The sequence below is a fragment of the Paramormyrops kingsleyae genome, chromosome 8, assembly GCF_048594095.1.
Source record: "Paramormyrops kingsleyae isolate MSU_618 chromosome 8, PKINGS_0.4, whole genome shotgun sequence".
Lineage (NCBI taxonomy): Eukaryota > Metazoa > Chordata > Actinopteri > Osteoglossiformes > Mormyridae > Paramormyrops > Paramormyrops kingsleyae.
The window spans coordinates 33,910,485-34,194,150 of NC_132804.1; the positions used below are offsets into that span (position 1 = coordinate 33,910,485).

Consider the following 283,666-nt stretch of genomic DNA (forward strand, 5'->3'; position numbering starts at 1 on the left):
GATGATGGATGGTGTCCTGGGGGATCTCCAGATATGGACCAGGGCACCACTGAGCTCCTGGACAGTCTGAGGTGCAACCTGCCGGTGTCAGATGGACTGAAACATAATGTCCCAGAGGTGTTCTGTTGGATTTAGGTCAGGCGAGTGTGGGGGCCAGTCAATGGTATCAATTCCTTTATCCTTCAGGAACTACCTGCATACTCTTGCCACATGAGGCTGAGCATTATCATGCACCAGGAGGAACCCAGGACCCACTGCACCAGCGTAGGGTCTGACAATGGGTCCAAGGATTTCATCCTGATACCTAATGGCAGTCAAGGTGCTGTTGTCTAGCCTGTAGGGGTCTGTGCGTCCCTCCATGGATAAGCCTCCCCAGACCATCACTGACCCACCACCAAACTGGTCACGCTGAACAATGTTTCAGGCAGCATAATGTTCTCCACAGCTTCTCCAGACCCTTGTCACCTAACAAGGAAGAGGATGGACTGGAGAGCATCCACCAACAACTGATGGACTGAGCCAAAGGTCTTTTGACTCCCAGGTCTCCAGGGTTGCACTACCCCTCTGAGTGTTTTGAGTCTGGCCCAGAAGGAGCCATCAGCCGTCGCAAGTTCCCAGAGCCTTGCCGAGGGAAAGTCACCAGCGGAATCTCCGACCCATGGCCAGGGGAAGTCGCCACTGCGATCAGCTTGCGTCTCCAGTGTCTGACCCAGGGGAGACCACCGTGCCTCCAGTGTCACACAGTGTCACACAGTGTCATCACCTTTCTCCTGTCTGCACCATGACATGAGTCTTTTGATTTGTCTTCAAAAACTGAAATGGTAGTTGACACATCTGCCCCTTAACCACACACACCATGTGCTTTCATCTGCAATACCCAAAATAATATTGGAATGAATCAAATTTGACTCAGAATATGTCCCACTTGATACTCCAGTCACCTGTGAAACACACTGGCAAAGAGGGTGGGACGTTGGCAACCACGCCTACCACAACTGTCGACTGCTGGCATGTGACAACCTGTGCAACATCTTCAGCAACGTCTTCCTGCAACTCTGCTGGATTGCGACATCTTCTTTTACATTTTGTCAATGTAAAAAAAAGAAAAAGGAAGCAAGTTCACCAGCTTCTCACACCATGTTTCAGTTTATAATCATAAAGGATGACAGAAGCATGTGGTCCAGTATAACTGTATTCAGAATGCACAGAAAAGTCCCCTGGATGACAAAACAAAATTCAACCAGCTTGCAGGTTGCTAAGTTGGTGATTGAAAAGGGGCACCCAGGACCTCATAGAAGAGGTGCTTCCAGTCATTCAGGCGAAGGGCCAGGTGATTAGGCACCCCCAGCCCACACACAACCCTGCAGGCAAGAGGCAGAGCAGCTGTGTGTGTGGAGATAACAACCTGGCCCTGAATGTGGAGAAGACCAGGGGCGTCATAACACAATATCGGAAGACAGTCTCCACTGACCATCAACAACTCAACTATGGAAGTGGTGAAAGGCACTGAGTTCTTCAGAGTACACGTATCACATGACCCCGTCAGGACCAACTACATCACCTATCAGACAAGGAAGGCACAGCGGTGCCTACACTTCCTCCACCAACTGAGAAGATCAAACATCCCCTCTGGAGTACTCAAAGATTTCTACAGAGGAACCATAGAGAGCATCTTAAGCAGCTACATCATCCCACAGCAAATAATGAGGACAGCAGAGAAGATCACAGGAATATATATATATATATATATATATATATATATATATATATATATATATATATATACACAGTATATATATACCCACTCTCATGGCCATATATAACAATATAACAAACGCTGCAGCAACAATGCATCATAGCATTTCTTCACCCCCCTTCCATCTGTAAAAAGGTTCCCGAGCATTCGGTCCACCTGCACCAGAGTCTGCAGCAACGTTTTCTCCGAGGCTATCAGGCTTCTCAGCTCCTGCCTACCATATAAATGCTGATAAAAAATTGCACATTTGCACTGCAATGTTTCTGTTGTTTGCACAGTCTTAACTATTAGCAGTGTTCTGCATCACTGTGTACTTGTATTATTTGGACTATGTCATTATTGTTGCCGTCGTTGTACATTGCTTGTACTGTTTTTTTCTTTTTTTTCTATCATATTTTTCAATCAAATAACTAGTACAGTGTAATGGAAATATAAAATTCAGATATGCGTTGTTTCTGAATAAAATATGGTACTGTATTTAATATATCTTCTGAAGTACGTTATTTATTTATATAAGGGGTGATATGACAAACTGAGAAAGATTTTATATTCAAACGCTTCAGCCAGCGTTACCGTACGTATTTAACGGGGAATTATAAAAATGACTTGGAAAAAGCAGACCTGGCACTTGAAGTAAATGTTTTTTTAAAGTGTAAATTTGCGCGTCCTTTCAGTCTATTGGCTCAAATTCGCGAAAGTCAGTGATGTCACGGAGCGCCTGGTGTTACGGCTCCGTTCAGGCCACCGTCAGGGCGGACATTTTGTATTGCTGCGCTGCGGGAGGAGAGGAGCCAGGAAGGGGGGCAGGAGCGCCGGCCATCGGCTCGTTAAATTAAATTAAATCTGTTTGTGTGCAGATATTTTGGGTAAGGACATCAAAGCACAGAATTTACAGCAAGATTCGTATGGCAAAACAGTACGATCACACTCCTTTAGGGTTAGAGACTCAGAGGAGACACCATAGTTTTAAATTGGGCCTGTTTTTATTGAATGTTACTAGGGTGGAAATCAGTGTGTTTTGCATATGATCTCGTATAGTATGTGTATGAGTGTAAATTACAGTGCTGGCTAGTGTTATGCTGGTGTTATCCAGTGCCATTAGTGGAATTTGCTTTTGTATTTGGCGATGCAGAACTGACCTGTATTGTCTGGTTCAGCGCCATTTTGACCGAGTCAACAAAGTAACTTTAAAGAGAAAAGCGGTGCTGCTTTAAACCGTGTTTGTTTGAATCGTTTCCCTTTTGTGCAATATACGGAATGCATGAAAGGGGTGGCTGTCAGCTGGATAGGGTCTTCACAATTTTCCATTGTTATCAGTGGGTAGTCTGCAAGGGTAACCCCCATCTTTGTTCACGTCTGCTCGAAGTTAGTGGCAGGGCATTTCTCCTGTCTCTAGGCTGCCAATATAAATGGTAAAATATTCCTGTTGCGTTTCCTTTCTGTGCTTTGAATTGTGCTGTTTTTTTAATTAACGGTTATTTTGCAATGTGATGGTAACTGAATTGAAATTACGAAGTAATGTTTTCTGCTTAATTTTCATGGGAGCACCGCTGAAATTCAAAGTATTTAAGATTCTTCACATGTGCGCTATGTTTGTACTTATAATTCTCATTTGAGAGAAAAGGGGCTGGGTTCTGCCTTTGCTTTTTGTCCCTGATGGCTTCCTCTGTTTTTTGATATCTTGTAATATGGGTGGTTTTTGTGTGCATTGCCGAGAAAAATGTTTGGATTTTTGGCTCACTTATTTTTGGGGATATGATTGCATAGGATGTTTGGAAAAGCAACGATGGAGTTTAGTAGAATCGTATCCAATTTTAAACGTTCTTCTCGTTTTGGGTAACATGATGTCATTTCTTCTTGAAGTCAGTTTCTTGTGAGGGTTGTTTTGGTTTGATTTTAAGATATTGGGGTGCAAATCGTCCAATGTATTCCTTTCTCTGAAGTGGTTTGAGTGTCGTGGATCAGTAGGTTTGGTTTTTAATTTTGGTTTGCTATGCAAATAAATGCATTTCCGGTTGAACGGTTGTACATTTGAACCACATCACATAAAATCCACGTAATTCACAAATTGAATGACCAGTCTATAGTTTGGGTTGAGAGAAGTTTGAATGGTTCTCCAGAGGTGGTAGTTCATGTTGGATACCCCAGTTGCTTTGATTGATTTGCTGGCATCTCCATTGTGAGAACTGGGTTGTTTGGTTGAGTTGGTCAAAAATTCTATATAGTGTCTAATTATGAAACTGTATTCTGCCCATGCTTTTCCACTGCTCTCATAGATGCTGTTGTATGGTTTCTATTACAGGTAGATAGTCCTTGTGTATTATTGCTTTTTAAGGAGTATCAGCATGCAAGCTTCTGTTTAATATGAGTATCTTATATACTGAATGCCAAAGAAACGACTTGGAACTGTTTATTTTTTATTTTTGCGGAAAAGAAAAACAAAATTCACTGTGTGACTGGAAGCTGCTATGCTTATTTGTTCCCTAGCATGAATATGAATAGTCACAGTTCGAACATGATTCATGCCTGTAACCTGCTGAAGAAATCCCGCTAATTTGTTTGAAGTTCTGTGTTGCATTGAATTTAGAGCAACATCTTATGCATATGGAATTAATAATTATTTCTCTATGTTTAATCCTGTTTAAATAAGAAATGGGAGTTTGACTTCTAAAATGAGCATGTTCTGTTTTGCTTTTTCGGGTTTATCAAATATGCAATGGGATTTTTAAAAACGTTTTGGAAAAATGCATGTTTTTTGTCAGATGAATTTTAATTGTTTTTGCCTGCTTTTGGCTTCTGGCAAAGCATTCATTCTGAAAATGTTCTGCTCTCATGCTGATGTCAGTGTACCACACTTTCTGTGTATGACTTCTGGTGCTGAATATTGGGACTTCTGAGGCTGAATAGAGTTTGACTTGTTACATGGTGCACAATGGGCCTACATCAGTTTTGCCTGCTACCTGCATTCATGACTTCTGCTTCCATTTACTTATTTTTTTGTTACAGTCTAGAGTTGGGTTTTAATTGCTTGCCGTCAGGATTGACTTGGGTATCCTGTGCAACTTATAACGAAGCACCACTTAACACAGGTAAGCTTTTGAGAAACGGCCCTGTACTTCATTCATTTAAGCCACTCCACTGACAACTAAGACAGCAGGTTCCGTCAGTAGATTTCTCTGTACAATTTGCAATGCATTATTAATTAAATGTCAGTGTATAATAGGACTGGGTATAGCCAACTAGCCCCTGATGCAATACTCATCATGATACCAATGTCACGATTCAATGCATCGTGATATTTCCATTGTATCCTGTTGGTTAATACTCCAATACTGAAATCGTGGAACTACTAAAATTTTAAAACTTAAGAAATTTAATTAGCAGACATTAATAACCTTTAACTACCAAGGGTGAATTAGTATCTTGAATAAAGTCGCTTCATATTTCAACTCGCAGTTGTATAAACTGCATTTTTTGTGCATACATGAAATGCACATTTGTTTTTAAAATGGCAAACATGAAGAAAAATATATATTCGACATTTTTTCTAACATTAACTGCCATTGTTTAATGGTACTGCAGTAAATTATAAATCAGTGCGAAAAGTAAATCATGACAAACCTGAATTGCAATTTAACAATTCGGCCTAATCACAATATTGACTCTGTGATATAAGCTATCAGGGACCTATTTTTGTGCGTGTAATCTTAATTCATAGTGAGTTCTCCACCAGATAATCTGTTGCACAATATCCCCCCAATCCCCCCCCCCCCCGCCAAAACTGAGCAAGAGCGGCATCGAATATGAAGTTTCTGTGCAGATTTTAAGCGAAAGTCTGCTATTTTTTACTGCTGTAACACAGCACTCTGTTCCGGTGGTCTGCAGTTTCATTAATATGTTAAATTATTCTGTAAAAATGTAATTAGGAGTTTTGGTTTAAACAGCTCTGAAGTCTGTCCATGTTATGTGTCTGGGTAGTGTAGACCTGGGATTCAGAATTCTGCTTTGGAAAAGCCCCTTGTGTGCCGGTTTCTTATCTTAATTATGACTGATTCAGCTGTGTTGTCCTTAAGCTAAAGCATCTTTATGAATTTGGTGTTCACTTTAAAGTACTTGAACTAGTAGAGTATTTGTTTTTAACATGCAATTTTTAACCACGTTGCTGTGCATGTTTGTATAATTCTTATATTCACCAAATTAGGTATGAACAAATTAGCACATTTTATACAGGAAAGACTTGAGTGGCAATATGCACTCATTGTGTGTGTGTGTGTATGTGCATATATTGTATTATTTTGTTACAGCCTGGGAGGAAAATCAGCTTACTCAGGGATCTACCAGGACCAGCATTGTTCCTGCATAATTTTTTGGTATAATGTATATGAAGTATGATAATATAGCATGTTTTTACTGGTTAATCTAGGGCTGGGTGATTATACACCATATATAAACTTATTGTCATATACAGTTTAAAAGATAAGAAAACAGAAACTTTGATCAACTGTTGATAAGGAACATAGCTTGACAGTACACATCAGCCTGAAACATCACAGAAACAAACACAATTCTAACCAATTTTATGGTAGTCTTTTAAGAACCAGCGACACAACTTGCCTGGGACAGCAAGCATTCTGCCAGGTTAATTGACTAAGCGGCGCATGCTACATGCTACTGTTTTGGTAATTCATGTCAGGGTTGTGCGATACCACTGATTTTCTTTTCAGTTCGATTCCAAGTAATACCAAGGTTGGTATCACTTAATTGCCAGCAGCCCTTGAGGTCGGGCCGGGATCAAATACTGGCATTCAGTATTCATCCCAGCCCGGCCTCAGGGGCTGCTGGCAATAAAGTTTTGCGCTGGAGGAGGGGTCACTGACAAATGAAATCATATAAACATTTAATATGTTTAAATCGAAAAATTAAAAATCATGATCACAATGAAACATTCAGGTAAAAAGAATCAATATTCCAGTATTGATGCGCACATCCTTAACACATGTTCATGTAGTTTAAATTAAAATTACCATGAAGACAATGATACTTTAACATTGTTTCATTTTGATTATGACTGTATTCAGGTCGAAATAATTGATATTTCAGTAGTGGTGTCCTTAATCCTTGATGCATTTGAGTCATGGAAGAGATGAGCGCTCCCTCCAAGGAAACTTCAAGTGTCTGTGAGAAAGGCAACAGCTCAGCAGCCAAAGCATCTTTTAAAAGGGAGATATTGTGGATAAACAAGGTAAAAAGATGGCGGTGGTGTGGAAGTACTGTGGCTATTTAAAGCCCGACACGTAACAGACTGGCGCTGTGTAGGCCTGTTGTAAACTGTGCGGAATACTTGGCCAGCTAAAACTGGAATTACTACAGACTTATTTCACCGCCTGAAGCATTGCCAACCAGTATAACTTAGAGAAAGTCACAAACACCAGCAATGTCTAACCCGTCCCTGGGAACAAGCGGCTAGGCAGTCGGATAAAAAGCCCAGCAACAAACCTCACTGTCAGTTTTCTATTGATACACCCTATGACAAAACAGTATGTTTTGTATGATTGATTTACAGAAAATAGATTTCTTTGCAGTCTATTCAATTTGTGCTAATCTTACTTGTTCTGAATCTGTTTAAGGGAAAGCCTAAGGGAATATTAAAACAGCCTCGAAGTAAAGAAATAATGACGTGAATGAATTCATAATAATTAACAATTTCAACTGACATGAAAGAGTATTGCGATAAAATATTTTGTCATATTGCCCAGCCCTAGGTTAACCTAAACTGTATAGCTGAGAGTGTGTGTTTTCTGCTTTTGTATGGTGGTCATTTGGTCATAAACTCCAGCAAGTGCATTTGAAAGACAGAGATGTATCTTGTTCATAACTCAGATTGGCCATTGGAAGGCTATGCTGTTATTGAAGAGCTGATAGCATAGGACTGGGGTATAAATCATATAGAAAACATTTAATATATTTATGGATTTGCAGAAATGTTTCTATCCAGCAATGCCTATTGTGTGTCATAATTTACAAGTGACACTTATTTGGCCATTTGATCCTTATGGTGTAAATTGAACTTAAGACTTCAGTGATGTGAAGCTAGTATTTTGGAATTTTTGTTTTTTCCTTCTCCATATCAGGTCTTTGCCTTTATTTTGTGTTTGTTTTACCACAAAAAAAAATCAGATTAAGCCTATTATACAGTGTTGTTCTGTAAACAGTCTCCCCTACTGTTGAGTGGAAGTTTGAAGACCACGATGCTCAGTCTTTTATAAAGCCATTTGAAGTCATGGTCCTGAGGCGATGTAAGGTGGTTTGCTTAATAGTTGTTGGTAGCTGGTGATTGGTATATTGGGAATTTTTGTTGGTGCTCTGTGTGAATAAGCCCCCTCCAAAGTGCATTTGGGATTCAAGGGTGCTTTATTCTGACTGCCATGTGGTATGACTGGAATAGTTTTATTTTTTTTTTGTTATATTGTATTTTTTTGCTGACTGTAGCCTCACACAGACGTTACCTTCTTTTGCCTGCAGGTGTGTGTTGGTACGCCTCAGCATGGCTGTGGTCATCCGCCTGCAAGGTCTCCCCATTGTGGCGGGGACTATGGACATTCGCCATTTCTTCTCTGGATTGACCATTCCGGATGGTGGCGTGCATATTGTAGGGGGTGAACATGGTGAGGCTTTTATCGTTTTCGCCACCGACGAAGACGCAAGGCTCGGCATGATGCGTACCGGGGGGACAATTAAGGGGTCTAAGGTGTCACTTTTGCTGAGTAGCAAGACCGAAATGCAGAACATGATCGAGCTTAGTCGCAGGCGTTTCGAGACTGGTAACTCGGAGGGACCTGCAGGGAATGGTAGGTCTGGGCCACCAGTTAGCAGTGGTGGAAGTGGGAGATCTAGCTTGCCGACTACCATGCCGGGGTTCAGCAACCCCTCACCAACCACCGTCACCACTACTTCCTCCATACACGAATCTGTTGTGAGCAACAAAAATGTATCTACGTTTACAACGACCAGCATGGCGAGCATGCCCCCGAGCTTCAGCAACAACTTCGGCAGTCCCAGTCTTACCATGGGATCCACTATGACAACAGCCATGTCCACCTTGAATTCTGTTCCGCCCCCTATACCACCTTTGCCCACTTTACCATCTCTACCACCCATGCCTTCCATACCACCAATGCCAGTGCCGCCACCAGTGTCCAGTTTGCCGCCAGTTCCTGCTGTCACGCCCTTAACTCCTGTGCCCCCTGTTCCACCTATGACTCACATGCCGCACATATCTACTCTGCCCCCCTTCAACCCAGGTGTTCCTCCCCCAGTTGGTCCTGTGACCAGTGGGTTAAGTGGGTCAGGGCCTCCGTTATCTATTGGCAACCCGAGCCATATGTTCCTCGGACCTCTGAACCCACTAGGCCCCCTGAATATCCAGGCTCCTTTGAAGTCCACTGGTGTCAGTCCAGATGAGTTGTACATACACCTCCAAGGCCTGCCATTTTCTGCTACTGAAATGGATGTCAGGGACTTCTTCCAGGGCCTGGGAGTGGACTCGGTACGTTTTCTGAGGGACCATCTTGGCAGGAGCAATGGTAAGGCATTGGTGAAGTTTTTTACACCCCAGGATACTTTCGAAGCTCTTAAAAGAAACAATGGAATGATAGGTCAGAGGTATGTCGACATGACGCCTGTGACGGAGAGGCAGTGGCTTGCTTCAGGCGGAGTAAGCAGCACAAGTGGAGGTCAAGGGTTGGACAAACACGCAAGCAGCACTGACCATGACCAGCACCGTCGCACAGGTTCCAGTTCGGAATCACCCTCTGGCCGTGAGCGGGCCAGATCTCGCTCTCCCCACAAACAGGAATACTGTGTCTATTTGAAAGGACTGCCATATGAAGTAGAGAATAAGCAGATATTTGATTTTTTCAAAAACCTGGACATTATAGAAGATAGTATTTACATAGCTTATGGACCAAATGGCCGAGCAACTGGAGAAGGTTTTGTTGAGTTTAGGAATGAAAATGATTACAAGGTTGCCCTTAGTTGTCACATGCAGTTTATGGGCAGCAGATTCATACAGGTTCACCCGATCACCAAGAAAGGCATGTTTGAAAAGATTGACATTATCCGAAAAAGGATGCAGGGTTCTCAAGGTGACCAGAAAGGCAGCTCGTTGGAAGGTGGGGGAAAAGGCTCCAGGACATGTGCACATATCTCAAATATTCCGTACAATGTGTCCAAGAAAGATGTCCGTCTGTTCTTAGAGGGGATCCAGCTGTTTGAAGAGAGCCTCAAAGTTCTTGTTGACGGTAATGGTAACGGTCTTGGTCAAGCCATAGTACAGTTCAGGTCAGAAGAGGAGGCGCTCAAAGCAGAAAGGCTCCACAGACAGAAACTGAATGGGAGAGATGCCTTTGTACACCTGGTGACCTTCGACCAAATGAAAGAGATCGAAAGAAACCCACCACCACAGGTGAAGAGGGGACAAAAAAGTCAGGGGAATGTCCAGACACACGTTCCCGGCCACACCTCAAGCCATGCCTATCCTACCATGGCAGGGGATGAGTACTCCTTCTTGAGAAACAGCGTAGGTGGTTTAAATAATGGACCCCCTTTTGTTACCCCTTTCAGTGGGCCTGGAAATGGTCTTGGGGGTCCACCACCCCCCATGCCCCCAATAGCAGGTGCCTTAGGAGAGGTTCCACTGAATGTTCCTCCACCAATGGTTGCTAGTCACTTACCTGGTCCAGTGCTAGAGCCTCCTGGCTTCCGACCTGGACCTGGTGGTAACAGTGGCCCACCTGGCTTTGGGCCTGATGGCATGAGAGGTATTCCGCCTTTTGATAATGGGCCCAGAAAGAGTGGTGCGCACCCAGTTCGGGGTGGCGGACAGGGCAGGGCGGGTGGTGCCCAGGCTGGATTTGCTCCAGGGTCTGAAGCAATGAGAGGCCCCTCTGGTATAAGCGGAGGCCCAGGTAGCCAACGGCCAACAATTGTCAAGATCCAAAACATGCCGTTCACAGTCACGGTTGATGAGATACTTGATTTTTTCTATGGTTATCAGGTGTTGCCTGGCTCGGTGTGCCTCCAGTACAGTGAGAAAGGCATGCCTACTGGTGAGGCGATGGTTGCATTTGAGTCACATGATGAGGCCATGTCTGCAGTCTTGGATCTTAATGATAGGCCTATTGGCTCACGGAAAGTAAAGATAACGTTAGGTTAGGTGTCCTGGCATTACGCTGGTTTTTGTAGATGATGGAACAGAAACAGTGCAATGTACTCTGTTTTACTAAAACCAAGGTGAAAACTTAACATTGATTGTTTCATTTAATACTAACAGATGAGTGAATGTCTGTTCCTCTACCAAAGCATTCAGGCTTTTGATTAGTGAAGGAAAGTCATTGCATCCGTTTAAGAACCAGGTATGCTTATATGGTATGCGAGAGTTTTTTTGCTTGTAGCAGAGAGATGTGAGTTACTTGTCGTACTGTAAAGAGTCAAATCATTTTTAGTAAATATATATAAAGATCCTAAAAAAGAAAAAAAAAAATGGTTTGGGCCCCAGGTTAGATTCTGACTGTAATAGATGTGCTGACATTTTTCCTTTTTATTGAGAAGCATGTGATATTATTTTTTGAAAACGCCGTGACAGTTTTGTGTATTTGTATTTCTGCTGTAGATCTTACATTTCATATTCTTCACCTGTGCTTCTGCCTACATTTATTAATGGTATGTGCACCAAGGACTGCTGTTCCTGGGGTGTGTGCGGTGCAAGGGCAAAATGTCTGGGTTGAACCTTTTGCTTGTTTTTTTTTTCCCCCTCCATGCTATTTTCTCCCGGATTATTAAATGCCATGTCAACGTGGTCACTGCTAATGTTTTGAATGCATCGCAATACCTGCAGAACCATAAAGATTTTGTTAAGGAATTGATTTTATTCCATTTAATTGTGTTGCATACATCAGAAGACTACGGTGTGTAGAAGTGCTAGCACCCCTGCCACGTCTTGATTTTGCAAGCCATTTCCAAATACACTATGTTCTCAAAATGTGAGTATTTGTTTTCTATGATGTAGTTCCTCTTCGGGATGCTTCTGTGTTGTTGAACCCAGATTAATTGTACTTTCATTTACCTGGACTTGACTGTGACGCTCCAGCACACTTACTTTTATTTTGCAGTTGTATATATACTGTTCGGCTTACATATTTTGTCAATAAAAATGGCGTTCCTAAAATAATGATCCTGCAAGACATTGTATGTTTCTCTTGTGCCTTTTTATTGCTTGCTATTATTGGCTTTTGAAGGAAAAATAAAGCATTTGTTTGGCATGACTCCTCTCTAGCATACAAGTTTCAGGTGTGATAGTAAGAATCAACAGAGTTTATTGTGCAGTTAAACCCCCTTCTGCCTCCACCTACCTGTTTTGATAAATTTTCTGGCAAAGTCGGTGAGTACGTAGTTTGAGGAAACACATTTGGTCAGACAACTCATATTAACAAACCCATGCTTCACTTTGGCACTCAACAAATGAACCAGTACTGAAGAACTCAGGGTTGTCTTATTTTTTCTTAGGGGTTTTTTTTTTTTTTAGCACTGAGAATGGATAAACTTTTCTGTGGAGTTCATGCATTTGTATGGACACATGCTTTACTTGTTTACTAGATCCCTAGCTGTTAAATGTAATTTAGTTAATTTAGTTAATTTAGATGTGTTTCTTAGGGTTCTTTAATCAATGCTAATATTTATGGGAAGTTTTAGGCTAAGAATATTGCTTAAGAACTGAATGCAGACACAAAATTGAGTGTGGATTTTGGGCTTAATACATCTGTCACCATCTCCATATTAAACATGCAGGCTGGCTGGCTTGCATCCTCAATACCTTGAATGATTATTTAATATATTTATATACCACCTTAAATAAGGAGCAGGTGGCGTCTGTTTGGCATTCTATGCCGTAGAAAAGTTACTTGATTGGATTTTGACATTTCGTGGATTTTAAATGACAGACATGGTTGAACTGAAAATTCAGGCTTCGGCTACCCTTAACACCAATGTTTTATGTCTAAGATCTGGACGATAATCTGGCAAAATAAACCACTTTTATATGTTGTCAGATGTATGCTTTACTTTGTGCAGCATAATTTCAGAAACTGACATTCTCAAAATATTTAAAGGAGCATATTCTCTTCCTGTCAAACCCTGGAATTACTGTGCCACCGACATTGTTTCTTGGTACAGTCAGATTAAAGCACTGTTAACATTTCTACATATTTAAGGGTTCTCTACTAATAGTTTTTTGTTGTCAGTACTGTAAATACCGCTATCAACCAAATGTTCTTTTAGATGTATTTTCAGTAACTTTAACACATTTATATATGAGACTACTATGTACAAGCACTTCATGATGCTGAATGTATACAAGACTCATTTTACATGGAGGCCTGAGTAGAGGCTCGTTATTTTGGAGTGCAATAGTACTTTTTCATGTCTGGATCAATGCTGTGGGTTTGATGGCTAAACCGTGGTAATTTTAAAGTTTACAAGTGCTTGTCAAGGCAGTGCTGCAGTGGTTGGTTTGTAGTGTTTTCACATGGGTGGGTCCTAAGGAAACACTGATATGTAGTATAAAGCAGTGATGATGCTCTCGGTATTTGGCTTATTTCACATTGAAGCTGTTCTGTGCTGCTTTGCTGGACTGGTGCTTGGTGAGCTTCTTAAGCAGTGTTGGGAACTGAGATTTGCCAGAATGATAGTACTGCACGTTATACTGGAGCCTACAGAAAGCTGCTCGGTTAAGGTAAGTGCACTGGCTTAAGTTATCACTACCCATGTTGCATTGTACTTGCTGTCGAATGCACTTATGCTGAAGCGGTTTGCTGTTTGCTGTGTTGCAAATTTTGTATTTTTCTCTCTTAATTTGCTCCTCGTATAATTTTGTCTGGTGTATAAAGATCCAATGTGTAAGTTTCTCGTTCAGGTGAATTGTTGCAATGTTCATTTTTCTACAAAATGATACAGAATTGCTTGTCATGCTGTAACATCCGGTTGCCCTAATGGGTAATTTTTCATGTCCATTTCCGAGTTCTTTTTTGTACAGCACACATGATATTAATGCATCTGGTCTGCCAGCTATGACTGTTGATTGCTATCGGTAACAAGCACGGCCCTGTGCAAAATAAACCTTTAAATTGCTCCAGTCTGATTTTCTACATATGAGTAAAGATGTCTTAGGCACTGAAGAACTGGATCATTGACAAAAATGTTCCCAGGCACACATTCCAAACAAGTTGGGGTGCTGTAATATTCTGCAAAACATTCTGTCTGCATTGCTTTACAAGATAATCTGTCTGCAGAGAATAAGACTGTAAAGTTCTGTGTGCCTTAAATCGATGTTAGCAGTACAAAGATAGAGAAGTCACAAACATCATTTTCAAGTGGGCAGTAATATAGAAATACTGTATGTACTTCAGTTCTGGACTCAACTACAGAAGAAAAGTATTCATATATGGTGTCTATTAGCTTTTGTTGGTTCATATGTGGAATAAAGTATATGAAATTGTTTATATAAATACTCATTCTGTGTCAGCATTTGATAGCCTAATCCAGAGACGAAGAAACTAAGTAAATGAAAGCTTGACATACTTTTTTTTTTTTTTTTACTGGGCTGAATGAATGATTGGTATGACAGGCATCCCAGAAGTCCAAGTTGTGATGTGAGTTGTCGGTGGTTTGGGGTAACATTAATCATAGCTGAGCTATGAGGTCAGGAGTCCTGCACAGGTTCCCTCGATTGCTTTATGTCATGGTTCTTGGTACAGGTTTGGTCTCAGGTTTTGGGTTTCACAGCTTGGAGTTTACCGGACATAATACTGTTAAGCACTGCGCAGAATCGAATGAAGTCGGTACTGGAATGCTGTTTAGGAAATAATAAATCACTTAGCTTTATTGCTGGCCCGCAGCCTGTATTGTTGATTTCTTAACCGTTACTTTGAAGAGTAAATATATGTACCCTTTTTTAAGTCAAACGTACAATTGAAAACATCTTTTAATACTCGAGTGCGTCAAACGTATTGCTGTCTCCAGTTTGGTAAAATTCTGATGCGATTTGCCATGTACGTACGGAAATTTCCCCTCGCTTGATATCGATAATATTGTTCATATGAGCTGAGTGAAGTAGGGTTGTCCCTGTTATTAAAGCTGATTTATTGAAATACAGACCTCGTTTGCAAAATATAGAACAAGATCGGATCGGGTTGAGTTGAATGGTGCTCCAAATATACGTCAGATCGTTTCCTGCTGTCTCCCCACCCACTAAATGTGTTAAATTATGCGCACATATAAGCTGCCTTTTCATATTTAACCAGTAAAATATTTTCTTAATTATGAGTCAGTATTTGTGCAATTTCATGTTGAGACAAGTGCTGTTACTTCATATTTCTCTTTCACATATTACTTTCTGGCTGACTCATACGTGTCTCGTCACATCTGCTTAATTGCAGTTGAAAGTTTATCTTTTATCTGACGGTGCTAATTCTTGCTTGTGCGTACCGTCGCATTTTGTTTTATTGCTTCAATAAACGTGTGTAAGTTTAGATGAAGCTCTAGGTGGTTATACGTAACTTGGGAAGGCACTGGTGATGTTTCCGTGGTATGCTGTATTGCGGCGGATAGCTTAGTTTTCACCCAGTGTAGCGGGCGCATTCGTTAAGGTTTCTTTTTCATTTCATGCACCGCCATTCATTGATGAAAAGCTGCTTAAACTACAGAGCATATTTGATGCTTTTCGCCGCACTATCGGAAAGTCGGTAAAATAGCGTCGCTTTTGAGGAAGAGCTGGTTTTCTCTCCGCACTGCGGGTCGGCACTGTGATTGACAGCTCGCTTGTCTAATAGGAAGGCGCCTTCTCGAGCTCTCTGGCCAATCACCGGGCCGTGCGGCATTTCCGTCTGTATGACTGCCACACCTTTCGGGCTGATCGGAGCGGAGTGTCTGTGTACTGCTGGGGAAGGGAAGCGTGCAGTCGCTGTCTGTGCTTCTTTCTGCAAGCAGACTTAAAGGCTTACGTTTCAAAAGGTATGCTTAATTTGATGGCCAACATTTTCGTATCGATCGACGTTTATTGCATATGCATTTGCTGTTTGTGCACGCCGCAATGGAAGTTCTAAGACTTAAGAGTAGTGCTCAAAATGAAATCGGCCCGTTTTATGAGCTGCTTGTGTAAAAATGGCAGAGTGTAATAAAACCGTTGGAACAGCTTGATGGCCATTTTACTTTATCTGTAGTTTTGGGCAAAATGGGACGCTTTGAAACTTTAAGGTAATTAGTAAGATTGAGATTTTATGCGCTTGAAAAGCAAAAACCACGCCCGCTATAGCTATTCTTTAGGGATACAAACAGACGGAGAAAGTTATTTGTTTGTTCTTCTTAAATCGTTCGACTTAAATACTATCTGGCACATTTATTAATTGGTGAATTTGTAAACGTGAATTGTTTCTGTCGTTTTTAGAATTTTTTACCGCAGATAATGTTTCTCTACTCAAGTAGTCTGTTTTGAAGATTTCAAAGCTAGTTTTAAAACTTTCCCTTCTTCTGTCTTTCAGATGGCGGCTCAATGCGTCACCAAAGTAGAGCTCTCAATCTCCTGCAACAACCTTATTGACAAAGATGTTGGCTCCAAATCGGATCCCCTGTGTGTACTGCTTCAGAGCGTGGGTGACGATAAGTGGACCGAGGTTTGTAGCTTGGGAGGAGCTCGCACAACGAGAAATGTCGGTTTTCATTAAATACTTGATGACGTGAATGCATTTCACAACCATTTGTCTCATAAAATATGACAATTTAATGTATTAAGACAAAGCTAATGTTACCATTGTTTACTATGTACATTTTTTCTATGTATTTAAGGATTGATGAACAGTTAAAGTCCAGCTGAATCATTAGCACTTAAAGTTATTATAATTGTAAGGAGGTAAATCAGCATTTTGTTTTTGCTTTCCTTGTAGTTGGACCGCACAGAACGCATCAAGAACTGTCAGGACCCTGAGTTTTCTAAGAAGTTGCTCATAGATTACTATTTCGAGAAGGTGCAGAATCTAAAGTTTGGTGTTTATGACATCGACAACAAGTCCGTCGACCTCGGAGATGACGATTATCTCGGCGGGCTTGAATGCAGTTTGGGGCAGGTAAAAGCAGTTGAGCTCTACCCCTGTTGTCTTGCAGCTCTCATGAGACACTTAAGCATCTCCATGAAGGCATTTGTATGTTATATTCAAGTAGCTGTTACAGTGTAAACGGGGTACGTAAAGGCACTTCGCTGGCTAGTGATTATAGTGTGATGGTAGTACACGTTGATTGCTCAGAGTGTATTTTCTTGTTTAAGGTGGTGTCGAGCAAGAAGATAACCAGGCCTCTGCAGCTGAAGAAGGGCAAACCTGCGGGCAAAGGCACCATCACGGTCAGCTTTCCCGTGCTTCATTGAAAGCATAATTTCCTTGAAATGCACTTGAATAAGATAATGTTTTGAAACTCCTAGTGCTCAGTAGCTGTTCCCTAGTCATCTCCAGTATCTGTAAGGAATCCAAGAGTCTTGGTTTTCTTTTTATTCATTTGATTTATTCACCGCCCTTACGGATGCAATGATGAGACACGGTGCCAACTATGAGATCAGACAGTAACACTTGTCTGTGTGGCATTTGCCATGACTTTCCACTACATACTCCAGTAATTTATCACTGTTTGGTGTCCTGGATATGTTAATTTTTAAATATATGGATGGATGGAGGCACGGATGAACTTTATTGTACCCAAGGGGAGATTTGTGTAGAACAGCAGAGAAGCATAACGTGCACAGATAATGTAAGACTCAACACAGATTGTGAAGGCAATGCACCCAGTGTAAACAAAGAAAAATGAATGTGATGTACAAAGTGGTGCAGGGTGTCCGTACATAGAAGCTGTCGTGGTTTGTGGTTATGGGTGGGGTTAGGGAGGCACATGAGGCGGAACCGACCATCGACAGGACTGTTTCAGGGTTATGCGCAGCCAGCCTTGCCTGCAAATGGCGGAAGGGGGCAGGCCAAGAGAACTCATTTCCTGTAGAATCTGACATATTTATTTTACCTGTAGTAATAAATTAGACAAATCTGATAATTGTAGTTTCATTTTCCCCAATTTTTAATAAATATTTTCAACTTTCTCATTTCATGGTATTTTCAGGAAGTAGTTCTTGAGCAAAGTTATCTGGCTGGAGCATTCTCCTGTGTGCATAGGCCTCTGTGAGATTCGAATTATAAAATATACCTGAGAGAAAAGCAGTTAGTAATTTACCTTCCTGTAGGTGAATACAAGGGAAATCTGGTTCCTTGGGCCTGTTTGCATTTATGACACTGTCCCTCATTTGTTGGTTTGTATTGCAGATCACCGCAGAAGAAATAAAGGACAACAGGGTGATCGTTTTGGAAATTGAAGCCCAAGGCCTTGATAAAAAGGTAGCAAGCTGATATGGACCATAGTTGGTTAACTTTAATTATTTCTGAATATTTAAAGTGTTTTAATACTTGGATGGATGTGTTTTTTTTTATTTTAGTTATTTACTATTACACTCAAGAACAGCAAGATTCCATGCATATGTCTTTGGTTCCCAGCAGTGAATATATGCTTCTGTCCATAGGACTTGTTTGGGAAGTCGGATCCATTCCTGGAGTTTTTCAAGCAAGGAGAGGATGGAAAGTGGCAGCTTGTTCACAGAACAGAAGTATGACCCTTTCTGTCTTTTTTGTCTTCGCTTCATTTATATTCTTCTATAGCTTAATGTTTCTCCTGGCATTGAGCTGCTATGTGAAGTTAACCAAGCAATTGTGTGATGCCTCTAACTTCAGGTAATCAAAAACAATCTTAATCCATCATGGAAAAAGTTCACAGTTTCCCTCCAAACGTTCTGCAGCAGCGACATGAACAAACCAATCAAGGTAGGCTGTCATGTTTTTCTTCTCTTAATGCATCTTCCTAAGCCAAATATAAAGAGCGTAAACGTAGTGTGCTTATGTTACAGCTGATAATCATCCTACATGAGTAGAGGACTCTAATAATGAAACGGTATGATCACAGGTCGTCAGAGCTCCAAAATGTCATGCTGTGGTTGAATCGGCTTGTTTGTATGTGAAGTATCGGGCAGATTGACGTGTTGCAGACATGTGCCTGATCCTCAGGTGTCTTGCTGGCAGGTAGCCTGCTACGATAAAGACGAAGACACCAGTTCAGATATGATAGGAGAGTTTACTTGCACTTCCGCGCAGCTATTGGAGGCACAGAATCACGTGGTGAGCGAGAGATCAGTCCCCCCCTGAATCCCTCTTCTCTATGCCTTCTCCCTGCAGGTCCATTGCTCTGATTATGATAGTGATGGCTCGCATGATCTTATTGGCATTTTCCAAACTAATGTGACAGAGCTCCAGAAAGCCAGCCTTGGCTCTCCGGTGAGACCCTGTTTCATCGCCCTCTTGATTTGTTTCTTATTCATGTCTAAGAAACAAGTCTGTGATGTTTACAGCTTTACCATTCTTCCTTGAAACCTTAACTAGGCCCCTTACCTGCTACACTCCCTGCTTCTCTATACCTGAACTTTTTATGCCTGCTAATCCTGCGCAGACGTTGTCATGGAAAGAAGGTCTTTATTTTTGATTTGGACTTTTTTTTTTTCCCCTCAAGGTGACGTTTGACTGTATTCATCCTGAAAAGAAACAGAAGAAGAAGAATTACAAAAACTCGGGAGTTGTAAAAATTAAGTCTTGCAAGGTAATAATTTGTACTTTAGAAAATGTGACAATTATAACAGTTTTCAGTGTTAGAAAAATGTGTGCATGTTATAGTCCATCTTTAAATTTAGTTGAAGATATATAAGGTTCTGTTCTACTTTTTCTTGTTTCCCAGATTGAAGCAGACTACTCGTTCCTAGACTACGTGATGGGTGGCTGCCAGATTAATTTTACAGTAAATATTGCTTGTTGGAAAATAACATTGCAAGGTTTTACATCTGTTACATATTCTTTTGTGCAAGTATGAAAATTGGGTGTTTTCTATGTAATGTTCAGGTAGGGATTGACTTCACTGGGTCCAATGGGGATCCACGTTCTCCAGACTCACTGCACTACATGAGTAAAGATGGACTAAACCAATACCTCTCTGCCATCTGGTCTGTTGGGATGGTGGTCCAAGACTATGACACGTAAGGGCATGTCTTACGTTGTGAATGTTACATATTTGGTATTAGTACAGTACAGTGTTGGTGGTCTTTGCTCCTCTGATCTAGTACTGTTGTTGACTTTGTCCCGCAGTGATAAATTCTTTCCCGCCTTTGGATTTGGTGCCCAAATACCTCCAAACTATCAGGTGTCTCACGAGTTTCCATTGAACTTCAACCCTAGCAGCCCCTTTTGTCAAGGTAAAGGGAGCTCATGTTGTGGATTTTAGGTTGCATTGATCCTGCTTTTAACCACATGTGTTTGGCTGAACGTAGGTGTCCAGGGGATTGTGGAAGCCTACCGCTCCGCCCTGCCCCAAGTGCGGCTGTATGGACCCACCAACTTCTCCCCTATAATAAACCATGTGGCACGCATTGCCTCAGATGCAGCCCAGCAGAGAAATGCCTCTGTGAGTCCCTCACCTTTCTGGCTTCTCTCTAACTTCATAACCCTTCCCATCATCCAGGGGTTTTCAACCAGATCAGAGCTAGGGATCGTTGCAGTGTGCAGAGTCAGCAGTATGTGATATATTTGTTCAATCTCATAATTTTAGAATTATGGGGGGCTTTAGTAATTCTTGTTCAGGGACAGTGGAACCTGGAATATTTTCCGCATTGCTTAAATTGGGTAATTATGCCAACAAGCCTTCGATTTCGGGGGTTTTTCTGTTCTACACACCCCAAGTTGAAACACCCTCTTTTAACTGGATGACTGTTAGAAAGCTGAATACCCCCAAGCTCTGTTTGACATTAACGCAGATTTCCAGAGGGTCATGTTGTTCATCTTTCAGTTCACAATTTGAAGTTGTCGGCTGAGATTTAATTTTCACGGCCTGCCTGTTCACAATAGCATGCATACTGTATAGCATGCATACTGTATAGCATGCATACTGTATACTGTAAATGTGATCACTTTGGTGTGCATGTCACTTGCTGCATTTTTAATTCTGAGCAGAACAAATGCTCTTTAATGTAAGAAGAAGCTTTACTTTAAATGTAGACCTAAAATGCATATGATGAATCATGTTAAAAGCAGCAAACACTTTTAACACAATTAACTTCTTCAAGAAATGTTGGAAGAACTGATTTCCATTTTCAGAATTGCAATATATGGAATCGCCAATACCAAATCAGAATCACTTTATTTTGCCAAGTATGTTGCACGTACGAGGAATTCATATTGGCATGTGCACATGTGATTGAGACGTAACATCACAAACCGGTGAACTACATACTATTTATATATATTCAAGGAAACTTAAAAACTAAGTAAATCATGAAAATAACAATATGATGAGTGGAGGATATAAACATGAGAATATCTTGTATAAATTAAGTATGTGAATGTGTACTTATGAGGAACACAGATGGAATCTGTTATTTGCAATATGTTACAGGGTCGCATGTACTTTGTGCACATGAGCACCAGTGCATTATGGTAAAGAGAATAATGTGGTTGTTTTAACAGTGGTGGATACTCCGCACCTTAAACAACCACAGTGTTCTCCTTTCCTTTATGCACTGCTGATGCAGGAAGTCTCTGCCAATCCCTGGTCCTGCCAGGACACTAACCTCCAAGCTACGCTACTGCGCAGAGCCTTGTGTAGTTCTGCTTGAGTGAGCTTCAGTGTGCTTTCCATGTGTCCTCCACACAGCAATATTTCGTACTGCTGATCATCACGGACGGTGAAATCACTGACCTGGATCAGACGCGGCAGTCTATCGTCAGCGCCTCCCGTCTCCCTATGTCCATCATCATCGTTGGTGTTGGGGAGGCCGACTTCAAAGCCATGGAGTTCCTGGATGGAGATAATGGTGTCCTCAAGTCCCTCACTGGGGAAGCTGCTGCCAGGGACATTGTGCAGTTTGTGCCTTTCCGGGATTTTGCCAAAGTAGGTCTAGTGATAGTCAATAGCATTGTGTTTATATTACATGCTGGTTCGTTGTGCTTTATTTGACACAAACAGCTGTTGTAATATTGAAATTGTTAAATATGGTTTGTGATCATTTCCTCCACTTTCCATTATATATGTAGATGTGAAAATGTAATCTTCAAGCTTTTGATAGTGTAATCTGGTAGCATGAATACCTTGGCAAGGATTTACTCTTGAGGAAGTGGAGCCGTCTGCAAGGCCCGGCTCCCTCACTCTCTGAGCCATATTCAGTATCCCTGATCCCTGGTTTACTGACATTCTCCCAGTCCTGTGTCTTGGTCTAACATCCCCTGTTCTCTCTCTCACTCTAGGCTCCTAAGGAGGCCCTTGCTCAGAGTGTCCTGGCAGAGGTGCCTAATCAACTGGTGTCATATTTCAAGATGCTCAACATTCCTCCCGTTAACCTTCCCCCAACCAAGTAGTCCGTGCAGGACTGCTTCCCGCCACAAGATGGTGCCACTGCTACACCTTGAGTACAATTTGTAGCACTTGAGCCTTTACCCCCAGTTCTAGGTGCAACATTTAGTTTACTTTGTGGTCTTTATTTTGTTTACTCCTCCATTATCAAAATGTGGAATCTCTATGACTGAAAATGATGTAACCCAATTTATCAGAGTTCATATTTATCCTACTAGTACTGACATAGACAATAGACCAAAACCTGCTATACAAATGATCTAGGTTCAGAGCGAAAATAAGGAAATACATTTACAAGTATGTGTGCCTGCATCTGTGTAACATAAACAGGATTGCCATCTTATTAAAAGTAGTATACCTTCTTACCTATCTGTGTTTCTAACAGAAAGCCATTGGATGTCTTTTGAAAATTCACGTGAATTGTAATAGTTTGAGGTTCTGGCGACTTACTCAAGTCAAATAGTTCTTTTGGTAGGATAGTGTGTAAATGCATTCTTTAAGGGAAGTCATTACAAGTTGTAGTTCACATGCACTTACTGGTGGTGTTGATGCAGAGACTATGTAATGTACATTTTAGCCAGTTAACCGTGACACGCATAGCATCAAAGATTGTGGAAGTTTCCCATTAATGTCCTGTGTTTTGAACCGGTCAGTTTACAATAGCCTTTTACATGTATGAAATTATATGACCACTCTGCCGGTATATTTCCTGTCCATATGGTGGACATCGGTTGGGTCCATTTGTGTTCTAGAACAAGCCAGTTGGTGCCAGGGATTTGATTCTTATTCCTGTAATCTCCTGAATAAGAGTAATGTTATAATTACTTTTAGCACTTTGAAGGTATGCCAGCGTGTGGTTTTGGAAGAATGGGAAACTGAGCTACTAGCCCTGATCATTAATAAGTGGTGACAAGCTGCTAGTCCGCTCAGAATTTATATGCAACTAATATCTCTTGTCAGCTGTCAAACAGTGTAAGATGCTTTTTTTCCCCACAAAACTTTAGTTCAGATTCTCGTAATGTCTTTGCAGTTTCTTTTCCCCGTTGAGCTCACTCATATCAATATAGCATGATTGTAGAATATCTTAATGAACTCGACGTATGCTTTACTTGCTTGTGCCTTATACTCAAAATTATAGCTTAGCTGAGCTGGAAACCTAAGGTTGGAAATGCTTAATTGCACAAAATTTTTACCTTTTGCTGTGCATTGTCTCAGTGGTGAGAGGGGGGTTTGAATTCCTAATCTATATAAGTTGATATTGGTCAGCCTTAATTTGTGCCAAAGTTTATTTTAAAGGGGGTGTCGCTCTGGATATTGAGCAATTTTTGTGTCAAATGCTGCCCCCTAGTGGGACATCAGGACATAACCCTGTGGTGTTTTTGTGTAAATGTTTTACATTTATAAAGGTTATTGCTAGTCAGATTGCCCAGCACTTTCTCTTTTCTAAACCATGTTAAGCCCTAAATTTAGCTTCACTAATCTATGTGGGATCATTTTGCATTTTTGCATTTTACACTCTTTACTTTGCCTTTTAATGGGACACAATTAGCATAATCCCTGATAACTTTACATCTTTTCCCCTGTGTGTTTCAGGGTGATCCTCTGGTATTTGTCAGTTAACTTACATGCCCATATATGCCAAATTTCTGCTTTCTAACAATGTATTGTGCTGTGACTGCATTATTTTGATTGGTAGTAACCCTGAAGCAATTATAGACATCAAAACTGCCTTATTGCACAGTACTATATAGATTTTATTATGTATTTTTTCCACTATAAATAAACTGGGTCAGTGTCAAACGTTGAGTGTGTTCCTTGCTCTTGTGATTCATCTATGGATGCACATGTGTTGTGTTTCAGGACTCTTAATAAGATGGATCCCGACTCAGTCACGTGTGTCTTATCGAGTGCCTAAATAGCTCAGCTGGGAGAGTGTTAGCCTGAAGCTCTATAGGTCCTTGGTTCAATCCTGGGTTTTGGTAGATGCTTGATATGCTTCCGGGTGGCAGTGTGTGGATCGCTGATCCTAGGCCTCTGTCACTGTAATTTAAAGGTTGCTTGTTTGAAAACCGTGTTCAACAGAGCATATCTCCCTTGAGCAAAGTCCTTAACCCCCCGCCCTCCCCCATAAAAGATGCTCCAGGGACTCTGGGTGGACAGTGACCCCCATGTGTATGTTTATTTAAAAAGATGAGCCAGATGAAATATATAAAGACCTTCCAATGTACCTGTCCTGTTTAAATGACAAATCAAGCTTGGTTGAATTCATCTGTTGTCTCGTTTGTGCTTTCACACTCTGTGTTTCACAAAGAGAACCTTTGTAGTCAATTAGCCATTTGGATAACGAAATATGGGAAAACATCTGTACATGATTCCACATGATTTATTACATATCGTTTGTTAAATCATTATTTTACAATCCAAAATAACACATTTCCCTGCTCCAAATGATTGGTGGCTTATTTATCAGACCTTTCTGTCCAAAGCGCATTTTCACGAAAACCATGACAGAATGCTATTCACAAATGTCTACATCCTCCACTGCTATGTACCACATATATGAGGCAAGGTAATGGTTCACCTGATCTTTGTAAATAAAGCCGGTCTTTTGCTGAAGCATTTAGCTTAAATTTATGACAGCAGATGAGCAGAATATGGATGGGTGATCTACTCAATGTAAACTTGGTGTGGTCCATGACCACTGAACACATCTATGTAGGGTGTGGCATCAAACTTTGGGCCCCAGGCACAGTAGCGTGCCCTGGCCGTCCCCAACCACCCACAGAACCCGTTCTAAGAAAAATACATAATATATTTATTACACAGATCTACAAAAAAAAAAAAAAATTCTTTTTCAGGTGCCAAGGTTTTTTGAATGGATTTAGGGTATTTTGTGGGTGCTGAATTCAAAAATCACATTACTTTTGCTGAATTGGTTCTAGTTTTTGAGATAATGGACATCCATGAAAATAATGCATTTCCCCAATGCGATTTGTGTGTGATAACAAATGCAATAGCTTTTGGTCTGTCTTTTGACTCTAACAGTGTCTTAGGTAATGAAATTAATGATGAAGCGTTGAAGGAGAGTCTGAAAATAAAATTAGAGTAAAGTTCACATGTGCGTGTTTGCATGTTCATTTATTGCTGTTGTTACTGTGGTGGTGAATATTTACCCAGATCAAATCTGCCAAGTTCTTCAAAATAAAGAGCATCATGGGAACACCTCTCTGGTTTTTAGCCAGAAATGGTTGAAATGCTTGTGATAGGACCATGAAAAAATGTAGTTTGGCCTGAAGAAGGGGATCCATTCAGGCTTCACAAATGCAGTCCAAAGAAGATGTCCCTGGATTTTTCACCTATTTTGACTTCACCAGGTCCACATATTTCACAATAGAGGGTCAGACTTCCAATGCTCGTTCGACAGCTGGCAAATTTTCGAGCCACCGATGGCCACAGAAAGGTACTGTAGAGGGAATCTTGAGGATGATGTTGCAGCTGTGAAGTCCTCTCTTCTGGCTGGTGCAGAGTGGAAAAGAAAATGTAGTGTTTTGAGCACTTTCTCCACCATCCACACTTCAAAACCAGTCTTGAATGAGCTGTGAAGGGTATGTGGGCCACAACCTCATACAATTACTAACTATGTCCCAGCAAATTGCTCACCACAGTGTGAATGACATCATTGGATGTATAGGAGTGATGTCGGCTAACCGTTTGCAAAGCCCATAGCACTTCTGCTGTCAGTGTGTCGGTTGAGGAGAATGTACTGAAGACGTTGCTTGTCGTGGGATCCGGAGACACTGCCAAAGCGGGTGTAAGCCTATCTGTAGAGGTTGTACTTGCAGGACTGGCAAGCAACTGAATGGGGACAGTTGTTGTCCGACTTTCGACAAAACGCTTGTGCTTCTCTCCCCTGATATGTGAGTCGATGGCTTTAGAGCCCATTGTTTCCAGTTTGATGATTTTTTTTTTTACAAAGGTCGCATCGCACTTCATAGACATTAGTCATCTTTTTCAACCAGCCACAGTGCTTTTTTTTTTGAAGCATTGACATTAATAACAATGAATAACTAATTAATATTGTATTATTTAATCAACAAATACCTGACAATCATTGAGCGTTTTAAATTATATATCTTGCTATAAGAGGATTACACATACACTTAGTCTCTTACACTGGTTAGTCTCTGTTTGAAACAATGTAATTCAAAAGAAAAAAATAAAGCACAATATAAACAGATAAGGTGTGCATGCTTCATCAATCATATTGTGGTTAAATGAGGACTTTACACTTGGAATCTGATCAAATTTAGCTTGTTTTCAAGGTAACATGGTACTACACCATAGTCACTGTTTGGCACTTTAGGCTCACCTGTTTTCTGAAAGAAACCTGTCAGCGGTTGCCTGCCCTCGTTTAACTTTACCTCTCACTCTCTGTGCTTCTGAAATCCTGATTTTTAGCTTAGGTTTCTGTAATATTCTCTGGATAGTGCGTAAGGATGAAGTGGATTCTTGGAATTCTTCACCGGTGAAGCAGCTACCATTATCAGAGACCACTATTTCAGGCATAACATGCTGACTGAACCTAAACCTCAGACACTCAGTGGTTAAGGCTGATGTGGATCACCTCCCTGCGTGTGCCTCGATCCACTTGGCGTATTAATCTACCAGGATTAGGGACATCCATGGATCAGCATAGTCAGCATGGATCCTTTTTACGGTCTGTCTGGAACTTCCCATAGGTGCGAGGTTGCCCCCTTGGGCTGTCTGTTCTCCTGATAGACAGCACAAGCCGCCACCAGAGACTCAACCTCAGCATCCATGTTTGGCCACCACATGTAGTTGAGTGCCAGAAACCGGAAAGGCTGTGCTTAGTGTGTCCCTTTCCCGTTCATTACAGAATGACTGATCTCAGGCGACACACGTCTTTGTGCTCATGGATGCACAACAGTTTCTGTTTAGGGCTCAGCCCTACATCAGAACCCTGGGAAGCAGTACAGATCAGGGACACCTTGATGGAGATACAGAGGCTCCGTCAGCCACTTGCCTGCAAGAAGAAGCCAATTCAGCCACTACTGTCCCACAGGGAGAAACTGCTCCGCCCGCCATATTCTTACAGCGACAAGCCGCTGCTACCTCACCAGCCTTTTGCTGCTACATCGCCGGACCCTGGTTCCTCTGCTGCTGCCCCAGAGTCCTAGACTCTTTACCCAGGATACGCTGTGCTGCCCACAGCTGGCCCAGGTGAGACCGAATCTCTGACTCGAGTTTCACCCGTGTTCATGCAGAAGACCTGTGGTCCCAGCGATGGCCTGATTCTGGTTTGTCAGCACCTGTGGCTCCACGCACGGCCCTCATCCCTGTTTATGGCAAAACTCCCAGCCCTGAACTTCCAACTGTTCTTCTGGCCTCAGAGCTCCCTGCTCACTGCTTTGCAGGTCCCTGACCTCCCCAGTTATTGCTATGCAGAATCTGGACCGAGGTTCAGTGATATCAAATAGTATTATATCATAGCCAATAATAATAATAGGTACAAAGATACAAATGATTTTATATATATATATATATATATATATATATATGAAATGCAAATTATTACCACAAGCAGTGATAATTAACCCCAATAATCAATTAAATGCACAAGCAGTTGCAAGCTATTCATACTCGGACGTGCCATCATCACCCACCTTCACACACGGACTGGGGAGCCCTTTTCAGTCCTGGCAGGAGACCAACATGTGAGTCCCAAGAAAGTGCCGGGTGACGCGCGCTCTATCCCACGGCTGAGCTCCGGTCAACACTGAGATCTCCCCCTTCCTTGATGAGCTGGCCAGGCTCACCCCCTCCCCTCAGGCAATGCGTTCTCAAATTTCCAATTTCGTATGAGTAGTGCTTGTAGTTTCAATCAGAAATGATAAGACAAGTTTCCATAGTCAATGCGTCCCCCTCCTCCCGAGGATGGGCAAGCCTTCCACACACCGACCGCTAGGTGTGGTTCCAATCAGAGATAATAAGACAAGTGTCCTTGAGCAATGCTTTCCCTTCTGTCTGAAGATCTATCTCATACACCGATCAATGGTGTGCAAAACATATTGGGCAACACCTTTCCTTGTCCTCAGGAAAGCCCCTCAGAAAAACATGGTAAGCATCCCAGATAAGGATACTCCTTTCAGGAGAAACAAGTCATTTGTGAAAAACAAGTTATATAAGTGATCAGTAAGAAAAAAAACATGCTTATGCAGTTCAACTTTAATACAATAATATTATAGGTGAATCATGGACAACATATCTGAATCTCAGGATGATTAGTCCACACACGGTCAGAATCGATCCACACTTCAATCACCTCATATGTATGTCTGCTAGGTGGACTTGGAGGTACTCCACCAAATCGTGAGTAGTGAAGCCGGACAATTACTACCTCCCAAATCATCACAGTGACAGGGGGACATTCAACATATTTCTTTAATTCTATGCCACTAGGGCGACGTGGCCAGTTATGTGGCCCATCAGAGAGTGTGTCTTAATACACAATTATACCTTTTAAAGCTATAATATTATACATCATCATTTATGTCTTGTTTGCAGACTTTGTACAAAAATAAAATGTTAAGGCAGCTATGTCATTCATATGGTTTATACGTATGATACATTACCTGTACACTCGTACTCTACTCCTACTCTGTTCTATTGCCAAACTTCCAGAGGACCCCAGAGCTGTGCGTGTCAAGATGCCAACATTAATGATTAATTAGAGTGACATATCTAAATAAATATGTTTCACATAAATATTACAATTTATATTTGTTAAAAATTTGACAAGTTGGCTGTGAACAGTTAAATTGAAATATTTTTGAATTTACCAAATGACATTGGTAAAAAAAAATAGTTAAAAAAAAAGATCTGGGACCTAGACATCTTGGCTTTATTTAGGCATAAGGTTGCTGCTGTTATGGATGGACATGGAGATGCACATGTGAACAGACAAAGAGTCAAACACCAAGGGAGAATGGAAAACAAGGGCAACTGAACATTACTACAAGAACTGAACAGGGAGCAAAAACAACAAACAATAACACAAATACACAAATACAAAATTAACAAAGAAAATACTGTAACACTAAGGGAAGCCTGGATGACATAGCCGCCTACTCAAGTCATGCAGCAGCCCAGGGAACAAGAGAAACACAAAGAGCACCAAACGGGATGACAAGCAACACCTGCTAGCTAAACGGGGAACTGACATATAAAAGGGGGCAGATCATGACTGCTGTATTAAGAATTGTGAACAAGGGCATAGAAAACATTACAAAAATGTGGGGCCCAGCTAAAGTAAATAACATATAATTATTATATGTTAAAAAAGGATATATGTCCCCCTTGCCCTATACAGTCCCTACACTTTTAAAAGTGAAGCACAGTTATTCAAGTACAGCTATTATTTGCAAATGTTCATATTCATGGGGTGACTGTACATTACCATTACAGTAAAAGACTTATCAGGGTAAGGCATCTTGGCCATGATGTATGTTTAAGACTTTTAGGAGGTGGGGGCGATTCTCTGTCCCCAGCTTCAGCCTCGCAATAATATATAAAAAAATCATGATGTTAAAAATCCATGTTTGAATGAAAATGACCATTGGTACTAACATTATATCTCAGGGCTCAAAATTACTTTTTTTATGTATCAGCAACATAAACACACCAATTGCAAAAATTTATTTATACTTTTTAAAGATACGTGCCGTGTGGTGAAAAGCGTGCAGGAAACTGCATAATTAGCCCGGCTGACCAACCCCGCAGTGTCACATTTATCTTTCCAATCGTCGGCAGAGGATGGACTCAGAACAAAAGTTCCCCTCGAGTACAGGGGCGTTGCATAACAAATTGGGCCCTGGACACAGTAGTTAGTAGCTGCACAAAATGTATTTATTGTTTGGCGCTTTAAGCTCACCTGTTTTCTGAAAGAAACTTGTCTCTTTTATGTTTAGCTCTCTGCTGTCCTTGCGCTTATTCTTCGTTTTGGATTCAGAGTTAGCGAAAGCCACTGGCAGCATTCATTATTTACATGCACATGAGGATCAAACTACTTTTGCTTTTTATGCGGGGGAGGCGGGACGAGAAGGCAGGGAGCAGGGAGATACGCAGATAAAGGAAACAGGCAAACAAGCAGAACATATCATGTAAGATATGACTTTTTTCCCTATAATAACAGAAAGAATTAAAAGTAGAAACCACAATGAAATTATTTCTGGTGCTTTTGGAGCGTCTCCCACCCGGCCAGGGTCCTGGTTAATCAGGCCCACCATTACTCGCAGTCCGATGCCACTGTACCTAGTGTTCGAAGGAATCTTTTGTGATTAACTGGGATCGTGCTATGCAGCCAGCTGCACCCCTGTCATAAACAATAAAATGAATCAATCTCTGTAGCCATTTGTCAGTTTCAATCCATCATTTAGGTTTAAGCACATTTTATCTCTATTCTTATTTAGCTGATATTTTAGCAGACTGGAAAATACTGTAAGTCAACCAGAATTGGCCTGATTTCTTTTGGCATATCTGGCTCTCTATAATTATTTTTTATTGTGGTGGGAATTTGTTTATTAATATGTTTCTTACTATCAGTATCATACAGGAAACTCTCACCGAGCTACTTGCAGTACATCATGATGTTAATTGTAACATTAGTTGAAGCATGACATGTTTAACAAAAGAAATACTACAGCTACTGTAAGTCACTTCTCCTTATAGCTATAGAATTGTTTGCCTTTCATTGCTTGACTTTAGGAAATGAAATTTGACAGCACAGAGGTAATATACCTACAGGTACTTTCAAATTGACCTCCTTGTTATGATCTACTAGTACTTGTGTTAATGTTTACAGCTAATTCTGTAATAATGAGAATGTCTTTTCAGCTAAATGTTCTTTTTCCTGAGTTAAGATATTCTTTTTCTTATTTGAGCCCTGAACTATTTCTAGTTCTTTTGTAGACCTTGCTAAATAAAGTATAGAATAGATCATACAGAAATCTGTCTCTGACTATTTCATGAGATTCAGGTAAATTCAATACTCGAGCTTCAGTACAAAAAGTCATAGGTAAATAAACATTCACTGTAACAAATTCACACTGGCAGCTGAGATGTAGAAACCATTCATCAAGGTTTGTAGCCCAAAGAAGGCACTGCTGAGGACAGAAGCCATTTCCCACCAAAGAATGCCTAAACACATTTCATAAGCATATGGTAAACTACCCATCCATCCACCCATCAGAAGCCTGGAGCTAACCAGATGGAAGCACCAGATGCAAGGTTCCCGGGGTGGGTGGCAGTTCATCACAGGGTATGAACACTAAGCCCTATAAGACACGAAATCTGGAGAGAGCTCCAGATGCAAACACTCCTAATCCTGGAAGTGTGAGGACACTGAGTGAACATTTTGCCCTACAAGCCAACTCTGAATCAGGTTTTTGACTCCCATGGGTCCACCTATCCAATACAGGCTCACAATGAATGTGCAGTCTATCCCATGATCTAACTTCATGGTTTGGAACCAAGCAAAGAAACCAGAACCCCAGGTCTGGGATTCAAACCCCTACCTGAGAGTAGGCATCCCACTGTGCCACCCTGGCATGCTTTACAAAGCTGGTGGGTGTAGGTGCTGAGTTAAGCTACTGGGCCTGTTTATTAGAGATTTGCGAAGAGCTATTAGTCCTTTGGTTATCAGAGGCCTGAATAGAGAACCACAGCAACAAACTGCAGCAGAAAACTGCCAGGGTCTGCGGGCAAGCATGAAAAGTACAGTGTACTCATCCCAAATACTGCAATGAAAAAATCTTGTTAGGTTCTTGATTTGTTAGTAGTAGTTGGGTTGTTATTTAGCTGTTGTATAGCTCCTGCCCTAATACTGCTTAAAATTCACTGGAAGCTCAGTTTAGCTACACATATGCCTAGTTAACTCCTTGACAGCATATTTGTTTCCAATTTCCCTCACTTTTCTGTTGCTCAGGTGAGATTCAGGGCCTGGAGACTATCCCAGGCAGCAAAGGGTACACACTGGATGGGATGTCAAATAAGTTGCACCAGGCAATTTTACACCACAGAATGTTGTTTCAAAGGGAGACAAAGGGATCTAGAAAAAAGTTCTTGGTAATGTGAGGCTGCCAAACGCAATGGCAATAAACCCTGCATGAAGTTCCACAGGTGTGTATGTTGTACGTGTACCTCAATTTAATGTTAGATCCAAGAATTTGATTTCAAATTTTATTGCTGGGCTTCTCATTAGCCTGTACATGTAATGTCTTCTAGTTCTCCAAATGCTTTATAAGTGAGACTGGAGGTTCAAAATGGGATATTTATCTATCCATCTACTAACAGTGTTTCCTGGTTAGAGGTAGAGGGGGACCTTAAGTCTATCTTAGGCTGTGTAAAGCATGAGGCTAAGGTACAACTGGATGGGACGCCAATCCATCACATGTCCATAACCCATCTAGCTGCCTGTCTGAACCACAAACCAACCCCCTCAACAATGATCAAGTATCAGTACTGAGTTAATGCAAAACATGAAATATGTCAAGCACCCTGGCTTCCTTGAAGCAGGGCTAGCCACTCCCAGAAATGTGGGATCTCCTCCATAAGAAATTATTTACAGAGTGAATACAGCTAGTGACAGCGACACAGTCCAGCCTCTCTGAAGCAGTCAGTGCAGTGAGTTTGCAGCTCGACTGTATCGGGAGGCCAGCTGTATGATGCATGTGAGGCTACAGCCATCAACATGTCTATCACTGTTCATTTAAAGAAGATCACCAATCTGCCAGGGAAATATGATCGCAAAGTAGAGCTGACCTTCAGAGGTAAGTGGCCCTGCTCTCCCACATATTACATAATGTATGGCAATTCCTCAGCTAATATGCATCAACATTAAGATGGTTCTCCATGTGTCGATGACTTTTTTCTTTTATGTTTTGGTTATAATATTATGCAGTATGATGTAGTGTCATTGTTAATGCTTATCAGGCTCTCTCTAGCTTAACGGACTTGCTAATTTTTTAGTAGAAACTTTAGGTTTCTGTTTCTCCATTAATTAATCTTTTGTGTATTTACAAATGAAAATGCTGATTCTGGTAAAATGTTCAGGAAATCCTGTTATACTTGTAAGTATTAGTATTTAATATTTTTGGAGATTAAGTTGTAGTTATGGTAAGGTGGCCAGTGTCAAATTCACATTTTGAATGACACACAGTAGGACATTATCACAAGCTGTCTGGCAATATGAGCCGAATGTTTCAGAATATCATGATGTTGTTTTACTGCTGTTCAAAGCATTCCAGAGCAGTGCTGAACTGCTCACTCACCTTGGCTACATGCTGGTTTGATATGGAAGCTGTGATTTCAGACATCCTTTTAGCGATTACCATTGTTGAGGCATTTCCCCCATTTGTGTTTATTTCCATATAAGACTTCACATACAAAACCAAGATCCTGCAGTGTGAAAATGTGGCCATCTTCAATGAGGTACTGTAAGCCTCCTCCAGCTTTGCTGGCTGTTACTGTTGATTCACCTGTCACATGTTGTGTGTGCGCTTTTTTAAATGTCTTACTAAGTATTAATATCTGCCACAGTGCCTATTATATCACCTTTCACTGATTTTTGCTACATTTACATATTTAGCAGACCCTTTAATCAAAAGCAACGTACAATTGAGAAATCGGGGTCAGACAGTTGTTGGTGCTATTGGAATTAAGGGCCTTGCACACAGGACCACTCTGTCCACACTGGGATTTGAACTGGCGACCTTCTGATCATGGACATAGCATCCTAACCTGCTATTTGGGCAGTACATTAACAATTTTACATTATTTACATATTACATTAATATATATATATATATATATATATATATATATATATATATATATATATATATATATATATATATAGTACAATTCCTTGTCAATGATTTTTAGTTTACAGTTTTGCAAAAGAGATGGTTAGCATATGAGAAACTTCATAGTTTGGGTCATGCTCGTTCTGGGGTGTGGTTTAACTGGGATGATTCAGAATGGTCAAGAAGCACTTTAACATTTATACAAAGCACATTCCCAGTCACACCCTCTCTGTTTTTTTCTTCAAAAGCTGTCAAGGTGTTCTTATTGACATTTGAGTTGATCAGATTGTAATCTTGCACCTGAAATAGTAATACTAATTTAAGGCCTCCTCCAAGGGGAATTCCTTATGTTTTTATCTTCATTACAATATTCCAGTTGAATCCTTCCACTTTGCAATGGTTTTGAGTGCCTGCCGGCTGAGAAGGGTTAATGAGGTGCAAATGTAAAGTATGTATAATTATTAGCAGACAGTTAAAGCATTAATAATCATTACCCATTCTTGTAATTACTGGTCCTGATTACACATCGAATAGATCTACTACAGCATTACTTTTGGAAAAAATAATCTTATGGTGTTTAACATAAATATGCACATGGTTTTGATTTAGATTGCACATATGTTCATTCTTAAAATAAAATTAAATGAGGTAATATCTATATATGCCTTCTAGGGATTCGTTTCTTTTTCATGCTAATGGCATCAAGACATAGAGCACAACAAGGATAACAAACATTTGACATGCATGGCTTACACAACTACAAGGAAAACATATGTATGACGTGAGTTCACTTTGTCCCAAACTGCACCTTCCTCAGTGAGTCACTGGCCTTCCTGGATCTCACCTGCTAACCAGCACATGCACCTCCCTCATGGCAAACACCCGTTCCCATGGCAACCTTTGCAGTCTTTTCTAATAACAGCAGCCCCCCTTCCTTAAAGTTCAACATGATGCTGAAGCAATTGTTCTGTTGACACAGTAGCCATCATAAAAGTGTCAGATGACCTAGTTACAGACATCTAGTCTATTTGAAATCACAAGGATTTGATTCAGTCTTCTCAATCTGGAGAGTAAACAAAAAACTTAGTTAGACATTATGTAATATTTAGGAAAACAGACTCGCAGTTTTACGATATTAGAATCGTTTCTCAGAGTGTGAATACATGTATTGATTTACATTTATTGAGTAGCCACTTTATCCAAAGCGACGTGCAATTGAAAGTGCAGGGTCAGCGATTGGGGGTTAATTGAGGCCTTGCTTACTCAGAAGAGTCTTAGCCCACAGAGCCACACAGTGCCCCCATATGTCTTCAGAATGCATTGCAGTAGATCATTAACTAATGATGATTGTTAAAATCCCCTGGTCCAGGGCAGGGGGGAACATATATCTGAGGGAGACAGGTCTGCGTACTGGGGAGCCCACAAGACCACACAGGAAATATGTGCAAGACAGCAGCTATGCAACCCACCAAGGAGGGTAGCTAGCATGGCAGTAAAGGAAAGAAAAGAAAAACGATAATTGCTCATTTCCACAGAGAACACTAGCCTAGACTAACATCGGTCCAGAGCTACGCCATTCTGCCTAACCCTACTCAAAATTACAAGGGGTGATGCTCACCCACTATCTAGTGTGTCTAGACACAACATCCCTACAGGCAATATGTAGATGCACACACATTCTCTCTATCTCCACCTGCCGAGGTAATGTAGCAACATTATATAACTACTGCCATCAAAAGCAATGTAGATGCACACATCCTACAGCACGCATCCACACTCCCAACACCAGCATGGATGACAGCCAAAAGGGCAATCGCTGCAGTCTTCCTCAGCCAGCATATAGATAGGGCCAGGCTCCACCCACCCAGCCCCTAGCAGTTTGTTGAGTGGTCTGAGGCGATGTCAATCATCATTAGCACAGGACATTGGGGAACCACCTAAAACAAACACAGACCACAAGCATACACGTAACAATGATCATGAGCTTGCATTGTTACCCTTATGTTCAACCTGTTCAGTTTTTCTGTTTTTTTGGTTATAACATATTTCATGTTTTATCTGATATTGTGCCTGGCACTTATAAGACAGAAAAAGAATTGCTTGGAAACAATCAGTTTGCGGTCAGGCTATCATGGATGGTATTGCTGTACAAGTGAATCAGAACTGTGATTATTTTATGTGCCCCTCCAGCAATTTAGGTGGCCTCACTATGGGAAGGTTGTCAAAGACGAGATGCTCTCCATCAGTGTCTTTAACAGCAGCAGAGTCTTCAGCAACAGGTCAGGCCCGTGCACTGAGCACTCTGATTGGCCCACTCTACCACTTTCCTCCATTCTACTTCATTAAATTATCTGTAGAGGAGTAGGTAGCATAGGAACTCAATCAGTAAATAGACTTGGTAGGTCAGTAGATAAACAGCTTTTATGATAAAAATCATGGTGGGGCCTGGAGTGGACACCAGCTTGGAGGTGGGGGCTTCCTGATGTTTGCCTGGGCCCAGGATATAGGCATTGGATGCATTAATCTGCCCCAGGGCTAAAGTGACTATTAAACAGGTAAACATTAAAAAGCAATATCAACTGCTGCACTTGAAAATGATCCATCAGTGTAATTAGACCCATAATGTGTTGAAAAATGACCTGAATTATGAGCCCTAATGAAATCCCACACATAATTACCTTATTTTATAGACTTTATGTCTATAAAATCATGCTGCAAGCCATCAACGGACAGGAGCCACAAAGCTTTTTTGTTTACCGTGTCTTTTTAGGTAGCTTCCATCTTAATTAATGTTAAAGATTTCAGTTTTGAGTTTTGTTAAGCAGTAGAGTGCACCTACCTGAGATATCATCACTTGTTGACCGATATCCTACTTTTATATAACGATTCCCAATTGAGCAAGTATTCTTGGTCTGTTGTATCTGTGGGAGAAGAGTTTTTGACAATATGGTTGGTGCCTAGCAAGGTGCTGAAGTATTAAAACTGTATGAAAAAAGAAACTGCAGCCCAGTAATAGGCCGTGTTATTTTGCTACAAAGCAGTGGGACCACTATGCAACCAGCTACAGCTACAGCTACCCTGTAACCACTAATGAAATGTGAATGCACCAGACTGTCGCATGTTTTGTGGGCTTATGGGATTGTGGCTGTCCTTCTCAGGTTGTTAGGGAAACTGGTCATCAGCCTTCAGCATGTAGTGGCTTCTGGGAGACTGTTGCTGCGGGAACCTCTGATTGACAGCAACTACAGCCTGACGGATGTAAGTCACCATGGAAACACAGTAGTTTAGGAATAGGTCTTTTGACAGGAACAGGGTTTGTGGTAAAACTTAAACTATTTGCAGGTTTAAATCACAACAGAGGATGTTCAGTAATAGAAAGGTAATGTTCAGTGAAGTGCATAACTTTTAAAAATACTGAATAAAAATGACAATCCGTCATTGTGCATTAAATCAAGCAGCATGTGTTTCTGTTCTAATTATAGTAATTGCTCATTTCCCCTGGCAGTTCATTCTACTTCAGTGACTGACTGTGAGATAAAATACCAGTGTAATTGTCATCCAATCTATCATCACGTATCATCATGCACATTAATTAAAAAACAGATTAGGTGATCTTACAGTATATCTATATATCTTATATCTATATAAGACATTGTGACTTAATCGGAGTAGCCCATGGTTAGAATAAACCTATGTGTTTAATAAAACCCATCTGAATGACATTATCAATAATAGAAGATCGCTACACTACAATCATATGATCATTGCAGTGTGTAAATGAGTCATTTTAAAATGGACATTGGCAGCTCCAGCACAAGAGATTGTGTTTGATATTCCTCTTGGATACTTGGATGATTTTTTTAAGCCGTTGTGTTCCTGTTGTGAATAAAAGGCTGTAGGGGTTTGCGTGATAATGTTTTTTTTATTTTTAATGACCACTGAATTGTGGCGAGTGTGAAGCATATTTTAGTCCTGAAGGCTGTCTTGTGTCTTCGTGTTTGACATTCAGATGTACATTGAGCTGGAGGTGCGGTACCACCCTGTGCAGGGGGCAGCTGGAGGCTGGGAGATAGAAGAGTTTGTCAGCGCAGAGGATGGAGATGAGTGAGAGACTGCTCTTTGTGCTGGACAGGCGTCTTAAGCACTCCTGGGTGTGAGTGTGTCCATGAACGCCATACTTCCATGGAGATCTTAACAAATTGTCCTTCTTAATTCACCCTCTCTTAGGCCTGGACTTGTAATCCAAAATTCTGGCATCTTTGAACCAGGGTAAGTAGATTTTTTTTTAATGTGGAAACTTTAGCTTAACATTGTTTGATTTCATGGTTTTGTAACATGGCAGCTAACACTAGCCTCGCGGCTCCAGGATTAGCATGTGGAGTCTGCATGTTCTCTCCATGTCTGTTGGAATGGATATTCTAATCCAAATTTCAAACGACATTCAACATCTCACTCCTTTATTTAAAGGAGGACCTTTGCTGTACCTCTTAAATCCCCCCATCTCTGCCTGATTCTCTGTCTCATTACGGACTCTCGGCACCTAGTTCCAAGCAGATCGGGCGGCCGAATCTGCTGGACCGGCAGACGAGGAGGCTGGGCCGCAGCCTTCTGAAGAACGGTGATGATGATGACGAAGAATACGACGATGACGACGATGATGACTATGACACAGCGGACATCGAGATTGCCAACATGACTCTCACATCCATCCTCAGGTAGGCCATGTTGTTGCTCCTGGCAGTCCTTCCCATATTTCAGTTACTGCTAAACTAGTTTTTTGTGAAATCTGATTGGCAAGTAACATGGTGGCACAGTGGTTAGCACTGTTGCCTCACAAATCTGGGATCTCTGGGACCTCTGGACATGTTCTCCTTGTGTCATCGTGGGGTTTCCTCTGGGTACTCCAGTTTCCCCCCACAGTCCAAAAACATGCTGAGGTTAATTGTTACCAAATTGTCTATAGGTGTGCCTGTGTGAGTGAAAGTTAAGACCCTGAATAGGACAAGTGGGTATAGAAAATGGATGGATGGAGGGATGATTGGCAAGATAGCATTTGTGAAGAGCTGTAGGCAGTTGGCCAGCATGAGTTTCTTTTAAAGAGGTTGGGCTGAAACGAGCTGCATGCTCTTCCCTCGCAGTCGCTGCAGACCGCTGTCCAAGCACGTGCTAGCCGCTGCCCCCAAAGTGCAGTCCTTCCAGGTAAGACGTCGACATTGACGGCCAATCAGCACACACAGGACCAGCCTACGGGCGCATTCCTTAGCTTGGTTCCTGTTGGCCTCCTAGGTGAACATCAATGTGGTGGAGGCACAGAAGCTGGTGGGCGTGAACATCAACCCGGCCGTGTACGTGACGGTGGGCGAGGAGAAGAAGCACACCACCACGCAGAAGTCAACAAACTGCCCCTTTTATAATGAGGTGCGGTGGCTCATGCATTTGCTACCGGCTCTTTCATTTTAATTCCAAGGCTGATGACTTGCTTTTTTCTGTTTTAGAACTTCATGTATGAATTCCAGGAGACACAAGAAGTTTTATTCGACAAAGTAATTGAGATATCAGTAAGTATTAAATATATACATAGATATTTCCATTAAAATAATGTTTTTAATAATGAACATTCAACTTGTATCACATATAACAATGCTAGCCAAATGCAGAATGATGCAAATGTCTTTCATTTAAAAAACAATGTTCAGTGTCCACAGTTACATGCATACTAATGACATATCTTGCCCTACAGGTTGTCCACAAAAAGACTCTGGGATTACTCATGACGCGAATTGGCAACTTTAAGATCGACATCAGCACAGTCTACAGCCAGCCAGGTAAACAGACCACACTTGTAACGAAAGTCAAACCTAAGGAAGAAGTCAAATAGAGCACACTGCAGATATTTCACTTAAACATGCACATTTACTACTGTATATTTATTGTAGTGTATTTAATTTATTTGGATTTTATTACAAATAGACAGCAGGGATTCTATGGAGAATAAAAGATGATCCAGTGGGATAAAGTGACACTGCATGTTGATATTTTTTGCACATTGATTAACTGTCAACACAGGCAAAAAGATGAGTGTCGTCATGCTAATGAATATCCATGTGTCTCTAAACACAGACCACCGGTTTTACCAGAAATGGGCCCCACTCACAGACCCGAAGGACACACGGACGGGGGTCAAAGGCTACGTCAAGTGCACCATGAGTGTGGTAGCCAAGGGAGACGCCATGGGCTTACCCAGCATCCCCAGCGTTGGCAGCCAGAACGACGAAATCGAAAAGTGAGCCCTCTCTACGTCGTGCTGAGCATGGGGGCTGGGGGGGGCTGCTACATTTCTTATACCCCCCTTACTGGGTGGTATGAGGTAGAACCTTTATGCTAATAAGGATCAAATAAAGGCTTTTAAAGGTCAATAACCAATTGTAATTGTAATTGGTAAGCCATTCCAAACATTGAAATTAATATATTTAGTACAGAAGCTCCTCTACCTATGAACCTTCAACTTACGAACTTTCAGACATACGAACGAAGAGGACTGTAAGTCCAGATTGCATTCGTTAGGCTCCTATTTCCTGTCCGCAACATCAAAGTTTGTTCTGTGCGCCAATTCCGCCTAGTATGAATTCTGGCCGCTACTCTCTCAGCGCAGCATTGTAGCGTGCGTACTCCCAGCATCCTAGTTCGATAAGACGTGCTCTCGAGATCAAAGTTTACTTCATTTTTATTGTAAAATATTCTGTGTATCCATTATCCATTTTTGTTTTATGTATCATAAGTAATGTGTTTTAGGATAAGAAAACATGTATTGACTTTATATCATATTGTCATGCCCCGGTCGTCCGAGCTTCCCGTGTGCCACGCCTCCTCATTTACCTTGTGTGGAATCCCCATGTTACCAGCTGTTTCAAGTTATGTTGATTGTTGCTGTGTATTCAAGTCCGCGTTAGAGTATGTTTCCCCAGTCCAGTCATTAACGTCTTGACGTCGTTGTCATGTTCCTGAGTGTGTTTTCCCGAAATAAACCTCGTGTTCACCTGATTTCACCAGCTCCTGTGCTGCTTCCCTGTGCCGAATGCGTGACAGAATGACCGGACTCGGGAAACATACTCTAACACGGACTTAAATACACAAGACTAATTAACACAACTAGAAAACAGCTGATGACATGGGGATTCCGCATGAGGAAGCGAGGGGGGTGTGGCACACAGGAGGATCGGCATGAGCAGGACATGACACGTATTTACTTATGCATGTAGATTTGAGTACCCTTAAAATGATGTTGAATAACGACCTACGAACATTTCAAGTTACGAACGGCCGTTCAGAACGTATCTCGTTCGTAAGTAGAGGATATGCTTTTATCCAAAGTGACATACAGTTTAAGAAGCAGGATCGACCAGCGATTGGGGTTAAGAGTCTTGCTCAAAGGCCCAATAGTGAAATCACTCTGCCGACCACGGGATTTGTACCAGCAACCTTATAATCACGGGCCCTAATCCGCAAAGATCCGCACAAAAGCCAAATAAAGTCACATGACTGATGATAAACAAAACTGTAACTCTATTGGCCTCCTCTGCTGCCCCAACAGGAACCTTCTCCTGCCCAAGAGGATGCCAGTGGAACGACCATGGGCCAAGTTCCTGTTGAAGATCTACAAGGCAGAGGGCCTGCCCAGCATGAACGCCGGCTTCCTGGGAAGCTTCTCCAAGATGATGGGAGAAAAGAAAGTGTTCATTGATCCCTATGTGCAGGTCACATTTGCAGGACAGCAGGTAGAAGAACAAAGGCAGTCTGGGTAGTGCTTGAAACTCAACAATGACACATAACCATTTTTTTTGTATGCCTGTTTGTGTTACATCCATGATCAACTCATGGGTCTCATGGAGGCTGGGTGCCAAATAGTGGTATCCGGTAATTCTGGTTGGTGTTTTCCTTAGACTAACAGCCATTTACTGGCAGGTATTTAGACTCATAACATAAACTCAGTCCAGTGAAAAAATAGTTTTTTTTTTCTCCAGGAAACTTCAGGATCTTTTTCCATATCTGTGAGGCTCATGTACATCCCGACAAATATACTTACATACACAGAACACACCTTGAAACAGCATTATTTGAGAACCGGGCTGTGGCCCACATGTTTGCATTGAACATTTTCTTTCTTTAAGAGCCTTTGGAAAAGGCAAATATTTGAAATGATTTATGTCCTTGATGACGTCATTCTGTTTGTTCACTTCATTGCCAATGCACGCATGCCTCAGTAGCCTCGAGACCCGATTCTTTTTTCAGAGAATTAGAAACTAGTACTGATGTAAACACACGCTAAGGAAAGCCCGTCACACATTTCCCTCGGGTCTGTTGAATATATATCCCACAAAATTCAAAATGCTGGTGGCCCCAAATTCTGTAAGCAGACTTTCCTTTGGAACAATTGACAGACTTTCTTATAGTTTAGAACATGAGACAGACAGGAAGAAGTGAATAGACAGAATAATGCCTATAGCAGCAAATTATGACCTACATATCATAGTGTTGCCAACTTTGGTCAGCTGGCTGGGATGAGATTTTCAATTCTGGACAAGTAAACACACACATGCACACGTATTTACAAGTATGTAACAGTTTTATTACCTTGTAAATAGCCTGTAGGTTTTGCCCTCGTGCTCTTGATGTAGCTAATTTTAATTATAATGGAATAATATAGATTTGCCATAAGATTTCTTGTGTGAGTCAGAATGTGTACCAATCCAGGTGCGTGAGTTGACAACCCTGGAATCAGATTTATGAAATATTGGATATAGTTTTTTAAATCTAATAATAATTTAATAATGACTGTCCCCTAAGGCTTTACAAGCACATACAATATTTTATACCAGGCCTGCTGTGTGTCCTGCTCATGCCCATGGACAAGTTAGCAAGACTGATTTTGCCAAGTATCATCTTTGTGCTCTTGGTATTGAGAAACACCACAGGTATCATGTTTTTCCTCAAGTAAACCAAAACTAATTAATAATAAATAAGTATTACTCTGTTGTTTGTGTTTTCAGGGTGAAACTTCAGTTGAAAGCACCACTAATGTTCCTCAGTGGAATGAACAGATCTCCTTCATCGAGCAGTTCCCCCCTCTTGCTCGACGAATCAAAATTCAGATCCTTGATGATGCCAACATTGGTGATGTTGCAGTAGCGACACACTTCTTGGACTTGCAGCAAGTCTCTGACCCCAACAGGAATGGTAGGGTAGAGTCTTTTTAAATCACTCTTTAGTGGAATCAAAATCCAGGATATCTGGGAAATGATCTAGCTGTCTTGAATGGATTGTCTTTGGGTTCTACAGGGTTTCACCCCACATTTGGACCATCTTGGATTAACCTGTATGGCTCGCCCCAGAACTCTGCCCTCAGGGATATCCACCGCGACCTGAATGAGGGCCTGGGTGAAGGCATCTTCTACCGGGGCCGCATTCTGATCTCCTTGTCTGTGGAGGTGTATGCATCTCCATCCGCGGCCATCATAGAGAACAAGGCTACAGCTGCTGTTAAGAGCACCCTCAGCAAGCTGACCCTAAGAAAGAAGAGCAAGAAATCCAAGGAGAAGAAGAAAAAGGAAACGGAAGGTGAGAGCAATGGCGTCCGGTAGGTGGCATTAAGATGTGTCCTTTGCTAAAATATCTAGCTGTGTAAAAGATAAAATGGGCTCTCTTGGGATCAATAATCATCCTGATACTTAATAATGCTATGGCACATCTGTGACATGCAGAAACTTCTGTAAGTAAAAGAATCTTGGGTTAGTAGTGGTCTACTAGCTAGTTATGGAATTTCTAGGTTCAAAGAAACTACTAACTTGAGGTTGCACTACAACAGATGTTTCATTCTATATCGAGAACATGAGGTTAAAGACAGATGTAAATTTGAGGTTTTAAATGTAACCTGCGTTTGGGACTCCAGGAATTTTGGAAGACGTTCTAAGTTGTATGACTTCTCCAGTTGCATGTTGTCATTTTCTGCAGCGATGCAGAGTGGAGCGGGAGAAGAGCCTGAGGACTCGAGTTCAGAGCTGCCCAGCGCAGTGACCGTGGAGGTGGAAGAGATTCACCCTCTCCCAGAGGTCAGTAAATACACTCAGGATGTCGGCTAACTTACATTGTAAATCTAGCGAATGACCTCTGGTTCACTTTTCTTGAAGATGAACCAGGTTAGAATCCTATGGCTAAAGGACCCAATTTTGAAATCACTCCACCGACCATTTGGATGCTGACTGACTCTAATCTTTCATTAATTATGCGATGTTTTGGGCAAAAGTATCTCCTAAATAAATAACTGTAATTCATGTTACATTTCACATTCAAGGGTTAAATTGGAGCCCTACTTAAACACTTATTTAATCATCCGTGCGCATTCGTAAAATTAAACAAGTATTTCTGATGCAATCATTATTATTATCTGATGCAATCGTTATTAAACAATAAACTTTTATTTTTTATGTTTTTCTTTGCAGAATTTTTTGGGCCAGAAGGAAGAATACTTACTGTTCGCATCTCTTTTTGAAGTGACCATGATTGATCCATCTGTAGGAAATAAGTTGCTCACGTTTGAGTTATCCATTGGTATGTGTTTGACTTTTTGTATTGAAATATTTCATATTTACACAGCTGCCAAAAAAAACAGAATCGTACAGGAAGGTATTCTTTTTCTACACAGTCCTGGCTGTATACTTCATACGAAATCCACATTTGGCAATACAATGACGTGTGTCACATAATCGCCCATAGTGATCACTGTCCCCAAGGCGCACTTTTTCATTTGTTCTGATGCCACCCACTTTCCACAATTGGCTGTCATAAATGTGATGCCACGTGGTTGGTCAGCAGGATTAATTATACACCTACTGGCAGGCTATGCACAGCACCATGCTTGAAATACTGTAAATTAATACTGTATGTGTATTTGTGTTTTTCTGTTAATACTGAATGTCAGAACCATGTATTGCCCTGGAATGTGTTTTTTGTTAGTGTGTAAGCGTGAGTATTCTTTACATTGGTGGCTTCCTTGTATATGCCACTTCTAGTATTAAATCAATAGCAGTTGTTGGTTTAATAGTAATAGTAATAGTAATAGTAATAGAGGAAATTCCATTTTCCATCTTCATTAAAATGACTCGCAAACTCACCACAGTACGTTCATTTGCCCTCTGTATGTGGGTCTGCTGCATCAAAAACATTCTGCGCCCTCTAGGACTCTGGCGTGACATGGAATATTCACTATATAGCCAAAAGTATGTGAACACCTACTTGTCCAACATCTCTTTCCGAAAAACATTTGTATTAAAACGATGCTGATCAGCCCATTGTCGATATGATAGCTTTTGGGTTGGCTTTCCATTTGATGATGAAGCATTGCTGGTGGGATTTGCTGCCATTCAGGTTAGGTGTTCATGTTAGGTGATCAGGTCGCGTTTTGTGTGGCCAACCATTTCACAGCTGAACATTCTAGATCCCACTTCACAGCTGAACATGATCCCAGATTCCACTTCACAGCTGAACCAGATCCCAGGTCCCACTTCAAAGCTGAACATGATCCCAGATCCCACTTCAAAGCTAAACATGATCCCAGATCCCTCTTCACAGTTGAACCAGATCCAAGATCCCACTTCACAGCTGAACATGACCCCAGATTCCATTTCACAGTGGAACCTGATCCCAAATCCCACATCGCAGTCACTCCTCTTGCATTTGACCAGGAAAGCTAATTAGTAAGAGTGTCCACATACTAGTGCGTGCTGTGAACTTGGCTGGGTTATGGATTGGGCCAGCGGGGGCAGGCTGTAGGTGGCCTCGAAGCACTACTGACCACAAGTCACAAAATTTATAGTGCAAGCTAAACACTATGACCCTCATTTACAATGCAATTCCAACACACTCTATGTATAGAGCAAGACATGAACATCAGGGCCCTTGGTCATATACAGCACAAATTAGCCATCAGGGCCCCTGGACCCCTCAGACTATTCAGCACAAGTTAATCACTAGGGGCCCCCAGGGCCTTCTGCATGTGCAGCGCAGGGCCCCTCAATATATACAGCACAGGTTAATCACAAGCCCCCCTGGCATGACGAGTTCAAGCTGACCATCAGCTACATTTTCTACATTAACAAGAGTCAATTACCAGGGCCCCCCAGGCATACGTTATGAGAGTCCAGACCCTTTACATGGTATGTACACTGTACCTGTATGTCCTTCCATCTCCCCCTCCATGACTGGGGGGACCTCCAAACTACAGGAGCCCAGGGGCCTCACAGGACCACAATCCGGCTCTGGTTGTGAACATATGGAGACGTGTGCATGTCTGTGTGTGTGTGTGAAAAGGGTTGTGTGTAGAGGGATAGATGGGTTATTTGTGCAGGAGTGTATATATGAGCTCTTTGGACATGCATGTGAGTCATATGAACAGATGTATGCGTGTTGGGTGCGTTCTGTGGACAGGGAACTACGGCAAGGCAGCAGATGTAGTGGTGAAATCCAAGAAGAGCGTGGGCCCAGAGAGCCAAGGGGAGGAAACGCAGCCACTGCTGGATGCTTCAGAGGACGAGCTGGAGAGAGAGCAGATCACTGACCCAGATCCTTCGGCCAAATCCGTCACTGCCCCCCGAAGACCGCAGCCCACGGAGTATGACAGGTAAGTGACTTTAGTTGGCATAGTTATTATGAAACTAGGCTTGTGAGCAGACTTTGCACATTCAACTCCCTGGAGTGCCTGTAGTGTTTTTCTCTTACTAGCTTTAAATGTAATCGATGTGATACAACTAAGATAAAAGTATCCTTTCAACAATTCCACATTAATAATAATTACATACATGCTGCTGGACTGTTTTACTTGATATTTCTTAATGTCAGACACAAAATAAAGAGATCATGAGAGGTCTTAAAGCAAAATGGGAAAACAACAAATAACTACAAGAAAAACAATTGGAGAGCAGAGCAACATAGGGAGCAGAAGTGGACAAGGGAACAAAGTAATTACACAGCAACATTAGCACAAACCTAACACACATTCTGACATAATGACCAATTAGAGAACTGAATCAAGGCAGGAACAACCAAATACACAAACCAAACTGGGTAACAAAGCAGCAGGAGTGAGACACGGAACAATGAACCATTCAAAGAGGGTGCAGGACAACGAGCAATCAGGTGGAATAATCATGACACACAGGGAAACAGGAGGGTCAGAAAAACTTAATCGTGGAACCAAGAGACCAACAGGGAAACTAAGAAACAGAATCACATGCTAAGAACATAAAAAAGACGAGTAATACATAATCACAGACACAGGCACCTAGCAGAACCCAAACCAGAACACAAACAAAAAGTGAACAAAAACTGAAAGAAACACTGAGGAACAAAATCCAATAATTACAAATAAAGAGGAAGCTGGTTTCAAACTCATGACCAAATGGTTTATAGTCACATGCTCAGCCCATAGAGCTATGCGGCAGTCTGGGTGGGGGACACAATCAGGACAACAGGGAGGACAGGATGGCCAGCAACACCTGCTGGCCAAATGGGAGAGAGACGTGAAAGCCTGGGGAGGACAGGTGCTGACCCTGACAACTTAAAAGTTTCTTTGATTTGAATTTCTTTTACTGCACTGTGATGCATCTAAATTGTGCTACATTTGCAGATATGAAACTTTCACCAGAAAATTTCACCAGTGGTGTGAGTGTAAGCGTGTTGTTTTGTATGCTATCATACATCCCCCTGTTTTACTGTGCTTATATATTTCTTTATATTTTATATAGGCACATTTTTGTGACAGGGGCCTACTTAGATCATACATAGCATTTCTAACACACATACACACAGTTTGTGTGAGTGTGTGTGTGTGTGTGTGTGTGTGTGTGTGTGTGGGGGGGGGGGGGTTATGTATATATTACATTGTGGGGTCCAAATGTCCCCACAGTGTGATAAAAACCTGTTATATTGATGTTGCGGGGACCATTTCCCGGTCAATTTTATACAAATCTGTGACTGCAATTAAAAAACTGAAAATGTCAAAAGTATTGCATTTTGTTTGGTTACTTATGGTTAAAGTTAGGGCTGGGTAGGGGGTAAGCTCATTATTTTGGGATTAGAGAGTCCCCACAAAGATATAATTAGCAACCTGTGTGTATATGTGTTTTCCGTGTGAGGGACCAGCCTTCTGTTGAGGATATGCAATACCTTATGCCTTATTCTATCTGTTAATCTGCTACAGGCTTCTGTTTCATTCCCATAATCCAGCACTAAATAATAATCTGGATCTCAGTGATGATTACTGAGGAAACTGTAACTACTTATTTCTTGAAAAAGATTGTGAAGAGTCAAACTGTGAGATAGGGGACCTATCTGCCTTAGATGAAATGCACACATTTCCCTCTCTTCCAGGTCCTTCAGTTGCATTCCAATACTACAAGAAAAGCCATGTATCTATGTGTGGAACTACTGGGAGGATCACAGCTTTCGCATTTACAATCGCAATTGGCTTTCCAAGATGGGAGACCGGCTGGTGAGCTATCTGGGAATCCGTGTTTCAGTGAAGGCGGCCTCTTGACTTCAGGTTCTGCAGCAATGCAATCCTGTGACGTATGCCTCTTTCAGGAACACGGAATCGACGAGGTAGAGAAACTCACCAAGAGGCCGAGGAGTAAGGCCAAGGAGAGGCTAGTGGAGGTGCTGCTGGAGTTTGTGGCCAGCTGCAGGTGAGTCCCATGTCAATCTCAAGGTGTAACAAAGGGATTGTCTTTGTGTAACAAAACAGTTCTTAGCTTAGAGTCACCATGTAACAAAGGGGTTTTCAGCTTGGAGTCACTGTGTGACAAAGGGGTTTTCAGCTTGGAGTCACTGTGACAAAGGGGTTTTCAACTAGGAGTCACTGTGTGACAAAGGGGTTTTCAGCTTGGAGTCACTGTGTTACAAAGGGGTTTTCAACTAGGAGTCACTGTGACAAAGGGGTTTTCAGCTTGGAGTCACTGTGTGACAAAGGGGTTTTCAGCTTGGAGTCACTGTGTGACAAAGGGGTTTTCAACTAGGAGTCACTGTGTTACAAAGGGGTTTTCAGCTTGGAGTCACTGTGACAAAGGGGTTTTCAACTAGGAGTCACTGTGTGACAAAGGGGTTTTCAGCTTGGAGTCACTGTGTTACAAAGGGGTTTTCAGCTTGGAGTCACTGTGTTACAAAGGGGTTTTCAGCTTGGAGTCACTGTGTTACAAAGGGGTTTTCAGCTTGGAGTCACTGTGACAAAGGGGTTTTCAGCTTGGAGTCACTGTGTTACAAAGGGGTTTTCAACTAGGAGTCACTGTGTGACAAAGGGGTTTTCAGCTTGGAGTCACTGTGTTACAAAGGGGTTTTCAGCTTGGAGTCACTGTGTTACAAAGGGGTTTTCAGCTTGGAGTCACTGTGTTACAAAGGGGTTTTCAGCTTGGAGTCACTGTGTTACAAAGGGGTTTTCAGCTTGGAGTCACTGTGTTACAAAGGGGTTTTCAGCTTGGAGTCACTGTGTGACAAAGGGGTTTTCAGCTTGGAGTCACTGTGTGACAAAGGGGTTTTCAGCTTGGAGTCACTGTGTTACAAAGGGGTTTTCAGCTTGGAGTCACTGTGTGACAAAGGGGTTTTCAGCTTGGAGTCACTGTGTTACAAAGGGGTTTTCAGCTTGGAGTCACTGTGTTACAAAGGGGTTTTCAGCTTGGAGTCACTGTGTGACAAAGGGGTTTTCAGTTTGCAGTCACCATGTAATAGTTTGATTTTCAGATTGGTTTTCAGCGAGTCTGCAGAAACTTATTGTAAGTGATGAAATGTTGGTATAATCATCTGGTTTACACAGTGTGAAAGATTGCACAATTTTTAGACATTTTTTTTCATGGGAAAACCCCTTTTTTGCACTTTGTTATACCTATAACAATAAAAGCATTCTATTCTATTCTATTCTATTCTATTTTCTATTCCATTCTTCCTTTATCTAAGCCTTAATTGCTTTTCATTAGTGGTGGGGTCACTAGCTATGGTCTGTTTTAATTTTGGGGTCCTTTGTGAAAAACCCTTGTAAAACAGAAATATTACAAAAATAAACTATTAAAAATATAAAGCAGGTCAGTCACTGACTTAAGATTACTGCATGAAACTTTTAGAGCTTAAATGGTTCATATATTACTATTCAACATTAATGTAATAAAACAGTATTTAACTGTTATTAGTTTGAGAATTATTGCATTTCTGAGCATGTACTGTTTGTGGTACATTTGTGGATCATGAATTGTAGAAAATAATTTTATTTGGTGAAATAATCTTTGCTTGATCAAGAACAAACCAAGATGTGTATCTTCCATTCTTTGTCTTGTTTTAAAAAGTGCATATTTGCTTTTATGTTCACGGCTCGAAGGCAGTACAGCTCGAGCTTAAACCGAAAGACGATGGTGCGGGCGAACAACCTGGATAGATGTCGCATGGAGTTGATCAAGAAAAACATTGTGAGTTCGGGTCAGAGAGTAAACGTTAAACATCACATATGCATTCGTTCATTCCGAAATAACATTAAATGTAGACACCATGCCTTCATTTTATATGCTATTTCAGATGCCTTAACTCCCTCACATGTTTTGATTGCCTCTTTCAGTAGGATGTTTTGCACTTTGTTGTCTGATTTTAAGTATGATGCTTCCTTCCATCTCCCCAGATCCTCTTGGCCAAGCAAGCCCTGAGAGCACGACGGAGAATCACCAACCGCACCGTCAAAGAGAAGCTCGGTGACGCAAAGAGGATCCTGAAGAAGATACGCTTTTTGGCCCAGGAGGTTCTCCAGATCATTTAATGCCCATCTTTTAATACATCGGCACCTTAGCATGTCTGCCTTTCTTGACCTAAGTTGTAATTTCATTCTGGTTTTTGTGATTTCACAGTGGCCTCACTTCTCTGGGGTGGGGGGCTGAAATGCCAGTTCTGCTCTGGTGTGGGTATGCAGGCTCTCTAGCTGTCATGTGGGATTCCTCCTGGAGCTTCTGTTTTCTTCTACAGTCCATAGACATGCAGTAAAGCTAGTTGGCTAATCTCTAAATTGCCTATAGGGTCTGTGCCAGTATGTGCCCTGTGATAAACTGGCATTCTGTCTGGGGTGCACCCCAGCCGTGTGCCCAGTGCTTCCTGCGATATCCCCTAAGTGGCGACAAGTTGGATTTAGGGTTTGTAGCAGTGCAAGAATTCATTTTTTCCCGTATAATGACATTTCCATTCATACTGGCTGGTAATTTCAGCAGAAAGATGTACTTTGATATTTGTCAGGTACGAACCTTGAGCCTATATCCCATACTGGTTTTGAAGTTTCATTTAAGTTGTTACAGCAAAAATACGTTGATTTAGGAATCCTCAGCCGTACGTATTAGCTGAATAGTTTTTATTATGAATAGTCTTATCAGCTGCCATATTCCTTTGCTGAACGACATGCTAATGACATCCTTTGCTCTATACTAATGACTGTTGTGTCAAAAGCTGTCCTAATGATCAGTATAATTACTGCATTACTTTGCTTGCGTCCTCCGCTTCCTGCTTGACTAACTGATATGCTAGCACCTTGCATAGTCCTGTTATAACGCCAGTCGTATTCCGTTATGAAAGTGCTGTGATGCTCTTATGCTAATAACTGTACCTCATGTTAACAGTGCCGACATTCTTGTCCTGATGCTTATTCCCTGTGACTCCTGATGCTTATTCCCCGCCGCCATCTGTCACACGCCTGGTGTTAATGGCCCTCTCGTGTGTCTCGTGTGTCTCGTGTGTCTCGTGTGTCGGCAGCCCCAAAGCACACTGCCCGATGTATTTCTCTGGATGATGAGTGGAGGGAAGCGGATCGCCTTCGCCAGGATTCCCTCGCACACGATCCTTTTTTCCCTGGTGGAGGAAGAGAAGGGCAAAGACTGCGGTAAAATCACCACCATCTACATGAAGGTAACGCCGATGCCTATACGTTAATAAGCTATCGCTCTTCAGTTTGGTCTGGTACCCGTGTGATACAGACACAACTCTCAGCAGTGCATTCCTGATCCTTTGGCAGGAAGGTGCCTTTTTCGTTTTAAAATTCCACGTTTAAATGTAGAGGGCACTTATTGATGCACTGCATGCTGAAACAAACCAAGCTTTTTGAGAACTGCTTAGTTGTGTTAGTTGAAGCATTATCTGTTCTTCGCCTAGACACCAGGAGCACCAATCGGTGAGATTTTTGCCAAGCTAGAGGTATACTTCTGGCTCGGGGTCACTAAGTATGCCAAGAACAACATAAGTAGCCTTCCTGCTGAATTCCGGCCAGTCTGCGAGGAGGCTCTGTCCAGCACGGCCATCCCACCCAGCATGCCTCCTACCAAGCTCCTCTGTGAAGGTAAGTCAGAGCTGGGCTCTGGATATCTGCAGTGACACATTTTTGGGTTCACAAAGTATTTGCAATTTATTTTCATCCCTTAAGGTTTTTGCTCTTGCTCTGCAGTTTGATATTTTTAAAGAATTTTTTTGGTGCAAATATTGTATATTCACAGATATTTCACTTTGGATGGCTAAGTGAAGTGTTTTACCCAAAGCCTGACACTATTTGAGACTTTATTGAATACACTTGTAGCTTTAGCAGTCATGGTGAAAGCTGCATGCATATCCATCTGGTTCTGTAGCTTGTGGGTTATTTACGCTTGGCAAGTTTTTCCTTCATGCATCATGAACCCAGATGCTAAGACTCACAGTGTTCCCCTTTGGGTGTCCTGCTTGTTGCAGACAGCCGTTACTTTCAGCTACGGGCCCACATTTACCAAGCCCGTGGGATCCTGGCCGCTGACGACAATGGGCTCTCAGACCCCTTTGCGAAAGTGGTGTTTTCGACACAGTGTCAGGTGACACGGGTGAGTCCTTCCCACAGTCCAGCTCTTATCCGCTTTGTTCCTAATCAATTCCATCATCCGTGTTTCTTTTTCTTGCCGTCTCGCCATCTGGCAAATGTCTGAGATGTGTACTCGATTTACAAAAGCTGCTGTTGCTTCTGTATACTGTCTCACACGAGCATCTCTTCTGTGTGGATGGCAGATAATGGAGGAGACTCTGTCCCCTACCTGGTGTGAGCTGCTGCTGTTCGAGCAAATCCTCATCGAGGGCAGCAAAGAGGAGATGAGGACAGACCCTCCCATAGTCGTCATCAGCCTCTTCGACTATGACAAGATTGTAAGCTCTGTAATTCTCCTCCTGCACAGCTGTGCTGTGTTTCAATAAGTTTCCCTACAAATATGCATGATGACATTTCTCTGATAACGTAGAGTGTCTGCCGCATGTTTTAGCTTCCATGATCTCTGTGGATTCATGCTCTCTACGTACCCATGCATGTTACTGCCCTGTATACCTTGGCTTCCTGTGACTGGTATGCATGTTAGGTGTTGCATGCATTTCCAGCGTGTCACATGCATCTTCCCCACCATTGATGCGTTAGTTAATGAACTGTGTGCGCTCCTGTGCTGTTTGCCGTTCCTCCAGGGCAGCGCTGAGCCGCTCGGTCGTGCCTTCGCAGAGCCAGAGATCAAGTTTGTAGAGGAGGCCTACAAGAAGCCGGCGCTGCAGTTCTTCGACATCACTATGGGCAAGGTCCAGGCCGGGGAACTGCTGGCCGCCTTCGAGCTCATCGAGCTGGACTACGCCCACTTTGGGGAGGTGAGGCTGCCTGGAAACCATCGCTTAGGACCACAGCCCTGAAAAGCCACCGTCACATGCCAGATTGAGGGGTATGGGGGGCTGGCAAAGAAACAGGAAAGTAAAGAATTAGGAGCCTGCTTTAAAAAAGGTGCTGTCGATAAACCGTGAAATTTCATGGAAGACAATGCATCTTGCAAGCATTTTGACAAAAATGCCCATTCCTAGAAACCAGGAACCGGTTGCACAAAACACCTTACGTTAAGATTTTCAGAGTCTAAGGTTAAGGTTTCTTTAAAATAAAATCATTTGCACAAAACACCCTTAAGTCTTCTCCATACGGTTTCCTTAAAATGTTCACTTAAGCATTTAAGTTTTTCTTATTTTGGTTGTATAATTGCGGAATCCCTTAAAGTTCATTAAACGGTTGCATAAAAACCCTTAGCAACCAAAGTAAGAAAAACAGCTTAAGGTACATCGACTGTATCTTTACCGTGACATGACTGAGTTTATGGCGATAAACGAAGAAAATGAACGCATTCCAAGAAGAGAGTTCCGCGACTGGGAGACAATGATGATTAATTGATTTTGCATTATAGATTTGACTGGTTTATGATTTTGTTTATATGTTTATATTAACGTGTTGTTCATAATTCATTATTAAATCTGGCTAGCAGATCGATCTTTCATCCACAGAATAAAAATGATGTAACATTATTCTGCTAATAAGCGTTGGCGAATTTCACTGCCACTGGAAAAAAGATAGAGGCCGAAGTAAATCGGTTATTAATCGAATTTTCCGATGCAGAAATATAGAGACGCATACAAAAAAGGAACTCATCAATGATTTTAATGTAACTGAGATACAAAAATAATTCAACTTACTCAATTTTTGTTCCACTATTCCTATCTCTTATCCCAGCACTACTACATATCTTCCAAGTTAGCGTCAGTGCTTGTCGTCAAACAATAAGCAAAGTTTATCGTCATATGTTCTACTCAGTGGTTTTTCTTCAAGCGAAAAGCACCTACTTGTACAGTCTACATTTTTATCAGATAAGGATGCAGTGGTGACAAAATCCGGCTTTCATTTTTATTAATATTCGTCAAACGAATATGTTTAACTTCATTTTGTCATTAACGCATGTTTTAGTCACGTTTTTATTTTAATTATCAAGCCATATATGGAAAATAACACTGGAGGCAATAACATTTATCACAAACAGGCGTGAGTACAAGCAAACAATCGATCTCCATGGAAACTACAATTTGGTGCGGTCTGCTGTAAAATCTCTTTAAATGCAATAAATCCCCTTAAGGTTTTTCCTTAACTAAGGAAACCTTTTAAGGGATTCTGTGCAACACCCTTAAATAAATCCCTCAGCTAAGGAGAAATTAAACCTTAAGTATCATAATTAAGGGGAAGACTGAAGGTGTCCTGTGCAACTGCACCGTGACCCTTAAGAGAGGCATTTCCTATTACTACTAGAAAGCAGAACATATTTCAATATATGTCACCAGTCTAGCTTGCTGAAGTATACTGAGTGTGAGCAGGGATGACAGAGATACTGAAAATAATCAATAGAGGGCAGTAGTCAGCTGAGTGGTTAAATGGAGCTCTACTCTGGTTGCTGGTTCAAATCCCAGGAGCAGTCATGCTCTAGTAACCTTGAGCAAGATATCTATTCTGACTTGCTCCAGTAAATCATCCAACTGTTAATGCATAGAATATTGCTGTGGGTAAAATTGTCTGTGAAGGACAACATGAGCTAAATAAAACAGAGACAGGCAGATGTATGCCCATAATAATTACATGAAAAATGTAATAAGGGTTAATCTGGGATCTCTCTCTCTGTTATGGTGCCCCTAGCCTTCCCTGCCTGCCGATGTGGACCCCAGAGATCCCGCATACCTGCCCGAGGAGAGGTACTACGTCATCCCGGATGGAGTGAGGCCCGTGCTGCGGAAATTCCGAATCGAGGTCAGTGGCCTTAATCTCTCATCCAGAGGCTGGTGTCGCTACGGGCGATCGGGCGGCATGAGGGATGAGATGAAAGGGAACAAGAGCCACTAACAGCAATGGGCAGGGAAGCAAATGCTGATTCTCTGGCAGATACTTGAAGTTTCACAAGTTTTAGAATTTCTTCATCTGCTCACTTCTTCTGTTCTGCTTCTTGCCTGGTCTTTGAAATTTATTAGGGAACATTTCTGCAAACTAATAATTTCTTGCAAAGATGAGCAAGGGTTGGCAATTAGATAGCAATCCCAATGGGCACTCATTCATTCAGGATCGGGCTCACAACATGTTGCAGAAGAGATTTTATATGCACAACAGCAGCTGGGTCCCAGAGGCCATTCCATGCATATTGTATGTACTGTAGTTGCTAGGCAGATTATAAAGTGAATGTTTGCATGTTCATCTTAAATACACTGACTCTGAGTCTCTTTAGAAATCCTCTGGAGCCAAGTTTCCTTCATTCAGAGGTTGACAGCTCCAGTCCTACAGAGATGTCATTAAGCATCTGACTGACACTAAAAAGACAAGGCTGTTTCAGTATCCAAATAGTTGCTTTAAATAATAATTGCTGAAATGTAGAGTTTGCATATTTTCTTTGCCTTTTCATGGATTTCCTTCAGTAATGCCTGTTTCCTCCCACAGTCGAAAGGTAAGCTGCTATAGTGAACTGTGGTTGTGTGTGAATGACATCCCATTCAGAGTGTCCCTGATGCTTTGTGTCCTGTGTCTCCTGGAATAGGCTCACCATAACCCTGCACTGAATCAGTATTGCGAAGGATTGGATGGATGAATTGATGGGTGGATGGATGGATGGATTGATGGATGAATGATGGATGGATGATACATTGGATATCAGTACACTTTGCAGTTATTTTATTCTAAAACTGCCCACGGACTCCTTGCCCTGTCAACCATTACAGCAACTGCTGGCGAAAAGATCATTTAGTGAACGGTGAGATTTGAGGGCTGATTGACATGGTGCTGCTCAGGTGCTGTACTGGGGTCTAAGGGACCTGAAGCGCGTGAACCTGTTTGAGGTGGAGAAGCCACAGGTGTGGATCGAGTGTGCTGGCCAGAGAATCCAGTCTGAGGAAATCGAGAACTACAAGCTCAATCCCAACTTCAAAGACATTGTCAAGCACTTCGATGTGGTGAGTGACCACAGAGCAGGCTGGAAGCGTCTTGTCTACAACACCATTCAGTTTTTCCTGGTTTCTTTGCAGTTTCTAAAACCAACAAAAATCCAAATTGCTTAGAACATATCTTGGAGTATCTTGCAAAATGATGTTGCACGAGTCGGGCGTCACACGCCAGCTGTGATGACCGCTCTCTCATTCAGGAGCTGCCTGAACTCGTCTACCTGCACCCTCCGCTCACCGTCTTCGTCATGGAGCAGCGTGCCTTCGGCCGGCTGGTCCTGGTGGGCACACACGTCGTCCAAAGCCTCATGCACTTTGCACCAAAGAATCTAGATGAGTGGAAGGAGGAAGAGGAAGAGATAGAGCCTGAGCGTAAGACTTCGATGTTGCATGTCTTGCACTTTATTCAATAGAAACGAAAATAACAATTATTTTACTTCTGAATAGCTCATTGGCTAATACCATCCACAACAACTTGTTGATTTTACATTTTAAATCTTTATTTATCTATACAGGTGCATATTTTAGCAAAACAACATGGCCATGTGCTTGTACTGCATGCAGTTTAGTAAAGAGCTTCACCATTCTGCTGTACAGACCTGCTCAGTGCTGCCACCTTCCTAGATTTTGTGAAACTGCATCAAATAACATGATTACACTAGACTTCCATAAATGACAGTTTACCTGTCTTTAAAGACTAATGAATCCATTTTCTCAACCAACAGACTGCATGAGAATCACAATGAGAAATATTTACTCTAGATATTGACTAAACATTAACATATTTCACCTTATTTTTATGCTAAAAAATATGAGATTTTTCATAGATCAAAACTATTTCTGGTATGAAATAATATATGATGAAAGAACAGAGAAATGGGTTTTATCATAGGAAACGCTTGATATCCATGAAATTGTTAAATTCTGAACAAAATTGTTTAAAACTTTTGCATTTGACAAGATTCAGTCATCTCAGATAAGATGTTTTTTTGTTTTTCAGGTAATACATGATATGCTTAAATTACTGTATCATACACGCGGGAAACGCAATCACATTGCGCTTTGAAGCTAATGCTTATTTTAATGATTTTTAAAGGCACATTTGAACAACAGTTGGATCAAACTAATTACCAAAGAACAGAACCATATGGCAATCTCCATTATCCAGTCAGAGTTTACATCCTAAGGGAGTCCTCAAAAAATGTGTGTCATGTGATACTGGACACATGGTCCATTAATCATCCTAGCCTGCTCCGCTTTCAAATTGGACAGTTTGTCTTCTTCATTCTGGCTTCTTGTTTTCATTTAAGAGACACACTTAAGCATCTTTCAGGGCAAATTATTTCCATTGTAGGTCAGTCTGATTTTATGGGCAGCTGGCTCATGCTGCGGGGATAGCATTAGGAACCCCGGGATTGATGTACATCTTCTCTTTATTGCTATGTGCTACATAGCTAGATCTATACAGTCAATAACAATAATTTGTTTTGGTAGAAAAAATGAAAGCATGAGGAAAGGGAATAGGCTCAACATTTTGGGTGACTGATGGAGGACAACGATGATGATTAATAAATTTATTGCATTTCAGCCAGGAAACCTGCCAAAGCAGCAACAGCTCTGAACACAGTGATTAGCATGGACCTAAGAGGCCTGCCGATCAAGGACTCAAAGATTCCCATCAACCCGCTAAACTTTGTCACAGTGAGTTCCACACAACATATTTATACTGTATAATCATAGGAATAGGAATGCCAACAAAGTGATGCCAAGGGTCTCTTCTTAATCACAGACAAAGCACATTGTCACAACTGAGCAGAGTTGGGTAATTCAGGTCCAGAGAGTAAAAGACCAGACCAAGATTTTGTTTCAACCAACCAGTTGAGCATAAAGAGTCACAGTCACAGAGTATTCAACTGGTTGGTTGAAACAAAATCCTGGTCTGGACTTACTCTCTGGACCTGAATTACCCAACTCTACAACTGAGGAAGTGTCTTTGTCACATGAGTAAGAATTTTGGACATATGGCTACCTTCTTATTCAATATATAGTTACTGTATGTAGTTACAGCTGTTTTCAAGAGAATCAAAAGAATGTGTTTATACTGTATATTATACAGGTACCCCCCCACACCTTATGATTGTTTGTTTTGCATCACTTTGCTTTTATGAAAGACCTACTTTAGCTCCAGTTTTCATTAACCAGAAGAAATCTGAAGAGCATTTTTGCTTTTACGAAAAAAGGAGAAAAGCAAAAAGTGTTTAGTGTTACTTTATCAGCAAGCTAATTATATATATATATATACAGTCATATGCTGCATAGTGATGCTTCAGTCAACAACGGACCACATATGACAGAAGTCTCATAAGACTATAATGGAGCTGAAAAATCCCAATCGCTTACTGATATCGCAGCCATCGTAACATCATAGCGCGATGCAATACTCACGTGTTTGGTGATGCTGGTGCAAACAAATCTACTGCACTGCCAGTCGTGTAAAAGTATAGCACATACAATTATACGCAGTAAATAATACTTAGTAATGATAATAATTAAGTTACTGGTTAATGTATTTTCTATACTGAATTTTTTATCATTTAGATTATATAACTTAGGTGTATAGTAGGGCTCTACTTTGAGATAGCGGGGGAAACCTCTATTTGCAATATATATGAACATTTTTTTAATTTGAAAGGGTAAACACTTACATAATGAAGAGTCAGTTGTTGATTTCATATCCATGCATCTGTGTCCCTTTCCCCAGCAGTGAAACACATGAACTGTATAACTGAGGCTCATCAACCGTGTAATCAATGCTGCTCTGAGTGACTGAATCTGTTCTGCCAACTGCATCTGAAAAAATGGGCTGAAGTTTTTTTGTACTTAACATTTTATTATTTTGTAATGGAGATCCCCATGACCTTGACCAAGATAAGCTACTGGAAGATAGATGGATGTAATGGCAATCAAGATACGTCTTAGGGCTTAGTTTTGTGCATTTTTTGGTTAATGCATTGTCGAAGGCCTCAGATAACCAGCATTTCAATCAAACCAAGCTCTGAGTCTGAAACTACCTTATATGGGATGGTGTGAATGAGTAGTTGATTAAATTCCTAAGAGATATCTGTAAATAGCACTTAATTAGCTGTTGCCAAATATATCCAGATTCCTTCTTTGTCCCAAACCATATTCAATCTTGACTTCTAAGGCAGAATTTCCCAAAGTAATTTGGACTCTAACCCACCACTTTTGACACTCACCCACCCAAACCAGAGCAAAGGGTCCCCTGACATGCCTTTGCACACACACACACACACACACACACACACACACACACACTTAGTCATGCACAGACACGCACCACTTTAAGAGTTTGCCCATTGGAATAGTTTGCATTCATGCACAGCTGACTTTGCCATTGTTTGCTCAAGGCTCCAGCTGTGCAGTTTGCCAAATTAACAGGGAACCAGCCTCACATCTGTGACCTCTCTGTCAAGCAAGAAAATTGGCTTCATGGTAGATTACCTACAGCACCATCTGCTTGCATATTACAGCTCTCGCAGTCTGTGATTACACGTGTGCTGAGTGGCTATGTTATATATGCACAGGCTCAGGACATCCTGGTTTCATGGTAAGAAGCCATCAGTGATTATCCAAGTAACACTGAGCCTCTCCCACTGCCTTCATCCTTCCCCATTAAGGTTATATACCACACAACATGCATAACTATTAGCAATTTCAATGCCACATCCTTTCAAATTTTGCTATTTGATTATTAAACAAGTAACAGACATTGAAAGATGTGTTTCCTGACCAGTCCATTTCTGACAACTTATATAGTCTTGTGAAACCTTTCACCAGGCTCCATTAAAGAAAGGTAAACAGAAGGAGGAGGAGCTTGAGGAGGAGGGGCCTGAAAAGGAGGAACTGGATTGGTGGTCCAAATACTATGCCTCATTGGCTGAACTGGAGAAGCAGGTAGAATTTTTCCCCCTCAAATATTGTTTAATACAGAAAATGTAAGAGAAAGTACTGTATGCACTCCTTGAAAAACAATAATGCAACAGTCAATATTTACCTTCAGCTTGAATGTTTGAATGCGCCTGGATGTTGGCTTGTTGTGAATCAGTGACTCTATTTCCTTCTTTTGGTTACAGTCTGAGGAGGATGAAGAAATTGAAGATCAGGAAGCAGGTAGTTAGACTGTTGCTCTAGATTATTGAACAAGTTGGCAGGTTTGCTAAGGAAATTCAGAGCGGTTCCAGTTTGTTTCAGTAAACTGTCTAGTTTAACAACACTGTATGGAAAATGATATATACATATATTCATCCATCGTCCAACTGCTATAGCGGTACAGGGTCATAGGGGGCTTGAGGTCTATCCCAGCGTAGGTATGGGGCACCCGACTGGGGTAAACCAGGATGGGATGCCAGTCATTTATATTTTACTCTGTTTAAGTTGTTTAAACAAAATTTGAAAATGCCATAGCAGCCTGGGCTTTTCCAGCTCATTTGTGGTTAGAGCTTACAGTTTATCCAGCTCCACATTTGCAAGGCTTGATATTTTTCTCTGTCCCAAGTGTACATTCGCAGGACACTCTTTGAACTGGGACCAGAACTGAACATTTTGGCGACTAGTATTATTGCCTAACCAGTCAACTTCCTGTTGTCTTATATGATGGACAGCAAAAAAAAAATCTTTATTTCACCACTGCTGTTTTACATTGCTGGATGCCTGTGTTTTCCAGAAGGTGGAAATCTTAACATTGCATCAATAGATGTGGAAGAAGAAGACACGGTGATAATTGAAATGGAGCCTCCAAAGCCCAAAAGGAAGAAAATAGCAACGCTGAAGGTATGGAGGCAGGCAGTGTTTTTTACCCATCAGCCTGATTTAGGGCAGATGCCCCGACTTAAGCTACCTCCCGCGGCAGAAACCTCTTGATGTTTCCCCAGCTTTACAAATCTGAGCTAGAGAACGACTTTAATGATTTTATGGACTGGCTGCACACGTTCCCAGTCTACAAAGGCAAGGCCAACTACGATGATGAAGATGAGGATGAGGATGAACGTATCATGGGGAAATATAAGGTGATCTTCTCGCAGACTCACAGTGGGCAAGTGAAAATATTCATAGAAATAGTCCGTCAATGTACTGTGAAAATTGCCTGTTTGACTGACCCTTCTATGTAAATGTGTCCATTTGGCGTAAACTTCCCCTTTAATTTAACAATGCATGTGGGTCTTTAGTGTAGATTCAGTTCCTTAATTAAATATTTAACAACAGAACCTATTGTTGGTCCCTGTCCTTAATGACTATGCTTTTTCTTAGCCAAAACACTGTCAGTGCAAAATTACCCTCTGGTGAATTTCACGACCAATAGCCACTAAACGAAAGGAGTTTCTCTGGGTCACACTGGTTCCTTTTCTGCACCAGGGGTCCTTTTTGATTTACCCCATTTCAATGGAGGATGAGGATGAAGAAATCCAAATCACCAGTGGGATCCCCAAAAATGTGCCCATCAAAGTTCTTGTCAGAGTATACATGGTCAAGGTAGGCGGAGGATTTGCAAGCTAACTCTCCAGTTGGGAAATGAAAGGGTCAAATGACTGAAATTATGACAAATGGAAGAACACAAATTGTAGCACGGTAGAAAGCAGTCTCTTTATACTAGTATGGGCATGTTGTACTTGAGGAACTGGAATGACATGGGTTTGGCTCAGTGGCTTAACGATCAGACGGCTGACGGTTTGAATGCTGTTCTCGGCAGAGTAGCCATATGTCTGCTGGGTCCTAACCCTGAACCCCCCCCCCCCCTGAAAAATGCTCTGGGGTGTTTGATGGATGGCTGACCCTGTGGGCAGACCCCAGTCTTCACTCTCACCTCTATAAGTGTGTGTATGTCTTTTAAAAAGGAGAGCATGATGGGATATATCCAGTGTACCTGTTCTCATACTCCTACAGATGGCAAATGAAGCTTCATTACTTTTTAGTTTTTAGTGCAATGCATTATGGTTCATACACACTTTCTGAAATATCTTTCAGGCTACAAACCTGGCCCCCACGGATCCCAATGGCAAGGCAGACCCCTATGTGGTGGTGAAGGTGGGAGCACAGCAGATGGATACAAAGGATCGCTACATTCCAAAACAGCTCAATCCCGTGTTCGGAGAGTGAGTCTAATTTATACTTCAAGCAGATTAACACACAAAGAGAGGAAGCATTTGGCTGTAACCCTGGAATATGAACTGTATTGTAGTCTCTGAGGAAATCATTATCTTAGCTTGTGTACATGATTTTAAATCACACCACTTATCACATATGACTGCATTGCTTCACACCCATTCCCATGGCAACAGAGTGTTTGAGCTGACGGTGTCATTCCCCCTGGAAACGGAGCTCATACTCATGGTGTTTGACCACAACATGGTCGGCTCTGATGAGATGATCGGTGAGACACGCGTCGACCTTGAGAATCGCTTCTACAGCTGGCATCGTGCAGGGTGTGGCCTTGCCCTCTACTATGACAGGTGGGTCACATGGTACACCTGCACCAGTAACAACGGGTCTCCACTGTTTCCCAATTAGCAAGGTACTGAAGCTACAATGTACTGGGGCATATACACAGGACCCTACAAAAGTCTAAGAAAATTATGCTTAAATGATCTTCATATTTATGTGAAACTACGACTTTAGTTTAGTTTTAGTCGTTCTGTGGGTGTGCCCCGTGATAAGCAAATGCATCAAGTTTTTATTTCATTTCATTTTTATGTAGTCATTCAATTAAATGGAGAGACATTATTTATGCATTTTTTATTTAAGCAATTTGATGCAGCCTGAAAACTCAGCTCAGGGTAAAACAAAGCTGTATAAAGTAACAAACACCCAGAAGCATAAGAACTACAATAGCCAGAAACACGAAACCACCTACATTCAAACACTGACAAAAGGTTTGTATAGAGGAAAGTGCCATGCAGATAAGCCTGCCGGCTCAGTGCGGCATAAGAGGCCGTCCTGGCAAGCTTTTGGTTTCTGGACAGGTGACCTGCTGCCCCTGGAATGGCTGTTTATTAGACCTGATCGTGACGCAGTAAGTTTACGCGGCCGTCTTCCCTGCAGGGATGGCTACAATCAGTGGAGGGATTCGAAGAAGCCATCTGCCATTCTGGCCGATCTCTGCCGCAAGAACGGCATCGGGTCGCCCGAGTACCGTGAGGCGGAAGTCAAAGTGCTCAACAAGATATTCAAAATACCCAGCGAGGCATTTCCTGAAGGTCGGAGCTTGCTCACACCCTGCCTAACCTCCTACTGTGATGTATGACGTCATAAAAGTTACACCTGAGGATGTGGGTGCACATCCGCAGCTAAACACATTTGCTTATTAATAACATCAAAAATACACATCGCTGTATTTTAATTAGTAGCTTTGTCATAGTTTTAGAAGGATATGTTAGATTTGTGCAAATAAATGTAGTTAAATTTATCAAATTCCTGCAGGAATTTCAGCTTGCATCCTTTCGGTTTAGGCCCTTAGATCCTGACCTTCAGTATTATGTTGTGGTGCGTCCATTAAGCCACATAGACCGAAGTTCACTTCTGCAGCCGGCATATTGTATGTCAGTGTGAGCTGTGTCCCCCAGGTCCTTGCCAAATTAAATGAGACCCCTGAACTGCACCATGCCTTCACAGACCTGGTAAAGAAAAACAAGAAGACAGAGGAGGACTTGAATGAGCTGGACGAGCACAAGGCTCTGAGTGTGCTCCACCGCTGGGGGGAGATGAGGGAGTTCTGCGTGGGCTCCTGCCCCCTGGTGCCGGAGCACGTGGAGGTCCGCTCCCTCTTCAACACCGATAAGCCCGGCCTGCCTCAGGTGATGACCGCCAGCCGCCCCTGTCCTGCCCCTCTGCCCTGTGTCTGAGTGCGGTGCTCTGACTGCTGCTTTGCTGTCGGCAGGGATATGCCCACATGTGGATCGACATGTTCCCTGTTGACGTGCCAGCGCCACCACCCATCAACATCAAACCCCGACTACCAGTCAGGTGAACATGTGTCTGATTTATAGAATTGCTATGCAGACTCACACAAAATTATAAAAGGACATCATAAAATGCGTAGTGTCGACTGAAACTGACACGTCTAGGTCAATTTTAATATCACTGACATTTGAATGTAAATATGGCTGGGAATACAATTTTGAAATAAAATCATTTCCCTTTGGCTCCAAAGCTACGAACTTCGCGTGATTATATGGAATACAGACGATGTTGTGCTGGATGATGTGAATCCCTTCACTGGTGAGCGTTCCAGTGATATTTATGTCAAAGGGTAAGGCAGAGCTGATTTTCATACCTTATTTTGTATTCATAAAGCTTCTTTCCTGGAAATTGTATTTATTTTCATTCATGTGTTTCCTGCCGCTTTGCTTACCCCCGCTGACCAGCTGGATCAAGGGGTTGGAAAATGACAAACAGGAGACAGACGTTCACTTCAACTCGCTGACAGGGGAGGGCAACTTCAACTGGCGTTTCGTGTTCCATTTTGACTACCTCCCCACCGAAAAGGAGGTCATCTACAAGAAGAAGGAGTCCATCTTCTCCATAGATGAGACGGAGTTCCGGCAGCCTGCGGTTCTTGTGCTGCAGGTCTGGGACTATGATCGCATCGGAACCAACGACTTCCTGGGTGAGGCCATTGATCGGCACTCTTAATGTGACACAGTGTAAACATCAAGCTGAAGTTTCATGTCAGTTTTACTAAATAAAGTCAAATGATGAGTAGGCACTTCATCCAAACTGATGTACATTTGAGAGAAGATGGTCAGCCAGTCCTTCGATCAATTTTGGTTAAGGCCCATGTTCAAAGGCTCAACAGTGACATCACTCTGCTAACTATGGGATTTGGACCATTAAACTTCTGATAACAGGCACAGAGTCCTAACCTGCTGAGCCAAGCAGAACTTGGAGAGAAGTTCCCAACCTTTACATCATCCAAAATGTGACACCGATATGTGGATTTAAGAATAGCTTACCCTGCTTTTTTTGACGCTTCTCCATTCACCTGCAGGCTCCATAGAGCTACGCCTGAATGATATGGTGAGGGCAGCCAAGTCCTCAGAGCAGTGCAGCGTGAAGATGGCGAAGGACAAGGCCAACCCTCGCTTCTCTATCTTCCGCAGCAAGAGGATGAAAGGCTGGTGGCCTGTCATTAAGCTCAAGAGCCTGGAGGACATCGAGAGGGAGGAGCGCGAGGCGGAGGAGGCCAGGAAGAACAAGAAGAAGAAAAAGAAGAGCAAGAGGAGCCAGATGAAGCCAGAGGACCTGCAGTTTGTGGATGCCAGCGGGAACACTTACCTCCTGATGGTAAAGCTGGTGATCGCTTCTCCTTGACGGGGCGCAGGGAAAGCACTGCATTATTTAGGCTGAAGACAGAAAACACAGAAAAGAGGGTCGGAGCTGAATTAAACCGCTTTGTGTCCTGGTGTTTTCATTTGCTGTTTATTTTTTCCAACATGGGAGCCAAATTCTGGGGCACATTCAACTGACATATACTCTATAGCGCATCACCTGAAGGCAGCATGGAGACCGTGTCAGGATTGACATTATAGGTTGCTGTACTCACTGTCCCAGTGGCTTTATATGTTTCATGTCATTTTTTTGGACATCCAGGGCAAAGTGGAGGCTGAGTTCCAGTTGGTGACAGTGGAAGATGCAGAGAAAAATCCTGTGGGAAAAGCGCGGAAGGAGCCAGAGCCGCTGGAGAAGCCCAAGTGAGGAGCCGAGCTCTGTCACGGCGCAGGCCTGCGTTTGTGCCCGACGTCCTGCACAGTACAGGGATATTTACAGTATACGGAAAAGTGTCTATCTTACTATGTAGAGTTGGGGTTAAGGGTGGCATGGAGCTCAGCACATTAGTCTCACTCCTCTGGAGACCAGAGCTTGGGTCCCCACCTGGCTCTGTGGGGGCGGAGTTTTCATTTTCTTCCCGTGCCATCATGGGGTTTCCTCTGCCCCCCCCCCCCCCACCAAATTGTCTGTGAATGGTGTGAGTACCCTGCGTTGGGTTGGCACCCCAACCTGGGTCATTCCCTGCCTTGTGCCTGTTGACTCTAGACCCCCGTGACCCTGCAATGGAGAAATGGGTAGTTATGGTTAAGAAAATGGGGTTTGGGCAAGTAACAAGCACCACCATCTAACAGTAATAGGAAGTGCTGCAAGGTGAATTATTTCAGTTTGGCAAACTGTATGTTCAGCAGGTAGCTTGGAAGAGGGCTACCAAGGGGGGTCACTGTTGACGCAGAATCAGTGTTTTGCTGAAGTAAGTAACGTCTTGCTCTCTTCCTTGTACCTCCCCAGTCGACCCAAGACGTCCTTCAATTGGTTCATGAACCCCATGAAGACCTTCGTCTTCTTCATCTGGAAAAAATACAAGAAGTACATCATTGCTCTGCTGATTCTCGCCATTCTAACCCTGTTCCTTGCCCTCATTCTCTACACCCTGCCTGGCCAAATCAGTCAGCTGATTGTTAATGGCTGACCTGAATAAGGCAGGCCTTCATTTTGGATATTCTCTGCAGTTTGGGTGGAGTGCCGTTCGCAGGAGATTGTGTAAGGGCCAAAGAACACAGAAACAAAGACATAATACAGTAATAAGACCATCAAAATTGCCCAAAAACAACCATCTGGGATTCTTGTTTTTTACTGTATATGTAGTGCATCACATTTGTGGTCTTGCCAGTGTACTGATTACATTATCATGAACAATGCAATGTAATATAGTTGTGCTGTTTATAGTATAAATAAAGATGATCAAAGGTAGTAATTGAACTGAAGGCAATTTTCCTTCATGTTTCCAACTATGTACTGTAAACAATATACTATATCACTTAAACGTACATCATGCGACGTGCATATGTACCCCTTTCTGAGGGCTGTTTGTTCTCAGTATAAAGGGTAGAATACATTCAATTGATGTAGACCAGGGGTGTCCAATCTTATCCGCAAAGGGCCGGTGTGTATGTGGGTTTTCGCTGCAACTCCCTAACTAGATTACTAATTAGAGGACTGATTGGCTGAAGAGTCCTCACACCTGGGTTTTAACAGCTGACCTACAAGTTATCCCAAAAACCTGCACACACACCGGCCCTTTGCGGATAAGATTGGACGCCCCTGATGTAGACTCTCTGGGTATCCATCCATCCATCTTCAACCACAGGGTGACAGGGTATCCTAGAAATCAGAACTGGAAAATGTAGCCTACTTGGTGTTTTGTACTGTCTCCCTGTACCCTGTACCTTGGGTGTACTGCCTCCAAGTACCCTGTACCTTGGGTGTACTGCCTCCCTGTACCCTGTACCTTGGGTGTACTGCCTCCATGTACCCTGTACCTTGGGTGTACTGCCTCCATGTACCCTGTACCTTGGGTGTACTGCCTCCCTGTACCCTGTACCTTGGGTGTACTGCCTCCATGTACCCTGTACCTTGGGTGTACTGCCTCCCTGTACCCTGTACCTTGGGTGTACTGCCTCCATGTACCCTGTACCTTGGGTGTACTGCCTCCATGTACCCTGTACCTTGGGTGTACTGCCTCCCTGTACCCTGTACCTTGGGTGTACTGCCTCCATGTACCCTGTACCTTGGGTGTACTGCCTCCCTGTACCCTGTACCTTGGGTGTACTGCCTCCCTGTACCCTGTACCTTGGGTGTACTGCCTCCCTGTACCCTGTACCTTGGGTGTACTGCCTCCATGTACCGTGTGCCCTGTATGCTGTACGAGAGATATCTCTCCTATCCACAATATTTTTTAAAAGGTCACTGGTTTCAGTTCTCATTTAACTTAAATGTCTAATTCTATTTTTAAAGCAGCCCCCCCCCCCAGCCCAGGATAAGTGGTTAGAAGATGGATTGCTGGACAGTAAATGTGCAAAGGATGTGTATCCAGATAACACATTGATTATTGATACATTGATCATGTTTGTAACGGTCAACAGAGATGTCAGAGGTACAAGTGAAATAGTTCTCTGATTACAAAGTGCTATTTAAAAGGTGGTTCCTGAGCAGCAAAGCCAATAAGTCATAAACAGCTACCTGGATTAGCTGATCCCGCCATTGTACCTAATCTTAAATCACTTCTTATGAAGCTTCCTAAATGAGCGAAAATATTAAATCTGAACCGTGTATGTCAGTTTTGGTTAAAACTCTGATCTGAACAAATAAACTACCTTTCACATATTACCTATAAATTACCTTTGACTGTAGTGTTCTGAGTAATCACTTTTGAGTTATAATTACTTGATGGATCTCTGTAAATTGAGAGGCGTGTCCAGCTTTCCAAGCCCCATTTTAGCATTCTGTTACAGTTACCAAACATTTTTGCAGAGGCTTTATGTGAAAGACAATATATGTGGAGCCTTAGAGCAGTGGCACCTGAGAGGTGCTGCTTTTATGGAGCATTGCGCTGCCCTTTGCCCAAAACATCGACATACCGATGTGTCTGGGAACTTCCTGCTGCGGAGACGCACGGCAGGACCTCGGGGGCATTCATGCAAGCTGGAGCAGAAACCTGAGCATGGATGATTGAGTGTAACCCTAACAGGTCCTGACAGCTGCGACAGGTGCCTTCCAAGACACCATTATTCCTTCATTCAGTTGTGTTTTGGAGACCAATCATCACTAAACATGCTACAGACTCATCTATCAGCTGGACTTTCAGAATGGAAATGTGGACTAAAACAGGCTTCATCCACAATGAGACATTCAGCTCCCTTCCTCCCCCAATACCGTTTCAGCTGAAGTGGTCATTCTGCATACCCTTTCTGTCAAGCAGACTAAAATTCTTGACAGAAATTGACATTTTAGACATACAGCAGCAGAGATATCTTTCTCCTTTCCATGATTTATTTTAGAAAGGTCACCGCTTTCAGTCCTCATTTAAATTAAACGTCTAATTCTATTTTTAAAATGTAATTTTCTTTTTGAATCTTTTGAGGATGCAACATCCAATCTGCAAAATGTTTCCCAGACAGAGATTTTTTTTTCTTCCGTTTTAGCGCTAGATGCTGCCCCTTTGAGAATGTTACTTAAATCAATTCACGAGAAACATAAGTGTACAAATTAGCATGGTGTGACATTTTAGACTGTTTAACTGTCATACGTCTCACTATCTCCCAAGACAACAAAGAATGCTAATATCTGACAGGGAGCACAAATACACTTACAGCTGAGGAATTATGAGTCTTCAGTACAATGGGAAAATTTTGAAAATGTTGAATCGGTGACTGGTTATTAACCTGATCTTTTATCTTCCTGTTGGAGCTACTTCCAAGGCTGCGGTTTTTACTCAGAAGTGGTCCATTGTATTAAATGTGCAGTTACTTATAATGAAGCTACTGAAACGATTGCAAAATCATCTTATAATTTCAGCTATTGAGGTTAGTGAAACGAATAGAATTTCACTTATTACCCACCACCAAATAAAACGTAGCCTACTGTATCTTGCAAATTAAATTAAATGTCTAGTTTGTTTCTACTTTCGCATATTAACATCATCAATAATTTACACAAAAACATCTTTGGTCTTATTTTACCTTTCTCCCTTTTTTGCTGTTACTTGCGTTTTCGATTTGCGCCGTAAATGAACCACCGAGGCGCGCCCCCGACAAATGCGCGTTCCTCAAGCAGCCAGGCGTGACTGACACACGCTCATGTGAGCGTCTCCTTCCTATTTTTTCTGTTTTCAGTTTTAATTCACAGAGATGGCTCGCAGGAGTTTTTGAGCGCACGTCCCAGCACTTAGGCTCAATGTATTTTGGCTTTCTTGTCACATAATCTGATTTGGCCGACGATCGGAAACTTTTCCCCCCCAGTAATTGTAGATTACTTAATTCAAATTCACTCACAAAAATGCCTGAGTTCATCTCGGTGGACGAGTTCATCGCCGAGACCTTGGAGGATTACAGCTCGCCGACAACCTCGTCTTTCATCACGAAAATGCCAAGTTGTAGAAATGCCGTGCATAACATCGAAGAGGTAAGGTTTGGGAGCGTGGCTTTTACGCGATCTGCTATGATTTCAACTCTTTGTCTGACAGCTCATTCAGCCATTCAGCCCAAATTTAAAAGCACCTTATGATGACAGTCCAGTGTATTCCGGTTCGCTGATGTCTACAACGATGATGTATTTTTATATGTAACAGCAGCGATCCCGCTGATAATATTTGAATAGAGGCGAGAATGCATACATTGTATCCGGATCATTTCCTTTGTTTAGGTTATTTATCTTGTGATCCCTTAATTCTGTTTGTTTTCCACCGTGTAAGTAACTCGTGCATGGCCAAAACAGTGCATTTGCCTAAATCTTGTTGCTTGCACCTCTATACACAGTTCCTACTTATGACCCAGGCGATCAATTGCAATGCGATTTCTGCTTGTTTCCCCCCTTTGTGCGCCTTTAAACCATCAATCGGCGGCTGAGGTCAATAACGAGGACGCTCGCATCCATAAACGGGGTTAGGACAGCAGCCCATGTGTATACAGTTGGATTTCATTCATTAGCATTCGGTTAAAGTGGCGTCTTATCGGCGTTAAAAAGTCAACTGTTTGCGCAGTGTCACCGAAACTATTTGCCTGTTTTGTGAACGATCCGATGAAATAATGAATTTTTGTATCGAGTGTTAATTTTCTTCCCCTTCTGTATTCAGGTAATGTTTTGGACTGTGGGAAAAGGCATCTTAGGACTGACTCGTACTAAGACGAACATTATGAAACCCCTGTATTTCTAAATAATAGTTGAATAATCCAGCTCTGCAACATCGCGCAGCTGGATTGTACGGCCGTATGATAAAATTTGGCAGCCCGTATCATTTTCCTGTAGGGTTAAAACGTTGATAATGTGGAAACGAAAATGCACTTACGGTACAGTATTACTGCTTAGTGGCAATAGGGGAGGGAAACCAATACCTTCACAAACTGTTTAAGATCGGATGTTTTCTGCAATGTTAATGTTTTTTTTCTTCTTCTATTGTTTTTTTATATCTTCAAATAGACTGTGCGATTACAACCTAATTATTCTAATTATTTCCCGATCATTTTAGAAATATTCACATTATACCTTCTCCTCCCTTTTGTGCATCATAGTGAATTGATCTTATTTATAGTTAAATATTATTATGCATTACTCAAAAGACAGACGACCGCTTTGTGGTTAAATGATGCTTTAAAATCCAGGCAAGTTCCGTTTAAAAAAATGTTGTACGAGATGGTTAGTAGGAGCCCTGTAATTTAAACATGTGTTGGTAGTGGCATAATAGGACCAGATGCAAGACAGGGAATGAAAGACACAGAACAGCATTGTGTGCAGTCTAGGCGGCGTATTACAGCAGTGTGATTACCACAACACTAGAGGACAAGGCAAGATCAATTGCAAGACAGCATTGCCTATAGCTTTTGATAAAGGGGCATGTGTAGAGGCTTGGTAGCCATAGTGATGACCTAGGCAATCAAGGGGCGTTCATTTGACATTTTAGTACATTTCCACATAACACAACTCAGTACAGTAAGCAAAATCATGTGATTTTTGTGCATTTTAATTTTTGCAGCTGATTTGAAAGTGATGCATTCATGTCTGAAAAATTTAGAAGCGCAATTTCAACTGCAGCCATACACATTTTTTTTTTAAAGCACAGTCCCTTCAGTAACTGATTTCCCTTGTTTAGCTGCTAATTTAATGTGCTTTGTTTACATATGTGTTGCATATCATTCATGAATGTACCTGCAAACACAGCCACGGTGAAGAATGTGGCAGATATCTATCTCTGCATCTCCGAGTGGACAAAAGTGTGAAATAACTGTTGATAGCCGGGCTGTGATAATAATGATAGAGAGATCGCGCTATGTTAGCTGGAAACCTCTTCCCGTTAGCTGACAAAGTGACCATTTGCAGCCTGTTTTTATACGGCCCACAAATTCGGGCTATAAGCAATTGACTATATATTTTGCACACATGGTTACTGTTTGAGTAGTTTATTTCATGTCTGTTTTTTCCCCACTGAGAATAATGATCTGTCATTATCAACAAGGTTATGGTGGCTTTGTCATGGTAGATCAAGGCTCAGTGAAGATGCTGTATCATTGTCAACAATAAACTGTGGTCCCTTTCCGTGGTAGATTAGATGTAACCATTCATCAGCCCTGAAGTTGTGTCGACTCTTTCGGAGAGTAGCTGAAATCTCAAGGGTGAGACCAGACCTGTTTTTCAGGTACTGATGTTGCCAAATTTTAATATTATTTAACCGTTTTCCAGACATGTTTCATCTTGTATGACTTACGATTTTTAGGTTCTCAAGTACCATCCATCCATCCATGTTCTAACTGCTCACCCTGATGAGTGCCATGGGGTGGGGGCTGGGTAGAATGGGGCACTCGGCGGGGTACACCCTGGATGGGATGCCAGTCCACCGTGGGCAACACGCACACACACCATACAGTTTGGAGACACCAGTTAGCCTGGTTGTCCTTACACCGAGTCAGGAAACCAGCATACCGACTGGAAACCCACATGGCACAGACAGCGTTACCCTTTACTGTTTTTATTATTTAAGTGATTCAGGTTCCTCGCTCGGGGACACAGCAGATGGCCTGCTTCTTCAGATTCTCTTTTGTCCTGCTCACATTTCGTCCAGCTCCTCAGCTGGAATGTGCCCTGATGGCCGGCCTGATGTCACTGGAACTGCAAATGGTGCAGAATGGATGGTGCTTTTGACCAGGTCACCGGTTAACTGATACGTTGTTGTCACCCTGCAGATGCAGAGTGACCTGACGCTTAGATCAGGGCTTTTTCGTAATCCAGGGACCCCCCAATGAAGATAAAGGGCGGGGGGTTCCCACCATCAGTGCGTGACTGAAGACCAGGGCAGGTGTTCTTCATCTTGTTTCAGTATTTCTCAGGATGCTTCAAGCGGATTCTCTGTTACTGCTTTATCCCCGGGGGGTCATGGAGTCCAGGCCGAAAGCCCTGATTAGAAGCATCTTCAGCCAACTGTGTGAAGTTTGTTGTGAAGACTCAGGACTCTTAAGGAATGGCACAGCCCAGCGAATGTACTTGGTTTCAGCACATTTTCACTCTGTTACCAATGGTCCTTGACAGCAGCAGGCTGTCACACATATCTATCTATCTATCTATCTATCTATCTATCTATCTATCTATCTATCTATCTATCTATCTATCTATCTATCTATCTATCTATCTATCTATCTATCTATCTATCTATCTATCTATCTATCTATCTATCTATCTATCTATCTATCTATCTATCTATCTATCTATCTATCTATCTATCTATCTATCTATCTATCTATCTATCTATCTATCTGTGTGCCTGTCTTCTTTACATAAGTGCTGACTTCTGTGCGGAAGTTGGGAAAGAGGAAGTCACTGTTTGGGGTAAGACTGTGTGTTGCGCAGGAGCTATAGTGAGCTTCTGAAAAACCGGATTATATTTTTAATAGTTCTATATTGCTAAATACAAAACAACTGTAGCACGCCATTTCAATAGCTAGTTGTTGGCTATGAAACTGAAGCATGGTAGCTAAAATGGTATCATGGGTAAGCAGATTACCAGCTGGCTGTAGATGGGAAGGCCTGCTGTTTCAGCTCTTCTTGGAAGGTCTTGTCTCTGTTTTTGCCTGGCGGGGGATTGGGGATGTCGCAGCGTTGAGGCGTCCCAGCGAGACCGTTTGAACGGCCGCGCAATTAGATTAGCGTGGGCCAGAACTAATTGATACAAATATGACTGTAGGGCCAGAATGGTCTGCTGCCTTCTGGATAAAAGCTTTTATTAATGGTACTAACCCGGTGTGATGGTCTTGTTTGCTGCAGCTGATGTTCGGTTTGCTGTTGCCTTAGAAAAATTATAAGTGCTAGCAAAATTCTAGAGTTATCCCCCCACCCCACCCCACCCCCGGCAGCATACAGTCTACATTTCAGTCAGCCCTGAGGCCTCTGCTAGTTCTTTGCTCATCACTACAATTAGGACAGGAGTGCGGAGCTTGGTGACCCAGATATAAATGAAGCTGGAAACAGCAGGAACGGTTGAGGGAGGCGACTAGGGGCAGAGGTGAGAGGAATCCACTCGCCTTTATATTAAAGGGCGCAATTTAAATCACATAATTACCTTCATTTCAGAGTGTGCCTGTCTGAAAATGCAGTGTCTCATTGTTCTGTAAGGGGGGGGGGGGGGGTTCTTCGTAAGCTGTAGAAGGGCAAATTTGGGTTGCCCTGGAAAAATATCAGCTGTGGGATGGGGCTATGCTAGCCAGGTTCCTGTTAGCTGGAGGATTTCTTGGTTGTGGAGACTGTGGGGGTCATGAGCCCCCCCTTGGGGACAGAGACCCCCCCTGGGGATCTTCATCATGCCTAATAATGTTTTTTTTTTTTTTTTTTTAAATAAAATAAAAAAAAAAAGCTTTTTCTCTACATTTTTTTTTTATTTTTGAACAGAAAGCACCAATGATAAACCAGCTTACATCTAAATAAACGGTACTTGGGCCTGTTATTATAGTTGCGATTATTGTGATTATTGTTGTTACTGTTATTATTATTAGTAATAGTAGTAGTAGTAGTAGTAGTAGTAGTCATTGTAGTGGTAGTAGTCGTCATAGTAGTAGTAGAAGTATAAATAATGTACAAGTAATAAATGCATCAAATTGCCAGATAAAATACTGGACACAATCTGTTTCAGCAGAACTGACATCTGACCAAAATAGGGAAGATGGAAATGGAGATTTCAGTGACATATAAACTTCAGGACACAAGGTCAGTCTGCCACCCTGGTGAGCCGAGTGTGCAAAATGACACAAGAGAGAAAGAAAGTCATGCCTTTGCTCAGAAACGAGGACTTTCTCCATTTCCTCCATAAGCCATAGTCGCTCTACTCGGCAGTTGCATGCTGTCTTTTGCAAAATTCTCGCAAAGATGTGCAACACTTACAGAGCTGGTGTGTGGAAGGTTCTTCTGTGTGGATGTTAACAGGGTCCTGGGCTTGTTGACATACTGTTTACTGGCCTAATTCAGTTTTGTATGCGGAATGGCAGCATGCTGGGCTGATGTGCCCTGAATTATTTCACATTCTTTTGCTGTTTGTGTGGCCTGCTTGGGCCTGTTTCTGCAAACCAAAGCATCGTGGCTGTTTGGATCGGGGGGCCGAGCGCTTGGCTAATCCCCCATCCGCCCCCACCTTCATATTGCCACAGGTTGGCAGATTTTGAAATCGCTGGTTCTTGTTAAACAGCCTTGCAAAACTAATCCTCAGCACAAAGTTGCCCAACTATAGTGAAATGTGTTTTTGTGGCCTGATGGTTTTTTTTTTGGCCTGATTATATTTCCAATAGCGTTTTATTATTATTTTATTATTATTATTTGATGCCACGTAACCATATGTGTGAAAATGCAGCCTGCTTTTATTGATTTGAACTTCAGCTTTCATCCATTCAATCATAATCCAGTACGGCATCACTGGGAGCCAGGAGCTTAGCCCTGAAAGGCCCGGGCACCGGCTGTGGGAGCTCTGGGGCAGGATGCTAGCCTTTAACAGTGTGCAGACTCGCATTTAATCACACACAGGATCATTTAGAGACCTCCCTTCTGCAGCTAATTGTATACTTTTGGATTGTGATGGGGCTGGAAACTGAAGTTGCTGGAGATGAGCCACGCAAACACACAGGGTTGGGCTGAGAACTAAGGCCTGATCCCTGGGCCAGTGAACCCACAGCGCTATGTGCTAAACCGCCGGGCCGCTTCCTGCTAATGTCGTACCACTGCTTATGTACTACCAGCAGCTCTTGGACAAAAATAAATAAGAAAGTATTTTAAAGTATTCCTCTTTTTACTGTAATCCTTCATATTGAACACTGTTGTGCCCAAATGGATTATGTGACTTTATCAGCAGTCAATTAATCTGTATATTTTTAAGCATGCTCTTTTGATAGCATCATTACAATGAAATTGCTATATTACCTTAATGTTAGCAAGCAGAATATAGAATATTATAGTAATAGTTACCATTGGAATACAGAGAACAGGAAAACGCCCAAACAAGACAATTATTGGCACAGTGTTGTGTTTTATTTTGTTGTGAGTTATGTGTCATCAGTTTCAAAATGTTTTCAATTAAATAAATATGCACACTGTATCTTGCGTATTATTTATTAGTTTGTTTGCTTGTTTTTAATAGTTTCTCAATGCCCATAGTTAGCTGATTAAGTTCAGTTGTACTATGGCACTTGAATTCTCGATTCTGATTGGTCAGAAGGGTGTCGGTTAGCAGGCAAATCACAGTGGTAAATCTCTGCATGATTATAATCTTTAAATCTAAGTCACATTACTTAACAGAAAGTATAAAAGCAAAGAAATTGTTACAACTTAGACCACAGCACTGCTTCAGGCTGAGGCCCAGTACCTGTGGTCAGTGATTAAATACCAAAATGATTTACTGATGTATTGTACCTGTACCCAGTCATACTAAGTTCTATGTAACCTGCCTAAACCGGATGATATGCAAGTGAAAATAAGTCAGCTTTTACCCGCAATGCTGGCATTCCATGCTATTCATTGAGGACCGTGGCACTGGACTGAGTGGCCAGGTTGTTTGGTTCCTCTCGTATAAATGTCCCTACATGAGACCCCCTCTCTAGTTCAGGCGGCCTTTGATACACCCTCCTGTGCACATTCTCCTGTGCACATTCTCCTGTGCATGTCCTCCTGCGTACATCAACCTGCATGCGTCCCTCTGTGCACGTCCTCCTGCATGTGTCCTCTTGCACATGTCGTCCTGCGTACGTTCTTCTGCGTACGTCCTCCTGTGTACGTCCTCCTGTGTACGTCCTGTGAGACTGGGCTGCGATCTTTGGGGTGTGATGCGGCGCTGTGCTAACCTGCCTACTTCCAGAGATAAATTAAAATTCAGTGACGTCGAAATTCCCCACTGCGAAAATGATGAATGCCAATGGTTGTCTTGGCTTGTTATCTGGGGACCCTCAGAAGGGATAATGTAAGAGTCTGTCAGGCTGCTGAGAGTGTTAGGCGTATAAGTAATAATGCCTAGCTTTTTGGTGTCAGTCCCTCATAGCGTGTCCTTCCCTTAATGTCCAGCGTGTCGTGTCTATCCGTCATAGTGGGTCTTTCTGTTAATGTCCAGTGTACTGGTGTCGTAGTGGGGATTTCTGTAAATGTCCAGTACACCGGCGTATGACGGGCTCCTATCCTCCTCACCCTGGATGACTGGAAGATGGATGCACGGGTTGTTAAACCTCAAAGAGAAGCAGTTGATCTGAGTGAAGTTAATTTCCTTGCATTGCTGAAGTGTGCTTAACTGGGTGAAATGCCAATGAAAATTTCTTTTCAGTCGGCCTGACAAATGAATGAAGCAGTTGGTGGTGGGGGGGTTGGGGGGGGGGTGTGTGCGCGAGAGGAAAAGCGCGGGCACCGTCCGATCTGATCTAGCCGTCTCATTTTAAAGGGTGGATGGGATTAAAGTCTTTACCGTTAATGGATCCATGGGCTGCCTTGATGTTGCTGTGAGTCAGATAGCTGTCATGGTGTAATTTGCTCATTTCACGTTTAATCCCTCATGGCTGAAACAAAACGTTCACAGTCAGATTAAGTAAGTACCTGTCCTGGGTTCTCCTTTCTATAATTAGGCCTATAATTCCGATGTGGTCTTTTAGGCTGCTTTGGAAACCTTGCAAATCATGTTTTGATGGAATCATCTGACAAAAAACCTTGAATTCCTATTTTATTTACAGTATTTAATGTGCCTGCTTTCAGTGTGGTAATACTAATGACTGTGTAGCCTGATCAATATGTGTGGTGACTCAGTGTTCAGTCAAATGTGTTCAGTTGATGTCAGTGGCTGTGTGGATAGCCTGGGGGCTTCGCTGCGTCTCCGGAGGCCGCTTATGCCCACTGCCCCGAGGCTCTGAGCTCACATCTCTCTCCTAGTCCTGCTTGAGTTCCCAACCTTTTGACGACCACGGACCAGTTTATGCTGTGCAAAAATTTCACAGACCGGAAGATTAAACAAGATGAACAGGGAAATACAGTCAGCAACTTGGCATGTTTGCTAACTGCAGCTGTAACCAATGTGATTTGAAGGTGCAATCGTCAGGGGTCATGAGAAAGCTTTGACTTGATAATATAATAATATAGTTCATTTTTGGAAATTGATTAGTCCTTCCCCCAGACCGGCAGATTTCTGTAGCTTGGTGGGATACTGGATCGGACCAGAGGTTGGACACCCCTGTTCTAGAACATTCCACCCCCCTACGTGAAGCACACTCCAGCCAGCCTGAGCGCTGCCTGGTTCCCTGTTTTGTTCGTGTTATCGCTCCCATTTAAGCTTTTAATGCGTCTTTCAGCAGCGAAGTAAATAAGCTGCCCCCCGCAGGCCATGTGATCGATGGGCTTTATACGCGCCCCTTCCACCCACATGTGCCCAGTGAGCGTTTTCATTACTGCATGCAAGCTTAGGACCTGCTTCACACCTTACTGTAGCTCTCTACTCTGATTAATTAACTGAGCCAATGAGAATGAGTTTTAGTGAAAAACGTTGTAAAGGATTTGTGGCGATTGTGCATAATGTGGTACTGTGGCCTCACGCCTCTGTGGCTGTGAGTATGAGTTCTGTCCCCGTCTCTGTGTTTGGAATAGACTTGTGGGTTTCCTCCAAGTCCTCCAGCTTCCTTGGGTTTTCAAAATTCAAAATTAAAAAAAAACTTTGTTTGTCCCCGAGGGGCAATTTAAAAGGCATAGAGGAGCAGCGCACACACATAACAGTTGTAACATTTGACACAACAGTTGACACACAATAACAGACATATTTTTTAGGTGAGCTTTGTCTGTCTCGGGTGTCTGATCATTCAAGACACGTCTTGGATGTTGCGCTCATATCCTTAGCTGCCAAACGCCAGTGTGTGTTGGGTCTGTACCTTGTTTGCTGTCCCGCCTTGGATCTCCATGAATAATAAGATGCTGCTGGCTGGACGAAGCACTCACCTCCAGGGCTGTCAAGTTTGAGTGTTCGGCCTTTTTATGTGTGAATCGGGCGGGCCTGTAAAACACTGGAGAATCAATCGGGTCATTAAAGAGTTTCTCTCGCTGACGTTTAGATGCCTCTGTAAGTGTTGGGCGGTACAGAGGCCTGCTACAAGTGAAAAGTGAAGCAGCAAACCGTGCTGCTTGCTCTTTGTTATGGTGGTGTGGTCATCCTGTGGTCAGGGAGCCATGTTCTTCCTCTTCTTGGCCTAAGTGGCCCGATCAGATGATCTCTGGCACGCCCTGGCCATGCCGGTTAAGGAGCCATGACTAAATGTGACTACTTTGTGTCCTGCAAGGAAGTTAGGTCAGACCTAACTCTAAACCTTAAATATAATCAATTTGTGCTAGCTACAAATTAGCTTTTAGTGGCAGTATAACAAGCTGGGCCCAAACTGTGAGTAAGGCTGTAATAATGTCCATATAATTTTCAGTGTTACATTGACATTAAATATCTAACTGCTGAGGTTTCTAGATTTCCACTCGAGGGTGTTTTCATAGTAGCACCTCTTACTCCAGTTAAAATGGACTCTGGTTTGATTTCCCCCTTGGCGTGATTCCTTTGGGCAGGTGTGAGCACAGTAATGGCACTCGGGTGTGGACCTAAAGAACCGCACCGAGACCCTTGAGAGGAGGTGGTCTCAGTCCAGCCCCAAATGAATTCTGGGGCAGTTTGTTTGTGGTCCGACCCAACTTCCAGGTGTACTCAGCGAGTTTGAGCTAAAAGGCTCCCTTAGCCAGGTGTGCTTTGTATTCTGGGATATGGCAGAGCATACAAACCGGTAGCAGTAGTAAGGCAGCGAAGGAGAAATAAACTGAAGTCTCTTAGTCAAAAAGTGAGGTACATTACCTTCTTGAAATCTGGGCAGGTGATGACATCTGTTAGCTCCTAAGAATAACTAAAAAAAATCTGAAGTTTTCAAAATGTTCAGTCAACGGCTGTTGGAGAGACGATTTGACCGGTCGACTGAACAGTGCTGTGTGAAAGTAAAAAAAAAAAGAAAAACGACTGAAGCAACAACACATAAAAATGAGAGATGTCCAGCAGCGTAGCCAGCGCACGGGACCTTCTTTCTGTATTTACATCCTTGTTCCCACCACAGACACATCTGACCAATAAGCAGAATGGACCTTCTCACGTGGTTTGTAACTCATTCTTACTTCGCTTTGATGTTTCTCTGTGTGAAAGTGACCTGAGCCGACGGGAAAATGCTGCAAACTCATCAACTGATTCAACCCAGAGAAACCAAACTATAGTTGTGAAAATGCCCAAAGTCTAAATGCATAACTTGCAAAGTGACTTTTCATGTCACACTCATGTGTGGATGTGGTCAGTGTTCAAATTCAGCTGATTAGTTATAATAATAAAAACAGCAGATTTAATTATTAATTATTATGGTAATCCAGATGTTAGTAGTTTTAAGCTGCACTGCACGAGCAGTTATTGGTGCATGAAATTTATGTTTTAATCTATTGAAATTGGTAGATCTTTCAGTTGTAACCTTCTGGAAGACTGCATTTCTTTCAGCAGCTGAGCGCCTACATGCTACCCTGCTCTTATTTCTCTGGGAAGGTTTTGGCTGCCGGTCATGAGCTCAGCAGATCAGAATGCCAGCAGGATTTCTCGTTTTTCCGGTTTGTGCCGTACGCTGCACTCTGCAGAGCTCCCCGGGTGGTGTCCCCTCACACCCCGCTTCACTACAGGCCCATGAGCCAATAGACATTCAGCATCTGGAAGGAAATATGCCTGTCCCCAACTCATAAAGGATTCCCGTTTGGGATCAAATATGGAACCAGTGATTTGCAGGGATTTCGACCAGATCCTGATATCTCCCCTAACTGGTATATCCCATAAAGCCAGTCAGAGGCCTCCTACGAACTTAGTTCATTCGGATGTTCTGGTGGTAGAACAGAGCTATTGCGGATCATCCAAGCCGCTGTGGATGGGAACCACTGCTGCAGAAGAAAGTCTTCAGTTACAGAACAGCAATTTGAGGCTTTGGGTTACAATGTAAGAGCGTCTTTAGATGAGAAGACAAAGCAGAGCAGTGTAACATGGGCAGTCTGTGGTGGTGTGTTGATGAGGTGAGAGGTTTTGCTCTCTTTCCCTTTCTCTTTTTTTTTGTGGGCGATCAGGACAGACATAGCAAGCTAAAGTCAGTCTTGGGAGAGACAATGAGCCCAACTGAAGTGTGTGAGGAAAAAAGTGAAGGAGCAGAGCTCTGGCTGACAAGCGCTGAGCAGGTGCTGATCATTGGGGTCGCCCCAGCCTTCCTGCGTGATGGATGATGCCCCCTCCACAGCCCCCCCACCCCACAACAGGAAGTGTCCCTCCATGCTGCTGGATTATGGTTTAGTTTTTGCAAAAAGCAAAAGTGCAAAAAAGTGGCAGATGGGAGGGCCTGGCATAAAGCTGGGGGGGGGGGGCTGAGTCCAGCTCATTACTGCATGTCTTCATAAACAGGATTATAGATGTTCAATATGGTGACTGAAACAAAAATACAGACATGACTGCTGTGTCCTGCCTAGGAGCAGCACAGAATTCACACTGAATTACAGGTAACATCAGTCAGCAAACATAAAAGAGGGAGATCTGAATATAATAATAATAATAATAATGTGAAATTCTAATGATTCCCAAGACAAGACAATTCACCTTTGATGTCCATCCATCCATCCATCCATCCATAACCACTTGTCCAATGCAGGGTAGTTGAGTGTCCGCAGCCTATCCCAGAAGCTACAGGGGCAAAGCAGCACATTCAATGCGATATCCATCCATTTTCAGTAACCGCTTTTCCTACTCAGGGTCACGGGGGGTCTGGAGTCTGTCCCGGAGGCTACGGGCGCAAGGCAGGGGGCAACCCAGGATGGGGCGCCAACCCATCACAGGGCACAGTCACACACCATTTACTCACACACCAGTCACTCACAGACCAGTCACTCACACACCAGTCACTCACACACCATTCACTCACACACCATTCACTCACAGACCATTCACTCACAGACCAGTCACTCACACTCATTCACTCACACACCATTCAGTCACACACGCACACCTACTGACAGTTTGGTAACTGCAATTAACCTCAGCATGATTTTGGACTGTGGGGGGAAACCGGAGTACTCAATGCAGTTAGTGAAAATCTTATTTAATTTGATTAATCTGTATGGGGGGCCCAGCTGTGACTTTGGGTAGACTGACCCCCCCTGGTGCATATAGATACTGTATAGATGGATGGTTACCTAAATATCCTTTGAGTTACAATATACTGTAGAACCCAGTTTTTCTTTATATAATTTTGATTCTGAATCACTGGTGTGGGGCGACACCTGTGCTATTACTTTTTAATTAGTATTTTGGAATTGGCTCAAATTCAATAACGAATTACAGGGTTTTCCTAAAAAATGCCACACAGCGTGAACGATAGTTTTGTCAGATAAGCCTCCATCACCTGCTTATCAGCAGTGTTCATCACGTTCCTTCAGATGTCAAGTCCTGGAATGAAAGTCATTGCTCAGCTGATTCATACGTCTCACGGTGCACTTCCATCACATCATTACTTTCTACTTTGGGTCGTAGAATTTCTAAGGCCTTATATCAATCATGGACCTCAGTCCATGACATTTCTGTGATGTTTCCTGTATGGCATAAAGAGCCTGCTGGTCTGGGGGGCCCTCATGCTTCGTGTTACCCCAGGCGGGACCCCCACCTGCCCTGCCCATGACCTTCTACCCCATCCTCCACCTCCCAAACTATACTCCCCTTTCAATGAGCATGACCCCAAACAAAGGAGCTGAAAACTTCTTCATAAAAAAACTTTTTAACTTCTCACAGAAAAGCAAGCAAGTCACTTGTCGGCTGAATCATCAGTGGTGCAAACCCAAAGAAAGGTGTATGGAAACGTGTCAACCAGCGGTGTTTAAAACAAACAAATAGATAAACAAACAAACATAAATAAATATGATATAAACAAATAAATAAATATGATAATAGTAAATAAAATTAAAGCATATGTGGTTATGGTGACTGACTGCTGTGTCTCAAGCTAAACCTTAAAATGAATCAACACCACGATAAGGTAGGCCAATAGCAGGATTGGCTTCCAGGCCAAACAGCTGTATGTGCTTTTATAAATATATAAATAAATAGTAGTTATAGTAAATTATCAGCTTTGCTGTTTCAGTATTAAATAACACTGTTTCCTCCTGGGCTGTTTAGTTTAAAACCCTCCTAACCTGAACTTTACATGCTAATAAGATGTTAAGATATTAAGCCGATTCAGAACATGTCAGCAATCAGTTTAACTATAGTACTGGTAGCAGGAACGCAGTTACCTAAAATAGGTGTAGCTTGTCATTTTCACACCATGATATGAAAGCGAGTTTGTGGTTGTTTCGGGGGCCGGATATTCGGTGTCCACCTTGGCCCAGAGCTGGCGGTCAGTGAGCAGTACGTGTGCGGGCCAAGGCTGAGGCCCTCCTCTGCTGGCTCTCTCGTAGCTGCTTGCACATCCATGGGCCACGCTCAGCAATGGTAGGTGAAGCTGAGATCATCTGCTAATGGAGCCAACAGACTGTGGGTTTATAGTTTGGTGAAAAGTACTGTGAAATGGCATTTTGTCATGGTATGACCCACCCATGATCAGATAACCGCATGACCTTAGTGACCGGGATGTTTTACTTGTAATGATTCAGTCTAGATGATTACCCATATGCCTAACTGGATGCAACTTAGGGGCATCACATTCTCAAGCTACTAGGCCACACTGCTAGCTGCAGAGAGTTACAGCATGACAGGCGTCACATGGGAAACTGGAAGGCTAGCACCACAAATGGATTGCATTCGTGTTGATCTCATACAATGTAACCTTTTAAAAAAGGAAAACTGAAAAGCTGTCATGAAAAACAAAGGGCTCAATGAAGTCAGCTGTGCTGAGTGGGTCATTCTCCCCAATCTGCTTCATCAGCGGAATTTTGCTCACGGGCTAAAATAGTCTCGCGAAATAGTCTCAGTCTGCTTGTCCAGGACATCAGGAATGCCAACATGTGGTTTGGTGTTAGCACTGCCAAAGGCTAGTTTCTACTTCAGGCAATGGCTCAGTGGGTTAGGATGCCGTGCCTGTGATCAGAGCACTGGTTTAAATGCCGGGATTGGCAGAGTGATGTCACTGTTGGGCCCCTGAAACAGGCCGTTAACGTCCAGTTGATCTATGACTGGCTCATCCTGCTCGCTTAGTAAATAAATGTATGTTGCTTTGGATGAAGGTTTCTGCTAAATGAAAATGTAATGACATACATTTAAATGAACAGTATGTATTTTTATATACTTTATTGATCCCTGTGGGGAAATTCTCTTTATACCTTCCCCAACTCGCTCTCTGTAGGTGAGAGCAAGCCGGCCACGAAGAGCAGCCGCCCGTCGCAGCACTCAGGGAGCTAGAGATTAAGGGCCTTGAACAAGGACCCACTAATGTGCCACGGCGGGGCTCGAACCAACAAGCTTCTGATCACAGGCATAGAGGCTTAGCTCACTGAGCCACACCCTGCCCTCTATCCTCTCTTACATTCAATGTCTAGACTTTACTGTCGTGTCTTAATATTTCTTATTTTTTATACATACTGTATACACACACACACACACACACACACACACACACACACATGTATTCATATCTTTTTGAGGACCTAACCATAACCTTAACCATAAGTAGCCAAATAAATAGAAGACTTTTGGCAAGTTTTTTGTCAAATTTAGGTTATTCATGTGAGGATCGAAAAATGTCCCCACAAGGTGAAAGGTTAAAAAGGTTTTCATCATATTGTGGGGAAATCTGGTCCCCACATTGTAGGGCTGGGCGATATCATATCGATATTATGCGCAATAATCACCCAGGCTTCAGATGACAGGCGAAACAGGCAGTACTATATGGTACTATTTGGACGTTTGTTAATGCCCACAATATGCTAAGCAGATTAGTAGTACAGCCAAAATATTAATGGGGCATTTTATGAGAATGTTAGTAATCTGTATAAGCCCTACTACAATGTAATAATTACAAACACTCAGACACAGACACACAGGCCACTTTATTAGGTACAGCTGTTCAACTACTCGTTGAAGCAAATATCTAATCAGCCAATGATGTGTCAGCAGCACAATGTGTAAAATCATGCAGATACAGGTCAGCAGCTTCAGTTAAGCCCAGAATGGGAAAGAAAGGTGATTTAAGTGACTTTGAACCTGGCACGGCTGCTGGTGGCAGACGGGCTGGTATGAGTATTTCAGATACTGCTGATCTGCTTGGATCTTCACTCGCAACCATCTCTAGGATTTACAGAGAATGGACTGAAAAATAAATAACATCCAGTGAGTGGAAGTTCTTTGGGAAAAAATGATTTCTTGATGGCAGAGGTCAGAGAAGAATGGCCAGACTGGTGCAAGCCGATACAAAGGCAACAGTAACTGAAATAACCACTCGTTACAACCAAAGTATGCAGAAAAGCATCTCTGAACACACAACATGTCGAACCTTGAAGCAGATGGGCTGGTTTTCCCTATGCTGATATCGGCATTTCCCCCCCAAAAAAATCTGTTATCCTACTATATCGTAAGTAGGTGTACCTGACATTGACTCTCTTCTGTAATGCGCAGACTTGAGCTCCAAATCTGACATCATGGTCAAGGTATTTTTCCTTCATTCCTCTAGAATAGAAGGCAATGGAGGCACGGTCTCCATGGTTTATACAGCTGATGATGATATACATGTCCAAAAGAAAAGAAATTTGATCTCATTGTATGACCATTGCATCACAGAGTTGACATGACAGAGTTGACTTCGTATTGACTTTGGAACCCGAAACCAGGCTGTAATTAAACACTGAGGCCTCATAAATCAGTAAGTTGACTTGCTTCTCTCTGTCCTTTTATTTCCGCTTTTAAATTAGTTAAATAAGGTTCATAGCCTTCTGTGTGGTTACTGGCTTGACAGACCTTATCTATGGCCAGTCCTTGTTGAACACTTTTACCTTCCGTAGTAGTTAGCTGGTTATCTCTGATATCTCTCCTTAGAAGCTCTGTTACTTTTCAGGTATTTTTCACGTGGTTTGTGAGTCTGTGGGTTAGGAAGGTTGCTAGTTCAGTTCCCATGAGCAGCAGGCCGATTTCACCATTGGGCTGGCCCTGGAATACCAAGGAGATTTCCCACTGGCCTGCCATAGAGCAAACCTTTAAATAATCCAATGGTGAAACAAACTAGATGTTTTAGTACACAAGGTGCGTGCAGTATGGTTCTACCCAGTGCCTCTGAGTTTGTGGTTTGTTCTGCCTGTCATGGTCTCATAGTGCGATGAGACCCACATATTGATATCGTATGGATACCATTGTGTGGATAAAAAAACTACAAAGGTGGGGCTGAGAGGGAATGAAAAAAGCCTACTGTAAATGAGAGACGTCTTACAATTCAGTGTCTCCCAAAGAACACATGTTGATTTCAAAGAGCAGGAAAGACTAATTCCATGCCCTGTGCACACTTTGCCGATATGATGTGGATCAGCAGGCATGATTGTCTGAATGGTAATTTACTTTATCTATCGGCTGAACCAACATTGTTTCATACACCAGTTTGATTGTGGAAATGACAATTAAATAAAACTATGTTATAGCAGGTTTTATCTGGCTGTGAAGGGAAATAGATTTTTTGCATGGTCATGAACATATTATGATGCAAGTTCTACTGTGTCTTGGGGAAAATCAAAAATATTAAGTCGGACATATCTTTCTCAAAGCCTTTCCAAACATGGAAAAAATATTATCAAATTGACCCTCAGCTATTTGTGAAAGAAAGTCTGAAAGATGTCCTTGTTTGACAATGTTTACAAGGGATTATTACACTAACAGTTACATCAGTTCTGAAATGTTGTAACTATCCTTTGATCCAGTTCCAAGCTAGTTGTTTACAAGTAAAGCACCATACAGTTTATCAGTCTTACAGATGGTCAGTTTGGTGCTTTCTTCTGCATGTTGGCCACTGTGTCATTGTTGTGATTTAAAATTGGACGCAGATACACTGCATGCATTCCCTGAAGTCTCCAAATGCTAATGAGCACTCACTGGACACGATCAGGCCCCAAGGTTATGACGGCTGGCCGGATCTGGCAGAGAAGTGGCCGTAATGACATGTATGCAGGGGCGTCTGGCATTCTCCCTGGGAGGCCTCAGTGTCCTCTAACCAATAATAATACCTTCAAATGCAGTGAAATAAAAGTTACAGCTACAGAGAAATTGTCACAAAACACGACAATAAACAACCTTAATATACAGAAGCAAAGCAACAAAATATGGCTTTGATCTATGTTGCTATCACACTCTTCATAATATACTCTTATTACTAAGGATGCTCTATTTAAGTCTATATCAGCACATCAAAGCCTTAAAATTACAGCAAACCAGTGCTGACAATGTAAGGTGAACTACAAGCACATTTCAGAGTGTAAGGTATCTTGCACTCAGTTTTGTTAACTGGGAGGAGGTGCTTTGGTAACTACTTCCTGTTGAAGTGTCACAAATGACCCAATACCGCCTCTGTTTCCTGTTTGATTAGGGGAAAGAAGACCTTGAATGATGTATGATGAAGACAAGATAGAAAAGCATTATAAAGGTCCTTAGTATTGGTCTGGCTTTCAGTGATTGTCAATGTAGATGCATTTGTTTGAATAAATAATTCCAGCATCACAAATATCCTCATGGCAAAGATGTTTGAATGTCTTTATTTAGACTGTGTACATTCCGATCATCTGAGTAAACAGAGACGTATTACATATTTGGTCTCTTTCCTCATTCCTGATGAGGAATTGTGTTTATGTCTAGCTTATCTGCAGCCAGATATGCAGTATTGATGTTGAGTTTCCTGGTGCAACCCTACTTATGTTGTTGTGATATAATCATGCTTAATATCCTTTGTAAAAGTGCAGAATTTGGGGGGATTGCAGGCAGGTGGATTTCGTCTTTTTTTATCAGCCTTTCTTTGCTCTGCTGAAGAGAGTTTTGGCGAGATAACCCAGGCTGTGCCAGAGAGACTCCCGAGAGACACTTCCATTACGCACCTCCAGATAATCCACCAGGAGACGCCGCTGAGTTTCACCGAATCTAAGAGGCTCTGAGAATTCAGAATGGTTTTTGGTTTCCGCCATGGCAAATTTAATTCTCTGATTTTACTTCCTACTTTACAGTAGCACTATGACTGTAATTTCCTTTTTTTATAATTTAAGTCTGCATGTGCTAACAATTTTAAATATTTCCCCCAGTGGTATCCCTCCGATTATTTTTGCTTATTTACAAATTCTGAGGTTTCGTATCTGCTGTCTTGCTTGTGTCTGGACTCAACATGAGTTCCGAAATGTATCTCTAGAGGAAGTGCAAAATGCCTCTTTCATTTTTCTCTTCCGCCCTCCTTAGATGTTGCTAAATGTTCTGTGTTAGGAGAAGAAAGGACGCATCGCTTGGGAAACAGGAAGAAGTCTCCATAGAAACCAGCAATTTGATTTCTGTATTGTCAGTCAGGCAAAAGAGAACAAAGAGAAGCGATTCCAGACGGGCTGCATGCAGCTTGGGATGTGGGAGTGTTGTTACTGTGTGTTTTTGTGATTCCGCTTTAGTTTGTCTCCCCAGATAAGCGCTGTGCTCAATCAGTTTGCTGAAGCAGCTCTGCTCAGCTGCTCCACTAAATTTACTGGACAAAAAAAGTTTTAAACTACATTTACAGATAGCAGAAACCTGCTCGGAAATAGTCTGAATAAGAAGGTTGAATCTGAGTTATTTGTAATCATAATGATTATTATTATTAATCATGAGATCAATAATTAATAATTTTTTATTATTTTTAAAAATTATGGTTAAGAGTCATTGGGGTGAAAGCTGAAAATGTCCATGTATATTGGCAGCAGTTTGCTTTTGCGTTTATAACATTTATTACAACCTCAGATTATTATTCTCAAGTACTATTTGGATTACTGAGCATGTGTGATAATTTTGTTAATTTGGTTAAAGACAATACCTTATCTGTGTATTGATTTAATTGCTGATTTGTCATGAATGTGATTCAATGAAACGCCCTTGTTTGTTTATGCCTGAGATAAACAAGAAATCTCCATTTAGTGCATAATAAAGCCTCTCGTGAAGTTTAATAAACTGAAGCGTTGCAATAAGAGCCTTTGCTGCCCATTCATGTTACTTAAAAATTCTGTAGTAAATGTTATTGGCCTGAAATCACAAGGCAAAGTAATATCTATCAGGAGCAGTTATAAGGCTTATAAATTTAGATGCCAGAAGTAAACTTTTGGATGGATAATTTCTAAAGTCAGGTCCTTGGAAAATCTGAGAGTTACAGGTGCCTATGTCTTGTTGTTTTTTTAATATTCAAAGATAACTTTTTTTTTTTTCGTACCTTATGTCAATTTAATTGCGAATGTTTTAGATGATGCATTTAATTTGCAGATAACCTGCAGTGTTTTATATCCAGATGGGGCTGGAAGCTTCAGATGAAATGTCTTCCTGCCTTTGATGCTATTTCGGACTTGCAGGCTACTACCAAAGGTTTGGGACGTTTGTAGTTTTGGGCTCCAAGCAAAATTGTAAGCGCCGCATTGTCCTAAACTGACCCAGAATTTTATGATATGACACTGATCTGTTTTAGCAGGTGACAGCAAATAACAATAATCTGCATTTTCATTTCAAAAGCCCTGAAGTCCACACTGCCTGTCACGTCAGACATATTTAACATGGTGTTTATCTCTGATTGGTCAATGAACTGCCGCACCAGGAAACCTGACTGCTGGAGTGAAATTCGAGAGCCTGTAAAATGGCTCCTTCTGTTTCTGTTCTATTTTTTTCTCCTCTTCCTCAGTACCTTCATTTCCTCTCTGGTACTTCATGAATTAATTTTCTTCTATCGGCTGATGATTTAATTCACCGCCTCGCAGTCCACTGTGTCAGATGATTGTATGAAACTGATTTTAAATGATTAAATGATTCATCATTAGTGGGGGGGGGGTGTTTCTAGAGTAAGCTTTTATTGGTGACAGATGCTGCAGTTTAGAACAGCCTCCTGGTCGCTGGGTATTATAGCCCCCTCCCTATCTGTAATGCTACAGAACAGGCCCCTGGTCACTGGGTATTATAGCCCCCTCCCTATCTGTAACACTGCAGGACAGGCCCCTGGTCACTGGGTATTATAGCCCCCTCCCTATCTGTAACGCTGCAGGACAGGCCCCTGGTTGCTGGGTATTATAGCCCCCTCCCTATCTGTAACGCTGCAGGACAGGCCCCTGGTTGCTGGGTATTGCAGCCCCCACCTTGTCTGTAATGCTGCAGAACAGGCCCCTGGTCACTGGGTATTATAGCCCCCTCCCTGTCTGTAACACTGCAGGACAGGCCCCTGGTCACTGGGTATTATAGCCCCCTCCCTATCTGTAACGCTGCAGGACAGGCCCCTGGTTGCTGGGTATTGCAGCCTCCACCCTGTCTGTAATGCTGCAGAACAGGCCCCTGGTCACTGGGTATTATAGCCCCCTCCCTGTCTGTAACGCTGCAGGACAGGCCCCTGGTCGCTGGGTATTATAGCCCCCTTCCCTATCTGTAACACTGCAGAACAGGCCCCTGGTCGCTGGGTATTATAGTCCCCTCCCTGTCTGTAACGCTACAGGACAGGCCCCTGGTCGCTGGGTATTATAGCCCCCTTCCCTATCTGTAACACTGCAGAACAGGCCCCTGGTCGCTGGGTATTATAGCCCCCTCCCTGTCTGTAACGCTACAGGACAGGCCCCTGGTCACTGGGTATTATAGCCCCCTCCCTGTCTGTAACGCTGCAGGACAGGCCCCTGGTCGCTGGGTATTATAGCCCCCTTCCCTATCTGTAACACTGCAGAACAGGCCCCTGGTCGCTGGGTATTATAGTCCCCTCCCTGTCTGTAACGCTACAGGACAGGCCCCTGGTCGCTGGGTATTATAGCCCCCTTCCCTATCTGTAACACTGCAGAACAGGCCCCTGGTCGCTGGGTATTATAGCCCCCTCCCTGTCTGTAACGCTACAGGACAGGCCCCTGGTCACTGGGTATTATAGCCCCCTCCCTGTCTGTAACGCTACAGGACAGGCCCCTGGTCACTGGGTATTATAGCCCCCTCCCTGTCTGTAACGCTGCAGGACAGGCCCCTGGTCACTGGGTATTATACCCCCTCCCTGTCTGTAATGCTGCAGGACAGGCCCCTGGTCACTGGGTATTATAGCCCCCTCCCTATCTGTAACGCTGCAGGACAGGTCCCTGGTCACTGGGCATTATTGCCCCCTCCCTGTCTGTAACGCTGCAGGACAGGTCCCTGGTTGCTGGGTATTGTAGCCCCCCTCCCTATCTGTAACGCTGCAGGACAGGCCCCTGGTCGCTGGGTATTGCAGCCCCCACCCTGTCTGTAATGCTGCAGAACAGGCCCCTGGTCACTGGGTATTGCAGCCCCCTCCCTGTCTGTAACGCTGCAGGACAGGTCCCTGGTTTCTGGGTATTGTAGCCCCCCTCCCTATCTGTAACGCTGCAGGACAGGCCCCTGGTCGCTGGGTATTGCAGCCCCCACCCTGTCTGTAATGCTGCAGAACAGGCCCCTGGTCACTGGGTATTGCAGCCCCCTCCCTGTCTGTAACGCTGCAGGACAGGCCCCTGGTCGCTGGGTATTATAACCCCCTCCCTGTCTGTAACGCTGCAGGACAGACTCCTGGTCGCTGGGTATTATAGCCCCCTCCCTGTCTGTAACGCTGCAGGACAGGCCCCTGGTCGCTGGGTATTATAGCCCCCTTCCCTATCTGTAACACCGCAGAACAGGCCCCTGGTCGCTGGGTATTATAGCCCCCTCCCTATCTGTAATGCTGCAGGACAGGCCCCTGGTCGCTGGGTATTATAGCCCCCTCCCTATCTGTAATGCTGCAGGACAGGTCCCTGGTCACTGGGTATTATAGCCTCCTCCCTATCTGTAATGCTGCAGGACAGGTCCCTGGTCACTGGGTATTATAGCCCCCTCCCTATCTGTAACGCTGCAGGACAGGCCCCTGGTCACTGGGTATTATAGCCCCCTCCCTATCTGTAATGCTACAGAACAGGCCCCTGGTCGCTGGGTATTATAGCCCCCTCCCTATCTGTAACGCTGCAGGACAGGCCCCTGGTCGCTGGGTATTATAACCCCCTCCCTATCTGTAACGCTGCAGGACAGGCTCCTGGTCGCTGGGTATTATAGCCCCCTCCCTGTCTGTAACGCTGCAGGACAGGCTCCTGGTCGCTGGGTATTATAACCCCCTCCCTGTGTGTAACGCTGCAGGACAGGTCCCTGGTCGCTGGGTATTATAGCCCCCTCCCTGTCTGTAACGCTGCAGCACAGGCTCCTGGTCGCTGGGTATTATAGCCCCCTCCCTGTCTGTAACACTGCAGAACAGGCTGATGGTCGCTGGGTATTTTAAGAACATAAGAAATTTACAAACGAGAGGGGGCCATTCCGCCCATCAAGCTCGTTTGGGGAGAACTTAACTAATAGCTCAGAGCTGTTAAAATCTTATCTAGCTCTGATTTAAAGGAACCCAGGGTTTTAGCTTCCGCTACACTAGCAGGAAGACTATTCCATACTCTAACTACACGCGGTGTAAAGAAGTGCTTCCTCAAATTTGTTTTAAAATGTTCTCATGCTAATTTCCATTTATGGCCACGAGTTCTAGTATTTAAACTAATATTGAAATAGCCATTTGGCTGAACAGCATCCAGACCCATTAGAATCTTATAGACCTGGATCATGTCCCCCCTTAGTCTCCTTTGCTCGAGGCTAAACTGATTCAGCTCAGCTAACCTCTCCTCATAAGACATTCCTCTAAGACCAGGAATCATTCTCGTAGCCCTCCGTTGCACCTTTTCTAAGGCAGCAATGTCCTTCTTAAGGTATGGTGACCAAACCTGCACACAATATTCTAGGTGGGGTCTTACCAAGGAATTATATAAATGTAACATCACCTCCCGTGACTTAAACTCCACACACCTAGAGATATAACCCAACATTCTATTGGCCTTTTTTATTGCTTCCCCACACTGGCGAGAGTGGGACATGGAAGCATCAACATACACACCGAGATCTTTCTCGTAATCAGCTACCTTTATTTCAGTGGAACCCATAAAATATCTGTACTCTATATTTCTGCTCCCTGCATGGATTACCTTACATTTATCTGTGTTCAATTTCATCTGCTAAGTATCAGCCCAGTCGCTAATTAAATCCAGATCCCATTGTAGCCTCTCTGCTGCTAGATCAATATCTGCTACACCACCCACCTTGGTGTCATCTGCAAATTTAACCAGTTTACTGTATGTATTGGTGTCAATACCATTAATGTAAATTAGGAACAATAGTGGTCCTAAAATTGAACCCTGTGGTACCCCACTATGAACGCAGGCCCACTGTGACATTGTGCCTCTAATAACTACTTACTGCTTCCTGTCAGTTAAGTAGTTTTCGATCCAAGCTGCCACAGTTCCTAAAATCCCTGCAGCTTTGAGCTTTAGCAAGAGCCGTTTGTGGGGGACAACATAAAAGGCCTTCTGGAAATCTAAGTAGATCACATCGTAGGCCTTTTTGTGATCAATTTCACTTGTAGCTTCCTCAAAGAACTCAAGTAGATTCGTTAAACAGGATCTACCTCTCCTAAATCCATGTTGGCTATCCCTCAGAATGTTATTTGCCTCCAGGTAATCTAACATTTTCACTTGGATTATAGCTTCCATTATTTTTCCAGTAATGCTAGTTAAACTGATAGGCCTATAGTTTGTTGGATTACTTCTATCCCCTTTTTTGAATATGGGTGTTATATTAGCATGCTTCCAATCTTTCCGAAATTTTTGAGTTAAAGTTTGGCTAATAATATCCCTCATCTCTATAGCCCCCTCCCAATCTGTAATGCTGCAGAACAGGCTCCTGGTCGCTGGGTATTATAGCCCCCTCCCTGCCTGAAGCGCCAGTGTAAATATGGTGCTCTTTTGTGGTTCACTCTAATATCAATGTGCTGGGAGAATTGTCAGCCCTGCTTAAGCAGTGTTCATAGTCTTTACTTTATAAAGTAATCTCTTTTAAAAAAAATGTTTCTCTAAAGTTGTGGGCTTATCACTTTAGCCAGCACTGATTACTAATGATGGAACAATGCGGCAGATTAGTAAAACATGCTGCTATTTTCTGAATTGAATACTTGTTCTTTGTGTTTCCATGGACTGATATTTTCCTTTTTTTGTGATTATTTTTTGTTTGAGTGTCTCTGCGATATTGGACTTGAGTTGCCCACAGATCTGTAATACTTTCACTAAATTTTAGTGGTAGGTATGTGCAAGGGGATTACTGTAAGCATTTTGGGCAAAGCTAAGAGCACATACCTCACGAGAAGGATATAGTGTCCAAATTAATCTGGAGTGAAAAAAGTGATACTGTATTCACATATGCGTGGAGATCAGTAATTAAGCACCGCTTGTTTTCACATACTTACCTTAGATAACCCATTTTCATATGAATTTTTAGCTAACTTCAACTCCCTAGAAATGATTTTATGTGTGTTTATAAGTAAAACAATATCTAATGTGATTTGATAAGATGTCTTTGGTCAGAAATGCATTCCTTGAGTACTGTACATGAACAAACTGGGAGACCTGTCATTGCTTTAGTGTAACAGATGTTAACCAGGAAGACAGTGAGTGTTCCTCCCTGTAAACCTGTAAAAGTCTCCTCTCACCTGTCCATCTATTCCCAGGTTCTTGGTATGATTTTTAGTTTGTTTCAGATAATGCAACAAGCAAAGCTGTATAGTCACACATATAAATACATGTGTCTGGCTCTCTGGGTTTTAGTCTTTGCCCGTGTCCATAAGGCGGGCAGTTCGAATCCTCTGGGTACAGAGACATTATATCACCACTGGGCCTTTGAGCCTGGTCCTTAACCCCAAAAAGAGGGGGCTTGGAAAATGACCGACCTTGTACTCATACCCAAAGATGCACTCCCTCACCTGCGTCTCTGTGTGTCTCATATGAGAGAATCGCTGGGCTTCTACAATGGTGACTGGAGTATATAAAACCTTTAGAAACCCGAGATCAGTCCTTACAATGATGCATTTTGTATTCTTCCCCTCATTGTCTAAATAGTCAGCTAGGAATTAGCCATAAGTCATCTCTGGTAATGTCACACTTTTCATTGCTTATCTACTTATCATGCCTGCCTTTTACCTTTGCCCTAAACCACAAATACTGTAGAGCTTACTGATGTCCAGTGATGTCTTTCTTGCGACTGTACACTGACACAGACAATTCCAGTAATCCACAGCTTCAGCTTGCTGCAATTGACTATTGACAAATCACTGTCTGACTTGATATTGATGTGTGACAAGATGGAAGAGCCTGTATTTGTGTTCTATGCATTCTTTAAATTTTCACATATAAAGATTCAGCAGAGAAATGAGGGTAATATAAAGTCTTGTTCCTTTTCAGGTGAATAAGTTTTGTTCTTGTGTGATGATGTGTCCTTGAGGTTATTGCAGAGCCTGAGAGCTGCAGACTGGGGTGAGAGTGACCCTACCTCTGACTCTTTTGTCCTGATACCTCCTCACAAGTAGAGACAAGGCTGATTATTTGGTTATTTAGAATATCCATCCATCCATCCATCCATCCACTCATCCATCTTCTATAACGGGTTATGCAGTATAGTGTCCTGGGGGAGGGGCAGTAAACACATATGGGGAAATCAGACATGCAAGTTTGCCTAACTGCATGTCTTATGCATGTCTTTAGAATGTACAAACTCCAAACACGCAGACTAGGTGTGACATTCAACCTCCCCAATCCCAGAGGTTAGGAAACCCACTGAACCACCACTATTTAAACTGTGATGTATTTATCTAATGAAGTAAAATCCATCCTTTTTCCCCACACACAATTTTGTTTAAAATCATCTTATCTTGTATTGGGTGTTTTGTGTTCTAAGGGATACAGTGGGTATAGAAAAAAACGTTATTTAACTCCTGAAAATCATTACAATTGATCACATGTGGGGGCAAATTTCCTTGGTGTGCAATCCAGAAGGTGATTGGCTGCCGCATGATTGAGTTTAGAAGTGCTGTTGTTGCGTGGGGTGGTGCAGTGGTTAGCACTTTGGCCTCACACCTCTGGAACCAGGGTTCAAGTCTTCAGTAGGGCTCCATGTGTGTGGAGTTTGCATGCTTCCCCCATGTCATTGTGGGGTTTCCCCCTCTCACAGGTAGTTGGAGTTATCAAATTGCCCATAGGTGCAAATGGTGTGTGACTGCGCCCAGAGTTGGGTTGGCGTCCCACCCTTGTGCCCATAGCTCTGGATGGGCTCTGGAGCCCCCTGCATATGACAAGCAGATACAGAAGATGTGCAGCCTGCTGGGTGCAGCCAGTGGCTGCTACTCTGCTCTTATCTCCTTCCGATTCCGAGGCCAAAGGACCATAAGGAGTCGTGTGTATTTTTAAGTCAATGTCTGCGCTGACAGATAAGCTCCTTATTCTCAGCATCGCTCTGATATTCTGTCACAAAACCCGAAGGAAGGAAGCAGCAAGAGCACAAGACGATAAGTTGCTTTGAAACTATGAAGCTTGGATGGTTTGAGTTTGGAGTGATGTTCTTTATTGTTGTGAGATGACATGTACTGGGGGCCGCCGCACTGTCACATTCCATGAAATGCCTGTGAATCCTACACCCCTCCGACTTGCAACTCATCCCAGAACCGAATTCCGTCTCCAGGTGGAAACATCCCTGTGGAAACATCCCTGTGGAAACATCCACAGTTATTAGTTATTTCCATGTATATTTTGTCTGCTCAGACCTTTACTTGGCAAGATCTATTTTGCATAAAGCAATGATTAAAAAGCCCAGGAGTACTTGCTGCATGTATCCTGGCCCAAGGAGGGTTGGGGGGTTGCCACACCCTAATGACATGGGGCCAGCCGTGTGCCCATACTGCCAACTCTGTTGTCTGTTTGATCTGATATTATAATCATTGCGATACAGTCACATGACCCTTCACCACGTGCAGATTCATTTCATTTCCACCAGTCCATCTTGGTGTTTTGTCAGTCACCAGGCTCTGTCGTATGTGACTGAAGGGAATTTTATTGTATGTTCTCTGAAGTCACCTATAACCTATGAATTAAAAAAAATAGTATCTTTGTGACAAAACCCTCTGTCTCCTCTGTGAGATGCATTAAAGGGCTGTACAGTATTACGATTATCTTTAATATTGCATTGAATTTCTCCATTAAAACATGTGAAATACAATTTGTGCAGAGATTATAATGGTTTCTGGTCTGCTAAGTCTGCCGTTTAAATGTTCTTTGTTTTACCAGTTGTATCTGATGTGTGCATTTGCTTAATAATTTTCCTTCCAGTGTAAGTGTGTCATTAGTAAAATGTTTTGCTGCAAATGCTGATGTGGATCACAGAGGGCTGGTACAGATCCTCCAGAGAGCTCACTGTGCCATCAGGGCATCCCCCAGGGGGCTCACTGTGCCATCAGGGCATCCTCCAGGGGGCTCACTGTGCCATCAGGGCATCCTCCAGAGGGCTCACTATGCCATCAGGGCATCCTCCAGAGAGCTCACTGTGCCATCAGGGCATCCTCCAGAGAGCTCACTGTGCCATCAGGGCATCCTCCAGAGAGCTCACTGTGCCATCAGGGCATCCTCCAGAGGGCTCACTGTGCCATCAGGGCATCCTCTAGAGAGCTCACTGTTCCATCAGGCATCCTCCAGAGGGCTCACTGTGCCATCAGGGCATCCTCCAGGGGGCTCACTGTGCCATCAGGGCATCCTCCAGAGGGCTCACTGTGCCATCAGGCATCCTCCAGGGGGCTCACTGTGCCATCAGGCATCCTCCAGGGGGCTCACTGTGCCATCAGGCATCCTCCAGGGGGCTCACTGTGCCATCAGGGCATCCCCCAGGGGGCTCACTGTGCCATCAGGCATCCTCCAGAGGGCTCACTGTGCCATCAGGGCATCCTCCAGGGGGCTCACTATGCCATCAGGGCATCCTCCAGTGGGCTCACTGTGCCATCAGGGCATCCTCTAGAGAGCTCACTGTTCCATCAGGCATCCTCCAGAGGGCTCACTGTGCCATCAGGGCATCCTCTAGAGAGCTCACTGTTCCATCAGGCATCCTCCAGAGGGCTCACTGTGCCATCAGGGCATCCTCCAGGGGGCTCACTGTGCCATCAGGGCATCCTCTAGAGAGCTCACTGTTCCATCAGGCATCCTCCAGTGGGCTCACTGTGCCATCAGGGCATCCTCTAGAGAGCTCACTGTTCCATCAGGCATCCCCCAGAGGGCTCACTGTGCCATCAGGGCATCCTCCAGGGGGCTCACTGTGCCATCAGGGCATCCTCCAGAGGGCTCACTGTTCCATCAGGCATCCTCCAGAGGGCTCACTGTGCCATCAGGGCATCCTCCAGGGGGCTCACTGTGCCATCAGGGCATCCTCCAGTGTGCTCACTGTGCCATCAGGCATCCTCCAGAGGGCTCACTGTGCCATCAGGCATCCTCCAGGGGGCTCACTGTGCCATCAGGCATCCTCCAGGGGGCTCACTGTGCCATCAGGCATCCTCCAGGGGGCTCACTGTGCCATCAGGGCATCCCCCAGGGGGCTCACTGTGCCATCAGGCATCCTCCAGAGGGCTCACTGTGTCATCAGGGCATCCTCCAGGGGGCTCACTATGCCATCAGGGCATCCTCCAGTGGGCTCACTGTGCCATCAGGGCATCCTCTAGAGAGCTCACTGTTCCATCAGGCATCCTCCAGAGGGCTCACTGTGCCATCAGGGCATCCTCCAGGGGGCTCACTGTGCCATCAGGCATCCTCCAGGGGGCTCACTGTGCCATCAGGCATCCTCCAGGGGGCTCACTGTGCCATCAGGGCATCCCCCAGGGGGCTCACTGTGCCATCAGGCATCCTCCAGAGGGCTCACTGTGCCATCAGGGCATCCTCCAGGGGGCTCACTGTGCCATCAGGGCATCCTCCAGTGGGCTCACTGTGCCATCAGGGCATCCTCTAGAGAGCTCACTGTTCCATCAGGCATCCTCCAGAGGGCTCACTGTGCCATCAGGGCATCCTCCAGGGGGCTCACTGTGCCATCAGGGCATCCTCCAGAGGGCTCACTGTGCCATCAGGGCATCCCCCAGGGGGCTCACTGTGCCATCAGGCATCCTCCAGGGGGCTCACTGTGCCATCAGGGCATCCCCCAGGGGGCTCACTGTGCCATCAGGGCATCCTCTAGAGAGCTCACTGTGCCATCAGGGCATCCTCCAGGGGGCTCACTGTGCCATCAGGGCATCCCCCAGGGGGCTCACTGTGCCATCAGGGCATCCCCCAGGGGGCTCACTGTGCCATCAGGGCATCCTCTAGAGAGCTCACTGTGCCATCAGGGCATCCTCCAGGGGGCTCACTGTGCCATCAGGGCATCCTCCAGGGGGCTCACTGTGCCATCAGGGCATCCTCCAGGGGGCTCACTGTGCCATCTAGGCATCCTCCAGAGAGCTCACTGTGCCATCTGGGCATCCTACTATTATAATTAGAGACAAAGCTGGTTATTTGGTTATTTAGAATATCCATCCATCCATACATTAGGATGCAACATAACAAAATGTGACAGAAGCGAAAGGGACTGAATACTTTCTACAAGCACCTTAAGAGCTGCTCACTCTCCTCAAAACACTTCTGTTCATGCCTCTGTCCCCCTCGTATCCTCCCTGGGGTCTTCTCACGGCAGCCTTTACTGACGTAGCTATGGCAGTGCTTCCTGCTATGTAAAAACGGTGTACAGACATCCTCAGATGAAGAAGCGCTGCAGTCCTCCTTGCCGTTGCCCGCTGCTCGCATTGCGCCCCCTGTGTTGATCTTCCTGAGCGGTGCGACATGGATTTATTAGAACGTGCTTTTCTGGCACCATGCCAGCTCTGTGCGCTGTTTGTGCTCCTGTGGACACGTGCAAAATGGATTATTATCCATGAAAGACAGAGAATTTCATGGACCTTCTGGCTCTCGATGACAGTGGCCACTGCTAAGGGAGTCAGAAGATGCCAGTATGGAGAGACCCTGACGACATTTATAACTTAAATACTGTCTAGTGCAGGGATCTCCAACTCCGGTCCTGGAGAGCTACTATCCAGTAGGTTTTCTATCCTACTTGGCTTCTGATGAGTCACACCTGCTCCTGGTATTTACCTGAGAACAGGTGTGGCTCATCAGTAGCCGGGTAGGATAGAAAACCTACTGGACGGTAGCTCTTCAGGACCGGAGTTGGAGACCCCTGGTCTAGTGTGATGCATAAATGAAAGGTCCCCCTCCATTAGCAACTGGAATAAATGGAGTGTTTAACAAAATTTAGTTGTATTCTGACATTGATGTGTTTTACAAAGGTTACTGCTGCCTTTTGGATTGCAGCATAGGACGGGATGTCTGATTAGTGTGCTTTTAAGCAGCTTTGCAAAGGAAATTACTAATATAATCTAAATGGTGTATTAAACTGTGAAATGGTCGCATGCATGTGAATGAGCTTAGCCCTAGAACTGGATTGCAAATAGATCTTCTAGTATCATGTGATTTCTGCATAGCAGTATAGTCTGTTCCCTTGTTTAGCTTTCTGATGCCATCAGTTCTTCTGTTTTAACCACCATTTACTGTACAACCGACCTGCTCTCTGGGTCTTTGACTTATGTTTGTGTTGTAAAGCTTAATTTGATCCTCAACACAAGCACTGTGTGAACTCTGCAATAAGTAACAGTGTCCCCCAAAAGGCCCCTTTCAATCACATTCGAAAACAAAGGTTTTATTTGTTAGTGTTAATTTTCTACTTGTGTTTCCCACTAATAGTTTGCTGGGTGACCTCAGACGACCAGAATGCACACTGAGTAGCTGCTAGTAAAAGGATGTGTCCATTTCCCTTCTCTTTTTAAAGGCTTATTGCTGCCTCTTCCTGTCTTCCTGTATCTGCTCTTCCATCTATGGAAGTAACTGAAAGGGCCAAAGACTTCATTAACCATATAAGGTTCCCTGCCCTGTATTCTGATTGGCACATTTCCATGTGACAAAACATTCACTTCCCGTCAATTAATTTAGCTTTTTTGTTTTTTCTTTCTTTTTAAATTAGTCTCCTCTCTTTAGACCTAAGCATGGCCTAAGATAACAATCACAAGCGTAATTCACCATTGTGATTGTGTCCTTTTCAAAACATGTTATTCTTTTCTTACTTATTTGTGATCATAAAAAGCCTAACACATCACAGCTTTTAAGATTGGAAGCAGTAGCGCCTAAGGCCTGTTAGTCTGTATAATGCTTTTCATTGGTCACATACCCAGTACAATTGTTGTTCTGAGTAGCTGTGAGGTGTCTGATGGTGACTTTGCCCAACAAAACCTTCTGCTGTTTACCAGCACCAGCTAAGGCTGTGAATTCATACCAAAGAGCTGTATGATTACATCTGTAGTCAGGTTGATCTGTGCAGCTGTCCAGTGGAGACCTTGTGTAGATATAATGGACTAATAAGCTACGCTTTGCCTGTTAATCATTGATATTTTCCTGTAAGCATCTAGGACTAAATCATAATTTATGCTGTACCATTTCTTGTTGTTTGAATCTGATCTGCACGTCTGTGTTGACTTGCTCCCATTGCCTTTTAACATCTTTCCTTTTATTTGTCCATGTTCAGGGATGGTTTTTATCTGACTCACTAAATCCTGCCCCTAATTTTCATGTGTACCTTCAGAATAGTCAGTATTGTCTGGAAGTAGGAGGTACCAGAGGTACGGTGATGCTGTGGACGCCTTTGTGCGGCCATCATCCCTCAGAAGATCGGCATGGTCTTTTATGAAATACAACCAGTATCTGTAATACATTCTGCAAAAAAGCATTATGAAGAACATTTAACATCTGGTCAGTACTGAGTATTGTGTTTGAGGAAAGGCTGCTAGAAAATGTTACGTTTTCTTCACATATACACTCACCTAAAGGATTATTAGGAACACCTGTTCAATTTCTCATTAATGCAATTATCTAATCAACCAATCACATGGCAGTTGCTTCAATGCATTTAGGGGTGTGGTCCTGGTCAAGACAATCTCCTGAACTCCAAACTGAATGTCAGAATGGGAAATAAAGGTGATTTAAGCAATTTTGAGCGTGGCATGGTTGTTGGTGCCAGACGGGCCGGTCTGAGTATTTCACAATCTGCTCAGTTACTGGGATTTTCATGCACAACCATTTCTAGGGTTTACAAAGAATGGTGTTCAAAGGGAAAAACATGCAGTATGCGGCAGTCCTGTGGGCGAAAATGCCTTGTTGATGCTAGAGGTCAGAGGAGAATGGGTCGACTGAGTCAAGCTGATAGAAGAGCAACTTTGACTGAAATAACCACTCGTTACAACCGAGGTATGCAGCAAAGCATTTGTGAAGCCACAACACACACAACCTTGAGGCGGATGGGCTACAACAGCAGAAGACCCCACCGGGTACCACTCATCTCCACTACAAATAGGAAAAAGAGGCTACAATTTGCACGAGCTCACCAAAATTGGACAGTTGAAGACTGGAAAAATGTTGCCTGGTCTGATGAGTCTCGATTTCTGTTGAGACATTCAAATGGTAGAGTCAGAATTTGGCGTAAACAGAATGAGAACATGGATCCATCATGCCTTGTTACCACTGTGCAGGCTGGTGGTGGTGGTGTAATGGTGTGGGGGATGTTTTCTTGGCACACTTTAGGCCCCTTAGTGCCAATTGGGCATCGTTTAAATGCCACGGCCTACCTGAGCATTGTTTCTGACCATGTCCATCCCTTTATGACCACCATGTACCCATCCTCTGATGGCTACTTCCAGCAGGATAATGCACCATGTCACAAAGCTCGAATCATTTCAAATTGGTTTCTTGAACATGACAATGAGTTCACTGTACTAAAATGGCCCCCACAGTCACCAGATCTCAACCCAATGGAGCATCTTTGGGATGTGGTGGAACGGGAGCTTCGTGCCCTGGATGTGCATCCCACAAATCTCCATCAACTGCAAGATGCTATCCTATCAATATGGGCCAACATTTCTAAAGAATGCTTTCAGCACCTTGTTGAATCAATGCCACGTAGAATTAAGGCAGTTCTGAAGGCGAAAGGGGGTCAAACACCGTATTAGTATGGTGTTCCTAATAATCCTTTAGGTGAGTGTATACTGCCTTGGCCAATGGAGAGTTATTTCCTATGGGGGCAAAATCTGAGCCTCACCATGTCAGCAGGGGCCATTTCTGATGATTATTTTCATGATCCAAGAAAGCTACAATAATAGACTTGTTTGATTTTAATTTTTCAAAATACATGCAGAAATCAACAGAACCTGTACATTTTTCATGCGTAAGTTGTGTATTTTAAGTTATTTAAAAAAAGATTTGTGGGCGAATTCACCTTCATAGACTTGATTATTATATCCCTGTTTCTATATGATTATGTTCTATGTTATTATTGTTCTGATGATCTTGTGGGTCAGTAACAATGGCTCAGCTTCTGTCCTGGTCTGCTTTAGACAGAGGGAGAGTCACCATCCCTATTTGCCGTGGCTACTTGAAAGTTCCTCCGAATATGGGATCGTATACAAAGTGAATTAAGGAAATAATAAAAATGCACACCACAAAAGGAAAATTACAACTGAGACTACAGAAACACCATTTCAATTTAGAGGAACTAGATTATGAATCATGATTTGGGGGAGGGGGAGGGCGTCACATGTTTTAACGGATATTGCCCACCTCTGTCACAGGCGCTGGACAGCGACAGGACAATCTTGCAGAAGATGAAGAAAGCTGCCAAAGCGAAGCACGTTTCTGGTCAAGGTGATGATCCTTCTTGCTATAGCACCTGCAAACCTGTCGAGTCTTTGTACACATAAAGAGTAGCATGGGAAAGAGAAGCTCCCCCTATAGGCACCACATGGCATATTTCATATACGCTACGTTCTTCAAAGCAAGCTACTCTTCCACAATTTTGTGTTAATTGGTTGTTTTTTTCCCCCTTAATTTCTTCCTATACCTAATAAGTCAAATACGTAGATGCAATTAATTGCTTGGACTGATGCTGACAATGAATGATATAGAGACAATGTACCCAACAACCCCCCCCCCCAAACACCCAGACCACATCTCGCATCTGGAGCTGTATATCAACGCTGTGGAGAAGCTGGCAGTGAACTTCTGCACCAACGGGGAGCAGGAGCTGTCATCCGCCTTCAATAAGTTTGCAGACTTTTCCAAAGAGCTGCTGGTGCCCATGAAAAACCTGGTGAGGATCTGGGGGGGGGGGGGGTTCTGTGTATTGGGCTGAGATTTTATTTCTTTTATTTGCTCCAAATTGCTGGTGCCCGTTCGTGAGGCTTAGTGAAGCAGTTGAGAAAACCATTTTAATTTCTATAGATGTGTTTCTCAGTTATTACTGTACAGACACCAAGTTACGGTTAAGAATTGGACACTGCAGCTACAAATATCAGTGATTTTTTTTTCCAATACAGATTGTCACCTTTGCTCAGACGTCCTGAACATTTTGGAGTAATTTATGGCGTACTTGCTCACTATGCTTATATGCTTATTATGTGTGACATCACTCTAAAATAAATTGGCTTGAGTCTACTGCTGTCAGATCGTTCCTCGTTATTTGTGCTTTTAATGGACCCATTCATACGAAATATCCTGCCGAAGGTCATTTGCCAAGATGTTCAGACACTTTATTGCTTGTCAAAGAGGAATTTGTGTGTGAACGCACTGAGGCTGATGTTGCCCCCACAGCTGAAGAGTATGCTGCACAACGTCAACTTCTTCTTGGATTCGCTCGTCAAAGGCGACCTGAAGGAGGTCAAGGGTGTAAGTTCAAAAGTCAGGCGGCAAGAAGCTCTTTTGTTGGAAAAAGTTACCTGGAATCTTCTAAGCCAAAGTTTGAAGTGCCTTGTACTACTAGCAATCTTCTACATTTGATTTATTTAGTGACATATAGATATAATTTTGTCTTGTGTCTTGATATGTAGCAGTGTGTTAAGTAGTACCACACTGAGACCATTTCTTTAGATCTGTCAGAATTTGGTAACCGTCAAAAATGGACATTTCTGCTGACAGCCACATGGTGGCGTCCCCAGCAGTGTGCATACGCTGTGCAGTGACCATGTGTCTCCTCTCCTGTGCAGGACCTGAAAAAGCCCTTCGACAGAGCATGGAGGGATTATGAAAATAAGTTGTAAGTGAGGCCATGCAGATACCTGACACGGTGCATGAACCACTCCTTGGTTTTTATCGGGATTTTTACTGGGAAAAAATTACTTTTTTCCACTGTTTTAAAGAAAGTATCTATCCCATACAATGGTAGTTGTGGTATTTGCTCAGAAAATATACAGTGGATTATTAATGACTAGAGAGGTATGTCTGCAAACATCTTTAACAGGAAAGAAAACAGGCCACGTCCCCTCCCACTGCAGGAGCAGACCCTCACTGGCTAATCACTGGCATGTCTTGAAAACCAATTTGCCTGTATGCGTTTTTCCGTATAGCGTAGGCATGTGTGATGGGGGGGGGGGGGGTCTGTGGTCTGTGAAACTTTCATGTGGACAGTGTATGTAACGTGATGCCTGAACACGCCTGCATCTGTCTGTCAATAAATACACGCCCCAGGACACCGCAGGCTTCAGCAGAGTTTACTCATTTGTTCCCAAGTCATGTATACAGTGTCCTACTTATACATCTGGTTTCCACATTCTGACTCGGGTCGGTTTCTTTCCACAGAGAAAAGCGTGTTGTATGAAAGTAAACTTGTTCTGAAACAGATGTTGCTGCAAATATGTCCGGGGGGATCTACATACTTTCATTGTGCCATTGTTTGTCCTGCGTTATTGTACAGGCCTTAATAATTATAAACACATACTTCACCTCTGGCCAAAGGTACTAAACTTATAATACTACCTGAGAATCACCCTGATGACTCACACAGCTCAAAGGCATGCTGTTAGGCTAAATGATATCTCTGAATTCCCCCTAGTGTGTGTGTGTGTGTGTGTGTTAATAGGCTGTATAGAAAACAGCGTACCTCAGTGTATATGACTGCTGAGTAGCATAGAAAATCAGTGTGACACATTGCAAGATAACACCTAAGAGTATAATTTGACCATTCACTTCACCATTCCAGTTGTGCTGGTTGGTAAACGCTTCCAAAATGCACAGTTCCTGCTCCCTGGCTCTACTGTCAGGTCCTTACAGCTGAGATGTTTTGATGTCCACGTTTAGGTCTTACTCATTTGTTTCAGGGTTGTGCTCTGGCTGCGAATCTCGGGCTGGTTAAAACACTGAGATTTCCTCATCATGTTCCAGCACCAAGATCGAGAAGGAGAAGCGGGAGCTGGCGCGGCAGTACGGCATGGTGCGTACCGAGGTCAGCGGCGGCGAGATTGCCGAGGATCTGGAGAAGGAGCGCCGCATGTTTCAGCTGCAGATGTGTGAGGTGACTAAGGGGCGGGGCTTCCCACCACTGGCCAGCCAATCAGATATGAGGCATGCTATCCCTGCTAGGCGTGTGCATGTGAGCATGTAGCTATTCCTGTTCTCCAGCTACATTACTAAATATTAATGTGCTGCTGCAGAAACGTCAGTATAAATCAAATAGTGTAAACCATGTATTTGTAAAAGATGTGTGACACGTTTATTTGTATATTTAGAATAGAATTTACTTTAAAGTAATTAGGTGAACGCACTACACGTTGTAAATGTTTGAATGCAGTCACGAGGAATGTAAAGAATCACTGTGTCATTGTCGCACAGCTATGAGACGCACTAAGTTTTCATTTCCAGTGCTGTGGGTGACAGCCTGCTGTGGCTGGATGTTCCCTGTCTGGCAAGAATGCCTGTGTGTCATGTGACCGTCAACACTGCCCCCTCCCGCCCCCTCCCGCCCCCTGTCTCTCCATAGTACCTTATCAAAGTGAACGAGATCAAGACCAAGAAAGGCGTCGATCTGCTACAGAATCTCATCAAGCACTACCACTCGCAGTGCAAGTGAGTCGCAGCTCGCCGGCTGCTTAATTACCCTCGTTCACTGCTCTCTTCCAGGCGGCCCTGATGCCTAGCAGTGAATATTATGTATTTGCACAGTTGCTTGATTTTGCTGAAGCACTCATGCTGAAGTGCCTCTCAAGGGTCTAACAGCATCACCCTTGTGGGGATTTAAACAACCACCTATTGAATAGAAAGCCTATTTTCACCACTATGGCACCTTCAGCCAAGTTAAGCCATTCCTTCCATGTTACCAGGTCATGTTTCAACCTTGGGAGAGGTGGAGATGAAAACAAATTGTTTTAAATATATGTAAACATCTTTTTGACACACTGTGTCTCACATAACACACAAGAAGGATAATCATGAGCGCTTTTATCTTATTTGCTTATTAATGCCTGTTGGAATTAAGTTGTAGCTGTAGGCAATTAAATACATTGAGAAGTATTTGCACAACTGTGTCTGTTCTATTCATGAAATGACGCTTTATTTTCCATTTGTACAGGTTGTATAGGAATGACATAGTTTTCACGTATTCCATCATACTCTATTATGAGACAGATACATACATGCAAAAGCAAAGCCTGGGGTCAGTCATTAATTTGGTACCCCTGGACTGTCTTTTAGGGTTAAGGGCCTTGCTCAAAGACCTCACAGCTTTGATTATTCTGTCAAGCATGGGATTTGAATCAGTGACCTTCTGATCCTATGCACAGAGACCTATCCCACTGAGCCACCCATACCTGAACACAGCAGGAACTGTGCTCTGATGCAGGGAGGTGCACTGCCTGTATAGTGAGGAGGTACATTGATGTGAGGAGGTGCACTGCTTATATAGTGGGGAGGTACACTGATGTGAGGAGATGCACTGCTTATATAGTAGGAGGTACACTGATGTGAGGAGGTGCACTGATGTGAGGAGATGCACTGCCTGTATAGTGGTGGGTACGTTGATGTGAGGAGATGCACTGCCTGCTGATGTGAGGAGGTGCACTGCCTGTAAAGTGGGGGAGGTGCACTGATGTGAGGAGGTGCACTGCCTGTAAAGTGGGGAGGTGCACTGATGTGAGGAGGTGCACTTTCTGTAAAGTGGGGAGGTGCACTGATGTGAGGAGGTGCACTGCCTGTATAGTGGTAGGTACGCTGATGTGAGGAGAAGCACTGCCTGCTGATGTGAGGAGGTGCATTGCCTGTAAAGTGGGGAGGTGCACTGATGTGAGAAGGTACACTGATGTGAGGAGGTGCACTGATGTGAGGAGGTGAACTGCCTGTAAAGTGGGGAGGTGCACTGATGTGAGGGAGGGTAAGGCAGAAATGCAGCATCTAGCCCCTGCTATTCAGGGCCAAATTCAAGATTTATTACTCCATTATTAAGACTCATTAATCTCATACTTTGTGAAATGCCTGGAAAAAATGCTGTTTTACCTACCTGTGACCTACTGGCTGTGTGCCCTCTGTGGTTAGCCTGGTGGGGGCTGTTATGTTAATCGGGGGCTGTTATGTTTAAAGGTGTTAAATCCATCTTCATCCTCAGCTTCTTTCAAGAGTGCCTGGTGACCACAGAGAAACTCAAGCGGCACATCGAGGACCTCACCGGAAAGCTGAACCACGTGAGTGCCGTCCACAGCACGCCACCGAGGGCCGCCCAATCGCAGCATGCAATGCTGGGGAAGCCAGAGAGGGAGGGGTGCTGAGACATGTGCCCCCATTCCTGTGTAGGGCTGTTATCCTAAAGGGGCTCTCTGCAAAACTATCAGAAGATTTAGATTAAAGTAGCCGGAGACTCTTTTATAGACACAGTACTGTAAGTGAATCCTCTGTTAGGGGTGGGGGGGGAGGGGGATTAAAAATAACGTACAAGTAAAAATATTCCCATGATGCTGCGAATGTCCAGCCTCCCTGCAGAATCATTAGCGTCTTAACTGCTCTGACTTGCTGGCCTGCAGTGTGGGTTCCAGGTTAAATGCTGCGGGTCAGTTAAGCCGACCTTGGAAAGGGCTGCTGGATAATAGCTGCTATACTCCCACAGCTGCCCCTCTGTCTGGCCTGGACTGACCACAGCTGCATCTCAAAATTCAGGGTGCATTCATCCTGTTACTGTGGTAACAGGGGCAACGAAAAGGTCATTCATCAAGTGAAAAAGGATTCCCTGTTGAGGAATACTGCCCAAAACAGCATCTTATGTAGTATTCAGTGTTTACAATATGATTTGTGCACTACTCCTCTGTCGCAGAGATACATGCCCATTAATCATCGTATAAAAAAGAAAATTAAAGCACAAAGATCAGGAACCAGATGTGCCTACGAGAGCTGTCAGATATTGCTTTGCCTGTTATTATTTTATCATACAAATTGAGAGCTCTGTTGCTTTTTCTAAGTGTTTCACACAGTTAAGTGACAGCAAGAGTGTGTCGTGGCATTGGGCCTGGGTCTCTCGCTAGGCCTGAGGAATCACAGCGATAATGGCGGCTTGCGGGGGGGGGGGGTGGAGGAGTGTGTCATTAAGTGTTCTGGCTGCCCCTGTGCAGATCAAACACACCCAGGACGAGGAGAAGAGGCGTTTGTGCTCCCTGAGAGAGCAGCTGCGGCCCATCGTGCAGCCCGAGCTGAAGGAGGTAAGGCCCGGCTCGGGTCTTCTGGGATTTCGGGGTTAAGCGGCACACCAGAGGGCGGCTGGGGGGCTTCGGCAGTAAGATAATGATGTAGTTACACAGCCGCAAGGTGGAGAGGTGGGCACCAGCTGGAACACGTTCAGGGGCTTTTGAGGCCGGTCTTGGATGTCAGTGCTGACCAACCTCCAGTTTTCTTATGCATTTTATTATCTGATTCATGTGCATTATGAGCCTTTGCCTAATAACGCTTGTGTTTTTTATTGCAAACACTGCAGTCCAGAAGAGTAAGTTACATTTGTATTTGATGTGTGTTCTAATATTGGTGCCGAATTCTGTGACACGTTCAGCTTGTTTTTCTGTCAAAGCACGTCTTTGGGTCTGTGTTCTGTGCTGCTGTTGAAACTGTCTGGCTGTCAACATTCATAGCTTGGTTTATTTGTGGATTTTTTTTCCTCATTCATTTCTGGCAAGAGTGTAAAATATTTTTATTACATCATTTTGATGAATGCAGTGCATTCTGCTTCTTTGTCTGCTTTATAACATCCATTTGTCAGCAGTTTCCCAATCCGCTAAGCACTCAGCACCCCTTTTCTCCTGTTTGTACCCATTCATCTTTTTGTTTAAGCATGTGTGTGCTTAGACATGCTTTAAAATCTCCAAAAAATTGCATCTCTGTCTACTGCCAATGTTTCTAGCTGCCCCATCTCCTGGCCAGTACATTATGGTTCGTTTGCTGGGCAGAGTAATTCGGTTTGGCCTTTCAGATATAGGAAGTGACATGTGTTTCTGCTTGTTTGGTGCAGGACTCTCTCAGTAAACAGTCAGTCTACAGCATGCATCAGCTTCAGGGCAACAAGCAGTATGGAACAGAGAAGTCTGGCTACCTTTACAAGAAGAGTGATGGGTAATGACCCCCATAATCTCCTTATTTTTTATGTATTTAGAGTTGCAGCTACTTAACTTGATAGTAAAATACCCGAAATAGGCCTACTTATCAACAGTACACTTACATTAATAGCATGGAATTAAGGGATGCTGTATTTGCCATGCTATACAAAATTAACATTAATACATTAATTAAAAATAAAGAAAAAGGGGCAAAATTAGCAATCTGCTAATTGAAGAGCGAATTCCCAGTACCTAGTCCACGTTTTTGTTCTTTTGTGATGAGAATGCCAATGACTTAAAAACCTAAAGTCAGACTTCCTCATCATCTGTTACAATTTTGGGAACCAAAACTCAGTCAGTTATCATGTAATCCATCAAGAACTTTTGTTGAATTATCAAAACTCATTAAGTCCACAGACATTTTCCCGAAAACTCAGTGAGTTTCGGAAATTTGCTCTTCAATTAGCAGTTAGCTAATTTTGGCCAGTCTGCCCCATTTTTTCTTTATTATTGCCTTAGAAACAGTCAATGTTAGGAAGCTCTTTCTCTGGAACTCATTTCCCTCCATAAAGGCTGAATGCCGAAACTGTCCCTAAATGGGAGTGACACACTCCCCGGCACGCAGTCACGGGGCTTTTTCTTCCCCACAGGCTGAGGAAGACATGGCAGAAGAGGAAGTGCGCCGTGCAGAACTGCTACCTGACCATCGCTCACGCCACCGTAAGTGTCCCCACGAGGGCATCCGTAGCGAACACACTCACCTGCGGAAAGCATACATAGCGTGCGGCAACATGGGTACATATGCTGATATACAGTGGGGTTTTTCATTACTAAATATAATCACTTAAATATTATTGCTTACGCATGTTCAGTGGTTCAGTGGGTGGCACTGTTCCCTCACCAATCGGGGTTGTGGGTTCGAATCTTACCTCCGCTCCATGGAGTTTGCATGTTGTCCTCGTGTTATGGAAAATCGTCTGTAAAATAGATGCTTATGAAATGTCTTGTGGAATTTCTGCGGCATACCTACAGCCTTTGTCACCACCAGTTCAGCTTTTGCCTGACAAATGCCCCGTTCAGACATGCACGTCATTTACGGCCTCAGGTGTCATATTTGACGTTTGCTGCGCGTGTGGCCCCAGGCCGTCTCTTCGCCTTGAGTGTAACCCTGATCCTTCCTGCTCCTCAGCCTAACAAACCTCCAGCTAAGCTGAACCTTCTCACCTGCCAAGTCAAGCCCAGCCTGGAAGACAAGAAATGCTTCGACCTCATCTCCCGTGAGTCGCTGGGCCCCCCGCATCCTGCAACCTTCTGGAACATTCCTGTTCCATTTTGTATGACTAAGAGTGAAGTCTCAGTTTAGCAGAGATTCATTCATGATGTTCCCATTTGGTTGTGTGGCCTAAGGTGGCCTGTAAAAAGTCACTGTTTACCTCAGAGAGGACAGCCATCCTCATTGGGGGCCGCTGTTGTGCTTTAAGCTCTAATTATTTATCGACACAGAGACTCTAGACCAGGGGCGGGCAATCTTATCTGCAAAGGGCCGATGTACATGCAGGTTTTCGCTGCAACTCCCTAATTTGGTCACTAATTAGAGGACTGATTGGCTGAAGAGTCCTCACACCTGGGTTTGAACAGCTGACCTAAAGGTTGTCCCCAAAACCTGCGTACACACCGGCCCTTTGCGGGTAAGATTGCCCACCCCTGCTCTATGCGCTGAGATGGCAGATGCCAGCTGCTAATTATGGGCCTACTTCAAAGCGCCATGTGACCTGAGGTGTGCTTTGCCCCTGACCCTGTTCGGCTCCTCGACATTCTATTTGGAAATAAAGGCCTTTTAATATGAGGTCCTGTTCTTCACCTCGGCGGTAATGGAGCACAGGGGAGTGATGGCCTGTGTTTGAAGCCGGCGGTGATGATTTAGCGTCGCCGTGCCGCGGGCTTGCACAGGTCTGCCGCCTCAAGCAGGTCTGGACACGTTAATGATGCTCATCAATCTCATGATCCCCCCCCCGCTCTGTGTTTTCTGCAGACAACCGCACGTACCACTTCCTGGCAGAGGACGAGCCTGAATGTGTGGTGTGAGTTCCCCCCTCTGCTTCCCTCTCCGTCAGTGTTGACGCAGCATCAGAGTTTTCATTAAGTGGCTGATTAACACCCTGTCCTTCTCCACCATGTGCTGTGGAAGCCTTTACAGGGAGGAAACTGTGTGTGTATGTTTGTGTGTGTGTGTGGGGGGGATTAGCCGCCTGCTTAGCACAGCTTTTCAGGGACACTTCATGTGTGGAGAAATGGCTCTTCCTCTGTGAGCCTTTTCCACGTGATGTGGTGGAAGTCTCTGACCTTATCGGTGCATGTAAAGAGCAGTCGGCCATTTTGGTGATGCCTCACTGCTGTCTGACTGCATAAAACCTCTTCCGTCCTTTTTTACTTTTTTTTACTTTTCAGAACCCTGTGACATATTTGATAATATGTATGCATTTATTATACAGCTTAGCAGACCACATGCAATCATACCCCACGTCTTTGTTTTAGACTTCAATAAATCTTTAACTACTTCATTCATTCAGCATTTTCTAATGGCTTGTAACCCCACAGTTACAAATAATTGCCATTTATAGTTATAGAAAAGTTGTGCTTGGGGGTGGGTGGCTTTGTGGATTAGGACCCTGTAATCAGAAAGTCATTAGTTCAAATCACATGAGAGAGTGATGTCATCATTGGGCCCCTGAGCAAAGGCCCTTAACTCTAATCGCTCCAGGGACTGTCTGACTCTGCTCTCTCAATTGTATGTCGCTTTGGATAAAGTGCTTGCTAATTAAATGTAAAAAGAAGTCAAATTAAATGAAAATAAAAGAAGTCCTTATATACATCAGAGTCAGTCAACAACAGACACTTGGCTGTAGTTGTGAATACACTGAACGTACTGAGAAGGCTGTGTAGGCCTAGAATTCTGCCCCAAAATGGCGCCTCTGTTGATACGAGCATCTGTGACCTTTGTCCTGATGTTTTGCTCGTTATGTCTCTCCGGGGCAGCAGAGTGGTTCATTCAGCCAGAAGCGCGAGTGTCGTACATGTGACAGTCAGCTGCAGATAGAGAGGCTCCTTTATGGCAAGCAGCCTGTTTATTAATAGCAGCGCTAGCCCTTTGAGGACGTGTGTGAGATCTAGCAGCTCAGATAAAGAATAACTTTGGCTCTGTTTCAGTTTGGTTTCAATTTGGTTTAAAATGCACCTGTGGCGATTGGATCACAAGTGAACCACCGAGACGCATTGTGATCTGCTTACTCTAACCACTTGCTGTGGCGCTCTGGGACACATTTGACCACATATATTTGGTGTCACTTTACAATAAGGCTGCCCATATAAAGAGTTTATGAATGGTTTATAATGTGGTTGTAACACTTTGTAAATTATTAGACAATTTTAAATAAGTTACAACAGTTTTCTTTTTATGAATGAGTTACTACCATTTACAAGTGACAAAAGGGAGCCTTATTGTAAAATGGTACCATATTTTTTAATAGAACAAACACTAATGCATCCTGATGCGTCCTTGACAAGGACGTTGCACTAGCTGTGCATTGGGCCATTGGACCTTCCGGCCTGACGCAGGCAGTAACGAAATCCGAACACAAGTGGTCCGCCAGACACCATGGAGAAACACGATGGAAACAGATGTGAATGGTGATGTCACAGCTTTCTACCTGTGATCCTGTCATCAAAGACACATTTCAGAACTAAGTGTAAACGGGGCCTTTGAAAGGGCAACATGAGTTCTATTGCTCTTTAGGTGTGTAGAGAAGCTGTGCCAAAATTCAATGTCCATTGGAGTTATCCACCAAAACACTACAGTTCAAGGTCAATGTGATGGATTGTTACCCAAAATACTCTATGCATCACTGACCAATTCATATTTGAAATTTACTTCGTAATAACGAAAAACAATTACAAAGTGATAATATTCAATTTTCCTAACGTGGAAAATCGTTTTCATAGTCCAGGAAGTATTAATTAGTTGAGAGGAGGGTAAAGGTGAGACCTGATTGGAGCAAAGAAGAGCAGGCAGAAAGTAATTTCGGAGATGCATGATGATGTGTCGGCAGAGGCGTAGGAACCGGGGGAAGGAATGTGTGCCCCCCAATATTTAATTTGGCTTCTTGCCTCCCTGCCACGCAAAAAATAGATCTTTCCATTTAAATGATTGTGTGTCCCCCAATATCAAGCTCTCTCCTATGCCCTTGTATATGGGGGGATGTGATGGCAGCTGGATGGTATTGGCTTCTGAAGCATCTGTGAATCTGTCCTGCAGCCTGAGAGCGCAGCCATGGCCAGAATCATGAGAAATGTGCGCGTTTTGCTCAGAGAGGGACACTTTTGGGTTAGACGCTTCAGCGACATATCGGATCGGTTACTGACGTCCATCTGTCTGCCTTCCTGCTCCAAAAAAAAGGTGGATCTCAGTGCTGACGAACAGCAAACAGGAGGCACTGAACGTGGCTCTGGATGAGCGCAGGCCCAGCGGGGAGAACAGCGTGGAGGACCTGACACGGGCCATCACCGCTGACATCCGCCGCATGCCGGGGAACAGCGTCTGCTGTGACTGTGGGGCGCCAGGTGACGCACCTTCACCCGCCGCTGGCTCTGTCACCGTATCGCAGTGTCACTCATCATTGGGGGCGAGGGCGGCTCTCTCCTGTCCCTTCATCCCAGCAGCCTGATCGATATGCACTCACTGTATTTAACCACAGTCTATTATTCAGTACGGTTTATAAAGTTATATCACAGCCAATGTAGCTTGATAACAGCACGAGAATCACTGAACTGGAATAAAACTGAATATAAAAGTACAAAACCTACAGCACAGGCCAGGGCTGGACTGGCCATCTGGCATACTGGGCAATTACTGATGGGAATGTGGCCCGGCAAAAGTCAGTGTGTGAGTAAAAGTCATCGTGGGGAGTCCCACAGTCGGCAAAAGTCAGTGTGTGAGTAAAAGTCATCGTGGGGAGTCCCACAGTCGGCAAAAGTCAGTGTGTGAGTAAAAGTCATCGTGGGGAGTCCCACAGTCGGCAAAAGTCAGTGTGTGAGTAAAAGTCATCGTGGGGAGTCCCACAGTCGGCAAAAGTCAGTGTGTCAGGAAAAGTCATCATGGGGGGTAACACAGTCGGCAAAAGTCACCCTGGGGGACTGATTCTTATTCCCAATCCAGCCCTACCCCAGGTTTTTTGGAACTGTGAAAATGAAAGAATATGACTTTTAGGCTGCATGCATGGTTACTAATATGGATGGTTAATATTTGGGTAACATTTTAGTTCTTGTCATCAATAAACAGTGCAAAACAGTGACTTTTTTCTGAAAAACAGTTCTGTAGAAAAGCTCCCTGTTTTTTTAGCCTGCATCTAATTTTTATTGGTTAACACGGGTTTCATCCTGTTACTGTGTTGTACGGTGCACCTGCCAATCATCAGGTGCCGCCCTATTCACTACAGGGTGAGAATCCTCTCATAAACAGTAGCTTAAAGGAAGGAGGAGTGCATGGCTAATTGTGAAATATGAGGATTAAGCTGGTACCCAGTCCATCCCTGCTGAGATGCTGGTGATGATGTTAACTCTCTCACACTGACAATCCAGCTCTTAACCAGTCAGTTTCACTCTTAGAAATGAGTAACGGAGCAGTAGGCAAAATACATTTTAGTGAAAGTGCTTTGTAAAGATGAGGGAAATCAAGCAGTGTCCCACTGCTGGGAGAACAGTAAAATCAGCCCACACAAGATGGCAGCATCTCCCAGACCATTTTCACATTCACATTCATTGATTCACCTCAACTGGACTGCATTTGGGCAGCAAGCATTGCTTAAACTGAACATTATAAGACATGAAAAACTGTGAAAGATGGAGAAAGAATATAAACCAGACATGTCTGCATACCGCATAGCTGAAGGATTTGAGAAAAAAGGGAGTCTGGATCTGGCAGCCTTCCTGACAGCATAGCAAGGCGAAGAGCGAATCTCAGGACCCAAACCTCTAAAGGTCTCCTTAGGCATGTAAGCAGGAAAGGACACCATGATCTACTGTGATATTCCACTGGATATTTGTACTGAAAGGATTTGGCTTAAGTGTCCCCTTGAGGGGGTGCAGCAGCAAACACTGCTATCTGACCCTGGAGTTCTGGTCACGAGTGCAGATTTACTGCGGCCCCCAGCGGCACATAGACGGTGATCGCTGTGCTGCTGCAAACCATCACATGGCTTCAGTGCTTCACTTCAGTACATACAAGTGAAGTGTTGAATGTGGTTTGTCAGCCTGAAACTGGTTTCCATGCTGTTTATAATGAATGTGTTTAGTCCACAGACACGTAATTTTTTCTGAAGCATGGGATCTTCAAAGTGGATGCCGCCTTTTTAACGTTTCTCTCGTTTCCCCCCATTTGTGGGGCTTGCATGCTGCTCTCAGACCCCACCTGGGTCTCCACCAACCTTGGTATCCTCACCTGCATCGAGTGCTCCGGCATCCACCGCGAGATGGGGGTGCATCATTCCCGTATCCAGTCCCTGTCTCTGGACAAGCTGGGCACCTCTGAGCTGCTGGTATGTCCTGCCTGCGCTCATTCAGACCCTGAACACTGTGGTTGCATGTGGAAGCTGTGACACGTATCGCATGACCCCTGAGGATGGTGTTAATCTGTATACCTCAAGTGGACATGAGCTATGCTGTGCACCTTTTGTAATTCTCAGCAAGACAGAGAGCCACCAATTAAAAACACTGTTCGGTTCTTTATTTACATTAGTTTTTGTTTAGCAGATGCTTTTGTCCAAACGACATACAAGTAAACAGCACAGTACAAACATAGACTAGGCTGAGCTTCCGATGAATGGCTAGTTAGGAGTGTAAGCAGTATTAGAACAAGAGCTATACATCCATCCATTATCATAAGCACTTAGTCCCCACTGGGGTTGCTGGATGCCCAGAGCCTATCCTGGGAGCATCAGGCAGAGGCAGGAACCAACCCTGGGTGGGCACCAACACTCACACAATTACAGGGCCAATTTAGACATGCCACTCAGCCTACCCTGCACGCTTCTGGACCATGGGAGGAAACCAGAGCCCCTGGTGAAAACCCACACAAACACAGGGGGAGTGTGCGAGCTCCATGCAGAAAGGACCCGGAATCAAACCCAGGACTTTCTTGCTGTGAGGCAGTAGTGCTAACCACTGTCCCACCATGATGCCCAAGAGCTATACGACACCTTTCAAACAGGAAGAACCTAATAAGACTATTCACTGACCAGAAGTGTAACATTAAGGACATTCAGGGAACATAGTGCAGTATTAGGCTTGCAAGGCTATTCCTTGTAACCTTGAGGTATTCAAGTGAAGTTTTCTCAAAACATACAGTAATTCTAGGAATTCTGCCCACGAAGCCAGTAGACATCCTTTAGAAGTGCGGCGTGAGCTTTGCTGCTTTTCCTCCTGTAGGCTTACTCTCTCTCTCTCTTTTCCAGCTGGCCAGAAACGTGGGCAACTCAGGATTTAATGAAATTGTAGAGGCCAATCTTCCCAGTCCCTCCCTGAAGCTGTCTGCCGAGAGCGACATGTGGGTCACAAGCTCTACAGATTAAACCCAAATGACTTAAATGTTCATGTCGTAAATACTCTGGTTCTGCTGAGCAGCTCACACTCTGTGTCTGTGTTGTGTGTCTGTGTTTGTGTGTTATACGATCTGCACTCTTACGTAACTTCATTTATATCTTTCTTTATAGTACATACAGCATGTTTTTTTTTCTGTAAAAGAGTTATCCTGTTCACCCAAATAAGCAGTGTATTGCCGTTTAAAACGTACAATTCTGGGATTTTTCTATTTAATATGGGCAATATACAGCAATTTATTAGGGAAAAGATTGAATTATCCATCCATCACCGCTTAATCACAACCGGGGTCACGGGAGTCTATCCTGGGAAAATGGGCACAGGCAGGGCACACTGCAGGGCACACACAGGGCCAACTTAGAATCACCAATCAACCTATTCTGCACACTTTTGGACTGTGGGAGGAAACCAGAGCCCCCAGCAGAAACTCACAAACACAGGGAGCTCCACACAGAAAGGACTCAAGACTAAACCTTGGACCTTTTTGCTGTGAGGCTGCAGTGCTAACCACTGTACCACCACGCCACCCAAGACTGAGTCATTTCATATAATTTCCTTAAATGTGATTCTAACTCAGTGATTAACAAATAATGTATGGTTTCAACTGGTTAAAATGCAAATGTATGTTTTGAAGTTATCCAGAGACTGATTTTTTATAACTGCGCCTTGCTGAGTGACCTCAGTTTCAGCCGGACTTGCAGCACTGTTAGTGGTTGTAAACATCCCAGTCCTGGGGTCATGAGGCCTGTATCACAAAGCAGGATTTCTTGCTTAGCTGGATAACTTGTCTGACTTAAAGTACCCCAGTTTAAATGGGTTTCATCTTCGTTCACTTACATTTACCCCAGACTACCTTCAATCTAACAAGTTATTCAGTTAAGAAAGAAATTCTGCTTTGTGATATAGGCCGCCGATGCCCTAGGAGGCCACATCGGTGTTTGTGCTTTTATTTTAACAGTGATAGGTTTACTGTGATGGATTATAGGGAATTGTGACTTTAGTCTTCCAGCTTCTCGACATGACCTAGAATTTTCTGGATTAGCTTCAGGACTCTGTTAGCACCAGGTACAACATGCATAATTACTCGGGCCTGGAACAAAATGACTTCAGCCGGGCTTCATGATGCACAAGCCCTCCACCTTGGGCTCTCTACTGTCCCCCAGGACAACTTGCCCAATGGTGTCACCGAGATGGCGGGCCAGGTTAGCACTGGTATGCAGAAATGGGAAACAGGACATGGAATGTTCTAGACCATACAGGAAGTGGAGCGAAAGCATAGAGCAGTCACTGGCTAGTGTGCTTGATGCATATGTCAGTTATTACTACAGTAGACTCATGACTGCATCCTGACTTTTCGAAATATCGTGGCGTTTGCATAGGAAATTAAATGGGATTTTTTTGGGGGAGTTTTTCAAAAGTTGCAGACAACACGCAAAAAGTTTAGTGACTCATAAATGCATGAAATATACGTGCAGTGCAAGCTTGGAGGACGCCAAGCGTGTCTACGGCAGCCTCTCACTTGATATCTCGCAGTGATCTTTATATCTTTACTTTGCTCGCTCCACTTGCATGCATTTTTTGCCAGATCATTCTCTGTGCATCTTCAAATTGTCCATAGTGTATTTGTTTGTGCACCATGCAATGGATCAGGCCCTTTTCTTATTCTGCTATTAAGCAGATAGAAGATGGATGAAGGGATCCTTCCTATATGTATCTAAAGTGTTTAAATACCCGCAATAACAGACTTGCCTTATAAGAAACTGAAGAGGTTAAGTGCTGTGAGGGTAAGAAGCCTGAGAAATTCAAGACATCATCTCAAGACGTTTCGCAAGCGATGGTGCAATTTGGAGCTGAGAATTCTGGGGTATCGTGGCTGTGAAACCTGCAAATGTGATCCCTGCACAGTTCCTCACCTCTTCCTTTCTGGCCTCTGCCCACAGGACGGCGAGGAAGGAGTTCATCATGTGCAAGTATGTGGAAGGGCAGTTTGCCCGGCGCAGCGGCGACTCCCCCGCAACCATGCGGAGGAGCCTGCAGGAGGCGGTATACAGGCGCGACATCTTCGCCCTGCTCCGACTCTATGCCGAGAAGATGGACCTGAGCCAACCGTTGCCAAACCACATGCAGGTATTGGATGTCTGCTGTGTATACATGTCAATCTGAGACTGAGCCCTAATCCTAAAATTCTGCGGCCTTGACCCCGTCGTTGATACTGCAGGTCATTGAAATACCACTGCATCATTGTGTTCCTTGCCAAAACCATTTAATGTCTGTTTCAAGGTTCAGTATCAGGGCCTTTTATGGGTTTATCAACAGGGTCCCTGATACCTTGAAGCAGGCATTTCAGCGTGAGCAAAGCATCATTTAAACACATTACACTGAAATAGCTCTTGGCAGATTAACATTGTGCCAATAGCAGGGCCGTGTGTTTAATACCTATAGTGAGGAGATGTTTCACATAGACGCATGTTTCACATCACTTGGCCTATGGAGAGTTCTCTGCATTTGCCTGCCAGCAGTCATTATCTCTGTGACAGCACTGAAGGTATCGTCTCGGCCCCCTGCAGGAGAAAGGGGAGAATGCACTGCACCAAGCTGTCTTATTGGCTGATCGCACCTCCCTTCACATGGTAGACTTCCTTGTGCACAACTGGTAAGGAGCTGGGGCTGCTGTGGGGACGGCTGCTGATGTAGCTCTGTTTTAGTGCATTATATTACACATGCATTATCACGCTACTACAATGCTCACGAGGAGCGGCACAGTGCAGGCTAATTCTCCGATAAAGATGTAGCATTGCAGCTAGTTTGGTGAGTTATCAGAGGACGCCTTCTGGGATTTACATCCCTCTCGCACAGCCTTGGCAGAGAGACGCATGTACGCCATGTTACTGTGCCCATAAACCGAGCCTGGGGGGGGTTATCTGAGCATTTAGTAATGGAAGAAACCAAGCAATCAAACTGACACTTAGGATGCAGTTAAAGAGGTCATGGGACTTGAGCTTTGATGTAGATGACAAGACCTGGCTTGGGGGTTTGGGTATAAGGTCCCATTGACATAAGCTTATTGATAAACAGATTATTTTCCTTATCCTTCCTCCTCGGTGCTGAAGCTGAGTTTAAATATTCACAGTGTCCTTCATGGGTGGAGGGGTGGATCTGTGCCAGTAACTGGAAGGTTGCTGGTTCAAATCCCATGAATGCCCCGAGTAATAATACTCCATTGGGCCCTTGAGAATGCCCCTTAACCTACAATTGCTTTGTCTTGGGTATAACATTACTCTACATCCAGCCCTATGAGGAGGTCCTCCAACTTACAGGGAAAAACTTGGGGCTTGGTGGCAGGATTGGCACTCCAGCCACTGGAAACAAACTCACACTGGTCCATTCTGACTGGTGTGGTGCTGAGGTGTCACCCGCCACATGGCGTCACTCAGGTTCTCACCCCTGAGGTGATTTGTCATGTGATGGGTGCAGCAAAGCACTGTATCAGTGCATGATCTTTACCTCTTTATTGTATGCCTGGGTAAACCACACCTGTTTCTGTTTGACAGTCATTTTTAATATAACATAGAACATCAAGGTATCAGAAACGTGTTTTTGTATTTATTATTTTGTAACTTTATTTTATAGATTAAGTTCTACTGTTCTATACTGCCAATTGTTAAGCTGATAATGGTATTTTATTTCCACTTTGTAATACATGATAATAGCTCCTTTAAAAAGTTTCTGTCCTCTTTAATATGGTTGTATTCAGGGCTTGACATTGGCACCCGCCCACCCGCCAAATGCGGGTAAAATTCGGCTGTGGCGGGTAATAACTTTCGTCTCACTAGCCACTTTGCCGGGTAGTTTATTCTTTGGTATGACAATATATTTTTGTTGTAGTTTCCTCTAAAGGCATCTAATAAACGCATTGCAACGTAATATCACGCGCATAAAACTCCCATGAGCACCTATATCAACATTCTGATACAACTTGTTTAGAACGTGCGTTAACGTCTCTGTTAGCAGTGATAACCTGCGATAAGAAGCTGTAAAGTTACTCTCAACTACTTGGACAGTATTATATGGCGGCATATAACTGGCGTTTCAGACCCTGCTGGTACTGTTGTAAATAAACAAGAGGAACAAGATAAGAGGAAGGTAAGACAGTTTAATGAGAAATGGAAATTAGGGCGAGATTGGCTAGTTCATTGCAAAGAAAAAAACACCCTGCACTGTTCAGTTGTACTGAATCTGTTATTTTTCAATTTCATGTCGTAAGAGGCTTGAATTTAATTTCAATAAACAGAATATACTGTTCATGTTTGCATGTTTTTATATTGGGAGCTATCTTAACAGTACTGAATACTTGACTACTACTATAGTGATACATTGTACGCTGTCATAAGTAAATCTAGATCTAACAAACATTAATGTATCATGGTGAAGAAAAAACTGCGATTTTCTGGTAACAAAATTGTGGCTAGTAAAAAGGCTGAATGGCTAGTGACTCCGGAAATCCAGTAGCCACATTGGCCAGTGAGCAAAAAAGTTAATGTCATGCCCTGGTTGTATTGTAACTGCATGGTATTTAGGCCAGGTTGCCTGCCCCCCCCCCACTTCAAACTTCAGCTAGCCCTGTTTCAGGGTCTAGGAGCGTCCAGCGTTGACATTCCCCACAATGCTTTTTCCATAAGCTCACCAGAGCTGTTTTCCCCAAAAACTTTTTTTCGTAATGAAATTGCTACAAAGACATCTGGTGAAGTTATGAGAAAAGAAATATTATACAGTATTATACTGAACTGAGCAGCTCTTCCTCTTACAGTTCGAACCAAACGGCAGCTAGTCAGAGCAAGTCTGTGTAATCAACCCCACGATCAGCGCTGATGGTGATGATGCAACATGTGGCTTGTTTTGTGTTGCGGTCCCAGTAACAACCTGGATGCGCAGACGGCCCGCAGGAACACGGCTCTGCACTACTGCTGCCTGCACAACAAGACCGAGTGCCTGAAGCTGCTGCTGCGTGCCAAGGCCAACACGCACATCAGTGAGCTCCCTCACACCGAGCTCACTGGCGCCCCCATCTGGCTGGCTGCGGGATCCTCTCTGGGGCTGCCCCTGAAGGATCCCCCAGCCGTGACTCCCAGTATTGCTGTTTCAGTGCATCCTCAGCATAGAATGCAGGGGGTTTAGCAGACACCAGCTGTACGTGCTACAGGTCACATCAAAGTGACACACTTCTTGGATAAGAAGTGTCACATGTCAGAGCATGAGCAATTTCTTTAGCATAGAAAAATAGTAGAAAATGTCAAACAATTGGGGAAAAAGCTTAGCTTTGGGTAATATTACTCTTCCAGGTTCTCAGGATAGATTGGATATCAGTGTTGTGGAGAATTTGCCGGACTTCATCATATGCTCACTATAAAAGTTTTAGCAGAAGACAGTGTGGATTTGCAGTGCTGATAAGCTTCTTCTACTCAGCCGGCTAACAGACGTGCCATTTCCAGCATTATAACTTATGACATTTTTGGAGTCCTGACTGCGGATGCTTTGTTCAGCATTTTGTCCTCTGTGTAAACCGGCTTTTGGTGGGGGCAGGACTTGATTAACCTTGTATGCCGAGCAGTAGGGGATCCCACCCATGTGTTTCTCTGCAGAGAACGAGGCTGGGGAGACCTGCTTGGACATGGTGCGGAGGCTGAGGCACACGCACTGCGAGGAGCTGGTGTGTCCCCCGCCCTGCCCGTCCCGCACAGCGCTGTAGCACTTTCTCACTGGTTTCTTACCAAGTTCTAGCACTGTGCTCCACACTTCACTGGAAGCTCACTTGATATTTCAAGTTACTTGCAGTCCAGTCCTTCATTTTATTATTATCATCATCATCATCATCATTATTATTATTATTATTATTATTAATCTTCACATGCTTCATTTTGGGAGCCTATCCCATTCCTGGATGGGATGCCAGTCCGTCGCATTTCACACGCTCACACGTGCACTGAAACACCACTGCTGAGTTAGAGATACACATTCATGCGTTTGAGCTGTGGGGGGAAATTTGGGGGAAACATTTACAGTCTACCACCTACCATAATCAGCAGTCTCATTTATTTGTTTGTTTATTTGTTTGTTATTGTTTTTTCCTTAGTGCATGTATTTTCGGCACTGCTGCCCCCTAAGTTTAGTCCTTTGTGTGAAGAATCCAGAGTAATGCAGAGGAAACTTCTGCAAAGTTGTGCTGTATAGGTCTGGCACTTCTCAACTGGGTTCCTCTATTGTGTTGTGTGTGTGTGTATTATCTTTATATTAGTTTTTTGACATTGTGGGGACCATTTCTTAGGTTAGGTTAGGGTAGGGGTTGGGGTTAAGGTTGTCATTTTTGGGATTAGGGCTTTGCCCATAGAAATTAATGGACGGTCCCCACAAGGATATGAGTACAGGTGTTTGTGCGTGTGTGCGAGCGGGTATACCTTACCTTATGGGATGATGGCCTTGAATATCCACACAATGTGATGAATACGCATTTTTTCCCTTATGGGGACCATAAGGGAAAAAAATAAAAAAATAAATGAAAAAACTAAAAATGCAAAAACTCTTGTATTTTGCTTGGTTACTTATGGTTATGGTTAGGGCAGGGTGGGGGTTAAGGTTGTTATAGTTAGCATTAGCATTTTTCCCATAGAAATGAATGAGCGGTCCCCATAAAGATATGTTTACCCGACATGTGTGTGTGTGTGTGTGTGTGCACATTCTCTGGATCACTGCACCTCCACTGGCAGACCATTGGTAATTGATTTTGGAGTTTAATTCATCAGGGCATCGGAGAAGGGGCTGATTGGTACTTGTTTCTGCCTGATGCCTCCAGATAAACCAGTCGCAGAGTAATCAGTTCAACATGCACTTGCACGTGGAGTATGAGTGGCGCCTCCGACAGGACGACTTGTACGAAAGCGACGACGACCTGGATGACAAGGTTGGGGCCAGATTGGGGGGGGGGGGGTCACCTCAGTGTGCAGACCTGGAGATGCTTTGGCTTTCTGGTTAGACTAGTTAGATTCAGTTAAGTATCCATAGGAACTTACATAACTGGCTTGCCCATTTCTGATTGGATTTTTCTGAAGCCCTCCTCCATTCCTTACCTTAAGCTACAACAGCATTGGTCTTTCTTGGTGTATTTGAGCACTTTGCCACCTGCTGGCCCCTACGTGTCATCATTTCTCATGCCCTGAGATGTCTGTGTAGATGGGCCCAGTGAAGAAGGAACGCTCCAATCGGCCCGTCAGCCTGTACCATGCCTCGAGTGGGGGTGGGGGGGCCCACCCAGAGCGGCTGGCGGGGGCTGGAGCCGCTCACAGCACGAGTCGCAGGCTGACTGTGAGCCACGAGCACCGGCGAGACGTCTATGCCTTGCCGCCCCTGCAGACACGCAGCCTGGACAGCCCCCCCCCACCACCCCCCTCCTCGCCTGCGCCCCCCCTCCCTCCCAGGGTTAAAGGTGCGTTTACGGTCCTCATCTACCCTTCATTATTCAACCGCACATTGCTTTTACAACCTTTTGATTTGTCTTTTGTTTGTTTATGTTTGTTTGTCTGTTTTTCACCATGGTCGGGCCCTAGCTCCAAATGTCCCACCTCCCCCCCCCCCAGTCAGCCCACCCGAGGGCTGGAGCGAAACACTGGCCAATAAGAAGCGGACCCCTCCCCCACCACTAGTGATCCGCCACAAGCGTACCTACTCTGAGCCTTCCCCACAGGTTCCTCACAGCCCCCATTCTCTGCGCCAGGTCCCTGTGGGTATGTGACACGTTCCTGTCCCCTCCCTGGGGGTTTTGGGTGGGGAGTCTCCCTCCCTCACACACTGAACGCATTGCCCTGTACTTTAGATTACTCAACGCCCAGCGGGAGAGGCTACGGGGGACTGGAGTCACCCTTCCAGAAGTCTGTGTGAGTAAACCAGTGTGGAAACTTTAATTTTTCTCTTCTTATTTGGCACTAAATCAAATACAGTTGACCTTTGGAGTAATTGGGCTATTTGAAATCTTAAGTGTGTAAGTCTCACATTGAAGTCGAAAAATGAAACAAAAAATCTTGGGTAAATGTTCAGTCTTTCGAGTCTCCGCCTGAGTTCCATGTGTGTGGAGCTTGCATGTTCTCCCCGTGTCGTCGTGGGGTTTTCTCTGGCTTCCCCCCACAGTCCAAAGACATGCTGAGGCTAATAGGAGTTACTAAATTGCCCATGCGTGAGTGAATGGTGTGTGAGTACGTGAGTGAATGTTGTGTGAGTGTGTGAGTGAATGGTGTGTGAGTGTGTGAGTGAATGGTGTGTGAGTGTGTGAGTGAATGGTGTGTGAGTGTGCCCTGCGATGGGCTGGCCCCCCCATCCTGGGTTGTTCCCTGCCTCATCCCCGTAGCTACCGGGATAGGCTCCGGACCTCCCGCGACCCAAGAAGGATAAGCGGTTTGGAAAATGGATGGATGGATGGATGTTCAGTCTCTGATGCACATGCTGGAAAAATTTGCACCAGATAATATGCTGACAGTTTAATGGGTGGGCTTTCAGTGTATGTGGTCATTGGGAGGAGATGTTTGTTGGCCATGGTCTCCAAGACTCTCCCACCCGCGATGGATCATTGGTTCCCATGTCACACAAACATCTACCAGTGACCAGCACATGGCTAGTTGATAGGGCGTTACACTTTATATCAAATTCATGCACTCTGTTTACCAGAGAGGACACATTGTGGCTCTTCATCCTGGAATGAAACGAGGGTTGCAGTGTCTTTCCAGTGCCTGTATCCTCTGGCGGTGACAGCCGGGCCGAGCAGCCGATGCCCTGTGACTATTTTGTGTTTTTTGTTCACAGCTCAGGGTCGCCAAAGTACGCCGTGCCAGCTCTCAACTCGCTGCCCGAGCTGCCAGAGAGAGGTGTGTGCTTGACTTTCACCTTCAGCTCATCGAGTTCCACTTCAGCACGATATTATTCCATGTTTATACCGGATGACCTAATAGAACATAGCTCAGCTTTGCAGTTTTAACAAAACAAACAAACAACAAAAGAAACAACTCAAAAAAATGAACTTAATGCGCCTGTAGCTGTCTCCTCTCTCCAGCTTCTGAAAGATGTTCTTTTTCTATAGTGAAATGTTCTTTCATAGCATAAGTTTGCAGTTATGTAAGCTGATATTTCTTTAGGGTTCAGAGGCGACGCTGAAGATAATCCACAGCAGCCCATCTACCAGATCCCCCAGGCCAGCGGTCGCACTCTTCACTTCAGTCACCCTGCCAACTCCAGTCCTCTCGCCACTGAACCCAATGGAGCTTCTTCTAGTCATCACAGCCATCAGGGATCCACGCCTGATCCCCTGCCCAGGAAATCACTGGTAAGAAGTGGCGAGTATCGGATTGGCTGTGATATTTAGGAGTACCCAATACGATTTGAGATGCTAATGTTGCTACATGTACACACTGCAATGTCTGATCTCTGCTATTAGCTTTTGTCATGTTTGCTCCTATCCCTGTGCCACATGCAGACAACAGTTATCCTGACTGTATTTTGCCAACAGTTCAATCTGTTTGAATCTGGACCTTTATATCAGTAAGAGCAACATCCTGCTCATAAAGGATTGACTCCACAGTCTGCTGAGAACTTCCGTGCTTAACTTTTCCCTCGATTTGGTACATTCCAGTCATTTGACAGACCTGGCATCTCTAACGGGCTGCACAGCCGAGCCGCGTGTCTGATTCTTCTCACAAGCCGTGGGCCTTAGCTTTTTAGAGGTACTGACAAAATGCCTAGATGGACTGCCAGCATGCTTAATAATAATAATAATAATAATAATAATAATAAAGTTCATTACTTTTTACACTTATTTTTAGGGCTTTGAATTGATTAAAAGATTAACTAATTAATCAAACACTTTTCTCTGATTAATCTCAATTAATTACATCTAACATAAAATTTACAGTCATAAATATTTACACATTGAAACTCCAAATTACTGTAGAATTACTACAAGAGGAGTATATGGGTCATTCTCACAATTTCTTTATTGTAACATAGAGTTTTACTGATTATTAAAATTACTTTGAAGACTAAGTCAAATTATACAACTTAATTGTTTAAATTGTCGATTTTGCCTCTGGGGTACTTAATCAGTTTTGTTATATTACCATTTATTTATATAACAGACAAACATATTTACTCAGATCCCGGGCAAGAGTTACAGAGATGGGAAAAAATAATGTACACCAACCATTAAGCTAAAATTTACATATTATCATACAGATTGATTGTTTATTGAGGGGTACGTGCAATAGAGTTGAAAGATTGAAAAGCATCTAGTTTTTTATTTTTTGATTTTCAGCTAACTATTTGGGGAAAATGGCAAAAAAAAATCATGAAATCAGAGCAACAAATGACAATTTTAATATACCTAAAAAGCTAAGGAAATATCAAACACAAAAAACACATACTGTATTTCAATGTAACATTTTTTCCCCAAAAAAAGTGTCAAGCTCGTGAAAATGACAAACTTGTAATGTGTTTTTGTGATTGTTCATTTCCAGCAGAAATACTACTTGTAAGTACAATAAAAAGATGGTATTGTATTATAAGTAGGGATGTTAAGGTGTGTAATTAAAAATAACAGTTTAACAATTAATGTTATATACCACATGTACATATAATCGCAGGTACTCAACAGGCGTATCGACACACTAATCCTGACCACGTGATCAATCTAAAATCTGAAATTTAATTGCCAAATAGCTTTAAGAGCTGAAGCCTGACAACCACTGTCCACATAATACCATGAAAGATGTTTAAAGATGTAAGTCTTCAATAAAATAAAAGGAATACTGCGAATTACAATGATTTTATTTTGTTTATTTCTTTGTTGAATATTCCCTCCAGCACCCCCCCCCCCTCTATGGAGGACTACTTTATTTTTAATTGAAGCCACCTTCCCACCCACCCCTTACCCTCATTATACCCAACCAAACCAAATAATTGCATAACGTTTGACGTATGTCTAGTGTTCCAGTCAAGCAGAATAGTGTTCTTGGTGATAGTTAAATCAATGAGTATGGGTTTTGTATTTTGGATCGGTGGGATGATTACTGAAGGATCTCCATGCATGCAGAGGGATGGAGATGTTGTGCAGTCTACGCATGTGTCAGACACTGTAAGACCTTAGATCTTATACATCCTGTGCTGGGTGATGTGAATGACCTTGTATTGTATTAGTTGTAAATTAGTGTTAGTCAGTCACTGTGAAGTTGTTTCTGCAAATATTGGTCCAGAATTCAGTGTTGGTTGTGATTGATAAGTCTTCTTCCCATGCTTTGATTGGGATGGAAATTATTGTCTACGCTTGGTATTAGTTTGTATAATTTGGAAAGGATCTTCTTTTGGTCAGTTATTTTATTGATTTATTGATCTTCTGCTAATGGTGGAGGGAGTACGCTGTTATTTGATATATTGATTTTAATTGGAGGCACTAAAGGAATGCTTCTATCCCGATGTACGTCTGGAGCAGATGTTGAAAAGTAATGAGGCTGTCATTCTGGAAAAGGTGGCGGAGCTGTGTGATACCTCTTTGTTCCCATGTGTAAGTGTTTTTTGTTGAATAGAAAGTCTGGGTTATTCCATATTGGAGTGTATTCACAGGTTTTGTTTATTTTCCACCAAGCTGTCAGAGTCGTCGCAATTACATTGTTATTAAAGCAGCTGTGGTGTATGTTTATAGTAGCATTGAGGAATGGAAGATCAGAGACTGAAATGTCTTTACATTCTGATCGTTCTCTAACCATGAACTGTTCTGGTGGTTTAGGTGAATCCAGTTGTAGATATTAAACTATAGCTGATTTGCCAAATAATAATTTTGAAATATTAGTGCTTCTAATCCTCCTTGAGTTTTATGTTTCTGTAACATGACCAGTTCAATTCTTGGAGTTTCCAATAGAATTTGCTCATAATGGAATTTAGTGATGAACTATTTAGTGGTAAGCTGTGTTGGAATTATTGTGAAAAGGTAATTGATTTTTGGTAATATTTTTATAATTGGTATTCTGCCAATTAATGAAAGGGGTAAGTTAACCAGTTTAATTAAGTCTTCTTCTATTGTTCTTATTAATAGGGTAAAATTTAGGTGAGACAACTCTGACAGTCTGGAGGAAATATTTATACTAAGGTACTTGAGGTAACCAGTGGTAATGGGGAGAGGTTGGTTTTGACCTGCATTATTCCAATATTCACCACATATAGGGAGGATTGTTGATTTTGCCCAGTTTATGGCATAGTCAGAAATTTCAGAGTGTGAATGAATGAGTTTGATGCCTTCTTGTTGAGATTTTGCTGGATCTTGTAGATAAAGCAAGACATCATCCGCATAAGGATTAATCTTGTGTTGTGTATTGAGGGTTTGAATTCCCTTGATATTATTGTTTTGACATATAGCAGCAGCAAACAAAGAGTGATGGAGAGAGTGGGCATCCTTCCGTTGTCCCCCTGTGCAGTGTGAATGCTGTGATGTTAGTTCATTAGTAACCACTATGGCCGTTGGTGAACTGTATGGTATTCTTATCCACTAAATAAATGACTCACCAAAACCAAATTTATGTAGTGTCTCAAATAAAAATGTCCCATTTACTCCATCAAATGCTTTTTCTGCATCTAATGATATAATTATTGTTTACATTTTGTTTTGCTCCGATACATTAATTAAGTTGAATAATCTGTGCATGTTATTTGATGTGTGTCTTCCTTTGAGGAAATCGGTTTAATCTAAATGTGTTTATGAAGAGTTAAGAGTTTCAAGACGAGTGGCTAGTGTTTTACAGGTAATGTTGATATCTGTGTTGATGAGTGATTGGGGGCGGTAACTGGAGCCGAGAGCAGGGTCTTTATTGTGTTTCAGTAATACTGTAATGAGGCCTGTGTTCATGTGTTGTGGGATTTTTGACTTGTGTTTAATATTTGTGTTTACCATTCTGGGAAATAGCAGTGAGATTGTGTTCCAAAAATGTTTATAGAACTCAGCTGGAAAGCCATCAAGTCCTGGAGCTTTATTTTCTGGCATTTTACTAATGATTTATTGATGATGATTTAATCCTGTGTGTGCCTCTGTCTGGCAGTTTTTTTAAAAACAAAATAAATCAGGGTGGTATTCCACAAAGTTAGCTGTTAGCTGGATAACTTAAGTCAAATGTGAAAACAGTCCAATAATAGGAGAGATAAGTGACCGTCTTATTGGACAGTCCTTACATTTGGCTTAAATTATCTGGCCAATGAAGAAATCCTGCTTTGTGGGGATACCCTGGTAACATCAGCTTCCCTGGGAGACACTAACTAAATGTTTAGATTTTTAGCTATGAATTCTGGGATACTGTGCAATGTCATATCCTACACTCTCATGCTGCTTACAACCAGGAAGAAATATCATATAATAAATATTTGCTCATATTATTGTCCCATTTGGTTATCAAAAAAAACGCATGAGATAATGCAGTCAAAGAAACAAAAATGCATGAAAACACATTAATGAGATAAATTTCTCAGCCCTACTTATTTTGTCCATGGTTATTTTAATACTTTAATGTGAAATTATTTTTATATGAAACTATCTTTCATACTTCCTGTTTTTCTACTTTCTATTCTGTTCAAGGTGAGGCCCAGGGTGCGGAAGGTCAAAGCCATTTATGACTGTGTGGCTGACCACCATGACGAGCTGACTTTTAACGAGGGCCAGGTGCTAGTCGTGCTGGAGGAGGACGATCCTGACTGGTGGGTAGGTGCTCCCTGTCCAGGCCCCCCGGGGAAGGGCCGCCTTTTCCACCAATAAAGCCGCAGATGGCCAGACGCCTGCGTCACATGTACTGGCCTCACCCAGCGGCGGAGACTCTGACCGCTTCGGGTGGGGAGGAAATGACAGCAATGCATGTGCAGAGATCCAGCCGCGTGGCAGAACTGCAATGACTCATGGCTGGAAAAGGCTTACGGGCAACATTTGGCTCAGAAGTGTCAGGAAATGACCTTCTAACAAGCTCTTCTCTTTTTATTATTAATCATTTTTATTTGCTGGTTTTTTAAATTATTTTTAATTACTCAAAAAGCCATATATGCAGAGCCATTCGTTTTGCTGTATAATGAATGAGTTTGGAAAATCCAATTGGATTTATGAAGTTCATCTAGCGTTTATGAAGATATATCACGTCTGGCGATAATCATCGCAGTGTATATTGTTTTCTGGCTCCACTATACCACAGTGCATGAAATCAAGTCCTTGCATGGGGCCCTGTAGTCATCATAGGGGCCTCGTGCTTGTGATTCATGGTGTGAGATGAGCGCTTAGACATGTGACATGGGTCACTGTAGTAGAACGGTTCTTGAAGCGTGACATGAAGTGTGTGATGTGAGGCCGGGGGGGGGGAACATGGGGAGTTGTCAGGTGCTGCCTAGTATGTGCACTGCAGAGGAGGAGCCTGGCCTGAAACTCTTAGCCTCCATGGTCAGGTTAGGAAACCTTCTAGTTCCTGTTTCCAGAGAAGTCTGGGAGGTGTCCAGCGGACAGGCCTGCACTCGGGCGCGTGATACTGAAATCACCACTCATGAGCTCGTTGCGAGAAATATAGGAGATTTACTATTTCTAGCCATCGTAATTGTCCTCGAATGAAATAATGAAGTTTATTGACCCAATAAGTTCATAGTTATGAGGAATTTGTCTTACAGTGACATATAAGAGAATGGTGTACGATGGCGTATGGATAGGAGGAGAATGAAAAGTAAAACATCTCACAGACTCCAGTGTAGGTCTACATTATACAGCCCACCTAAATGTGCAGTGCTGGATATCAGCAGGGATAATGATCTGCATAGACACTGGTGGATGTGTCTGTCATCAGAAGATCAAGCAATGAGTCTTAAAGACTTTTTGCTAAAGTTCTTCTGAAAACACATCAAATTAACATGTCATTTTCAATACAGGAGGAATTTTTTCTAGGAAACTGTAAGAGTACACGACTGAAGTGTAGCCAAGCAGACAGCGAGATGTGTTTATGAGGGGGCCGGTGATGTGTGCGATTGACGCCCCCTTCCGTTCTTCTCATTGCAGCATGGATACATCGAGGGCCAACCCAGCAAGAGGGGCCTCTTCCCAGCATCCTTTGTCCACATCCTGTCTGAATAGAGACTGGGCGACTGGAGCGTTGCCGCATTCCTGAGAGACTGTTACTCCATCAGGACGGACCTCACTGCGGCTCGCTGCCTTCCCCTCTGGCTTTATGTGAGAACGGCGTCTACCTGGTTGTAGACCCAAGGACCAGCATCACCTGTGCTTTTGTGTCCATGAGCAGTAAGGTCCTTTCTGAAGGCAATATCCCTCACGTATGGTGCGTCTTTATTCGTCTGCAGACCGTTAGGTCACGTTTCAGAGGAATGCATCTTCTTTCCATAATTACTTCATTACCTGCCAATCTGGGTGAAAAACAAAATGTTCACGTGTATTTTCTGAAAATTGTCGACGCCATCCCTTTGTGGTAATACTGGTCCAGATGAACGGTGAACAAGCATCTGTCCCAGAGCTGGAGTGGGAGTCTTACCTCTATGAGGGATGACAGTATGGTAAAGTAGCAGTTTACTGAAGTGCGGAGTGTGTGGGCTGTTTATATGCTTAGAAAAGATAAACAAAGGAAAACAAAGTGTCAGTGTGACACAGTGTGACAAAAGCAGTGTGGCTTCACTATACACTATCTAAACAGCTGAGCCAAGGTGTGCTTTGCATTCATAGACTTCAAAATGAGAGTCTGTTTGGCCAGTTGACGTGTGCAGTGAACTGCACGAGGACAGAAAGGTGCCAATCCTTAGATCTTCTGCAGCTGTAACTTCAGAAAGCAAGACTCTACAGTGCACTCTCTGAAATCAAAGGCCTTGCTGAGAAGCAGTCGGCAATTTTTCTATTTTGTTTCCACACCAACCTCTACAAGAGAAAAAAAATATCCAATATAATAGAGCTTTTAGGGTACAAAACAAGCAAGGTAGTGAAACCTGCAAGGGGAACACAGTGGCTGTGTGTGCTTCCAGAAAAATTATTTTGTTTGGAACCCTCTACACACACGCACACATCAGGTGAACATATCCGTATGGGGGCCGCTCATTCATTTCTATGGGAAAAATGCTAACGCTAACTATGACAACCTTAACCCCTACCCAGCCCTAAGCATAACCATAAGTAACCAAACAAAATGCAAAAAAGAGTTTTTGCATTTTTAGTTTTTTCATTGCAGTCACAGATTTTTATTAAATTGAGTTTTCCCTTTTGGGGACTAAAAACGGGTATTCATCACATTGTGGGGACATTGTGTCCCCATAAGTTAAGGCATACCCGCACGCACACACACGCACGCACGCACGCGACTCAAAAAGAAGTACTTGAATACGGTCTGTATTATTTGCATATTAGAGGTGGCAATCCATTGTTATTCAACTTTGTTCAAATTGCTTTATTTTTCTATAGGACTCCACAATGATACGTTTCCTATTTGTTGGGTGGTTTCCTGTCTGTGCTCTGTTGCTGTTATATCCATATTATATATCAGAACAAAGGATTTGTTTTATGAATAGTATTTTGAAACAATAGTTTTAGACGAGGAAACATTTGTAATGCTTAAATATTTTAAGAAAACAAAGACTATCCTCAGGTTCATTTGACTTGTCTGGAGGTAATTCTATAACTCATTTTTATTAAAAGTATTATGTACCTCATATTACAATTCTTAATTTTCGAGTAATTTATATCTTTGAAGGATTCATTTAAGCAGCCAGGAGTTGTGGAAGATGAACTTCTGGTGTGTGAGCGTGCCTGCAGATATTGTAAACGGTACTATTGTCATGAAAGTGATTAAAGTCAGGTGACCTGTTGCAGGTGTCCGGATACATTTCCTGCACTCTCCTGTTGTGTGTCCCTGTATCCGCACATTCTCTGCGTCTCGCATCCAGCTGGGAAACACTGACACATACTCGACACACAGCTCCATTTTCCCAAAAGCATTTATTGAGAGAAATATCAAACATTCACACCAAACAGCAGAGAACATAACTGCTGAGTGTGAATGATTCAGAGTGTTTGGAAGGGATTCCGAAACACTTCTTTGGCCTTACAAGACAAGCAGGGTCTTTTCTACGAGATATCTGGTTTTCTTTTATGCATCGTTATTAATATTGTTTAAGTGGTACTGGATGCCTTCATTTCAAGTGGACCGTCCTGTCCAAACGGTTCTGAAGGCCCTCACTGCAGAACTTCAGCTACTGATACTGTATGACTTAGTCCATTTACTAGGTGGCACTCCTGTGAAAGGCTGAAGAACTCGCAAAGGACTAGATCAATAAAGCATTGCTTCCACACTCATCCAAATTATTAAAATTAACATTCTGACCACTTCAGTCATTTACTATGATGACCAGTATTCACCTCTGATATAAAAGGTTCTGTATTATCAAGTAGTTAGATAAGCAACAGATCCAGTTGAAATGTTACACAATGAAAAAATTTTGCTCAGCAAATTGATGTCACATAGTATTCTATGGTAGTTATGGAACACGAAGGTAATCTGTATAACTAATACTATATTCTTGTAATATGTTTTTATTCTCCATAAAATCTTTTTTTTTCCTCAATTTACCACTATGTATTTCAATTTAATGTCAAAGTTTGACTATTGTGTAATGTCCCCCTATGATGAAAGCATTCCATGACGGTGTGGTGGACACAGTGACTTGTACAGGGTTTTTATTCAAGATGCCATGTGTTGTCACTGCTAGGGGTACAGATTCAAAGCAAACCCCAGCTGTGTCTGGTAACCACGGTAAAGCTACTTTCTTTTAGTTCAAAATGTAAATGCTGTGTGCCTGTCTCAGTTACTGCAAGTACTTTATGGTGGACGGAGCATCCAGGCTTCATGACTGCCATAAACGGCACGCTGGATTAGCACAGGTTGTCACTGATGTACAGATGCAAGTGAGGTAGTTAAAGATCAACAAAACGTGACAGAACCACCAGAAGCAGAAAGTAAAATTTTTCAACAAATACTTAAAATGTATCTAATCACAATGCTGTATTACAAAAAAATGTATACATGTATATATATACTCACTCACTCAAGTGACAGATTACAGCGTAAATGGAACTGAATTAAGTGATTTCTCAGAAACAAGGTATTGACTTTCCCAGTTAAAAGAAGTTGGACGGTTTAATTACCAGAGTGTTGAGGGCGATCCCTTTAGCCTGACCAATGCAACAATGCAAAGATTTCAGATGGATTTACTCAATATTTATGGACCTCTGACTGCTAAAGCTTCATAGTTTTCTTTAAACAGAAATTACATTAAGCTAAAGATACCTTGAATTAAGAGATATATTAACAGTGACCTTAGTTTTGGAACGCTGAAGGTAACAAGGCCCGACCGTGTAGGAATAAGGGACGGTTTGGGATAACACTTCTCTGAGATCTTTGGTCAAGAAAGGCCTGGCAAAAGTCTCTGCCTGAACAACTGTCTGCTCAGTTTACAGTGTAGTTGTTTTATCCATTATAACAACAACCACAACTAATTTCCCTCCTTGCAGTCGATAGCATTGCACTATTCACTGTATATTACTAATTTGGTTTTCAATGCAAAGCATCCACTGGTTAACAACATTCTGCAGAAACAGAAACAGCATCATATCGCCTATACAGCATCTATGAAATTAATCATTAAAATGAAATGTAAAATATATAACTAATCATAAAAAGGCACTAGATATAGAATTTATAACGTCAGGGTGAAAAATAAGGTTCTTCAGTTCTTATTGGAAAAGGCTCTTTTAGTAGATCATCCATATCAGGAAAGTGCTGTTTGTCTTGATCAGCTTCAGAGTGATCAGGGATTCACAGGTAAGAAGACTGTGTGGGTTCTGACCCAACACAACACTGGTCACTTTTATCCCTATAGCCTCACGGGCACTATGCCCAGTCAAGGCAGTGAGGTTTAGGAGAATCAGTAAGGCGACTCGGTACAGCATATCAAAGTGTGCAAGAAAAAAAAAAAACACGACAAACTGGCTTTTCCAAAGTTATTTTCCCTCAGTTGGTTATTCTGACTATGACTGTTGCCATCTGCATGCTTTCATACATATAAAAACATTTATATTTGGTTTCAAAGCTGTCATGTGATCTGACACTTTCGTTCTTCTTGGGTCGTTCACAGTGCTGGTACAGGGTAAAGTTCTTCCCCAGGGAAGGTCAGGGGGCTTTTTCCTCCTCCAAGATGCCTCCACAACCCCCCACCCCACCACCACCATCAAGTTCTGCCTAACCCCACTTATGGTCGTGCACCTTTAGATCAGACTCTCCTGCGGATTCCTCCAAAGCTTGATCTTGCCCACAGCGTGCAGTTTCTCGATGATCTTCGTCTCGGTGTCCGCGTTGTGCACTCCAGTTTTCCGGAAGGCTCCGGCATACCTGTTCTTCTCCCAGTAGTGGTGCCAGTTTCCCTGTGAGTCTGCTCCGTAGCCAAACACAGACACCTGCAAGAACAATTAACAGAACCAGCTGAAAATAAGTCCAGTGACTGAAGTACTAAACCCATGTAAAAATGTCCTGGCAGGAGGCAGATTTTCCTAATTTATATACTGCAACTGATTTGCCACCGTGGTGAATCACAACTATTAAAGGGCAATTATTTTCTTTGGAGGCCATTTTTTAACGATTGCTTCCATGAAAGCTACAATAATAGACTTTTTTCGTTTTTACTTTTCCTTTTTTAAAAAATGCATATACAACCCCAATTCCAATGAAGTTGGGACGTTGTGCAAATTGTAAAGAAAAACAGAATGCAATGATATGGAAATCTCATAAACCCATATTTTATTCAGAACAAAACATAGAAAATACATCAAATGTTTAATCTATGAAAATTTATCAATTTAAGGAAAAGATAAGGTAATTTTGAATGTCATGGCAGCAACACGTCTCAAAAAAGTTGGGACAAGGCCATGTTTACCCCTGGGTGGCATCCCCTCTTCTTTTAACAACAGTCTGTAAATGTCTGGGGACAGAGTTGCTCAGTTGCTCAAGTTCTGGGAGAGGAATGTTGTCCCATTCTTGTCAGATACAGGATTCTAGTTGCTCAACTGTCTTAGGTCTTCTGTGTCGTAATTTTCGTTTTATGATGCACCAAATGTTCTCAATGAGTGAAAGATCTGGACCACTGGCAGGCTAGTTCAGTACCCGGACCCTTCTTCTACGAATCCATTATGTTGTAATTGATGCAGTGTGTGGTTTGGCATTGTTATGTTGGAAAATGGAAGGTCTTCCCTGAAAGAGATGTCGTTTGGATGGCAGCATATGTTTCTCTAGAACCTGGATATACCTTTCAGCATTGATGGTGCCTTTCCAGATATGCAAGCTGCCCTTGCCATATGTACTAATGCACCCCCATACATCAGAGATGCTGGCTTTTGACCTGAGTGCTGATAACACGCTGGGTGGTCCTTCTCCTCTTTAGTCTGGATGATACGGCATCCCTGGTTTCCAAAAAGAATTTCAAATTTAGATTTGTCTGACCACAGAACAGTTTTCCATTGAGCTTTGGCCTAGAGAGGACATCAGCACTTCTGGTTCATGTTCAAATACAGCTTCTTCTTTGAATGATAGAGTTTTAACTGGCATCTTTGGATGACACGGCGAATTGTGTTCACTGATAATGTTTTCTGGAAATATTCCTGAGCCCATTTAGTAATTTCCACTGCAGAATCATGCCTATTTGTGAGGCAGTGCTGCCTAAGGGCCCGAAGATCATGGGCATCCAGAACACTTGTCCCTTACACACAGAGATTTCTCCAGATTCTCTGAATCTTTTGATTATGTTATGTACTGTAGACGATGATATTTTCGACCTCTTTGCAATTTTACACCGAGGGACTTTTTTCCTGAAATTGCTCCACTATTTGTCGATGCAATATTAGGGGGATTGGTGATCCTCTGTCCATCTTTACTTCTGAAAGACTGCAACTCTAAGACGCTCTTTTTATACCCAGTCATGTTACTGACCTGTTGCCAATTGACCTCATTATTTGCAAATTGTTTCTCCAGCTGTTGGGTTTTTGCACCACTAACTTTTCCAGCCTCCTATTGCCCCTGTCCCAACTTTTTTGAGACGTGTTGCCATCATGAAATTCAAAATGAGCCAATATTTTTCAATAAATAGCAAAATGTCTACATGTTTATATGTTTTATATGTTCTGTTGTGAATAAAATATCAGTTTATGAGATTTCTATGTCATTGCATTCTGTTATTTACAATTTACCCTATGTCCCAACTTCATTGGAATTGGGGTTGTAGAAAGCAACAGAACTAGTGCATTTTCAGGGTTTACTTATTTATTTATTATTAATTCAAAGAAAACTGAATGGGCAAAAAATTGTTATGTCCAAGTCTGTGGAGATCAAAACTTGTTTTTTACTTCAATGATGAGGCAGGCTGGTAAAAATAGCTTCTTCCTTACAGCTCTGCTGTAATGGATTGTTTCTCCAATAATATTTTCCACAGAACTAGCCTGTTACATACACTATTGTTCAGCAAAATTGTCACAGTAACGTCTGCTGCTTATAATAAGCTTCCCTGCTGAGTCCGGTTTGGACCTACAGTACTGTACAAAAGTCTTAGGCAGTCAAAGAAAATGTTTATGGCTATCTTGTTAGTATGTGTATTTTTGCTCAAAAAAATACTATTTAACATTATAACTAGGGCTGTCAAAATTAACAGGTTAACGCGGATTAATCCATGATCATGATTAACCCATCTGCACCACAGAATGACTCAAAATCCCTGAAATGTCTCTGTCAACCCATTTTGGGCAGTTTTGGTGCATTCCATTTGCCCTCGGAACTTGTATTCTGAGTTTTGAAGCCGGAAGTGACGACATGCATGCTCCCGTTTCTCAGAGATCCGATATCTCGGAGCAGCACAGAGGATCCCGAGTTCAGAATCCAAGATGGCTGTGCCCTTTATCAACATAAGAACATAAGAACTATACAAACGAGAGGAGGCCATTCGGCCCATCGAGCTCGCTTGGGGAGAACTTAACTAATAGCTCAGAGTTGTTAAAATCTTATCTAGCTCTGATTTAAAGGAACCCAAGGATTCAGCTTGCACTATGTTATCAGGAAGACTATTCCATACTCTGACTACACGCTGTGTAAAGTTGTCCGGCTAAGCAAAAAATCTTGCTTTTTGATATGGGTCCATGGTATTGCATTTCTGTGGCAGATGGAATGCATCCGACTCGTGTTCAAGATGTTCAATAAACATGTTAAGTGCATATACACTTACCTAAAGGATTATTAGGAACACCATACTAATACGGTGTTTGACCCCCTTTCGCCTTCAGAACTGCCTTAATTCTACGTGGCATTGATTCAACAAGGTGCTGAAAGCATTCTTTAGAAATGTTGGCCCATATTGATAGGATAGCATCTTGCAGTTGATGGAGATTTGTGGGATGCACATCCAGGGCACAAAGCTTCCGTTCCACCACATCCCAAAGATGCTCTATTGGGTTGAGATCTGGTGACTGTGGGGGCCATTGTAGTACAATGAACTCATTGTCATGTTCAAGAAACCAATTTGAAATGATTCGAGCTTTGTGACATGGTGCATTATCCATCTGGAAGTAGCCATCAGAGGATGGGTACATGGTGGTCATAAAGGGATGGACATGGTCAGAAACAATGCTCAGGTAGGCCGTGGCATTTAAACGATGCCCAATTGGCACTAAGGGGCCTAAAGTGTGCCAAGAAAACATCCCCCACACCATTACACCACCACCACCAGCCTGCACAGTGGTAACAAGGCATGATGGATCCATGTTCTCATTCTGTTTACGCCAAATTCTGACTCTACCATTGGAATACCTCAACAGAAATCGAGACTCATCAGACCAGGCAACATTTTCCCAGTCTTCAACTGTCCAATTTTGGTGAGCTTGTGCAAATTGTAGCCTCTTTTTCCTATTTGTAGTGGAGATGAGTGGTACCTGGTGGGGTCTTCTGCTGTTGTAGTCCATCCGCCTCAAGGTTGTGCGCGTTGTGGCTTCACAAATGCTTTGCTGCATACCTCGGTTGTAACCAGTGGTTATTTCAGTCAAAGTTGCTCTTCTATCAGCTTGAATCAGTCGACCCATTCTCCTCTGACCTCTAGCATCAACAAGGCATTTTCGCCCACAGGACTGCCGCATACTGGATGTTTTTCCCTTTGCACACCATTCTTTGTAAACCCTAGAAATGGTTGTGCGTGAAAATCCCAGTAACTGAGCAGATTGTGAAATACTCAGACCGGCCCATCTGGCACCAACAACCATGCCACGCTCAAATTTGCTTAAATCAACTTTCTATCCCATTCTGACATTCAGTTTGGAGTTCAGGAGATTGTCTTGACCAGGACCACACCCCTAAATGCATTGAAGCAACTGCCATGTGATTGATTGATTAGATAATTGCATTAATGAGAAATTGAACAGGTGTTCCTAATAATCCTTTAGGTGAGTGTATATTCCATTTTTCTTGAGTCTGTTTGTTCATGCAAAATGAAATGCGATTAATATAGATTAAAACTGAATGATATTTAATTGTGATTAATCTAAATTAATCCACAGCAACCCTGTGATTAATCTGATTACAAATGTTAATCATTTGACAGCACTAATAACACAATAAAAATGAACAAGAATTTTGCCTGTTCTCCAAAAAGCTACTCATAAGTTGTTGGATAACTACTCCGCTTTGGTTCCCAAACCGCTCCTTGGAGACACTTCTATGGGCTGATACTTGTGCCACTAGAAACTGAATCTGAATTCATTAGTTGAATAATAATATTCCATATATTAGTAACACATAATATTCCACATATTAGAAATTAATACTGAATTCCGACTCATATCAGCGAGATGAATATTTTAAAAGATATTAAGCATAAACACTGCTAGAGAGCCACATGAGATGAACAGGTGAGCCATAATTTTAACTAAACTAGAAGTAAAATTCATATCCCTAGCTAGTTCTGCATTAGTCTACCAAACCAGCATAACATAACATAATCCAGCAGTGCCAGAAATCGTTCATTTAACCACATATACTACTTACCATGTACTAACCAGATGTATGGTTAATGTTTAAGCTATCGCTTGTGTATATAAAGCTTCTTCTCATATATATCATAAGGTAATACTCTTGCGACACCCCGGCACACGCCTCCTCTTTACCCCGACCTGCAGAACTGTCATAAACGTGGAAATGAGTTGCGTTGTGAACCTGTGGTCGATTACTTTTCCTCAAGGACCCAGATTGTGCGTCTCAATAAGTTGAAATTGAATTTGCGAACTGAATTCAGATTCAACTAATAAATTCAGATTCAAACTAATAAATTCAAATTCAACTAATAAATTCAGATTCAGTTTCTAGTGGCACAAATATCAGCCCATACACTTCAGTCATTCTGTATGTTTGTTAAATTTCTCCACCAGCTCAATTCATTAATTAACTTGATTTATTAAATAACTCAATGGGGTATTGATTAGCCAAACAAGGTGGTGTACTGGTCTAGTCAAAAAAATGCATGGGTGTATTGGATGGTTGCTGCAAATACTGTGATCATTTTAGGAGATGTTTTGAAATGGCTTAGCTTAATGTCATAGTTTAACACCAACATGAACATCCTTTTCGGTGACCGCCTAAGACTTTAGTGCAGTACTGTAAATGGAAAAAAGGACCCAAGATTCAGGGGTAGGGGTCCCCAACCTTCTGAAGACTGTGGACCAGCAAACGTTGCAGAAAAATATCATGGACCAGATCATTAATGGAAAAATACCACCAACATGACAGCTTATTTGCTTATCTAACATTTTGCTAACTTTTGAGAGCTGCCAATTATTCAGGTGATGAAAACATGCCATCCTCGGGGGTGGTGGAAAAGGAATATGGCTTGAAAATATGTTGTACATTTTTGGAAAATCAGCCGACCCCACTCCCAAAGCCCCAGAGTTTTACATGGGGTGGAATCCCCGCTAGTTGGGAATCCCGTCTGAGTGCACAGTGATTGCGCAGCCGGGAATGAGCGTCATGCACGCTAGCGTAACCCAATCACCTATGAAAATAAAGACATCGGACCATGAGTGTGACACTCACCTCATCACAGATATGCAAAGCAAAGATGATCGCCAGCATCCCTGTGGATGGGTACCTGCCTTGTCCCTCAGCCCACGTCTCATGGACGTACTTGAAGAAAGCTGGATGGACCACTATTACCTGCCAGGGTGACACAAAACACAGCATCAGGGCTGCCGTTCTCATTGCTGATTGGCCAGAAAACATACATCTCATTGCAGGAACTCTGGGACTACATACATTTATTTATTGCACATTCTGCTTCTATTCCAAACATCCATGCCAAATTTGCACAATTTTTCCCCACCAATCAGGTGACTAGCTGTACTTCTCGTGTCTATCTTTTAATGTCCATATCTTAAAATGTCATGTTTAAGTCTCGATCTTCAAATCCTGCTTATGACTTTCTCAATTGCACTATAGCAAACAAGAACAATATTTCAAGCTCAGTATATGACCCATGCATCAGATATCTGAGGTGGACAACAAAAGAAACTTTGTCTTAGAAGCGTACCACTGATATACATTTTCACCACACTATCATTGCAGGCTGCCCTGCATTAGTCAATTGACTCAAAGTTCAATGTCACAGAAACACGACTGTGCACGTTGTACGCCAAGTCATGTATTAATTACCTTCTACATCCACCTTACCTTATCCTTATCTGCTTTAACCAGGTTTTTGACTCTCATATATGTCCTGAAAAGAACAAAGGAAAACACAAGCACATAAGTGCTTTTGTGGCTCCATATTATCCATACACCTGTTACCTTCAAATGAAGCAGCATGTTATTAAACTCGAATTACATTTGCATTTACACCTCACTCGTCATGAGTTAAGTGGTCATTCTGAACCTCTGTTTGCTTATGTGTACTCAGTATAAGCATCTCATTCAGGGAATAAACAGAGAGTATAGTCGTGTAGGGGGTGGGACAGGCCTACGTTTTGATCTTTCCTGTGGACAGGGCACTGGCCACCCATTGAAGGTCACGCAACTTGAAGGGCAGCAGGATGAGGTGGACCCCTGGGCTGAGATCCACTGCGCTCTCGGGGTACATGAAGTGGTGCGTGGTCTTGCTTCCCACGTCCACCTCGAATCCCAGAGTGGTGGCTCTATTCATCCTGTAGGAGGAGTCAAAAGAAGAGCTTGGATCATGATGGGGAGCTGCTGCAGAGGGTGGAGGACATCCAGCTCGGGCCCAAGCACCAATTCCCACAAATAAATTAAGAACTGATGCAGCCAAAGAGGGGGATCTAAAAAAAAAAAAGCCAGCTGGGCTGAAATGTCATTTGATGGAAAGTAAAGCGTTGATATGCCATGTCCCCCTGGCTAAATGCTAACTGTGTCGGGCCTGCAGATGGTACATAAACAGCAGGACATACCTGATCACGATGTTATGGGAGTCGATCATCTTGCCGAAGTGTGTGCGTGCAAGGTTTCCAGAGTTCCCCACGACCGCGCATCTCCTGCATGCCCTGGATGGCAGATTCCTGCGCTGATATAGCGGGGGGGCTGAGATGACCTTGAACATCTTCTGGATCACTTCCTCAGGATCAAGTCCGACAGATGGCCTCTGCAGAAGCTGCCAGACAAGGGGAACATGAACCCAAGAATCAGATAGTGACTGTAAGCAACTAATCTTGTTGACCCCTCTACCCAGAAGACATTACTGAGGATGCTTTAACAAACTACCTCAACTTGTTCATCAAAATTGAAAGGGCACTTGACTGGCACTTCAAGGGGTCAGGTTAAGTAAACTGCCTCAAGACCCATCTACTCCAGGAATACCCCTATAAGCCTTACTCTGTGATCCCTTATTAGTCATCTTATTAGGTTCTTGCTTTGTTTGGAAGATGCTGTGTAGCTCTTGCTCCTACATTACTTATACTTATTACTGGCTACTCATTGGAAGCTCAGCCTAGCTCAGGGGTGGGCAATCTTATCCGCAAAGGGCCGGTGTGCATGCAGGTTTTTCCTGCAGCTCCCTAATTAGGTCACTAATAAGAGGACTGATTGGCTGAAGAATCCTCACACCTGGGTTTGAACAGCTGACCTAAAGGTTACCCCAAAAACCTGCGTACACACCGGCCCTTTGTGGATAAGATTGCCCACCCCTGCTCTAGCTGTGCTTATGCCCAAATTGGCTCCTTGGCAGCTGTATGATTGCAATATACTATGTGCCTCGTTTTGTACAGTGGATATAAAGCGTTCACACCCCTGTTAAAATGCCCGGTTTTTTTGATGCAAAACTTTTCCCACCTTTAATGTGACCTATCCCACCAAACATGAGACGTCCATCAGACGTGCAGATCATGTCTAGATGGAGTCGGTCGGTCCAGAACCATATCTGGACGTCTACACAACGTGCAAATCAGGTGCAGTATCTGCACGTCTAACTCTGACCCCTCTTGGGCGTAGATATGTAGTTCAAGCTGAACGTCTAGGTAGGCGACTTTTGGAAATTTGTAGACAGATCGTCAATTCCATGTAAACATTGTCAGCGTCAATTCTGGTGCCTATTGTAGCTCATGCTGTTGTAATTTTAATGTTTTAAAATGTCCAAAAATAAACTGCTACACGTAAGCAAATCCCATAATCACAATTTGCCGATGCACGTCCTGTGTGTGGTTTGGCCAAGTTCTGTTGCCGTAGCGCTAAATTTTTTTTTAAAAAAAGCCGACACCGTCTTTTGCAGTAAAACGGTTGTGAGAAACTGCACGTCGTTGTGGACAAGTTTAAAGTTTAAGGTAAGTAGTATTTAGCATTGTTTAGTTGTGTACATTGTTTAATAATCGCATTGCTGACTTTTTTGCAAACCAATATGTCCACATAATTAATCTGAAGGTAAGACACATCTGTACATATGGAACTCCAAAGTGTTCAAAAGTATTATGAAATACAGCTCATTATTGTGAAATATATTGCATTCTGTTATATAAATTTACTTATTGTGAAATATGATTTCATATATTTTTAGCGCTCTTGTGAGCACAGAACGACTTCCATTTTGCAGTAAAGCGGGAAAAGTAAAGTATTTCATCATTCAGCGTCATGAAATGATGAAATAAGGCATCATGAAATGATGAAAAACGGCATTATGAAATAAATACTGATTTTGAAAAAATATATATACATATTTCACAATAAGAAGTAGTGCTAGGCGATAAAAAGATTTCGATTTTTTTTATCGATAAAAAAATGAGGATGATCACGATGATACACACAGACTATAAAACTCGATCAACCAAGTTGGCTCCGTTTTATAGAATGCGCTGAGACAGACAACTTGATGGCCTATCGAGCAGAGGTTTACTGAACGCTAGCAAAACAGCCAAAAAATAATCAATGGGTGCATTCTACTTGGGCTTAGGTCTGTCTGCAGCTGACGCGACGTGGAACGCGATCTGCCGGCGGCTGCAAGGGTGGAGTATAAACTGACTGCAGCCAAGTCGGACTACTTATACTCCTCGTAGTCTGTGACACCTGACTGCAATGGCAGCACTGCCAGAAGGGTGTAGATAAATCTATACAAAAATCACCTGCATGCACATTACTTCTTTTACAATAACCAACTCCTGATACAAACTGTTAGCAGTGAAATTAATAATAAAATTATTGTGTATTGTGGCTCTGTGTAAAAAGATAGCTGCCAGGAAAATTATCAAATACATGTATTTCAAGGATTCAAAGTTACTATTGTCATGTACTATACAATTCTTACTTGAATGCCTTCTCAGACTGGACGATTAAACCAAATAAAGCAGCGCAACATCACAGTAACTATGTGTATTGAGTGAATTATTGATGTTTAAATTCACTTAGTTTTTGGTTTAAATGTATTTATTTTTGCTGTGATGTTGTAAGACACAAGGAGAGGGGGAGGTGTGTTATCATCTGATCTGGTACTCCCAATAAAAATGTATTAAGAATGCTGTGTGAGACTTTTTGTACTGAATTTGCTTAGTGATACTAGGTTATTGGGGTGAAACATAATATGGTATTAGAATATATAGTGGGGATTATTTTGTAATGAATAAAGCTGTAAATACATAAATTACGTCTAAAGTAAGTCTATGTGTGACGTTAAAACGACGTCTACACCGACCATTTCCGGACTGTTTTTTCACCTTATACAGACGTCTTATAGTTGTCATAACTGAACATCCAAAGGACGTCTAAAAAAGACGTCATAAAAACTTTCATTCTGCACCCTCTGAAGACGTCTTTTCTACGGTAGGCCAAGACGTCTAAAAGACGTCATTTCAACGTCATATTGTTTGCTGGGATATCCTGTACAATTCAATTGAAAACAAATCTGCTATGGGATAAGTGTGCACATCCTTAAACTAATACTTTGTTGAAGCACCTTTTGATTGAATTACAGCATTCAGTCTAATTGGGAACACACCTGCCATCAAGTAAAGCGACTCTGATGACCCCCAAATAAAGTTCAGCTGTGCTAGTAGGCTATTCCTGACATTTACTCAGTTGTATTCTACAGTACAGCAAAAGCCATGGTTCGCAGAGAGCGAACTACGGAAGGGATCTCATTGTTAAGAACATAAGAACATAAGAAATATACAAACGAGAGGAGGCCATTCGGCCCATCGAGCTCGCTTGGGGAGAACTTAACTAATAGCTCAGAGTTGTTAAAATCTTGTCTAGCTCTGATTTAAAGGAACCCAAAGATTCAGCTTGCACTACGTTATCAGGAAGACTATTCCATACTCTGACTACACGCTGTGTAAAGAAGTGCTTCCTTAAATCCAGTTTGAAATGTTCTCCCGCTAATTTCCACCTATGGCCACGAGTTCTTGTATTTGAACTAATGCTGAAGTAACTATTCGGTTGAACAGCATCCAAACCTGTTAGAATCTTATAGACCTGGATCATGTCCCCCCTCAGTCTCCTTTGCTTGAGGCTGAACAGATTTAGCTCAAATAACCTTTCCTCGTATGACATTCCTCTAAGACCAGGAATCATTCTTGTGGCCCTACGCTGCACCTTTTCTAAGGCCGCTATGTCCTTTTTAAGATATGGTGACCAAACCTGTACACAATATTCTAGGTGAGGTCTCACCAAGGAATTGTATAATCTTAGCATTACCTCCCTTGACTTAAACTCCACACATCTGGAGATATACCCCAACATCCTATTGGCCTTTTTTATTGCTTCCCCGCACTGGCGAGAATGAGACATGGAAGCATCAACATACACACCAAGGTCTTTCTCATAATCAGCTACCTTTATTTCAGTAGGTCCCATAAAATACCTGTACTTTATATTTCTGCTTCCTACATGGAGTACCTTACATTTGTCTTTGTTAAATTTCATCTGCCAGGTGTCAGCCCAGTCACTAATTAAATTAAGATCCCGCTGTAGCTGCTGAGCCGCTAGTTAAGTATCTGCTACACCACCCACCTTGGTGTCATCTGCAAGGTATCAGTCAGGAGAAGGGTACAAAAATGTCCACAGCATTGGATACACAATGGAACACAGTGAAGACAGTCATTGAAAAGGGGAGAAAATAGGGGACAACAGTTATGTTATCGAGAACTGGACGTCCCTCCAAAATTGATCAAAAAGACAAGACGAAAACTGGCCAGGGAGGCTGCCAAGAGGCCTACAGCAGCACTGAAGGAGAAGCAGGGATTTCTGGCAAGTACTGGTTGTGTACTACATGTGACAACAATCTCCCATAATCTCCATATGTCTGGACTGTGAGGGAGGGGCCACAAGATGGAAGCCTTATCTTACAAAGAAAAACATCCAGGCCAGGGCCGTGCAGAGATGTTTAAAGGGGCGGGTGCTCAAAGTTAAAAAAGATAGAACAGGCTGAATAACAACAACTCACATTCATGACGAATCTAATATGGAATTATGTGGATATCCATATTAGATCGTTTTTAGTGAAATAAAAACCCTCCAGAAAAGAAGGGAAAAGTCCTGCAACTTACTTTAAAACAAAACATGTTCCCTAAAACGGTGGACAGAGCTACAGACCCCCTTGTAACACCCTTACCCAGTTAGGTAGCAGTTAATGACCACCACTACTTGTGCAGTTCATAAAAGGACAGGTAATGTTTGTCGCGCTGTTGCACAAACAGCACGCTCATTTATTTCAATTCATTTGTTGTTATAGACTATAGTGTGCGCTGTACACCCTATTTTCTGTTTTGTTGCAGTCTGCACCTTCCAATTAATTTGCCTGCTTCTCCTCCAGCTCCGCACCACCCAGCCTGCAGAAAATGCGCGTGCACTTTGCGAGCTCGTACCTGGCTCGTAACGAGCGCGCTCTGCCCTCAAGGGCGAGCATTGGTTAATGGCAGTCATGTGACTGATGCAAGCCAGATCCTTTTATTTAGCAAAATTGAGATTAATAGTTACATTTTATTGTTGAGGGGCAAAGACAGGGCTCCATACGCACATACACATTAAAAAAAAAACAAAAAAAAAACAACCACAACAACAACAACAACAAAAAAAACCCAAGAAAAGGGCACTTGAGGCATCCTGGAGGAAAGGGGCGGGTGCTCAAGCACCCTCCGCCCCACCCTCTGCACGTGCCTGATCCAGGCCCAGCTAAATTTTGCCAAAAAAAAAAAAAAAACATCCCAGGGAATGATGAACAGTTCCATACATTCAAATCAACAGAAGAATGGCTTCACCAGAAGAAAACTGGAGTTCTGGAATGGCCCAGCCAGAGCCCAGACGTACGTCCAACTGAAAATCTGTGGGGTAACCTGAAGAGGGCTGTGTACAAGAGATGCCCCCACAATCTGACAGATTGCAAGGACTTGACTTGACTACCAAGTCAAGATGTGGCATGCAGATAGACTCCTACCCAAAAAATGAATGCTGTAATTCAATCTAATGCTGCAACGATTCATCGAGGAACTCAAATAACTCGATTACAAAAAATCCACAATGCAAATTATTTGCTTCGATGCTTCGTGTAAACCGCACGACTATGTACCGCTTAGTGATCACCGTGTTTCACTCGGAGGATTATTACTGTCACACAGTGTGCTTACGCTGCATTACGTGTATCAGGATAGATTTGATGGCACAATGGAGGAAGACAAGGAAAATAGCGAGGAAAGTCAGAGAAAAAGATGAAAAATGTCTAAAGTTTGGGACCATTTCAAAAAGAAGAAAAGCAAAAATACTGTACAGTGCGTCCATTGTAAAACCGAATTAGCTTAATTACCACAATAGCACAACGTCAATGATTCAACATCTCAACGGAAAGCACCCAGTCCACAGACCGGAACCAATACAAGGTAAGCGCGAGCGTTTCACTCACATTTGCGGCTAAAAATAGACCTGCGATAGAAACATATTTACTGTATGGCCATATGTGTGAATAAAAAAAGTATAGCAAGATTCAGCCCAAGCAGCCCCTATTTTTCCTCAACAAAAACACTGATAACACAACAGCAGTGAAAATGATGCTGTCGTAGTTTAATTAACATGGAGCTGGAGCCTGTTTATACACTACAACAGCAAAAAGCAAAGAGACGGTTCCATCACAGAGATGGTGAACTCAGGTGGAATGAAGGAAAACAACAGCAGTGCTTGTAATTGCTACTAAACCTTTACTGGTAAAGAGCTGGCGAGAGTCCTTAATTAAACTAGCTGTTCAACAAGCTGAAAGGTGAAGAAAAGCGATGTTTTCAGCTGCTCCCATCCACCGCTGTTTGTCTTCCACAGCAGCAAGGCTACAGTAAAGCTATACAAGTTAAAATAGAAGCTGTTTGTATGCAGATAAACTGTTAGCTTAGTTTGACACAATATTTAAATTTGGCAACTTACAGCAGGCTGACAGCAGCCGTCACACTTTGTCGCAGTGATACTTGCATATGGAGTCAGAATAGTGCCATATGTACTTGTATGTGTAATTTCCAATTTGCAGCCGTAAAAAGATATTTGCGGCAAATTAGTGCCAAAATTATTTATATGCGCAAGTGTGAATTTGCACTCGCAGGTTGGTATTTGCAAGAGGACTTGTATTTGCAATACAGGTTTTGTACTTGAAAATCATTCTATCTTTGTAAATAATATTTTTATGAAGATGTTTGGTTTCGCATTTACAAAAAATATTGACTTGTATTTGCAAAATATTTTTTTTCGCGAATGAAAATTGTGTTCAGTGTGAGCAAATTTCTTTTTACGGCTGCAAATTGGAAAGTACACATACAAGTACATATGGCACTATTCTGACTCCATACTTGCAGCACGCAGGGGTGAGTCTAAAGGGGAGCATGGGGTGTACTCAACTAGATCTATTTCAAGGCTTTAGTAATATTATTTTGCAGATTTAGATTAATATGAATAATATTGCATAATAATATAAATAATATAATATAAACATAATAATATACAAATTACCCACCCCCCCTCCCTCAACAGCCTTGGGCCAGTAAAACTCTGAGAAACTGAATTATTATTATTACTTTTTCAGTTATTTTATTTTACATTATTTTATTTATTTCTGCATTTAAGAAAGTGTTTCATTAAAAAAAAAAAAAAACAAATATGTACATAAATGCACTAAAAGGATTTAGTTATTTTGTCAGTTGTTGTATGGAGTTCAATCATTAAAAATGTTCCTAAAAAGGAAACCTAAGAGACCTGTCTATTTTTTCTTTTTTGAATAGTTACTATTGCTCTTTAATAAGACAATAGTATTTCTTATCCAATTACTCGATTAATCGATGGAATAATCGACAGAATATTCGATTACTAAAATAATCGTTAGCTGCAGCCCTAATTCAAATCAACTGGTACTTCAACAAAGCCTTAGTTTAAGGGTGTGCACACTTATGCAACCAGCTTAATGTATTTTTTTTAATATATTTTCCCCCGTAGCAGATTCGTCAGGTTATAGGTCACATTAAAAGTGGGAAAAGTTCTGAAATGATTTACTGTGGCCTCTTTTTTTACATCATAAAAACCTGGCATTTTAACAGGGGTGTGTAAATTTCTTATATCCACTGTACATCACTTAAGATAAAAGCTTCTGATAAATAATTCTATGTAAACATAACATTTATGAATGGAGTGCCTTTTGTTCCTATTTTATGCTGTTCTGAAGCTTCAGTGACGGTGTTCCACATTGTAGACAGACAGCATTCTCAGGAAAGGTCTCCTACCCAAATTGGCGGCCTAATTGTGTCCCTGCCATACAGACCCAAAGGCCTGTAATTACGTTAAATTGAAAGCTGCTGAGCCAGAGAGCAAACCCCGAGGCAGAGAGGTCTTAAAAGATCCCTATCACTTTGGGAAAATTTCAGTAATCAAACTGCCACTTATTGCAGGTTATTCCACCCAGGGAAGATTTAAATGATACTTTATAACATCTGGAAAAGGTTTACAGAAGACCGTGGTGGGCCTGCTCCATCTTCTCTTGATCATCAAGATGAGACCTTGCCTAGCATAACAAAGAATATGGACGCTACTTGTGAGAGGATCTAAGTTCAAGGACTTCTGCTTTGAATATTATAGCCATCCCCACCGGCAGTTTCACTGTTCAGTAGTTTGTGTCGGGCTGCAGTTATATTGTTTAAAAGCATCAGCAACCATATCTGGCCTGAATCCCAACCCTTGACAAATAACGTAAACCTCAACTACCCACGTATGCTGTGGATGTACTAGGGGTGTAATGGTAGACAAAAGTCACAGTTTGGTACAAACTTCAGTTTCAGTTCCTTTTCAGTACAGCAGGGGAATTCTGAATTCATTTTGAAAGTATTTATTACTAAAACTGCAGACACAACCAAAATCAAGAACAGTTATAAACCAAAGGCAATATGTCTGATGTTGATGCGTTTAAATAAGGAAACCTAGGGATAATTACCTGTACATTGTAAAAATATGTAAACAAGAATTAAAAAATAAAACTGCATAGTAACGTTCATAATGACCTAAATCTTGTTTTACTACCATGTATGATTGCATATTTATAGAGGTAAACACCCATATAGCCTTAGTTACTTTTTATCCCGGTCAGAATTTCCTGGTGAAAGGACATTAAATACCACAGGCAGACTAACTTGCAGAGGCTGTTTCTGCCCTTTGGTCATACACACATTTAGATGATGTCACCTCAAATGAGTTAGAGGGCTAGATGTGTTTGCAACAACATAACTCAGTTCAGTATAACAGAGGCAGAATTATCTACTTGTTCTGTCTGCTGTTGGTGATATTTATTGGGAAACCAAAATGTTCCCAAACTGTTGGTTGACTGACTGTAAACAGCTTTAGGCATAACCAATTCATAGCTTTAATTAGCATTAATGTTTTCCATGATGAACATCTACTTATGGATTTAGGCTCTGCCTGTGTCAAGAAATTCATTCATTTTATTGTGCTTACCAAAGCGAAAATGATATAATCGAATGATACACGACAAATGTGTGGACCTTTACAGCCCTAGTATGTAGCTATTTAAACATATGCTTGACAATATAGTTTCACTGTACATGTACAATGACAAAATTATTCTATTTTAATCTATTATATTGTATGGTAAACCTACTGGCACATATGCGTTAAATACTCATTGGTTTTTAAGATTCACCTAAAAGATCAAAGGCCTCATGATGCATCCACTGTACTTCAAGTCATCCTAGTATCATGACTGTACGTCTTTATGTGTCAGTTATGCATGCTGAGGAATGACCAGTAGAGACAGGTACTGCATTTGGTTCTGGGACCATAACAATTACACTGTAGTCTGGCTGAATGAGCCTCTTAGTATAACAAGTATAATTGAGTATAACTCATTTAGGGTGTTTTTCCACTGCATGAAGATTGGTTATGCAATTATCCTGCTGCTGAAACACAATACAAATGCCACCTTGAAAGCAGTAGTAAATGAATTTTTAAAAAATATATAGTGATCTTATTAGGAGAACAGATATAACAAAAAGATCAGAATTGCATGACAAGAATTTTTTTTAAGTATTTTGTTTAATATACTAGGACAACATGCATATAGCATATTCCGCATATAGTGTGCTGTCCTAGCAATGTGATTTTGTTGTAATAAGTATTAGGGTATTTATAAAGCAAAAAGGAGTTCATATATTTCTCACAACTCTAGAAGTGCTTTAAAACAGCAAGGATGAAAATGATTATGACTGTCTTGGAGAATGCATGCAGTGCTTATGCAAAAGCAGAAGAGGAAGAGGTAAACTTTATCTAATCTCTTTAAAAATCAGTTTGGTCTATAAAAGAAATAATTCAAATTGCAAAAGCTAGATAAGGATTTATTTCTATGAAAGAATAAAAATGTGCTATAATTTCCATATACAGAACTGAAGATAAGAAAATGCCTGATCTTAACCTAGCTGACTAGCAATGTAAAAATTGCATGGCATAGCATGCGATGTTGGTATTAATATCGCACATCATCCAGCAATATAATATAGTACAGCCATTTTTCGATTTAAGTACAAAATACCCTGCCTCACGTTGTGATGTCTTTCGGCGCTGGTACCAGTTTTTACACCAGTAGAAAACCAACACCTTGAAGTACCAAAAGTACAGTACCTGGTGTGGTGGAAAAGTGCCCTAATTGTACAGATGTTACCAAAATAAGTTAGAAATATGCATATTTAATGTTAAACCATTTACCCTACCAAACACACTATATTACACAACCATTTACATATAAATTCCTTGTGTACAACTTCATTTTGAAAATAGAAAATGCATGTGAATAAATACTTTAACCTTATATGTTTATTTTATAAATAAACTGTCTTATTTCTGCCTGGTACTTTCTACATGTGCTTGTTTCCGCAGCTGAATGTTGTCGTTCATGTGTAACGCGTGAAGTGGTGCGGTTTCACCTCTGTAGCTAAATGCTTCATCGCAGGCCTATAAATTATGCAGCTCCAAATGTGAGCCCCGACGCAGGTCTGTGCACACAGGAACTGGGGCGCGGGGTAATGGTGGAGTCAGCAGACACGCAAACGAGATGCTCTGAGCGACGGCCTCATCTCCTTAATTAAATGAGACGCAGTCAGCCAGACACTAAAGCTCCGCTCAACAGCAAGTCAATAAGTATAATTGAGCCAGAAAAGCCACACTGAGAAAATCCACTCTGCGGTGGTCGTCATGACTACTGTATGCCTGCACTTTGTGCATTCAAGAACAAGCATCCCCTGATATGAAACTGCTAGCTAAAATAATAATAATACAGCAGAACAGCAGCTATTTTCAGCATGCAACCCTCCTAATTGAATTAGAGAACTAATGTTTTTCAATTTTAGTCTCAGATTAAACAAGGGACAGGGCACTTGGATGAATTTTGATGAAGTCTGGACTATTGCATGTTTCCAGCAGACTGAATATGAATTTCACACACACACACACACACACACACACACACACACACACACACACACACACACACACACACACACACTAGTAGGCCATGAGAACTGATACTCCATGTCGTTACCCAAAATAAAACGCTTATTACTCACCTGAAATACATTCATAAACATGGTCTGGTTTAAATCCTGACAGTTACAAAATGTTAACAGATCACAAACCGATTTCTGAAAGTGTTACACGGATAAATTGTACTTTTACTGTAATGTTTCGCTCTGCCATAAATGATTTAGTGGTTTGTTTTGTTATTAAAAACATTTTGTGTAGCCTGGTGACCCTCCTGGCAGCGTTTTTTCAAAGTTACCAACCTACAGTACATTTGATTTTAAGCTTTATTGCAATTGGTGATGCAATCACTGTCACCTTTGTTTTTCCCGTGGCCCATCTTGAAAACTGTATGTGTAAATAACCTACCTGTCATTGGTTGTTTTTTCTTCTGCTTTCTATTTTCAGCTTAATATCCTATTTTTAGAAAGTAATTCTGTATGAGTGTGCCATACTATCCTTGTAATGTCGTTTAATTTTACTTTATATATTACTTCCATAAGTTTTTGTGTCTCAGTCAGGTACTGCAATTGTAATACTGTGCCATAAAAAGTTGATTGTTTGTATTTTAAGCACAGTGTTGTTTTACATACTTGAAGGTTACATGCCACTGTTTTTTTTGGTACTGTTTTTAATAAAGGAGTATATCTTGAAGTACATGGGATTTATTGTTGTTTTTCACAGTGGTACTGAACTGGGTTCCGAGATTTGTGGAATTTCACTGGTATTTGTATCGGCTACTAAATTTCTCATTAGGCAACATAAACATGTTACATAAAATTGTCATTCAACGGATTGTTTAAAAGCAATAAATAATAATAATAATAATAATAATTTTAAAAACTAATACTGAAAAATCTCCAGAATTTTTTTTTTCCTGCAGTTTATGTGAGGGATGAATAGCATCGTCTGTGAGAATACTGCCTGTATATCCAACACTATACTTATTATTATGAGAGTCAGTAATGCATTTAATGTTGACCTTTGGTGCTCGTTAGCTACTCAGCAGATAACAGTGGTCATAGGTACTGTCACGATCCGCTCCGTCCGATCCCGATGTGTGCCACGCCCCCTCATTATCCACGTGTGCTTCCCCGATTGTGCCCAGCTGTTTCCTGTTTCTTTTGCCTTGTCCTGTGTATATGAGTCCGCGTCTCCCCATGTATGCCAGATTCGGCATTGTATTGGCCGTAGATGTCCGTGCCTGTCTGTCTTTCGCTGAATAAACTCCCTTCTACCTGTAAGTTTGGCTCAGCTCGCCTGCTTCCTGGTTCGCCTACCGGCGAAACGTGACAGGTACAGTACATCTGATTTATATTAAGGTTTGTCAAAGTCCAGAGTAATGCATGTAACAATTTAACAAAAACATGTGAACATAAACGGCAGAAGATTCCACATTGCACAAAATTTCATTTCCCTTCTTGCTGCAGTTGCGTTTCCATTATCTATTTATACATGGACGGTAATAATGCTACTCACCAGCCACCAGCTCAAGGCCGGCGGGGTGATATTGCCATTTGGCATGAGGAAGGGCTGCTGCTCAGGGTCAAAGTGCTCTTTGAACCACTCCGAGTTGTCGGTCTCCCCCACGCAAGACGAGCAGCCGCAGATCCTGTTCCAGGCCGCGGTGGTGGCATTGGCAGCCAGCACAGGTGAGAGAGCTCCCCTCTGCATGATGTGTGTGGCGATTATGACCAGCAGGATGCAGCAGAGCACGGCACACAGGTACAGCTTCATTCTGGACAGCATCGCTGGGCCCGCAGTTTGTTACGCTCAGCAAGCCTGCAGGAGGAGCTGTGAGCATGGAGCGTGCATGAAGCAGGATGGCTACAGTCTGTCACGGGAACCCAATCCAGCAGAATCTGCTCCCACTAGGCCATGCTATGCTGATGGAGCACCAGGGAAGATCAGCAGCTGCCTATAAGGATCCAGTGAGAGGTGCAGAGCTGGTCTGCATGCGGGCCTTCCTGTTCTACGGCGTGTTCTACGGCGGTCGAGGTACAGAGAGGCCTCTGATGATGGCACCAACAGCAGCTCTTGTTTCTGATCAGGTTTTAACACCACGGGGTCCACATGTCACAGTCGCGTTCTGTGTGGCCTGTAACACACAAACAAACACAGATAATAAGTGTTATTAAAAGTACAGTGGTACCTCAATTCTCGAGCTCATTAGAACTCGAATTTCTTAAAAGTCGAACCAACCAGTTTGAAAAAAAAATTACCTAGAGCTCGATCTGAATCTCAGAAGTCAAACCATGAACGCCGACCTAAGATAACTTGTACGCGCGGGGAAATGAGTCACGGGGCACGTCTCTCAGCGGAAACGAAGGGTAAAGCTTCAGTCTGAGCCTCGCATTCGCTGTGATAGCATCGTGCATGTTTACACAAGCTGAATACTTATATTTAGACAGTAAAAATACATTTAGACAATGATAGACAGTAACAGTAACTATTATTATATAATAAAATACCCTTAACAATAAAGATTTCTTGTTCATTTTTTTATATTAATATTAAAACATTAATACATTTAATTATATTAATAGTGTCATGCCGAGCGGGGACGGAACGGAGACAAAGGCGCAGACGTCAGGGTATCCGGGAATACAGGGTTTAATTACAGGTAAGGCAGGCAAAACGCAGACGGACAATACAATGACCGGACTGGGGAAACAAACTGAAACGCGGACTAAATACAGAGGACTAATGACAACAACCAGAAACAGCTGATCACACGGGGATTCCACACGGGGTTAACGAGGGGGCGTGGCACACGGAAGGAGCGGACAATCGGGGCAAGACACATTGTTTGGATACATTTATTTTCTTACTTTACAAATTACTGTTTTGAAAAATGTGTTTAGATGTGTTTAGTACAGTATATGCTCTTCTTGTTTTATCCGGTTCATTTTGTGTTTAAATGCTAAAAAAACATATTGAGGTGTAACTTTTTGGGGGCAGGAACCAATTAATTGGTTTTCCATTATTTCTTATGGAGAAAATTCTATCAGAACTCGAATGTTTTAGGATTCGATCCGGAGTTCTGAATGGATTAAGTTCGAGTTCTGAGGTACCACTGTATTTTACTTTTCACAACAGAAAAATTGTGGGACATTTTAAGCATTAATATTATATATTATATATACGTGTGTATCCTCGCTTGGAATGTATTCAAATTGAACTGCAAAATGCTTAAAACAAGATGTATAAAAAAGGTGGAAGAGTACATTATGTATGTTTCTAGTAGCCTAATAAACAACACTTTTTCGGCATATATTTTTTTCATTTGTATTTACTATCTTCTTAATCTTAAAATGTGTTTTTGTTTTGACAAAATATGGAAATAACTGCTTCAAGTAACTGTTACTGCAAAAGTTAAATTTTTTAAAGAGAATAAATGCAGTGTTTATTAAAAATATTGACAATTTCTTTTACTGTATTATAAAAGGAACCAAGATTCAATAAGAACTGAATTTCATGAGCTCAATCAGATTTGGAATCGATAAAATCTACATTATACCCAACCCTTTTGGTGTGTGTGTGTGTGTGTGTGTGTGTGTGTGTGTGTGTGTGTGTGTGTGTGTGTGTGTGTGTGTAAGGGAGATAGTTCTCTACTCCAGTCACCCTCTCTACTCCAGTCACAATGAAATGAACTTTGTTTTATACGTTAAAAAAAACCCACAATTTAACTTAAAGTTTTTATTTCTCTTAAAGCACTACTACACTGATTAAATTTTATTTCTGTAAATTGTATGTTTATTACCAAAGCACTTATCAGTAATAAAAATTAAAAAATGAATGTGTTGTGTACATATACATGTTGATCTAAGAGGTGCATCTAAATTTTAGCACCAGTGCTATTAGTGGAAAAGGTTAGTTTGGAGCCCTGACTAGCCCTGGAGCCCTTTGTCACTGTCAGGACTCCCCACTCATTTCTATGAGTATAACCCTAATCCCAGACATGACAACCTTAACCCCTACCCAGCCCAAACCTTAACCATAAGTAACCAAACTAAATACAAGACTTAGTCTCATGGGAACAGAAGAAGTGTCAAAATAACACTTTACCAAATGTTTCCACAATGTAATATATAAAAGTCTCACCCCCAAACCCGAAGGTGTCAGCGAACTGCACAACGAGCAGCGAGAACATTTCGGTTTCAGTGCATGATAAGCGCTTCCCACAAAGCCTACTGCTTCCTGAAGCACTCGGCTACTGTGTGTTTTCGAAAATTAACAGAGATACGGAAGAGGATTAGGGCCACCGTGAAAATATTATTTGAATTCTGACTTTAATGTCAGAATTCTGACTTTTTTCTCAGAATTCTGAGTTAAGAAAAAAAGTCAGAATTCTGAGATTAAAGTCAGAATTCTGAGATTAAAGTCAGAATTCAAATTATATTTTCACGGTGGCCCTAATCCTCTTCACAAGCAGCACAGCAGCATGAATCAACTGGATGGAAAATCCAAAGCAGCTGTTGCCTCTGCTCCAGCATTACTCCAGCATTACTCCAGCATTACTCCAGCATATGCCGCCACCCCATCCTCCGATGCGCCCCGTCTCCCAACCCGTCCACGCCGTGCTGTCCCCCTGTACCCCAATGTCCATGCCCCGCCACCACCCCCATCCCCTGACCAGTGCACCCGCCCCCTCCCCTGTTCCTGCTGCACCACTTCAATAAATAAAAGTGCCGGCCCGTTTCTACAAGCCGCCTCCTTGAACTCAGTGTGCAGAACAAGCATTAAAAAAAAAGGCTTGAAAGGACACAGACTGATGGATGTCAACGTACCGGTCGCTTCTCCGCCTTGAGTTGGGCTCGCGATGGATGGCTGGCCCCCAAAACACGCTCTGTGCACAGTGGGCGGCACCCTGTCGGCTAGCACAGAATCCCTTTTGCTGACACTCAGGGGTTTGGCAGATTTTGGAGCCGGCACGCTCACGTCCAAGGCTGAGAGACCGAGCAAGCGAGGGAGACGGAGCCAAAGTAACCGCAGTCTCCAGGTCCTACTCCCAGCCAATATCACCCCACCCCTGATCACTCCCCAAGACTAAGAATGATGCCAGATCAATCCCTTTGGGTCCTGCAACTGTCAAGCTACAAGCCAGAGGACAGGAGGTACAGCCGGGGGTTGGGGGCCAGTGCTAGATAAATAAATTAATAATAAATAAGGGTAAGAGTTAGACGAGTGAGGGAGAGTACACAGCCCACTGCTCTGAGCACCAGTCAAATTGAATGGCAGGGAATCTAAAGCTAGCGGAGCGCTGCCGGGAGGAGCATGGGGCGATCAAAAAGGCATAACGGGACAGAGCCCCTGAGGGTGACTCTCACATTACTGACACTGGACACCAGTGAATTCAGCCTGCTGTTTATTTACAATGACACAGCACCGGTCTCATATGCAGCTGGGAAACCCCACTGCCATGCTACTGGAGGGCATGTGCTTTCTATCAAAATGCGATGCTTTATTGAGAAACTGCTTAGCAGACATTATGAACCACAGAAAGTCTCACAGCTGGTAATTCCAGAGCAGGAAATTTAACTAAAAGTACGTATGACTGCCCGGGGTACATCATTACCGGACGTGAACCACTCAGTTGCATCGGCAGCTACTTATCCTCAGTGCTGCCTAAACTTTTGTCCAGGGTCTCAGGAATGATTTCCCATGAACCAATCGTGCAAAAGCGGAGTAATTTAACCAAGTTAGCCATCCTGAATATCATACTCTATCATGTGACTTCCAGGACAGCTCTAGGGGCAATAGAGGGCACTGCATTAGCCCACTGTTTGGAAGAGCCCCCCCCCCAGCCAAGAATCTGAAACAATCTGACGTTATTCTTGTTTCACTTCCCAGTTACCATATAATGGAATGCAGGCCCATAAACAGCATCTACTCATCTTTGCCGTTTTGTTGACATTATGGCCACAAGCTCTATAACTTCAGCAGTTATTTTCCGCAACAGACAGATTAACAGTGGTCAAAATTACATTAAAGAAATTACAGGCTTGCAAGTAGAAGTAATGGAAATCTGCATTAGAGGTGCGTCTAAATTCAGATTACTGCAGATAATTTTACAGCTGACAAAACAATGAGGCAACTGGTATGTTACCCATTCCACTATTCTGGATTCAACTCCATCCTTGTCTGGGGAAAGTCTGCATGTTCTCCAAACATCTTTAAAGGGAAATCACTATGTTAAACTCAACTTGGGCTGGACGATTTATCGATTTCAAATCAAAATTCCGATTTGAAAGAACGCGATTAGCAAATCGCAAAGGCTGCGATTTGGGATGTATATTATACACCACGTTGGACCCAGGGTTTAAAACTCTTTTGAGAATAGTTTTACAAAGTCATGCTGTGCTCCCTGTGTGACAGTCATTCTCACCAATCACAAGCGCCGTGCTTCTCGCATGCCGGTCATGCTCACCAATCAGAAGTGGCCCAAGAAGACTGGGTATAGGCCCACAAACAGCAAACGCGTGAAACCCAAGGAAAATTATGCATTTGTGGTGCAGAAAAAATACTGATTCCGCTACTGAGCTATAAGTGAATTGCCTTCCTATTTCATGGTCCAAGAGGTCCTATCATCAATAGAACCGACGAGCTCCTTTTAAACACCAGCAGCGACATACTTCAGCGTATCATACCTTTGGCTTTTGTGAATGGGCAATAGGATTAGCATACCGCTAACCCATCGAAACAACGAGATAGTCAGTAATCCTCACAGCAGCGGAGTCTGTGACCACACAAAAAGCCATAAAACCCATAATACAGTCGTGTTTATGTCATATGGTTTTGTGCTCATTCATTTAAGTATTTCCAAAGATTAATCTTGTGAAATTAATCTTAATTACAGTAATAAAACAAAAGCCTTGCTTTAACATAAATACTAAAAGAATAGATCGCTTTAATCGCTATTACAGTTGGGAATGGGCGTGTGGTCTTATTACTTAGAAATGATACAAAAAGACTCATATAATGTTTATTCATTTGTTTTGTATTTGTCTGAGTAACAAAGGAATGACAAGCTGCTTCAGTCGAAATCTGCATTTTACTTCTCATTTCAAATAAAATGCAGGGTTGGCAACTTTGGTCAGCTGCATGGAGTTAGATTTTCTGTTCTCTGTTCTGCACACACATTTACATGTATGAAAGTTTTATTACCTTGTAAATAGTCTGTAGGGTTAGCAAACAGCCATAACGTTTTTGATGCAGCCAATTTTAAGTTCAGAATGGTATAATAAAGATTTGCCATAAGATTTCTTGCGTGAGAGTCTGAAAGAGTTTGCAACCATGAACACGTACATTTTTTTTGTTTCACCTGAATTGAAATAACCGTATACAGTTGTCAAAAAGCGGAAACTTCGACCAACATGAAATCACCAATAAACGACTTCTATTTATTCAACATTTTATAAAATGCATACTACGTTTAAAAAAATTCCAGCTTTACGGATTCAGAACAGAACAGCCACTCTGGTACGAACATTATGGCTTTTTGGTTGAGAGTGTTAGATTCACTGTTGTTATTAAACAAAAGGGCTGCATACACCAAAGTAGTTCTTGCTTGTTCATTGGCGTGGGAAAAGGCGGTTGTAGTGTTATTAGGGGGGTAATCAGTGTTACCTGCAAGATCGCTATTGTTTTTCTTTCTGCTGCAATTGTTTTCATTATTACTTTAGTTAACACACCACATCTTTAAATTCTCATCCTTGCATTAGAATATAGACCAGTTAATATTCTGATGGTATCTCATGTGGTAATGCTGCGTCATATGTTTTACATTTAATACACACTGAATATTGAACTGAAGCTTGACATAAAAAAAAATATCACAAATTAAATCATAAACGCAATGTCTGTCAGAAAAATCGCGATTAGATATTTTCCCCAAATTGTTCAGCCCTAAACTCAACTTATACTGTTAAACTAGAATATCATATCCATAGATAAGAAATGAATTGCATGAGAGCCAGTTTCAATATTGCACCATACTGTACAGCAATAGATTAACTAGTTTAAGGAAAATCTTCTTAAATAGTCATGCAGTTTTGTTAATGTGTTAAAAAATTAGCCGGCACTAACCATGACAGTCGTTTTATTTTTTATTGTTCAACAGCAAACCAATTTTAAGACAGCAAGCCAACAGGACTACTGGAATTTTATTGTATAAAGTTTCTCAACTTCCATGGAAGCAACCCATTTCACATAACTTCCTATCTGGGACAAAGGTCACTGTGATTCCAGTGTCTATCCCAAGAAGCACAAGGCAGGGCCCAAAGCAGACAGCCAGTGCACTGCAGAGCCAACATTGACAGGTGAGCACAGACTATGGACACTTTAAGGACAAAAGCATCTAGAGGAAAGTCACAGTCATGAAGGTGCAAATTACAGTGCTAATTGCAGTGACACCCTAATCCCAACTATCATTAGCATAACCCTAATCCCAACTATGACAACCTTAACCTCTACCCAGCCCTAACCTTAACCATAAGCAACCAAACAAAACAAAATTTCTGACATTTTTAGTTTTTTGTCCGCAGATACAGATTTTTATAAAAATTGAGTTTCCCCTTGTGGGGACCGAGAAAATGGTCCCCCCCAGCGTCAAAATAACTGGTTTTTATTACATTATATGGACATTTGGTCCCACAATGTAATACTTACACAACAATACCCCCCACGCACACATGCCCCTCCAGATTTGCATATCAGACACATTTGTGAGTTGGCTGTGAATAATTAAATGGGAATATTTTTGATGAATAAATGAATAAACAACACAAACAAACAAACAAAATATACATGTCACTAGAGTCGATGCCAACAATGGTAGTTCCCACAAGTGCAACAAGTCTTCTGCATGTAGAGGCGAAAACAGAAGCAATCTCTCGAAACATCTAGCAAAAGTCTATCACATGCCTATGGAGTGATGCACAGTTTTCAACTGCCTAGATCGTCGATTATCTGTTGTTTGCCCAGGTATGTTATGTTTGCTAGTGGCCAGGGGCCCAAACATGGATTTAACTAAATTATACACACCCATTCTGCAGAATTGGGCCAAATCACGTCCTTGCAAAAACTTTTAAATATTATATCAACATACTAATTATATTTGGTGACATTTTATTTTTTAAATATATTTTTGAAATAAAAAAAAATGTACATAATTATTGCTCTGCTTTCATTTAACTTCTACACTTGCCCTGTCCCAGAAAAGAATTCCCAACTTCAAACAATTTTAAAAATGTGTTAAAAGAAGGGCTGCCACGAATGACTATTTTTCTAAATGATTAATTTCCCACCAGAAAACCAACTTCACTGTTTAATTGAAGATAATTTTATTTTGCCAACAACAAATTGTATGCCATTGCAGGGCTTTACATAATGTACGCCGACTTTTCAGATCTGAACATTATTTTCGTCCACAATTCAAGAAGCAGATTAGTAGTATGCTTAAAATATCAATGAGATGCATAATGTGATGCCCAAAAGTTAGTAATCTGTATAAATTTGGTGTATCCACATACTTTTTAAATTAAGTTAAACCTGAGACACATGCAATAAGCACTGAAGTCGCGATGAAGGAAGGGACTGATCAGCAGCCACAACATCTTTTAAAGGAGGAGATACTGTGGTTAAACAAGGTAAAAGATGTTGGTGGTGTGGAGGTACTTTTCACTGTTAGTTTACAACAGAGTTAGTTTAGAACTCTTACCAACTTTTTAAAAAATACTAAGACTATGCTGTGAGATTAAAAAAATATTTTGTAAACTCCATAAGATGTCAACTCCGTCAGATATTTTAAAGGTTTTGATGTAAGAGTTCTTTTAAAATCTGGAATAACCAAAAATAGGATATTCATGTTTGACATGGCGTTCTGTGCACTTTCAAGTTGTTTAAATGTTTGTGCACTATTTTGTGTTTTATATATCAACTCCGTCAGTTGGCTGTCAGATGGATTTTTTCTTCATTAAAGGTATGCTCAGAATGATTTTAAAAAAGAATTTGTCAATAAAAATTCATATTGCACACTTACTATGTGTTATTTGGCTTATAAATGGGTTTTATATTATACTATTACAAATTTATGTGTGACTGAGAGAGTTGACAAAATTCAAGCTGTCAACTGCAGAAAATGAAGCTTAACATAAAATGAAATCACTGAAGGTTGGCCCATTACAAAGTTTAATACCCAAGACTTTGGTCATTTGAAATATATTTTCTCAGCATGATTGAAGAGTAAAAATAAAAATCCCCCAAAATAAGATTTTGTCCCTATTCTTGAGTGATATGAATATGGATTAACGATTAAAAGTCAGCCAGCTGATTGTTATGGATGCATTCATAAATGGTCAGAGCATCATCTCTTGTTCAGAAGTTCAGTTTCAGATCATGGATTTAGTGATCTGGACAAACTAAGGTTACCACACCGTAAAATTACTGTCAAAGTCCTGCAGTCAGTTTTTCACTTAAAAGTGAACATTGTTTATTGCAAATTTATTTTGCATTCCAATAATCCCATTATAATCTATAATAGTGACTTGTTCAAGACAATGATGCTGCAGTTTGCAGCTCAAGAATGTTAATTTATATATAGTACATATCAGAAAATACAGCAATGTTAATTCTATTCTTAATTTCTTTCTTTTTATTCACTTAAATAAAAAATACTGAAGTGTACCTTTAAAGTACCAGATTGATAAGCAGTATTGGTAAGAGTAGTAGTATCATCGTAATGATGCCCATCCCTATACTGGGGTGTAATTTAGATGGTTTGTATATTATATAAAAAGGTCTTGATTGAAAATGACCAAGTAATTTTCAATCAAGGCCTATTATGTCATCTATTTAGATTTCCAAAAGGCTTTTGATGTTGTTCCCCACAAGAGGCTCTCACTTAAACTCAAAGCGACAGGTATTTTAGGAACTGTAGCGACTTGGATTGATAACTGGTTAACGGATAGGAAGCAGCGAGTAGTTATAAGAGGCTCGATGTCACAGTGGGCCTGCGTTCATAGTGGGGTACCGCAGGGTTCAATTTTAGGACCACTTTTGTTCCTTATTTACATAAATGATATAGACACCAATATATACAGTAAACTGGTGAAATTTGCAGATGACACCAAGGTGGGTGGTGTAGCAGATACTGAACTAGCGGCTCAGCAGCTACAGCGGGATCTTAATTTAATTAGTGACTGGGCTGACACCTGGCAGATGAAATTTAACATAGACAAATGTAAGGTACTCCATGTAGGGAGCAGAAATATAAAGTACAGGTATTTTATGGGACCTACTGAAATAAAGGTAGCTGATTATGAGAAAGACCTTGGTGTGTATGTTGATGCTTCCATGTCTCATTCTCGCCAGTGCGGGGAAGCAATAAAAAAGGCCAATAGGATGTTGGGGTATATCTCCAGGTGTGTGGAGTTTAAGTCAAGGGAGGTAATGCTAAGATTATACAATTCCTTGGTGAGACCTCACCTAGAATATTGTGTACAGGTTTGGTCACCATATCTTAAAAAGGACATAGCGGCCTTAGAAAAGGTGCAGCGTAGGGCCACAAGAATGATTCCTGGTCTTAGAGGAATGTCATACGAGGAATGGTTATTTGAGCTAAATCTGTTCAGCCTCAAGCAAAGGAGACTGAGGGGGGACATGATCCAGGTCTATAAGATTCTAACAGGTTTGGATGCTGTTCAACCGAATAGTTACTTCAGCATTAGTTCAAATACAAGAACTCGTGGCCATAGGTGGAAATTAGCGGGAGAACATTTCAAACTGGATTTAAGGAAGCACTTCTTTACACAGCGTGTAGTCAGAGTATGGAATAGTCTTCCTGATAACGTAGTGCAAGCTGAATCCTTGGGTTCCTTTAAATCAGAGCTAGATAAGATTTTAACAACTCTGAGCTATTAGTTAAGTTCTCCCCAAGCGAGCTCGATGGGCCGAATGGCCTCCTCTCGTTTGTATATTTCTTATGTTCTTATGTTCTTATGTTAAGTAATTTGATATGAAAAGTGACAGTACAGTACTGTTTGTTCAGACTTTATGTTACCGTTTAGGCTAACACACTGTTATGATTTGAGGTTAGGGGTGCCCAAGCAGGGGTGGGCGGTATGCGCAAAATGTTATATCAATATATTTTTAGTTAAATTTTATATCATGATATTTTTTTGTTATAATCACAATCCACAATATACACCAGTCATAACATTAAAGCCACCTGCCTAACATTGTGTAGATCCCCCTCATGCCACCAAAACAGCTCTTACCCGTGAAGGCATGGACTCCGTAAGACTCTGAAGGTGTCCTGTGGTATCTGGCACCAAGACTTTAGCAGAAGATCCTTTAAGTCCTACAGTATAAGTTATGAGGTGGGGCTTCCATGAATAGGACTTGTCTATCCAGGAATATGCCACAGATGGTCGATCGGATTGAGATCTGGGGAATTTGGAAACCAGGTCAACATCTTGAACTCTTTGTTATGTTCCTCAAACCATTCCTGAACAATTGTTGTAGTGTGAGAGACCGCCCAATCATTGCCCAGAGCATCCCACTGCTACATAGTGCGTCCTGGTGCCATCTCTTCCCCAGATAAACAATGCACACGCACCCAGCCGTCCACATGATGTAACAGAAAACATGACTCATCAGACCAGGCCACCTTCTTCCATTACTCCATGGACCAGTTCTGACACTCACATGCCCATTGTAGGTGAATTGGTGTTGGACAGGGGTCAGTATGGACACTGACTGGTTTGCGGCTATGCGGCCACATGAGCAGAAAGCTGCGATAGAAAGGTGTCAGAACACACAATGTATCAGAGCCAGTATTAACCTCCAATTAATTTGTGCTACAGTAGGTCTCCTGTAGGATCTGACCAGACAGGCTTGCCTTTGCTCCCTGTGCCCATCAAAGAGCTTTGGGTGCCCATGACCCTGTCACCAGTTCACCAGTTGCCCTTCCTTGGTCCATTTTTGATAAGTACTGACCACTGCATACCAGAAACACCCCAGACCTGCTGTTTTGGAGACGCTCTGACAGTCTTCCAGTCATCTAGCCACCACAATGTGACCCCTGTCAAAGTCGCTTACCCAATTACCCAATTTTCTTGCTTACAACAATCAGCTTCAAGAACCAGCTGTTCACTTGCCTAAATATATAACAGCGCCTTTAGCAGGTGCCATTGTAACAAGATAATCAATGTTATTCCCCTTCACCTGTCAGTGGTTTTAATGTTATGGTTGATTGTTGTAGATCATGATTTTTTGGAGTGCAAGTAATAATGTTAATTAACCATTTAACTACATAACCAGCAAGTATGTTTTTACAAGAAACACTGCTTGTACCATCATTGTAATTAACTTATCTATTAATGTATGAATTATAATGTACATATAAAATAAACTAATTCATTATACAAGTACTTTTGGATTTTTTTATATTCAAAATTCAAGGGTTTCGTAAACAAATGAACATTTATCACTTCGGTCAATAACTGTATATGTCTGAGTTTAAAACACATACAAACAAAATAATGGCTAAATAAAATAATTAAATAATAAATGTAGGATTTTAAATTTTTGCATCAATAAGCAGTCTTTGCTTCTGTTTGGTGACTTCAGAATGTTGGATTTCGCAAACATACACAGCAGAACATGCCCCACACTCTTCTGACAGCATAGCTGACCCGCCTATGGAAACTGCTTTGTTTCACATTGGTCTGTTGTAGTACTGATGCAGCCTTTGAACACAGGGGCATCAGGAATTAGGTGCAGGCAGGTTTGTTCTGTCCTTATAAGTAAACGTAAATGTAATGCTTTATCACAATTCTTACAATACTTCTTTAATGTGTATTGTGGATAACCGGTTACGATAAATTATCGCCATATCGCCCACCACTAGGCCCAAGTATTATTTACAAATTTTCACATTGGCGGGGATCTCTGCCCCTAACCCTCAAACTCGAAGATAAATCAATTGTTATACAGGTTTCTGAGTCTGTCATTCATATGCTAAAACATCACTTTCGATATCAAAGAAATGCTTCCTCAGACACCCTCTGCTGAGCTGAGGCAAAAGACTGGTCACCATAAAATTTGGCCAGGGTACAAAGATATTAAATTATTAAATTGATGGAATGGCACACCCATGACCTTTAAATTACAACCCCGATTCAACCTTTTGACATTTGTGTTTTTGTGTGACTGGCCGCTGTCAAATAATGAACACTTTCTGAATTAGTCTAATAAATAATTAGTAAAGAAACCCTACTAAAATACACTAAAAGCAATCTGAACCACCACTTACTGCTTTTACAGAGGGACTAAGGGAACAGCATTTACTTAAAGTAGCCTATTGTTGGCATAATAGACAACAGACAAAAAGAGGATATGCGCTGCAGAAAAACAACAATATAAGATAAACATTCAGTTCTACAAGCAGTGTTGCCAAGTCAATATGAGAAAAAAATTGGCAAAATAGCACATTTTAATACAGTCTCAGCACTTTAAAGGTCAGAAACGTTTTGATTTCTAAAGAGCTAAAAAATAAAAGAACGATGTGTTTTATTATTTAAAAAAAACCACCTAGTAGTAAATATGGCTTAAGATATTTTGGTTAGAAAGAATCTTATTTAACAAAAGGGGCCAAACAGCAATGTATTCGTCAATGCATATACAACGTTTAATTTATATAAATGATTCGTGTAGAAAAGCCTATAGTTAGTTGAAAAAAACTCCTATGCATCAAGATAAACCATTTTACATTCAAACAAAACATATAATGAACTATTTATCCTTCTTGTGAATATTTTGTGACCTCAAAATGGTATAAAGGTATATAAGGATGAAACCAAACCGAGCACTAAAACTGAACTTTCCAACAGATTTTACATTGTATCGTATTCAGCAGGAAAAATAACATGCATTGAGCTTTATCGCATATGTAAAAAAATTCTATTTCCCCCACAATCAAAATATCGGAGCAATGAGGGTGTCACTTATGCCGCCCCCAAACCCTGAACCCTGAAGTCTGATCAGCGCTCCTCAGCATTACTTTAGAAAATCGTTGTTAAAACGATGAAATATCAGAATTTATAGTCGAATAGCAAATATTGCATAATATGCAGGCGATTATAGAGACAAGCTTTCTTTATCTAAAGTAAATGAATGCCAAGGTAAGTAAATAGATCAGTGTAATCTATCATGAATAAAGCATACATACATATAAGTAACTACATAGCTTTATAGCTTTTGTAGCGTTATACTGTATGAATAAAGAGTGAATACAAGATTAGTACCTATGCAAATACATTAACCATACAGAGCCCGAAATAAGGTAAGCACAAAGACACTCCGTAATTACCCTGCTGTCGAGGCTGAGCGAATACAAAGAAACCATGACCTTCATTAACCAAAACCAAGTAACGATACTCCCCAAACCCCCATCTATGGTGAAATTAATTAAAACTTTGCTTCGTCTCTATTAACTCTGGGTGTTTCTCCGCTCGATCGGGCTGATAGTAAAAAATAATAACAAAACAGAGAAACTGCATGGGGCACAATGAGGTGAATTTGGTTTCGCATTATGGCAACTAAGTTAACTTACAGATGTGTTTAAATTTACAGACTAGGAGGAGTGCGTTTCTAATGGCGTAACCGGTGCCGTCGTATGATTATAGTTGAAGAAAACATAACGAAAGTTTTACGGGATTACAATAGCCATGCGCTTCTGATGGTCAAAATGTAGCGAAAAATACAGCAGTTAGGCATGTGTTACAATACAATGTTAAAATGTCACTTATGATCAGAGTTGAAGTATATTCTAATAGTTACCTCTTTTCTGGAGGTACGTTTACAGCAGCAGTCGCCGTCTTATTATAAACTGACTATAATTAGCTGAAAATCGTGTCTGAACGTGATATTTTACGGCAATGTTTGCATACTTACCAAGTTAGGAAACGGTACGTGCGATCAGAGCTGAATAAGCAGCAAGCTCCGTGGTGCATGTTCAAAAGGGAAATGATGTCGGGCTGTGTTGCCCGGCCCCCAGAGTGATCTTGAATATCTCTGAGTTTGTGTGGCACGTCTGCCTCCTCTTCATGTTCCCAGTACTAACACACTTCGCTTTAGACAGATCTCTTCGTTATGGTGCAAATTAACTTGCACCAGGGGGGAAAAAAACGAATTTGCTTTTCAAAGCTCAAAAAGTCAACATGTAAACCAACGCAATGCTTTTATTTGAATATAGCTTCCGCTAATCATGGGTTTACATAAAACATTTGTAAACTTGCATAAGAACGAATAAAAAGATGTTACATTAAAAACTTGTTTTAAGCCACGGATCGTTGATTGATGCATTGCTCAGTCGGTAATAAAACGTTAACAAAACTCCTTCATAGTAAGCATGAAACAGAAACATGTGATACGGAAACTTAGCTGGTCATACTTGGTTTAACAAAATATTTGGTTAATGTGGTTTTTAAACAGCAGCTGGTGCTATTGCACCGCAGCTGCCACCAGTAGCCTGTTAAAGCATCTCGCTAACAATAGTTTTCGTTCAGTTAAATTAATATTCATATTTACAGCGCGTTAGTCAATGACACGTGTCGTCTGACCGCAGTGTTGCGAAAATGAACGTAAATTACATCGACGAAAGTTCTGATTTGTTGCAATTTGTAGTGTAGTCTAAATTGCACAGAATTTCAGTTGAAATGTACACATTATTATTTTTTATGACTGAGACGCAGGGTAGGATCCCCTGTAATCATCGTTATTTGAAATGATCTCTGTTGTATTTGAAGAAAATGGTAAGAGAGAATGCATTTTATTAGGATACGCATTCCCGCACGGCTCTAACAGTGTTAATTTTAGACTCCTAGAGATGCCATGGGATCTCCCCCCTGAAGACCGGACAGTGCATTCCCTTTAGCTGCCCTGATGAGCTAGACATCTCTATTTCTTCCACTGTATGCTAATACAGTTTGATGTTAGGAGCCTGGCTATCCATTACAAGCACACCAAATATGGATAACACACTGAACTCCAGCACCTGTGCATTATCAGGCTCCTGCCCTGCCGACAGCAATGAAATACCCAGTCTGTTTTTGCACCAAGCAGCCTCTGTCTGTCGTTTTCCAAGAATGTTGACGTTATCACCTCTGGACCAAACAGGACGGAAATATGCTGGTGAAGCAATTAAAGCTATGATCCAGAATCATTGCTGCATTGTTAACTGGGTGAAGCACCCCCTGATAAGCCAGGCCAGTGGCCAGCAACTGCATCTTCCAATTTACACTGCATCTGCGTAGCCAACCACTAATGGTTCAAAAAAAAGAAATTCAACAAGTTTATTTAATGTATAGGACAACAACATGATTTGAGATTTAGTCCTACATTTTTGGTCCCAAATCTGGCAGTAGTTTCTACCATTAAGGGAGGGAGAATGTGGGAATGAGAAGTCTGATTTGGTAGTAACTGATAGCTTGGACGTTTCATGCAGATTGTTTGAGTGGTGGGCTTACAGAGGGTGGGGTTCTGCTTCACATTTATTAGGGATGTCAACATGAACCTGCATTGGAGAGCAGGAATGGACATTGAACACAGCAATCTGAACTCCACACAGGTCACCATTTGGTGCATAGATGATGCTTTGTGTGGAACGTGATTATTTCGTTTTTATATATATATATAAATAAATGATTTATATATAAACTGTGACAAAGGAAACATTTTGTCATAAAGTAACACAAACTCTGAACAAGTCCCAGGAGTGTGGCTTGGCAGTATGCAGAGCTTTGCAACATCACTGAAATCACTCAGCAGAGGCTCAGCCAAGAACAACCAGACCATGAGGCGCGTCCAGCTGCACTTATCACAGTAGGTGCAAAAAAAAGCAATTATTCAGCAGGGAAGATGGAAAACGGGCCAAATGTGACACTTATTTGGTAAGATGACTACTCACTTCTTACAGTGCTTAATAATTTAAACTCCCTGAACTTGCATGGTTAATTTTATAGTGCCTAAGTTTCCAAAGCTACGTAGCTGCATAGCTATGTCAAAGCTTAAAACAATCCTATCCATTATCCATGACAGGAAGTCGCAGGAGATATGAGGCTTCCAAAAAATATGTGGGGTCTGCAACATCATGGAGCTGTTAATCACAGGGAAGGGAAGAGTTTGCTCACATTTAAAACACACAAAATATACTAATAAACACTAACCCAATAAGAAGTAACAAGAATTTTATTTGTTTTCCAAAAAGTCACTGATATCTAGTTGGATGGCTAGATGAACACCACTTTGGTTCACAAACCTCTCTTCAGGGACACCCCAGCAATTCCACGCATTTCACCACCAGCTCGATTAATTAGATAATTTCTTGGGGTACAATTGATTAGCTGACGTTGTGGTAATGGTCAAGTACAAATACATATGGTACTGTAACTACAAATGTTCTGGTTTTCAAATGGCTGAGCTGACGCATTTTGACAGGCATAAAATCATAGTTTTATACCCACGTAACGAAAATATAAGCATCATTTTTTTTGGTGGCCTAAGAGTCTTGCACAGTACTGTATGTCTGAAAATGATTTATTCCCATGGCATGGGAGGGGTCATGCTCAGTCAAAGAAAAGCAGCATTCATGTGACATCGTAGCGCTGTCTTTCCTTTTCAGCTTTCCCATTCCTCCCGCGGACTAGAATAAAATCCATACGCTCGCTGCTTAAATTTCAAGTAATGCAGTTCCTTAGTTCTGTGTTCATTAGTGTTATTTACTTCACATGTTGTTTGACCCCTTGTGGTCTGTTTTTGTTTAATAAGCCCCTTTTGTTTCAGAGCCGCTAAGTGGATTGTCCTGCCGGCGCCATGCATTTGCCACGACCCACAGTAAATGTGAAGCCGGCTAGTGAGCCTAGCGTTTTCTGTTTTGTTTAATGAGCTTGAGGAAAAATTCACACTGACCACCTCGGAAAGAAAAATATATTGTAGCGTCTGCCAGCTGTCCCAGAGCAACAGCTGCTACGTCGTTCACACCCTACGTGTCGCACAGGCAAGAGAAATGCATGCATAAGTGGATTCAGGCAGCTGGCAGACTTGAAATAAAAAGGGATCAATACAAAAAACCTCAAACTTCAAGTCCCACCATTATTTCCCCATTGTTCTGCACAAAACAAATGCTTACAAACCTCAGTGACATCTGAGCATCTAACAGACTTTAAATAAACAATTACTAAAACCAATCTGCAAAATCAAACTATGAGGTTGCATTTTTTGTAATATTGCTCAAGGACAAAATATAAGGAAAGCAGACTAAGATAATGTATATGTTGATGATCATTTAAAAATTCCTCTTCTTAGGCAAAAAGGCGACATGCTGTCAGCTGTACCATCCTTCACCAACTCTCCATTGTTTCACAACATTTAAACCGTAGTACAACATGCTTTAACACAGGATATAAAGATTAATTCATTAGATAAAATGAGACGTGTTTCAGTAAATTCACCCGGCTCTAAGAAGAAAAGAAAGCCAGGAAATAGCCGTATGTAGATAAAGAACAAGCTGAATAATGACAGACAAATGTACCTTTATTCTGTGGGGAAACAAGTGAGTGATCGTCCTGATGCTTGTTTTGGAGTCTCTTTTGCTGTGATCCACTCCCAGTTATTCAGCACAACATGGTTTAGATTATGACACGAATGGGCATGTCTTGCAGCCTTTTCTCAAGAGTTGGAGCATGGCGAGATTTTTTTTCTTTTTTTTTCTGCGCTTTAGACTCAGAGTTGCTGTATGTGAAAAAAGTGTGTTGTATTTCAGATGATTGCTTTTTAAAAAAAATTCTGGAATTATTTTAGATTATTACTATTGTGTTTTTCCAGGCAGTTACGATCTTCATGACCCAGAGACACAGGAAAGTCCTGTTTAGTTACAGTGCGGGTTGGGCAGAAGGTGGAGTCCGAGGTGTCCTGCCATGTTGTCCCCAGAGTTCGGAAGGCTGTGCAGTTTCTGCAGCTATGGCTCTGGCCTGGGCTTTGAGCCATCCAGGTTGGCAGAGGTTCCCCCCAGCCAGCTCAGTGAATAGTATATGTGAGGGTTAAAAGACCCAAGAGATGGGGCACACACACAGACTTTTAAATACGAGACTTTTGTCATTTTTTGTTTTTTTATTGCATTCACAGATCTTTGAGGGAACCTGAAAAATGGTCAAAATAACAGGTTTTTACTACATTTTGGGGAAAATTTGGTTCCTACAATGTAATATAAACATAATATACATGCACACACACACACACCCCTATATACTGGACCATTGTGGCCCCAGAGCCATGTTGAATGATGAAAGGCAAGCCCTGGAGCCCCCAGGAAGCAGCATGTAACCCTGAGTTTGGTAACTCCACTAGAAGCACATGGTCTGTGACCCAAGTGGCTGCCGAAGTTCCAGAAAGGTCCACTTAATGGTAATGGTTTCTCATTCTACTGAGGCCCAACACTCTTTTGCCAGGATTAATGTGAGGATAAGGAAGAAGGGAGGATTTCCCTCCCCATTAAGGTCCTGGAATAACACCACTCCAAGTCCAGTTTCTGAGATGGCCGCTTCAATGGGGAGGGACCCTGAACACAAGCTCAGTTTCCTGACTCATTATATCCTCCTGAGACCCAAGGAAAAAAGTGTCCTCCAATTTTAGGTTATTTGTCTTTGGAGGGAATAAGACATCTTACAATTCAGATTTTTTCAAATTTATTTTTATTTTTAATTTCACAGCATGTCCTCTTTAGTGTACAACAGGAATAATTATGTTTCCTTACATCAGTGAAAAGATAGATGCAAAAACAAAATGTCCACTACAATGGACACAAATGAATGGGTGGGGTCTCAGGAGGTTAAAGTGCACTGCGACGTACCCACAATGCACTGTAGGAAGGCCATCTGAGCTGTAAGGCTCCATGTGATGTCCTCTGCCTGTCCCATTAGGGACTGGTTCAACAGGGGCACAAAGTGTCAGTAATGGGCTATAACCCCCAGAAAAGCTCATATCTGGCCTCTGGTAATTATGTAGCCCAGGCACCAGCCTTCCATATGGCACCCAACACTGGGAGGAGGTGCTGTATCCAGCTCTCAGTATGGGCGGCTACATCGTCCATCATCCAAGTAGACTCTGAAATATTCTTGTTATTGAGGTTGGAGGATCATGTCCATTAGACTTTGGGCTCCACATCAGAGCCCAAAAGGTAAAACCTGGTGGTGCCGGTGTCCATTTGATGTGTTGAAGGCCATCTTTTCCTTGCCTTTGAAATCACTCCCTGTTCCCTAAATACTGCATTCTATGGTATGTCCACCATTTCTTAGTGCTGTTGGAGGTCTCAACAGCACTTCTGACTCACTATATAGTGCACTATGATATATCCACAATGCACTGCAAACTGTACTATGAGATATCCAAACTACTGTTGATGTGTCCCGAAATTTACATCTTCCCCATGTCTGAGATACAGCTGCCATTCCTGTCAACATCAAGGGAAACCTCATGTGTGTACCATCCATTGGACAGTTTAACATCACACCCCATGTTTCATGATTCTGAATGCACTGCAAATTGACCTATGAGATATCCACAATGCACTGCAAATTGACCTATGATAAATCCACAATGCACTGCAAATTGACCTGTGAGATATCCACAATGCACTTCAAACTGTACTATGAGATATCCACACTACTGTTGATGTGTCCTGAAATGTACATCTTCCCCATGTCTGAGATACAGCAGCCATTCCTGTCAACATCAAGGGAAACCTCATGTGTGTACCATCCATTGGCACAACGGACAGCTTAACATCACGTCCCATTTCTCTTGATTCTGAATGCACTGCAAATTGACCTATGAGATACCCACAATGCATTGCAAATTGACCTATGATAAATCCACAATGCATTGCAAATTGCACTATGAGATATCCACAGACTTTATCTCCTTTACTCCATATATGTTGTTGCTGTATTCTGTTATCTGCAAATGTTTCTAGGATACCAACATAGAGCGTCTTGAAATTTAGTTTCTCACAGCATTGTCTTGTTTTCCAGTATAATGAGCTACATATATACCCCAATATAGGGAATGGAGTCTGAGTGAACGAGTGAAGAATTTGGAGCCCAACCAGAGTTGTTTTCTGTTCTGTACCTGGAGGAGCATGTTCTGTGAAGTCGCAGAGGCAGCCAGCTCCATTGTGATGACTGACTGCTGTCTGGGTGCTGCTGGCTTGTTGGTGTGTCCGTGTGCCCTGATCTCCCAGAGCGATTAGAATCTCCTGGCTTCTTCAGCACACTGTGACAGATTTATGTTTCAGTCCATAGTTAAAATAAGTAGCTGGCTGATGACTTCCATTTTGGGAAAAAAAACACTTGCCATTATTAGAATTGGATGTCTCGAGACTGTTCTTGGTCTCGAGACTGGTCTCGAGACCACTTTTACATGGTCTTGGTCTTGTCACAGTCTCAACGGTCTTTGGTCTTGGTCTTGTCTTGGTCTCGGATCCCATGGTCTTGTGTTGGTCTCGCTGTCTTGGTCTTGCTCTCTCAGATCGACATAGTGGTCGGGAGATTTGGAGTGAAAAGTATCCATGACACACAACGTAACATTCGATAATGCAACATTATTATTATTCTGCCTTTCGCGCCCTTCAAATGCAACCAATCAATGACATAGATGAATTTTGTTGTGATTCAGACATTGGCGCTCATCCAATCAAAATGCGCGTTATACACGCAAAATAAGTGTAGCGCTAGTTAAACGTTAGATCCAGCATCACAGGCTATAAGATGTTGCAATCTTTAGTTTTCCTGAAGTACAATCAACCACTATTTTAAAATGTGAACTATTTTCTCTCTCTCGCTCCTCTCTGAAAATATGCCTATTAACAGTGATGCTCTCGTTCTCTCTCTGTCTCTCTCTCTCTCTCTCTCTCTCTCTATTTTTAAGTATTTCATCTAACTGTATTAGTTTATCAATCTGTTATTTGTCCATAATGTCTGTGTTCTATTCTTCTTGCCCTACTGAACAACAGGCTTGATATCATTGGCAGTGTGTTGTAATCACATGCCACTGCAGACATCAAGATGTCAGAATCTTTTAAGCACTTGTCCTTATTCTTATTAATGCACAATTTCATGTGCAGTTTGTATTGGTATATAGTATTTGTAGTTTGCATTTTATTCATGTGACGTGTGCGCATTTCTTTATATTGTTTGATTACAGTATTTTACTTAAAATGGTGTTGTTTGACTAAGTAAATGTGACCATTGACTTTTAAATAACATCTGCATATTACATTGTGTTGACTTAACAGGCCTAATCCATTTCAGGGAAGTTGATATCATACAGTGTCATTTGGCTAGTACTACTACGATGGGACATGATGCAATTTCAAATTTATAATTTATAATTTATAAATTTATAATTGTGTATCTTCAATTTGATGTTACAGTTTCATCTACAAATTAAGTATAATTGAAATCAGTTACATATTTCCAAATCTTTAGACAGTTGTTAGAGGTGTTAGTTGTTTTGTCAGATGACTTTGGGACCAGTCAGTACCCGTCATGTCAGTCCTCAACAGCACACAAAAGTTAAGGGAGTCTTTTTTTTTTGTCTCGGTCTTGGTCTCGTCTCAACTTTGTCTTGGTCTTGACTCGGTCTGTCTTGGTCTTAGTCTTGGTCTTGTCTTGGTCTCGATAGCCTCTGGTCTTGGTAGTGTCTTGGTCTTGGTTTAGGCGGTCTTGACTACAAATCTAGCCATTATACATATGCATGTATCTGATGTTACTTCCCCTAATCAACATAATAGCAGATTACATCAATAAAAATACTGTACATTGCATTTAGTGCTTTACAGAAATCAGCATTTCAACTGCATTAAGGATGTAGCTAGTAACATTCTCTGTTCTGAAGTTTAATTGTGAGTGATTTTGTGATTTTGCCGTGGCAATAAATGTGGATTGGTGATAGTCAAATATGACAAGTAAACATTTAGTTTTAGTCATATTGAATATTACTATTCTGCATTGCATGGTAACTTTGGTTGACATATTTAAATGGCCCTAAATTATTTCACGTTAACAAATGTGTTTACATGTTTCTGAACATTAACATTTCCTTTGACTGACATCACCAAGAGTTAAACAGATGCCAAGAGGTCCTCCATATTTTAAGTGAATCTGGACTAATTCAATTACATTTTTCTAGTCACCAACAGTAGAAATAAATATTTACTCTAACCTGAAACAATGAAATCCACTTGCAGAAGTAATGTGATCCAGAAGAAGGCATCATTAAGTACAAATACAAACAAATAAAACGCTTCCCCATGACTCCATGTCAGATGCTGTTTCCTTCTAAGGCTGATCTGGAACTATTTTATCATTCTCTGAGGCCTGTTGTTCATCTTACATGTGCATGTGAAAACTGAAAGTGTAAATGTCTCATTGTGGTTGAATTATCAAACAAGCAATCATTGTGCAATTCAGTGATGTATTGCAGCCAGTTTCGGTTTACATTTTTGTTAAAATGGGGGCAGTGTGTGGCTCAGCAAGTTAGACTGCTGTGCCTGTGATTGGAAGGTTTCCAGCTCAAATCCCAGGGTCGCCAGAGTGATTTCACCATAGGGGTTTTGTGCAAAAGTCTTAACCACCAGTTACATCCCTTTTTAATTAAAAATAAAATGTAAGCGTAAAACCTGAAACAGTAATTGTGTACTATGAATCCAATCATCCATCCATTTTCTATAGCTGCTTATCCAGTAGAGGATCCCACCCCAGAGTACTGGGCACATGGCAGGGACACTCCGGATGCCAGTCCAAGTTGGGCCATGCATACACTATGGGCATTTCAGCAACATCAGCTGACCTTACTGCATGCTTTTGGACGGCAGAAGGAAATCAGAGTAGCCTGAGAAAAGCCACACAATACAAACTCCACACAGAGTTGGGGGCATTCAGTGAACAAGCATGGAGGTGTGAGGCGGCACTGTTATGACCTGAGACATTCATATTTGTACTACAAACAGAAATGCCTAAATAAAGCTGTTATGACTGAGACTGAGTAAAATGACAACAGCAGGGAAACTTTCATGGGGACAACAGAAACATCTGAATAAGAAACATTTGTTAACGGAAAGGAAAATAATCAAACACACAATCTTTGGAAGGCACCTTTTCCTTGCTCTTAGATCCCCACTTGTGCAGTGGTCTGAGCGGTGAGGTATGTGGCTAACTTAGAGGACCAATAAGATTTCTCTTGCAATACATGGCAATGTGACCTGCACGCTACTGTAAGTTCTCTAAGTTTTATGTAGAACAATGACAGGAAATAACAAATCACTGTACCAGCTACATAGACAGGCAATAATATTAAGGGATTAAACCCACCTCCCAGGCTGGCAAAATCTACCGAGGAAGTTGTCAGATGCACTGTGAAATTTATTTCTGGTTACAGTCCACTGTACCTTTATTTTATGTGAAAAAGGAGCCATTATCTCAATGCCTAAATCAAGGACTCAGTTGCTAATATATGGTTCCTAGCCAGATTTTCACCCTCATTATGTTTAATAATAATATCTGTAACTGTTTCATAAGTTTGACTGAATAAACAGAGACATCAAAATTCCTTCATGCTGAAATGCCTCTCTGTGACAGTGCCTGTGTGATGTAAACAGGAAAAATCACATGATTCAACACTTTCACAGCCACTGCATTATAATGAATGAACTGCAGACAAAACAGGAATTGTGTGCTGAGACTGGACCAAGTAAACAGTACATGAAACACTCTTGGCAATGCATATGAATGTGTAGATATATTAATTCATTGCATGCCTAGCAGAACTCCAAAAACAGATATAAATCACAATTTCATTGTTAAATAGATATCGCATTTATGAAATTACTAAATACCTACAGACTTTTACATTCTTATTTAAAACCCGAATGCTAAAACTACTATGTTGCCTCCCACTTCTGTTCTGGTGCAAAATGCATGTCATGGTTTCAGAAGTAAGTTCACCACAACCTTAGGACTGCAAGAACTTAACACTGAAACAGATCATTTCACATCTCTGTCATTTGTAAATGAACATAAAAATAATCAGTGAAGAGTGCTTGAATTGTAGGCAGTAATAAAGTTTTACAATGAAACGTTTTGGATATCATTGGCCAGGATTCCCCAGTTCTGGTCCTGGTGCACCAGAATCCAACACAGTTTGCAGATTTCCCTGCTCAAACACACCTTAATCAGCTAATTACCAGGTTTAGAAGGTGTGTCTGAGCAGGAAAATCTGTGAACTGTGTTGGATTCAGACCCCTAGGACTGGAATTGGGCAGCCCTGCCATAGGTTTTTGACCTTCAAGTGAGGAAACATGTGAAGTTGCTTGTTTAGTTGTTTACATGAAGTTGAAGGACAGTGGTTATATTAAATATGCAGGTTTGAGGGCAGGCAAAATAGAAAGCAGGACTTTGCATGCAAAATATAACATGTGGACACATAGACACAGTATACCCTTGAGAAGGGTGCTCAACCAGAGCTACTGTTTTACAAATACTCAGTTCTTGCTTCTATTAATAAACAGCTATAGTATTAAATGATTCATCCCTCCATTTTCTGAAACTACTTGTCCTATGTAGGGTGGCAGGGGGTCCAGAGCATATCCCAAAAGCTACAAGTGCAACGCAGGGAACAGCCTAGGATGGGGTGCCAACCCATCGCAGGGCACACTCACACACCATTCACTCACACACCATTCACTCACACACCATTCACTCACTCACCATTCACTCACACACCATTCACTCACACACCATTCACTCACTCACCATTCACTCACACATCATTCACTCACACACCAATCACTCACACATGCACACCTACAGGCTATTTGGTAACTCCAATTAACCTCAGCATGTTTTTGGACTGTGGTGGGAAACTGGAATACCTGGAGGAAACCCCACAACCATATGGGGAGAATGTGCAAGCTCCCCACATGGAACTCTGGCGAAGACTCGAACCCTGTGTGATGTGTGAGGCCCCCTGTGACCCCGTCCAGGAGAAGACCTTAGAAGATGTATGCATTAACCATCTGGAATATATTCAAACTACAAAGCATAAAATGATAGTTTACGAACATGTTTGGGGAAAAGAATATTACATGTTGTAATAGGAACTTGTTTTCTCAGATAAGTCAGCCCCAAAGTTTGTAACTATGGGTTTCGAAGGTGCTTGGATACCTTGGCAGATTCAGGGGGTCCACTTTACTAGGACCCTTGAATATGCAATAGTATATGTCAAATTGGGTGGGGGGGGGAAGCTGACATTCCTTCAGGGGGCCCAGAAATTCTATCTGTGTCCCAGTCTATAACATTGTATTATTTAACTTGTTCATTCTTGCCTTGCACAGGACAGACAGATACTGTAGACAGGTTGGTAAGCAAAGTCACAGTCTTTTATTTATTATATGCACAGTATGACAGCAACTTCCTTACACTGAAATGCTGGAGGTGAGTCTGGGGTAATCACAACACAGGCAAAGATATGAGCAGTTTAAAACGGGAATTAGGCACAAGCAGAGTTTGATGTTTCACACTTGCAGGAGGCAAAAAACCCACATCCTGCTTACCTTATGTGTTAACACAAGTATCTGATGCAAAAATAACATATTATTTTGTCTTCTTATAGGGAATCAACAATCCACTTACATAAACGTGTAAAGCGACAGCACAGAGCACAATCATAACCTCACAATACCATCAATCTACTGAGCCTTTATGGTAAACAACTGCATTCAAAACTCAAAGAACTAACCAAAACAAACTGCAAAACCTCTGCATTAACACTATTCGCCTCAGGCGACTGGGAGCACTGCCCCCTGCTGTAGTAAAAATATAAATACAACATAAGGTAAACAATTTATTGTGCTATAAGATTTAAACAAGCAGCAGCATTAACCGTAAAGTGCCTTTAATGAGATCTATATTTGTTCCAGGATGACACAAACTAGTGTAAATTGTAAATTGACTAGTGTAGTGTCTACTACATAATAGATGGATGACCGTGCTCCATAGTGATTCCGATGACCTTCTTCGGGAAGTGTGAGTGATAGATGTCTTGTAAGGCTGGGAGCTAAGCCAATCTCACCATTTCGGCACCTTCAATTGCTTCCATTTTATTACATTATTTTTTTACCCCATAAGAAAATACAACAGAAACCATTAAGGTCCACTGAGATCTAAACCGTACACTGATGCAGAACTGTACAAAAATCTCTTGCATATCTGATATGATATCATTGGATCAAAAGCCACACACATCCAATATCAACACTACAATTTAAGCCAGTATTTGACTTTAATGAAAAAAATAAGTTATTTTTTTCTTAGCATAAAGTGCAGCACAAATGGCATTTCATTTTATTGCACACCTCAGGCTAAAGTCAGCCTCGTAGGGTCTTCAGTCTCTGGTGGTTTTGCAAAGCTTATAACTTTGGATGTGACCTCACTATATAATAGATAAAAATATCTTCTGCTGCTGTAAATTATTTGGTAGGCATTTAATAAATCTTGTTTGGACCGTCACTGTTGGACCGTCGCAGTCAGCACAGAGTACAATGCCGGCGTACACCATTTACGAGATACCACTTGAAGGCACATAGACTCACACGTGTTCAGAGAAGTCAATTAGTCAAACTCCAGGAGTTTGTTTGTAACGAGTTTGTTGCTATGTAACCGTTTTACAATGGGGACTCTAAACAGCAAAGACAAAAGCAACTATTTTGCATAGAGCATACTTTTTACTTCATTGGCATTACACGACACGGCAGTTAAATGGCCTAATTACAAATTTCCAGTGGAAAGCAGACGGACCACACAGACCGCCATGAGGACGCATGTAGGTCTCGTTAGCCCCGCCCAATGGGCGTGGCCAGTGTGCGTGACGCAGAGCCTGAGTGCGCATGACAGGTAGTGACTTTGGGTCTCTGCTGTATAGGGAAGCAAAGGGAGGCTAGTAAAGCAAGTAAATTATTCTAACAATGGTGAGTTTATTTAACATTTTGCGCATTCTGTGCTATCATGTATGTCTGTTACGTGAATCAGTCAGCGACTGCTCGTTATTTTTGTATGACTAACTGCAGTCTGTCTACAGCCGGCTGCATTTTGCTGGGCGCTGTTAGCGATGTTTAGCTAACGTTAGCTGGGTAGATGGTTACCTAGCGACTTTAACGGATTAGCTGTATAAACGAGCATAAGAATGAATGGCGCAGAGGCAGCTCGCTGTCTAGAAGCTTCCTTCCGGCTGTTTTCTGTTTAGCTGGGTGAAATGATTAATATGATTTGATGGTGCGTAGTTGCTAGTCATCTTTGTTGCTAGACATCTATGTTGCTATCACAATGAATAGTGATGAAGCGTGAAATGCCGTCTTTCGTCATTATTTTATATACGTAGTAGTATGTTATACGGTGCACAACTATGAATTGGTCGTTTGTCAAAAAAGTGACTGATTTGCTTCATAGGCCGAAGTCGAGGAAACACTGAAACGGATCCAGACCCAAAAGGGAGTTCAGGGGATCATCATCGTCACAGCAGAAGGTACTGGAAGGATCCTGGTCAATGTTGTATCAGCTGGTTTCCCGTTTTACCTAACTATCCGGATACCTTAAAGCAGAAACTCGTAGTGTTAAAGTTATAGTCTGAGCTTTTTGTCTGTACTTAAATAGTTTCTGTAACATCTAATGGTGTCCTGAAGCTTTCGTTGTTCTGTTGGCATTTTTATGCACGTTAACAATCAGTTGGATCAGGAGTTTTCTGCCTTGGACTTTCATTACATTTTGCATAATATTTGACACTGATTTTGCCGCCAGATGCAGTAGCATTGCCCATGCCATTGTTTCTTAAATAATGAAAGTAATTTAATGCAAAAAATATCAATTTAGTGGCACTATTTTTGTATATGTTCATTTGTATATATACACATCCACACACATTATTTTGAGGGAAAGCGGTTCACTGCTTACACTATGTGCTACTTTATTGTGTCCTGGTTTTATCTGTCTTTGGTAACCATGGCAATTCTGAAAAGAAGAACATTGATGTCATACATGAAATTTAAGCCAGTAACTGAGTTCCTGAAGTGGGCTGTCTCTTGTCCCAGGAATCCCCATCAGAAGCACTCTGGACAACGCCAGTACTGTTCAGTATGCCGGCCTCATCCAGCAGCTGGTGATGAAAGCACGGGTAACAGTGAGGGAAATGGACCCCCAGAATGACCTCACCTTCCTCAGGATCCGCTCCAAGAAAAATGAGATCATGATTGCTCCAGGTTCTCATATACTCTGATATTTCTGAGGCAGGCTGCCTATTCAGACAAGATTTTTAAAATTTTGTCCAATACCTTGCATATAATACACATTGTATTTATATATCAAAGGTTATTTTCAGAGAATTTAGCCTTTTTAAGAATAACATGGTTTTTGTAGAGGTACTGTTACGTATGTACTAGCATCTTATTTTAATGGTACTTTGATGGTTCTGTATAAAAGGTACACATTGTATCTTGCTGAAAGTGTACAGCTGAGTTGAATGTAATCTTTTTCTTTTTCCCCAACAGATAAGGATTATTTCCTCATTGTGATTCAAAATCCGACTGACTGAACACAACCCATTATCCTTTTTAAATACATATTAAATACTATTATTATTATTATTATTATTATTTTTATGTTTATGTTGCAGATACTTTAGGAACACTACCTGAAAATAGAGGTTTTCTTCATGGTCAAGATCCTTTGGAAGTTTTGACAGTGTCTGTGGAAGCTTCAAGCTGATGTACATTTAAACCCATAGTTCTAGTGCCATTTCTTTAAATAAATCTCAAATGTTATTAGTTGATCTTCATTGACTTCACTTTATTGTAAAGCATACATCATATTATGAAGATATGAAATATTCAGTTTATACATACTTTTAGGCTTTTGGTTTTTATAATGAAAATTCATTTAATTCTAACCCCAAGATTAACTATTGTCCTTCCTGCACCCTGTTCTTTATTTGACCATCAGTAATATAAAGACTGTTGTACCATTCTTTGTAAATCAAACCTTTCCACATTTTTAATTGGGCATTTGCAGAATAGTCCAGACTGCAGTGATTGTGTCTGATTTAAACCTTTTGTTGACGTGCTTCTAGTGACATTAGGCATAATTTTGTATTGTTACTGATTATTTTGTACTGTTACAGAAATCACTGACCCATTGTAAATATACTCTGGAGTACTAATACTATTTCATAATCATAATACGCATCACCTTGAATATAAATCCCTTGTTTTCTTAACATTCTTTTGAAAGATTATTGATAATGATTAAATAAATGCAGGAACTTGGCCCTCATACTGTAGTAAAATGTTATATTCTGTGGTGGAGTATATTCACGGATAAAGTAATTCAGACACCACATAAAAATGGGTGTGCTACTTTGAAGTAACAAAATCATGACTATAAACAGCTGCAAAAATGAATGGCTATTAGCAGTATATCTCGTCTATAAAAGATCTAACAAGATCTTTGATGTGTGAATTTTCAAAGCAACATGCTTTGCAGTTACTTGTTGCGTCAAAAGGAGCAGTATGGAAAAAGCATGTGAGCATCTGCTAAACGTGGACATACTGCCGTGGCAAAGAGGAACAGCGTGCGTCCTTCGGAACTCGCAGACAGGGAATGATAAACGCTTAACGGTAGCTGCTAAACACCTCTAAAGTAGACCCTAAAGAATTACTACAGAACTGACTCACCATCTCTGTGCCCCAGTCTCAAAAACTGTACATTGTGAGCATCGAAATGCTGGAATTTAGTTCAGGAGCCACTTGTATCCAAGATTAATGCACGAAGATGCTGTAAGGTGCACAGAACAGCGAAGGGCAGTAATACACTGTGGTCTGATGAGTCATCGTTCACCCATTTTCCTACATCCAGTGGGTGTTTGTTAGGATAAAGCCAAAGGATGCCTGTTGAAAGTCATTAGGCCTGCTGATTGCTCTGATTGGTCATATAATGGCCAGAGAACATGGTGCCAAGTTTCAGGACCAGTGAGGTGTCTAATGAAGTGAGTTTACTGGCTTAGTGAGGTTTCTTGAGGCTTATGAGTTTTGAGTACCACAAATTGTAGTTCACTTTTTAAACGGGGTACATTGCCATGGCAATTTGCACTGTACACCTGATGTGCTCCAGTTAGGCTTAAGTTCAGGCTTTCTAATTAAAACAGGTGTGAGTTGTGCCCTTTCCCTAAAAAACATAGTCTATATAAAAGCTGGCGTTTAATTAAATTGTAGGAATGGGTGATACCACAGGTTTTCATTTCCGTCTGACACCAAGACTGCCCTAGTGATGCAAATACTGTTCTCCTATATTCCAAGACAATGATGGCCCCATAGCAGGGTTGTGCAAAATTCAGAATTTATGAATTGAACTGGCCACCCTCCACAGGATATTGAATTGGAATTTGAATTGGAATGCCTGGAAGAAGAATTTGATTTCAATGAAATTCAATGCAATCACACAACATGGGAATGTCATTTAATCTAGAAAAACACAAATACATAATAGATTTACTTTCTAAATGGGAGATGTGTATACTTTTATAGTTTGTATGAATAGGTGAAGTGGACTTTTTATTTTCATGACTGTAAGACAATTTCTGTATAAGTTTTAGCCAATTCTTTTCTGTTATAAATATTTATAATAAGAAAGACATCTTTTTCCTTTGTCACGTAGTTTTTGTTTTTGCATATTTAACTGTTTATGTGTGTTAGCATTTGTGAGGATCCTACTCAAGAGTGTCCGTAGGTTTTCAGATGTACAGGGTCGTGATGGGGATAGCAGTATGACTCAAATGTATGTTTTTTGTTATTGATTGATAGGTGGTTAATTTTTTAACAAGCAATTGAAAGTAGGGATACGGATGGCATAACAAATTAATTTATGCAGTTGTTCCTATTTATTTATTGATTATTTAATCAAAAAATAATCTGTTCAACTTTATCACTATAACAAAAAAACAAAACATCATGGCAAGTGCAGTCAGCAAATCACCAAAAGATCTTTTAAATAAAATTTAAGGATAAATATTTTATCCTTATTATTGCAACATTCTAGCTTGCTACACTGAAGATTCTCTCACCAGGTACAGAGAAAGCTGCTTATGCAAGGTGCTTGCAGGCAAGTTGTGCTAGATCAGGAATGCTGATTTGGTTTCAAATAGGCCAAAGATGGTTAACTCGGGTATACAGTAACATTATCTGAAGCTTTGTTGACAAGTGAAGGACTAGTTTGACTTTCCATTTGGGGAAAGAGGTTGGGCTGTTTCTTTGGGTGGGCACTGCAGTCATTATAGCCATCCTTCAGTTTTGGGGAAAGGCACTCCTCTCTTTCTTTGAGGAGATCCACCGTAGTACATGGAATGACAGTAATTTATTCAATAGGTTACACTTCAAGTGGTGCATTCTTTTATTCAGAATAACATCATCACATATTGCATCACAACATGGTACCCAGGGAGCAACTCTGAGAACAGGAAGGCCCTCCAGCGCATCATCACATATTACATCACAACATGGTACCCAGGAAACACCTCTGAGATCAGGAAGGCCCTCCAGCGCATCATCACATATTACATCACAGCATGGTACCCACGAAGCGTCTCTGAGGACATGAAGGCCCACTAGCGCATCATCACATACTGCATCACAGCATGGTACCCAGGGTGCACCTCTGAGAACTGGAAGGCCCTCTAGTGCCATGTTGTACAGTGCCAATGAAGATATTTTGTATCTTTATATGTAATATTTTATTGTAAATCTACTTATTAACCTTAAATTAGAATTGCAGTTCAAATTCATTTCAAATCCATGAACTGAATTGGAATTTCAGGGCCATTATAAATTTATTTAGAAATGGTGCACAACCCTGCGTCATACAAACAGGTAAATACAGTCAGGACCGTAAATACTTTGACACTGATACACGTTTTACTATTTTACCTGTTTACTGAAATATATTCCAATTGAAGTTATACAATGGGCATTGACATAAAGTGCAGACTCAGATCCACATTCAAATTAGATGAAGGGTTTAGGAGTTTCAGCTTGTTAACATGTGCCACCCTCTTTTTAAAGGGGCCAAAAGTAATTGGACAATTCACTTAAAAGCTATTTCATGGACAGGTGTGGGCAATTCCTTCGTTCTTTCATTATTAATTAAGCAGATAAAAGGCCTGGAGTTGATTTGAGGTGTCTTGTTTTGCGTTTGGAAGATTGAGGTGTGAACATACAAGTGAACAACACTCTCCAGAAGGTATGTGTATCAATATCCAAGTCTACAATAAAGAGAAGACTGCATGAAAGCAAATACAGAGGGTTCACTGCAAGACGCAAGCCACTCATAAGCCTTAAGAATAGAAAGGCTAGATTGGACTTTGCAAAAAAACATCTAAAAAAGCCAGCACAGTTCTGGAACAGCATTCTTTGGACAGATGAAACTAAGATCAACCTGTATCAGAATGACGGAAAGAAAAAAGTATGGAGAAGAGCTGGAACAGCTTATGATCCAAAGAACACCGCATCATCTGTAAAACATGGTGGAGGCAGTGTGATGGCTTGGGCGTGCATGGCTGCCAGTGGCACTGGGTCTTCAGTGTTTCTTGATGTGACACAGGATGGAAGCAGCCGAATGAATGCTGAGGTGTTCAGAGACATCATGTCTGCTCAAATCCAGCCAAATTGATTGGGCGGCGTTTCATAATACAGATGGACCCAAAACACACAGCAAAAGCAACCCAGGACTTTATTAAAGCAAAGTGGAATATTCTCGAATGGCCAAGTGAGTCACCTGATTTCAACCCCACTGAGCATGCATTTCACTTGCTAAAGACTAAACTACAGACAGAAAGACCCTCAAACAGCAACTGAAAGCTGCTGCAGTAAAGGCCTGGCAGAGCATTAAAAAGGAGGAAACCCAGCTCATGTCCATGAGTTCAAGACTGTGGAACTGTTAGGTCCCCTTTTAGTTGTTTACGGGTTTGTGAAAAGCATTGCGGTGCCAAACAGTTCGTGGGTCAATGCTATTAATAATTACTATTATTAGTAATTATAATTGTATTTGAGAAAATTTATAGGTATCCCGCAGCTTGCCGAAACCCGGGATCGAACCAGGGACCTTTAGATCTTCAGTCTAACGCTCTCCCAACTGAGCTATTTCGGCGCGGTGAAAGAATGCTTGCAGACCTCCCTCCAAATAAAATATTATGGCATTAGTTAAGTAAGTTATTGTGTTATGATATGCGAAAGTGGAATATGCCGATGTGAAATATGCGACTAATGAATTACACAAGGTCTATTTTATATCTCGAGTAAATTATTTCGTATTCACGAAGCCCAATAATTCAAGAATTCATGCCTATGTAACTCTGGCTCTAAGCGCGAAAGCATTTCAATTGCGTGATGACAAAGCACAAACGACTACAAAATGTACAATTTTGTTATTGTATTTTTATAATACATTTTTTGCAGCGATACCATTTTGCTTTTTTTTTCTAGCTTATTGGAATACAGTGGTGCCTCGGCTCACGAACTTAATTCGTTCAATGACTCAGTTCGTAACCCGAAAAGCTCGCAACCTGAATCAATTTTTCCCTTTTAGAATAATGTAAATACAAACAATTTATTCAGACCTCAGAAACACTGAATCTTTTAATTTTTTTACGTTTTTCTGTGACCAAGAATTTAGACTTAAATTAAAATAACCTTAATTATACACAAATAACGCTAAATTAAATTAAACAGTACAACCGAGCATACGCTTGTTGGGTTGGTCGCTCAAAGGATGCCAAAACACGGAAAAGAACCACAAAACATCCCCCCAAAAACTAAACAATTAATATTAAAAGACTGAGTAACAATCAAAAACAATAGTCATTTCGTACATTTTTTTCATATGCCTAAAATTTTTAGGCCTACATTTCGTGACGCGATGCTTTGTATGGCGATGAACTTTGTACTGTAAGCAAACAATACGCGTTGCCACTATGTGTGAATGGCATGCAGTGGTGGAGTTAGTACTGAAGCTTAGTACTTAAGTAAAAGTACAAATATCCTGCAAAATATGTACTCAAGTAAAAGTGCTACATCAACAATCTTACTTAAGTGAAAGTACTAAGTACTTACTTTTAAATTTACTTTAAAGTATTTTTTAAGTAAAAGTACTCACACAATGGTTTGTCTCAACATCTGGGGTGTGCAATTTTGTAAAAGAATAGTAGATATACTGACTTACGCCTCTACCGATGTCATTGCTCGTAATTATTACAAGCAACTATACAGTATATGTGTATTGGAAGGTTTGGTGTGCTTATTCTGCGTGCACTCTGCAATACTGTGTGTACCCTAACTTAGAATAATGTGGATGACAAGTTATCTACTAGGTATTACCCACTAATATACCATTAAGATAAACCAATCAGGACATGATATATCTTTAAATCATTTATGTACTTGCAAAACTATTCAACACATCTGTTAAGAGCAGTAAAAGGGAAACACAACAGTAACCAAACACTAGTGGTGGTGTGGCGCCATGTTGAATGTCTCGTCTTCTTGAAATCAAGCCAGTCTACCAGCTCGTGCTGCTAATTGGCGCAAGCTCTGCCATCATTGGAGCTAATAAAGCCACCTGATTGGTAGGAAATGGCAAACAACGCCAGAACACAATAGGCTAACTATTTTTTCATGCAAGATTTTGAGGAAATTGTGTTCATAAAATGTAACGACTAACGGCATATATTGTAGAAATGTAGTGGAGTAGAAAGTACAGATAATTGCCGCAAAATGTAATGGAGTGAAATAAAAGTATGCATTATTATTTTTACTTAAGTAAAATACAGATACGTAAAAATGTACTTAAGTAAAGTAACGAAGTACAAATACTTTGTTACATCCCACCACTGGTGAATGGAGATGTCACACGGGGCTGTAGACACGACCAGAAGTGAAGCACAGGGGAGTCCAGGAATACTGGTAAAAGTCGGGATTTATTGGTGGAATGACACAAACGAAAGTAGGGAGAACCAGCACAGGACTAATGAAACAACAAGAAACAGCTGGTAAATACGGGGATTCCACACGAGGTAGATGAGGGGGCGTGGCACACGGGAAAAGCAGCACGATCTTGGTGTGACAGGAGAATATAACACTTAAATAGGAGTTACTTAATAATTGTTGTTATTAATGAAGTATTGTAATTTTATGTATAGATATGTGACTGTTAAAACCACCACAAACGTTTATCAATCACTGAAAGGTATAACAGAACATTCTCTCTCTCTCTATTTTTTTCTATTTTCAGATATTCGACCTCTGAAGAGATATAGTAAAGACATACTGTACATTTACAACAAGTATTTTATACATTCCACCACCTTTCTTGGGCATAATGTACATTATTTCATGTTTCGGGTGGTTCTTTGGGGCGCTTTTGGGGGATGTTTGTGTGAACGGGACTGTTTGTGGGTCAAGGTACAGTACCACTGTACAAGTTTCATAATGTTCATTACACAATTAGGGCTGAATATGGTTATTTCAGATAGATGGCAATAATCACTAGATTTTAAGCAACTCTTTTCCCAAGGCAGACTGCGCAGGTAATTAATAGCTAATTTCTGATACTCTGGTAAGATAGTAAATTTAAATGAATCCTTTAGAAAGTTTTTATAAAAATGCAAACTAATTATGTAGTAATATATACAAAAACCTTTTTTGTATTCATATGTATTATAAATTAGTTTGTTATCATACAACTGAAATGGTTTTGTGCTTAGTGTTAATGTTTTTCCTTAATAGCCAGGTAGGCAAATCTCTCTCTATGCATATAAAATAATTCTGGAGAAATCATAAAAGTAACATTCATTCATATTCTCTAGCAGATCAATACTCACAGTGAAACACACTTCTATCAAACCAAAACAGATTAGATAGGAGCATATTTTAATTGAAAAGTCCTAGATTTGATCCTGCATGTTTGCAGCATCCTGACAAGAATAACAAATTGATATAAATCTTTTTTTGCAACAAACAGTCTTCTATTAACTTGCTCACCTTCCTGACTAGCAGATCTGTCCCATTAAATAACTGCCTTAAATTGAACCCACATTAAAGGTGAAAGAAGAATCAATCTGTGAAGAGTGTAGTACACTCCTGGATTCAGGTGGTGCCTACCAGAGCAGGATAAACAGTTTAACATATTAAACAGTTAATATGAGAAATGAACCATGGCAAGTTAACTGGTTTCATGATAAAGAAACAGCAAAGTATTTAGAGTATTGGTTTGGCACAATATACTCCCAAAAGTAAATTTGCAATGGCATACAGGGGCAGTTTTACAGACTTTCAAAACAAATTGGACATCGATTAATGAATAAGGATTACTCTCCAAACAAAATTTATTCAAATGAAGTTTCTTGTATTATATGTATTTAATGTGACTTTCAAGCTTTCACCTGAGAATGGAGTTTCAGGTAGTGTTTCAAGAGAACCCATCAAATTAACATTTAAATACACCAGTACGAAATGGACATATTACCTAAAGAGTATACTTAAAACAAAGAATAACATGAACCAGATCTTGAATGATAGAGCGAATAGTCCTTATCTGTTGAAAATAAGAAAGAGATACACACATGCCCGTACCTACCATTGAGGACACTAAGGTCAAGTCCTCAGTGTTTTTTCTGCAGCTGCAATAACCATTACAGACACACCTAGGAAGGGCTTACACTTTGGACCTCGGTTTTAAAAAAATCCTGGTTATGACCCTAGGTACATGTCAGACTAAATTTAGTCACACTCATCAATTCTTCATGGTGTATGAAGTCATCAGGAAATACTATTTAATTGGAGTGCATAATGTTTACATGTAATGCAACACCAGAATCAACACCTTAACTCACGGAAAAATCGACACATTCATTCTTTATTTTTATCTCCCTGCAAACATGACCTTTGACATGTAAATAGAAAGGGTGCGCAGTGTTGTTTTACGGAATAATAAAATCTAGCCCTAACATTTAGTTATTCCTAATGATCTATTGTTTTATAGTAACACAGATAACTAGCAGTGGCACAGCATCATGACAAATAAAAGTCTGGCTAACGTCAGCGGGTGGTAAGGGCACGGATTTGGCTTCAACACTGGTATAGTAGCCCAGAACTCCCCAAACACACACGGTACTCCCACAGTATTGGTAGAGACATGTCCCTACTGTACATGCCCAAATCTATGCCCAACAGCCAATAGCAATACCTGTCATAATGTAACCGCCCACAGACAGTTGGTGATATTCACACAGGCAGCAAGAACTTAATGATTCATGTAAGAGACATAAGTGAGACCAAACGATGTGCTACCAGGTTAAATAAACGTGCCATTTTAAAGAATAATTATCACCTACTTTACTAGCCTTCCATAGTGTCCCTTAGCAGTGCAGAAGCTAAAGTATGCTGGTTGCTTCTGATTCACGTTTAAAATAACTTATGTGGCCAAAAAAAGTCACATTCTCATTGATATAAAACAATTGCTCACGTCATGTAATGTCTACATTCTTGTTGAGATCTTATTTGCTATGATACTCCAATGCCCTTACAATGATTCATTGCAGATGTTTACTGCATAGGAGCTGTAGTGGCCTCATTGCACACATGTATCTGAACCATCTACTTATTTTAAGCTGCCTGTATTTTGGTTTTCAAAAAGAGACACTGGGGCCAGAATGTAAAGATAAGTATCAGATCAACACAAATATGCAAACAGAAAGTATGAAGGTGTTAAATCCAGATCCCATTGTAGCCTCTCTGCTGCTAGTTCAGTATCTGCTACACCACCCACCTTGGTGTCGTCTGCAAATTTAACCAGTTTACTGTATGATTTGCTGTCAATATCGTTAATGTAAATTAGGAACAATAGTGGCAATAAAATTGAACCCTGCGGTTCGCCACTATGAACGCAGGCCCACTGTGACATTGTGCCTCTAATAATACCTGCTACTCCTTGTCTGTTTACCAGTGTTCAATCCTAGCTGCTACTGTTCCTAAAATCCCTGCTGCTTCGAGCTTAACAGGAGCCCTGACATTTTTTCAGGGGGCCCAGAATATAACAGATACAGTACAAATTGTAGAAATTTCAGAAATCTTGATTAAATAAGTGAATAAATAAATAAGTGAATAAACAAATAAACAAATAAATAAAACAAATGCAGCAATACAGCAGATTTAAGAAAAGGTGCAGTCTTGTGCAGTGTCCATTGGGTAAAGTGGCTAGTGTTGGTGGATCAGATGTATAACAGAGCCGGTAAAGAGTACAGAGTCCTAGCAGCTTTGGGAAAGAAGCCATTGCAGAACCTGGCGGAGGAGTGCGGGACTCCTATACCTTCAGCCAGATGGGAGGGGGGAATAGAGAGAGTGTGAAGGATCGGAGGGGTCCTCCACAATGCTGGAGAACTTGCGGATACAGCACTCGAGGAAGATGTCCTCAGTGGAGGGTGGAGGGGTCTCAGTAATTTTTGCAGATTAGCATATTCGTTGGATGAATGTGAGGATTAATGATTTCCTGATAAGCAGTTGGAGGATGGATGGATGGATGAATGGATGGATGGATGAATAATTCCTTTATTAGCTAAATCATAAATTCATGTATTGAAATGATGTTGATGCTGGTATCTGCTGGGACGGCACCTGGATATATTTCTACTGGTGGACATCTTGCACTTTTGATTGGGGGAGTGGCCTAAACTGGTGCAGGACTCCCTCCTCAGAAGCCTGGAGTATAGCCTCTGGCCTTTTCTGGACAGAACAGCAGTTATAATTACATCCTCTACCAGTGCGGAAATCCCAGGAATCCCAGGAATGCAGGGGATTGAGGTGAGAGGTGGTACAGCATTGAAAGGAAAAAATAGGGAACGAGGTATCAAAGGAAGTTAAGTTTTTTATATATTTTTTTTAAATATACTGCTCATTTACTACATGTGATGCGATGATCTACCAGAAATTCTCTGTCTGCCTGTAGGGGGCGATCAGCACCATGCAGGAAGATGTAATTGTGGTTTCCTTGCGGTTGGCCCTGATGAGTGCTAACAGGATATGCTTGGCAGCTGCTAATTTCCCCAACCAGGGACAGGACTTGAGAAGAGAGGAAAAAAATGGTAAGTTCTTTATGTTCCGTCTACACTCAGAAATGGGCCGCCCATTCTTACTGGACTGACAGGGCTGTCTCCCACTCTGCTGGCCCTGTCACCACAACCTTCTCCTGTATTTACTGAATATATCTTACTCCTCCAAAGGTATTTTCATGCACGCAACTTGCTTGCCATAACCGGTAATGCTTTTAAAACCTTTTTTCAAAATGTCAACAAACACAAAATAATACAATTTCTACAGGAGAACGAACCCATACAGTGTGTCACTGTTTTTTATTCAAACATGCTGGGGCAGAGATTAAAAGTGGATGCAATGTCCTCGAATATGTAACACTGCTCAGCACCCTTCTTCAATTTCTGAATCAAGCAGTAACACCTGCATTTCTTTCACACTTCCTTTGGTAGACACACTTTCGTGTAACATTCTGCTGGCCTTTTTCTGTATTCTGCGTGAGTGAGGGCAACGTGCTATAGCTTGGTAGCCCTTTTCTTAGTTTCCCTCTCCAGCTCCACTGACTCTCTTCAGATCTCCTTTTATGTAAAGTTTGATGTAGCAATTAGTTCTGTGTTCTGTATTCTGGCTCCAGAATGTTCAAGCTACACGTGCGATTTTGCGGTATGGAGTTGGTGCCGTCTTGGGTAATAACTGCATCTAACTTTGAGCATAATTCCTGTCCTACTAAGGGTGGCTGTGTCTCCCATGCTGATATCTACTTGCTTCTGGAAAATTTAAAATGGTTTCCTGTCTGTGACATGGAGCCTGCCATGCAGGCTTTAACAGAGAGACAGCATCCAGCTCTCAGGAGAAAAACATTACTGACAGCGCAATACAGTAGCTAGAATAAAGGACTGATGTTTTATGTTCCCAGAGGTGGGTTAAGTGGACAGTTTTATCTTAAGAATATAAATAAAAAGGTTTTTTAAATGAAAACAGATGATCCATTTTAAGGTAAATGTGGTCTTTGGCCCACACACTTGAAAGTAAGCCACTCTCCCACAGCTTCCCAGTTCAGGAGGATCTGGCACAGATATATCACAGATGTGAATGGCTAACTGTGACAAGTTACAACATGGTTCAAATTTGACCAACATGACAGTTTTCTGACACTATAGGTGGTGAAAAATCGTTAGAAAATGAAAAGTGATCCTAATCAGATCCTCAAAGTCTTCGCAGAGGAAGGAGGTCATGTGGGCAGCAAAGATAGGAGACGCATTCAGGCTAATGCTGCTATGCTGTATGATGATGCCTCACTGTTTGCCAGCTCTTCATTAAGCCCTGACCCACACCGGTGACCATGAATGGGCAAATCTCAATGGCTCTTTCCTGTTAAATTTTCCAGCCAACAGTACTTGCAAAAAGATATAAGTTTACACCAGGCTGGAGCCTAGCGGCTTCCCTTTGGGTAACAGGAAATGCAGGCCACATGAAAGTTCCTGCACTTTCCGCCCCCTGACAGAGCTAAGCAGCGCGTGCAGGACACAACTCAGGTGTCTGCACCCTAAATACAGTTCACTACAGTCCCTAAATATATGAATTTAACTGTAGCAATTCTGATGGGGGAACTCGTGGAACAGCAACCTTCCACACAAAGTGATTCAAACCTTTTTGCGCATTTTTTTTTTAAATTGGTGAATACATTGGGTACATTTATCTAGCTTGATAATGCCAAGTCATTTGCAAACTTAGTACATGCTTTGGATGACTCTGAGGGTTAATGATTACCTGGTAAGCAGTTGAAGAATGAATGAATGAATGGATCGATGGATGGAGATGATTGCAGGAGATGATTGCTGCAGTGGGTGCAGTGGTTAGCGCTGCTGCTTCACAGCAAGAAGGTCCTGGTTTTGGTCCTTGGGTTGGGCATAAGACCTTTCTGTGTGGAGTTTGCATGCTCTCCCTGTTTCTGCTGGGAGCTCTGGTTTCCTCCCATAGTCCAAAAGTGTGTGCAGTAGGTTGTTGGTGTCTCTCACTTGGCCCTGTGAGTGTGTTGGTTCCTGCCTGTGCCCGTTGTTCCCAGGGTAGGTTCTGGTAACCCCAGTTGGGATTAAGCGGTTACAGTGATGGATGGATGGATTGCTGCAGTCCTCACACTGTGTCCGATCTCCAAAACAGAGGATGGGTGAGAGGGTGTTGTGTGAAGGGATAAAACAAGGACTTACCACACTGCAAATGTATTTTTGATAGAGTAGTTCAGCATATGAAGACCATAGCTTCTATCAAGATGATCTGCAGCTGAGTGAATCGCACTCCGCCAGTAACGATGAAGCGTTCTCATGTAATCAGCGCAGTAGTACATTTGTAATCTGCAATGGCCCAAATCATTCTGTGGAAGCTTTATTGTTATTTCATCATAATTTTAGCAGCTGTGTTTGTAAATCAATGGTTTAAATGCCCAAATTCTTTATTTGGGCATTTTCAGGTACACTAATATTTGTTTTAGTTAAAGCTGTGGTGTGAATAGCATGATTCTGCAAGATGTCTCTACAAAAATCTAAAAATAGTAAAATATCTTTGTCCTTGTTAGTCCTTGTTAGAGGCAATTTTAATGAGACCCCTGGTTTGTATGTAGACCACTTCCCACCATAAGGTGGTGCTAATGGTTCTAATATAATTATTAGTGATTTCTGTAGCATTCTCACCTCACTGGATCATCGTATGAGTGTGTTTTCATGTACCTGGTTTAAGACAGACATCACAAAAATGTAGTACAGTGTTTGCCTTGCATCTGACTAGCTGACTTAATGTGATATCTCTCCTGCACCATTCGCTGACTACGCCTGTATCGATCTGATAAAAAAAAAAAAAACTCCAGATGCTGCAGAAAGTTAAATTTATCTTTTGCGAAACATTCCTCTTCTTTATGTATTAGGAGCATTATTGAATAATTTTAAATAAAAACTAATGGCTCTGAAATTTCAAACGGGGAAATAATTAAATATTAATGAAGAAAAAAATTCTATACATTTTAGTAAAGAATTCACTAAAGCAAAGGCATTAGGAAATGCTAATATTTTAAATAAAATGAAACCCATTCTGTGCTTGTCACTCCCCATGAAGATAATAGTTATATATAGTAGTATATGTATACTGTTATATATGACTAAATATAAATAACTATATATCCATACTTATATATAGTATTTAATAGAAAGCAGATTATATACCTATTCTCCTAAAGAGTTTATGTTATAGTTTATTTAACATCTATTCTATCTTTTCTGTTTTATTTTATTGTATTTTATTTCATTTTTGTTTGTGATACTTTTTCATCTTGTTATATAGTGTTTAATGTGTCCGGTGGTGTCTCTGTTTATATGGGAACACCTGTCTGGTATTTAGCCAGAAATGGTTGAAATGCTCATGATAGGGCCATGAAAAAATGTAGTTTGGCCAAAAGAAGGGGATCCATTCAGGCTTCACAAATGCAGTCAAAAGAAAATGTCCCTGGGTTTTTCACCTATTTTGACTTCACCAGGTCCACATATTTCACAATAGAGGGACAGATTTCCAATGCTCGTTCGACAGCTGGCAAATTTTCGAGCCACCGATGGCCACAGAAAGGTACTGTAGAGGGAATCCTGAGGATGATATTGCAGCTGTGAAGTCCTCTCTTCTGGCTGGTGCAGAGTGGAAAAGAAAATGTAGTGTTTTGAGCACTTTCTCCACCATCCACACTTCAAAACCAGTCTTGAATGAGTTGTGAAGGGTATGTGGGCCACAACCTCATACAATTACTAACTATGTCCCAGCAAATTGCTCACCACAGTGTCAATGACGTCATTGGACGTATAGGAGTGATGTCGGCTAACCGTTTGCAAAGCCCATAGCACTTCTGCTGTCAGTGTGTCGGTTGAGGAGAATGTACTGAAGACGTTGCTTGTCGTGGGATCCGGAGACACTGCCAAAGCGGGTGTAGGCCCATCTGTAGAGGTTGTACTTGCAGGACTGGCAAGCAACTGAATGGGGACAGTTGTTGTCCGACATTCGACAAAACGGTTCTCTCCCCTGATATGTGAGTCGATGGCTTTAGAGCCCATTGTTGCCAGTTTGATGACTTTTTTACAAAGGTCGCATTGCACTTCGTAGACATTAGTTGTCTTTTTCAACCAGTCACAGTACTGTACTTTTTTTTTTGAAGCATTGACATTAATAACAATGAATAACTAATTAACATTGTATTATCTAATCAAATCATACATAACTTTTTCTTGTCACTGTTAGATATTTTTAATTTCTTTTTTTGTATGATGTTAGACTGTTTACTTACTAGTTGTAACTAAAATAAAAATATTCTTGCAATTCTGAATGCTTTTCAAACATGTTGCATTAATTAATTATTAAATATCTCAGAAACTAGAGCCAATCTGGTAAAACAGAAGTCATATTCTTAATCAGCACCATAAACTTAATGTAAAACCATTCAGACATAATTGGCACCAAAATCACTGTATACCAGTGTTATTGTCATAATAGTATAGCTTTGTATCGTATAGATATTTGATGTTGTATCGATATTTCATCTTTCTTTTTTCTGTATGATAATGTTCTATGGTTATATTTTCCTGTTGTTCTCACAGTAAGAACACAGAAGGTTCTAGAAGGAGTTGTGCAGCAAAAGTGATCAGGGACAGATGGCTGGTGAAGCCTGGGGGGAAAACCAGAGACAAATACAAATATCAAAAATCAGATTATAAAACTGATGCTATTTCTGAAATATTCTTCTGCTCTGAGAGCAACTTGGATTCTAGTTTTTATTAAATCCCAAGCAACACAGGTGTTACTGGTCTGAGATACACTACATCTGGCCATCAACTGCTTATGCTAGAAAGGACTGCAGGTATTAAAAGCATAATACTGCAGTCATGCCGAAATACGTCCTATATGGCCTACTCCAAATGTTTCATAGATTGAATTACAGTTACAAGTCAGCTCCAGCCTCAGGGATATCATATTTATTTTATTTGTATCATTTTTATTGAACCACAACCCTCAACAGGAAAAGTTTTGTGAAGAAGATAAAAGTCAATGTTTTATGTGAAGTTACATCCGAACAGTTTTGATATGTTTCAAGGTTACAATATGTACAGTAGTGGTCAAAAGTTTTAATACATTTTCCAGAAAATGCATTCTTTCATGTTTTATTCCATATTATTTCTGTAAATTATCAAAAAATGCTCATTAGATTTAATGAAGGAAAATATAAAATAAACCATAAGGATTCTCCTCAATGAGGCTGAAGCAAGAAGCTTCGTAAGCTGCAATCCCATGGAACAAGATAGTTTAATGTTTTACTCATTAGTCTAAAAGATTTCCCCTCCTGTCAATAGACAAATTTATACAGTTTAATAAAATCATAGATAATAATGGCGCTGACAAATGTGTGTGAACTAAAGGTTCTGCCTTCCGTATTTGATTAAAATGAGTAGAGGACAACTGGGCTGTTCACTATGTCAAAACTCTCTGCCTTCCAAAATGTTTTTTATACAGTTCAGGTAGAAACGCTGATAAATTCAGGCAGATGATCTTAATAGCTGCAACCAAACTGATGGTATGAAGCGGAAACTAACGAGAAGGAATCGCTTTTGCCGACTATGTAGAGTATATAGCTTATTAACGCTAGCTAGCTAAATTCCTATACAGTGGTACCTCGACCTATGAACAGTCCTGTTCACGAACAAATAAGGTTACGAACAAGATGTTCGAAAAATTTTTGTATCGGTCTGCAAACTGTTTCTCAGGCTGCGAACACACAAACATCCCCCAAAAGCGCCCCAAAGAACCACCTGAAACATGAAGAAATGTACATCATGCCCAAGAATGGTTGTGGAATGTATTAAAAACTTGTCGTAAATGTATGTCTTTACTATATCTCTTCAGAGGTCGAATATCTGAAAAATAGAGAGAGAGCGTTCTGTTATAGCGGTACCTTTCAGGGATTGATAAGCATGTTTGTGATGGTTTTTAACAGTCACATATCTATACATAAAATTACAAGTTACACCCCGATCGTGCTCCTCTTCCCGTGTGCCATGCCCCTCATCTACCTCGTGTGGAATCCCCATATTTACCAGCTCTTTCTTGTTGTTTCATTAGTCCAGTGCATTTAAGTCCGTGTTCAAGTATGTTTCCCTAGTCTTGTCATTGAAGTCTTAACGTCACTGATGGTTCTCTGTACTCCCGTTTGTGTCATCCCACCAATAAATCCCAAGTTTTACCAGTATTCCTGGACTTCCGTGCTTCCCTTCTGGTCGTGCCTACAGACATTTCCATTCACACATACTGGCAACTGCGTATTGTTTGTTTACAATACAAACAAAGTTCATCACCATACAACATGTCGCATCACGATTTTCAAAATTACTGTATTGTCTTTGACTGTTACTCAGTCTTTTAATGTTAATTGTTTGTTTGTTTGTTTGTTTTTTTTTTTTTTTGGGGGGGGGGGCGATATTTTGTGGTTCTTTTCTGTGTTTTGACATCTTTCAAGCGACCAGCCTGCCAATTAACAAGCGTATGCTCAGTTGTACTGTTTTATTTAATTCAGCATTATTTGTGTATAATTAAGGTTATTTTAATTTAAGTCTATATTCTTGGTCACAGAGAAATATAAAAAATTGAAAAAATTCAGTGTTTCTGGGATTTGAACAAATTATTTGTATTTACATTATTTAAAAAAAAAATTGATTCAGGTCGCAAACATTTCGGGTTGAGTCCTCAAATGAATTAAGTTCGTGAGCCGAGGTACCACTGCATAGTTTTGACCTTTGACCCATAATAGTGTTTCCTCAATTCCTGTTTTTGTTGTCACGTCCTGTTTTTTATTGTCATGTGTATTATTTTATTATTTATTTATTTATTGTTTATTTACGTATTTATTTATAATTGTCTTTCATGTCTTTTGTAGAAATATATCCAATTTTTTATTATGCAGAACACTTTGTGATGCATTGTGCTTGTAGGAAAAGTGCTATGCAAATAAAGTCTGATTGATTGCCTTTAGACACAGTGACAAAAGTAGCCGCTCCATCCTTCACATGCAGATGCTTCCTGTGAACATATGGGGGAGCTCAACATCTTCAGTTTAAACATTTCAAAATGTCAGTGATTGTATATGTATATGCAGGATTGGGGACCAGGAGTTTATATGTTACATTACTTTTCAAAAATACATTTTCATGGTCAGTATCAGATATAGGGTTGCATAGACAAGTTTTATCTTTGCAAAGGGGACACATCATGAACAGCTTCAGCACAGAACAGTCAGCAGTCACATCATATAAAAATGGCTAAACTGAAATATTATGAAAAAAAACTACAGGCATTAGCTGACTAGTAATCCGTGGATTAAATCTATTAAATACATGCAGTAGACCGCATAATTTACAATTTTCTCTAATACTTTAATACTTTATCAGACCATTTCAATATATACCGATTCTAGTAGGCTACCAATGGAGTTAGCTTTATAAATGTCAAAATGAAACCACATACTGTAAAATCTTTAAGAATCATTCAAACTTATTTTAACATAATTCTCATTGAAATGTTAAATATGTACAAGATTGGAATTACATTATTGTAAATTGCATCAAGCAGTATACGTTTGAAAATAAAAACAATTAAAAGATATGCTATTTATAGACAAGTCTGCCCTACAGTGCATAGCATTGCATTATTCGAGCTGTTTGTTCCTTATTGTATATAAGACTATAAGCAAGCAGATTTCCTTTGTTTGCTTCCAGCAATGAGAGTCTGTTGTGGGTTTGCTGCACTACCCAACCGTGCATTTTTATTAAGAAATAATGGTGATATTTTGTCAGTGGCTGAAGTTTCGAAACTGCACACGTCCCTCTGTGTGACCCAGTCGGTATTATTATCCATCCCGGAACCTGGTGTCAGTTTTTGGTGCCCACTTTCTGTGTTGGAATGGCTGTTTCCCCAAATAAATTCTCGATTCCTGTGCCACATGATTCTGGTTGCTGTCTGAACTGTCTAAGCGAATCTTACGAGTGGTGCCAAACCCTCAGAAGATCCATTGTCATGGGTGCCATGAATTCTTTGTCATTGCTCTGGGTCCTCCGGTTCCTCACAACCCTGCAGGCTGACCATCAAACACTCTCCTCTCCTGGAAGGTTCGCCAGCAGGAAACTCTCCTCAAGTCCCAGGGAACTGCTCTCCCACTCCTAACACTGTTCCTCACTGCTGCCTTCACCTATTTTTGTCCCAAAAATGTGGCCTGGGGATAATCTGGAAGCACCTCATGTTGTGTTAGAGTGAGAGTTAATCATCTGAAAGCAATGGGCTATCTTTCAGGTACCAATGCGTTAAGGAGGGTGATGCTGCAGAGAGGAGGTTCCCACATCCCAGATGACATCATAAAGCATGTAGTTTTGTGTTGCCATTGGCTATGCTGGCCTTGCTCTGGTGCCACAAGGCCTCTTCTCTGGCTGCTACTCAGCAGCTGATGTGGAAGCACCTGGCCGTCGGCCATGACAGTGATTTTGACCCTGCCAAGCCCCAACCCCATGCCCCACTCCTCGCCTCTGTCCCAACACCATTCCGTTCTGGGTCCACACACCTCTAGTACACTTCCCACTAATGTTAACCTTGATACCCTGTTCTGAAACCCATTCTCAGCAGATCCCCCCCACCAGCATCGGGTTACTGGATACCAGTAAGTGCACAAGGGTCTGTACTGTGTGTGCTGGTAGGCTCAGGCTATGCAATCTCTGGTTCACCTGAGTTACATTTCAGATGGGGCTGGGGGCACTGGCAAGGATGAGGAGGTGCATTGTGGGCATTCAGCACGTTGACTACCTGTTCATAATGTTCGCTTACTGTCTAATGGTGTTTTTCCACTGCCACCAAGAACAAAGCTATACCCAAGCTGTACTGAGAACTGGCGGTTTTCCATTGTAAATTGTGCGAGTCATATCCGAGCCGTAACTGCGCTGACCAAACCGAGCTGGTTACCACCATCTGATTGGTTGAAACTCACAGAGATACCTGTGATCTGTGATCATATACATGGATAATCTGAAGGAAAAGGGGTTATATTTCATATACTATTCATTATTAGTAGTGCAGCATATTGAGATGAATACATGACCCATGATGCATTCCTGATAACTCAGAACTTGAAAATTTCCAACCTCCTGCTTAAAAAAGTGCTACAGAACAGTTGAATGGAATGATTCATAATGCAAATTTGCACAACTGAATGCTAATTACATTAGCATCTGATGCTATTTTTTTGTGGTGATCAGGCTCGAGGAGAGGGGGGTGCAGCCGGTACACCGCTCCGGGGCCTATGAAGCTCAAGGGGGCCCATGAAGCCCAACGCGTCCCATAATTTTTATTATATAGTGATCCCCAGCTATACTGCAGTTCAGCTATTGCGCCCCCACTGTATCGCGGATTTTTCTGTATGTAATTTTCTATCGCGGAAATCTGTGGTTTTATAGTGATTGTTTTTTATGGATTTTTGACAACTTTTTACATTGAAATAAGCATTATGCTAAACTATTAATAACAACAATGTATTACTGTAATTATAACATATATATATACCTGTACTGTATATAAATAAAAATGTAGTAAAAATTCAATAAGTACATCCTACCTGTAGTGTACTTTGCAGCCTATTCATAACAAATATCGTGGATTTTCACCTTTCGCTGATGAGCCTGGAACGTAACTTCCGCGATAGGCGGGGATCACTGTAATTTGAACATTTATTTATTTAATTCAATTAATTCTTATTGTCTTTTTTTAATTTTGCAAGTCTGTTTAGTTTCAAAATTAAAAAGGCACGTGGGTCACAGGGTATATATCCTGTTGATATCAGTGAAGATCTTATAATGGAGATAAGTCATCTTCCAGCTGTTCATCGATCAAATTCTGGAGAAAACCAACTGAGCCCATTGGAGCTGCTGAATTGCTTGAAAAAGTATAAACTGGAAGGACTCTTTCCAAATATATGCATCAGTCTGTGTATTCTGTTGCCAATTCCTGCCACTGTCGACTCTGCAGAGCGCTCATTCAGCAAGCTGAAGCTGGTAAAAACATTTCTAAGATCCATTGTGTCACAAGCGCGACTAGTGGATATGGCAAGACTCAGTATTGAGTCTGATCTAGCAAAACAGATTAATTTTGATGATGTAATTCAGAGTTTCGCAAGAAAAAAGGCCAGGAAAGCACCTTTGTTCAACAGACAATAAGTCCTATTATAAACATCTTTTTCCATTATAAATATATTATGTTATTATTACATTTATACCTGCCATGATCGGCGATCGGCGAGCAGGCAGTGGAGGCGAGAGCAGCCAGGTTAACTGAAGAACGGGGTTTATTCACGGAAGAACAGACAGAACGGGTACTCACAGGCATTAGACGACAATGACAGATCTGACTAGATGGAACTTAGACGCGGACTAAATACACAGGACAGGTTGGAATTAACTAGACATAGGTGGGAACAATCAGGAAGTAACATGAGGAAATGAGGGGGCATGGCACACATGAGGATCGTTTGGAGCGGATCGTGACAATACCCATACATACTTATCTAAATGTATCACTGTAATCTACAATTGTTATAAATAAATAATAATATACACACTTACATGTGTGTAGAATTTTGTATAAGGGCCCACACACCTTCTTCGTACAGGGGCCCGGATTTTCTCTCGGCGGCCCTGGTGGTGATTCTCATAGATGTGCGAGAAAATTAATAAATCGGCACATAGAAAATCATGATGTACAGTGTGTGAACAGTAAGTAAGTGTCCTTGTAAATAACTGACCCTTCTGCAGTGGAAAATGAAGCAGGCTGGATCCGCACTGTAACTAGACCCCCTTGACGGTTATAAGGCTCAGTTCCAGTGTGCCAATGGAAAAGCACCATAATACAGCCTCTCCCCAGGTTAGGAGGGGTTACTTTCCAATAAAGCTCATCATAAGGCGAATATGCATTTTAATAAAGTACACCTAACCTAACAAACATAATAGCCTAGCCTAGCCTGCCTTAAACATGCTTAGAACACTTGCATTAGCCTACAGTTGCACAAAGATATTAACACAAAACCGATTTTATAATAAAGTGTTGAATATCTCATGTAATTTATTGAATAATGTACTGAACGTGAAAAACAAGTCAAAATATCGTAATTCGGGGAGTGTCTGTATATCCCAGACCTTTTCATGTGCCATTTTTAATATGATATATGATGCTATTCACTTTATATGGGCGTGGTCATTATGTTTTGGCTCTTTTGTGTGTATCTCTATGCTATCGATCAGGTTTAAATAGTTTTCAGGTGCCAAAAATATAGACAGTGCTTGGTATGCCCTTTCTCTGCTGGTCCCTGCTGGACAAAGATTCCCAGTGATTTTCTAATGTCATAGAGGTTGCTGGGTAATGGCCTTTAAGTGGCTTGGTGTATACATTTGGTATGTTATGCGATTGTTACAAACCACAAGGCAGGCTTGATGCTGATGTAGGTGATGGCCTATCATCCAGGCCGTCTGGACAAGCGTGGTGCTCCCCAGTCTCAGCACCCTTTCCAGTATTTGGTGTGAAATCATTTTCCATAAGAATGAATGATTTGTTTCACAGGACAAGGTTGAGGAGGCACTGAAGGGGATCCTGAGCCCAAGGGGAACACTGAGGGTCATCACTGTCACAGGTGTAGGTACTTCAGAGAGTGTAGTCACGTTGCACCAAATCGTTCACTCTTTTGCCTCGTTGTTCAGACATCTGAAAACAGACATTCATACAGCAGCAGTGTAAAGGTTGCATTTCTCTGATCCTTCATAGTTTCTTTGGGGGTATATTTGTGCATGTGATGGTCTCCTCCAACCATTTCATAAGCATCTCTGTGCATGTCAGCAATAGAGTAGATCACAGATAATCTGCTAACAGGGCTTACCTTACAAGAGGATCCATTACATTTTGCATAGGATTTATTAAGACACAGACTTTGCTGCAGGCTTGTTCTACTGTATTACTACTATACAGTTTTCTAAAGGTAAGATTATCCTTGCAATCTTTTCTTAACACTGCAAAAAGTAAAGTAAATTATGGCAAATTTCTCCGACTATATTCAGATTTTAATCTGACTGTGACATGACCTTGGAATTCATCATCTTGGCATTCATCGTTATTACAACTGACTTTCTTTTAAAAAGCAGGACAGCTGGCTTAAATGCAGTTTAATCAGCCCTGATGCAGGCCTCTCATCCCAGGAATCCCCGTGTGACGGCGCCCGGGCTGTTCAGTATGCCGGCCTCATGCGGCAGTGGCTGATTGAAGTCACAGTGAGAGACACGGGCCTCACCTTTCTCAGGACCTCACTCAAGCAGTGAGATCTCTGGACCGAACACTCTGCCCTTCTGATGCTGATTCACCCACGTATCTGGATGATCATTCAGTCGGTATTTATAGCATTGATGGCATGTGGGCTCTTAATTAATGTTCCAGAAGGTATTGGCATCGGTACAAGGAAAGGAGAGGTACTCTTCAGTATGCCGGCCCCATCAAACACCTGATATTGAAATAAAGGTGACATTCACCTCATGGTCTTCATGCCATGATGATCATTCCCAGTTGTCGTAAAAAAATACCGTATCCCACTGGTTCATATCAGTTCGGACTGTTTCTTCTGATTCTCCTTCATATTGCAATTAGTGTCTTATTCTGTGGAAATGCGCGTGTTTAGCTTTACGTGAATCCAAGGCTAATTCTGGATCTTAATATACAATCTGCTGCACCATTAATGTTTTTCCACAGCTGAATGATGCAGAAGGTTTGATCACATGGTGGAAAGAAGAAAAATTAAAGGAAAGAAGAGAGAGAGAGAAAGAGAGAGGGAGAGAAAGAGAGAGAGAGGGCTTTTGGCATTACAGAATTGCTTTATGTTACTCTACACCTTGTGTCCTTTTTCATCAATTACATAAAAAATGCATTTTTTTCTTATGATACAGTTTGTATTCACTTTGTTTTTCATCATCGTCAGTCACAATGCATTACTGAAGTACTAAAGACTGTGATGAACAAGTTAATGAGGAACCTCTGGCAAGTACTATGGGGTCTGGGCAGGGCCTCAAAATTCAGTAATCAAGGAGCTAAATTTGAGGTGTGTGTGTGTGTGTGTGTGTGTGTGGGGAGGGGGGGGGTCGGCTAGGGTCCAAGAATGACTCTTAGCTGAACCTTTTGTCCTCTGATTTGCAGACTTAAGAGGAAGTACCCTCCCCCCCTGTGATTTGCAAAGCCCTTCGCTTGTCACATGACACCACAGAAAACTTTTTCAAATAGCAGCAATTAGCAATTAGGTCTGTGTCAGGGCAGGCTGCCAGGCAAGCTGTACCCCCCCCCCCCCCCCCCCCCCTGCTTGGCAGCTCTGACTCCCGCACAAATCACTGCTCACCCATTAGTCAATGGTGCAAATAAACGTGTAAATAAAGAAATCTGTGCAAAACACTAGGCAATATTCACACTACGAGTGTGGTCCTATGTCCATTCATAACTCACAGGATTAGTGCGTCTGCCCTGACCTAGACCTGAACCAATAACCATTAGCTCATCAGGCTAGTGGTCTCACAAATGAGCGATTTCTGCACATTTCTGAGACTCAATCTATACTGTTTACCATATCTATACTTCTGCATCTATGTTAAAAGCTGAGTGTGGTGGTAACCGCGGTAAGGATGCACAGTGGGTACCTCTGCGTGGGTGAAGCCTAGATGCTCTGCCCACGTTGTGAGAGCCTCTCAGCTCCTTCCTGCAGTCCAAAGACATGCTGGCTTTTCTACGCTGCCGGATATGTGTGCCCTGCAATGGCCTGGCGTTCCATGCGGGCAATGTCCCTGCCCTGGGCTCTCTGGGGTAGGTGTTAAGAACATGGATGGGTGAAGAGAGGAGGGACTAGTGTCATGGGATTATTTGTGTAATGTTCATAATCCTGAGATTATGAAATTGTGCATTTATTATTTATTATTTTCTGTCTGGAGTCATGTATTTTGTATAAAAGATGCCTCTATACCTAGTTATTCATAAGATGTAACATTATTTAACACCAAGCATGAAAACATATCAAATGTATAATAGCAAACACCTACTTGATTTATATGTATGAATACTAAAACCAAAACATGAATACTAAAAGCGGCTTGAGAGTGTTTTTCTTTTATAGTTCAGAATTTCCAACTATACAGCTTTTATTATAATTTTTGTCTTTCTGTTACTGCTGCAACGTAATGGCCTGTGTAGGAGGCCCTTTTGTGGCCTCGCTGCGCTATGCTCTCTGCACATCACGCTCCTCCCCGCCACTGCCCACTCATGTGACAGATCCACATGCTCCCAGTGCTGCTGTTTTACCCCCAAGCCAGAGAGAGAGAGAGAAAGAGAGAGGGTTGCAATCGCAGTGATCTCCTGCGGCCTGGCATAGGCTCACTGCAGCCGACGCCACGACAGGATCGGTATTTTAACCAAGCCGGAGGCTGGATCGCCCCCCCAAACAGAGACTCCGCGACAGTGAGAGCAGCCGAAATGCTGATTGGGATGCGGGTGTGTGTGCAGGCATTAGGGATGTGACAAGGACCAGCAAAACACAGCTGAAATAGTAAAATTTAATAGACTGTATCTCCTCTATAAATACCATAAAATTACACAATATAAATTTTATACATTTATAGCCACATATTTGCATGTAGATGTAGTAAGTGCACATATACCAACACAAATACACCAGATGTACATGTCTGACAGTTGAACCCATTCACAGTGAAGACACTTCCCTTGCTGTATGGAAGGTTCCTCTCGGGTCAGTGATGTCCCGCCCACCCCAAAGCCATCGCCAAAGTCTGTTCTTTGATTCCTTAATGTAAGCATGTGATGAGCCGTGTAGTGAGGTGAGCGTTGCATGGATGCGGGGCTTTGTCAGGCAGCCAGGATGTTCTGGGTAATAACAGGAACGTTTGTGAGCTGGGGAGGGGGGGCGGGGGGGAGGGGGGGGGGTGCCTTCATAGATGAAAGGGTCCAGGCCAGGGGGGTTTCTAAGGTCTCATCTTGATCACAAACTTCTCAACAGCCAAGCACAGGATTTTAAGTACATATCATTTTCTCGCCTTATGTACAGTGTTTCAAAGAGCAAATGATACGTAGCAACTAATCTGGTAATTTTTTCTTTTGGTAATTAATATCACAAGATATATAGTGTACAGACTGCTGTCCCTTGGACAAACAAAAATACAAAATTACCAGATTGATCAAAATCATTCAGCCCTCTACAAAGTGGTTACATTGAGCTGACATGTAAATTTCACAAAACAGCTCAGAAAATTTCACTGTACCAGCAAACTTTTTTTTTTTTAATTGTGATATGGGTATTAATTAACATTATCTCACATACCTAGTGCACCTTCTAAAGCTTTTAGAACTGGATTGACCAATTGTGATAATTCTGTTTGGACATATATAACTTTGGAACAGGTGTACCATTTTAACAAAACTATTTCCATGCACAATTTTCACCTGTAATTACATTTGAGTCTGCTAAATATACAGTATAACCCACTAAGAGATTTCTACTTAGCTAACCTGCTAATCTGCTGTTAGCTTCTTGTCTTCATATTGTCCCTAAAATGGTGACTGTGAAAAGTAAACATTATTAGGGCAATAGTATTTACCACCGCAGCACAAAAAACAGTCGAGTAACACTGAGCTATTTCAAGTCCTTTGTATTTTCAAGTATTTATTCACTTTAGGCCCTAATTTTCCTATTAACATTGTGTGTTGGAAACTAAACCAGAGATACTGGCAGAAGTTATTTCACAATATTTCTTACCTAACATATTCAGAGATCAATATCTCTTCAGAATGGTGCCTTACAAATGTCCCCCACTGTGCATTAAACAAAATGAACATGATTTCTTATTTAGGAGGTTCTGTGAGATACATTTGGGTTCCTGCTGTCTAGATTGCTCTGTCCCCATTCAAATGCTATGCACTTTGTACTCTTGAATAAAAATTAGCAACCATCAATCAAGAGTGTAAAAAGAGTGAAAATACAGAACTGAATACACTTCTCACCTTCCTACCAACCAGACCTGCACATCAGATAATAAATGTACACTTCCCCGAGTCATCCAGGCTCTTAAATGGGTGTCCATGCGTGTGATCATACATGCATCGCTGGTGCTGCACATTTGTCTGTCACCTTGTAACTTTAGTAGGTCGATTTATTGTATAATGTGATATATCCTGTGCATGGATCGCCATAGCTACTAGCTCTACCTGAAGAATACTAAGCATGTTTTCAGGGAGAGTGGGAATTCATTGGCAAACCTGTAGATCCTGCTGATCTCGGGCAGGATCATGAGGAACCACCACACTCACTCACTCACTCAGGACACCAGTGTGGGATGTAAACTCTCTGTCTTAAAAGTAAAAACGAAACGCTGTCCATAAATCCGTAACTGACGTTGCTCGTAAACTGCTTTGGATTTTATTGGAAGATTTACAGACCCTGATTCAGCTGTAATGTATCAGCTGTCGGATGTTTAGTCCCTGAAGCGCACACACGTGTAGGCAAGCACACGCACCGGAAGCACAGATGTACGGACACGGGACGCGCGGACATGGTGGCGCAGCGCCGTGCCGCCTCACTCGCGCACCGCCTCCGTGAGGCAGCGGTCTGTGGCGTCGCTGCCCTCCTGCCGTTGCTTGCGCCCCTTGCGAGGATCCACCCATGAGTTATGGATGACGGTGCCGCTGGGGGCGGGGTCCACCTGCAGCAGCGACACAACGCGCTTCTTGACCCGGGTGCGTAGTGCACGGCGCAGCTTCTGCCGCGTGAAGGCGTACAGCAGCGGGTGGAAAATAGTGGTGCCGTAGGCGGCCGCCAGAAAGCAGAGGCGGAGGCGCACCAGGTGCTGGCTGGGACCCAGGCTCAGGATGAGTACATTCACCACCGAGATGGGTGCCCAGCAACCCAGAAAGGTGGAGATGATGATGAGCGACATGCGGAAGACACGCCGCTGCCGCTCTCGCCGGTCCCGGTGTCGGCGGACGGCCCGTCGCAGCGCGATGATGGCCGATACGGAAGCGTGCACCCCCATGGATGTCGGGATGGGGCCAGGGGTGGCATCTCCCGCAGTTCCATCAGCTGCCACTAGGGGCGCCGAGGACATGGGAGGAGGTGAGGTGGCTGTTGGCGTGGGGGAGGGAATTAGAGGAGGCTGCGAGAGGCGCTGACCTTGGCTGGAAGACTCTGCCCTCCCCCTGTCTTTCTCCCCCGCTGCCGAACCCTTCCGCCTTCGGCGCAGACGGCGCCCCCTGCAGCCCAAGCTGCGAGGACGCTGACTCTTGCGAAGGTGGGAGCTGATGCGGATGTTGAGAGCCCGCAGAATCTTGGAGTAGGTGACCAGCATGACCACTACCGCGGTGAAGAAAATGGGCACCTCCAGTAGCAGGTGGTAGTAGCCAGTCAGCTCCACGGCTGGGTAGCCAGGGCCTCCCACGCACAGTAGCGTCCGATTACGCCAGGCCTGCTCGCCCTCGTCCGACAGCCCCGAGAGGAATTCCACCTCAAGGAAGGGCACGAAGAACACGGCGAGCGAGATGGCCCACACCGCGGTGAGCAGAAGGGCGGCCCGGCGGGGCGTCAGCAGCCGATTGGCCGGCCGCACGGAGATGTCGTAGCGGTCCACGCTGATGACCAGCACGTTGATGGCTGTGGCCACACTGGCAAAAGTGACGCAGGCCTCATGGAAGCAGCAGAGCAGCGCCAGGTCACGGCCCAGCGGGAGCAGGACCACCACCACCGTCAGCGGCAGGCAGAGCACGCACACGATGACATCGAGCACGTGCAGGTTCACCGTCACCATGTTGCTGACCGAGTCAACAAGGTTGGACTGGGCGCAGTAGAGAACCAGCACCGTCAGGTTGCTGCTGAAGCCCAGGATGAGCTCCAGCATGAGGAAGCTGGTGAGTGAAGCCTGGAAGCTGACTGGGTACGGCAGGTACCAGCCCGAATCCAGGCCCGCCCCAGCCGAGCCCTCTGGGCCTTCCTCCCCGGCCACCCTGGCCAACCCATCGCTGGTTTCCGGATGCTGGCCGTAACTGTCGGTCTCCATGGTCGCTTCCTGCTTCCCTCAAGCATAGCAGGGCCCGTAAACGCAGGCACCCATAGCCCAAGCCTTCTCACGGGTGGCCGGACAGGGGCAGCACTTCTGTGGTGGGCCTGCAGGTGTCCAGGGAAAGAGAGAAAGAGAAGTGATGCGAGTTACAGCTACCAAAGGGGGTCAGCACAGGGTAGACAGGCAAAAAGAGGGGTAATGGAGTGAGTCATAAGGACCCGACCACTGGAGGGGGAGAGGCCAGTTGATAGAATGTATAAGATCATGGGGTTTTGTTAGGGCTTGAGAAAGTCCAAGAAAATGCCAGAACATTGCATCGGCTTCTCTGTGTCCTGGCAGCATCGCACTGCGTCAAACCACCTGTCTCCCACTCTCAGGAAGAGAAAATGAGATGCGTCTACCGCAGCAAAACTGGTGAGGAGCACGTGGTTACATTCATAAGCTCTCTGATATCGTCTCAGCACTGCCCCCTAGTGATGACAAAAAAGAGCTAATGTCATTTTTTAATCTACATTTCATGTGGCCATAGATGGTAGAAAGAGGTGTACAGTAACTTGTTTTTTATTTAAGTCATTTGGTTCCCACGAGAGAGACAAATCAAAGGAACACAATCAGAGTTTCAGCAGACAAACCTTCACATAAAAGCCCACCTGGTGCCCAAGCGGATTTTAACAGATAAGGTTACCGTGTCAATGCCACTGGATGGTAGGGCAAAGGAGAATGGTTGTGTTTTCCTGTGTAACAGGGACAAAGGCCCCTGGTGGCTTATTAAAAGTGCCATTGCGGAAGTATTGAAAGCACCTGAACCCAAGCCAAGGGCCCCCAGCCCCTAAGGAGACGCACAGCTCTGTAATTATAGTTCCCATGTGTGGCTTTGCTCTCACCTTCTCCTTAGTCTCCAGGAGACCAAGCAGTTCCTACCAGCTGCATGAATGTAGCACGACATCCCTATCACTGTGCTCATTCAGATGGAGGTATATTGGTGGCTTGCTGGGTAGCGCTGTGCCTCACACCTCCAGGGCTGTGCGTTTGGCCCCTCCCCCTGCCTCTGTCTGTGTGCTATATGCTTGCTCTCTCATGTTCCTGTGCTCCATTTTCGTGCATTTAGGTGAACTGGTGTCTCCAAATTGTCCACAGTGTGTGCATGTATCTCCGTGAAAGGACAGGTGTCCCCTACAGAGTGTCCCCTCCAGGGTGTCCCCTACAGAGTGTCCCCTACAGAGTGTCCCCTCCAGGGTGTCCCCTACAGAGTGTCCCCTCCAGGGTGTCCCCTACAGAGTGTCCCCTCCAGGGTGTCCATTACAGGGTGTCCCCTCCAGATGGCTGCTTCCAAGGCAGGGGGGAGCCCCCTTCAGGGTGTCTCCTGACTTTTCCCCTCTGCTTCCAGGCTCACTGTACCTCTGCACTTAACAAGTAGTTTTGAAAGATGGACATGATCAGCACATGCAAAAACTATTTCCTTATAAGAACATAAGAACATAAGAAATTTACAAACGAGAGGAGGCCATTCGGCCCATCAAGCTCGTTTGGGGAGAACTTAGCTAATATCTCAGAGTTGTTAAAATCTTATCTAGCTCTGATTTAAAGGAACCCATGGTTTTAGCTTCCACTACAATAGCAGGAAGACTATTCCATACTCTGACTACACGCTGTGTAAAGAAGTGCTTCCTCAAATTTGTTTTAAAATGTTCTCCCGCTAATTTCCACTTATGGCCACGAGTTCTAGTATTTAGACTAATATTGAAATAGTCATTTGGCTGAACTTATGAGTATGGTTCGGTGAAAACATGGGTGAGACAAGTATCAGGGGAAACATCAATATTATTAAGACATCACAAGTAAGGGTTAATGCACAAGGAGACATGCATTCTACATTTTTAACGTTCAATGTTATCTACTCGTTCGTGCCTAAAGTACCTAAATCTTCATGTTTATGAGCATAAAACATTTATTAGTAAAACTGCTTCACTACTATGATTTGCCTGGATGTCACTAAATGTATGGTTACAGAAAATCAGCCGACACCCGTTCTGACCAATCAGGTTCAGGAATTCAGCAGTGCCATGGTACAAATGGAATAAATGTTGTTGTTATAATTATTATTATTATTATTATTATTATTATTATTATTAATCTAGTGCACTTACTGAGAGCTAACGGTGCCAGCAGCCCATCACTCAGTCCTGCCTTTGCCGACCTTTTGGGCTCCATTGTGGGAAGCGTCCACAGATGGAGCCGTCTATCACCGGCCTGGACGTTTTGTGCGCCATCGCACCGACTCGCTGAGCACCTTGTCGGCGAACACCTGCTCGCCGGCTTGGGGCGGGCCTTTGCCAGCGGCTCACTGAATATCGCCCATGCGGCCGGCCGTGATGCAGAGAAAATAGTTTTTTCTCCGTAAAGACAGATGGGCTGGAAAGGGGGCTGGCGACTAGCCGTGCGGGACGCGAGCACATCCCATACCGTGTCAATATGCCTCAGAGCAACCTCATTCCTGCTCGTGATGCTTCTCTCTGCACATGCCGTCCCGGCACCCTTTGCCCCTGAAGGGGATATCTGGGCCCTGTATTCATTTGGGATGCATGCTATCAAGCTGCAGGCAGGACCGTGACGGTCCAGTCGCTGTAGCAGGCGTCCTGGTGGCCAGTGCTGACCCCGATCATTACGGCAGCCCTCTGCTCCGGGCAGAACCCGTCACACCGGCTCACTGCTGCTGGGCCCTGCTTTACACATCACTGCTTTCCCATTCATTGCCATATTTTACACTATAAGTCATTTGCCTAGGTTGTTTTTCTAGTTACCTATAACTCATTTCACTGCATGCACTCCACAACTAACAGAAATATATATTTCCTTGACCAACTGCTGTTAAAGAGGGACAAGGCATGCTTTTTCAGAATCTATATTAGATCCACCCAACGACACCATCTAGAATTGTTATTCAAATTCTATATTCTTGATTATTTTTTCTATATTCTTGATTATCAGGACAGAATGCCAGTCCGTCGCAGGGTTTATACAGACGTTCACTACAGGAAATTCTCAGTTGATAGTTTAAGTACACAAGAGAGGGAAAACATTCCTCAAAAAGAGAAAAGTGGGATTCAATCCTCCAACGCTGGTGAGCCAATGCCCCCCCAAGCTCATATGCGCAAATAAATTCATACTGAAACTCACAAACTCATCTTAAACTCAAATTGAAAGTCCCCCACTGAAAAGCACCCGAGCACATAGACAACTGGAATGGACCATTTCCGCAGAGGGAGTCCAGTGACTGGGAATTTTTCTGTTGGTTCATTCCACCTATCACTGATTCATAGTATTAAAATGTATGTGTTCTGCTCTTTCACAAGCACAGTAACTGTTACCAGACGCTGAGTCCTACAATGCACATATCCAAATTTTATTTTTATTGTCTCTTTAACTTTCGAGTCCCCCCGCTGTGGTTGACCTTTTTCCTGGCTCTGCCCACCTTCTGTAAATTTTCATCCACACTCAACCCATGATTCTGCACTCCATCTCTGTTACACCCTCCCTAACTGGAATGATCCCCACAGTCACCATAAATGTTTTACTGACGCAATCCCGCTTGAAAAGGATCCAGGGCAATTCGTTAACAATCCACCGACATTTCAGGCAGCTGTTAAATGTAATGACCTGAAATCAGATCTCCTTAGAAGATCTCAGTTTTGGTTCCGGATAAACTTGAAAAGGCATCTAAGTTAGCATTTCCGTCAAATCTAAAAAAGTTAGGAATGAAAAATGATGAAACAAATATGAAATAGCCCAGAAAGCATGTCTTTGTGGGTCAGATCCTAAGCAAAAACTGTCAGCGCAAAAGCCAAACTCCACACACAAATCAGAGCTATATTTACATTCTACAACCCAGGTTTTATGAAGTAGCATCTTTACCTGCTGAGTGAGTACACTCCCCACCGCCCCACCAGAAATGTATTCATGACTGACTGTCAATCTTAATTAATTTACGCATCAGTTCATATTCACCTTCCCTTGCTGCACTGAAGATAAATGATGGGAAAAACTCTCATAATGAGAACTTGGCTCAGCAGACCTTGGAAATAAAGAGTGGCATTAATCTCCAGAAAATTAACCAAATTTAATCAGCAGTGCGCTGGGTTGCTTGTGTTTGCTAATACTGCGAATAAACAGGACGTCTCAGCATTTCATCGCTGCTGACTGTATCAGCGCGTAAACGCACTTCTGACACGAGACAAGGCAGCACAAAAGCATCATATAGCTGACAATCAAAGCACAGAATATGTTGGCGTGGTAACAGTGAGGCCACAGTTGGCTTGCAGAACTAGTGACACTGCAGTCAGAGGATACGTATGACTATATGTACAGCCGTATTAAAATCAGTTGTTGAAAGGATGGGCCATTTATTTATCCACCAAATATAATCAGTTATAGCAAATATCACTCTAACAGTAAGGATGGAGATCAGTGGGTCCAAGAGTCACACATCTCATCGGTCAGCAAGTGAGCATGAGAAGCTGTCAGAGGCTCAATATGTTAGGCTATCAGTCAGTCTGTAACGAGTCAGTGCAGAGATCGGCCAGTTTCAGTGGATCGATATCTTAGCAAGTGTTTGTGTACCATCTGGTGTATGAGTCAATTGCGATGTGACTCATCCATCTTCCAAAGGCTAATCGGGTACAGAATGGGGTGCCAGTCCATCACAGGGCACACCAGTTCACCTGACTGTGTCCGTGTGCGGTGGCAGGAAAGACAGGAATGCCTGAAAACTCCAAACATTGTAAACAATCAGCCAACAAATGAAATCTTACATTAGTATAATAGTGTTAGTGTTGTAGCAACAGAGACCTACAATAGATACTAGGGATGGTAAGATTCATTGATTCGCATCGGTGCACCAGCATAAAAATTCAAAATGCAATTGCCCCGATTAAAACAGTGTGCACCAGATACAAATTGGAATGAACGTGGGATGCATTGTCTAACATCTTTGCATCGGTAAAACCCTTTAATATTTAGAAGTGCAACCAACAATTTAGATTGATTCCCCCTCTCTAAACTGTTTCTGTATCTGTACCATACTGAATTGCATAGCATCATATTCTTTTGCATTGCATTGTGTGGAATCCCACTGCATCGCAATAGGGCTGAATCAGATGGTATCCCATTAATAGTTGCTACATATGTATTGGATGGTTGGCAGTGCACTGAGATGTGCATCTCATCGGCCTCAGTCAGTTCTGCACCCAAGGCTCACTCACTAGTTCACTTGTTCTACTACTGTGGTGATACAAGTGATTTGATTTTATTTGTGATGGAGATGAGCATCTCTGATAGATTCACAAAGAAATTCTCTGTTTTGCATTGAGCAAAGTGCCCTTGTGTCAGTTATTATGCACATTTTAGGACCAAAAAAATTGGTGTCTCATTTATAATCACCATAGCAACCAGTCATCCCCCCAGATTCCCAGCTGCCCTGTCAGATACTGTCCCGCTACTGACTGCTACGTCTCTGGGTACGTTTTTCCTACAACTCACACCCAGCTCTGCATTTTGCACGGGGGAGGCCAATCTCCTTTTCATAAGACAGCGGCGGGGCGTGTCAAACCCATGGGAGGCAGAGGAGGGAGGCGCGGATGTCGAAAGAGGTGCTGAAAATCACAGAAATACTTTTTCGATGCATCAGATGGAGGCAAGGGGGAGTTAGAGGGGGGAGTGTGGAGAGTGATGCCGAGAAAGAGGCTCTCATTCAGTCACTGAGCGTCTTAATGCACAGTGGTGCTACTCTCAGCAGCAGAAATGCGAATAGCAGAAGGCGGGTGGATGAGAGGGGGCATAAGCTGAAAGGGAAGGCAGAGAGGGTGAGGGAGAAAGGGGGAGAGAAGCAGAGCGATGTAGCTGAGTGCCCGGGGGGGGGGGGGGGGGGGCGGGGGGCACGGATGCTGCGGTCCGATGCTCAGCTCATTACAGAGAGATTTCCAGCTGGCAGCGATCGTGAGCCGCCTGCCTTATTGCTGCCCGGCTCGGCCTGCCGGGAAGGGGGGGGCATGAGATTGGGGGGGAACTGTTGAGTGGTGGAAAATGAGGCCCCTTGCCTCACCTGACTCCTGAGACGCACCGTGGAGACTCACCGCCGAGGTGTGGCGCGGGTGCCAGGCGCAGAGAGGGAACACTGCACCCGTCCCTTGCTTGCCAACATCACCCAGCTGGTAAATTTAGCAGCCCCACAAAGGGGGGGCATGAAGACAGTCACCCTGGCCTAGCGGCCTGAGGCTCGCTTACTTCCTCCGAGCTCCTTCACTTACTCCCTTCGCTCCCTAGAGGTCCTGCACTGTCACCGCAGGACCCGCCCCCCCCCCCCCCCCCCCCCCGAAAAGCTGACGGAGCTCTTCCGATGGACCGCAGCGTTCAAGAGGGCCCTCTTTGCACGCCTGTTGAGATTCTGCTCTCTCGAGGTGCCATCGCTATTGAAGGCCAGACCTCTGCCTGAGCTGTTCTTTTCTCTTTGACTATCAATATTTCAGCCTAAGAAGCTGATCGTGCAGCTTCACTTTCAAGAAAGTGCATTTCTGACAGATTGGCTCCAGCATTCAGGGGCAGGGAGGCCTGCAGCTGTGCACTAGCTACAGCAGTATGTAACCCTAAAGTACATAAGGTGAAAGCGCAAAAATATAAAGTGAGTTATTTTCATCTGCAATGCAAGTATTGATGGAAAGTGAGCCTGAAATGTATCTAAGGAAGCACAGGGTCCTGGACAAGGTGCCAAGCCATCAAAGAGTGAACTAAGGGCAAAGGGGACATTGATCCACCTAAACCACATGTCTGTGGGCTGTGCAGGGAAAGGAGAAACTGGTGCAAGAACAGGGAGAATGCCCACACACACACACACACACACACATGTAGGGTAAACATATCCTTATGGGGACCGCTCATTCATTTCAATGGGAAAAATGCTAACGCTAACTATGACAACCGTAACCCCTACCCTGCCCTAACCATAACCATAAGTAACCTAACAAAATACAAGAGGTTTTTAGTTTTTTCATAGCAGTCACCGATTTTTATAAAATAGAGTTTTCCCTTATGGGGACCAGGAAACATTGTGTCCCCATAAGGATAGGTAAACCCGCTCACACATACACACACACACACACACACACACACACACACACACACACACCACACACACATACACACAGACACACATAGACAGACAGACACACACACACAGACACACACACACACATTCACACACAGACACACACACACACATAGACAGACAGACACGCACACACACAGACACAGACAGACACACACACACACACAGACACAGACACACACATACTGGTTTGTGGTGACTCTCCATTAATTTCTATGGGGAAAACTCTAATCCCAACATAAAGACCTTCACCAGTCCCCAGCCCTAACCTTAAGCCTAAGTAACCAAACAAGATATTATACTGGCAATTATACTTTTTTGTATATCTTTGTGGGGACCTGACAAATGGATCCCATAACGTCAAAATAATAAGTTTTTATCACATTGTGGGGGATATTTGGTCCCCACAATGTAATATAAACCTAATCCACACACACACACACACACACACACACACACACACACACTTGTGCAGAGAAGGGTTAAGAATGACATTCACAACCATGAAGTCCACAGCTACTCACTGAACTACTGATTCCATAATACAATGTTATTATTCAATGCTGAAATTATGACACAATTCTGTCTCTACAATGTGATGTAATGAGATAATGACATGTTTTTGCACAAAGGAACTCTGACTGCACTGGGATTGCAGCCAAACAAGTGTAAGACCCCACCATGGCCTGACAGGAGTGTGGCATGACAGCAGATCAGTGCGGGGTCCTACGAGGAGGCCGGCCGTCTGGTCCACTAATGCGGGTCTGAGAGTGACGGCTGTAATTCAGGAGAGGCCACCTACCAGTTAACAAAGTCGTTACAAAGGTAAAGAAAATGTATGAACTGGTGTGGGTGAGATCGGGGTCTTACAGAGGATGGGGTGCATGATTGAAGGCTGGGGGGGGGGTTCGCTTAGAACAGGGTGGCTGATCTCCCCGACACCTACACAGTCGTCCTGCAGATGTGCACATGAAAGCCAAGAAGGAAGCACTCTGCTTTGTGCACATCTCTGGCACAATTACAAGGAGAAGCAGGTGTATTTTGGGCTTTTGTAATCGGAAGACGAAAGGCACCTGCAGGATGTTGTACTGTGGTGTCGTCTTGACGAGAAGCCGATGCGGTGACCAAGAACAGCTCACAGCTCACAGCTCACAGCTCACAGTAACGGGGGACAGGGAGACCTGAGTGACCGGGCCGCTAATCCGACATGACCTTCAGTTACCCTCTGGCAAGGCCTCAGCTGGCCAATGAATCGCATCTCTGGCTGATCCAGGTCCCACTCAGACAATGTTTTTTTCCCCCACTGCAGCATTTCTGATGCACATCTAGCGGCGGAGCAGAGCGGCGGCCATCTGGAATGACCGCGCCATGTGATCAGGGTGACTCAATCCCCTAACCCCCTCCCCCCTTAATGCGGACGGGCCGCAGATGAAACAGCGTGCTCCTGCCTGCCTCGATGTGAAACCCAGGTGCGGCCGCCCTAGCGTTCTGCTCCTAATTAACTCCCTCGTTAGTGGAGGCAGCCCACCGGGGAGCCCAGCGGCTGTAGCTAATTGCAAAGTCTGCTTCTTATTGTGCGCAGCTACCAGAGAGGAGGACGGCGTCACCCCGTCGAGCCTGTCGTAATCTCCTCCAGGAGCTGCGCATGGGGCCAACGCGCAGCTACGACGTGGGTACGACCAGGCGCTCGACACGGAGCATGCTGAGCCACAAGCTGCCACTCGACACGCCACTCACCCAGCAACTAGCTGCGACTACGGGAAGTCAAGAGAGGATCTCCAACGCACATGCAGAGCCGCTAACCAACACTTACCACGGAGCATGGAGCTACCAAGGACGTGTACTCAGATCACTACCCAGACCTCATTTATAGTACTCATAGAGTCAGTAGTCAGTACTCATAACAGAGCAAATATTCCCAAAGAAACACTTGGGGAGGCCTATTCAACCTGAAACAAAAAACGTACACACTGGAAATTACAGGCTTCAAAAGTAAAGCTGTAGATCCCCACCACGGATTTTTTAAAACCCTTGAGCTTATAGTAAAACATGCAGTGTTAGTAATATTGGTTCTTCATGAAAGAACAGCTATCAAAACTAACAGATGAGCGCCTTTACTACCATTTCCAGTAAGGATTTTGATATTTGACAGCTGTAGGACAGTCACGCTGCCCTCTGTAAAGACCCTGAAGGTAACCTGCTGAAGCCTAGCTGACTGGCACACAAGGACTTGGTGGGAGGGGCTACCCCCGATGCATTAGATATAGGTTGGGGTCAGTACCCCGACAGGGATAAAGGGTTATATCCCACTGGAGTGAGATAGCAAAGCCACACTGACAGACCACCATACGCTGATGGTGAAGTACAGGGGCTATCAGCACACCGGAGTAAGAGATACATCCACATGCCGTTTATGTAGAATGACAACCTTTAAACAGGGGGTGGGATTAGGGTGGTCGCCTGGGACCTACAACTATAGTGATGATAAACTTTTTATGTAAATTCTTCTGTTGTCCTTCTTCTGCAGCCAAAACACATGTTGACTGATTTGGGAGGCTCAGAACTCCTGAGCGGTGGGTCTGAATTTAGCCCTCTTGTGTCTCCTGGGTTGCATCACCTTCGTCCCACATTGCAAAACAGCTGCCCTTAAATTGCCTTTAGTGTTCGTTTGCCGGTGATTGGAAGATGTTTCTCCACCCTGTGTCATTAGGCTACAGATTTAGTCTGTCATTTAGCTCATCTGCAAAACAGATACTTTTAGCAAGATGAACACTTGCTCTCACCATGCTGATTAACTGACCAGAATTACCCTGAAATGAAATTGGGAGGAAGTAAAAGACTCCCAGATCAGTAAAATCGAGACGGTGACGCAATTCCTGACTCCATGTCAGATGTAGCATCTCGTAACCTTGTTTGCCAGATGGACGTGACTCCATTCAGCAGACAGATGAGAAATGGAGGAGCATATGTAGAATGTGACCTTTCTGTGAAGGGTTAGCTGCAAAACGAGCAGCTGTCTGCGGCAGAACCAACAAAATGTTAGAAAATAACTTGATGAAAGATGCGATGGCAGTATAGTTAGTCAGGAAACCTGTTTTTGAAAGGGACTTGAGTACAGTCACCATAGAACAATATCTCATCCATTCATCCATCCATCCATTCTACACCTGGGTGCAGGTTGCAGTGGCAGCAGTCTGAGCAGATATACGCAGACCTCCTTCTCCTGCGTCTGCCTCGGGGTCTCCTGGTTAGCCATGCCTGAAGCACATTCCTGGGCAGGAATCCACCTACCTGAGCAGGTGACCACCTCAGTTGCCTCCTCTATATGGGGCAATCTACCCTTTTCCACTCATATGTGGAGGTTCTGATCCTCTTCCAAGTTGCTTTACACTCTGAAGTTGTAACTCATCCTCTAGGCCGTTTCTTAAGGATTGGGACCATCACCCCAGTCTGGCAATCCAGAGGCACTGTCCCCAACCTCCACGCAATGTCGAAGAGGCGTGTCAGCTAACAGAGCCCAACACCATCCAGAGCCTTCAGGGTGACTCTCATCCACCCCAGGGGTATCTGCTTTATGTTTCAAGCACACCTACACTGTATGTTCCAGCTCGTCTGTCCAGCATTTTCACCCACCATCTCATTCAACTCACCACCTGGTGTTGTTCAGTTGACAGCTCAGCTCCCCTCTTCGCCCAAGTGTCCAAGACATATGATCACAGATCTGATGATACAATTAAAAAATCAGTCATCAAGCTGTGGCCTAGTGCACTCTGGTGCCAGGTGCACTTACAAACACCCTTATGCTCAAGAATGGTGTTTGTTATGGACAATCGGCACAGAACTCCAATAACAGAGCACCGCTCAGGGTCAGATCGGGCCGGCCATTCCTCCCAATCACAACCTTCCAGGGTCACTGTGGGAGGCGACCATCTTGTTCCCAAGTTGTGGGCTCATCAACTCACACTGTCTGATCACACACCATGGATTTGCCTTGGGAGACCCTTCTAAGGGCAACAGCGCCCGATAATACCGCTCCTACGATCACAGAGGCACACAAACCGCTCCACGACGATAAAGTGACAGTTTGATGTAAAATGTTAGGTAAAAAAGTAAATAACGTTGAAATATATTATCTTCCAAGACAACCACGTTCATTCCATTGGCTAAAACAATTATACTCTGAGCTTGTGGCCTACACTAGCCCTGTGCACCCAGCTGCAACTGATGTCGGATAAGGATCTCGAGTGGGATTAATGGTAATGAAGATCTTTAGCAAGTCAGCCAGTCAACGTGTAAATAGAGCACTTTCCACTGGGCCATAAATGAGGTTGTTAGCTCTAGGGTCTGCAGTGGGTTCCAGCCTCTGTTTGATGCTCAGATGGGTGTGAACGAGGGGTCCTTTGGGGCTCAAAGTTAGAAACGTCAAGGATTGGTGGCTGAATTTTCAGGGTGTAGTCAGTCTTGGCCCAATTGCCTTATACCGTACCCAGGCACGATTGCCCCCCCCGCACATAACGATCTGGGCCTGAGCACACGCTTGTCATCACCGTGTGACTTTTTGTGATGAAGAAAACTGAGGAAGAGAATTCATGATTAATTCATGCCCTTATTTTGTGGCTTATTTGGAGTTGTTTTTGACACAATGGCCCTCTTATGGATTTCGTGAGGATGCAATGGAGCAATTTTTATTTAATCATGCTGCACATATAAGAAGATATTTTCCTAGATACTCTTGTCAGCCCAAATTTCCAGCAAACACTGCTCTAAACCAAAGATCTCTGCTGTAAATCAAAGAGATCCCTCTGCACTGCCGACCCGATCCATTCCAGGTCCAGTACATGTATGATGTACATGTGCACATGCGTGTGCCAGTGGCATCATTACCATCATGTCTGTGTTAGGTGCTTAGGCACGGTTGGCCCGTCACTGTCAGGCAGGACGACATGACTGCGCCAGACACAAAGGCTGAACGACCAAAAGAGCCTGTATCTCCATGCCCTTCCACCGCCATTAACAGCATCTATATACACACTTTATTAAGACTGTTTCAAACTATAACCGGCAAGGGGACAAAATACAAGAATTATAGAATTCTAGCTCTTTAGACAGTAATATAGAATAAAACTATTACAATATTCAAATATGGTCAAATTATCTACTTCCTAATCCCATAATAATAATAAAGTGCTCCTTCATTAAAACTTGCTCGCAGACTCTGCTGTTCACCCTGTAGGCAATCAAACTCAATTTAAACTCAAACAGAGCTTTACTAACGGCAGACAGATGCACCACTTCTTAATTTAGCTTGATTCCACCTGCTCTGCAGCTATGACTGTAAACACTCCAAAATAATCAATGAATTACATATTTTTAAGTTAAAACTAAAATATTGTTAATGGGAGCAAAATTCTAAATGAAGCATGGGGAATTTGCTAATTTAAGCGGCTTTTGGGCTATGAGTAGAAGGGTATAATGTCACTCATTGCCCCATGAAACGATACTACTGCAAAAAAGCCATAATTGCACAGAGCAGCACTTAAGCATTTTGCTAAAGCCCTGCACTCTCCTCCCATGCTTCTCCTGCTGTCCTTATCTCTCCAAAAGGCAGGCATATTTTTTGGTCTAAGGTTAATCCAAGAACCACGAAACAGAAGAGCTGCTATGAAGCCTTTTATCCCCCAAGTCTAAAGCAAATCTCACGTCTCCCATTTATAGAGACAGAGCCTCAAGGTCTGAAGGGTGTGGTTTTGTGTCAAATCACTAGTCTAGGAGTCTCAAGTAAAGTCTCATTGCCCTGCATTTTTTTGAAGCTGAAAATAAAAACTACAATAGGTTTAGCCATCTTTGAACGGACTTATGTTAACTCATGTGAGTAATCTTATTTTCCTCTGCACTCCTCTGCAATCAAACCAAATTTTATTTGAGCCAGCTTATGCTCAAAATTCACACACATTATCTGTTTTTAAATCTAAACCAAGAGTGAAGGTGGTTCTGGCTTAGCCTACTTCAGTGGGTCGTATCAAACTGATTTCTGAATGTTGTACTCTCTGGAGAAGGATTAAACGAGCATCATTACTGTACCATTATGTGTATAGTGGAGTGAGTCTATCTGTCTTCCAACTGCATATCCAGGACTGCCCATGTAAGGCAGCACCGGGATCGAGGCAGAGGTGCATTCTGGGCATGGCGCCACATGCTAATAACACAGAAACACCAATTCGTTTCTCTGTTGTTGGACATTTCTCAGGGGGAGGATACCTATGCAAAACGGTGAAAACATGCAAACTTCATACAAAGGGTGGGATTCAAACACATACCCAGAAGCATGAATAAGAGTGGCAGCCTCTGCACCAGAAGGAGCTCAATAATGACTTTATGAAGGCAGCGTAATTATATGCAGGTTATTCTTTTCAAATTCTCTCTTTGTAATGATTGTATTGTAAGATGTGTGGTATCTTTAATAATATTTCATTGATTCTGTTTTAAAATGTGATATCGGTTAAGGTAACATTACAAGTATTTCTGGCTCGTCTTCAATTTTTCATTCATTTAATTTCCAGTTTTATACAATGCTTAAGCATTTTGTAATTAACTGCTAACTTTAGGCTGCCATATTCGTACCTTTCATCAGTTTCCGACTCGTCATAAATCAGTATTTATCATTTTCTAGGGGGAAATCTTTTTATGTTATGAATTTGTATGACCTGTGTTAAGCATTCTCCAAGTGCCAGACTCTCTGATATTACAGACTCTTCTGTTTCCCACCTGCTTATCCTGGTCAGGCGCGTGGACGGGGGGGGGGCTTCAGCCCATTATAGGCAGCACAGGGCAGGGGAGGGAGATATCCCAAGTGAGGGGTCAGTCCATGACATGCAAACAGAACAGCGTACATTTGGGCTGCGGGAGGAAATCTGCAGATCACAGGGAGAACATGAAAACTCCACACACACACACACACACACACACACGCACACGCACACAAAATGTGGAACCACTGACTTAGGGTATTTTCACATCTAATAACTAAGTACTGTCACACTTTTTCTTCTGCTGACTTAAATGGATCTAAGTGCTGTCCTTCCATTAACCAGGCTTTTTCCAAAAGCTGGCCACTTTTTGTGTAAGAGAAATGTTTCCTTGGCTGCATTATAAATCGATCCCCAGCTACCTGTAACGTGAGGATCCCCTCTGACCTTGTTGATTCCCTGCGTAGCTTTATAGCCTGGGATTGTGTTCCTCCTTAGTGGCCTTTGATTGCGACTTAAAGGATTTAGTGCTGATAATCTATCCCTGAACCGGGAATCGGTCAGGTGGCTGGCTGCTGACCTCACCGCATACAGTAATATCCTTTCTGAGAGCCGAGCCCAGCACTGCACCGCCTACAGCATGACGCCCCTGTCAATTTCATCCCGCTCTGACGGAGGGCATCGCCGTGACCTTTCTTTCTGAAACTGTGTGCTTAGCTTTACAGTGTTTTTTTGCTTTCCTCCTGGGAGAGCTGATATCTCAACCTGCTCTTTTCATGGCTGGTTTCTTCTTCAACAATTGATGCAAGATAAAAAAAAATAAAGCACTTTTCCTTTTATCCACCCTGTTATCCTGCTCCTAACTCTATGCTGATTCTTGTGGCCCATTATGAAAGGTGCTCGCTGATGTTTTGAAGGACCCCCAGATTAAAACCAGCAACCACCCACATTCAGGCACCACATCGGAACCCACGGAGCCACACAGAGGACCCAGGAAGCAGGCGGAGAACAGGGGGAGCTGTAAGCTCTGCTTATACGGCTTTGCATTAAACAGTGCACTAAGTGAAAAAAGTGAAAAATTACTAATATTTTGACCACGAGAGCTGTACATGTTGTCAGCCCCCCATCTGAAACACTCTAAGGTTTTGCAGCAAAGACCCCCCCCCACCCCCCCCCCCCCCCCCCCAGCAAAACAAACGCCCACAAGAGCTGAACTTGGACATGGACTCAAAGAACTCAATATGAATCTTTAATTTGACCCAGCAGTTTGCTGGCTAGAATACAGGCTCTGCGTCACACCATGGCCTGCAAGTGAACCCTGGACACTGATTACCGAATTCTGCTCCTTGCATAATTGCCCACACTCCACTGTTAGACATTTGTTCTCGATTCTGCAGGAGTTTTACTTAACTGCTTGAACCTCAGGTCAAGGAATAATTTCTTATTTTATCCTTTGCAAATATTCAGAAGCAAAATCCATAACACACAGTTTGGTTCACTAACATAGATCTTCTTGAGGCTTTCTACATCCTCGAACGCCCACAGCCTATAGGTCTCCTACAACTGCTGTGGGAACATGAGACTGATGACCGTGACTTTCAAACGGCAGCTCTGCATGTTCGAGAGGGTGTTGGATCCTAACCAACACAGGAGTGGGTAGGGTCGGGGGTGGTGGTCAGGGAACATGCTTCCAAGTTACCAAAGAAAATATGTATAAGCAATAAGCAAGCAGGCAAAGCTAAAGAAAACAGAGACTGAATGACAGTATTAATATGTTGCATTGCATATATTATTCAGACAGCTGGTGGACACTTTTCACCTGAACCGAATTCACAGCTTATGGTCTTATCCATGCATATAACTGCATATCATACTGCATCCATTCAAAGTCCCCCAAGGTGTAGAATATTCCAGACACGAGGTCAGCTCCTAAATTTCTTCACCACCTGCTGCCTCTGCTGTGTCAGGTGTGTTGACTTCTGTTAGATGTAGGCCACCAGTAGCTGTAGGCCACCAGTAGATGTAGGCCACCAGTAGAAGGAAAGAGCAGTGGGGGGGAATGTGTTCAGTGAGCAGAGAAACACTCCCCTCAAGCCCATACATTTACTGCATTTACTCATTCATCATCGGCCCCCGCCTGCTCCCGTCATCTCGACTCGGCGCTAATAAGTCACACTGTAACAGCGCGACTCAGCAAAATGCCGGGTGAATACAGAGCTACAACACAGCTCGACATTATAACTGGGGGCGGCATGGTGATGCTGAAATAACAACAACCTATCAGCGGGCATGAACTTCCACCAGAACGCATGTCCCCCACAGCGCGGATTTGCAAAGATTTACAGTACACAACATAATACTCTGACATACAAGTGGCAGAGAGCAGAGGGAGAGAGAACCACGTCAATATGCTACCTTCTGTTACATGCAACATGAGATCGGTGGATGAGATCGTGCATCACGCAGACATACGCCTACACACAAGCTGAAAGACTCTCCATGCACTTCAACCCCTTCTACAGCGAGAGGCATACATACTTTACACACATTTATTTGCTCAGCAGGCATTTTTGTCCAAAACAGCATACAAGTGTGGATCAGTCCTGGTTTTATGGGCCTTGCACAAGGGCCCAATGGTAAAATTATAGTGGCAGATTTAAGCCAGAGACCTTCCGGTCACAGGACGCCAACCTGTGGGTCACACCTGTGAATCCCTGAAGAGAGCAACTGGAGAGGAACCAGTTCCTCTCTGATTAACTTCGTCAGCATGTAGATGTGCTCACAGTTGGTAATGGCCAGCAGACAAAAAACACACTGACTCTTTGTGTCACTCCCAATATGGGTATGAGCACATGAGCCTTCAGTGCCAAGAAAAACAGTCAATTTGGAAGAAAGTTATAAAATTGAATGAATATGGGGAAAAAATCTTTCACTTTCACGGAGAGTTGGGAAATTAGCGTTAGCTCCATAGCTACTGGACAATGTGTTGTGTTTAACACTGCCCCCTTGTGGCAGACGCAGCAGCTCACCCAAGAAGGCATACACAAAAATGACACTCTACAGGTAGAGTTGAAAAATAACATTAGACTGTCCAAGAGGGATGTAGAAAGAAAAATTGCATTGGAGGCTAAGGATGATAAAAGTTTCTTCCAATATTTTAACTCCAAAAGAGCTCTAAAAGCTGAAATCACTAATCTGCAGGAGAGTAAGGGCCTTATTATAATTGAAAATGAAATTGATATAGTAAATGAGTTTAATGATTATTTTTCACGGGTGTTTACAGTAGAGAACACAAGTAATTTACCACCAATTAGTATGAATACAGCGTCGTCTATGACCAATATATGTATAACTGAGGCTGATGTGATACTAAGCCTAGCTAAACTCAAAATAAATAAATCGCAGGGCCCTGATGGCATCTTACCTATAGTCTTAAAAGAGATGAGGGATATTATTAGCCAACCTTTAACTTTAATATTCCAGAAATCGTTATCTGCGGGTGTGGTACCATCAGATTGGAAGCATGCTAATATAACACCCATATTCAAAAAAGGGGATAGAAGTAATCCAGCAAACTATAGGCCAATCAGTTTAAGTAGTATTACTGGAAAAATAATGGAAGCTATAATCCAAGTGAAAATGTTAGATTACCTAGATGCAAATAACATTCTGAGGGATAGCCAACATGAATTTAGGAGAGGTAGATCCTGTTTAACGAATCAACTTGAGTTCTTTGAGGAAGCTACAGTACAAGTGAAATTGATCACAAAAAGGCCTACGATGTGATCTACTTAGATTTCCAGAAGGCCTTTGATGTTGTCCCCCACAAACGGCTCTTGCTAAAGCTCAAAGCTGCAGGGATTTTAGGAACTGTGGCAGCTTGGATCGAAAACTGGTTAACTGACAGGAAGCAGCGAGTAGTTATTAGAGGCACAATGTCACAGTGGGCCTGTGTTCATAGTGGGGTACCGCAGGGTTCAATTTTAGGACCACTATTGTTCCTAATTTACATTAATGATATTGACACCAATACATACAGTAAACTGGTTAAATTTGCAGACGAGACCAAGGTGGTTGGTGTAGCAGATACTGATCTAGCAGCTTAGAGGCTACAATGGGATCTGGATTTAATTAGCGACTGGGCTGATACTTGGCAGATGAAATTGAACACAGATAAATGTAAGGTAATCCATGCAGGGAGCAGAAATATAAAGTACAGATATTTTATGGGTTCCACTGAAATAAAGGTAGCTCTCCAGTGTGGGGAAGCAATAAAAAAGGCCAACAGAATGTTGGGTTATATCTCTAGGTGTGTGGAGTTTAAGTCAAGGGAGGTGATGTTACATTTATATAATTAATTGGTAGGACCCCACCTAGAATACTGTGTGCAGGTTTGGTCACCATACCTTAAGAAGGACATTGCTGCCTTAGAAAAGGTGCAACGGAGGGCTGCGAGAATGATTCCTGGTCTTAGAGGAATGTCTTATGAGGAGAGGTTAGCTGAGCTGAATCTGTTTAGCCTGAACAAAGGAGGCTAAGGGGGGACATGATCCAGGTCTATAAGATTCTAACAGGTCTGGATGCTGTTCAGCCAAATGGCTATTTCAATATAAGTCAAAATACTAGAACTCGTGGCCATACGTGGAAATTAGCGGGAGAACATTTTAAAACAAATTTGAGGAAGCACTTCTTTACACAGCGTGTAGTTAGAGTCAGGGGCGTTGCTAGAGATTTTGGGCCCCATGAAAGCATATCATATTAGGCCCCCCAGTCCAAACCAATCCAGTTATTTTCCAATTTTTTTAGGGCCCCTGTCGCTCAGGGGCCCTTGGAATCGTCCTAGCTTTCCTCCCCCTTACGACGCCCCTGGTTAGAGTATGGAATAGTCTTCCTGCTAGTGTAGCGGAAGCTAAAACCCTGGGTTCCTTTAAATCAGAGCTAGATAAGATTTTAACTATTCTGAGTTATTAGTTAAGTTCTCCCCAAACGAGATTGATGGGTCGAATGGCCCCCTCTCGTTTGTAAATTTCTTATGTTCTTATGACACCTACCAGACACTAAACCCATAGCGTATTACTACGACCCACTGGCATAATAAACGTAATTAGCAAAAATCTGTGAATGCTACACAATGAGCATTACAGATACAGAGACAACCCTCAATAAGCATTCATTAATAAAAAACATACAAATGAAAGTCGAGATGTAACAACGATAATTAGAGATTAAAAACAATTTGTATTTGCTTATGATCATCCGGTCTTCAGAATACACCAATACATACCAAACTACAGCCCTTGTTAACAGTGAGTAACTGTCAGTAATTAACTAGAATGATACAGCCTTACACAGCTAATCGATCACTTCATCACACCTATAAACTCTGACCTTCGTTTAATGCTGCGGTCAAGCTTTCGGTCAAACAGCCACTCCATCTGAAAGTAGTTCTCACGACATTGAAACGGCGGTGCCCGCGAGCGCTTCTCTGATGCCGCTATGCTCCTTTTGCTGGTCACTGCCATTCACAAGCAACATATAACTATGACCGTAATGACAAGTATTTCGTCATATATAAGATATTCCTGCCAGATCACTTAAGCTGGGCTGTGGTTCCACATATCGAGTCTGTCAGCCCACCAATAGGGTAACTCGTTAATTAGAGCCACCAGAGCTTGCTATCCATTCCACTGTGATTGCACTATTGAGACCATATCCAGATTTTATTCCCTGTCTATATTCGCTGCTGCATCTTCCCGGTTTTACGGAGAAATCCATATGGCATTGAACCATGGAGAAATACTGCTGTCAGCATTAAGAGACGGGGAGGGATGTGTGGATGGCCGGAGGGATGGGAAAAGAACAGAAGGTAAAGGTATGAGGGGCTGAGACGGCGGATGTATGAAAACGAGACGGACAAGAAACACAATAACGATGGCACAGGAGTGAAGTGAGGTTTTAAGCCTAGCAAGACAAAGTTACTGAATAGCCTACTGTTTATTCTTAGCAGAAATATCGCGGCCCAGTGAATGGGAGGTACTGGACAGTTTACCGGTGCTTGGTTTTATCATGACGCATGTAACCGTGCACTTTAATAATTTAGGGAAGCATTACAGTGGGAACGCACGCGGCACTCAAAAGGGCGAGAGAAGGGGGGTATCAAGGAGGCTGAATTGGAAGCTATTTAGTCATAATAATGAATGCACACATCTACAGAAGGAGGCAATTACAGCACAATTAATCCCATTCATCCGGTGTGGGTCGATCCCGGCTGTGGGGTCGCGGCGTTAATGAAGGTGTTTCTGCTGGCCAAAGAGGCGCCCTCAGCTTATTGTGCGCTTCACAAAACGGGGCGGGGGCCAGCCCAGGTTTGCACATCAGATCACTGGGGCTCACTCTGAAGCCTTTCATCAGCATCCCCTTCTCATCTCTTAATTGTCACACCACCTCTCACCTCCATGCCTATCTCACTCTCACCATTCCCTCTTTTCTTACCTGCCCCCTTGAATTCATTTCCATCTACCTTTTCACTTCTCCCTGTCTTTTCCATTGTGTCTTTCCCTTTGTCATTCTACTTTTTCCGATTTCATCTTTTTACTCCCTAATAGCGTCATCAGTCTGCAATGAAAACGTCATAATGCAACATTTTATCATTGCCACTGAAATGAAACTTTTCCCAGTCATTATTTGTAAATCTTCAGTGTTTACTCCCAGCCAAATTTGAACATTCAGTTCCACATTTAAATGTATTATTAGTACTAACAGCGAGGAAATTCATCCGTTAGCATCTGTGTCAAGAAATAATATATTTTTTTTTAGATCCTGAACGCGAAATGGAAGCGTTTCCATTAGGTTGTTCATAGAATAGCATTTTCATATATGTATATTTAAGCGCAAAAATACATGCAAACAACAGTGTCCTAGTTGCTCGTTTGAAAAGAGAGGATGTTTTCCCTAGTCAGATCACTTGGGATCGCATTCAATAACAGGAAATCCCGAGAGAGGTCCGGGGAGAATATGAACAGAATTCCGGTGCCTATAACCTGCCTTATGGATAACCGCGTTCATCCAGCTGCAGCATTTAAAGTACTGCTCTATTGTCGTCGGAGAGAATAAATCATACTGCTTTCATTCCAGACGAGGCAAAGTCGATGGATATTATGATTGATTGAAAAGAAAAGCTATGGGATAAAGACATAAACTTGATAGAAATGTATTAATGTCAATGAGAGTGAGATTAATACGCGTCATAATAAAGACAGCATGCTCACAGATACATTTTTGCAGGCTGTCCCAAGCCCCGACTTTCGCAAGACAAGCGATTACACGGCAGACCATCGTACAGTTTACTGCAGAATACAGCTAAACTGCCCGGTACACTGATCCACAACCATCAACAGTTGGACCGGATCATAAATAACTACAGAGTACCATTACCTCAAATTCCTCAATCTCTGAATCTGAATTTTGTGCTTGATTGTTTGTTTTTTTTTTAATTATTGGTGCAAGAATTGGCCTGATTCCGGGCGAGAGGGACCATCGGTGAGCTCACTTGACAAACATTGCTCTCCAAATGCTGCACCAGACACTTCAATATAAAACATAATAATTATAATAATCATATTATGAACTTAACAAAATAATCTGACAAGTTTCCGATTAAATGAAATTATTGCAAATGGGAAACAGTTTTCAGATTTAAGTGTTAATAACGCTTGCTTGAATTGCAAGAACTGATTTAGCACTTAAACACCGCGTTATAAGGCTTGAATGTCCACGCCGTATGAAACATATTTAACTCACGTCCACGGGGAAGTAGCAGGAGAATGTCGCTACATCCTACTGCAGGTGCCCGCTTGTCGCTTGTCGCCTGTCGCTACTCAGGTGACAGTCCCTCCGTAGTAAATATCGGGACAGCCTTCCCTCTGTGAAATGCGCTGTCCGTGACCAGAATTGCACTCCCGTGCTCCCGTGTCTAATGCATATGCCTCTGGAGGAAGAGGATATACCACCTTCGGTTCAAAGAACTAAGCACCGTCTTTATATTTAAAAGCGCATGCATGAGTTTGTGCGCAAAATCCAAGGTCCCATGCGTGTCTAGAAAAGCAATACAACATTGACCAAATATAGAGTGATGATAACATGCACTAGAGCGGTTACCGGTCGTAGCCAGTGAAGGGTAAAAGGCGCTCCTTCCCTCGTCCAATACGAATACTATCTGCAGGCTGCGAGGGAGGGAGTGTCGCGCAAGGGGGATCGACTGTTTGAGTGGAAAGGAGCAGAGAGGAGGTGGCAAGCGATGCAAGGACGACCAAGACACCTCAAGGGTGAACGTGGGCCGTGGGCTTTCGGAGCATTTATCCGAAATGACATAATTTCACTCGGGATATTCATCATCATTAATGTCTTGAAAGAGACATAAGAATAGGATATGAGAGTTTCACATTTTGCAATTACCGAAGAATACCTCTCGCACATCCACTTATCGTATTAGCCATGCAGTCTTAACCTCGTCGCCCCTAAGGCTAAAGCTGAATTAAAGTGAATTCGCAGTACAGGGACACCATGCCAGCAATACCGTAGTCTAGTGAAGCCCCACTTCTGTATTTCTGACACAGGACCAGTAATGAAGATGTTCCCACCAAAGTGGAAAGGCTATCAGGTTTGTTGGAAGATGACCTTGACAGAATATAGCCATGTCAGAAACAAAGGATATCCATTCAGAAATGCACACAAGACATAAACGTGATGTTTGGATAATAGCTGAAAGGACGTTCTTCCATTATAACCATGACCGCCAGCAGCTAGCATTAAGCCCATATAAGCCATATGTCTCAGGTGATGTAGCACCTGTCACTAAGACAACTTCAAGTTTCTCAGTTTTTCTCTTCCTTCCATCAATTGCCAAATCTGGCCAAGTCCTCCAAGCAGAACCAAGGCGGACCATTTCAGAGTCTGGTCCAGCGCAAGGGTTTCTATCCATGAAGGCAGCTGAGTGAAGCTCAGGACCTTGATATGAGACAGTGGGGGGTGCCATCATTCAGTTCTTCCCAGGGGCTTACAATCACTAAAACAGTGCTTGATAAGGATATCTTTAATCATGCAATGAAAGAGCATCTCCTGCCTTTGCTGGATTCCAGAAGGATCCTCTCAGTGTATCCCCCACCCAGAAGCTGGTTATGGAAAGCTAATGTGTCTCTCAGCATCAGAGGTGCCGATTATCAGAATCGCCACTGAAACAGGGCACCCGGAACGGCAGGAACGTGTCAGACCGTCTGCATGGCGGTAAGGCTGGCCTCTTGCTGAAAGGAGGACTTTTTGTGATTTGTAAACATAAATCTATCTGCCTATGCAAGCAGAACAGGACACTGTGAAAGGGGTATGCAAACCAAAGAGGACCTGGATTTCAGTCTTAGTAAGAGAATTCTGTTATACCTTTGAGGAGGGAATTCTCCTTGGAGTCAGTATGTTCAGCTGCTTAGAAATGCATTGCATAAAACATGAACATTTAGAAAAGTACACGACCAGTCAAAAGTTTTTGCTTTTACCACTTTTCCATTTATTTATTTGTTCTTGATAAGCATTGGAAAGTTGAATGAACATCTGTAAATTTAACATATAAGTCAAATAAAACAAGCTTCCTTTATAACATCGAAAGAGCATGTGACAATGCATGTCTGACATCCTATTGTGTGGTGATGACAGACTCAAATTATAAGCCAAAACAAGATTTAATGTCACATACTGGTAGTAGGAAGAATGCCTTGAAATTTCTCTGCTGTTATAACAGCTACAAAAGGTTACTTTGACGAATCAGAGATAATTAGATTAGATAACTGCTGATAGAGGTACTCAAATGGTGAACATACTGTAAATTTATTCGTTTGCAAAGAAAATTGAGTGTATTTTTAGTAAATGTTAAGTGAGTAACATGCCTACGTAGAAAGTTTCAGTGTGTGCAAAAACTTTTGACTGGTAGAAGTACATAGGAAATTTCCGAATTGCTCTGGATAAGAGGCTCAGTATTTAAAATGCAGTAGCTGTTTTGGTGACCCTGTAGTGGTTAAGCTTTTAAGAGACAAATGGATGTTGTAACGGTCAAGATTAAGTTAATTTGGGTCAGTTTTGCACAATTCATGTTCATCTGCAAAAGTGTATCGATTTCAGGAGGCATGTGGCAGTAGACATGGACACTACATTGAATTAAACGAGCCATTATATATTTATGCATATTCTGGTGAGGGTCACGGGGGGGCAGGGGCCTGTCCTGGGCAGCACTAGGTACAAGGCTGGGACACACCCTGGAGGGGGTGCCAGTGCATCGCAGAACACACACATTCTGAGGGGTTTAGAAACACTGGTCAGCCGTACTGCATGTCTCTGGACTGCGGTAAGGTAAGGCAAGGCAATTCAAAATGCTTTACAAAGGCAGAAGAGCACAATTTAATAATAGACATTAAAATCACATTTAAAAGACAAAAAAATCAATTTAAATACACAAACAAATAAATAAAATGAAATAAATAGCTAACTGAAAAGAGTTATATTATAGTGACAGTGTATGACTAAACTTAATTAGTCTTAGTGTATGATTAAAATTTATTGAAAATGTGCAGCAAACAATAAAGTTTTAAGACCTGATTTAAATGAACTGACAGTTTTAACATACCTCAGGTCTTCTGGAAGCTTGTTTCACAGACAGGGAGCATAGAAGCTGAAGCCCACGCAACACATCTAAACTGCTAACACACGAGCAGATGTAGGATCCAGAATCCCAACAGGACAACCCACCCATCCACCATGGTGCCCCCAACAGGACAACCCACCCATCCACCATGGTGCCCCCAACAGGACAACCCACCCATCCACCATGGCGCCCCCAACAGGACAACCCACCCATCCACCATGGTGCCCCCCAACAGGACAACCCACCCATCCACCATGGCGCCCCCAACAGGACAACCCACCCATCCACCATGGCGCCCCCAACAGGACAACCCACCCATCCACCATGGTGCCCCCCAACAGGACAACCCACCCATCCACCATGGTGCCCCCCAACAGGACAACCCACCCATCCACAACGGCGCCTCTGTCATTTCATAAGAAACAAAAATCCTACCTTGATTTGAGGTCCAAAAAGAATCCCGTCATTTTTCTGTGGTTAAATTTGCTGTGCAGTGAAAGCATCTTCATGGATGCTGTTTAATAATGGCCATAAACTCTCTTGCCATTAATCATTAGCATAACCGCACATGGTGTCTCAATGGAGAAGTCATCAATCTGCCAGGAATATGTCAGCAGGAGCATAGCATTTCCTAATTAATTGCAGAACGAGCGCCTCGCAGACGGATCCGCAAATATAAACCTGTCCAGTTGCATTTTAATTCGCATTCTGCTGAGTTGTGATAGAGGGAATGAGGAATGAGATAAATGGAGAGGAAGAGGAGAAGAGGAGCAGGTGAATAAGCTGTAGAGTGTGAGGTGAGGGGGATGGGCGACCTCGAGCCGAACTGCGTGAACTTTGCAATCCTGTCATGATCAACTTTAACACCTTGTTAGAGTCTTGGATAAAAGGCCATTAAAGGTATTAATTAAGGATGCATCATAAACTGTAACAGGGAGCTTAAGAAAGCATGAAAGCCCTATTAAAAGTTCGGACCGGACTTACACAGCTGGCTTCCATCTACTGTTTGATCAAACGTCCCAATTAGAAGCTGTAAATTATTGATCAAGCTTAGGTCTGAATCGACACCCAGTGAGAAATATAAAGGCCAAAAATAACGTGTGTATGCAGTCTATATTTGGCTTCCTTTGTAAAACTGATATCGCATAACATGATCTCACAGAATATCATAGGATTCTGGTTAAAAAGGACAGCAGTCCCTATATAGCATAAGGAATTTTACATTTGCAAAGGACTCTGGGAAACCAAATCCCTTAATTTTAGGCCTTTTGACAGAAAGTATGACTAACCTGACAGGAGGAAATTCCTCCAAACAGAACTCCACCCAGCCTGGCCACTGACTCATACAATACTGCAAAGTGATGATTCACAGCCATAGGAGGGCCTTCACTGGGGGTCTCTGACCCATAGGATCTAACACACTGCCATTGGCTGACGTTTGCACACTGGGTATACAGTCAAATGTTCAGCTGTTGTCCTTTTACTATTTGACTTTTTACCTACTGAATCACTGCACTGTACTGTGCCTGGTTGCTGCCACATTGCAGTTTCCTTTATGAGATTAATAAAATATCTACCTGTCTAGTTTTTAGCAGGACTGGCAGGTGGCTATTTAACAAACCTACCGAAGTCAGGGGGGTGTGAACAATTTTGATAATCTTTTTGTGTCCTGGGACAGACTGCGAGTCCGGGAAGGTGTACATTAATCTTTAGGACCATATCGTACATTCAGTTTCAACAATCCTAAAATAAATTAATGAAGCTTGAACTGATAGTTTTATTAATGCTGGGAAAATGAGGCATCAGTCATTGGATGAACCAACTTCTCACTGTTTACTTCTTTCTCTCTCTATGGTTTAAACAAAGAAAGTGATTGACAGGACACGATAAATTCCACCCACCAGGGGTTATCAAATCCTTGTCTTTCTTAAGTCCATTGGCCTATTGTTGTTCTCATTTCCAGACAGTATGGGGCTTAAAGTGCCCTTGTAATTATACACAATACTAGTGGGGTACGGTATTTCCGACTGACTTAGCTGAACCGGGGGATTCAAGCACCTGTGCCAGCAAATGAGCTGGAGGAGCTGCGGCATGGTCATCCTCATCCTCATCGTTTTCAGCTGTTCCAAACACCTTTTCACCCGGATAGATTGTACAAAGCCGTAAGCCCTGAGAATTTTACTGGAAGGAACTGAATAACTGTAATTCACTATGAATCAATGTAGAAACGATTATGTGACACACATAGAATGGAGGATGGTATGTACTACTAAGGCATTGAAGCATCTCTTTGGCCACCGGCTGCGTAAAGGGATCACAGCTGGCGGCCGCGATGCGGTTATTCGCCCTCATTAGGGGCAGGTAATAGGCAAGCAGGATGCTGGCAGCGTCACACATAAAAGGCGGCTTTCATTCCGCCCGATGGCGCCACTTTATGTCTGGTGTCAGTGTGCCATTGTCATTTTGTTCAAAAATGTCTTCACAAGATTAAAGCCGCATGTTGTATTGATCTGTTTAACTGGTTTAATATTCAACTAGGGCAAGAATAAGTACCAAGCGATAAAGTCAACGACAGGAGCCTCTCCTTGAACTGAAACCTCCAACCTTGAAGTCAGAAATATAAATGTAATGTAAATCTGCACCTGCTGCCGCAACAGGGGCCTCATGTATAACGACGTGCGTAGAATTCACACTAAAACATGGTGTACAGACAAAACTAGGAATGTGCGTACGCAAGAAAAAATCCAGATGTACAAAACTGTGCGTAAGCACAGATCTACGCACATTCCCTTTATAAATCCCAATTAGCGTGAAATTTTATGCACGTGAACGAGCCCACAGCCACCCCCCCGCCCTGCCCCGCCCCGCCCATAATTATGTATATTTGAATATGTAAATCTGTATAAATACCCACTTTGTTCTGTGTTTTTCTTAAACAACAATGGATAAACCACGTGGGGAAAACTTATTGGCCAAATATTTCGTGGTTTAAGTAGTGGCATCAGCAATAAACGAAAGTTGATAGTGTGGCACAGCGTGGCGGAGTCAGTTATAAATGTTGGTTCCGAAATTCGCATGGTGGCCGAAATTACAAAAACGAGCGGCCGCTCACCGTAAGAGTCTTAACAGCACAGGTGGAGGTAGCGGAATTCCCGGACTCACACCCTTTGAGCAACGAGTTGCTGCGTTGATTGGGGACACACTTTTGTCGGGGTAGGGGGACGCCGATGTCAGCGCGGGTGAGTTTTTCTCGTACCATACTTGTTTGAATTACATGCATGTTTATGAATAATAACACGTAGGGCGCAGATGTGGTGTTACTTTTCTTTATTCTGTTTGTTTATTCTTACAGACAATAGTACAAGAGGTGCCCCCAGTGCCGAGGACGACACAGGCGGTTATGGTGCTGCTGTGCCGAGCACATCTTTGGCCGCTGGCTGCACACATTCCCGTGCCTCAGAAACCGGGGGGGGCGACCATCCGGCTGTGTGCTGACTGAAGCTGTGCTGCAGTCACAAAAAGAAATCGTGAATGCTGCAAGATGTTGCCAATGAATTAAAACATCTAAATAATATGCTGTGTGATATTAACAACACATTGCAAGAATTAAATAAATGCGGTGTTTGGTTATGTTTTACATTCTTGCTATTAGATTATGCAACACGCTACATGCGTGTACAATGCGACACTTTTTGCGGACTGCATGTATAGCAGCACCCCAGCAGTCTTGTCCAGGCAGCGCCAACAGCCTTTAAGCTGCCCTACAGTGCGCTCTACCACTGCCCGAGCCTGAGAATGGGCATCATTATAACGCCGCTCTTATTCATTGTGTGTTTGCGAGCGGCGTGAGAAGCCACGACTTAAGTGGGTACCCACTGTCCCCTAAGGAATTGTCAAATGGTTAAATCAAACAAAGCTTACAATATTGGGCCAAATTATAAAATGGGAAAAATCTTCTTACCGAGCAGCCAGCCATCACGTACCACCCCATTTTCAAGTTTGTTAACAACACTACTGTTTCTGAGAATGAACGAATCATGGGTTGAGCCAGGCCGTCTAGCCACAACATTGAGACGCATGTTGGAATTTGTACATTAATAGAGTGAAAGTACTTTCTATTTACATAAACAAATTCGTTCTCTGAAGGTGCCTTTATAGCAATGTGCGTGCAGTCGATGGCTCCGATTACATTGGGAAAACCGGACATTGCTGCAAATTGCACTTTAATGTCTGCCTGTTCAACCACAGTGTAAGGAAATTTTATACATCTGGGTGACAAGCGGATTACAGCTGGCATGGCATGACTCAGTGTTGACTGAGAAATACCCGACCGGTCCGCAAGTTCTCGCTGATAAGCACCTGTGGCTAAGAACCCGCGAGTGGACAGAACTTGTAAAGAAACAGGTATAGCGCAATTCCTCATCGTCTGCCTTTGTAATGCTGGCCCCAGTTTAGCACGCAGCTCCAAAAGGATTGCTCTTGGAAATCTCAATCGACTTAGAAGCCAGTCATCATCATGGGCCCAGAAATCACTATGATCCCTGAATACGCGCTCTCTTCTAATTCTTCCATAAGCTATGTCTTCCAATAACGCAAGAGTTGCCATGGTAGTTGTATTAGTTTGGTCATTTTCTGCACCGTTTTGTTACAAATTGATTAAAATCAGGTGCCGTACATTTGTAAATAACAGACAATTAATGTTGGTGTATTGGATAAAGTCAGTGTCATGATTGTGAGTTTAAAAAGCGAAACCACAGTTGCAATGACTTGCCACTGAGTGCCGTCCGTTTACAAAACCGAACACAAACGTGCGTACGCCATGTCTGGAGCTGCCGTGAGAATGTGCGTAGCGGTACGCCAAGTTTCGTTTTTATACATCCCGACGTGAGCATGGAAACCGATGTACGCAACATTTTCGTGCGTACGCACCATTTGTACATGAGGCCCTAGGTCCTGCCATTTTGCGAGAATGAGGCCACAAACAGAGCCATGGATTACGCCCAGGAAACACAAATGGCTCCCATCTACACCTTAGCTGTCTCTGCTCCCACTCAGCTGTGCCATCCTATTGCTCTCATGCCCCCCCCCTGTTTTCCCAGAGCCCATAGCTGCCTCTGCCTGGTGGGAGCAAAAGCAAAGACAATTACAGTATCTGAGCAAACACCCAGCTTGAAGCAATTACAGAACCGGCAGCCCGCCCGCGCCATGCCCAGCGTGCCCTCCTGCTTCGCGAAGCTGCACGGCCAGCTTCGTCCTACACAGACAGCCTGCCTCCACTCAGGACTACTGCCTGGAAGGGGGGGGGCGGGGGGGTGGAGGGGAGAGACAGCTGCTTTCATGGTAACATTTTGGATGATAGTCTTCTATTGGACCACCGGGAACAATAAGCCACTTGTGGTTGGTAGCGGAAATGTCAAACACCCTTTAGTTTTGGACAGAACCGTAGACAGGTTTCCTCCCAGCTCAAGTGATTTGGCCTTTGGGGGGAGGGGGTGATGGGATAGTGGCCAAAGATGATTGGCTGGTCTTGGGTAAATCCCCCCCCCGATAAAAAAAAATCCATCTATTACGGTTGAAACTCTAATTACCCACTTGACAGAACATGAGAAAGCAGCAAAAGTGATAGCCAGGTTTTTAGAAAAATTCTGCAGCGGAAAACTTATTGGCCAGCAGTAGTTTCTCCTGAAAACGCACCAGGAGAACATTCTCCACATGTGTATGAGAAGAAACAAAGTTTCAGGGCCACAAGGTCCAAGCCCTGCTAGTTTTCCATGTTTCATTGACTTGGAACCAGGTGTGAATTCCTCTGGCCAATCAGAATCAGTAATTGTTAAACTAACTACCTGGGAGACCTGAAAACAAGGCTTGGATTTGTAATCGAGAGCCAGATTTGAAGAGCCCTGCTTTAGTTGCTTATTATGTAGATTGCAAAGATTTAATGTTCTCCAAGCCATTAGCAAAGCATTCCCACTTGTCTACAATGCCTTTAGCTGGCAAGTGTACACAGCATCCTATATTAAAATGACATCCACGAAAGGGACGTCATTAACTAAATGAAAGCATGGGTCCCCTGCCCTACAGGCTTGACATCCAGAAACACCATAGGCTCCCAGTGTAACATTTTATTGGTGTCGGTCATTTTGCACATAGCGGCAGTCAATCTGAAATACAAAAGTATAAATAGACGGCGAGCATGGGGAACACATTAACATGCATAAACAAGTTAACTTCTCTACAGCTTCCTAGGCAATCCAGAAGCGCACACACACACACACACACACACACACACACACACACACACACACACACACACACACACACACACACACACACACACACACACACACACACACACACACACACACACACACACACACACACACACACCAATGTTCCAGCTGCAAAGTATATAGAATTACTGGAGTTGAGAACAGTTGCCACATGGTCCGAGCTGCCATGAGACAAGACCCTCTGCTGCATGTTCTTCCACTTCCAGGTAGCAAAGATCCCAGTGTGTCCATCCAAGAACCACCACCCCTCCCACGTTTCTGCCAGCTTTGGTTCATTCAGCACTGGGTCCTCCCCCACTGGATAGCTCGCATCCCATTCCTGAGACTGGGCAGCACCACTGTTGCCTCCGCCTTCTCCTCCTCATCCAAGAGCTGCTGCATGTAGCAGGAAGTGCCCAGCAGGACGTGGCCCGTGGCCTGCATGGAAAACAGCGTCCATCGCAGCACTTCCCTGGGATTACAGAGGGGCAAAGTGGCCGTAAGAAAATCCCGAGGCAGCAAATTATAAACATCAGACCAGGGAGCACAAGAGTATGCAGACTGGGCTAAAGTCCATTTTTAAATTACATTGGTAGAATATCATTCTTCTCCCATTGTCGATGGTCAATTGAGAGCTCAGGGCAACTTAGTGTATGCATGCAGTTTGCCTTCAGATGCATTTCTGAATGCTGACCAAGACATCTGGCTGAAATCAGGAGCAGACACCCAGAGACACCCCCCCCAGGTTGACCCCACTCACTTCACCATCCTCTTCGCACTATAGCAGCGCAGGTCATACGAGATGGAGTACATTCCATACAGCGTGGCCTTCACATTAAGGCAGCCAATGAATTCCTGGGGGTGGGTCTTGTACAGGTCAAAGGTCAGCTTTGCCACATCCTTTCTGTGGCGGGGGTGGCGGTCACTGGATGATGCCCTCTGTGGACCGTGCTGTCGGGGGATAAAATAATCAGGGCAAGCCATTTTGAAGAATGATTCTCTCATGTGACAAAAGAGTACAACAGAAATTACTTAGGCAATAGTAAAGTAGTCATTGTATTTCCCCTGGTCACAAATACCTTCCCCGACACTGAAGGTAACTGGCAACCTACAGGAACCAACAAGGTGAAAGGCTGCTTACAGAAGCGACACAGGCAAACCCACATTAACTTCAAAGCCACTTTTTAGCAAACTGTAGTTGATCAATGTCAGACACACTGAAGGAGTCGCCGTACTCTAGGGACAGGGAAAGAAAACCCAGAACCTTGCACTCTGAATATAAATGAAAGCACAAAGTGCTCAGATTAAATATGGAAAGACTAACACTGATACGCTCCACATTCTTTTCAAAGCCAGCCATCTAATGGAATTCTGGTGACAAAATCTGGCTTATATCAGGAGAACGTATCAAATTTGATCCTCACACAAAAACCAAAATGTTCTGCACATTCAGGAACAGCGGTCAAGCCCACCTGACCCCCTCCCAGGAGATTCAGAGACTCACGAGTGGTGGTGTCCACTTCTGTCCTTTTTCCAAAATCATGAGGACAGCATTGTCCTCCAGGGTAATGAAAAACTCCTCTGTGTCCACTCCAGTTCCGTCCTCATCCAGCACCAGGGAGCTTGTACAGCTCACTTGCAGGGTATCAACAGCCTATGAGAGCAGGTAGAACCAGTCAGGATCAAACCAGCTGTCCTGATTTACCATGACACCAGCTTTTTCTAGAAGTTGTTGTAGATTCATTAATCATTCATTTCACAGGCATAATCTATTCACTTTCCGTTAAAAGCTACCTGTGTGTCCAATTGACACTCCTCAATTATGTTAAATGGGAGATGCACTTGGTACTAGTTCTTCCTTAATTACTAAATGCATCTATGTTTGCATGCTGCCTCAGTACATTTGGAACATCACATGTAACTATTCCCAATTCTATTGCAGTAGAGGATGCAAAATGTAAACCAAGGAGGAGGCTGAACAATCATGGCCAGAGCCTACGATTGCTGAAAGTTGAAGGTGTCTTGGCACCGTAGTGATGTTGACCCCAACAACATTGTGCTCAGATTCTGGTGTCCTCCTGGTCAAGAGCACAGTCATTCATCTAGGACACTGCGTGCGTAGCTTTGTTCTGAACCATCCCTTAAGTCCCCACAGTGAATGCAGCTGGCCAGAACACAGCTCGACTTCTCAATCCTAGCACGTTCACCTTGTCCAGGAGATCTCGAAGGCTGTCAGCCATGATGCCCTTCTTCAAGCTTCGGTCAGCGTTGGCGACCCGGAAGGGCCGGGGTCGCGAGTTTAGCCCCGTGAAGAGCTGCTGGGTCATGGAGGCGCTGGCGTTGACACTGGCTGTCACGCATCTAAAGAAAGAGGGCAGCATTATACCCACTGAGGCTGTACTACTGGGTGGAGGAGAACATTAGGAGGACATTCTCAGTCATCATCACAAGATCTTACTTTGAGAGGGAGGTGGGAGATAGCAGACCAAGCGACCTCTTGGCATATTCCATCATTCAGTGTCTTTCCGGCCAAGCCGTCGTCTGCAATGAGAAGGGTCACTTTACTGCTGGCAGTCAATACAGAGTTTATACTGGGCAGGATTTGGGGGGGGGGGGGCACACAGCCTATCACAGGTAGCTTGGATAGGATCACAGGGCAGGCACGTAAACGGCTCATATATTCCTCATTGTGGAGACTCCATTCGTTTTTATGGGCATAACTCTAACCACAACGACAACTTTAACCCCTTAACACCACGAATATAGAGATGTGAAATTTACCCAACTATGTAACTTTGGACTGAAAAGAAACTTCAAAAGTATTCCAAAACGTTTTCTGCAGCAGTAGAGTAGTACCAAGCTGTAGCCCCAGGGGGAGCCAATATCACAGTACTTCATCAATAGTAATCTTTAAGGACTATGTTCTCAGAGAATAACATTTAACAAAACCAGACACACTACTTCTACTCAACAACCATTGCCCAGTGATATCTACACTTCAAGAGACTGAGTATACAGTACTCCATTTTAATCCTCTGCTGGAAGAGAACCAAAACCATATTCAGAAAATTGTCAACTTAAACCTGTTCCTTGGTTTAATGGGCTTGTGTTTAGAAAATCAGACAGCAGCCTGCCAAATCAAGGTACCAATGAACACAGACAGAAACACCAGTCTTCGTTATTCACCATAAGAGATGTATTAGAACCAGGTAGTCAGAACCACAAGTATGCCAACAATCATAAGCAGGAAAAAGCTACTTACTATTTGGAGAGAGTGCAAGTTCAGTATAGCCCGTTGTGCTTGAGCTCTCAGCTTGTCTTGAAGTCAACACTCAGAGACACAGCGGCACCATCCAGCTGAGCACAGTCACGTCACTGTCACCTCTGCTCTAGTCTGGGCCCTCAAGGTGCAGTCAGCTTTATTGAGCAATGCCAAGCCTGAGCTGTTCCTGTGTCACCCGCCCATAACCCTACCTCTCCCACACTGGCAACTGTCCCGCCTCCTCCACTGAACCTCCCTCTTGCTTATTAACAGGGTGGAGGGGGACCTTTTGCTTACTCAGGACAGCGTTGCATCACAGAAGTGGGATATTGCCTTTAAAGCATAATAGTTCTGCTGGAAGATGGTCTTTATGCCTTTTTAGTCTAAGGGAGTGCTTGAAAAAACAGCTAAACCACAGGCTAAATACATCCATTGTGCTCATTAACCCAATAACAATTCCCTCAGGCCTTAAACCAGGCAGCTGTTTACCTCCATCCATTCCCCAAAACTGCTGTGTCGGTAACATTTTTTAAAGACATAATTACAAGTTTGTAGCTAAATGATCCAATGGGGCTCTTCAGGGCACAGGCTCTGCAACAGTTTCTCAGGTTGTGTGAAATGGAAGAGCAGCCCTGCAGGATGCAAGAACAGAACCTTCTCCTTAGTCCTCCTGTCCAAAAGCCTCACGGCAAACATGAGCCTCAGAGCAAACATGGCAGTTTTTAACACAGCAGGGGGGTAAAGCTTTTAGTATTACGACACCTTGCCCTGCTTGTGGCAATCGCTATGCCTTTATTAGGAAAGTGCACTCGACACAGGGGTCTCCAGTTCACAAGCAGCTCACTAATCTCGCAGTTAACAGCATCGACGGGCAGAGGACGGCACTGAAAGCCAATAATTGCCAAATCAGCATCAGCAATATTGTGACGCAAAGTACAGGCCCAATCCTGCAATGCCCTGCAGAACCCGAGACGACATACGGAGGGTTCATAAATGCTACCAGACCTACCACAAATCATGCAGGTCTCCACACTAGCAGTACAGGTAGCTAAATACACCATGCTAGAATTACAGAGGATGTAGCCAGTATCGGTCAGTTGTATTCATGACTGCTCAAAGGCTGAGGGTGTGGGCTGTCCTTTCAGACTGCAACTCGGTATTACAGTCAATTCAGTATTTCACAACTACAGGGCCTGCACTATGCATATATATGACATTCTTACATCACACACACACACACACACACACACACACACACACACACACTAATAAAATTAAACCAATAACACAAAAGCTCTCTTCAGAGTTTGCATGCCAGAGTATATGATCACAAGTGCCAAGGAGATAATGAAATCAGAGACAGCCTGTGTGCTTAGGGCAGGCAATGCGAAATGAGCAGAACCTCTCGCAACAGAGCGTTTCTCAAGATACAGACACCTATACTTACATATTTCGCTTGTTCTGCAACGTGAACCCTTACATTCCATTTTCCAACCAGATTTAAAATAATAATAATAATAATAAACTCTAACAAAAGGTTGCATTTAAAGAATGGCAGTCAGCAGGCATTTGTGAAACCCGTGATTCGGATTAAATCTTCCAGACCAAAAAGACTCCGTAAAAGGTCCAAATTTATCAGCAAGCTCCTCTGTTTGAATGAATCATGATAGTTTTATTTTTTATCGCTACATAAAGGAGTTTTCACCTCTTTAATCCACTAAAACGAAAGGAAATAAGACAGTAAGTCGAATAAGGATTAACTTTAACGCCATACCTGTAAATGTATTATAAGACGAAGATTCAAACTTCCACGATATCTGGCCGAAAAAACCTGAAGCAGAAAATTTAATACGATGTCTTTCAGCATTTACCTACTTAAATATTTGCATATGTCTGATTGGTGTGAGCACGCCACCTGTGAAACTCCTTGTTAAAGGATCCGACGTTTTGTTAAACACGGTGCTTCAGTGAAGGGGAGAGTCGCCACCCGCTCCGTATATTACGGTGGTGCCCTATTTGAAAAATGAAATGCCTTGTCCTGTATTGACCCACGAAAATACGCAAATTGTCCTCTATTTCCGTACACATTGCGCACCCTATGCAAATTTGATCACATTTATTTTTCAGTTTAATGGATTCATATTGAACGCACTACAGCTAATGAGAACTCAAATTACAGTCAGATAAAAAAAAAAAGACTCACTTTTCTAACATGGTGGTTCGTTGGATAGCATTGCTGCATCACAGCTCCATGCTTGGGGGTCCTAGTTCCTCTCCCCCACCCTCTCTCTCTGCTTTGTGTGTGTGGAGTTTGCATGACAGTACAACCAGACATTTTTAGCCCCCAACCCAGATCAATCCAATTTTGTTCCACATTTTTAAGGCCCCATGTCACTCAGAGGCCCTTGAAATTGTCCTAAGCATCCCCCTTTATAGGCCCCATGACTGTGAACATTCATGTGCTGCGCTTTTCACATTGGCATCCCATCCAGCTTGGCCCCCTACCCTAGTGACCTGTGCTGCCAGGGACAGGGGATGGGACCCCAGCATCCCCAGTGAGGATAAGAGATGGATGGATGCATGCATTGTTGGGTGCATAGATGGATGGATGTGCATCTGTTTTAATTGTAGCAATATAAATGTTTATTCACTTATATAAAACACTAATTTCTTGGGGCAGATGCTAATAATAATTAAACATAATAAACCAAAAAGTATGGTTTTTGTGTTAAAAATTATTTAGATTGTAGAAATATCTGTAGCTGGCTCGGACCTCAGTGGCTGAATAACTGCAGACAGCCAATGGCAGATTCTTGAAAGAACTCTTCCTGGAAGAGCTACAGCGGGAGGGGCCCTGGAGCCAGGCCGGGGTGTGGTGCCCAGAAGCAGCCGTCTGCTGGCCAGCCGGAGCGCCCACGTAACACGGCCGGGGTCAGCCTGGATGGGGCAGGCCTTGAAGATTACTTTATCACTTTAATCATATTGTCCAGTGTTCGAATAGAATATATTTATGGAATGTCTGAGAATACCCAAGGAGCTTCATGGGGAACACAGCGTTACATCACTGTGTGTTACCATGCTAGCTGATCTCCTCATACTGCAGTGAAGCGCCTCTGTGAATCACATGACCTTAGCATTGCTCATTGTTACAGATTGAGCTGAACATTAAATAAATTCATTTCTCAGATCATGGTATCACAATATATGCAATGAGTATACAAAACAAAAGCTATATTTTTTTGGTGCAGGTACACTGTAAAAAATAACTTGCAGGATTTACATAAAAATACCTTGGAAGCTATTTGCACACACTTTTTTCCCATCTAAATTTAAAGCTAGATTTTTTTGAGTAAAATGTACATAGACTTTTCATGTCTTTTACAAAAATAAATTAGGTTAAGTATATGTACATTCTTCCATATATTTTGCCTGCTTCCTAAATGAATCCTTTAAAATAGGTAAGGTTTATTATTGTTTATAAGTTTGATTTGCCCTTTTTTATTGCTGCATTTAATAATTATTATTTAATAATCTATCTCCAATCACATCAACTCATTCACAGCAATTCAAATAAATAATTTAATTAAACTTAATATGGTCACAGTGGGGTTATGCATTATTATTCACAAACAATGTGTTATACCAGGCAGAGCTCGGACGGGGGAAGCAGGCGAAAAGAGCCGTGGACACGAACAAAACGGGGTTTATTGTGGGCTAACAACGTTATAACACCACAATGACAGGACTAGGGAAACAAACTTAGACGTGGACTTAAATACACAAGACTAATGAAAAACAACTCGAAACAGCTGATGACACGGGGATTCCACACGAGGTTAACGAGGGGGCGTGGCACACAGGGGGATTAGACGAGCGGGGTGTAACACAATACAAATATTCTACGAAATATATATAGTCAAAGTAAAAAGTTTGTGAACCCGTTGGAATTTACTATATTCATGTGTAATTCCCATATAAAACATGGTCGTATCTCACAATAATGAACAAACTCTCATGTAACTAAACTTACACATATTTTCAGAGAATTTTTGATCATATTCAATAATTCATTCAAACTGTGAAACTGAAGGTTGGAAAAAGTAAGTGAACCCTAAGCTAATGACTTTTAAAAAAGCTCATTGCAGTCAGACTTTACCAAACCTGGAGTCCATTTAATGAAAAGAGGTCAGAGGTGTGGCCTAGAATTACGTTGATTGATGAAAAACACTGAAAAGTTTGAGTTTGAGCTTTTGAAAAGAAACATATAAACATATAACAGATAGGAACCATACCTCGCACAAAAGAGCTACGATCAAGAATTGTTATTTTACATAAGTCTGGAAAGGGTTACAAAGTCATCTCAGATATTTTAGATATTCATCAGTCTACTGTTAGGCAAGTTGTCTATAAATTAACACAATTTGGTATTGTGGCTACTCTGCCTAGAAGGGGGTGCCCCACCAAGACGACCCCAAGAGCACAATGCAAAGTCATCAATGAGGTAAAGAAGAACCCTGGAGTGACAGCAAATGACATGATTCAACAATACGCAACACACTGAACAAGAAAGGAGTCCATGGCAGGACACCAAGGAGGAAGCCACTGCTGTCAAAGAGAACATTGCTGCATACCTGAAGTTCGCAGTAGAGCACTTGGACACTCCACAGTGGTCCTGGGAAAATGTTTTCTGGAGTGATGAAACCAAAATTGAACTATTTGTGAGGAACAAGCAGAACTTTATTTGGTGTAAAAAGGGCACTGCATATCAACATCAAAACAGCATCCCTACAGTAAAGTATGGTAAAGGAAACATCATGATTTGGGCCTGATTTGCTGTGTCAGGACCTGGAAAGCTTGCCATCATTGAGGGGAAAATGAATTCCCAAGTTTATCAACAAATTATCCAGGATAATGTGAAAGGTGTCTGTCCATCAACTGAAGCTCAGAAGAGGCTGGGTGATGGAACAGGACAATGACCCCAAACATTGCAGCAAATCCACAGCACAATGGTTTCAGAAGAACAAAATCCACCTTTGGAGTGTTCCAGTCAGAGCCCAGATCTCAGTCCTATTGAGATGATGTGGAATGACTTGCAGAGAAGCCATACACAGAAGACAACCAAAGAATATGGAAGATTTAAGGCCGTTTTGCAGGGAAGAATGGGCTAAAATTCCCCCTGCATGATGTGCAGGTCTGATCTGCAGTTACAGGAAGCGCCTGGTTGAGGTCATTGCTGCCAAAGGAGGGTCAACCAGTTATTAAATCCAAAGGTTCACTTACTTTTTTCACTACCACTGTGAACGTTGAATGCGTTTGTATAATAAAGACATGAAAGAGTACATTTTTGTGTGTATTACTGGCTTAAGCTCATTGTATATCAGTACCTGTGAAGATCAGATCACTTTTTATGACCAATTCATGCAAAAAAACAGATAAGTCCAAAGGGTTCACATACTTTTTACTTTGACTGTATATGCATACTGTATATAAACAAATAAGTGTTCAAATTTAGACATATGTTAAACATATTAATCTTCCCCAACTAAAAAGAGAGGGATAAATTAAATTTTTTAAGTCTCCCCCATGTCAAACTGGTGGAAAAAAAAAAAGAACGATAAAATCCTAAATACACATTCACTAAGGTACACCCCATAAAGGACCATAATGAGAACCAAGACATCAACTTGCATAAAACAATTTGTAAATATCTTCTCGAGAATCTTTAACAAAAAAAAATATATAAAGGAAGTTTGCTTGATCAAGTCACAATCATCAGATTTGTAGGATCATGGCACAAAAGAATTTTTTAAGTGCATTTCTGGTATTTGGCACAACATAAAGCAAACCCATGAGAGTGATGAACATGAACAATTTGCGTTTCTGCAAAAATAAAATGTAAAATAAAAATGAAAAATAAGCATGAAGTGTGCTTGTTTTGCTTGGCAAGAGATCTCAGCATTCATGCAAGCAATCTGGTTTTTAGTGTCTGCACCTTGTTCAGTAGTTTCTTAGGGTCAAGTTCAAGAAAAAGCTTTTGAAAAACTTCAAAAGTGTTCTTCAACTTAGCTGGATACTCTAGGTTCATTGCATATACTGTATTAGTCCCATCCAGTGTTGGAAAGATTACTTTGGAAATGTAATTCGTTACAATTACAAGTTACTCTATTTAAAAAGTAACAGTAGTGTAACTATTTCAATTACTATATGAAAGTAATGTAACTAATTACATTTGATTACTTTTTGATTTACTTTTCTAAATTCTGAATGAATATTCTCAACTATTAACCATTTTCAAATTTTGTAACCTGGCAGTGTTTACCTTAAAGCAGTACTAAACACTAACTACTGTCAAACTCCTTTCAATACATGAATTAATATGATTTTAATTGATAAATTTAATAAATATACCAAACATACCATACATTCCATATAGGCCTAATAATGATTTTAAACAACGGCTTAAGAATAGATCCTCACTTCATACTCAGTGAAAACCCAGATTCCCTCAGTGTAACAAGTCATAACATTAATGCTACATAAAATATACCTAAAAATAAAAAATAAAAAAATTGTTAAAACTCAGCCTTCAGTTATTAAATTCTAATGTGTGTTCATAATATAAACTTTTTGGGAGTCAAATCAAGATAAACTCCGAGTGATTTGACAACTCCGTGACGCTTCAGGATTACATTATGATACAAACATTTTATATACTTGCGAAAATAAATGGTTCCATTTTACTTCTGATATGAACAGTTCTTGCATCAGACAGGATATGAAATTTCAGCTGATTGTATCTTTGCAGCACTGTAAAATAAAATGGCTTATCAGAGTGGTAAGGCTGCATCGCCCAGGGGTTATAGCTAGTTAGTGTCAGGAATCGCGGGGCGGGCGAGCCGGAAAGCAGGCGAGCGGAGCCGTTAAGTCGGGCAAACAGGGTTTATTTGCAGACGGGGGTAGACAGGTACGTACATCCACTGACACTACAATGACGGATCTGGGAAGACTGACTGAGATAAGGACTAAATACAAAAGACAAGCTACGGGTAACGAGCCACAGGTGAGAACAATCAGGGAATCACACGAGGTAACGAGGTGGGCGTGGCACACATCGGGATCGAACGGAGGGGATTGTGACAGAACCCCCCCCCAAAGGCGCGCACTCCGGGCGCGCCCCAAAGGGAGGCGACGAAGGAGACCAAACCGGGGAAACAGGACCTGGAAAACAAGAACAAAACCATCAACGAGACCAGGGAAACAGGACAGAGACACAGAACTGGAACAAGGACCAACAGAAAGACAGGACCTGACAAAGAACAGGAAAGGCAGACAGGCAGACAGCGAAAGGAGATACAGAGGGATGAGGGATGGAAACAGAAGGAACAAAAGGACCACAGGAGGCATAGAGGGACGAGGAGCAGAGACAGGAGGGACGAAGGGACCAGCAGCAGACAGGGGAGACCAGACAGGAACAGACGGAGGACAAAGGGGAGCCCGGGGGAACCCAGGCGGGCGAGGGGAGGCAGCCGCAGGGGCCACAGGCGGACGGGAGGCCGGAGCCGGAGGGGACTACACAGGGGGCAAGGAGACAGACGGAGGGACCAACAAAGGAAACGAGGAGGGAGCAGGAGGGAACAACAGCGCAGGCAGGCAGGAGGGGGAAGCCGCGGCAGGAGAAGGTGCAGCTGGAGCCAGGGAAGGCGCCGTCCGACGCCCAGCCGGACCAGGGGGGCCCAGAGGCGGCCGACGAGGCACCGACGGAGGGACCGCAGGTGGGCGACGAGGCACCGGAGGGGGACCCGGAGGCGAGAGCCGAACCGGCGCCCCAGGACCCGCAGGCAGCCACCGAGCCACAGCCAGGGGCCGAACGGGCGACCCAGGGGGTAGGGCGGGCGGGACCTGGGCCCGACGCTTGTGTCCCCGTCCTTTGCGGGACACTGAAAGGTGGGGTCCCGGGGGGCGTCGGCCTTGTCAGGGCAAGGGCGAGGGAGTCATTAGGGCTGGGGAAACTAGAGGCTAGGCCTCTGGTGAGGCAGCAGGTGCGGCCGCAGGCGGTGCAGCCAGACCCGCGGGCGCGGCCGCAGGCGGTGCAGCCGGAGCCGCGGGCTGGACGGGAGAGCCGGGCTGGACCGGAGAGCCGGGCTGGACAGGAGAGACAGGCAGATCAGGAGGGGGTGCCTCGGCAGGCGCTTCGGGCGTGCGGCCAGCAGGGGGCGCCTTGGCGGGCACCGCCCTCCCGTGGCCAGCAGGGGGCGCCTCGGCAGGCGCCTTGGCCGTGCGGCCAGCAGGGGGCGCCTTGGCGGGCACCGCCCTCCCGTGGCCAGCAGGGGGCGCCTCGGCAGGCGCCTTGGCCGTGAGGCCAGTAGGGGGCGCCTTGGCAGGCACCTCACTCATTTGGCCAGCAGGGGGCGCCACGGGCAGAGCGGCTTCCTCCGCTGCAGGCGGAGGCGAAGCCAGGCCCTCGGGCGCGGCTGCAGCGAGCACCCTCAGTTCCTGGCCAGCAGGGGGCGCCCCTGGGGGCACCGCAGCGGGCGCCTCCATCACGAGGCCAGCAGGGGGCGCATCCGTGGCCACCTCGTGCAGTGCCGCAGGCAGAGCGGTGGCAGCTGGAGCTGCAGGCAGGACGGGAACAGGCGGGTTAGGAGCAGGCGGGTCCGGAGCAGGCTGGACCGACGAGCAGGGCTGGACGGGCAGAGAGGTGGCCTCAGGCAGGGCCGCGGGCAGAGAGGCGGCCTCAGGCAGGGCCGCGGGCAGAGAGGCGGCCTCAGGCAGGGCCGCGGGCAGGACAGGAGCGGCGGCCTCAGGCAGGGCCTGGGGCAGGACAGGAGCGGCGGCCTCAGGCAGGGCCTGGGGCAGGACAGGAGCGGCGGCCTCAGGCAGGGCCTGGGGCAGGACAGGAGCGGCGGCCTCAAGCAGGGCCGCGGGCAGAGAGGACGTGCGGCCAACAGGGGGTGCCTCCGCAGGCACCTCAGGCGTGCAGCCAGCAGGGGGCACCTCGGTGGGTGCCGCCATCACGTGGCCAGCAGGGGGCGCCTCGGGCGTGCGGCCAGAAGGGGGCACCTCGGCGGGCGCCACCGTCACGTGGCCAGCAGGGGGCGCCTCGGGCGTGCGGCCAGCAGGGGGCGCCTCGGCGGGCGCCGCCGTCAAGTGGCCAGCAAGGGGTGCCTCGGGCGTGCGGCCAGCAGGGGGCACCTCGGCGGGCGCTGCCTTCACATGGCCAGCAGGGGGCGCCGCAGCAGGCACCTCAGGCAGAGCGGCGATGGCAGCTGCAGCAGGGGTTGCTGCAGGCCAAGCGGCGGCAGCTGCAGGAACCGCAGGCAGGACGAGCGGGTCAGGCATTGCCGCGGGCAGTGCGGCGGCAGTAGCAGCAGGTGCTGCTGGCAAGTCCGGAGCAGGCAGGTCCGAAATAGGCACCAGGATTGGCGCCGGGCGTGCTGGCGCTGCCCCTTTAAGGGCCTTGGAGATCCGGGGAATCTTTCATTTTCAGTTTTTTTGTGATTTTGTTTCGGGTTCAGTGTGTGTGTTTCAGTCGCCGTTTTCTCAGTATGTAATAAGTAGCCAAAGTTATGCTGTACTCTCGAATCCATCCGTAATTGTTGAGGCATTGGAGAGAAGCAGGGTTTATTAATTGCTTAAATTTGGGGGGGATCAGCTGCAGTGTGTAAACTAATTTTTAAGCTAGAAGTCCAAGATGCATTTATGTACATTTTATTTACATCCACACATCCATCAATCTTCCCACTGCTTATCCTGATCAGGGTTGCAAGGCTTAATGATAATTACGACCGTAGTTGCTGTAACACTATGATTATTTATATCGCATGGTTTTATGCTGAAATATTTCTACAGCTTTTGTAACTTCATATTAACTACAGTTGAACCCTATGAGTAAAGCCAGTTGAAAAGAGAAAGCAGATACGGCGCATCAGTTAAATGAGTTTTTCTTTATAGATGTCCAGATTTCCAGTTGCCTACTGAGCTTTTTAAATTGGTATTTTAAGCGAAAATATTAGCACCAGTTGATCCGTCGGTTGGGTTACTCCTAATATCGGTATTGTACCAGCAGTTGATTAATTCACTGCTGGTACAATACCGATATTACAAGTATCACATTTTCCGTAAAACGTGGTTTCTCGCAGTTGCCGTACAGACTCATGGGACATATTCGGTCCTCCAGAACGCCAACCGAACGCCATGTAAGCGCAACAGCGTCGTTTTCCTCGCGTTCGTCGGGATTTTGACGGCAAGAAAACGTTGCATGCAGCGTTTATTTGACGCCACCTGAACGCGTAGCCGGCCGAACGCCGGCGCTGAACGCCCGTGTGGACGCTTTGATTTGCTCCAATGAGCAGAAAAATGGTCGGCGCTCACCTGGCGCCACGAACGCCAGAAAAACACCTGGTACAGACGTCCATGTGAACAAGGCCTAAGGCTTTTTTCTGGCGTTCGTGGCACCAGGTGAGCGCCGACTGAACGCCGACCATTTTTCTGCTCATACTAATTAAACAATAACACAAACCGACAAATAAAACACTGTTAAATTCAAATGCCTTCGAATTTATTTACACGTTTTTTTCTGCAGAAATGTGGGTTAAAGACTCCGGTTGCTGTATTAGTCTATTGATATACGCTCTCAGCAACTCCCCGAGAACTTGCGGGTTCTCAGTCACTCGGTCGTAGAGTTGTGACGTTCGCGAACGAACCGATTCTTTTGAACGGCTCATAAACATGAACGATGGGAGCCGAGTCGCGGCTGGAGGGGAGCCGTTCTTTCTGTCGTTCTTTTTTTCCTATGCGTGTTTCATACAGATGAACACAAATTAGCTCCTCCGCGAGACAGAACAGTTATAGGGGGAGGGGCGCACCCAGCGCAGGGGTGCTACTGCCTAACAGCATGATGATAGTTGTGCACGCATCCTTCACTTCCACATTGTGTGGAAGTGTTTGTAGTAAAAGCTGCTTTGCACAGAAATTCATTGCAGCCGGCTTTGTTTTTGATGTTTATTTGTGAGTAGGTATTGTATGAATAACATAAGTCAACGTAGCTTTACACATACACACACTTTGTACTAAAGGTAAATCCAAAATAGTGATGTCACTGTCTAAGCAGAGGGATGTTGTGCAACCATATGGAATATAGTCCACACATGACAAATGAGGTAATAATCAATATTTCAGAATAATTCAAACTCAGATATTGGTGTGTGATATCTGAGTTTTAATTATTTGACTACAAATCTCACCTCATCATTCCTCCCAGTGATTATTTCCAGGATAAACTGAGATGCCCCCAAGCTGGCTTCTTAAAACTGACTAAATATTTCAAAAGAGCCAAAAGAGCCGTTCTTTTGAACGGCTCTTTGAAAGGAACGGATCGCCAAGATCCGGATCCCCTCAAAGAGCCATAAATCCCATCACTACTCGGTCGGTGACTCAAACGAACGGTTAGCGAACCGATCCCAAGAGCCCTTGCGGCGTTTACTGCGGAAATGCAGTTACGCTGTTAAAAGGAAAAAAATAAACGCAGCTCTTCATCATTCATCACAACAGTAAACCATTGCATTTCTGTATAAAACTATACGTCTTACATCAAAGAACAAACTAAGATATTTATTAACTTTGACGTTTACACAACAACGTATGCAAGTTTACTCATGCTCAATGTATGTGTATTTGTTATTTTATTGGTAATATTGCAGTTGTTAACTGTGATGTAGTCCTTGATACTCATGCACATGAATTTGGCTTAAGTAAAGAAAATAAGAACTACATATATATACACGCGTGTTTATTCAGCATCGACACCCTTTCTGCTTTTTATAGTTTTTTTATTGTGAATAGTCAAGCTGAACATTTTTATCTTTCAGTCAAATAACGTAACCTTAAAATAAGGTCAAATAACGTAACGCAAAAAAAGACGAAAAAAAAGTTAATCATAGAATCGGTTTAAGAATCGATTCATTACAACGGACAGTTAATTCGAAAGAATCGGATCAGTTAATTGAGCCGAACTTCCCATCACTAGTAGATAGAATCCAGCGAACGCCAGCGCGTAGAGAGGATGGGTTTTCAGGTCGGGAGCGCACACGCGCGCGTGGTTCTACTTTTGGCACTAATTTAAGACCGAGCGAGCGAGTGCTGTGCAAAGAGAGCATGAATTTTCTGCTCGCGAGCGCATACGCGCGCGTGGTTTTTATGCATGCAAGTTTTGGCACTAATTTAACGCCATATTTTTCTGCATGTTCGTAAAGGCACACGGCAGGTGTTCCGGGCAATTCGGTTTCCCTATGTTTCCCCTGTCTATCAGGAAATAATGTTTCCCCTAATACTAAAGCAAAGAGGTATGTGAAATGTCTGAAAATCACTCAGGTACATTATTACATGTGAATACTGCACTGTTATTAGGCCAGAGTGCTTATTATCCCTCCATAATCGGGGGGTACTGCTTTCATAACACTTCTATGACCACAGTGGCGACTGGCCCATATGGGGCGCTTGGGCGCCACCCTCCCAGATGTGGGGGGAATATAAAAAAAGTGTATATATATATATATTGTATATGTTTAACATATAATGTTAATAATCTAATATATGTTTAACAAAACAGTATCTTGGCTATCAGATGAAGCTTCTAAAAATGTCCATAAATATGAAATTGTGGAGTGCAGAATCAATACCCCTAAAATTCAAATAATAGGGCTTATTATTAGCTAGCTAGTTTTGTTTTATGTTGCCCCTATAGGTTTCACTGATAGTAATGTGTTTTTCAGAGCATAACGTTAGATCTTCTTATGCATTAACATTAGCCTAATAATAAACCACAGAAGCTAAGTGGCGAAATAATTTCAGAAAGGCACACTTTATTCATGATAAAATGAGAATGAAAACATAGGGAGTTCATCCTTGGAAAATGACCATGATCGATTTTACCTCAACAAATAAGCCTGGTTTAAATACAGAACTTAACTTATCTTGCTAGTTAACGTAACTAACGTTTACTGTACCGGCCTCAGAAGGACAATGGTAAGTAATTCAACTTATAAAGACGTCAGCTTGCATTAGTAGATGAAACACTTAAACGAATAAATGAAGGTTGTAAAATAACACATTTTCAACAGGCTACGTAATTACAGTTACCAATGCACGACGAACACAACGAACAGGTCACTCAATTAGAATGAATGACGCAACCGACTGGCTAACCTGCCTTTAGCGCCGAGGTGGTTAAAATGGTACGGTCCACATTAGGGGTGTTTGAAATCGTTTTACATAAAATTTTCCTACAAGGTGAGGTTATCTTTTTTTTTTATTCAACAAACGAAAAATGGTAGTACCCCCCCAAACTGCTATTTTTGTCTCTCTGGGGGGGGTCTGGGTCTTGATCGGGGGGTACAGTACCCCCCGTAATTCGAAGCATGACTGAGGCCCAGAGTTGCTGTATACCGGGGGGGTATAGACCTTTTTCACAACTAACGCATTTTTGACCGGAAATACGTAATCGTAGGGTATCTTTACTTCCGCCGGTTTTAAAAAATGGTGCAAGCAGCGACCTCTTCTTCTTGCAGTGTACCGGACTGTTCTTGTAATGCCCAAAAGCAGCCACATCTATCTTTTCATTCCTTCCCTGTTAATGGTGAAGTTCGACGTAAATGGATTCAGGCTATCCGGCGGGATGAAGGACCAAACTTCACAGTTAAAAAGGGGAGCACTTACGTCTGCAGCAGACACTTCACCTCAGACAAACACCGTATTTTAAGCACAAATGTAGAGGCATGCCCGAGCAAAACACTGTCAAAAAGAGCAAATGTGAAACAAGCACAAATATTTTAGTCCAAGTTTTTTAAAAAGAATAAAAGCCGTAATTAGTTTAACAGTTTTATTTCAATGTAAAATAGAAAAAGTATTTCACCAAACGCGAAGATCCATCGATAGCGGCTCTAGGTTCCGTCGATGTGCTTAGGGTATTTTATTTTAAACAACATATTGGCCGAAAAGTGCTTCATTACTGTGATATATTGAGCACCACTTATACAAAGACACGATTTCACTCTACGTCTTTAATACCGAACCAGGCTAGCTAACAACCATCATTGTCGGAGAAAACGTGTTCCCTTATATCCAAGTGCGCATGCCCCAAGGCGCCTAATACAGCAACACCATTAGGACATATTACTTGCAGCATTAACGAAACTGTTAACATAAGTTCAATACATCACATTTCCTCCACACTGAGATTACAACAACTCTTGACCATGTGGCATTTTAAACCCTCTAACATTTTTTTTTAAACACTATCAACTGTGTAATCCTGGTGTCAAATAACAATCCACCTTAGACGTATTGTACATGCAACACTCAATAATTAATCTGGCTCAAAACGTGTAGGAGGTTTAACAACCCTCTGAGATCGTCTCAACACAATCTGTTGTGAACTCCCAGAATCATCTGATTCAGCTAAGGTACACGGTTCTTGTAAGTCTTCATTTACAGGTTGCGTTCCTTTATTCAAACTGTCTGTATCTGAAACTGTAGGTTCCACTGATGCATTTTTGCCAAAACGAGATCTTAGCTGGTCACTGTGACGCCTGTGAACAGCATCAGCATTGATGTCCCGGACTTTATAGGACACCGGACCAGTCTGTTGTGTCACCACTCCTGGAATCCATCGTGGTCCACTTCCTGTCGTGTTCCGAAGATAGACCCGATCATCTGCCACAAAAGACCTATCAGTGGCATGGCGATCATGGTAGTCCTTTTGTAGATATTGTTTCCGTCGTACACCCTCCGCGGAACTAGGCTTAAGCAAATCCAGCCTGGTACGAACATGTCTGTGCAGGAACAAGTCTGCTGGTGCCTGTCCTGTTGTGCAGTTGGGAGTAGTACGGTACTGCAGTAAGAACAAAGAAATCTTGTCCTCGATGTCCCATCCAGTATGGGCCAATTTCTTTATGCCAGCTTTAAAAGTTTGCACATATCTCTCCACTAGTCCATTAGTTGCAGGATGTCCTGGTGCACTGGTAGTGTGCAAAATCCCATTCAGTCTCATAAAGTTCTGAAATTCAGCTGATGTGAAGGCAGTGCCATTATCTGATACAACCTGTTCAGGTAATCCGTAAGAAGCAAACAATCTCCTCAACCTCGTAATGGTAGCTTGTGAGGTTACCTGTGGCATACGAAAAACCACCAACCACTTGGAATAAGCATCAACCACCAACAAAAACATGCAATTCTGAAATGGACCTGCAAAGTCAATATGGATTCTCTTCCAACACTCCCCTGGAAATTCCCATGGATGCAACGGAACTTGTGGTGGTGCTTTCTGTTCAGCTTGGCATACTCCACATTCTCTACACAACTGTTCAATATCTGCATCCAAATTTGGCCACCAGACATAACGACGTGCCAATCCCTTCATTTTTACAATTCCCTGGTGTCCTGCATGAATTTCTTGCAGGACCGTCTGTCTCAATTTCCTTGGAACTATCACACGTGTCCCCCAAAGGACACAGCCCCTCTCTACTGATAATTCATTCCTTCTTTTGTGAAAAACTTTCAAAGATTCCTGAACCACCTCCGGCCAACCTTCCATAGTGTACTGAAAAACCCTAGCTAGTAAGGGATCTGTACGTGAGGCACAAGCCACTTGAGCTACTTTTAGAGGTGCCTCCTCCAAGTGCGTTGACAAGAGAGTATGGATGTGAGCAGCTAACACATCCATTGTGTCATCAGCTGTTTCAGGTAAAGGACAACGGGACAACCCATCTGCATTACTATGACATTTGGATTTACGGTATGCTATGCAATAGTCATAAGATGACAAAATTATTGCCCAGCGCTGAATACGCGCTGCTGCCATCGTAGGAAGGTGCTTATTTTCCCCAAACAAGGCTAAAAGTGGTCTGTGGTCTGTCAACAAATTAAATCGTCGTCCCCATAAATACTGATGGAACTTTTTGACTCCATACACCAATCCTAGGGCCTCTTTCTCTATTTGTGAATACTTCTGCTCAGCAATCGAGAGTGTGCGTGAAGCGTACGCAATGGGACGTTCCTCCCCATTGGGCATCGTATGCTGAATGACAGCACCAATTCCATAAGCACTCGCATCACATGCCAATGTTAGAGGTAAGGCAGGGTCATAATGAGCTAACACCCTGTCACTTGTCAGTAATTTTTTACAGTTATTAAAAGCTTTTTGTTCCATCTTAGTCCATCTCCAGACAGTCTGTTCCCTCAAAAGTCTATACAAAGGTGCCAAAAGCATGATTTGATTCGGCACAAAACGCCCATAATAGTTTACAAGACCAAGGAAAGCCCGGAGCTCCTTGCAATTTGTAGGTGCGCGAGCCTCCTGTATCGCTCTAACTTTGCCCTCTGATGGGTGCACCCCATTACCATCAAACACATAACCAAGATACTCTATTCGTGGTTTAGAAAATTCACACTTAGATTTTTTTACTCGAAGGCCACATTCTTGAAGACGTTGTAAGACTCCTTGTAGATTAAGCAGGTGAGCCTGCTCATTTTCTCCCATAATTAATAAGTCATCCAAATATACTACAACATTCAAATCCTTCATCAAATTTTCCATAATACGTTGGAAAATTGAAGGCGCAGAGCTAATGCCAAAAGCCAATCTATTGTACACATATAAGCCCCTATGTGTATTAATAGTTGTGTACTTTTTAGACTCCTCATCTAGCAGTACCTGCTGATAGGCAGCTGCAAGATCAATTTTGGAAAACAACTTCCCCCTACTCAGAGTAGCCATTATTTCCTCAATGCGAGGCAAGGGGTACGTCTCAGTACTTGCTACTTGATTAACAGTTACCTTGTAGTCCCCACAAAGGCGAATAGATTTATCCTTCTTAATTACGGGAACTACAGGTGCAGCCCATTCACTATGCTTAACAGGAGTAATAATGCCTACAGACTCCAGCCTTTCCAAGTCCTTGTCTACCTGTTCTTTCATAGCAAAGGGCAATGGTCTAGACTTATGAAATTTAGGGGTAGCATCTGGCTTTACCAAGATAGTTGCCTTTATACCTTTTAAAGTGCCCAATTCCTCTTTGAACACATCCGTGTACAAATTCAGGACTTCCTGAACCGAGATAGGCTGCTTCCCATCTGTTTGACTGTGTATCTGTTTAATTTGCTTCCAATTTAATTTAAGTTTCTGTAGCCAATTACGTCCACATAAGGCAGGACCAGTCCCATCTACAACTACCAGTGGCAAGTCTGCCATCTGATCCTCATAAGTCACCACAGCACTAAACTGGCCCAATACTGGGATGTTTTCACCAGTATAAGTTTTTAATTTAACTGGGGCAGCCCTTAACTCCAATTGTGAAAAAAACTGTTCATACAACACTTTAGAAATGATACTAACGGCAGCTCTTGTGTCGATTTCCATATATACTTCAGTGTTGTTTATCAGAAATGGGGTTCTAAAAGACAATGTGTCCTTATCTTTTGCAGAGAAGACAGAAAACATTTCAAGCTCTGGTTCCTCTAACTTAACATACCTGTTATAACTGTTCCGTGGCCCTTTTTGCGTAGGCACACTATTAGTCTTAGCACTTGCTTTCATCCGACAAACTTTTTTTCTATGACCAAACTTACTACAATTGTGGCATTTAGCATCTTTGAAATAACACTCATTTGCATGATGGTTCGATTTTCCGCATCTGTAGCATTTCTTTACATACTTTTGCGGTTTTCCTTGCACTTTATGTACATTAACGGCTGCCACTCCATCGTCCCTCTTCTGAAGCTGCTGAGCGTCCCGCTCTGCCGTCTCCATGCCGAGTGCCAGTTCTAGCGCTCTGGCAAACGTCAAGGCGTCTTCGGCTAGCAATCGCCGCTGGCAAGGCTCACTCTGTATGCCGCACACAAAACGATCACGCAGCGCCTGATCCAACGTAGCTCCGAAGTCGCAGTTAACTGCACACTGCTTCAATTCAGCGGCAAACTGATTAACAGTCTAATTAGGTTTCTGACTGCAGCGATGAAACCTAAAACGCTCAGCCACCAATAAGGGCTTTGGTTCGAAATGCTCTTTCAAAATGGCCACAATCTGTGGAAAAGTTTTATCTTTAGGCTTTTCAGGCTGAACTAAGTTCCTCAAAAGTCCGTACGTTGCAGGACCCATAACACTAAGCAGGGTAGCCACGTACTTGTCTGCAGCAATATCATTAGCCACGAAAAACTGCTCCAAGCGCTCCACATATGCCGACCACGATTCGGCGTCGGGCTTAAACTCATCCACTTTCCCGATACCAGCCATTTCTTGGAGCAAAGAAAGAAAATAACAATAATCTGCGAAACACTCACTGCAGCTAAATCAAACCGGAATTATCCTCGTCGCCAATTGTGATATATTGAGCACCACTTATACAAAGACACGATTTCACTCTACGTCTTTAATACCGAACCAGGCTAGCTAACAACCATCATTGTCGGAGAAAACGTGTTCCCTTATATCCAAGTGCGCATGCCCCAAGGCGCCTAATACAGCAACACCATTAGGACATATTACTTGCAGCATTAACGAAACTGTTAACATAAGTTCAATACATCACAATTACTTAAAAAACGTTATGGTTAAGGGGTTTATTTTATGTCCGGGGTTTTGCTGTGTGTGTGGGCGTGCGCTCGCATGAGTGTGAACAAACACTTACTGAAAAAGCCTGTTTATTAAAATGACTAAGGCGTTATTCTACCAAAGTTTCAAAATGTTTTTGATGTATGTCGCTAAATACCGGGCACTATTTCCTATAGCTAATACATGTAATTAAATAAACCGGGGCCAACTTCTTTAAAATGAACTAACAAAATACAGCTAAAATATTTTTTGATGCTTAATGTTGCCTAAATGATTTACATCACGCTCATACTATTTAATAATTTCGCTACAACAAAACGATCCTTATACATTTTAAGAAAAACGTAAACTATATATGTTTAGTGTTTTTTGATTGAGTTTGATTATCAATTAAACTCTAAAGCCCCACTCTTGGTTGTGCGCTTGTGCACATGTCCGGGCTTTTCTGTGTGCGTGTGTAGGGTGTTCATTTTGCGTCTAAAGTTAAGGTATATATATTTATACTAATTTAAAATAACACACTTTTGTTTGCCTATTAAATACATCTAAAGTTTTTCTACCTTTAAACATGAACAAAAGCCGTTAATGTCTTTCCTTTAAAATTTACATGGGGTGAGCAGTTCAGTAACAGTTACCTTGATACTTATGGACAAATGCTTCGTGGAAAAATTTGTAGCCTTTATCAAGTTTGCTCTTTCTCGTGACAGAGTTTTCCTCCACGAGTTTAGCAACATCCGCAAATATAAATTTGGGCAAATTTGTTAGAGAGGTTGTACGCATTCTCTATTCAATTTTCTCTGATCCCGGGTTTTCTAATGCATTGACGCTTGACCGGAACTAAGTTTACCCTACATTTACGTATTTCCGGTTTTCGTGAAAAAGGTCTATTCCATGAAAGTAGCTAAATAAAGCCAGACTTACGCGAAAAAGTGAGACTCAAATTAGCTCCATCTCTAAACTTAGCCTCATGTCGTTCCACGAACGCAGTTCAGCTTTAACTAACCGAGGCTTATTCAAGGCAGACTTGCATAGTCTCACTTAGTGCGCACATCCGCGATATTTAAGAAGCCCAAATGAATGGATGAACGATAGATCGACCAAATGAGTCGGAAAGTGTTTAAAACGAGATCGGTGTTTCATTCCGCCGCAGAACAAACGCTGCTGATGGAGCTGTATGAAAAACACAAAGGTGTAATCGTTAAAAAAGGCAATACTGTGGCCATAAACACAGCCAGAGTGTTGGCTTGGCAATGCATTACAGACAGATTAAATGTACAAGTTACGTAACTGTTGCAAGTGCTTGGCACGGTGGTACAGTGGTTTATGTTGTCGCCTTATAACGCGAAAGTTGGTGGTTCGATTCCCATAGCCAGCAGAGTTGAGTTCCCGTGTCATTGTTATTGTATCGTTGAGTTCCCGTGTCATTATCGAAATAAGCCAGACTTTCCCTTAATCCTGCTTCATGGAATACCCCCCTGTTTTAACAGGGGGGAACCAAATATCCTGGATGTCAGGAAATAATGTTTCTCCTAATATTTAGGCAAATATGTATGTGAGATGTCTGAAAATCACTCAGATACATTATTACATGTGAATACAGTAGATCGTCAAGCATACTATAGTCTTATAAGCAATACTATATCGTTTTCATCAAGAAATATCTCTATCCAGTGAATTAAATACTTTCATTTATTATCTGTAAAAACAAAAACATGTTATGTTTTAAATATATGGCTTGTTTACCTCAAGAGCTTCGTAAAAAGACATGAAAACAACAGCGAAACCGTGTACAAATCAGCGCGCGACAGGGGAAACATAGGGAAACTGAATTGCCCGGAACACGTGGACCAGCGGACCTCGTCTGTTATAGACGATATTACGTTATAAGCGAGTCCACTATAATGGGATTTTACTGTATACGTTTAAGTATATCTTGCATGACATAAAATGGCAACATTACATATATTCTGTGATAAATTTTTACAATTTCAAATGAGATAACTTAGTGTACTATAGGCCTATTCAATTTTATTAAAGAATATAGGGGATGCATTTATTTGATGTAAAATCTATTAATCAAATGATGTTGTATTTACAACACCAATGAGTCGTTTTTTTACAGTGTAGAATCATCAATCCACAATTCCAAACTTGAGCTGAGGGTCTGAGTCAGCATTTGCCATTGTTCTGGTTAGAAACCAGAATGCCGTGAGCTTTTTATAAGCAGATTGAGAGTGGCCCTAGCAAGCTGTCGTCTGCAATCAAGCACACGGTGTAGAAGGGTTGCCCAATATTGTGCCCGAGGTCCGGTGACTCATCCGGCCTGTATTTACGCACATCCGTGCACAAAGTTATTTATAACATGTTTTACTTGAATAGAGTCAATGTACATTTTGGATGACTCATCAGGATTTTATTAAAGTTATCCATGTAATGTCTAAAAGCATATGTATGTGTACTTCAGAGAAAAAACAAGAAGCTTTCCTTTTTTGGGTTGTTTATTACATTTACCCACATTTAATACTACATCAAAATATTGGATTAATGGATTATATTTATGTTGTTTACAATACAAATGTTTCTGACTGGCTTGGCGGAGGCCTTTGTACAAAATGGCTACCAAAACATTTGAAGCACAAGCAGAGAATACACAGGATTATACTGTTTTTTAGTTTCATTTGATAAATTACACAAACAAGTTATCGCATCTGGAAAAAAGGAAAAAAGTGACATATCATCTGTGATGCTGAAACATTACAGCCAAGCTTTCTTATTAAATCAGGGGAAGAATTTTCACTCCTTTTTTTCACAAAGTAGCTTTTTATATTTTTCAGTTGACTTTTTTGTACGTTAACCAGTGCATTTTATGTTGACGGCAATAAAATACACTTAACTGATGCCCATTTACACAAATATCCAGACTTTATTGTATCCGGAGTCCCCGCCCACAGAACAATCTCTTGTTCTATCTTTGTAGTCAGAGCAAATCAATCTCATTTTTCTGAGTGGCTGTCAGTTGAGCCATTCTCAGTTATCACTGATTTGCTGAAGGAAAGAAACCTCTTATCTGATTAAAGCCACAGTGATGCTTAGCAATAACGTTGCTACAGTGCTGTCTTTGTATTTTATTTATCTTTAGGTCTATAAATAAAGCACATGTTCATCATTATCATATCATATTGCTGTTGTTGTTGTTGTTGCTATATTTGTGTTATACTTTTAGCACAGATGAAGTATATCAGTAAGGAGAGAAACTTTAATATGATTTAGATTTGTATTGTTTTTGTGTTGATATTTGTTTGGTATTGACCTTACATTGTGATAACTGGGATTTTGCTGTGTTTACCATTACACAGTTTTGATTTGCAGCCCCCTTAACACTCAAATGTAGTAGCCAGCCCCACCTGCACCCCTACTTCCTCTTGCCGACGCGGGCCATCAGCTCGGCATTGGCGGCTGCCTTGGCATGCATGTCCTGGTTCTTGGCCAGGTCGATGAGCACGCTGAGGATGCGGGTAGGCACGTCCAGCGACAGGGAGAAGCGAGACCCCTGGGGGCTCCTCTTTGGGGCCAGAGGCCGGTGCTGCGGGGTCTGGCTCTTCTGGACCCCGGCTGGAAGCAGCAGGTTGCGGTTCCTGTTCAGGATGTCGATGTCTCTGTCCCACTTCTCCAGGAGCCTGTCAAATGTCTGCCTTTGGCACAGCGTGCTCGACATCAGCAGAGACACCAGGCATGCAGATACCCACACTGTGCTCATCTTTACCGGAGATAGAACCTGTCTGGGACAGGAGGGGAGAGCAGGGGTACTGAGGTTTAGTGGAGGGACGGCAGGAGAGGGCTGATGCTGCGGACAGTGCTCAGACTGACAATGAAACTGCCTTCTCACTAGCCTTAGTATTTATACTGCAGAATTAATGGATGAGGGGATTACACTCACCCAAACTTTGGACGAAACCTGAAAAAGTCTTAAAAGTCAATAAAGCTATGTGCTTTTAGATTCAGAAACCACGGGTGTAATTTAATGGTATCATAATATTTCTGAAGTAGGAAGTTTTGAGGACTTGACTTCATAGCGCAACACAATCAATGCAAAGACAAATAACGTCAATGCAGTTTACAGACAGAAAACACATTATTGACGAGGTCACAAAGAATATTCAAATATAGCATGTATCACCAAATAAAATTAGATCAAATGCATAGATTTTAACCTGTCGCATCCTATATTTAAATGGGGGCAGGTACCCATATCTCCATCTTCTGACTCTTCAAACTCTACTGGTGCTAGTTCACCAACCATGGTGGGAGGACAACAAAGAGGCTGTACCTGCAGTCGCCTTGCCCTCTTCCCTGAAGTGCGCAGTGATGCCTGATCGCTGTTCCTCGCTGTGTCCCGGCACTGGTCGTTCCGTCCAGTTGGGCTCAGCCGCAGATCGTCCACTCAGGTGCGCCGAGCTCTGCTCTAATGAACTCTCTCCCTCTCGTTCCCTACTCTACGATCCTCTGCCGTCACCCTGACCCCACCCCCATCCTGTCCAGTGATCTTTTCATCTTTTCATCATGGCTCTTTTTCCACCTCCATGGTACTTAAGCCATTCTTGTCTCCTCCCACCACAAACCTCTCCTGTTCCGTTTAGCATTACTTATGCTGGAAATTTTCTCATTGTCTATTCAAAGGACCATTCAAAACATTGGGTTTTAAACCAATACTCAATTGTCCAAACCATCGTCTTCTGCCTGAGTGTGTATCACTCTCCCATTGGACAGGCATTCTTTTATTTTCATGTGGATGCAAAGTGACAGAGTTATAAATAGAAGCCAAAACATATATGTAATGACAAGAAAATAAGTGAAAGCAGAAGAGATTACTTCCTTGCTGTCACAGTACTTTTTGCAAGCCAGGCTTTGTGTGGTCCCTGTATCCTGCATAAGTCATTGTTTGTTAGATCTGAAATAATGAAGGATAACTGCTAAGACACAAAATATCAAATCAACTGGAGGACAAAGTGAATGAGCAACGGCACTGATGTATCAGCAACACAGCGTGACCTGCCTTTTGTTTTCAGAGATTTAATCACCTCTAATGAAGGTCTTTTTTTTGTGCCTTTGGCACAAAAGCCACCTCTTTTCTTGAAAGCATCATTTAACTCACTACACCTTCCTACTGAATATTTCCCACAAACTTTTGTGGCAAAGCATTCAGATTCTTCAGTATTAGGACACCTTTGTCCTACTGTTGTTTTCAGATCTTGCCTTAGGTTTTTATTGAAAATTCGCATCTGAAATCAGGCAGACTACTCCATAACAGTCCAGTATTTCCTCCAGCCATTCTTAAATGATTTTAGATGTATCTGTAGGATTACTGTCTTACTGGAAGACAAAACACCTTTGATTAACGCCCTGTTTCAAGACAATTAATTAAATATGACCCTCCAGAATGACTTAAGATTCATTTAGTTTCTTGATGTCAAGTATATATTTAAGGCCCAATACATTATGAAACTTCCACCGTATTTTCTTTGTAGAAATTGTCTGATTTGCATTTCCAGACAGTTCTAGACCACTCAGTTGCAAATGGCACCAATGCATGCTGCAGGTCATCGCCCAATGATTCCAACAGGTCACATCATCTGCAAAAAGCAGCGATGCGATCCTGAGGCACCTGAACCAGACCCCCTCCGTTCCTTGGCATTACCTAGAAATTCTGACCATAAAGGTTATGATCAGAACTGGTGACAAAGGGCAGCCCTGGTGGCATCCAGCACCCACCGGGAATGAGTCTGACTTAACGCTGGAAATCCCCACCAAACTCTCGATTTATTTATACAGGGACCTGTTGGTCCACAGCAATGGACCCAGCACCCCACACTCCTGGAGCACCCTCCACAGGACCCCCCAAGGGACATGATTGTATGTGTCCACAAAACACATGTAGACCAGTTGGGCAAACTCCCACGAACCCTCCAGGATCCTTGTGATCCAGTATTCCGTGACCAGGATGGAATCTGCATAGTTCCTCCTGGATCCAAGGTGCGACCAACAGACAGTCCCTCCTCTGCAGTACCCTGGCATAGACCTTCGCTGGGAGGCTGAGGAGGGTGATCCCCCTAAAGTTGGAACACATCTTCTGGTCCCCTTTCTCAAAGATTGGGACTTACACCCCAGAGTGCCAATCCGAAGGCACTGTCCCCAATGTCCACACAATGCTGAAGATGCGTGTCAGCCGAGACAGCCTCAAAACATAAAGAGTTTTCAAGAACTCATGGCAAATCTCATCCATTCCCGGAGCCTTACCACAGAACAGCTGTTTGACTTCTTCAGCTCTGCTTCCTCCAAGGAAGACAAAACAGTGAGATTCAGCAGGACCTCGAAATATTCTTTCCATTGCCTGTCTATATCCCCAGTTTAAGTCATCAGTTCTCCATCCCTGCTGTAAACAGCATGGGTTAAGCCCTGCTTCCCCCTCTTCAATCATCTGACGGTTTGCCAGAATCTTTTCGAGGCTGACTGAAAGCTCTTCTCCATGGCCTCACCAAACTCCACCCACACCTGAGTTTTTGTTTCAGTAACTGCCAAAGCCACTTTCCACTTGGCCTGCCGGTACCTGTTAGCTGCTTCCAGAATCCCACAAGCTAACCAAGCTTGGAAGGCCTCCTTCTTCAGCCTGACAGCTCCCTTTACTGTTGGTATCCACCACCAGGTTCGGGGATGTACCGCCGCTACAGCAATGGAGTCCAGGAACATGGCCCATTCAGGCTCAATGTCCCCTGACTCTCTTGGGATGCAGGAGAAAATCTGCCCGATGGTTGAATTAAAGATCTCCTGGACAGGGGCCTCTGCCAGATGATCCCAGCACATCCTCACTATTCGTGTAGGTTTACCAGGTCTATCCAGCATCTTCCCCCACCATCGGATCCAACTCACCGCCAGGTGGTGAACAGTTGACAGCTCAGCTCCTCTCTTCACCCGATTGTCCAAAACATGTGGACGCAGTTCCGACAATACGATTACAAAACTGATCACCAAACTGCGGCCTACAGTGCTCTTATGCCAGGTACACTTATGAACAGTGGCGTGCACAGACATTTTGGGGGGCAAGTGCTCCAGGGGGAAAAAAGGGCACTTTTTGCATATGTGGAAAACCTTTTCTTTTTATAATAAAAAAAAACGCACAGGTTAAATGCAATTTGACTTTTATTTCAAAACATTCTCTAAAAATCAAAAATCACACCACAAAAAGATAAAATCTGTATCCAACTCTAAACTATATACATACATATTCACAACACAGTGCGTAAATGTCTGCGAGCATCGCTGAGTCAGTAACAACCAGTTAGGCTAAAGACTGCATCTTTAGACAGTTGGACGGTGTTCTAACTTTCTCACAGGAGACACCTACTAAAGACAGTCAAAGACATTAATTTCAATCTTACCAAAGTAGGACAGTAGTTGACGTTAGTTATGGAAAGGCTAATCCACAAAAACGGAGAAACGTCCATAATTCTATTATTCATAATCATGTCAAGGTTTTAGGTTTTTCTGCAGTTCCATCTCTAAAAAGTGTGATGTCTTCCCGTCACTGACTTCAGTTTGAAAACTTTGTATTTATTCACAGATTTCCGTGAGATCATCCTAAAATTTGTAACGAAAAATGGGCTCAAAAGAGCCCTCTGCCTAACGGCATGTAGCCTATAGCATAACGTGATATTTTCAATAGTGTATGCAAAAAGGTCGGAATTGATGGAGAGTGGGGTTGCCTAAATGGTTTAGGTTACATTTTAAATGTGTCGTTTTTTTGTTTATCCATATGGATGGATGGAGGGGGCAAGCTGGCAAAGTTTGTCATGTGCAGTTTCTGACAGGCTACTTCACAACAAAACAATTGCAGGTTGATCTTAGAGGGCAAACAGAATAATTTCACTCGATTCATGGGTTACCTGACTGGTTGGGAAGGGAAAGAGCTGCCGTGTTGTCCGCCGTGGCTCCCAGTCGCTATAGTTAGCCTACTATGCCTACTCCAAGTAGTCCTATGTCATGCCGCTGCTACACGCCTCACAACAAATGAACTGCTAGCGTGTTCACGTGACACGGTGACAGTGAAAAAGCGACAGGGTTCGGGTGTCTTTGAAGAAGGGGCACAAATCAAGCCATTATTTTCACACCTTTTTAAATCGCGCAGCTTTAAAAAAAAAAAAAAAATCACGTCTTTCAAAAGGGCACTTTTTTGGACTGAGGGCAAAAGGGCAAGTGCTTCAGCACCACCTCGTCTCTATCTGTGCACGCCAGTGCTTATGAACATCGTTATGTTCGAACATGATGTTCGTCATGAACAAACTGTGGTTAGCACAGAAGTCCAATAACCGATCGCCGCTTGAATTCCAATGGGGCAGGCCATTCCTCCCAGTCACACCCTTCCAGGATTCACTGTAATTAATCAGGTGTGTATTAAAGTCCCTCAGCGGAACAATAGAGTCCCCAAAAGAGGCACCTTCCAACACCCCTTTCACGGTCTCCAAGACATGTTCGGTGTGTACGCAGTCTTGAAGTTGAAGGGAAGCGACCCTGTCATTCACAGGGGTAAACTCCAAGATACTGGCACCAAACTGGAGGGCTATAAGTAGATCCACCCCTGCCAGGCGCCTCTCACCATGGGCAACTGCAGACTGGAATAGAGTCCAGCCCCTTTCCAGGAGTTTGGTTCCAGAGCCTGAGTCATGTGTTGAGGTGAGTCCAACTATACTATTTGGTATTTCTCTACATCCCAAACCAGCTAAGGCTGCTTTCCCACTGGAGAGGTTATATTCCATGTACCAAGAGCCAGTTTTGGTAGCTGAAAATCGATCTGTTGAGGGCCCTGTCTTCGACTGTCATCCAATCGCCATCGAACCCAACCACCCTGTAGGTGTCAACCCATGCTGTCCCTTTGGGCTGTGCCTGGGCATTCCCCTGGGTGGAGGTCTGGCCGCCAGTCACTCACCTTTGAGCTCCACCAGGGCAAGGCCCTGATCATCACCCTACCAGGGGCAACTGTCCCAGACAACATAGCTCCTAGGATCAGAGAGACATGCATACCCCTCCACCACGATAAAGTGGCTATTCATGGGCGGGCAGACAGTTCTAATGTTGATTCATCTATCAACACAATATTTTACCAGGTAGCTTGTTCAAGACAGCTGGATCAGAAAGTTGCAGATTAAACTCCTGCGGTTGACAGAGTGATGTCACCATTGGGCCCCTGAGCAACATCTTTAATCTCCAGTTGCTCCAGGGACTGTCTGACCCGGCTCTCTAATCCTCAGTCATATGTCTCTTTGGACAGATGTGTATGCTGAATAAATAAAAGTAATGTATGAAGTCCCAATCACAGAAAGAGAATCTTATTAAATACATAAATCTTGCCCTTTCTCTTGATTTAGTATATCACATTTTTTTAAAATGAATATGAACATATAGATTTAGTGACTATGGGTTCTTTGTTGTAACAACAATGATTTAAATAAAATGTTCCCTGTACCTGTTTATCAGTCTGTTTGCTTGGTAATATTATGCCCCTTCCTGTTTACAGAATAGCTTCAACTCACTTCTACTTCTTTGGGCTGAGTCCAGAGGCTGTAAAACAGTCTCAACCCATAAATCACCGCCATGCTTCACGCTTGGGATGAGATTATTTTATAGGAATGTAGCTTTTCATTTTCCCTGAATGCAATGTTTTGAAACTAACCCAGCATTAACCCTTCATCTTCCATGGTCACTTTAGTCTCCTTAGAGCAGGGGTGTCAAATTTTGTATGCGACATTTGGCCATCACAGAGCACAGACTTATGGGTAACTCACAGGTGCCTAATTGCACTTTTTAGACTGCTGGAGGAAATGCATAGGAACACAACAAGCAAAAAAATACTGTAATCCAAGTGCAGTATCCACAGGACACAAGGCAGGAGAAAACCTAGACAGTATGCCAGTCCATGTTTGAGCTGGGAGGGACCATGTACTGGACTGAGACCTCGGGAGCAAAGAATGTTCTGTCACCCACCCAGACAGTGGCTCTCTTTTTCGCTTGTAGGTGAAACACTGCCCACAAAAAACAAGTTACACCAGTTTCATCTCTTGTATGTTTAAGTCTCACAGTCTGTTACTTGATCTTCATATTTTTAAATTTTTCTTCACACTTTTGTCATCTTGTTAAAGCATTTCTTTTTATTTGCTCAGTTTCATTGTAAAAAAGGGGGAATAGTTCACAATTTTTTACAGTTCACTGAGTGAAATTATATTGTTATGCAGTTAATGCTGTTATACAGTGCTGTTATACAGTGCCCTCCATAATGTTTGAGACACATTTTTCATTTATTTATCCCTCTGCTCCACAGCTTAAAATTTGAAATCAAACAATTCAGACACGGTTAAAATGCATATTCCAGACTTTAATATAAAGCTATTTGCATACGTTTTGGTTTCACCATGTAGAAATTACAACACTTTTTATACATAGTCTCCATCAATTCAGGGCACCATAATGTTTTGGACAATGGGCTTCACAGCTGTTTGCAATTGTTCTGGTGTGTTTCATTGCTTTATTAGTGCATGGATAAGACACCTAGGCTGGCTTCTACCTTGTGGAATCTATAGCTGCCATTGTTCAACACGAGGAGCAAAGCTGTGCCAATGAAAGCCAAAGATACTGAACTATTATGAGGCTGAAAAACAAGAATAAACCCATTAGAGACATCAGTCAAACCTTAGGAATACAAGATCAGCTGTCTGGAATAGCATTCAGAAGAAAGAATGCACTGGTGAGCTCAGTAATCGCAAAGGGACTGACTGGTAGGCCAAGGAAGACCTCCACCGCTTCAGGAGGCACGTGTGTCTTTGTCAGAGACTACTACCCGCAGAAGACTTCATGAAGAGAAATACAGGGGCTACACTGCAAGATGCAAACCACTAGCTAACCACAAAAACATAATCACCAGATTACAGTTTGGGGGAAAAGTACTTAAAAGAGCCTGCAGAATACTGGAAAAAGGTCTTGTGGACAGAGGAGAAGAAGATTAACCTGTGTCAGAGTGATGGCAAGAGGAAAGTGTGGAGGCGAAAAGGAACAGCCCAATATCCAAAGCATACCACCTCATCTGTAAAATATTGTAGTGGGGATGTTGTGGCTTGCACATGTTTGGCTGCCTCAGGTACTGGCACACTTACTTTCCTTGATGATGTAACTGCTAACGGCAGTCGCACAATGAATTCTGAGGTGTACAGAAAAATCTTATCTGCTCAAGTTCCAGTAAATGCCTCCAAACTCATTGGATAGCGCGTCATCCTGCAACAAGGTAATGATCCCAAACATACTGCTAAAGCAACACGGGAGTTTCTCAAAGCTAAATATGGAGTCGATCCAATTGAGCATACCTTCCATATGCCGAAGAAGAAACTTAAAGGGGCAAGTCCCTGAAACAAGCATGAGCTGAAGATGGCTGCAGTAGAGGCTTGCAGAGCATCACCGGAGAAGATACTCAGAGGGGTAAATCAAGGAAAAATGTGTCTTTGTCCCAAAACATTATGGGGGGCATTGTATATATTCCTATCCATCCATCTACAATAACCTCTTATCCTATTCAGGGTCATTGAAAATTTTTGCACCACCTGCTGTTCTTTGCATGCATATTTCTACGAAAGGATTCTACATACAGCCCTATGTTGTGCAGCATGACTGAGTTTATGCGACAGTGTTTGAGTTTGTATCTGTGTGACTGTTAATCCAAAGACTTTCTATCCCACTGCGGGTAAGACAAATGTCAGGCATTTCTACTGCATTGCCAGGGTCAAACTCCCCCCCAAACATGCTGTCGGGCATCTCCCATCAAGCTGATCTCCTACTCTGTAGGTCAAGTGTAGGCAAAATACTCAACATTAAGGCAGAATCATCTAAAGGTCAAAGGGAGTATGTAACTTGGGGGAGCCAGCTCTCTTGGTTTCCAAAATGTCCCAACACCAGATGACTGAAGCCACTGTTTGTGTGGCACCTCACCTGGCCGATAAATAATAATGATAATAATTGGTGATCCAATCAGTGAATCAATCACACCCAAAAATGCCAGATGTTGCTTAATTTTTCCCAAGAATTATTATGATATTAGTGCTCTGACTGCAGGCGCATGATGGACAGCTTCAGCCCCTATGGCCCTGGCTGGGCATGACTGACCCCCTCTGGCATGATTTAAAGACAACATGACTGCACTTTCAAGTCTGCTAATGTATAATACATGATTGTCACTTATGGTCCACTATAGTAAGTCAGAGATATAAACATACAAACTGATCCCAATCCAGACTTTGGTCCCATTAAGTGACATAATACTCCGCCGGCTATAATTCCGCACATTGCTCTGTGTCTTACCTGAATTTCACGTGACCTTTACCCTGATTACTTCCGCTATGAAATACCTCATATGTTTGCTGTTACAGTATTATCTTTGGCACTTGGCTCGTCATCACAGTCCTCTGCGGCCCTGATACGGGGGTCACATCTCCGGCACCCTGTTAGTAATGCTCACATTCAGCCAGAGAACACAATTTAAAGCTGCAAATGCCTCATCTCCCACAAGACACATGACGAGCAAGATTGAGGACAAATGAATAATTGAATTTGGACCTGCTGTGAGTGCAGTTTTAATACAGGAACTGCCCAAGCACCCTCAACAATCAGCCAGCAGCGTGAGTGACAGTGCCTGTCCCCAGTGATAACACAGGCAGGAAATGAGCAAGGTGACAGCACTGACAGCTTTATCAAGGCTGCATAGATAGCTATATAATCCACGGCGTCCCCTCATTCACACACAGAGTGATGGATTACACATCCTGTCGGGTGGCCAGAATCTGACTTCTTTGAATTACGCATGACGGGTGCATTTATGACAGGAGGCTAATTCAACTATTAGAACATTATGAGGCGGTGGTTGACAACATTGACGCAGAGTGACGTCTGCGGAATCCGTGGGAGGTGCTTGTACATCGTGTATATATCAAAAGATATCAAAATTAACCAGGTTCCCACCCTTATATTAGCTCACAGAGCAATGGCTCACGCAAGTTCTCACTTAGATACAGCTAACAGGATGGAATTTTCCTTAAAACAAAAATAGTGAAAAACTTCAAGTTGAGGTTGAGGTCCATTTGTTTGTGATCTCATGATAAATTAAATGTCATTGCCATTCTTTTGATATCAGTGTACATATTCGGCAGTGCTTTTGTGAGGAAAGTTTGGGGCCAGAGAGGCTGCCAGGGGCTCAGTGGTGATGTCATTGCTCCGCTGGCCAGGGGATTTGAACCCGCAACCTGGAAATGGGCACAGATCCCCTCACTTGCTGAGACACACACTGCCCCCAAATAATATGGATCAGAGTGTTAAGACATATTTGATCGGGACAGGAAATACCATCATAGTGTAATACAAATGACCCTCTTGTTTGCATTTTGTTCCTAATTCAAGCCTAACACTCATACGCCCTGTTTAAAATTAGAAACACACACATTTTTAGTCCTCTGCTCTGTTTCTTTCTTGGTGGGGGGCTGTTCCCCGCTGTGTAAAAGCTCCACGGTCTGCTTTGTCACTACAAACCTGTTGCCCCCAGGTAATCCCTGTCACCTGCTAATGATGTCCACATGGCGGGCCACAGCCACGTCTAGACAGCCAGGTGCTGCCCCTGACCCCATGCGGACCCTGGACCTGACACATCCGTCCCTTTTCCCGTCTCCAGTTCTCCAGTATGAGAGGCACAGTGGCTTCCAGGAATATTGTCACACTGTGAGGGTACATCAGCAGTGACTCTCTAGCACGCATTCTGCTTTTATCTGAAATGTGTGGAATATTTTGGTTAAAGTGTCTTCTGCGGGTTTCATTGGCTTCCTGTATTCATGCATCTGTGGATGTGTGTTCTGTAACACTATGTAGCATGAAAAGCTCATGGATTCTCATATGTATAGTGACTAAATTTCACTTTCGGTTGCACTTTAGGATGCTTTATGCTACTGTTTGCACCTCAGTTTTGTTTGCTCACCTCAGTACATACAGGGCCAAACTTGTTCTTTGGCTGTCATTTATTGTTCAGTTATTAAACCTGGTCATCTAAGATGGTTTCATAAACTTCGAACCCTTTTCTAAAAAGTAGAATAAAAGCTTTTGTAAGCTTTTCAGACAGAGACACTGTGTGTTTTGGTTTTCAGGGATTGTTGACAGGAAAAGCCGTGCCAAGATCAGGTACGCGAAGCTGTGCAGATCTCACACGCGGAGCTTCATAGAAGGTATGCTCCTTCTACACGGACTTCAGGTGGGGAGATGCTGGGCTTGTGCCTGCTGAATTACACATCCCTGGCAAACATCTCCTGACATGTGTCATCTCCTTAGAATCTGGGAAGCAGCGACGTCTCGGGCATTGCCCACCATGACAGCCTGGGGGGCGGCACAGATGATCCCTCTGCCGCACGCACGACCCAGA

The 283,666-nt window shown here is 42.7% G+C and overlaps 8 protein-coding genes, 4 long non-coding RNA genes and 1 other non-coding gene across 29 annotated transcripts; 6 read left to right on the forward strand and 7 right to left on the reverse strand.

Annotated features, from left to right (window-relative positions):
• Window positions 1-2,472: 2,472 nt before the first annotated feature.
• LOC111857235 (copine-3-like) lies at window positions 2,473-24,136 on the forward strand. 7 transcript variants are annotated; one of them, XM_023837877.2, is made up of 16 exons: window positions 2,478-2,622; window positions 4,763-4,845; window positions 16,348-16,479; window positions 16,750-16,929; window positions 17,127-17,201; window positions 18,163-18,234; window positions 18,417-18,500; window positions 18,625-18,714; window positions 19,123-19,221; window positions 19,454-19,540; window positions 19,676-19,735; window positions 19,837-19,970; window positions 20,080-20,186; window positions 20,262-20,395; window positions 21,641-21,877; window positions 22,231-24,136. In XM_023837877.2, the coding sequence occupies exons 3-16, from the start codon at window positions 16,348-16,350 to the stop codon at window positions 22,339-22,341; spliced, it is 1,602 nt and encodes a 533-aa protein (XP_023693645.1). In that variant the 5' UTR covers window positions 2,478-2,622; window positions 4,763-4,845; the 3' UTR covers window positions 22,342-24,136. The 7 variants fall into 7 exon arrangements, with proteins under 7 accessions (XP_023693639.1, XP_023693640.1, XP_023693645.1 ...); XM_023837875.2 differs by lacking the exon at window positions 4,763-4,845; XM_023837876.2 differs by lacking the exons at window positions 2,478-2,622; window positions 4,763-4,845; window positions 19,123-19,221 and adding exons at window positions 8,281-8,421; window positions 18,970-19,065.
• Window positions 24,137-24,703: 567 nt separating this feature from the next.
• On the reverse strand, window positions 24,704-30,398 carry LOC140592324 (uncharacterized). The gene is made up of 2 exons (XR_011992695.1): window positions 30,288-30,398; window positions 24,704-25,852 (listed from the first exon to the last, which is right to left on the reverse strand). It is a non-coding gene; the product is annotated as an uncharacterized lncRNA (long non-coding RNA).
• Window positions 30,399-33,007: 2,609 nt separating this feature from the next.
• Window positions 33,008-69,282, forward strand: fer1l4 (fer-1 like family member 4). Of its 2 annotated transcripts, none has more exons than XM_023837837.2 (46): window positions 33,008-33,183; window positions 33,789-33,844; window positions 36,409-36,497; window positions 37,377-37,476; window positions 38,228-38,322; window positions 38,446-38,487; window positions 38,763-38,933; window positions 39,357-39,417; window positions 39,505-39,636; window positions 39,714-39,776; window positions 39,959-40,043; window positions 40,339-40,501; window positions 41,810-41,993; window positions 43,266-43,452; window positions 43,555-43,833; window positions 44,227-44,324; window positions 44,715-44,823; window positions 46,699-46,891; window positions 48,640-48,760; window positions 48,853-48,953; window positions 50,630-50,717; window positions 50,924-51,040; window positions 52,036-52,188; window positions 52,432-52,615; window positions 52,999-53,123; window positions 53,305-53,439; window positions 53,746-53,919; window positions 55,769-55,879; window positions 56,905-57,066; window positions 57,255-57,426; window positions 58,643-58,755; window positions 60,913-61,029; window positions 61,209-61,245; window positions 61,799-61,905; window positions 62,007-62,141; window positions 62,488-62,604; window positions 63,097-63,224; window positions 63,411-63,581; window positions 64,171-64,325; window positions 64,741-64,922; window positions 65,006-65,091; window positions 65,279-65,377; window positions 65,493-65,734; window positions 66,116-66,411; window positions 66,718-66,818; window positions 67,405-69,282. In XM_023837837.2, the coding sequence occupies exons 1-46, from the start codon at window positions 33,105-33,107 to the stop codon at window positions 67,583-67,585; spliced, it is 6,096 nt and encodes a 2,031-aa protein (XP_023693605.1). In that variant the 5' UTR covers window positions 33,008-33,104; the 3' UTR covers window positions 67,586-69,282. The 2 variants fall into 2 exon arrangements, with proteins under 2 accessions (XP_023693605.1, XP_072571813.1); XM_072715712.1 differs by having other exon boundaries at window positions 61,802-61,905.
• On the reverse strand, window positions 53,913-70,815 carry LOC111857223 (uncharacterized). Of its 2 annotated transcripts, none has more exons than XR_011992696.1 (7): window positions 70,635-70,815; window positions 67,397-67,464; window positions 66,671-67,173; window positions 64,594-66,470; window positions 61,130-61,209; window positions 57,293-57,383; window positions 53,913-54,000 (listed from the first exon to the last, which is right to left on the reverse strand). It is a non-coding gene; the product is annotated as an uncharacterized lncRNA (long non-coding RNA). The 2 variants fall into 2 exon arrangements; XR_011992697.1 differs by having other exon boundaries at window positions 64,594-66,270; window positions 66,403-67,173; window positions 67,325-67,464.
• On the forward strand, window positions 70,724-136,307 carry unm_sa1614 (un-named sa1614). Its single transcript, XM_072715713.1, has 28 exons — window positions 70,724-71,076; window positions 105,000-105,072; window positions 105,372-105,517; window positions 106,018-106,092; window positions 106,410-106,459; window positions 107,584-107,713; window positions 108,179-108,264; window positions 109,796-109,871; window positions 110,790-110,876; window positions 111,677-111,777; window positions 112,412-112,481; window positions 112,951-113,038; window positions 113,794-113,842; window positions 116,215-116,378; window positions 118,218-118,351; window positions 119,267-119,358; window positions 121,352-121,538; window positions 121,979-122,064; window positions 124,325-124,440; window positions 125,051-125,118; window positions 126,259-126,366; window positions 126,636-126,888; window positions 127,010-127,186; window positions 127,276-127,336; window positions 128,256-128,317; window positions 128,585-128,772; window positions 133,057-133,179; window positions 134,503-136,307. The coding sequence occupies exons 1-28, from the start codon at window positions 70,951-70,953 to the stop codon at window positions 134,575-134,577; spliced, it is 3,051 nt and encodes a 1,016-aa protein (XP_072571814.1). The 5' UTR covers window positions 70,724-70,950; the 3' UTR covers window positions 134,578-136,307.
• Window positions 136,308-136,418: 111 nt separating this feature from the next.
• st3gal8 (ST3 beta-galactoside alpha-2,3-sialyltransferase 8) lies at window positions 136,419-176,748 on the reverse strand. 6 transcript variants are annotated; one of them, XM_023837841.2, is made up of 8 exons: window positions 176,634-176,651; window positions 169,318-169,486; window positions 158,519-159,137; window positions 145,972-146,171; window positions 145,531-145,710; window positions 145,241-145,286; window positions 144,608-144,727; window positions 136,419-138,951 (listed from the first exon to the last, which is right to left on the reverse strand). In XM_023837841.2, exons 3-8 carry the CDS (start codon window positions 158,786-158,788, stop codon window positions 138,763-138,765), a joined length of 1,005 nt encoding a protein of 334 aa, XP_023693609.1. In that variant the 5' UTR covers window positions 158,789-159,137; window positions 169,318-169,486; window positions 176,634-176,651; the 3' UTR covers window positions 136,419-138,762. The 6 variants fall into 6 exon arrangements, with proteins under 6 accessions (XP_023693609.1, XP_023693607.1, XP_023693608.1 ...); XM_023837839.2 differs by lacking the exon at window positions 176,634-176,651 and adding an exon at window positions 172,997-173,422; XM_023837840.1 differs by lacking the exon at window positions 169,318-169,486 and having other exon boundaries at window positions 176,634-176,748.
• On the forward strand, window positions 151,555-157,693 carry LOC111857224 (uncharacterized). Its single transcript, XR_002841327.2, has 2 exons — window positions 151,555-151,872; window positions 153,910-157,693. It is a non-coding gene; the product is annotated as an uncharacterized lncRNA (long non-coding RNA).
• A 9,242-nt stretch (window positions 176,749-185,990) lies between the features above and the next one.
• Window positions 185,991-188,475, forward strand: dynlrb1 (dynein, light chain, roadblock-type 1). Its single transcript, XM_023837820.2, has 4 exons — window positions 185,991-186,122; window positions 186,601-186,676; window positions 187,239-187,406; window positions 187,695-188,475. Exons 1-4 carry the CDS (start codon window positions 186,120-186,122, stop codon window positions 187,736-187,738), a joined length of 291 nt encoding a protein of 96 aa, XP_023693588.1. The 5' UTR covers window positions 185,991-186,119; the 3' UTR covers window positions 187,739-188,475.
• A 3,791-nt stretch (window positions 188,476-192,266) lies between these two features.
• trnaf-gaa (transfer RNA phenylalanine (anticodon GAA)) lies at window positions 192,267-192,339 on the reverse strand. Its single transcript has one exon. It is a non-coding gene; the product is annotated as a tRNA-Phe (tRNA).
• Window positions 192,340-213,372: 21,033 nt separating this feature from the next.
• LOC111857214 (G-protein coupled receptor 22-like) lies at window positions 213,373-238,560 on the reverse strand. 3 transcript variants are annotated; one of them, XM_023837826.2, is made up of 3 exons: window positions 238,517-238,557; window positions 238,160-238,346; window positions 213,373-216,561 (listed from the first exon to the last, which is right to left on the reverse strand). In XM_023837826.2, the coding sequence occupies exon 3, from the start codon at window positions 216,452-216,454 to the stop codon at window positions 214,982-214,984; it is 1,473 nt and encodes a 490-aa protein (XP_023693594.1). In that variant the 5' UTR covers window positions 216,455-216,561; window positions 238,160-238,346; window positions 238,517-238,557; the 3' UTR covers window positions 213,373-214,981. The 3 variants fall into 3 exon arrangements, with proteins under 3 accessions (XP_023693594.1, XP_072571815.1, XP_023693593.1); XM_072715714.1 differs by lacking the exon at window positions 238,160-238,346 and having other exon boundaries at window positions 238,517-238,560; XM_023837825.2 differs by having other exon boundaries at window positions 238,160-238,554.
• On the forward strand, window positions 224,280-225,297 carry LOC111857215 (uncharacterized). Its single transcript, XR_002841323.2, has 3 exons — window positions 224,280-224,438; window positions 224,923-225,082; window positions 225,196-225,297. It is a non-coding gene; the product is annotated as an uncharacterized lncRNA (long non-coding RNA).
• An 8,590-nt stretch (window positions 238,561-247,150) lies between the features above and the next one.
• cidec (cell death inducing DFFA like effector c) lies at window positions 247,151-252,480 on the reverse strand. 2 transcript variants are annotated; one of them, XM_023837827.2, is made up of 6 exons: window positions 252,349-252,480; window positions 249,771-249,853; window positions 249,520-249,673; window positions 248,817-248,966; window positions 248,073-248,263; window positions 247,151-247,784 (listed from the first exon to the last, which is right to left on the reverse strand). In XM_023837827.2, the coding sequence occupies exons 2-6, from the start codon at window positions 249,824-249,826 to the stop codon at window positions 247,610-247,612; spliced, it is 726 nt and encodes a 241-aa protein (XP_023693595.1). In that variant the 5' UTR covers window positions 249,827-249,853; window positions 252,349-252,480; the 3' UTR covers window positions 247,151-247,609. The 2 variants fall into 2 exon arrangements, with proteins under 2 accessions (XP_023693595.1, XP_023693596.1); XM_023837828.2 differs by lacking the exon at window positions 252,349-252,480 and adding an exon at window positions 250,575-250,762.
• A 19,178-nt stretch (window positions 252,481-271,658) lies between these two features.
• LOC111857238 (urocortin-3-like) lies at window positions 271,659-273,635 on the reverse strand. The gene is made up of 2 exons (XM_023837880.1): window positions 273,506-273,635; window positions 271,659-272,957 (listed from the first exon to the last, which is right to left on the reverse strand). Exon 2 carries the CDS (start codon window positions 272,933-272,935, stop codon window positions 272,591-272,593), a length of 345 nt encoding a protein of 114 aa, XP_023693648.1. The 5' UTR covers window positions 272,936-272,957; window positions 273,506-273,635; the 3' UTR covers window positions 271,659-272,590.
• Window positions 273,636-283,666: the final 10,031 nt, after the last annotated feature.

What these genes read in the sequence shown, in the direction of transcription:
- dynlrb1 (XM_023837820.2), top strand. An exon ending in CATCATCGTCACAGCAGAAG is followed by an intron (nt 186,677 to 187,238) that starts GTACTGGAAGGA and finishes CTCTTGTCCCAG; the next exon opens with GAATCCCCATCAGAAGCACT. An exon ending in TGAGATCATGATTGCTCCAG is followed by an intron (nt 187,407 to 187,694) that starts GTTCTCATATAC and finishes TTTCCCCAACAG; the next exon opens with ATAAGGATTATTTCCTCATT.
- LOC111857238 (XM_023837880.1), bottom strand. Translation starts at nt 272,935, where the DNA reads ATGAGCACAGTGTGGGTATCTGCATGCCTGGTGTCTCTGCTGATGTCG.
- st3gal8 (XM_023837840.1), bottom strand. Translation starts at nt 158,788, where the DNA reads ATGCTGTCCAGAATGAAGCTGTACCTGTGTGCCGTGCTCTGCTGCATC. An exon ending in TTAAAGCAGATAAGGATAAG is followed by an intron (nt 144,728 to 145,240) that starts GTAAGGTGGATG and finishes TCACCCTGGCAG; the next exon opens with GTAATAGTGGTCCATCCAGC. An exon ending in CTTTGCATATCTGTGATGAG is followed by an intron (nt 138,952 to 144,607) that starts GTGAGTGTCACA and finishes TTGTTCTTGCAG; the next exon opens with GTGTCTGTGTTTGGCTACGG.
- fer1l4 (XM_023837837.2), top strand. Translation starts at nt 33,105, where the DNA reads ATGTCTATCACTGTTCATTTAAAGAAGATCACCAATCTGCCAGGGAAA. An exon ending in TGCGGAAATTCCGAATCGAG is followed by an intron (nt 55,880 to 56,904) that starts GTCAGTGGCCTT and finishes GGTGCTGCTCAG; the next exon opens with GTGCTGTACTGGGGTCTAAG. An exon ending in TCAGAGTATACATGGTCAAG is followed by an intron (nt 62,605 to 63,096) that starts GTAGGCGGAGGA and finishes AATATCTTTCAG; the next exon opens with GCTACAAACCTGGCCCCCAC.
- LOC111857235 (XM_023837871.2), top strand. Translation starts at nt 8,301, where the DNA reads ATGGCTGTGGTCATCCGCCTGCAAGGTCTCCCCATTGTGGCGGGGACT.
- LOC111857214 (XM_072715714.1), bottom strand. Translation starts at nt 216,454, where the DNA reads ATGGAGACCGACAGTTACGGCCAGCATCCGGAAACCAGCGATGGGTTG.
- unm_sa1614 (XM_072715713.1), top strand. Translation starts at nt 70,951, where the DNA reads ATGCCTGAGTTCATCTCGGTGGACGAGTTCATCGCCGAGACCTTGGAG. An exon ending in TGCAGCCCGAGCTGAAGGAG is followed by an intron (nt 110,877 to 111,676) that starts GTAAGGCCCGGC and finishes TGTTTGGTGCAG; the next exon opens with GACTCTCTCAGTAAACAGTC. An exon ending in ACACGCACTGCGAGGAGCTG is followed by an intron (nt 125,119 to 126,258) that starts GTGTGTCCCCCG and finishes TGATGCCTCCAG; the next exon opens with ATAAACCAGTCGCAGAGTAA.
- cidec (XM_023837827.2), bottom strand. Translation starts at nt 249,826, where the DNA reads ATGATGGAATATGCCAAGAGGTCGCTTGGTCTGCTATCTCCCACCTCC. An exon ending in TCTCCCACCTCCCTCTCAAA is followed by an intron (nt 249,674 to 249,770) that starts GTAAGATCTTGT and finishes CTCTTTCTTTAG; the next exon opens with ATGCGTGACAGCCAGTGTCA. An exon ending in AGTGCGAAGAGGATGGTGAA is followed by an intron (nt 247,785 to 248,072) that starts GTGAGTGGGGTC and finishes CTGTAATCCCAG; the next exon opens with GGAAGTGCTGCGATGGACGC.